The 243,962-nt window shown below is 38.4% G+C and overlaps 2 protein-coding genes and 1 long non-coding RNA gene across 11 annotated transcripts; 2 read left to right on the top strand and 1 right to left on the bottom strand.

The window, feature by feature from the left end:
• Window positions 1–29,092: 29,092 nt before the first annotated feature.
• On the top strand, window positions 29,093–129,333 carry CLVS1 (clavesin 1). The gene is made up of 6 exons (XM_064387380.1): window positions 29,093–29,609; window positions 39,287–39,903; window positions 63,382–63,556; window positions 109,583–109,693; window positions 110,847–111,082; window positions 128,094–129,333. Exons 2-6 carry the CDS (start codon window positions 39,515–39,517, stop codon window positions 128,179–128,181), a joined length of 999 nt encoding a protein of 332 aa, XP_064243450.1. The 5' UTR covers window positions 29,093–29,609; window positions 39,287–39,514; the 3' UTR covers window positions 128,182–129,333.
• ASPH (aspartate beta-hydroxylase) lies at window positions 128,414–243,273 on the bottom strand. Of its 9 annotated transcripts, none has more exons than XM_064387315.1 (27): window positions 242,932–243,273; window positions 226,407–226,556; window positions 225,618–225,662; window positions 224,243–224,311; window positions 203,512–203,598; window positions 201,942–202,016; window positions 201,300–201,461; window positions 199,553–199,612; window positions 197,967–198,023; window positions 197,411–197,455; window positions 196,644–196,679; window positions 193,402–193,440; window positions 191,981–192,022; window positions 190,498–190,551; window positions 189,471–189,515; window positions 180,013–180,054; window positions 167,502–167,590; window positions 165,368–165,454; window positions 162,159–162,309; window positions 160,997–161,133; window positions 155,522–155,620; window positions 154,739–154,828; window positions 151,189–151,326; window positions 145,329–145,464; window positions 144,366–144,457; window positions 139,642–139,775; window positions 128,414–133,541 (listed from the first exon to the last, which is right to left on the bottom strand). In XM_064387315.1, the coding sequence occupies exons 1-27, from the start codon at window positions 243,266–243,268 to the stop codon at window positions 133,391–133,393; spliced, it is 2,649 nt and encodes an 882-aa protein (XP_064243385.1). In that variant the 5' UTR covers window positions 243,269–243,273; the 3' UTR covers window positions 128,414–133,390. The 9 variants fall into 9 exon arrangements, with proteins under 9 accessions (XP_064243385.1, XP_064243428.1, XP_064243422.1 ...); XM_064387358.1 differs by lacking the exon at window positions 242,932–243,273 and adding an exon at window positions 240,236–240,394; XM_064387352.1 differs by lacking the exon at window positions 242,932–243,273 and adding an exon at window positions 229,537–229,835.
• Window positions 142,599–144,978, top strand: LOC135279847 (uncharacterized). Its single transcript, XR_010347021.1, has 3 exons — window positions 142,599–142,914; window positions 144,526–144,566; window positions 144,963–144,978. It is a non-coding gene; the product is annotated as an uncharacterized LOC135279847 (long non-coding RNA).
• Window positions 243,274–243,962: the final 689 nt, after the last annotated feature.

The following is a 243,962-nucleotide window of genomic DNA, read 5'->3' on the forward strand; positions in this document are numbered from 1 at the left end:
TATTCTACCTCAATTATCTGAGATTCTATCTTTCATGTGATGAGGTGAAACCATGCCCAGAGAGGCAGTAACCCTTGTTTAGTCTTTTCCTTGCATGTCTTGGCATGAGCTCTCTGATGAAGCTTACTAATTTGCATTTTGATATTTTACCTTCCCCCATTCCTTTTCCCCTCTCTGTTCTTCTCCTGCTTTTCTTCCTTACTCCAAGAATTTCAAGATAGCTTTTCAGGGGGGATTGTTTTCCCTGCTTTCATCTCTACCTCCCTCAGCTGTGCTATTGTAGATGGCTTTGTTTTTCTTTAATGGATTTTCTTGTAGTGGTGAATAATTGTTTGGTTCACTGCTTCGTTTTTCATGCTTCATTTGCCTCATGTTCAAACTTTTGCACTCCCTTGAGCAATTTACTTTTGTTGCTTCTGCTTTGCTCTGCAGCCTGTGGCTAGGATGAGTGCTCAGCCTGGAGTTCAGTCTGAGGCTTCTCAAGGCAGCAGCTGTGCCTTGCTTTACTTCTGGTTTGCTGGTTTCTGTAGTATGAAAACATCATTTTCCTACTGGTGTTTTGTACTGCTGGCTGGTGAGAAGGAACATGGAGCAGGTGGGTTGGCCTTTAGCAGCTCAGGGGATTGGCAGCTGGTGGCAGTAGAACAAGCAGAAATTTCTCATCTTTGTGACAAAAGGCAGAGCATGAACTGAGAAAACAGGTAAGGACTATGTGCTGATTGGATATCTCTTTGGCTTGTCTTTGGATCCTACTTCTTTCAGGTATTACTCAGTAATTGCAGATTCTGTCTAGTATATATCACCTTAAGTAATATATCACCACAGGCATTACTATACATGGGACTATTTCTACTTTAAAATATGCCAGAACAGGGGGGGAAAAATCCCTAAACTCATGCAAAATAGGAATTCTGACTTAGATGAATTGGAAGTTTGCATCTAGTTGAAGTGCTGGGATTGCATGTTCCTTCTGGCCTTTTCAAAGTCACCTTGGTCCTGGGTGGAGTTTATACCTCCAATTCCTTCCAGATTATTTTGCTGGGCACTTATTTACATGAAAATCAGGACAGAGGAGAGAGTTAAAATCTCTTATGATTGAGGGGTAGGGCTGGCGCCCTGATGTCCACAGTCACCTGGGCCTTGGAAGTGTTTTGTTTTGGAAGGTAAGCAGTGTTGACCAAACATAGCATGTAGTGCCTTCTCTGAATTACAGTATTTTTCCATAAGGTCTCTGTCTTCTTGAAGAATTTGGTCAGGTACTACAAAAACAGTTGCAGAAAAATGACATTTCAACACCTACTTTTGCCCTTTTCTCCACAGCATTTCTTGTAGCTGATGCCAGCTCCAGGGAGTATACATGGATGTCAAAATTTCAATTGCAGGCACACTGTGTATTTGCTTCTTTTCCAGGTGCCATAGCCTAAATCATGCAGTTTAATCACTCTGAAGGGAGACAAAATAAGAACAATAAGATTCCAGCCAAGTTTAGGTAAAAAGATGCAGTTACCTGATTATAGTAATGCACATAATGTGCCTATGCATCATTAGAGTAAATGTAATCATATCACGTTATATTCTTGTATCTATTCACTGTGGAGCCCAGAGATCCATATTTTCATTTTGCAAGACATACTTTTATTTAACCATTTGCATGCAATGTATGTGTACACTGAAAAATCCAATATTATGGTGTTTGAAAAAACCCTCTCTAATAAAAAGGGATCTCTAATAAACTGAGCAGTTGACTTAGACTTTCCTGTGAGAAATTCTACATTTCAAATTGATGCTTTGGTTTATTTTATTTCAGATAAAATATTTTTTCAAATCCCCTTGCTAATGTAGCCCCAAGCAAAATATCATGTTTTAAATCTTCTGGAAACAAATAAAGACAGCCTAGAGCTGGCTACAGCCTGGAGCCAGCAGACAAGTGCAGATCGTGGAAAGATTGCTGGATATGAGTAAACTGCAGGTGACTTTGGGCTGCTAGAAGGTAGATGGAAAGAAGAAAGACTAAATAACTGTGGTAGCCAAGGAATGGTACTCCCCAATTTAATGTTCTCCACTAAGGCTAACCATGTGCTGCTCACTCACTCTTCCCTCCCAATCCCCTCCCCCTTAGCAAGATGGCGAGGAGAAACGGAGGCACAAAAGGTAAAGATCTTTGGTTAAGATAGGAACAACTTCCTGGAAACAGCAATGATATAAAGAAATGCACAGTAATAGTAAGAATTGTACAGAGGCTACAAGAAATAAATGATTTGCATGTGAGTTCCTACCCCCAACAATAACCACCACTGTACACACTATTCTGTACCACTTCCTCCACCGCTCTACCCTGATCCAGAGGTGACTCCTTCCAGGAAATGACATGAGGTGGTACATAATAACCTCCAGAATCTAGCCTTGCTCCCTCCTAAGTACTGCAAAAATTAGTCCTGTCTTGGCCAGAACCAGGACATTATCTCTTCAGCTCCCCTTGTGAAATATATCATTGACTAGAGAGTAGTAACTTGGCCAGGTAAGATGAGGCTTTAAGCAACCTGGTCTAGTGGGTGATATCCCTGCTTATTGCAGTGGGGTTAGAAGGAGATGATCTCTGAAGTCTCTTCCAACCCAAATCATTCTATGATTCTTTGTTCTCCCATTCCCTTCCCCAGACAAGGTCCACATTAAGCTGAACAGTTCCAGGAGACTTCTGACCCTGAAAGTAACTGCACAGTTTGTAATTATGTGGCTTCTTCCATCCCAGAAGTAAACCAGGAAAACTGCAGGGAATCTTTATCTGTATATAAATGTAGAGTATCCCACGGCGTGTGTCACCTTGGGAAGCATTTCAGTGCTGTATGGAGATCACAGCTCTCATGGGCCAAAGCCACATGTGGCAGGAAAAATGCAATTAAACAGTACAAGTTGTCATGGAAACAGCTTGAGCCTGTGCCCTGACTCTTTTTATTTTCTGGTACACACAAACCTATACGTCTCTGGCCAATTTAAGTGGGTGCTTCCAGTCAGGATCAAGGAAAGTCTGCAGCAGTCATCTCTGCCAGGGCATTTTACCTTGTAAGGGGCTTGGTGTGAGGTGTAGCCTTCAGGACAGTCCTCAGAGCTGGCAGTGAGACATGGGGTCTTCAGGAGGTTTTGCATGGAGCAGAGAGCAGATGAACAAAGCCGAAGTTGATGTAGGAGATAGTCAAGATAAAACAAAAAATAAAATAAAGAAGCTAGGGTGAGATGAAAACAAACATCCCAATGAGGTTTATATAATTTTAAATTAGGTCACAGGCACATGATTGACTTAGAATTGAATGCCAGTTTACAGCCTATTGCTTCAGCAGCCCACTCCAGCAGCCACTACAGCCCTGCCAGTACCTGCTCTCGCTGTAACTGAGCTCTGTGTGTGTCTGAGTTCTGAGCTGGCAGAAATAAGAACCCATGCATGATACCACCTGTCTTCAGGGCTGGCCTTCTTTGGGATGAGCTTTATTTCCCCCAGGACATCATAATGCGTAGAATCTAAGGCCACTGAAAGATTTCCTTTCAACTTTCGTCTCTTGGTTTGTTGGCTTTGGGTAAGTATTCCATGTTTTGCTGTTGAAAGTAGGAGATGAAAGGGAAGGGAAAGACAGAAGCAAGAAGGAAGCCACTCTTATGTTTCCTAGAGCAAAGCAGCTGCAAATCTTATTGACTTTCATGTGGACTGCACAAAAGAAAGACAAAATTACTCCTCCCGTTCACCCCTCAATATTGTCAAGGTGGTGGCCCAATTAATGCTGTGTGCTAGGCAGGGTTTTATTTAGTCACAAACATCTTCATCTCTGCTGAATGAAAAGCAACTAATTCCGATTTCCTCAGACTGCACAACCACTTCCTATTAACACTAATTAGAATGAAATATGTGCATTGAGGGAAAACAGATGTAAATGATGAAGAGATGGCAAGCCTGGCCTCAATCCCTCCAAATAGTTATCACCACCTTACAGCTTGAAGTGTCTGTCTGCAAAATGTCTTCAGAAGGACTTGGAAATTGCCTTTGTGAGGTAAAAATTTTGCTATTGGTTCTATTTATGACAGTGTTGTCTTACATGTCTGAAAGTTGAGGAAAATTATTTGTTACACAAAATGTGTATGATACCTGCAAAAATACAAATTTTAAGGAACATATCAGTACATATTTTCATTGGATTTTTTTTGTTCCCTGCTTCTGTTACCAAAAAGATTATATTAAAAACAGCAGTGTAAAAAAACCTTCCTACCTTCCTGTAACAGGATTAGCTTATTTCACAAGGGGTACAATCTGTAAAAATCTGAAAAACTGAATTCAACAGTCAGTCTACATTAATGAATTAAAAAAAAATCTCAAGTATGGTTTCATGTCAACATAAATTATAATAAGGATAATCCCACCATCTAAGGTAAAGATGAGTGGATGGCTAAATCACTCTCTGAATGTGGTAATTCTGAATTCATGCTTAGCATTTAGTTGCTACCATTGCTTCAGACAAATCTCAGCTTAAATTTTTAAAAGTTGGTATCAAATGACCCACAGATGTTTGATTTTACCTTTGAAGTGCCTTTCACTTCAATTTTGGTTACTTTTCTGCATAGTCTTTGGAGAATAGAGTCTCCATCTGCTCACTCGCCTTGGAAGCCCCTAAGAAGGCAATCTGGCTGAAACATTAGTTGTGTTTTACCATGGAGATTCTTGTCCTATTGATGTAAATGATTGTGTCCATTAATATCAACAGGGTCAAGATTTCATCCCAGTCCTCTACAATGCTGCACATTTTCAGGGTTAGCTTCTTTAAATCAAGAGGAGCTAGCTGGTTTAGAGACCATTTCTTCCATGTCTCACATCAAAAGGAACATAATCAGATGTGCTGGACAACTGCAGCAAAAGCACTGGACAGTTTTGAAGATCACTATCTTACCTCGGCTAATCATGTGAAGTACTAGGGTGTCCTGTAGTAAGCTAACAATAAACCATTTTCTCAACTTCCATTTTAACCCCAGGAAAGAAGGAGGTCATTTATAGACAAAATTTGCACTCACCTAATACCTGAATGGGAACACATATGGCAAAATAAGACTTGGACCTGTGTTTGAAAAAAACACACAACAAAACACCATTGAGCTTGTTCTTAGGTATTGCTTTCTTCTCCCAAGTGCTGTAATTGAACAATCTTTATTTTCACAAAAGTGCTGTTCCACACAAGCTCTTAGTGCTTGAGGATCAATGGGAGATGTTGGAAGGTGAAATTTAGACTGACAGAGAAAAAAGGGGCTTTTGCAGCACATTCCATTATTTTTAAATAAATGACCTTAATGCATGCTTTAAGCAGGAGCTAGCCTTGAAGAATGGCAATGGTAAAAGCACTGCCAGCTGGACTGGAACATGGGCCCTTTGTTCCAAATATTATGTATTCATTCTGGATCTAAATGAATATAGGATTTTTTTTCCATGCTTTAATAATGAAATGAATGCCTGCCCTCCCCCAGGGAACCGACACTGACCAAGAGGCAAGCAGTTGTCAGACACTGCCTGCAGCAAAGCTTACAGCTGCTCCAGATCAAGCTGCACTGAAGAAAAGACTATTAGGTCTCTGGGGATGCAGATAATAGACAAAAATGATAATGTATGTGGACAAAAGTAGAGGACAGTAGTGCTTTCTGGGATTAAGAAGCAGGCAAAAAAAAATGGTTTTGTTATACCCTGCGAAATGATTGCTGACTCTCGTTTTAGGATGACCCCTGACCTGAGGGAAAATAATGGATGGCCCATCTGCTTGATACACAGGAATCCTCAGGCACCATTTTGTCCTATTATGTCAAAACTGGTGTTAGAATTATGAATGTCTTACCATTTGTCTTTCCTTTGTTACATGAAACAAAGGTACCAGATCCTTACCAAAACTGCCCTCTGCAAGCAGGGTTCCTCCTGCACAGGGGTGAGGTAGAGGCAGGTCCTCCCCGTGCAGCCCTGCTCCTCACTCTGTTTTCATTAGGAGCGAGCCATCCATCTCAGCTTGGAGCAGGCGCTTCTCCAATGAACCACGGATGGCCGAGAGCTGCTAATAGGATACGGAGGCTTTCATTACTGTGCTACTCATCTGAAGCTGGGCCAGCTGGGGAGAGACTGAAGGACATTTTATCAGCTGTGGGAAATAGATGAGGGAATCTATTCTGCTCTCCACTTCATATCACCAACAACATTTCCAGATCTCTCAGCATTTCAGCAAATGTTTAATGAGAATCTGAGCTATTTTCCCCCAGTGGCAGCACTGTTCAGGCTGAGGTTGAACCATGCAGAACAAAGATGTTGTGCCTTAGTTCCTATGTTATAATACTCATTTGCTAGGTGCAATTCCACGGTCTTCAACCCTGGAGCTTACACAAGATAGCAGAACCAAGATTTTAGAATTGGTGCTTACATTTGATATCTCTTTCACAAATTGGAGTAGGGCATCTACAATTCCCAGTAATTTCACTGATGCTTAAGAGGGGTGATTGGTTTATTTTTGCAGATGTGAAAAGAGGAACATAGAAATAATGAAACAGCAGTCCTTGGATCACAACATTCACATAAACAGGAAGCAGAGTCTGTGTGGGTTTCAGTGCATTTTTATTATTTCTTTCATCCATTGTAGAAAAGATCTTTTTCCTAGGCCTGATCCAGGGCACCAGGAGGTGGCATTGCTCATAGAGAAGAGCACAGTGATCTTCACTTGCAGGCATCTCGTCACCATGAACATTGCCTAAAGTGTCCCTGTGTTTGTGCTGTCTACACAGTCTGTTCCTCATGGTGCTATTGCTGGGAGCATTTTTTCTGATTATCTCTTGCATACAACCTTCATCCCATCCTTTTGCCTGCAGCAAGCTTGGGTAGATAGAAGTAAATTGGCTCTCAGCCAAGCCTCGTGTGTCTCCTTCTGGTTGCCCAAATGCCCCCTCCAGCATCATCCAGCACCTGTGAGGATGCAGGCAAAGATTTTTCTATAAGGAGAAAAAGAGCCAGCATGGATCCAAAAAACATGGCAGCAAGGTATAATCAAATCTGCCAAATTCAAGAAGATTATTATTTCAATTCTATTTTTTTGTAATTGGAAGCAGACAAGTTGCAGGACACCTTTGTGTGATGTATACCAGTAAAATCAGCAGCACTCACTATCCCTCACTATTAAGAAATGCATTGTCTACTGATAGGAAAGAGAAGATAGCACAGGAATGCAAGTCCTGGCCTGAATTCATCTGTCATCCATGCAGTGCAGGGGAAATACCTTGTTTTGGTGCTTTTTCAATGTAAAAACTGTGACTAGCCCAGTGACCTGGGAACTGTTTGGAGATGACCTGAGAGAGAGATTAAGAGAGAGACAGGCAGAAGAAGCCCCAGACAAACATAGGTCTTAAGGAAACAGTCTACCATAATTCCCACTGCACACCTGTGTAAGTATGCCAAGCTGTATCTGGGATACCAGACGGCAGCTCTAGAGTTTCACTCGCATAAATGTCCCTAGCTGTGATGTTACTACATAATTACATTTATTTTATGTGGGGTGACAGCTAGAGGAATCTGACTCATTTGTCAGCTTCAAAACAAAGCTCAGTAATAACACTTTGCATTTCCATAAAGTTTTCATGTCTGGAACACAGAATGCACTTAATGATTCAGCAGCGTCTTCATTTGGCAGATCCATTTTTCAGGTATGAGGAAGTTTAAATGCATAGAAGTTAAATAACTTGTCTGAATTCACACAAGAGTTCTGACTCAGAGCTGAGAATATAATTTAGAATAACCAAGATCTCATCTTGGTTTCAACCATTAACCAACAATCTGTTTTAAAATAGTTTCTGCTTTTGCATTACAAGATAAAAACTCAGTGTAATTTGCAATACATAGCTAGCTTGATTTCAATGCAAAATCCTTAGTGCCAACCAGTTTTTTCATTTCCTGCAATCAATAAAAAGCTAAATATATTCTCATAGTTTTAGTGATTTAGAGGAATACAAATCACTTGCACTAAAAAGGCATAACATGCATGCTGGCATTTTAATACTACATTTCTCAGTAAATACCCAATCCTAACCTCCAGATGTGTAAAACCAGTGACAAAAGCTGTGATGCCATTACAAAGCAGCAGTTCTTCTGTTGTAGAATCAGCCCTTCAACTGTAGCACTTCTCCCTTCTCTTATTGGGCCACAAAACAAGAACTTTTCTCTAAGACCCAGCTGGCCCTGGCTGGATACTGCAACATATGAAGGTTTGCAGTTCTTATTGCATGGTCATCTCAGGCTGAGCTTCAGATGCTCCTCTTTTCAGGAATTTACTACTCTATTTTCCTGCAGTGGAGTCCTGTGACAATAATCCACACAGGTTAATTGTAAATGGTAGAAAATGCAGTACTTTTACTATTTTATGTCTGTTGTGTTTCAAGAAATATGGATATTTCATAATCTATAGGCCAAACCATGTTCAAATGCCTGTTATTCTTGTTTTCTTGTTTCATACACTCAGGACATTGCCTCTCTCAGTTGTACCTTTCCCTTTTAATTTGTGCCTTGTCCTTGTCACAGCTTTAACCTTCACACTATCTTACCACAGACCTTTTCTGCATTTTCTAGGATCTTTTTGAGACTAAATTAATCAGGGGATTATGATATTTGCTATAAATCTGTATTCATATGTAGTATTCTAAAAACTACCACTGTTTTCCACAGAGCTTTGACATAACTGTATTAGTTGAACTAACTCTATTAATTGAAACTGAATTTCTCTGTTTTCATCCTATCTGGTTATTTACTCAATATTTCATTTTCTACAGATTGTAAAATCCTTTGTTACTGTCTTTGCTAATTAACATAATGACCAAGATTTGTTAAATTTCTATTTCTGCATTTATTAATCCTCATTCTGCAGGTGTTTAGCAATCAACTCACAGGTGTCACAAATGAGTTCTGGATAAAAACTCATTATTGATTCTTATTCCAGTCTTTTGTAAGCTACAAGCAAACATATATTCTGTTTTCCAAAATGGTGGAAATCTTTGAACTTAGAAGGTAGGTGCCTGAAACATCAGCTAGTATCCAGCCAGCTCTATCCAATAGCATACAAATGTAAAAACGTTAAAAATTTACATCTTTAGGTGACAGCATGCATTTGTTCTTCAGTGTGTCCAAGATGCAAGACTCACTCACCCAAAACCAAAACATTTCTTCTATCTTTTCAAATCTTGGCACCGTGCTCTTCCTGGGGATTATTGGCTGAGTGGGATAAGTGGCCTTCATGTATCAACTATTGACACTTCTCCATCAATTCACTGAACCTGTCCCGCACCTCTTGGGTTATTACTAAGTAGGAATGATTCTTTTAAATGTTAATATAGATGACTGCTCATTTACAATGTACTAAATTTATGACATGAAGCTTACTCCAATTACTGTTTCTAATAACCTCACCATAAAAGTGATATTTCCCTAATAATTAATGAGAGAATGATTTCTATAATGAAAGATAAATTTTGGTATGGTAACATAAATTAATATGTCTCCCTTTGTCATTTAACATAAAGATGCTGCCAATAACCAATATGAGAAAATGAAACAGACGTCTTCACCTTACAGTTGCCATTCACTGCAGATTCATGATCTAGTGTAAAACCAGAACAATACAGAAAGGAATCCACCTGAAGTATTCAGGTTCCTCTTTCCTCCTTTGCTTCACACACAGAATCACTGGGTTGGAAGAGACCTTTAAGACCATTGAGTCCAACCCCTGCCCCAACACCTCAACTAAACCATGGCACTGAGTGCCACACCCAGTCTTTTTTAAACACATCCAGGAATGGTGACTCCACCATCTCTCTGGGCAGATAATTCCAGTACTTTATCACCGTTTACATAAAAATCTTTCCCCTAATATCCAACATATATTTCCCTTGGCCCATCTTAAGACTGTGTCCTTTTTTTCTGTCAGTTTGTGCTTGGAGAAAGAGACCAACCCTCACCTTACTGCAACCACTTTTTGCTTGCATCTGTTTTGTTTTGAAATTATTTCCATTATCCCAAAGAGCTCCCATAATGAAATCAATCTGAATTAATGCTTGCAAGAAATCAAGTTCTAGTAAGGAAATCTTATAGACAAGAAGAAAACTGATGTCTCTCAACATAAGCAGATTAAAGAATGAAAAAAATGGGTTTTTTTAAACCCCATTTCTATATCCAGTTCTTCTTGTACCTTTGGTACAAGCTACTGTGACCTAAGGGTTTGTGTGGTCTCCTGTAGAACTCTGTCCTTCGCAGCAACTCTGAAAACCAAGGAACAGGGTGTTCACTTCTGTTAAAGGCAATCAGGAAGTTCTTTGAAGTAGCCTGTGGTAAATATTTTCTTTTCCCACCTGTCCCTGGTTGTAAGGCTACCAGTAAACAATCAGTGTGTTTTCAACACACTGTGTTGAAAACAGCCCAGCACTAGGGTATTTTAGCACAACATGCCAACACATTCCTTATTGCAGCAGTTGAAAGATTGATAGTATTTTCTGTTTGGTTACATTTACAGTGACTGAGGAGTGACAAGCAGCATTCTAAGGGTTGTACTTTATCTCAGCTTAAGTGTGTCCATTGCTTTTAGTATCTCAGCTGATGTCTGGCTCTGTGTGCAATGTGATACACAACCCTGCTCAGTGCTCTGCTGGGGGCTGTGCAAGTTTGTGCCATATTGGACTAGCAGCACATAACATGCCATACTGGCTGGTTATTTGACTATTTTGGAATGGCTACAGCTGTGTGAAGATATAGTTGTGACTGTTATAGTCAGTTTGGTATTAATCAAAGTGTCAGCAAGCTGCTCATGCTGGAATTTGCTGATGACATTTAACATGGAAGAAAATGGAAAGAACAGACCTAGAGTACATAGGAGGGTTCTAACATGTTTGTATGTTTAATATAAGATATAAATTTTTAGTCTGCTTCCTTAACTTGTGGAATCAGTCAGAACTCCTTAGGTTTGATTTTCCTGTATTTAAGACAGAGGTAGAGTGGTTTTATCTAATAATTTTTGTAGCTAGTGGGCACACCTTCCCATCATGGTTTCATACATGCTAAGGTGTATTTATTTGGATATTCTGAATCCACATGGGGAATTACCTCATGCCTACAGCTAGGTTTAGCCAACCCAGCATTTGCCAACACAGCCATCTGAAATGCTTTCAACACTGATACACTGCAGACACAGGCAGATGCAGCTGCTCTTTGGCTGCTGCGGATGAGGATGCTGGACAGGCATCATCAGGTGGGGAACAGCACGTTAACGTGTGGTGTTTTCTGTCCTTAGCAAAGAAAAATCTTTTGTGCAGACAATGCCAGGAAAGTCATGGGATGAAGCACACATTTTTGTCACAGAGGGAAGCAGCCTGGAGCAGGCTGCTTATCTGATCCATTTTTTTTTTTCTGTGTTCATGTCCCACAGTTCATTTGATGAGAGGATATCACACTACCTGGTGCTGTGCCTGTTTTTACAGTAGCTCACAGGAGATTTCTGAGCTGAAAGCTTATTGCCTCGTTTAATTTCAGAACCTGCTGTTCCCTTTGTGAATACACTGTCAAATCTTCCTTACATTTTTTTTTTTTATATAGAGGCATGTTCTTCCAGGAATACATCTAGAGGCTGTATCAGACCCTCTCTGCATGTCCTTCATTACACTAGATTTTAAGAGGCCTTAAAGGGTGTGTGTTAAATGATTCCCCAGACGTATGAGAAATGCAGAATTCAGCCACTGTTTTTAATGTGAGTTATGAGGGCACATTGTGAGCAGTCCCCATCTGAAGTCTCACATTTCCTCCATTCAGACTTCTATAAAATAAGACAGTGCCTGCAGAGTGACCACCCAACTTTCATAACCATCACTGCTTCTTAAGAGTCCATAAAATCTACAGCTGACTTCTGGTCTCCATTTTGGAGGCATAATTATCTGCTTTATTTATGTAAATTTATAATTTATAAGAAGCTTTATCTTCTGTACCGAGTGCTACAGCAATAAAGTAAAATAATCCTGAGGCAAGATTCTTGCTCTATTGGCACATGAACAAAAGGTTTATTAGATAAATACAGGTAAGAGATTCAAATACACATCAGTGCAAGTCAAATGTTGTCAGTGTAGAGAGACACTTAAGCTGAGCTGAGCTGAGTTGAACTGAGCTGAGCAGCAGGCTTTTGTAATATCCTGCATAGCTGTACCTTAATTTTTACTCTTCTTTTCTGGATAGAATAGAAAAGCATTTGTTATGGTTAAAGGTGTTTTTATTCATCACTATACTTGCTTCAAGGTCAGACAGGAAGAGCAGATCCATTCAAAGAGATGTCTCTTAGAGACATGGAGAGTAGCAATGCGTCACATCGTAAGAGAGCACCTCATCCTTAGGGTGTGAAGTTTTAGCCAAGATGTAATATGGCATTGAATCCATGCCTTGAGACAGTCAACAGAGAGTCTTTGTCAACCAATGAACCTCTTTGTGTTTTATTTTGTTTTGTTTTCAGAAAAAAAATGCTAAGTTTTTATGCTGTGGTCTTTTCAAAGGTTTAGGACTGGGGGGTTTTGGGTGGGAGGGGTTGTTTGGGGGGAGTTATAAATTAAGTTCTATTTCAGATGAAATTCCTTGTTTTCCATGCTGGTAATGTTAGGCTAACCAGATAATAAATGCTGAAGCCTTCAAGCCCCTTTCAAATATGAGGATTTGACCCAATAATCCTTCTGTCTTTTGTATGCTACATTCTTCAAGTTAACCATTAATGTGGTCAGGAAGATCTTCACTGTCTTCCACTTTAATTTATATTTTCTGGGCTTCTTCAGCAGATTTCTTATCCTTCCTTGTCACAGATGTCCTTTATCTAGCATATCCTAAGGGACAGAAGTGTGTGCCTGCTTTATTCCAAATGCGGAAGAGAAATAGCTATCAAGTACTTCCCGTCTCTCTGAGTCAGTATTTATGATTCATTGAGGGCAAAAATAAGGTAGAAACTGAATGTGCTTGCCTGAAAGGAACACAGCCTACATTTGGGAAATCCAGTGATAATATTAGTTGTAAATGTCTATTATATAAGCTTTTTAAAATTTTTTTCACTCTTGGCAACAGTCTGACTGAAGCACCCAACACTGTACTTCTGTGCTTTTTCTTTTCCCTTTTCCTCAGCTGCATCACTTGCTCTTTGGTGTTCACTGTTGGTTTGGTATTCAGTCCTGCCACAACTTAGAGTTTGGGAAGAATTGTCACTAGCCCCATCAGAGTAGTTTGCCTGGAATTCTCCAAAGCAGCAGAGTCCCTTCCTGAAAAAATAGTTGTAAGCTTGATAGCCGACTGATGAGCCTCTTACCATCTTCTTCAGATTTGTTGATGAAGTCTTACAACATCAACAAAAACCATCTCTGCATTACCAGAATCTGTCATTAAGTTTTCAGAAAGAAAGTGGTATGGAGGGCTCTTCTCAGAATTCTTACACAGGAAATACTAAAAGGGAACACTTATGCTCTTTCTCCCTGTCATTATTTTTCCCATGCTCCAAAATATCCATATCAGGCTGTAATAAGTCCTCATCAAAAGTAAACTCTGCAGTTCTCCAATTCCATTTGACTCCAAAAGAATAAGCAGCATTATGATATTTCTTTTACTAAATACTTAACAAAGCATTTGAGTAAAATACAACAATGACAAATTGGTAAAGTACGCCTTAAGTGTCACATGACTGAAATAAAAGTGACACTTGGCCAAAGTGGCCTTTTCACTCACCAAGAGATGTCAATCAAGATGTCTTGCTCCCTGACAAACTGTCCATCTAGTGGAAATACTTAAGAAGATTTGGATCACTCTTTTCCCTGTGTTAACAGCATCAATAATGAGCTCTTTATCTCAGGGTCAGCAGGTCACTAGCCCGTCAGCTTGGATTACTCATTGTTTCACTCCAGGGTCCCACTTCCCTGACCAGGAGCACAGCATGCAGACTGGAATCTGTTCTGGATGGGAACAACTGAGTATCTCTTAAACAAAACCCATGAGTGGGTTGATGGTTAGATCCATCAAAGGCAATTCCTTGTGGCCAGGGCTGTGCCTGTCTCTCTCACCAGCCCAGGACTCCAGCAGGTGCCCAGTATGATGGACCATTTCACATGTTGTGATATCCTAGGCTGCTATATGTAATCCACGCTCTCAGCAGCCTGCTGGGAAGGTATAAATGTACTGCAGAGGTTTAATTTTCCATGTGTATTTTAAAAGAAATTGTGAACCTTTGAATCTTTTTAAAACTAAAAAAAAAAAAAACCCAAAAACCAGAAAACAAGCACCAAACAAGAAGTGAAGTGACCAGCATGAAAGAGAGCAATAACATGGCCCAGAGGATGACTCACTTTTGTCTGAAGGACTTTAATGATTCTACGAATAAGGGACTTGAATGATTTCCGGGGAACTTGAGAAATTGAAGTATTGTGCTGATTACAACCATAAATGACCACAAATTGCACCTTGGGAGGTGAAGTTTAAGAGAAGAAAGAGGGTAATGCACTGCTGAAACAGGTTGTATGGAGACTCTTCATTCTTGGATGTTTCAAAAACTGGGATAGACAAAGCTACAGCTGATTTGACATTATCTTAACACTTTTAACAGGAGACTGAACTAGATTTCTCAAGAAGTCCTTCCCAGAAAATGTTTTTATGAGTCTTTGATATTTTGCTGCATTGGTGTTCTCATGATGCAACCACAGAACCTTAGATTGTGACCTCTGGGATGCTTCAGTATATATTTAGAGCCACAAAGTGTCTTTTAAACATATATTTTCTGTAAAAAGGAATGTGGGTTTATGCTTTCCAGATGTCAGGGAGCAGCAAGGACAAGGTGCTCTGCAAGGGCAGGAGCAAAGGGTGGCAACAAGACAAGCAGGGTCTGTGACCTCCCCAGCAAGAAATCAGGAAGATTAGCCAGGCAGGGTCAGGATCGGGTCCAGGGACAGTGATGAGCCTCACATTAGTCCAGTGACAGCCCTGCTAACTCACTAGGCAGGCTGGTCCAAGATCCAGATGGAAAGTCAAGTCAGTCTGCCAGGATCAGGGTCGGGGTCAGGACCAAGGATGTATTTGGGCTGGCCTCACAGAGCTGAGCTGTTAAACTAAAGAGCCCCAGCACTCAAGGGAAAGCTTGGTGGGCAGAATATTTCTTTTAACTTTCTTCATGATTTTTCTTATTAGTGAGGAAGTTGACTTTGGAGTCAATTAGACTCCTTAACTTAGTCAGATTGCCTCCTGCAGGGAGGGGGGAATAGGCTCAGATCTCTGACTCCAGGGGAGGTTCTGCCCAGAGATCAACAATCCAGAGCCAAAAGCTGGAGAGGAGAGCATCTTGGCCCATAGGTCCTTAACCACATCTTAGTTACATGGTAAGAACAGTTCAGGTTAATAGGGTATGCCTTTTAGTGGTGGGTGTTTTAGCAGATTTAATGTCTAAAATCCCTCAGACACATTCCACACTAGAAAAGTTGCAGATCCGCCCTATCTAGCCAGATTCTGTCATCTGTGACTAATCATCATTCTGACAGATCAGCTGGTTTGACTACCTCCTCTTTTCACAATAAATGTAGCAGTAAAAAGCAGTTATCTCTGATATTGAAAGAGTTTTCTGAACTTACTTTTCCTCTCATTTTCAATCTCAAGCAGATTTTTGGGGTTGAATTTCTTTTGTGCAGATGAGACGCCTTTCTCCTTGCTTAGAAACACACCAGGGTTTATTTTTTGAATGATATATTATTATTATTTAATACAGACTTGAATTGCTATACATACTTAACAAAAGTAACACCACGAAAAAATTTATCAGGCTGCTTTAATCGGCTGCTTTAATGAAACAGCCTCCTCCCTCTTTTTTTTTTACAAGGAAGAGTGAGTACAGACAAGAAGAGGGAGTTGAAATTTAGTGGTAGCTGTGACACTGCCATTTACTGAAAGCAACTGATGAGATCTAGAGGAAAGGCTGTGTCTTGTACCATGTGGCATTGAGCAATGCCTTGAAACTGGAAGTAGGGAATAAAACCCTTAAATAAAATTCCACAACAAAGAGGTTTCCACAACAAGAAAAAAATACAAAAGAAGTGATTATGTAAGGAACTGGTGCTGTTGGTTGTTTTAGAGCATTCACGCTTCCAATTAACACATGTTCAGTTGGCCAGTGATTGCTGGTTTTGTGTCTGTGGTCATGGATAATTGCACCATGTGATGAACTAAAATATTCCCACAGAGTACAACTGTATTGATCCACAACCTAATTGAAGACATTATGAAAATACCTTTGAAGGGGCATCAATGAGCAGCCTTGTTTTGAAGGAATTTTTATTTGGTTTGGCAGCATTAGAAATGTTTAAAAATCACTCAGTGTGCTCATCTTGTTGTTAAAATTTGTTCGCCTAAGGAATGATACACTGAGCCTTCATGCATAGCTGGAGATTACTCACTTGAGCAGTTTGTGAAGTGTAGGGATATATAAGTCAAAGGATGATTGTTTTCTTTCAGAGTGGTTATTATTTTCCCAAAGCCATATTCCTCCTTGTAGAGGTATGGAACTCTCTGCCAAGGCTAGTCATTCAAGCAGACAAATACACCACTGGAACATGGGCTTGTAGGGACAGTTATTTAGGAAAGACCACTGTTTGGTCAAGAAAACCTCATTTTGACTACACAAAGAATCAGACTATATGCAATACACTAGAATGAATAGACTATATTTCATCTTATAATTCTTGCTGCTTTATTTATCTAACCTTTATCCATTGCCCACCCACCACAAGCTCAATAGACTCAAACTGACATTCATCACTGTCCTCTCAGTGGAGCTTCAGCTTGACAAGATTAGTGTGAGACACCTTCTTCTGTGCTGTCAGGTGAGCAGGGATGATATAAGGCAGCAGAAACTTGTCAGATTCCATAGCTAAGTACAACTCAGATTTCAAAGCCAGAAAAATCGACTCCTGAATAGCTGTCATGCTTCAAGGCTGAGAAATTCTCGTTCCAGTTTAAAGGAGTAGAAATTATCTTGGCTCTGTCTCAAACCGTTGTTTTGTAGTGTCACTTCTTACTATTATAAGACACAGAAGCATTTGCTTAAGATAAACTGTTATTTAAGAACTAAAACACTGACTCTCAAAAAAAAATTATTAATTCTCAAAATGTGTAGCTTATTTACCATTATAATATATTCACCTTTCCTTACACTTTTTTTAATGATTCAGAAATAACATTACCCTCTTAAAGAATTAGGACCTATATAATCTCCCTGCTCTAGGCTAGCATTGCTATTCTCAGTCTACAGAGAAGGAAATGTAAAGAAATCAGAGTAACAATTTTATTCACTGGCATTTAGCAGATCTGTGAGATAGACAGGAATAAGATACAGACATTCTGAATCCCAGAACTGGGGTGTCAGTACTTCAAGATTCTCCTTTTACTGTTATAAGCAGTACCTGCTGGCACTGAATTATCAGAAACTACACTGAGGACTCATGCCTTCCATCAGGCTATGGCAAGTTAGCAGGAATTTGGAATAACCAGTCATTTGTGGGTTCTCAGAGCACTTCATCTATGAAGTGTTGGTATTCCATTGAGCTTTAAAGTTGAAGGAACCAAGCTAAGTTGGTGAGTATATTAATATCCAATATGTTAGGGTTTCTCTGCTGAGAGGTGGCAACTTTATATGTTCATGGCATATGCTCAGCCACCCCTCAGAGCCTTGAATATAAACCAGTGTTTTAATTTTGTTCCTTGAAACGTGTCACACCAACAGGTTCTCCCAGCATTTTCCAAATGCTCGCGTTGTAGCCTTTGTACATAACACATTCTCGTGCTCTGTGGTGATGTGCTTGTGTTAAATATCTTAATACCAAGAGCAGCAAAGAGAAAATGTTGGTTCTGGGGTAGACATCACAAACCTCAGGTATTCCAGTGTACATTTGAAGAGGTTTTGACTGATTTTAATGAGCCCACACTTCATACCATCCCACTCTTTCCCAGAAATTCTTGCTTGTTCTGCCTGCCTCTGGAAGCCACAGGTTGGCGGATCAAGAGGAAACCAAGGGCAGTCCCAGCAGTTTCTGGGAGCTGATAGGAGTTTGTGCACCTTTGTAGTTCCAGCTGCATTACTGAGGTGCCACAAACCAGTGGTCTCACTGAGGATTATTAATAAAAGGTGATAGAGAAAGTACACTAGAAGTGGAGGGAAGAACTGTTCATCATTTGGAGTTGACAAAGGACTGTAATCCATGCTTGTTCTAAACAATAAAGCAGTAGGAGTACAAACTGATAAGAAAAACAGGGTTAGATTTTGCAAATCAAAGGAAAATAAGTAGTGAAAATTTCATCATGCAAATAAATAATGAAGTGAATTCTCTGTGTCATGTGAACAGGCTAAATATGACACATAATAATGATAGAACCTCAAATCTAAACTAACACTTTGCCTCATTTTTCAGTAAGAAATATGACACTGATTGGATGAATGCAGAGGGCAAACGGCTAATGGACAGGAATACACAGAGACAGAGATGACCACATCTGGGTGTAAGAATGCTTAATATGTTCCTTTGGAAAACAAGGTGATTTACACACTGAAATGTAAAAATAAGAGTGAATTTTTAACGGAGTATGGAGGAGCATCATCTGACTAGAAAACACCAAACACACTACCCATATATACAATAGGGAAAGGCAAATAGTCCAGAATCAAGAATTTAATCTGAATTAGACATAAGATTAACACAGATATTGAGGTAGTGAATATTTAAAAGCAGGAAATTAAGTACAAACCAGGACAATATGTAATATAGATTTAGTAGTGATAGTGATAATTTGATTAGATTATTATTTTACCTTTTGATACCCAAGATAACTAAAACTGTGTAAAATACAGGACAAAAATACATGAAAAAATCAAAGACTAAATCTCATCTACTTGAATTGTAGCTAGCTACCAACACCTAACAGAAATATGAGTTCAGAATCAACAAAAAAAAAAAAAAAAAAGAAAGAAACAATAATTAGTCTGGAAAAAACTGCCGCTAGTGGAAATCCTTAAACATTTGGGATTGATTTTTTAACATCTTCATTAATGACCCTGATAAGAAGTTGGCATGTACTAATGAAGTTTGGTGGTGACACAAGGCTCAACAGAGAGGGAGAATGTAATATTGTACAGGAAAAACTAAATGACCTTGAGAGTAGAGTATTAGAAATGGGATGAAATTTAATTGCATAATGTGCAAAGTCATACACTTAATGAGCTTATAACATGAACTTCTGCAAATTGAGAGTTTCACAGGAAAATGACAAAGAAGGAGGGAGACCCTGGGGCACTTGTTGATTACAGGAGGATATGAGCCACCAGTAGAGAGTGGTCATGAAAAAAGTAAGTGCCACAGCTGGAAAATTTCCTGGCATAGCATAATGTGCAAGACATTATTCACAAGCCATGTGAAATATCACCTATTTTCTTTATTTGAAAAGTTTCAAATGGGAAATGGATGTTGTATCAGCTATTGGGATTTTCTTAGACCTGGAGACAGGATTTTTTTCTCTTTGAGTGCAAAGAGAATATAGCTACATAAATGTCCCTATCATGCCCATGGGTCTGGACTGGTTTCCTGTACAGTGCTGTGCCCTACTTGATGGATTGATAGGCCCCAGACAGTACAAGCCCATGGTGCAACAGACATGTGTCCTCCCTGAGACAGATTTCTTAGCCTAAAAAAGTCAAATTAGCTGGAAACTCTATTGCTTTCTATAAAGAAACACTGGCGTTTGTAGCTGTCCTGTCCCCTAGAAAAACAATGTTAAGGGGAAAAAAAACCAACCAAACAAACAAAAAAACCCCAGAGAATAAACATAGGATAATAAGAGAGCTTTGTAACCAACAGAAAAGAGAGATTTAGCTGTGAACTTCATGAGAAAAATAACTTTGCTTTAAAATTGAGTTCAAATTCCTTAGCATCCTCTATTCATATTATTTTCCTAAATGGTTCCAGAAAAAGACTTTAATCTTTGATTTATTCTGTAACATCAAATCACCAAATTATTGGTTTAAATCTACTACTTGTTAGGGAATGTGCTAATTTTTGAGAAGTTATCACTACTTTATAGGAAAAAATACATATTTAATTCAAGCTTTGTGTGACTGAATTTTTAAAGAAAATTTGTCACAGAATATTTGTCATAGAAAACAAACTGAAATTACCAGAGCTGTCATGTAGCTTCTACACCCTTTACAGTAATCTATAAAGGGTTTCCCTTCTGTGCTCATCACTGGTGAGGCCACAGCTCAAGTGCTATGCCTGGTTCTGGGCCCTTCACCACAAGAAAGACATTGAGCCATGGGAGCAGGTCCAGAGAAGGGCAACAGAGGTGATGAAGGGTGTGGAGCACAAGTCTGATGAGGAGCAACTGAGGGAGTCTCAGAGTCTCTGTGGTCAAGATGACCCCAAGATGTTCTTAGAAAGTCTCTTTTTCCCAGCCTGGCACTGAAGAAGGAGTCAGAGTTCCTTGGCTCTGGTTTTCAAGGTTGTTTATTTTGTCTTATCTAATACATTCTTTTCCTGACCCACTGAGGTCTGTCTAGCAGGTCCGTTCGTGGCACACTCCCCATCCTTGGGGTGGTGTTAACATTTTATACTAAGAACTACATGTACTTACAATAACTTTCCAATGCCTATCAGCTATGTTAGACAGTCTGTCTCTACTCTGAACCAATCTAAAAGTGCCACCATCACACAGAAAATGGAGGCTAGGAAGAAGGACAGGGCACACCCAAATCCCTCCATTTTTCTTCCTGAACCCCAATTCTAAAAACCCCAAAATTCTACCTTTTCATCCTGTGACAAACTAACTATTCTTCTACGTAAATTTTCGTGGCTTGCAACTCCTCACACAAAGTTGGTAATTGTTTCCATGGGTTAAAATCAAAGGCACAGGTGTCTTTGGCTTCGTGCCAGGGGCTCAAGCCATCCAGAGCAGCTAGAGGGATGTCCTGGGTTCTGACAAGGGAGCTGGGATTGTTTACCCTGGACAAAAGGAGGCTCATGGAAGACCTTATCACTCTCTACAACAACCTGAAAGGAGGTTGTAGGCAGGTGAGGTTCAGCCTCTTCTCCCAGGGATCCCCAGAAGAGAGGATGACAGGCATAGTATCAAGAAGGGAGGTCCACATTGGATGTCAGGAAGAATTTTTCAACATTGAACATCAGGAAGAATTTCTGCACAGAAGGGATGACTAGACATTGGAATGGGTTGCCCAGGGCAGTGGTGGAGTAACCATCCCTGGAGGTGTTTAAGGAAAGACTGGATGTGTCACTCTGTGCCATGATCTAGTTGATGTGTTGGGGTTCGGTCACAGGTTGGACTTGATTATCTCAGAGGTCTTTTCCAACCTGATTGATTCTGTGAATCTCTGATCTGCCATTTTATGTGATGAACATTTGCCTATAGGAAGAAAAGTCAGCAAACTGAACTGGACAATCAGGCATAGGGTGCTAATACCAAGTGCATGGAAATCTTTCATCTGCAGAGAGTCTTTTTCACACTAAAGATTGTACAAGATAGACAAAATCATTTTTCCACTAATTACCATCAACTATTGATGCTTTCATCACTACGACACCAATTATACTGACAAATGTTCTTCATGAGGTCTCCCTTGGGCTCATTTTTTTTACCAGATCCCTCCCTCTCAGTGGCTTAGAATGAAGTGATTTCGTTGGAGATCTAAAGTACTTGTCTTCCTTCTGATCTCGCTAGAGATAAGTTACTGTCTGGCAATGTATAAATCTGCTAGCAAAGTCCTTCCATCTTGAGTACCCCTTTGGAAGACATTTAATTTCTTTTTTTCATTTTCATGTTTTCCAGATCTCATAAGCTTATGTGATTAAGGGGATTAGTTTGGAATTCAAGGAGGGATATTTTCAAAAATATATTTTTAGTACTACATGCTTTTCCATTTTTTCCTCAGGTTTTACACTTGTCTGTAGCTTTTCAGAGGTGCTGAAAAGTGCATGGCTTTCAGCACAATCTAAGACAAGTAAATACTTGCCATCTCTTCACATTTTACTGCAGTTCCACAGGAAAAAATACATGTGAGAGGAGAGAGACTGCAACTGTGTCACACACAAATACCCATGCTGAGCCACTCCATCATATGGTTATTCACCCACCACCTGGTTATTCACCCATGCAGGGTATTTGACACCCCCTGAAGGCTGCTGCAGGTCTGTGGCACTTAACATTCAACAGCAGGACTTGGCCAGCCTCTGCTCTGCGACAAGATGTCCGGCACATGGAGAGAGCCAATTCAATTTAATGATGGTTTCTCGGCTTTTGTCCAGTGCAGGCACCATATCCTAGGAAGAGTGACAGACCAATAATTTAACCTTAACATTAGTGTGGAGCAAACTGCTGCATGCTCTCACAAGATTGATGGTAAGCCCTGTATCGAGGAGGGCCAGACACAGTCCCCTCTGGAAAATCACAGCCCACAGTTAAATCTTGACCTTTTTCTAAAGGAGAAGCAAGGCTAACCATGCCCAGCTAGTTAGGAAATAACTGAGCTTGAACACCTGATTAAAGAGTTTCTGGGATTTTGTGCCTCTCCAGAGATGATCTGGCAGCCGTGATAGACTCCAACAATGGCTGACAGTGAAGGCTTCCTGCCAGAACCAGGTCTTTCCAGCACTTTTGCAAACAGTTACTGAAACCACTTTTCATGTGTACACATAGGAAAAAATAGGTATTTGCAGCAGTGTGAGAGATGGAAGAGTGACAAGAGAATATATTTCCTCTCTCTTCTACATGCATACATGCACACACAGACAGGCATGTGCCACAGCCATTAAAATTGTGGCCAAAGGGAGGAGATTTCTCAGGATGTGTGAAGTGACAGTCCTTGGCACTTCTCCAGCCAGCCCTCCTGCAGGTCCTTGCTGCATGACAGCAAGCTGATTAGTAGCTCTCCATACCCTGAAGCTAGGGGCACTTAAGAGAAGAGGTTGTTCCTTTTGTCCTACAGTTGCAGAGAGGGACCACATTGGAAAAGGAAATGGGGTGTTTCCAATAGTCTTACCTTTCCCTTCCCAACTGCCTTCAAGGTACTCTCCCATTAATGATTTTAAAAAACCCAACAGCCTAGCTTGTACACACAGAAGTGCAAAGCTGCTGCTGAACAGACTCCGTTTGCCTCAGGATCAGTTGCTGCATCTGCTTGTGAGGCTGCCAGTCAGGACTGCAGATGATTTAAGAGGCTTCCTTATTGGCAATTTAGTTAAACCTGCTGTGCACAGCTAGGTCTTAGGAGAAGGAAGATGAATGCACATTTTAATGACTGAATCAGCATATATTGGGAACCAGGATGGCAGGAGCCTCACCTCCCTCGGGGCTCACCAGCTATGACAAGCAAAATACCTCCCTCCTGTTAAAAAGTGCATGATTGCTGTATGCCCCACTGTTGGATATATATTCCAGATGGATTGTAGCAGGGCTCCTCGATGACGTTAAAACATACCCAGTGTTTGTAAGATGAGATTGGTGCTGTTTGCACCCTGATTCCAGTGCTCAATCCCAGGAAGAGTACAATGGTTCTGTGGAGCGGCTTCAGCAGATTGATGTATCCTTCACACTCCTGGATGAAGTAGTAATGTAAAACATCAGCCTGTTGATGGGTGTAACAGTTGTTTTATATACAGAGATTTACTCCTGTGCTGGCTAGTTAGCACACCTCCACCACAGTCAGCGAAATGGTGTTGATTTATATCTGCTGAGGATTGCAGCCATAATTTTTGTCTGTATTTTTGTACATGTATACAAATACACTCACATTCTTCAGTTTTCAACAGACTTCAGCTACCCAGTGCAGCACTGTGTCCTCCATCTGTTTATATCTCCAGCAAAAATTTATGCTTTTACTCAGTCACAAATGTGAGATTATTCTATATCCTCAGTGGCATTGAGATAATAGAATTTATATTGCACATATGCTTGTTTACACATGCAAGGACTCACAGTCATTATTACTGTTGCTGATTTATGTTATTGCCATCCAAAGCTGCACGTGTTTATGTACACCATTAATTTAAAACCATTTCAGAAATAAATCATTGCATAACAAACTAAGAAATCAGATGAATATCCTATTATTTGTCTCATCTCTATCTATTCCAATCCAACTACCAACCTTCAAATCATGTTTTACCACTTCACATGTTCCATTCTCACACTTTGAGCTCAACTGTTGAAGATGCTTTGGCCAAATGCATAGGAGCAAGTTGCAATTATTATATCGAAAGGGAGATATACAACAGACTTTGGGAAGCTAAGGAACCCTGAAGTTAACACACTGGAGAATTAACATTAAACAGCTTACATATTTCAAGCTTTTAACAGATCATATATGAGATCAGTATGCTACAAATCAGACTGAAGTGTTGCTTATGTGCAAACTGATCCCAGCGCAGCAAGGCAGCGGTTATCAGCCAGGTTTTTCCCAAGAGGGAATCTTTTCTGAATCAATTTTTAACAGTCATCCTAAACCTTGAGGAACTCATCTACATTTTGGAATACTTACCTCTTTGTGCACTTTTTTTTGCCCTACCAGCCTACCTTAGGCTGCCTTACCCCTGCATCAGGAAGAACATTATTTCTGATATTCATCTTAGTATGGCAAAATTTTGCTGTGCTATTCTTTAAAGGTCATATAATTTAGGCAGTAGCTATGCAAAACCTGACAACTCACAATTTATTTCTCTCTGCAAAAGGACACTTAGTTTTTTAGCAAGATGCTGCCTTATTGTTTAGACAGAGGAGCACTGACTTTGTAAGTAACTGAACTCAATAGAAGCAGGTCCCCAGGTGATTTAAATCACAGTGATCACACTGAAGTCAGCACACTCCATGCTGCCAAGTTAAAACGACTGAAGACATGAGGCCAAATCTGCTCCTTACTTTAACAGCACATCAGGGCCTAAAGTCAACGTTTCCAACACCAAAATGTCAGAGAGATATCTAAAGTTTTTTGAAAGCTGATTGATCTTTAGATCCAAGCTACTCAGCCTAGGTCTATGCTGTGAATCTTACAATCCCAAAATAAGCCACCTATGGGGTTTAGACTGGTTCAGACACAGGCAAGAGCAGAGGGGGGAAACTCTGGATTGCAGTTCAGAGAGCTTGACTTTACCTGAATTCTGCTGCTGGCCTCCAGCTCTGTGTTGGATCTCATCACCAGCTCCTGTAATTCCCATGGTGCTGTGAACATTTCATCTTCATCCCTCTACATGCTCGAGGCCAAAGCTTTGCCCATGTCCCACTTACATGCTATTCTGAGAGTGGCAGAAGTGGTGATTGTATGTGAACTCAGCAAAAGAGTGAATTCTCTACATCAAGACAAAAAATGGCAAAATCGGACCCTTCTCATTAAATAAATCATATGAACAATCAATTTGCATATGTTTTGCATTCTTGGGCATAAATTTTTAAATATTTTAAAGGTTCAGGAAACCTGGGAGGATTTAAAACATGAATCCCTCTGAACTGTGATCTAAGAGTTATTTGTCCCTTAAGAATAATGATTTACTGGGTCTAAGCAGTTTTGGCACTATTATTTTTAACCTACTGGGGCTTTCAATATGGTTATTTTCAAAGGAAATAAAACCAGATGGTAATTGTAGATTAGAGAAAAAGAATGAACTCCCAATTAATTATTAAAATTGACTGTTAATTTTAGGAACTTGCAGCAAATTGTTCATAAAAGAAAATTTAAAGCTACAAGAACATCCAATACTATATTATTTCTCAAATTCCCTCTTCACAAGAGGTAAAAAACATTTTAAATATTGGAAAAATCACATAGAAAAATAAATAACACCAGGTGTATACTGAATTGAATCAAAGATCTATTTCCCTTCTTATACCAGAAAATCACAGAAGGAATAAGGTTGGAAGAGACAACCAGTGGGTTTAATTGGTCCACCGTCCCTGCTTAAGGAATATAGATGCACATACACTAACCCTACAAAATGCTGAATATACATTTGTGTCTGTGATACAAAGATATATATCTCTGTTTCAGTATTAAGGCAGAGTGAAACCAGATTTCCACTCATTTGGAATTTTTTTTAGGGTTAAAAAAATCATTCCTTACAGCGATGAATTAAAATGTTTCAATGGTTTTCAGCTTTGTATGAATGAGAGAGTAATATCAGTAGTATAAGAGATGCAGAAATGTTCAGACTAGCCCCTAGTTTCATGGGAATCAAAATTGTTGCAAGAGATTGTGTGTCTAGTCCAACTGAGTGAAGACAAAATATTTTACTGCAAAGACAGTAGAAGCTGTCACGTCTAGACTATGGAGCAATCAGCTACTCTGACCCTCCATGGTTTCCTTGGTTAGGAAAGGTACTTGGATCCTTTTGACTGGTGGTGAAAATATACATTTCCTTTTCAAGTTTGTTATCTCCCTGTTTTTCTGTTTTTTAACAGAATATCAATATGTGTGGCAGTAGGAAAGGAATATCAAAGTCCTGTTTTACTTTTCTTTTGCATAAAATATCCTCCCCTTCAAAGTCATCCATTTCCTCCATGTGTGCAGTCAGTTCTGATGCCTTAAGGGACAAACCTGTGATAACGAACATATTTTTCTCCCCTTAGCTGTGTATATTCTACACTGTAAATGAGAAAGTGCTACAGCTCCAGTCTATGCACACCAGCAAGGAAGTTCCTAATGTCTCAGACATACCTTTATGAAACTCAAAGCTTTCTACCTTCAACACTGTTTTTTTTGTTCTGAGATTGTAATGTCAGATGAATGTAATGACTGGGACAATGCAAAGAATGATATGACCTGGAGCATGGTCTCAGAGTACAGAGTAGATTTTGTACAAAGAAAATGATGAAGAAGTGATAAAGTGGTGATGAGAAAGAAACCTAAGAATATTTGCACTGGGATCAATATAAGGCCCTGCTGTAATATGTTTAGAGATCTGCTTCTATCATAGTATTGTGGTACATGTCAATCATCCAGGGCCTCAGCAGGCACTGGTCACTTAACATCAACAGTAAGGGAGGAAAAAACCACATCAATTAAACTGAATAAAAATATTAAATCCCCAAATATTAAGCATACATCCAATTTGGCAACTCATTTGACTGCCTAAGGCAGTTGGTTTATAGAGTCATGTTCATTCCACTTAATATTATTAACAATTCCCAGGGAAGTACTGCACAGTTACAGTAGCTAGTACATTAATCTTTATCACATGTACAAGAGTGGAAGTTTGGAACAGGATTATGACAACAGAGTGTTTATTCTTTCATCTCCAAACTGATCTCTATGCAGAAAATAATGATCTAATGAGACTACTTACTAACTGAGTATTAACTTCCCTGGGACTAGAAATGCTTTTCTATCAAGTGCTGGGACAAATGCTCTTGTGAGAGTTTTGAGCTCTTGGCCTTTGAACTTCTGCTTCTTCTCTTCCAGTCAATGTGGTTGGGTCACAGGATGCAGAAACTTCATATTCCAGGTTTACACATGCTGTGGGCTAAATTAGTTGTTCTGCATGGAAATAATTCTAAAAGCACAAGTCATCTTCCCCACAGAAACTTTTTGCCTTTCCTCATTAGTGTTGGGGTGTTTCCTCTAAAAGCAAGTGACTCTGGATGTACACTCTTTGAGAAAGAGCAAACCCACTGTATCTCTCCCTTTTAAGGGAAAGCGAAGCTGAAAGGAATCTAATTGTGTTCACATTCTCAAAGCCTACTTTGTATGTAAGAATATAAGAGAAGCCAGTACTGGGTCAGATCAAAGGTCCATCCAGCCCAGTGTCTATCTCCAGCAGTGATCAGCACTGGATGGTTAAGGTAAAGAATAGAGCAGGGCATAGATATAATCATCCTTCCCCAAATATTACTCCATCCTTCAGCAATTTGTAGAACAGGGTCTTCTTGAGCCAGAGGTTATGACTTCATGTTTAAAGGGTCTTAATGGATTTTCTTCCACAGTTATGTTCTATAATTTTCTGAATTGTGAATTCCTGTGGAAATGAATTCCACAGATTCACTAAACATTTTGTGAAGAAGTATGTCCTTTTGTTTGAATCAAAGCTAGACCCTAGTGGGTTTCATTTCTCCTACTCCTAAAACTGGAAATGATACTGAGATATTGTTCAGGTTTTTCTTCCTCACACTGCTCTTTATTATGAAATACTGTGAATGATGAAAAAATCCCACATTGCCATTTTATCTACACTTACTCATCTCTTTTTTTTTCCCATGCTGAAGAATCCTACTCTATTTAGCCATTTCCTGTGCAGAATTTGGTGATATAATTTACCACCTAGCTCTTCACTACACAAGATCCTTCAGTAACTGACTCAGCAAACATGTCCAAAGCAGAGACCAAGAAAATCAGCTGACTTGAATCCACCAATTCACAGGAATTATGCTCCACAATGCACAGGGAGAACAAAAGAAGAAATGCACTTTGCTGGTACATTTAATATTATTTTTATATTGATAGGAGCAGATGGGTGTGAATTTGGTTATTGCATCACCCAAAACCTTCCAAGTACAGTTTAACATAGATCTTACGCGGCTTGAACAGAAAGTGATTTTTAGAACCTAATTTAATGGCAGAAGTTCTCTTCTATTGTTCTTTCCACACCACCAGCTAAAGCTTAAACATCCCTCCAATGAAATATAGTTTTAGGTAGATGGCCTAATCAAAGGGCATTATGGAAGAATATTCTAGAAATGTAAAAGTATTCTAGGAGACACTGTGAGCATTAAAGGAGGACAAATTAATCCCGAAAACTCAGGCACTATGTTGCTGGGGAAATTTCTGAACCTGAAGCACTTGGAAGAGGGGCTGAGAGAGTTCAGGGGTGAAACTTGTCCTGTTTTTTACATCCTTCATTAAACGTTTGCAGTGGGCGCTGTTGATGACAGTCCCTACAGTCTGACCCAGAGAAACTTCTCTTCTAAACCCAGGCTGCCATGCTCACTAAGGCAGCCCGTGGACAATACACGGCCCATTAAGATCACCTTTCCATGGCTGCTGCAAACGCCGCAGGAGGCTGCGCTCTGCCCGACTCTCCGCTGGGAAAGAGGCGATGCTAGAAAATAGGCGGTGAAGCCAATGCCGCTGGGTGGAAGCCCGCCGAGCTGAGCCCTGCCGGCCGCCAGCAGCCCCATCCCACCCCGCCGCGGCGGCGCGGAGCTCCCAGCCTGCATCCCGGGGTGCCGGGAGCGCCGGGAGGCAGCCGGGCGGGCGGCAGGAGGGCTTAGGACCCAGGGGGACGGCAGTGGAAGGACCCAGGCTTTGGCGCACACGCCTCCTGCCAAAAAAAAAAAAAAAAAAAAAAAAAAAAAAAAAAAAAAAAAAAAAAACACAGCCCCGTGGAGCTGGCGCTCGCTCATTCAGTTTTCTAGAGAGATCTGAGCCGGAACCCGGGAGCCGGGAGATCTTGTTCGCCCACAGATCAGCAGCAAGGACATCTACAGGGGAAAAAACCCACCCCACGCAGCCCCCCGCCGCCCCACGGCAGCTGCCGGCGCTGTGCAGGTATTTGGATTTGCCTTCTCTCGGGTTGCGCAGGGCGGCTCTCGGCGCTCCCCCCGCCCCGCCGGGCCCGGCATGCGGCGTTTCAGCACCGCCGGGCGGACAGCTCCGGCCCCGGCCGCTCCCGCCCGGCCTCGGCTCCCTGCCTGCTCCCTGCCCCCTGCCCTGCTCCTCCTTCCTGCCTGCCCGGCTCCCTGCCTGCTCCCTGCCCCCTGCCCCCTGCCCTGCTTCTCCTTCCTGCCTGCCCTGCTCCCTGCCTGCCCCCCCTGCCGGCTCCCTGCCCGCTCCCCCTTCCTGCCTGCCCGCTCCCCCTTCCTGCCTGTCCTGCTCCCTGCCTTCTCTCCCCTTCCTGCTTGCTCCCCCTTCCTGCCCTGCTCCCTGCCCGCTCTCCCCTCCTGCCTGCCCTGTTCTCCCCTGCCTCCTCCTGACCACCCTGCTCCCCACCGCCTGCTCTGCCTCTTCCCTGTCCTGCTCCCTCTTTCCTGCCAGCCCCATTCCCTCCAGTCTCCTGCCTCCTTCCAGCCAAGCTCTCTGCCTGCTGCCTGCCCTACTCCTTGCCTGCCCAGCCTGCTGCCTGTTTCCCACTGCCTGCCCAGCTGCCTGTCCTGTTCCTCCTGTTCCCTGCCTCCTGCCAGCTCTGGCTGACTTCTGCTTGTCCAGCTCCCTGACTGCCCTACCTCCTGCCTCCCAACATAACTCTCCTGTCTGCCAACTTGCCTCTCCTACATCTGCATCCCTGCTGCCTGTCTGTTCTTTGCCCTGACTGCCTCTTTCTGCTTCTCACTGCCTTCCCTGTGTCTATGTTCCCTGCCTCCACTGCTTGCCTCATGTCTGCCCTACTCTCTGTCTCCTCTGCCTCTTACTTGACCTGCTCCCTCCCTGTCTCCCTATGCTGTTCCCTGCCTCTCTTCTATGCCCTGCTGCCTCTACTTCCCTCACTTCCCCTCCCTCCTCTGCTTCACCTGTCTCCCTTGCCTCTCTTTGCCTTGCTTACTGCTTCCTCTCTCCTATATATCCTGCCTCTTCTTCCTCCCGTGGTCGTTGCCCTGCTTCTCCAATTCTCTTCTCTCTGTCTTCCTCCATCTGCCTTCCCCATCTACTCTCCTCCCTGCCCCACTCCTTTGCCTCTTTTCCTCCCTGCCTCCGTTTCCCCACATTCCTCACTTTCCTGTCCTTTCTTCCCCTCCTGTCTTCTTTCTCCATCACCAGCCTCAATCCTTCCTGCAAGGGAGCTTGGGACTGTAAAAATCAGCTCAGCAGCCCAGGTGCTGGGCAAGGAAGGAAAAAAGCACAAGTTGGAAGGGAAAGTCTAGATCCAATTTGAGACCTGGGAGAGATGAGAGGCATGCAAGCGAAAGGGCTAAAACTGGGAGCCAAGTTAATGAAGTAAGGGCTACAGCCAAGCATGTACATACAGGAGCTTTTCAAGCAGCAGCAGATACCTGTTTGCTCCTCAGCACATTGATGCCTGTTTTGACCAGTTGCACTCATTCCAAAGATAGAGAAGAGATTAAAGGGAGGGGGGTATGTGCCAGGTCAGTCAATTGTATTGCTTTCCTGGTGGTAAACAGTGATGGGGGCAGGGAAGAAGTGAGGTGAATCACATCTAGCATGTGGGTCCTTTGCTGCAGGAAGTCAAGAATTAAGTTTTGGTCTCTGCAAGAAGTGAGTGTGTTCATACGGAAAATAAATGCAAAGCAAATAATAGCTGGCGAAACCCCATGCTACTGGCCTGACTTTAATTCTGTTTGCAATGGTTTAATCCTGAGAGGGTGAGGAAGGTCATAGGAGAAAGGGAGTTTCCCCTTTTCAAAATGCTGATTTCTCAATTTTAACAAGCGCTGTGAATAATTAAGTTAAGGAGCAGATGGCTACTCCTTGTCCGTCACTAAATAGTGACAGGATTATATTTGGAAGAAAAAATTAAATTACAGAAAGTCTGCTTTCATGAGCTGTCTGAATAATCAGATGATAACATAGATTATCTCCAGTACTAAATGTTAATACAATGCCAACATTTACATGAGATATTATGTAACAGTATTATGCCATGCACTGCACGGCAAAGGTACCGGTTTAATTTTTCCTATAATAAGTCAGATAACCTTGTAGAGCTTTCCCTCATTTGCAGTCTGTATCCCGCCTTGAAGTTTACAGGGGCAGCTTGCATTGTCATGTATCTGTGCTGATGATTGTTTTAAGAATTCTGTTGACTCATCTACCTCTAAAAACTATTGAGTATTTTCTAAAAAATAGATGTTTGTAAGGCAAACACAAGACAATGAAAGATACTGCAACCTTTTCAAGAAAATCTTCTTAATTTATTATATCATCATTTATAACTTAAAATCTGTTGCAGAGAGAGGATACTCTGAGTAGCACTGAGTGCTGCTGAGTAGCAGTGTAAGCAGTGCAACTGAATCCAGCAGTGGAGGAACTGCAGAATCCACGCCATAGCAGTGGGTCATAATTCCTTAAACTCTACGTGCCTTGAACACAGACGTCATTTCACTGGAATATGTAACAGCAGCCTCCTCATCTTCCAAAAAAGGCCGGTGTCAGTTAAAATAGTAATGATCAGCCTCATAAAAGGATGGAGAATACTTCCTTCAAAAAGATGTAAACTCATGCAGTTGTTAACTTAAGCATGAAATTATTGAAGCAATTGTGCTATTGCTTAGCAAGTGAGTTTTATTTTCTCTCACAGCCTTGTACTGTAGTGTCTCTCTGGCACAGACACAAACAAGATGTGACAATTGGGTGCTACTAGCTAAACAAAACAAAACAAGAAAATAAGGAAACAACATTAGCCTCTTATAGAGTGGGAAAACTGAATAGAAGTTCACATGGTTTTCATCAGATGAGTTGTAATTCCTTTCCCTCTTGATCTAATGCTACTCCATTGATTTAATTAGAGAATTTCCAAACACTTTAGTGGAATTTTGGTTTGATTTTTTTTTTTTCCTTCAGTAACATTTATAGAAATAAATTCCTTGAAATATGATATGTTTCTCCACTGAGAAAACAAACCCACACACTATTATAAAGTTATATTAAGCTTTATTTCCACATGTTTGAGAGAAGTTTCTATGTGTTTTGTGTTTGTGCTCACACTTCAGTAGAAATTAGAGGAAATAACCAGAAGGACTACATTAATTCCTGGGGGCAGAAATCCCTTCCCCTTTCCCCTTTCCCCTTTCCCCTTTCCCCTTTCCCCTTTCCCCTTTCCCCTTTCCCCTTTCCCCTTTCCCCTTTCCCATTTTCCCTTTCCCCTTTCCCTTTTCCCTTCTCTCCCACAATGATATGCCACAGATGCTTTCCTCTGGCATAACATATAAAGCAGACAGAAATCAGCAGTAATATATCACCATTGCATTTCATATTTTTGAAGGAACATAATTTTCCAAAGCATGGAGTAAAAGAAGTGCAAAATGAGATAAATTTCATGTTATTAAACATGCCGTACTGAATATCTTGTTAATATGTTTTGTTCTTTTTTCTGTATATCTTTATGCAGATGTTGTAACACAACATTTAGGCATTTTTGGACACCAGTGTTATGATTATGTGCTGTCAGATTTCTACATATAGCTTTTTTTATGAGGCTTGGGAGGGTCAGAATTTATGTTTTGCATGGTGTTAATTTCTGCTGCAAGATGTTTCTATATTACTGGAGGAACTGACCTCTGTCTCATAGTGGTCAGGGTGTTTTTGCATGGTGGTGCTTGTACTGTGACTGACAAAGAAGTTCCTCATAAACTGCTGCTTCTTTGGCATGCCACTGGTCAAGCCATAGGTTCCCATAGGGATTTGCAGTTTATCTGTGGCTGGTGAATACTTGCAACTTAAAAACTATGATTTGAAGAAAAATTTAACCAAACTCTTGAGATTAAGGCTATTATAGTTAACATTTTTATTTCTGTGTTGTGTAAGTTCCCCTCCTTGGCATGTGGTCCAATTCCTTAATATTCAGGTAGTTAATAAGTTTTGCACATTTTAGGTCAAAAGACAACGGGGCAGTTTTTTAATTTTATGTTTGCTAGACAACCTTGTCTATCTCTCCCCCTGCCTGGTAGCTTGTAGGAATAGCAGGACACCTTCAGGTCAGTGCTGCAGACATGCCTGCCCTACATACTGTGCAGAGAGCAGTGAAGATCAGTTGAGTTTCTTCCATGTTTTGGGCTGTGCCATGGCTGAGTTGCCACCACTGGACAATGAGATGTAGCCTGAGGGCAATCTGTAACTAAATCAAACTAGCAAGAAGATTGTAGAATGAGTAGGAATGCATGATGTGTTGTTTTTACTGAACTGAAGGAAATGTTAGTTTTTGTACCTGAGCTGAGAGATTCTACCCTGGGAAAATGTGAGAAACCATCAATTTCCCCACACAGCTGTTACAGTCACAAACATTCACTATTTTCATAATGACAAGAAGCAACAAATCCCTAGTGAAGGTTTACAGGAGCATCAGTACTTGGAGCAGAAAGACTTACAATATTTAACTCATTTCTGTTCACTGGGAGAATCTAGCTCCTTAGAAAAGGCTACAGAGAAGGAGTGGTGAGGCCACAGTTGAGGTATTGGGTCCTCTTCTGGGCTCCTCAGTACAAGGGAGTGAACATATAAGAGAAATCTGATAAAGGGTCGAGGGGATGATGAGAAAAGATTCCCTGGATGTTAACATGTAGGCTTATAGCTCAGGAGAGATGTAGTCTGTTCCCAGCTCTGTGAAATGTGTCCTTTGGGATCTCAGGCAAATCACTCAGGGCTGTGCTTCTCCCCACAATCTGTGGAAGATTCCAGGGTCTCACAGCCAAGGATAAAGAGAGTCAGTTTTGCTCATTGCTCTTTTGAAATTGCTTCATGGAGCTGGGGTAGGTTCCTTTCTAGGTCTGACTACTCCACTTCCAGTGCAGGTTTCTACTAAAGCACCACAAGGCCAAAGGAACCATTTCTATAGGTACAGGTATGGATTCATCCTCTCCTGTCCTTATGGAGCAACCCCTGCTAAGCAGAACATACCCCTAAGAGATTTTCCAGAATTAACATCAAAATATTTTTCAAAAAGAAATTTAATGAGATGACACCCACGCTCTGAGATAAAATCATTCTATATTACCATTTTCCCTCCCTTCCTGCCCACTCCCTTCCTCTTTGGCATGATTTCAGCAGCTAATATCTGTATAAATGCTAGGAGTTAGGAATTATATAATGAGCCAAACTTTAGCAGTGATGCCTCTTAACATCAGGTGAGAATGAAATGTTAGTGCCTTCTCAATTTGAAAATTGTGGTAATGAAATTTCACATGGCAGATAGCTTTAGACTGGATGGAAAACATTTGGTAGATTAAGAGACAGCTAAAATCTTTCTGGAACTCTATTGGATGAGGAAGGGCCAAATGGACATGACGTCTTTTAAGAAGCAAGTGATGTTGCAGGGACTGGTAAGTGGGCAGGAACAAAATGATCCAGACAATTGCCATCATCACTGCAGGCAGGTTTTGACCAATTTTCTAGGGCATGCAGTGCAAACAGGGATTGAATGCTGACCCAGAAACTGTCTCAGAAGAGAGAGTAGTAAGGCACATTAAAATATTTGAATGAAAATGCTTTGTATATTTTAGAAAAGTATTATTTTCATTTTAGTTTGTATAGTAAATATTGCTATCATTTTATTATTAACTTTTTTTTTTTTTGAGGATTATGCAAAAAATATAAGCTGCTTGTCTGAAAATTGTATCCCACTTGCAGTATGTTATCCATGCTGAACACTCACTGTCCCTTGTCATTCCCTTGCTGGGACTGAAAATGAATCAGCCAAAATTGCATGTGACACCACAATTTTAGTGGAAGTTTCCCTCCTTGTTTTGATTTTAGTATGTTGTGTTTCAAAAGTCTGTAATTTTTTTTTTTTTCATTTAAGGCTGAATTTTCTTCCTTTGGAGGGATGATTTGTTATAAGTGGCTGTGAAAAGACATTAGAAGAGCAAATAGTCCCTTGGGAACAAAGAGTCACAAGATAGAAAAACAGCTGTTGAGACTATAACCACTCTAGTGTGCCAATACACAGCAACAACATTCAAAATAGGAAAAGAAGGCCAGTATCTTCATTTGGAAAAAAAACCCCAACCCTGCACCAAACTGAACAAAGATGTAAACATCTAAAAAATTGGCAGATGGATCAGAGCTGTACACAACACTGGAAGAAATTGCCATGTGTGGGAGGAGGTGAAAATGGAAATGAAGCTTCTGTTATATCTTGGGAATCAGAATAAATCAGAGCCATTTGAGAAAGTGCAGTGACAGTTAAACTGGGTAGCTATGGAGCATTAAATTTATTGTCAAGGTTAGCAGTGGGAGAACCAAATCATTCACTGATCTATATTAGGCTCCTTGAAGGCAATGGTGCTAGTGTGGATTGCTAACTTCATGATTTCCCTGTGACTCTGAGAGTGACAAAATTGTTCATACATATTTCAGATTATTTTGCAGTATATAACTTCACACCAATAAAGTATTTTAGTGCAGTCTGTTCCAGGTGATAATCAGGATAATCTATAGATAAGTTTAATCCATGGTTATAGCTCAGCTCACTATCAGAAAACTCTGAAATGCATTTAAAAATTGATCTTCTGATAGAATGAGTATTTGGAAGTTGTTTTTTGGCAACAACATCTGACAAGAAAGGACTGCATCTTCCTCACCTTGGGATAATTCTGAGCATTTAAATTAGTTTAAAACAGTAGGAAATTTTATAAAATAAGTGGAATAATTTTTGACATTAAAAGGTCGGGGAACCAATAAAAAAAGCCAGACTTTATTTCCTTGGTCAAATCTCATTTTTTTCTGGAGCAGACTGCATTTTACCTTTCAAGAATTTGCTTTATTGCCAAAGAAGCATCTTGGTGGAGATGGGAGACAGAGAAGTAGTACAGGAAGGGACAGTTTTACTTCCATAAACTCCTGGAAAATGGATGAACCACTGGGAATTGCATGTGTGTGTGATTGTTGTCTGCTGCTAATCCTTGGATGCTTTTGAACATATCCAGAGAAGGGACACAAAAAAGATCAGATAGCTGGATCACCTTTCTTGTGAAGACAGGCTGAGAGTTGGGGTGGTTCAGCCTGGAGAAGGGAAGGTTCCAGGGAGATCTTACAGCAGCTGTCCAGTACCTAAAGGGGGACTACAAGAAAGATGGCCACAGACTTTTTACTAGAGCCTGTAGTAGGGCAAGGGCTAACATTTTTAAACTGAAAGAGGACAGATTCAGACTGGATATAAAGAAGAATTTTTTTTCGTGATGAGGGTGGTGAATGCCTGAAACAAGTTTCTCAGAGAAGTTGTGAATGCTCAAATTTTGGAAGTGTTCAAGGCCAGGTGGAAAGGGGTTTTGAAAAAATTTGATCCAGTGAAAGATGTCCCTGCCCATGACAGGGAGGTTGGACCAGCTGATTCTCAAAGATCCCCTCCAAACTAAAACATTCTGTGATTCCACAATTTTGTGACTCTAAGCCACAGGAATGCTAAAGGTATTATAATTCATACTGGGTCCTAAGCCAGAGCTAATGCAGACCCCAGATAAGCTTCTTTCTTCCAGATCTCTGTTTAAAACGCTTGGGAGAAAAAGTTTCCATACTCTACTCTTGCTGTTAAAAATGAGAGGGACCAATCCTGGCACCGGAGTCCCCTAATGACAGTGTCATCCTTAAATACCACTAGCTCTCCTAACTAGCTCATGGAGGCAATTGTAACTAAACCATGATTTGTGCAAGAAATTGCTGATCCTACCATAAATTTGAGATCTCAGTCACAAAATATTACCTGGTTTCTCTATGGCCTACTGTAATTTTACATCAGTGGAATTCAGTTTATACCATTGGAGTTATTCTAATTGGGTCGAATAAAGGCAAGAGTAAAGCAAATAACTGCAACTTTATTTTTATATAAGGAATCCACCTTTATGTAACTAATTTCTTTAAGAATTGAATAGCCTGCACTCATGGACGACCCCTCAAATTCTGGGGACTTGTTTTCTGGAATCATTTGCACTCCATAGTGCCTTTTCAAAGCTCTCTTTTCTCCCAGCTCTGCCTTTCCTCAAGTTTTCCCATGCTGATCAATCATCAGATACTCTGCTCTGCAGGTAGCTCTTTTCAACTCCAGCTCCACAGTGAATGCAGAAAGAGGATGCTTAATGAACTCTCCTTTGTGTCACCCACAAAAAGTCCAATTCATATTGCTGTTAAATGGAAAGCTTATCTCCCACCACAAATGTTCTTAAAGCAAATATGCAGAAACACTCTGTATTTAAATTTTGGGATTTCATCCTGGGGCTGCGCTGTGGCATCTAAAATGAAGTTTTTTATCAATAACATGCAAGGTCACAAAGCAGGGAACTGAGGCATCCCTTGAGCTCATTGACTTCCAGGTCCTGCAACATAACTTTGAGCAAATCTGGGACCAAGAAATGCTTTAGCTGCTGCTCTCCCCTTTGTTTGATCTGAGAATGCTGAACCCAGGGGAGTAGCTGAATGAAATAGTTGTTTTGCTATAAATAATTCATAACTTTCCAAACAGCTTTCTTCAAATACAAAAAGTATGTCTTTTACTGAGGGATTCCCTCTAAATTTTTAAAACCCATTTTTCTTTTTCAGAAATTACAGAGATCTGTTAAGCCGGGGGGTGGGGTGGTTTGCTTGTCTGTTTCTGTGATGGCTGAAAAATTGTATGGATCTTGATCTTTCCTCACACACATATCACATTGGAACAGACCTTGATCTTATTTCACACAAGTGTAGCTACACAGACTTTGATGACAGCCTCTTGCTAATTATGTCACTGAAATGTAAGAGATTCACTGTACCATTTTGCTCATACATAACAGCTTAAGCAGATTTTCTTCTAACACTTGTAAAAACAAATTCTAGGTAAAGTACCAAAATCAAAATTAAATTCAGAACTAGGTATTCAGGAAAGCTACAATATAGGGAAAAAAAGGAATTCTGAATAAAATACATCCCTTTTCAACTAAAATACCAACCCTGCCAAATTGGATACATCAAGAACCTTATTTGTGGGAAGTTTCCCATGAAGACAAATTGACTCTCAATGGGAAAAATTTCCAGTGAATTTCTAAAAAGTAGAAATTATCCATGGTATTGGTGGAGTTTTGGGTTTTTAAAAAATCAGTTTTACAATCAGCTCAGGGCCTTTTTCAAGGAGAGCTACAAGCTGATAGTACAGGTAATAAAACCAAATCAAGCAGTTGTTTTACTTAGTATGATGAGGGTAATTTGGTCTACTTATGAAGCTAAAATGTTGCTCCTGTTGATGGTGGAAAATAAATTACTATATTTTTGCTGTTATCATCCTTGGCTAGAAGTTAGGGATGCTGCAACTCCCACACTTCTGTAAGACAACTTTGAAAAGTGTATTCTAATAGCAAGTTGATACAGCTTAGTATTAATTGCCAATAAATCAGATTGCTTTTCTGAAAGCCTGAAAACATATATTCAAGATGCTAGTGACTGCTTTATCTTAAATGCACCCATTCTGAAATTATGTGACTTGAATCCTCCTACACAAAGAAATTTTATGGCTAAATAAATTCAGAAATGCATTCCTACAAGCTTTATATACACATTTAATCTTTCTTTTATATATTTTCTTTTTCTTTCAGTCAGTGGTGGAATAAACAACACTTTCCTTTGGATGGATTATAGTACATGTGAACTGTCTGTTACTCTGAAAGAATAAGAAAGCCCTTTTCTTTTACTTGTTAAAAATCAGCTTGATAGCAAAAAGCATCTGAATGGCTCACGCTCACATCAGACCATCAATTGAATGGGATCAGCACTTCTACTAAAATATCCGAAGTTAAGGATTTGGAAAAGAGGTTTTTGCAGAGATGACCCATTTACAAGCTGGACTTAGTCCAGAGACTATAGAGAAAGCTCGCCTGGAACTGAATGAAAACCCAGACATTTTGCACCAGGATATCCAGCAAGTCAGGGACATGATCATCACGCGGCCCGACATTGGGTTTTTACGTACAGATGATGCCTTCATCTTGAGATTTCTCCGAGCCAGAAAGTTTCACCAAACGGAGGCCTTCAGACTGCTGGCTCAGTACTTCCAATACCGCCAATTAAACCTGGATATGTTCAAAAACTTCAAGGCTGATGATCCAGGAATCAAACGGGCTCTGACAGACGGGTTTCCGGGAGTACTGGAAAATCGCGACCACTGTGGCAGGAAGATTCTTCTGCTTTTTGCAGCCAACTGGGATCAGAGTAGGTAAATGTAGATAGCGTCCTTATCTTTTTACACACACTCACACACAACTCGTAATGGAATATTTGTGGCCATCTTTGAGGCAGCAAGGCTATTTTGAGCAAAAATATTTTGTAACCATATCTCCATTACACTATAACTTCCATCTCATCTGATCACCTGTCAGTCCTCATTCTTAGGGCACAGGGCCATTGAGAGTTAAGGCTATATCAGTGTGTCATATGAGTAGCTCATGTCCGGGTTTTTTAAAGAAATATTCCCAAATTTTAGGCAGATAAAGTTTTTTGGTTTTGTTTTTGTTGTACGTACATTAATTGTACAAAATGTCTATCATACAATTACTTCAGCTGTGTCATGGATCAGCCAAACAGGTTGGTGCAGAATAAACTGACAATATTTATTCTGTCTTCAAAGTTTCTAACAGATTGCTTGTTTGTTTGTTTGTTTGTTTGAACCATTTTGGGAATTGCAGCCTCTGCTCTATTTCTACAAAATGCATTGAGATTTCTACACACACTGGTGGCTCTGTGTTGTTAGTCCGATAAATGGGAGAGTCACACAAAGCATATTTTCTGTTCAGGCCATTTCTTTACAGAATGGTATGAACAAAGATATCTCCTAGCCATTATTATAAAATAATGTCCTTAAATGTTAATATGATTAGTCAGCTTTCACTACCTCCTTGAAATGGTACAGAGAAAAGGGGCTAGTCCAGGAATATCATGTTCACATTGTCGTCATCTTTGTAAGTTATTCCATTCCATTTTCTCTGACTTCATGGTGAAATGGAGAAGTGTAATCAGCTGTAGGTTTACCATGTGTTCTGTTGAATCTTGATAAACATCATATGAAAGAACAAAATTCGGATTCAGGTTTTAAGTACCACAAGTTCTGATGATTTCCAGGTAGGATTTTGTCTTGTCATGGTCTAAAGTTTTTGATGAAAATGTCTTATCCTTAGGAGTCAATAGATTGGAGTTTTGATTTTACATCATAGAAATTATTAGAGAACAATACACATATGCCTGCAATTTTTCATGGCTCTTGTTTTCTGGGAATTCCTTACATCACCATGTGAAAAGCAGAGTTCAGAAGTGTTTCTGATTTTCATTTGCATGTGAATAAATGTACAGAAAATGACAGAGAAGTGTAAGCTTGCATAATCAAACATATTTAGTGAAATGGTGAACTGAGGGCAGTAATAAAAGTCCTATTACCTACAAACAGGCCAGCAGTTTATCTCCTGTCTTTTTGAACTGCAAGTTTGCCTTTCTTTCAACCACAAAACTCTTCTGTTAGCAATTGGCCTGAAAGGAAAGATGAATGTACAGGTATCTGGAATTAATAGAAAGCATCAGCTTTAGAGGACAGAAGCACAGTAGCACAGTGGAACTGCTGGTTGCATTAAGGGATTTAGGTATTACATAGAGCCAGCTTTGGGTTTCTGATCCCTCAACAAAATGAATCTTTGTGATTAACCTTGTACATCAAGTCCTGCTCTTGGAAAGCTGGGAGTGCTGGTGTCTAAGGCTCCTGCAATGAAACTTTGACAGAATAATGACTCCTGTCAGATTTTGTCTCATATTTTCTGCAAGACCTTTAATATGCATCAGACCTTTAATATGCATCCATGTATGCATGTGTATGTGTCTGTGTATGTCTGCATGTGCAAAAACCAAAGCGACCCTGCATATTTCTGAAAATATAATTTTCTCTTTCAAGGAAGAAAAGCTGAGGCAAATAGCACAGGATGTACTTTCCTAAGAATCCCCAGTGACATTAAAAATCATGTGCAAATTTTACCTCAGTTCAGCCACTGAACCTCATATCTTCTGTGGATTCAGATAAAAAGAAGTGTTTTTTCTGTGGGCTTTTGTGGCACTCCGGGTGCAACAGGGATTTGGGACTGGATTTGGGCTGTGAGTAAATGGATATCCTCCTCCTTTTTTGCTGTCTAAAAGCATCAACAAGAGGGAAAGCTGTTAAGGAGAAGGAAATGGTGAGTGCAGTGTCCTATTAAGCAGCATGCGAGCAAGTTATTGACCAGAAGAAACACAAATTTTACACAGAAGTTCAAAAAGGCATTGTGCACATCTTACTGAAATGTGTCTTGGGCAACCTTTCTGCAGATGTGTCTTCAGTAATAGCAAGATGTTCAGAGGCTCACATTTCAGTTGAATGCTAATGGAATTGGCTGTAATGTTGACATGCAAGAATAAGAGCTCATCCTTCAGCCTGTCCTTCCTAACTTTAATCTCATTTGCCACTGGCTGTGCCTTCTCTTTTTTTATGATCAAATTCTAACTTATGAGGGATTGTTTATAAAGAAATTATAATTTTTAAAGGGTCTGTTAAAATCAGAATAGCTATAGTCCATAAACTGATTTTCAGTCCAGACACCCTTACCATTTATGCACCTGCGAGTATGGTTGCTGTTGGCACATGTTAAATAAGCAGAAGAAACCTTGAAATTTTCTGTGCTTATAAATGTATTGATTTTTACCAGGAAATGTCATTATTTGTGTAATATGACTGCTTGGACAAATCAGATCCAAGATGTTTCTAAGGTATTCCCTGTATCAAAGATAGAATTTCCGTGTAAGCTTTTAGATACATTTGTAATTTCAGTCACCAGAGTGCAGCTTATAGACCTGACATTTCTAGCAAACTAAGTTTTAATTTCCAGTCTCATTGTTTCCAGATACAGCTTCAATCTGCTAGATCATTTTGGGTTAAATGTACCACAAAACCAGCTTCCCATGTTTGTACTTTTGTGTCCTGACCATGTCACATTTAACCTATTTTTGAGTTCACTGGGGAGGTAGCACTGTAGGGTAAGTCACTGCCAGGCAGCAAGAAGATTCTGCATTAATGACTCTGTAGCTGAGGGTCTTGTGTTCACCTTCAGCCACAGGGAAAGTAAAACAGCTAACACCCTTGCCCTCAAGGGAAAAAACAACTGTGTGTTGTCCACAAGGTAAAGAACACACCTCTGAGCAGTCAGCACAGCAAAGATAATGTTCTGCATAGCAACCCACTAGATTAATGTATTGCAATACATTTAAGATACCCAAGCTTAAACAATTTTAACTTACTCTCAGAATTGGAGAGATTTTCCAGGTTTAAAATACATTTCATCATTCTTTTCTGGACTGTTCCTGTCATTTTAGTATTATTGTTAAGGTGCAGGTGGATGGACTAAATAAAATTTTTCACTAATAAATCATCAAGTGATAATCCTATCTCATCTGTTCAGTAGTACCATCCTTTTAGATACAAGATTGTCACTCTGTTCTTAACTACTCCATCCCATTTTGAGCTCATGTTCAGCTCAAATTTTCTTTCAAGTCAGTTTCCTAAAATACAAATGCCACTGGCAAATGTGTCATACATTCTCATCCATAATGTGGGCACAGTCTCGCATGTGATTCACGCTCTTGTGCAGAGCTAAACAAGTCCTGCTCCCCAGTTATCATTTCAAGAAGTTTGTGACATCTGCAAAGTTCACTGGCAAGAATTTTATTTTTGTTTCCACACAGTTCAAAAATACAGTGATGATTGTTTTGACCAAAACCTCTTTGATGACAGGGAAAAAACACAAGGGATGATAATTCTTATTGCCAAATCACTAGCTGAGATTTATCACAGTTCCAGATTTAGACTAATTTAGCATGTTCTGCATAGGCTTGACTTCTCTCCATTGTTCAGGCAGATTTCTTAAAGATGATGTCATCACTTTCTCTCTAGGTCCTGCATAGTATATTTTGGATCTGTTAGTTAAAGTTAACACATATTCAGTACCTTCATGTTCACTTATTCAATACTGAATAAATTAAAATGAGCAGATGAATAGAAAATAAAGAGATCAGATAAGTTCCATAGTGAAGGAGAAAAAACCTGTTAAGTTATATTACTGTAAACTAGTACAGGGGAGGGACATTTTTCACTTTGATCGGAACTCAAGGTGTGAACCCACCTGAAACCCACAAAGACTTTACTTACACCAGTTCTTACAGAGCACATTATTTTGAATGCAAATTTGTGCAGCAATAAAGACCGATAAGGACGTCAAACTGATCATGCAATGAAATTTTTTTATTGAATAGTTTGCATGATAAAAAATTCCAGTTTGTAAAACAAACAAATGCATACACACAGTTTTGATGAGACCTGAACAAGGATTTAATGTTACAAAAAAAGTTCCATGTGCTGGAATACAAATACACTTTCTCTCCCTTTTTTGTTTCCTCATTCTCACCAAATCTGAGCCCTCACTCCTCTGATCCACCTGTAGTGAATCTGAGGCTTTTAAAGAAGTTGGGTAAGAGGGTCTTCTCAGCTGTTGGATTGAGGAAAGCCTTCAGTAACTTCCACAGCTGTTCCTATGTCTACTACTGTATTCTAATACAAGCTGCTTATACAGCAAGGAGACGGAGCTTTGGGTGAACAAGTAATTCAGCAGAAGGTGTTCATTAATCTTCCAAGCAAAAGTATTTCTTTCAAAGTTGTTCAGCCAATGTAAAATTTATTTTTGTGTAGACAGCCAGAAGAATACTCTGCAAATAGGGCTTGGGGTAGGGAGCAGAATGTTTTCCATCATTTTTTTTTCAGTGAGATGGTAATTAATTTCTGTCTTCATGTCTGTGCCTTAGAAACTGTCACATAGCTCCAAAAATTCTGTGAGTCAGACAGAGGAAACCTGCTGCTTTGTTTATAACATACAATCCCAAGTCAACTGCTAGCCATAAACTGTCTTTTATTACCCAGGGAATCTCAAATGCCAGATACTTACTATTCTGTAGGACAGTGTACTCAGGCTAAAAGGAAAGGAAATATTCTGACACAGAGGTAAACCAACAGCTATAAATATTTTAAAGGATCATAATAAACCCCAAGTATGTCCTTCCTGAGAATGCTCAAATTGGTGTAATTAACAAGGATATTATCATCAGCAGATTTTTGGTATAAAAGAATACATCTCAAGTGTTGATTGTTCTAATATATTTCAAGCATAGTCTCAGATGCTTAAGAGAATATGAGGGAATAAACATCTGCTGAGACTGATTTATAGTCACAGGCAAACTGTGGCAACAATTCAGCCTCATGTCTCTTTATCATGAGAGATTGCATCTGAAGTGCAGCCAGCCCTAACACCATAATGATTTTTACACATCAAATCTTTGGGTTTGGTTAGGAGATAGTGATTCTGTGTTGGGAGATGCTTACAGTAATAGAGATTGACATTGTGGTTCAAGCATTGCATTGACCAATAAAAAGCTTATAAGCATGCTGCACAAAAAAAAAAAAAAAAAATCTTATATTACTTATCTGGTCTGAAATGGTAGCAGAATTCAGGATAGTAGTGGAAAGCAGCATAGCATAAGCATAATACTCATTTAGAAGAGTAACAGATGTGCAAATTAAATGTTGGACAAAGAAGAAAAGAAGAAGCTCCGTCTTGAAATGTTTTAATTTGCTTGCAGGCAGCAACTTAATTCAGTTAGTACCATTTATTATGGAAGCCATATTTGGGAAGGCAATTGTAGCCCCTCTGAATGACAGCAGGATGACATGCACAAATGAGAATCGTGTGTTGTGCTGCAAAGGGAGTCCAAGAAGACAGAGAAAATGTCTGAAAAAAGAGAAAGAAAAACAACAGCTGGGAAAGTTATGAAGCATATGTTGAAGAATTAGAAAAGCCTGACTGAAAAAAAAAAAATCCATGGAGAGAGATTGGCAATCAAACACGTTTTGAGAGGGAAGAGGTGACTGGGTGGTGTTGGGCTGAGGGCTGACTGAAGGGCTGTGAAGGACAGTGCCTGGAGGTGAGAAACACAGTTGCAAGAGCTTGCCCCCAGAATAACACAGGAAAATGTAGGGCAGACTGGAAAGTGGCTCTGTTTCACCTTCCTCCTGTGGATGAAAGAAACCAATCCAATTCCCATGCTTTATAAAGTGGAAAGAAGGACAGCTGATAAAGAAAAATATACAAACACACATACACAGCAAACACATAGGCACGCATGCACATCCCCTGCTTTTCTTCCCAAGCTCTCAAAAGACTTAATTTTAGCATGAGGGTTTATGTCTGGGTGTCAGAAAGTAGAAACTGCATCCAGTTGTGATTACACTTGTCCCTTAAAGAATGACCCATAGTCCTACCTGGGCTGCATATGTCATCCTCACCGATGGGATCTGCAAAAGAGCACCACAACAGAGCTACATCCACAGAATAGTAGGAAGCCAAGCAATGTGACATCCCATATGGATCTTTGCCCTTTTGAACTTTGGAAACTGCTGGAAACCATGAATGAATGCTCTTATAAATAGCAGCTTTTTGAGGTGAAGTTTTGTAGGAAGAGAACAGAACTTTTTTCTGTCACAGCACTCCTCAAATCAGGTTTTCTAAATATCTAATATTCTGATCAGTTTCTAACTTGCCAACCTAACTAAAAGCAGCCAAGCAAATTCAGGCATTGCAGCAGGAACAATCTGAAAAGAGTCAGGGAAGGAAAAAAATATTAATTCTCTGGCCAGCTATTTAATAAGCTACATGCAGTAGAAGCATCAGAAAAGAATGGGAATACTGAGCTGGAATCCTTAAATACATTTGAAATTTTAAATTTTAATACTTCCTTGATATATTATTTCCCCAGGCCATGATTTATTTTAGACTCTTTCCTCTGAACTCTGAGCCCTGTACCAATTGCATTTTACAGTGAAATACCTGCTTTTTTCACTCTGGCAAGTGCTGAGCATCCTCCAATTCCAGCACCCTCAGAACAGCAGAAGGAATGCTTAGGAACTGGTGCTGTTAGCAGACCAGGTGATCCCACAGGAGTTACAGCAGAGAGCACGAATTTGGTCAGGATGTGAATGCTGTGGTGGCTGCTCAATTTCCTGGAATACCTGAACAGCACACTGGGGTAAATTCTACCCTCTCACCACAGTCACCCTGCTTCGGGGCATTTCTTTGCCATGATGAGGGTGGAGGATGAAGGGGACATGGCTGGTCCTGTGGTGGTGAGAGTACCAGGACCATGGGAAGCTCTCAGTGATGTGGGAAATGAAGTGATACAAGCACCCAGCTGCCACATACTCCTAAAAATTTAACCAGCCAGATAGAATAGAGGGCAGGTGAAAGGATGAAGGAGTAAAGTCATTCCAATAAATCAGATAAAAAATGTGAATTGTTAAAGGTCTTCTGTATTTTGCCTCCTTTGTCATGGTTAAAACAATAAAAGAGTTGGAGCATCATAATTAATATGTCATGACTGGAGATTTGTTTCCTAAAAGTGAGAAAATGGAATCATTTCCAAAGAAAGATGAAATTTTGGTCTTAAATTCTGATTGCACTCTCACAGTTTTTGGTTTTAATAAGAGTAGCAACCATAGAGGCAGCAGAAAGCAACTACCCCTTGTTCACGGACCATGATGATTTCAGCTCTGGAAACTTCCTGGAGGGTCCATTTGTTGCAGGGACAGAGGGCAAAGCAAGCCAGTTAGCCTCCTGCTGACACTATTTCCTATGTAACTGCTTATGAAAAGTGTCCATGCTGAGCAAACTAAAGCCAGTAAAGATTAATTTTAAGGAGAAAGGTAATATGTAAAATGTTTTTCTTTATAGAGAGATGGTATCTCTTTCCCACTATTCCATTGCAGAGGATGGCACTTGTCTGTGCATGCATTAACACATGTGGTGCCAGTTTCTTTCACATGTGCAGTATAAATCACAGCACCATGTAGAGTTATGATGCTAGAAGTTAAATAACAACCTATTTGAAAAGGGTATATGGAGTATTTATGTAATATCCCATAATTACATATTTGGTCCCAAAATACCTTTAGGGACCAAAACTGAATATTTGATTGAAAGTGTAAGCTGGTGACTGCCATATTGACATACATAAGAAGAATTACTTGATTCTCAGTGTCAAATTAGTAGGGTCTCAATTTCAATCTTGCCAACCTGCTGTATATCAAACCTCGTATTCCTGGCAGGAGAATTTTTGGTCTGATCTCATAGAACGACTCTCAAGTGTACTTTAAAACACACATAGTCTCACATAAGGCACCAAGACCTGACGGTAAGAATTAATGAAGCAGGAAGATTGTTTAAAACCTTTTTAAACCAATGTGCTTTTCTTCATTGTGTTCTAGCTACAAGCTATCCCCACACCTTCCTCCTTCTTTCCTAAGGTAGTCCTGTGCTCTTTTCCACAAAGTTGTAATCTCAGCTTCTCTGGTTATATAGCATGTCAGTAGAGGAACCGAATTCCATAAATTCAACTGTGAATGAAGTAACATAGTAAAAAATAGTAGAAAAAAAGGGGCAACAACACAAGGCCACTGCTATGGAGTGATCAGAAACATTTGTTCCCGTTGACAGGGCCAAATATTTCACTGTTTCCTTCCTCCTGGCTGCCTTTAACAGCAAGTCCAAGAGATGCCAGTCACATATTTTAGATATGCACAGATCAATCTACAGAGTATGTGTGCTGCCGACATTACTTCAGAGTGCTAGGCTATGTGGTAGCACACAGGATTGCTTTTGTAGGGTTATTTCTAACCAGGAGAATGTACACCTAGGAGTGATAATCCCATCTAAGTCATCTTCATCCTCTCCTGTTATCTTGGAGCTGTGGTACTCTAAGCTGTTCCCACTTTGCAAGGTTTCTCCATAAGTGTGCATCGCCTTGCTTTCCCAGGGTTAATCCTACCTGTCTGTTGTATAGGTACAAAACAAGAAATGTGATTTATAGTGAAAGAGAAACAGACTGATGAAAAATCCTGTTTCCAAATCTACTGCAATATTCATTTGAAAACTAAGTAAAAAAGGAGGAGGAATAAACTCTGACCTAGGGAGAGATGGTGGGAAATCTTTCCATTTCTTAGGCTCTCATTTACATGTAAGCCACTTCTAACTGCAATTTAAATTCACTTTTATTCTGATAAAGCCTTCAATTCTGTTTGAATAAAAGAGTTGTGCAAGTCTGGGGAAAATGGCAATTTGTGTATGCTGTGCTGCCAATGAATGCCTTTTCTTTTTCCAGCATCTTATTGTTATTCTCTGCTGAAACACATATGCAGGTACATGCACATTCTTTCAGAGAACATTTTACATGAATCATTTAAAGGTACTTCAGGATAATTTTGGGATTTACTTCAGAAAGAGGCTTAGAAGATGTAGGCTCCAGATTAAAAGCCAAGGAGACTTGTGAGACACCAGACACACCTGCCATTATTGGTTTAGTCCTGGCTGACAGGTTTGTCTCTACTGAGATTTTCTCGCCTCTTGATTTCTTAAATCAGGTGTTCATGGGTAACTAATATTGACTGGGCACAAAAGGATTTGAGGGTGAAGGATGGACTACAGATGAAATTATGTACAGCAAAGTGATACCACTGGGGAAGCAAAGAGTCTGGGCTGTATTACTGGAAGGTTTTCAGCAGGACAGCAGGAGTTACTCACCTTTACCCACCTCAACTGTCCTGTAACATAAGCACAAGCACAAGAGACAAGTCTGAGCTGAGTCAGAAGAACAGCGCAATGAGAAGTGTGGAAAATATGACAATGCCATACAAGTTGAAGATAATAAGAGGTGGGACTCAATTATTCCTATATATAACAGTTTACCTTAACAAAATGTGGTAATGAACAGTGGATATAGAGAATAAAAGAAAAATTATCCCAAACTCTAAACAGAATTTGATTTCCAAATATTAGAAAACAGTTTGCAAGGGCTAAGATGCAGGTAACTGTGGCATTCTGTGGGCTCCTCATCAGCAATGATGCTACTGATACACTTTTCTTCAGACATTTGCTTAAATATCTTATGACTCAATACACTTATCATGCAGAAATGAAGGCAGTACATTTACTGGGCCATTAAACACTGTCACAAAATATTAACCAAAGCTAAGTCAGCCTAATGCAAGGGAATGGAGTGGTCAAGGGTTCTGCCAGATCAAAATGAGCAATCACAGAGAGTCTGAAATGTGTTTTTGTGGAGTGAAACTTACTGGAATAATTTTGCAAAGACCTGATCACTTGCAGTTATTCTTTAGTACTCCACAAGGCCTTTTTAGTAATCTGGTGAAGTCAAAATGTTGTCTGGAATAAAGAGAAGCATGCACTAGAGTTACTTTATGAAAATTAATTCTGCTGTTGTAACAAATGTGTCCTAAGGCTGTGCAGAGATCTATAAAATAGACTGTCCCTACCTGATTTTCCCCTTTCATTATGGTCTAAACTTTGAGACAATAACATACAAAAAAAGAACAACCAGTATACAATTAAGAAACATGGCAATTTTAAGAAATCATCCCACAATACCATGAAAATATCTCTGATGACATCTCATGAAAAGCAGGCTTTGCAACTTTAAACAAAGTTAAAAGTTTAAAGATTAAAAAAATAATGAAAGATTTTCTGGTTTGTTTCATTTTTTGGTTGGTTCGTTGATTTTTTTTTTTTTAATGGAAAGGAAAAATGAAAAAAATAGGTATTATTTGTAAAAAAGCTAATACAAATGATTACATGTAAATGCTTTCCACAGACAAGAGGAATTAAAGGAATTAAAAACAGGAAGTGATTTATTTGTTCAAGATTTGTTCATTTGTCCCTAATATAAAGTTTTTCTTCTGGAATTTTTCTCAAGACTCTGTAACTATATTTGCTGTGGCAATTTCTACTGATCCTTTTTCTGCCTCTTTTTGGCTCCTTTTTGCAAAGCAGGATCTTCCTGCTGTCTTGTGTCTTTATTTCAGTGCTTGTGTTTGGAGTAGAAGTCCTGGTTGCTCCAACTATCTCATTCCAGAGCTGCTTTCTTCAAATACCAGCACAGGGTCTGGCAGGACATCACTGTGCATTGAGTTCAAAAGCACTGGTTTTTTACCTATTATGTTCTGCACTTAATTCTTGCATATGTTCCTTCATTAATAGTTATTTATTATTGAATTAGAAGTGCAGAGGCATGGCTTCAACTAATCACATTTCTTTGGTAATTCTCTGTATTGACTATATGAAAATTCTTATTAGAGGTGTGAAAAATTATTTTTAATTATTTTAGTTTCATAATTAAAATAATACAAACAGAAATAGAAAAGTATAAATTACATTGGCATTTTACAGTTTCCAGTTGGTTAGAAACTCAAAATGCAACCCTTCCCCCCAGAAACAGCAAACTAGAAACAGCAGTTGCCAGAAAGAAGAGACTAAATCTCCACATAAATAAATATACTCCATTGTTTAGAGGTTGGAGTAATTTAGGAGGTTGCTGATAACTTCTTTAATAGGAAATTAATGAAACTTTTGTTTTAGAATCCCTAACATTGCAATTCACGTGAAATTCTCTTTTCAGCTCAACTCACTTTACTGGTTTATGAACCACTTAGATGACTTTTCTCTGGATATTCCTAAGAAAATTTTATGTTCTCCCCAAACTAATTATATAACATTATTATTCCAGGGCAAGGACTACACTGAACCTGCAGCCCTCATCCTACCCTGCTGGGAATTGCTGGCATGTGCCATAAAACTGTACTGGCTTCAGGGGAATAAGGATATCAGGCTGGGTTTCTTTTCTCCATTACCATACACCCAATGCAAGGCTCCACAATTCTATTTCTGTTGCCTTTGGGATCTCAGCTTAAGCAGTTACTACTCACTATTGCTGCCAGCACATTACACCAAGGTCTACCCCATCCCATTCAAGAATAATCCTTCATGCTGCCAGATCATAGAATTAGAAATCTTAGTTAAAAGGCAGAGTTTGTTTCAGAAATTTAAGGTTTCAAATCCAGATAATGAACTATAAGTAAAGCACTGATTAATTTCTTCAGGTAGATTGACAGATCTTTTTCTATTTTTTTTTAACAGTAGAGAAATAATGTATTAAGCCTCTGCATTCACATAAATTGAAGTACTCAAAAATTATGAATACCTGTCTCAGAATTTTAAAATAAGTTTAATTTTCCCTTTTCTGATTATTTAAAATCATACTTCAAAAATTGATTCTAGCTTATTTTGTCCACTGATCCTGCACAAAAAGCATTTTAAAAACAATTGCAACCCTGGCAGTTTCTAATTTTCAATTTTCAGCCTGAACTTTAAGATTTTTTGTTCCATAATTGTTTCATCTATTTTGAGAAGACCAGTGTCAGCACTGTTGTATCTCTGAATGAGCTGGGCCAGTGACATTAATTTGTTCAGGTTGCTGCTTTGGAACAATTTCAGGGGAGTTATGCTAGGCTAACATTGTTTCCCTTTGACCTTCAGTTCTCTTGGGAGACTGTAATTTGCAATTTGAAGGCCAAAAAACCACCCCCAAAACCCCAACCCATTACGAAGGACTATTTTTTTCAAAGGAACCTTGTACATCCCAGGAATACTCACATTCTCATTTTCACAGCATCAGGTGGTTGCAGCCATCTCAGGATCTCAATATTTTTTATTTTCTCAAACCCAACCAATTCTGCCTAAGTGGTGGCAAAGTCCACAGAAAAAAAAAGATTTTTACCTTTTGTTTGGGTCTGGGTTTGCTCCATTGCTGCTATCCACACAAAAATACCCTCAGTGAAAGGCTTGTAACACCACATAGAAGAGCACTGATGATCTTTGGTTTCTGTATTCAGTAATTCCCCTTCAAAAAGAGCAATTGCTGGTCTTGCCCAAGATGTCACAGTGGTGATCGTTTGGGCTGCCTACAGAATTACATGCCTAAGGTTTCTATTGCAACATGGTTGAGGCTGATGATGTCATTCCATAATTTTCATTTTTTACCAGTTACTTAAAAAATTTGTTCAGTTATCATATTTTGTTGATTGACATATCGGGGAACCATGTGTCCTTGGAATCCAGACCTCCCAGAGCAACTTCTGTCAGCTGTTGTCCACATAGGAGGTTGGATATCCAATTAAAATCTGGGTCAAATGTAGAGAATGTGAGAAAAAAGACATACCTTTATTTAAATTTCACTGGTGACATATCACCAGATTCTTCATTGCTGGTTGGATCACACCCTATTTTTACCTCACTAAAGTTTCTGTAAAGTCTGCAGTCTTCTACAGACGTGGTTTATTTGCTCCTTCTGTAGAGAAAAAATAAATCTGCTTTTTAAGGGGGAATGGTTTTTGCTATTCATTCCTTCACTTTCTTCAATGAAGTTATGTGAAATATGATCCACTCAAAAGGATCTAGGGTGAAAATGCTCATTTTTCTTGAGCTTCATGGCACTGTATATCCTTTTCAGTATAAGTGTGCAAAGTGGTTTCTTTGTGGCTGGCAGCACCATGATTCTATATGCTTTTATCAGTGTTTATTACATAAATCTACACAGTTTCATTTTTTTTCCCTGGTCTTTCTCTCCTGTTCACTCGAATCATCATAACAGGTTTTCAACATTGTTTCTGCAGAGACATGCAGGTAATTTTTTCTAGACTGCTGTCTTATGAATCTTTATTGCATCTGTTTTGAGTTCCCCGGTGATTATTTCTACATCAATAATATCAAGTTCCTCCATCTTGTCAGCTATATCAAGGTTGCTTATTGTTCCAGTGGGAAACCTCTATGATATATAATACTTGACACAATTTTTCATTTATTTATAAGGAATTATTAGAATATTTTTGTGTCTGTCTTTTATGTGCCCTGAAGGCCTCTAACTAAAACAAATTATAAACCTTATTGTGATTGACGTGAGTTTTGTACATATTTCTAATACCTGCTACTTTCACTGCCTGGATTTAAGCTGAGGCATAAGCCAAGTATATGCCCTTTGCCTGATTTAACAGCCAGTTTAGGTGCTTACTAATGTATATTTGCGTTTCTACTTTCTGCCACTTCTTCTCATGTCCTGGTAACCTCTTACCCCAAGTGTATCTCAAGAGATAAATTTTTTGAGGCTTTCTGGGATGAGTAGCCAGGTGCTGTTTGAATGTCCACAAACAATAATATGACTTTTGTCATACTGAACACAGCACTCTCAAAATATATCTACATTGGTGAGCAGTTATTTGATTTTAACTTTACTATTTGATCTAGTCATCATTGAAGTCTGCTGTAAGAGTGATTGATTGCAAGCAAAAGGACAATTAGAAAATTTTCTTGGAATTTTTAAACGTAAAATATGCAAATATGCTATTTGGTTAGCTAATAAAAGATCTTCCTGTGAACTTTTTATTAATTTTTTAAAAAGATACAGCTGAAGTTATTTATTTTGCGAATGAAAGGCGTCCTGATACTTTAGACAGAGAGTAGGATTTGCAAGTGGCAAAATTATGTTATCATAACACCCAGTAGTAATCTTTTGGCAGACAAGTGAGGTGAATGGTGGTGTGACAAAAAAATAAATGAAAAGTCATGCAGGTTAGTGAGGAATAGCAAACACTGTGGAAAACTCTAGAACTGCCTAGAAAAACAGCATTATTGTGCAAAGAAGTAAAAAAAAAAGTTGGATTTTAATATGTGGCCACATATGATATGGAGATCCTTCACCCTTTCTTAACTCTGTGCACTTTTGTCTGGATTTTCAATTACTTTTAACCTTTTAAGAAAAGCATTGTGTCATTATGGACATCATAATTAAGACGTGTACTTATTGTGCAGAGGTGGTCAGGAAAGTTAATTGGTAGGCTGCATTAAGAATGAGATGGAGAACAAATAGGAAAACATAATAATTTCTTTTATGCATGCTGATATTCCAAACTCACCTTGAATATGAAATTCACTGTATACTGTCTTATTTCAAAAAGAAGGGGAAGTAAAAAAAGTACAACTATCTGACCAAAGAAAAAGAAAAGACAATGAAAGGAATTAATTAGTGTTATGAACAAGTGAGGTGACTGCATCAGGAAAGAACAAAAAGTTCAGGACTATTTCAGATGGGAAGATGTTGAAGATGCAGAGGAGATATAACTAGAGGGGACATAGCAGAACTCCACAGAGAAAATATGATGCCAGGGAAACTGAATCAGTGGTGTCATTTGTACCTTCCAACAACAAAGCAAAGGAGCTGTAAAATTGCTTTCAGCCATTAAAGAGTAACTTCATAATGTTCAAAAGAAGATCCCTTCCCTTTCTGTAATGAAAAATTAACTTGTGAAATGCAATGGTGCAAGAAATTGAGCAAATAGCTTAGTGTGATGCAAGGATGCAAGAGGGAATAAGAGAAGGCTGTGAAATCACACAGAGTAAAATAAACAAGAGGTCATCAATCCTAATGATTCTGGCCATAGCCATTCATGTGCCAGCCATTCATTTTGTTCATTATCACTACAGCTGTGCTTTGAGGAAACCATCACAACACTGGTGAGATCACCACAGGAGATTAAAAACTACCTCCTAAATGGGATTCTGATCTGTGTGCTACCACAAGGCATCTCCTGAATTCCCAACAGTGGAGGCCACTAACCTGAAACCACCACGGACTCCCTGGCTCTGCTCATGCTGGAATGAACTCTCTGCCTCTCTTCCCCATGCTCCTCACAGGGACACTGCCTTTGGGAATAGCCAGGCAAATTACAGCAGTGGCTCTGTCAAACTGATTTATTGATTGCACTTTGGGGTTGTAGAATAGGCCGTTTAATAATTTCCACAATATCATAACACACGCCTGTGATTGTCACTTATTCCTTCTCAACAGAGAAATTTACACGATGCCCAAACATGATGTGACCCTGGGTGCTAAAAAGGTGAGAAAATCACCAATATGAATCTCAGAAATACGTAATTCCTAAAGGAACAAACCAAACACACAGCCAGAGGAACGGTTCTATTGCACCTGAGACTGAATTCTGGCCTTTTCTATCAGCAGCAGGCTGCTGAGCAGAGTTGTACCCTTCTGGGAGGCCAGCCAAGCCCTGCTGCATCCACAAGAACTCCTTAGGAGCAGTCAAAGAACTTGTGCTGTGATAGGTTGCCATCAGTTTCCTGCTCTGTTTGGGATCAAATTTCTGGAGAGCTCTGGGAGGGATTGTTTTTTTAAGTCTTGGGAGTGTAAAAATTCTGTGCTTTATCTTGGACTCATCCCCTGCTAAATGGTGTGACACTTCTGTGGGCTGAGGCAAAGGGAAGAACAGATGCCAGCTTCCCTTGGGTGGAAGCTGGTTCTATCATTTGTCTGAAGAGCCCCACCACCACAAGTGTCTCTCCCAAAACCCAGGGTCTGTGAAGGTGCCTGTTTGTCAGCCAAATTACATGTAAGAAAGGGTCCTTGCCCAGTCACATTAATATCAGGAACAAAGTATTCATTTGGTAAGGGTGCCTGCAATATGAATGAGTGCATGTAGGAGGAGGTTCGTAGCACAGACTTGAATGCAGAATGTGTAATTCGTGGGCTATTGGTTGCTATGGAGTCCAACTGAAGTGGAAACTGACAGCAAAAAGAAAAAAAAACCTCATAATACTTTTATGTACAAGAACCTCTAGCAGAAACATAACAAGGGAACATTTTTATATCTTCAAGGAAGTCACCGAGAGGCAATTTTTGCATGATAAAAAGAAAAAAAAAATGCAATGTTTTTTCTCAGGCTTGTACATTTCCTCTTCACTGGCTGTGGCAGAGGCTTCCAGTTCATTCTAAGCAGGAATTCAAAGCTAGCCAGATATCTGTGTGTGAATGGCCTTCTTTCAGTTATGAACTAAGCCATGCATTTCTAACATTAGAAATGTGAAGTACAATTCAGGTCTCAGCTTAGTCTATGCTATTCTTTCCAATATCAAATGCACTGCCGGACTAAGCGCTTCTGAAAAAAAACCAGTACACTTATCTATCCAGCCTGTTGTCCTGGATGTAAAGTTGCTTGTGAATTTTATTTATAGAATGACACAGATGCTGTGGGGAAAAACTTGCTATCTTTTCATTACAAAACAGGGGAAATGCTTGTTTGAAGCTGACATACTGGAACAACCAAAGATAGCTACGCTGGATGCGACAGAAGAATTAATTTGGAGCTCTGACATTAACTTAATGTAACCCGTGTTTTACTCAGTAGGAGTTTCCTGTGCATGTATTCTGTTTTGACAGAGGAAAAAAAGAATTAATTTAGCTTGGGCATAGCAAAGAAGGATTTGGTACCTCAAAAAATAAGAATGTCCTTATATTTTTGTGTTATAATTTTTCCACTTTGCATGTTAGTGAATCATTCATATTTCTTGCAGCTAACAAGTTTAGATGGCTTTGAATTATTTTATGAAGATAGTTACCTACAGCGGGCCAAAATATTCTTTGCAAGCATTTGCTGCTAATGCAACCCATTTCCTTGAACTGAAGGCAAGCCATGCTAATTCCTGCACATTTATGTGCTATTCAGACCTCAGACAGAGGAGACAAGCCCTCTTCAGTGCATGACTCAGCTGTGAGCTCCTCTGTTTGACTGTTCATCCTCTCTAGAGCAGGGTTAATCAAGTGGGTCCCCATGTTCATTTGTGATTCTTCATGCTGAGCTTATTTTTCCTGATTATTCTTTAGCCAAGGGCTGCCTTGAATTGTGCATATGAGAGACCTTTCCTCACCAAAAGTGATAAGCTGTGAAGATCAGGTCATGCAGCACCTAGAGTGATTGCTATTTCCCTCTGATACTGGAGAGGCTTGATAGTTGCTCAGGATCATGAGTTTGAATCAAGACATGAATCCTCAAGGTCTGTGTGTTAATAATTTCTGGTACTGATTTCAGCAGGGGTGAGGTTTAATTTTCTAAAATAAATACGCACATTTAAAAAATACAGATTTTTCCAAAGAGACAACAATGGAAGTTGGAGGCTTTCTTATCAATACTTCATGAGCAGAAAGGAGAATTTAATCTGATGAAATAAGTGACTTCATATGATTTATGAACACCTTTTCAAAGCCGACTGTTGACTACATTCCAGGGGCTTTATTTTATTAATATTTCATGTATAACATTCTTCGGCTGTGTTTGGGAACAATTAAAAATGTGCCTTCCTGGGTTCTCCTTGTCCACCTGTGTAGCCATGATATTTTCTGAAAAATCCTTTTGCCAGGATTTTTTTCTGCTGAGAAGCTGAGGAGCCTCAGGAAAAAAAAATGTAAACAAAAACTATCTGCTGCTGTGGAAAGCAACAGATGCATCTGTGATTGGTGCATGCTGGTTGTTTCTAATTAATGGCCAATCACAGTCAGCAGGCTCAGATTCGCTGGGAGTCATGAGCTTTTGTTATCATTCCTCTCCTGTCCTTTCCAGCCTTCTGATGGATCCTTTTCTCTCTATTCTTTTAGTATAGTTTTAGTATATCATTTCAATATAATATATATCATAATCTAGTAAATCAGCCTTCTGAAACATGGAATCAAGATTCTCATCTCTTCCATCGTCCTGGCACCCTCGAACACAACCATACACCTGCATGGATCTGCTGTGTTGCTCATGTCTCCCTTCCTAAGCTTTTCATAGCATCATGGAATCATTTAGGCTGGACAAGTCCTTTAAGATCGAGTCCTACTGTTAACCCAGCTCTCCCAAGTCCACCACTAAACCATGCCCCTTAGTGCCACATCTACACACCTTCACATGTCTCCAGGGCAACCCTTTCAGTGAAAAAGCTTTTCCTAATATCAAATCTAAACCTCTCCTGGAAAAATTAAGGCCATTTCCTCTTGTTCTGTCACTTGTTACCTGAGAGAAGAGACTGATCCTCACCTTGACACCTTTTTTCAGGTAGTTGCAGAGAGTGGTAAGACCTCCCATGAGCCTCCTTTTCTTCAGGCTAAACACCTTCATCTCTCTCAGCCACTCCTCACAAGACTTGTGATCCAGACTCTTCACCCATGCCATGAACCTTTCATAGACCTGCTCCACACCTCAGTGTCCTTCTTGTAGTGAGAGACCCAAAACTAAACACAGAATTTGAGATGCAACCAGCTTCTTGAGCTTGGAGTAGCTCAAATAATTTGGGGCAAGTTGAAGATGTGTTTCTGGTCCTTTTTTCTGCTTCCTCTTCTGTGTTTTACTCTCACTGGGATCCTCCTTGCAGGGCAGTGTCAGCTCTCCCCACTTAGAAGCTAGATATGCATTTTTGCTCTCTTGGTGATTTTTTGTGTATGGAGGGAACAAAGCAAGATGTGGTCTCTTACTTGATTTGTGTCTATGCCATGTTTGCAGCTTGCCAGATGTTATGGAGCTTTGGCCACCTTTTCAGTATTAGAAGAGATAGGCTCTTACTGCATATTAACTTAGGGATATTAAGCTGAATTATCTGCAACTGCCAAGATAGTGGCCCTGGTCCAAACTTTTTTAGTCTGCTGTCTTGTGGGACAGTCAGGATTTGTAGTGACAGTTTGTTTTTACTTGCTACCAGACAATCTTAATGGCTTCAGCTGCCAGTACTTCTGTACATTCGTACTTTTTGCTATCTGAATAATCCAATTAATTTTACTAGCATGCCTAAAACAGAGCCTATGCTTAGTTATTCAGAAAGAATAATGTCAAAAGCCTTTACTGATGCTGTCTTCTCCAAAATGTATCACTTTCTTTCAGTATGTCTTAGTTGACCCCTTATTTTCCAACAGTCCCTCAGCTTTGTGGATCTCCTCAAAATGACTGGTGGCAGATACATGCAAATGGAGCATTTAATTTCCTTGCAATGTCTTTATCCATTTTAATTGTTCCCATTGCACCCTGGTACTCCACTGAGCCTTCTGGTTCTCTCACAGCCTGCTTACACCTCTTATAATTAAGCAATTTCTTCTTATTTATTTTCATGTTATGCCTTTGGCTAATCTCCCCACCAAATCCCTCGGCTAAACCATCTTCATTTTTTGTGTTACATTATTGTTCCTTACCACTAGCTTATGTTGGGCTAACTTCCCATTTTCCAAAAGGTATTTGAAGAGTCTCTTTTGTGGTACCTTTCAATTCAGCCAAGGCAGATAAGCACACTCTCTCCCTCCTCATTTTTCTCTTTCTGGAGCTTGTGCAAATCTTTTGTAACTCATTAGTGGCTCACTTCAGTAGGCTCCATGCTGAAACCTTACAGGACCTTATACATTTCCCTTTGTGTAATTGCAATTTATTTCGCTTTTTTTTTTCTGTGTGAGAGGGTTAAATTGGTGAGGAGGGGAAGGGAATGTTAAGCAAAGGAACAAAAGTGATGGACTAATAAAAAGTTGTTCTGTGTTCATGCATAGGAAATTATTTGGATGCAAATCAGTCACACAGCTGAATGATTTGTCTCAAAGCCCCAAGACTCAAGAGCAGAGGGTTTAAGACTCAAGTGGCACTCTGTCTGATTTCTATCCAGGCTCTGCATTCACAGAACAGTGTGTCTGCAAACAACCCACCTGGAGGACTTGTGTGCTGCTTTCGTGTCTCCCTGTACTCATCAGAAAAACGTCTTTGTGCTCACTCTGAGCTATTTCCTACACCATGTCTTCAAATTGCAAATACACAGAAAGAGGAGGGATGTAGGCAGGGACAGCCAGGTTGGTTGCAAACTAAGAAAATTGAGTGCCGTATCTCCCTGGTAAATAATTTCTACTAAAATACAGGAAAGTACAGGTGAGTAATTGTTTGATAAATTGGCAATTTATGTAGGCATTCAAACAAAAACTGGAATTCCTCAACACAAATCCAAGGAGAAGGTTTTGCACTGAAATATTTCCATTGTCATTTAGAGTTTGAGTGGATTACAGAAGATGTCTTATATCCACCATTTCCAGACAGACCCACTGGAATCATTACACAGATTTTAAAATCATCAGTGCCAGCATGATCATGAATATAAGTTTGAATGTACTCTTAAGAAAACTTCTTCCCAAAAATGAAGGATGAAACCTTTTTTTTTTTTTTTTTGTCACAATGTACCCCTGTTTAACACCTTTGTCCATAAAAACCATCCAGTTCATTCTAGGTTTTGCAGCTGTGGGATTGAGGTCATAATTATTCCATCTTCCCCAATGCAGACAGTCAATGATATAATTCTGAATTGATGCCAACAAGAATGCAAACAATGCTGGCATGTATGTAAGGACACTTTTGGAGCCACTGCACATGACTGGAAGTTTCCATGGGGCAGTTCTTGTGGAAGGCTCACCACCCTGAAGGAGGATGCTGGGATAGTGTAGGATATATTACATGGATATGGTCTAGGGCTATGTCCTGGTTTAGGGCATATTTGGGATGAAACTTCCAAAGAGGTCCCTCTAGAAAGCAAATTCAAGTGATCCTTCTCCCATCTGGTTCAGGAAAAGATTTCCTTGGAGAAAAGTGGAAAAAACCCCTGTTTATTTAACCAGAAAAGTATTCACAAGCACAAAAAATGAACAATATTAAACAACAAAACCTCTTGCTGTTCTGAAGAGATGGCGAATTCAGAAAGTAATTTTGTGGTTTGTAGCTCAGCTCTCTCAGTCTCTTATCAGTCCCTCCAGCACTGGAAATGCCACGTCTCACGCCCCGGTGGACCACAGGTTTGAGCTCCCAGTGTTCTGCTGGGTTTTCAGTCCAGAGCAGGTTTGATCAGTTCCAAGAAAAAGAAAAGCCACAGTCTAGGGAACTTCACTGCCTCAGCTAATTAAAAACTAACTAAATAGCAAAGGAGAACTCTCTCCCACTGTTCATCCATTCTGCAGACAACACAGTCCAGGAGCAGGAATGTGGAGGAGTGAGTGCAGCTCTGAAAACAAACTCCATGGTTCTTTTCCCCCACTTTGCTCTCAGAACCAGTCTTAAAGCTGTGCAACTTAATATCCAGCATAAACAGAAGAGATGACAGGGGATATAAGCATCATGAAGTCACCCTAGAACAGGGTATATTTGGGGTTTTTTCACCAAGTGTGGTCATCTGATGCTGCTGCTTGAAAGTCATCACCATTTCAGCTAAGCAGTAGGTAGTATATGACAGGTTTTTTTAAAAAATATTAAAGTACATGCAAACTGCCAATCCAACCAGTACACCATCACCTGACATTGCTAAGGAAATACTCCTTATTTTAGCTGTTTAGCAGAGCTTCCCCATAGGATTTGAAAAGGTCAAGGTTGTCCTGTATCTGTAAATGAGGGAGGGGTGACTTGGTATGCAGCAAGAACAATACTAGGTATCTTTAAGCTCAATAAGCTCAATTTATTGCCCCAAAAATTATGCTTCAGAGAAGCTTCTAACTTTTGCAGAATGACAGAGTCCAGAAGCAGCTTTTGCAAGGGATCAAATCTTTAGAGAAGGAAGGTACATTTCCACTCAAAACCTATTGAGAGAAAAGAGAAAGAATTAGAGAACACTTCACCATTTACTTTTAATAGAAATTTAACATGTGATGATGCCATTCAGGGATAGAGGCCAATAGTGGAGAAATTTATTTTGACTGCACATACCTTTTTCTCTCTCAGGCAGTATTTGAAACAATGCTCTTGAAGTTTTGAGAGGATTTGTTTTAAATTGACAAAACCAGCAGAAAATAACTAAATTAAAATCTCAATGGGAGAACATGGTATGAACCTTCCCTGTAAAAGACCTCAGGCCTCATGAAAACTTGAGAATTATGCTGACGTAAAGCGGATTGCACTAGCAGTATATTACAATTTCATTTTACATGAGGTTAAGCTGCACTTTGTGAAGCTTTCCTTGCTTGTTGATCTCTAATAGAATGTATCATTTGTAAATTATCTTAATGAGAAGGACAGATAAGGAGACCACCTAATTCAGCTTATTTGAGTAGTATGGACTACTAAAGTCATTGCTTTTTTGAAATGGAAGTAGTAAGAAGATGGAAGTTGTGAGCAGCCTAGGCTTCCCAGAGCAGACTTTCACATGAAAGGAAATATTTCAGCACTTTCTTCCCTTTTACTTGTTATATGCTTCAGGCCCTCCAAGATTTTTAATTATTCTCCTAGAGCTGAGGGAAGCCTTGTGGCCAGCCTACTGTAGCTGATAATTAATAAAGAGCTTTCATTTTGAGCATATATAGCCATTTTTCATCATGCATTTGGTTTGCAAAAATAAGAGAACTGTCAAACTGTATTGTGTAAAGCCTTGGATCATTCCCTACACTCAAGCAGGAAGGCACAGAACCTAGTTGTATGATATCTTTTGTATTAATATTGTACTGATTTATTTCCTTTTCTGAAAATAAGGGAAACAAAAAACTGGTAAGAAGAAGAGGAACAAACTTGTAAAGTATATCTGAACGAGCAAAGATTTAAATTCATAGCTTGAATTTGTTTCATTTTATCACAGAAAAATAGTTTTCCAATGTAGCTTAGCTAAAATCTATTGGAAAGACTACTAGCAAAATTGAGGAGATCTCATTCAGTTTTTATTTTATCCATTAGTGAGCAGTATTTATCACACCAAGCAGTTTTAGAGCAGGAGCTCTTTAAAGACACCTCTGAAACAGCTCTTTTTCAGGGTTCTACCAGAATAAATTCCTGTCCTTCACTCATGCCCCACCCATAGTAAAACTGAGTGTCTTGAAGTTTGAAGACAACTGCAATCATTGATTTTTTTTTTTTCTGCTTTTGCTTTAGGAACTCCTTCATAGATATCCTTCGGGCTATTCTACTTTCCTTGGAAGTGCTCATTGAAGACCAGGAGCTTCAGATAAATGGCTTCATTCTAATTATAGACTGGAGCAACTTCTCCTTCAAGCAAGCCTCCAAGCTTACACCATCTATCCTCAAACTGGCCATTGAAGGGTTACAGGTAGGTGGAGGGTAACACATGTACCTGCAACTTTTATTGCAGTGATTTTTGCTTCATCAGGCCCTGGGCAAAGTGAGGGGAGGAGAAAATAATCCAGAATGCTTTAATGTTCCATCCACTTGCTGCATAGATCGATTTTCAGACATCCCATTTTGTCTGTCTTTCACTTTTATTTCAGCTGTAAATCAATGTAGCCGGTACGTGTGTTACTTACCACAGCATTAAGAAGGAGGGTTAGAGATTTGAGGTTTAATCCATGGGAGAATTTGAGGGGATTAGAATCCCACAGCAGTGTCTCCTTTCTGGAGTGTGCAAGCACATGTCTATGCAGAGGGAGGGTAAGAGGAGATGAGAGCAGCTCCCTCGGCAGATGGAAGAGTGCTGCTGTGTTCACAGGGATGCGTTTGAGTAGGACGGAAATGAGGAAGAGGGAGGACAGGCTCCGTGTTGTGGCCTCATTCTGACTGCCTTCATTTGTCACACAGGATCCTGTTACTTCATGGTTCAGACTGTTGAGGGGCTGCACGTCCACTTGGTGCATGCAGATAAATAGGAGCAAGCTAAAACCATGTGCTGTTGAGGGGTTAGGTAGGAAGTGAGGACAAGGCAGCTGGGGCCTGATGGGGCAACCTGAGGATGGGGCAACCTGAGGATGAGGATAAACTGTGGTGCTCAGAGAGGCCTTCAGCCCCTTCCACTAAAGTCCAAGCCCATATCTGGTGTTGGACCTGAGAAGGACTTTTTCCATAACCTTACTATTTGAGGGCATTTGATAGAATCCAAGAGCTCTTTAAGTTGGAAGGAGAGATGGAGATTACTTCTGACTCCCTGCTCAAATCAGGCATGACTTCAATCTTATACCAGTTTGCTTAAAGACCATGTTTTCCTGCTGCTACATATTTAATAGGAGAGATAAGTAATTGTTTTTCTCTTGCTTAGTACTTACCAGATATCCTGTTGTCATAAACACCTCAAGAAAAATTCTCTCTGGTGTGTTCATTTTTATTTTAACTTACATTCCAGAAAGAACAATTTGTTCAACTAATTTTTTGACTGGCAAATTATCTACAAGTAGATCATGACTGTGTCTGCTTTGTTTTATTATTAAAAAATGAGGTAGAAAAATCTTCCAGCAGTTTCAAGCTTGTGTTCCCCTTTGTGAGGAATTTTCATCTATTCTAACAAATTAGAAAGTCAAGCTGTGCAATTAGTCCTTAGGACAATGCCTTATCTTCTCCTGCAGATACTATCACTTCATACAGAATAACGTTCTGTGGTTCAAAAAAACTTCTAGTCAGAGGGAGCATAAAGCCGAGTGGCATTCATAAGTAAAGCAAATTCTAGCAAAGCATCCTTGTCTGTGTCTAAATTTAGCTTTTCCATCTATTCAGTCCAGCCTTCATCCCATCCGATTTCTGGCTGTGGCACTGCCAGGTTCTCTGCCTCCAGTTGGTTTGCATTTGTCAGCAGCAATACTGGAAGTACTGAAGCCTGGGAGTACCAAAGTTGATCTCATAATTCTGTCATTAGCCTGACATCCTGTGCTGTGCAATTGAAGGAGGCTGCCTTACTTGAGTATGCATGTGCATTTTGTTTCCTGCTTGAAGTTGAGTTACTGTTGTCTTCTTCAGGGTTAGTAAAAATCTGGCTCTCTTTGAAAGTACAAAGTGGGATAATGTGTCCTAAATTAGCTAACCACTGGCTTTGTGAGTAGTAGGAGTGGTAGGAGTTGTGAATTGTTGTCCTTTTTACCAGTTTTAGAAGAAAGACATTCATGCTTATAAAGCACATATTTAGCATACAATGATGTTGGGATTTTTTTAGTTTGGGGGGGTTTTTGGGTCTCACCATTTCTGTTGAAGTCTCTTCATCGAGACTTTGTTCTATTATTATAGTAAAAGAACTCGTGTCATCCTAATGTAAAATTTGTTTGAAATGTAATTGAAATGCAGATGAGACCTACATATTTTGGAAAAAATCACTGCATTGGAGGTCACTGAAAGTAAAAAACTCAGGTCCTGCTCCCATGAGATGATGATGTCCAAAAATAAAAGCAGATTCTTTCACTTCCTTGTTTTTTCTCATAGCTAAGGCACTGTGCAAGTACAAATCCCCAGACATGCAGATTTCATGGCTATCTCAGTCCTCCTTTCTATGAAGAGATTTTGGGTTATATAAAGTCCTGTGTAAGTCTAATTAAGTGGATAGAAGGAGAATAGTTCTCTCTTACAATTTCTCCTGGAGCTGAACCCATATGTTGCTATTTGTGCCAGGAACTTTCAGCCTCTCCCTATGTAATGGCAATTTTAATGCTGTAGCAGAACAATTTTCCTATATTTTTTTAAACTTCATTGTCTCAGACCATCATATTCTGACATATAGAATTACTTAGAAAAATAGTATTTAATAATTTATCTATTTGGGTATTTTTCTTACATTCAAATCGCTTCCAGCTAATTAATCTTTTGGCAATTCCATGTTTTTGCATTTGCCTTTATTTTTTCTCAAATTACTACTACAATGCATTACCACTAAAGTGCAGACAGCAAACATTACGCAGGTGCATATACTAATTCATCTTGAGTGGTAAAACAAACACTAGACAAATCTAGTGGACTTGGCTGCAGAAATTACTATATTGCTATTATTCAGGCTGCTCAGTTTCAAACACCATAAAATCTGTATATACTTAGAAAGATGAAGTAGGAGTTACATCACCAGGTTGCTGAATGCACATTTTGCTCAATACTACTCCTTGTTCTGTATGGATTTCTCTATATATTGCATCACACAAGACAGTTCATTGTATCTCAGTTGCATTATTTAATGACCTAAAAATGCCCTTATGCCTCCACTTCAAACAACAGTAGTTCAGATGTTAAATAAGTATTTGTACAGTATAGCAATTCTCATCATGTCACAGCAGTGTGGGGACAAATGTCTTTGTAGTGCCTAAGCCATCTCTGATTAACAAGCTCTGCTGTTTTAGAACAAGACAATTGTCACTGTATGTTTTGAGCTCTTGCTGTACTGCTTCCTAGACCTTACAAATCTCTTGAATTTTAACATGTTAAATGCAAGATTTTCACGTGGATGGAAAGGTGGGGAAAGAGATGTGTCTAAAAAAATATATTTTGCCAAAAACTTTCTGAGTTTTCGCTTCTAATCTTCATTCTTTTAATGTGAAAAGCTTTCCCCCTTCACAGTATGTTTTTTCCTCTGTTTTCTTCATCTGTTTTCTTCATCTGTGAAGTCACAGTTCTTTGTGTGTCGTGCTGAGCCTATAATTATCTTAGGATGGTAGACAAAATTTCATTGTGGCTAAAATTAACCAGAGACTGTCATTTTGGCATTTTGCATAACAGAACAGAAGCATCAGAGTCCAACAGCAAAGGTCAGAAACCCATGTTACAGTAGTGATGCAGGTGAAGCATGTCAGAAATGGTCACTTCTCAGTACGCAGGAAGTTTGCTACTGACCACTGCATTCAAAGACTCTAATAATCCTGGAAAGCAAGGCTGAAGTGTTGCAGTGAACACAGCCTTCATGCCCAGTGAAGCCCAGACATTTCTTAAATTTAAGGCTGGTTTGTTTCTGCTCTGAGGATGCAGTTGGTTGGTCCCCAGACAGGACTTTTGATTTCATGGTGCACCAAATAGCATAAAGAAACACTCTTTGTTCCTGCCTTATCCAACACCAGAGCTACGTACTGAGTTTGTGTATGTGCATGCACGGAGCCATTTAGAAATTCCCCCAGCCAGTACTCTGAATTGAAATGCAATAACTTCTCAATAGCATCCAGAAATCTTCCAAAACCTTCAAAACAGCAGAAGGTTTGACCTTGCCTGCCATTTTTTTGTGAAAGCCAAGACAGAAATCTATGCTCTATCAAGGCCCAACTGAGTGGCTTATAACACAAATCACCAAACTGGATTCAAAATTGACCTGAAGATCAGGTTTGCACTCCAGAGTACCCAGTACTGCCTTACCTAACAGGTAACTTGCCCCAGGGCTGTCTCAAGGTAGTGAAACAAGAAATAGGGTGAATGGTTATTTCCTGGCTGTATTCTTTCTTTCTCTGACAGTTGTGTCACACGCAGGTGTCCTCAAATGTGATTACAGTGGCTCTTAAGAAATAAACCATATTCCTACTTTGTGACAATGATGAATCACTGCAGGGGTGGTCTTTAGGGTTCAACAAGGCTTTGATTCAAATTTCACAATCATTGCACTGAACAGCAGTAACAAGAGGGAACAACCAAGATCTGCAAGCAAGAATTTGTCTCCAGAGTTTCACTGGCAATAACTTGACAGAAGATTTGACCAAAAAAGGATAGTAGGGGAACAATTAAATTTAAGTTATCTTTAGTTTATCATAATCCAGCAAAAATTTGAAGCTAGTATTTCTGTGAGGCGGGGAAAATGAAAGGAAATCAATGATGCTTGGCTTTAGAACACTTTGATCAGATACTGGTACAGACAAAAATCTTTAAAAAAAATCTTCAAATAAAGGAAAATTATTCCCTGTACCTTTGACAAATTTCTAAGATTCTCTTAGAAAATTGTCAAAGGTACATTTGCTAATGCTACAAAATAGCATTAATGTTTAGATTAAATCAGAAGTTAAAGCTAAAAGGTTTATTTGGAGATTATTGCACTTCAAAATCTAGAATTAGATTCCAGTTTATGAAAAACTCAGCCTGTTAAGAACTATATGAAGCTTTTTGATCTTTAACATGAGCAATAGATTTTGAAAGTATTTTTTTTATTTCTTCCTACTGTAATTTTGTAGAATCAAGAAACCTAATGTCAGTTCAATTATAGGAGTAAATTATTTGTCTTTTGGCATTATCTTATACAATTAAATATTTTTCATGTGCTTTTCATTTGTGCTTCAGAAGGAAGAGCTACAATATTAAAAATGCTCAAAAGTGAAGAAGAATATAGATCTTAAAGGAAAAAAATGCAGTCCAATATTATGCCAAAGGTGTAATATTTTTGTATGGTTTTTTTTCCAAATCATAATGAAAAATATGAAGCTTTAGAGATGATAAAAGTATTCAAGTCAGAACCTTTTTTTTCTGGAACTATGCTGTATTTTCAGAATGGTGTTATTACAGTGGAACAGATTTCCAAAATTATCTGGAAATATGTTTGTTTCAAAAATTTTTATCTGGGAATCAAAATGCTTAATAATCTATTCCATTATGAGTGGTAGGAAACATGTGATTTCTGTCTTAACTGTTAGTATTTCTTGCTTTTTGAAGTTTGAATTCAAGTGAAGGTAATGGAACAGTGCTTCAGAGCATCATGGCCTGGCTTAATGGGCATAATTAAATATTTGTTACAGTCAAGCAGGGCATCTGAACACAATCCAGGCAGTTCTTGAGTATGTGGAGACTTCACCAAGCCCTCTGCCCTGAAAACTTGATGTCTGGAGCAAGGAACTGACTCTCCTTTCCTTGCTTAAACACATTGTACTCTGAATCCCGAAGTAAATGTGATCCCTTGTCTGAATAAGTACTTCCAGTGGAAATCTTAATGAGTCATGTGAAGGATGTAGGATATAAGATGCCTGGCATACTGAGTATAAAATAAAACTCTTCTTTCCACAGAGTTTCTGAACATAATATTGCTGCTACTTGAAAATATAGGGTGAGTGAGAATTGTAAAAAAGCTGATGAACACTCAGCCTTTCTGTAGAAATCTGTAGTGTAAGGTTAAGTCTGCCTGTGCTATAAATATCCTATGATGCTATTATGTCTCCACTGGTATTTATAACAGGTCATATTCATAGAAAGACAGAGCTCTGTCATTGCCTACTGAAGTCAGAACAGATGAAATCCTCAGTGACAGAAGCTCTGCAAAGAAAACCATATACAGGCTCATGTATCCACTGGCTTGCACAAGGACAAGCCAAAAAAACATTAGCACCTCATATAAAAAGACCCTCAGTGTAGAAATAACAGTTTATCTCTTGGAGATTGACTGCAGATTCAAAAGTTGCTCATTCAATTGTTTAAACAATTTGAAAAACTGTTCCTCACTTTTCATGACAAAAGTGAGCAGAGAGCTGAGGCCAGTTGCTGGAACAGTGTAACTGGCTTTGGTCCTGTGCACATCTGCAGAGAAATTATGATCTGTGGCAGCTAAGAATCTGCCCCTCTTTCCCTTCCCCTGTTAGAAAGAAAGGTACCTAAAGGCAGACATTTTTTTTGCATATTTATGTCCAGAATTTAAAGACTAGTAAAAAATTAGGGAAATACTTAGATTTTGGAATTTTGCAAAGTCTTGTCATTATCTTCCCCGGGATAGGGAAATTGAAGAAAAAGGGACATTCTAGGCTGGGTCCTTGAAGATTGATAACTGTACCTTTAGTAGTGTCCTACCAGAGGACGAGAGATTTCCTCAGAATACAAAAGCAGGGTGCTCCCATGTTGTAATCACAGTGTATTCACGTGTCCAAAGGTGTGTTGCAGCTTCCCAAAGAAGAGTCCCTGTTAGTAACTTTAGAAGATCTGCTTGAAACTCAATCTTATTTTCATAGAGACAATATGAGCTATATAAACATGGATTAACTTACAGAAGGGGACCTACAAATCTGGTCTGTGAAGGAAATAGTGACCTCCTCCCAGCAGAATGATTGAACTTTCCTAAAATGAGACAATTTCAAGTTCTAATGACCTTCAGCAACTGGAAAGTGCCTAAAGACCAGAATTTATCAGATACTGTAAGATGCAATTGGATATTCTCTTTCCTAAACATATGCAGCAAAAATACTTTCTTGGTTTCAAGTCCACTACTCATATGAGACATTAGACTGCATATACACAAGTATTTGAATGAAATAATTTGCAATATGTACACATAAAAAGCGTACCATTTTTTTTTTTCATTAAAGGCTGCCTCCAAAGTTCCCAAATCTGTTTACCTTGCTACCTTTTCCTTCAGTATTTGAATGTGCTTCATGTTAGAGACCTGTGTTGGAACATGAAGCCACAGCTAATGATGAGCATTTAGCATCCATTGAAAGAAGGTCAGTTTGAATCATTCCAGAAATGCTCATGCTATCTGTCTCCAGCAGCTGTTGTGATATGTAGAGTAAGTACTCTCTGAGCTGCCAGTGAGGGAGCCTTTGAAATTAAAGGAGATGAAAAGAGGAATTGACTCATTTTACATTTAAAAAGGTAGATAAACAGACTTCACTCTCTCCAAGAGGAGGCCTATGTTCATTATGTGTCTATCATCTCTAGGGAGTTGACTGGAACAAGGAAAAAGCAAAGGATAGCAGGCTGTAGACTCACATTTTTCACTTGAATACTGGAATTAACTGCCTAGTAAAATTGATCAGCCCTGCCATGTTTATCAGTTGGATGCTTTGGAGCTTTTGGCTGTAAGTAAAGGACAATCTGCAAATGTTAAATTTTTTAATGCCAGTTATTACATTTTAATAAAGATCTCTCCAAGTTGCTGATAAGCATTAGAAAGAAAGAAAATACTCTTTCAGTCCCAGCAAGGAAATGTGAAAGTTTATTGCAGTGAGTCTGCCTTGAACAGAAAGTACCTGTTTCTTAGTGGTAGACAGTAAAAAATTAGCCTAGAGCTAACACCAGTCATGCTCAAACCTTCCCACCAACATACACGTAAACAGATCATGTTATATGTTGAATGTTTCTTTCTGTCATAAAATATGAAACTGGCTTAATGTACTTGCATTAAATTACATTATCCCCGTTCTTCATAATTTCATAAAATTACAGGAATGATGCATCAGTAATATGTTTAACTTTTTTTACAACTCCGAAAGCTTTCTCCTTTTTAGCATGAGAAATGAGTGAATGCTTCCTGAAGAGAGTATTTACTTACAGGTAATTTCTTGCTGCGACAAGTATACACGGTGATTATGCAAAAATATGAAATAGATTGCATATACAAGACTAGCTTGGAAAGAGACAGGAATAGTGACAGTCCAGTGAAAGCTATGTGGGAACAGAGTTGAAGTAGGTGCTATTTTGTCTGAGATATGGGGTGGCAATGGAGGTACATGTGTATAGGGAGATGGAGGGAGTCAGAGCAGGAGGAGTCTGATATGACTGCACACAGTGGCAGAGATTACCCCCCGAGCACAGGTAGACAAGGACTTGGCTCTCTCTAGGAGAAGACTCGTGCTGGAGCCTTCACTAACAACAGCAGAACTGAAATCCACATCTCCAGGGAAGACAGCTGTGGCAGGATAAGATCAGCAGTTCCTTTACCCCTCTGGCTCACAGCCCTGTCTTTAGCACATGCCTTCAAGGATGTGCTGCATCAGTGGAACTGGCTGTGGGTCTCTGACTGCTGCTGTGGAAGACCCAGCAGCTCAGCTCACACAGATGCAGGAGAGGGCTCTTGGCAGGACTCTGTGTTCATTCTGCTCCTCTAAGCAAGGTAATTTCTAGTGCAAGTTTTTTAATAAAAAGCTGCTGTCAGAAATATTTTAAAATTCTGCAGAAAGGCAATGATTTTTAGAAACATTTGCCTACTTGTTTTTTGACTTGATTATGTGCAGAAAACTAGGACTTTTCTGCACACATAACAATTTTCTTTAAAGCCTCATGTATTATTATCTCCTCCTCAACAAAGGAACGTAGAAATTCCTCAGACCTTGTAAGATCATACATATTTGTATGGCCATACATATTTGTATGGCAAATATGTGTGTGATCAATGTGGTCAAAAGAGACTACAAAGCTTTCAGTAAGTTTGAGGTGAAGTCCCAGCTGATGCAAGTGGAACTTTTACCATTGTCTTGATGGAGGCTGGAATTTCATCCCTATTAAATCATGACAGAAAGTGATTTTCCACTTCAAGAGAGATTTCTAGGCTTGCACAAAATGTCCCTCAATGTCTGAGCACTTTTTAGAAATTCTGTACATCAAATAAGGACATTTGCTTAGTGATCTTGAAGAACTCAATTTTGTTCTCAAATATTTTTACGTCTCTTCTTAACCATGTGGAACCTTACAATTAAACAAGCATTCCTGAATAGCAGGGGTTTCTTGATGTAAAAATGTCAACCTCAAACACCACAGTCTTCCTAGGAATGTTGAAAATACGAAGAAAAATATTCAGCCTATTTCCTTCTCCCCTCATCTCTATCCCTTGCCCCCACTAAGCCCTGGTTTCAGCAAATGGGCAAATGGACATTTTCTGAGAAAAAGAAAACCCAGCATTTCAGTGGAAATTCATCCAGTAGTTCTACTTCCCTGTAATTCAAAACTTCCTATTATTTGTTCAGGATGTGTTTTCATCCCTTTCTGGTAGACATATTAGACCATTAGACCATTTGAATGTACATTCTGATTTTCAGTCTGAGCACACTCCCACTATTACAAACTGTTTGCAGTGGAATCAGTTTAAAGCAAAGCCAAAGGGTAATAAAAATAATTTCCATTTCAGAGGAGACTTTCTGACCAACTCCAATCTACGTGCAATAAAAATTCAGCAAAGAAACCACATAGCTAACACAAGTATAATTACATTGCAAATATTCTTCAAATAGCAGATACATTTAGAAGGTCATTAGATTGACAGTTTTGCAGAAGAAATGCAGAAGTATGAATGTATATGTGATGAGCAAAGTACTTGATGGCTGTGTAAGAATTACAGAGGAAAACAGCAGAAATTTCAATGAACTGAAAATAGAATGCAAGCTTGCCTAGGCTTGTAGGGTAAGATAAATTTTATTCTTCTGTTTTCCAAGAGAATTTAGAAGCATCTTAGAATTAGTAAGTGTGCTCAGTAGCATATATGTGCCCAGTGTCTGGAAGAAATGGTTTCCTGTGGCTTGGTGTTTATGTAAATGGACACCTGCAGCTGCTACAAAGGGTCCCAGTCCAATTTCTGTGTGAAGTTTCCTGAAGATTCCCACTAATAATCCAAACTTTGTTTGGTGTCCCTTAGAAATACAGAGAACCTGAATAGAATTCTGAGGAAACAACATCTCCTCAGTATAACACGGACAACATTAAACTCCTTGTGATGGTCCTTGCCTTTATCACATAATTTATCAATCTCATTGCTAAGTGCAAGGAAAGCTGCAAGGAGACAGTCTTAAAGAGATAAGGATTCCTGAATCTGCAGTGGAACTGAAATTAATTAATTGGTACAGATAAAGGTTCTGACTTAATTAATCACTGTAAGTGGGCTTCCTGTTAACATTGGAGACAACATCTACCAATCATTCTCTCTAAAAAAAAAAAAAAAAAAAAAAAAAGGATTAACTTTTGCATTCAAAACCAACCAGGCAAACTTCATTTTCTGTTGCTGGCCACTGTCTTTGCTTAAACTGAGTCCATGATCTCTGCAGCGTGGAGACTGTAGTCATTTGCCACTGTGTGTGAAAGAGCTTCTGGGACAACATTTCACACATAAATAAATAAATAAATACCTACTTTGGCCAGAAGACCTCTGTCTTATCAAAAGTGAGATCAGCTTGGTTTCCCTGTAAGATTCTAGTTTATGTTTTTAGTATCACCCCACATATTCCTATCTGACATGGATATGTGTGTTCAACGGATTTTCTTATCATCTTGTAATATTTGCTGCTCATGGAAGAAGGACTGCAAATGCTAGAGGAGTTCAACCACAGCCACCAAATCAGCTAGCCATTATCTGTTTTTTCCACTTTCCAACCTCCCAGCTATTTCTCTACCTTTGATACTGCTTTCTCCTCTAAATATTAAAAGAAAAATAAAACTGTGAGGTAAACCAGGTGTGCAAGGTGTGTATTCTGTGGTGCTGAGCTCTTATGGCCAACAGAATTAGGTATTCAAACACACAAAATATAATTAACTATTCAAGAAATTTCCCCCCTCCAATTTGTTATACATGCCTGAATGAGTGTTAATGGGGTCACATAGCTCTTTGAACTGCTGCTGACAGAACAATAAAGAGTTCCTGTGGTTTTCAAGAAACAGCACAGTATAATTTTGCTTGCTTTGCAAGGGCATTTCTTAATGATATCATTATACCCTCTAAACTCCTGGTCCACTCTCAGAAACTCACAACACTTCAAATGACAAGTTACCTTCTCTTCTCCCCGGGAGAATTGAATCTCAATTATAATTTATAATGTGTTACTTACTCAGTGAATATTCCTTTCCTGTGCCTCTGAGAGGTGCCAGCTATGATATTTTAATGAAGCACCCCTGTTTTATAGCTTCTCTACTCTGAAACTGGAACAACATCATTTAAAGAGCTAGACCTTTTACCCACTTGGCTGAGTGAGGAAGGCAAATACATTCAATTTGAACTGTCTTAAAAGACAATGAAAATAACTTAGGTTTGTCTCTGTTCCAGAGATGTTACACCTGGACAGTATTGCCTGAGAATATATAAGTAACTTCACCAGTAAATTCCTGTGATAAAATTAATTCAAATGTTTAAAATATTTTATTTTGACTGCTTGCACTACTTTGAGCTCGTTTATTTTCCAATGATATTCTAGGCAAATTAGCTCAAGAATGTTTGTTAATCTAACAAAATAAGTGAACATTGTTATCAGCTTGAGTAAATTTATTTGGTATCTACCTCTAAGGATTGCTCAGCTTTGTGTGTGTATACAGGGGGAGAAAAAGAAAAAAAAACAACCCTTTGTAGTAATGCATTACTTTTCTTTGAAGCCTGTGCAGAAAGTACATCTGTAAGATGCCAGGTTTAGGCAGAATGAAAGAAAAAGTCAGGAAATAATCTTGTATGCTTATAGGAGATTTTGTAAATTAGTAATCTTTGATGATTTTTTTTTAATTGGAAATTTTACGTAGTACAAATTCTGTAATAACATCAGAACATGATTTTCAGAAATTAGCTTTCAATGGCAGAGTGTTTCATTGGACACTCACATTGTTGAAAAGAAATACATGAATTAAAGGCACTTCTGAACAGTTTTTTGTCAGGCTGCAGTTTCCCCTCAGAGCAGTATCTCAGATCTGGGTCTGCTCAAATTGCCCTGGACTGGTCAGTAGACATGCATGCCTTTGGCAGAAACACGGACAAGCAATCAAGGATTTCAGTGCAGTGAATGCTCATTTATGTCACAAGCAAAACAAACCTGATTGTGGTAACCACAGGCAAAAATTGTTGTCTCCTTTGTTTTGTATATTTGTGTATTTGGGGGTGGTGTCCAAGCCCAGAGAGCAGCTCCATGCCACCTCTCCCCAGACCCTGGAGGCTATGTTTTCAAGGCAGACCTCTTTGATCTGGGCTGGCTGGCACACTAAAAGAAGATGTGAAATAACTCTTGGCAGGAACATTTCACTAACAATGAAACATCTGTTGATTTCTGTGTAGATTACATCCTTTGGAGAAACCTGCCACCTCAGTAGGGACAGATTTGGAAGATGTGACATAGGTGAAGTTTTTCAACCCTTCTGATTTCTTTGCCATTCAGCTGTTGTTGCATGTGAAGCAGATCTTGCATCTTCTAAAAGATTCAAAACGCTGTTTGAACATGCTAAATGCAGCAAACCACCAACTTGAAAATGATCTGTCTTTTTCTTTTTATCTACCTTTTTGTACTTTCAGTCATGAGCTGACTTTTCCCTTGCATTTCTCCAATCATTAAAGCACAACAGAGCTTCACAAGCTGGAGTGTTGTTACATTGCCATGATGGGACATTTTGTGAAGCAGAACAGATAATGCCATCTCTCTTTTTTGGGGGGTTGAGTTTTGGGGGTTTTTCTGATTGGTTTATTAGGCAGTTTTTTTGTTCAGTGTCAGAACGATGTAAATTAGCTCCACAGCAACACATCAAACATAGGCTTCCTGTTGGGAAGTAGTTTATCAACTAACTGAAGATCTGATCCCATTCAATATGGTTAAAATGAGCAAACACACAACCACTATCTCTCCCTGATCTCCCCCAAAAGAGGGAAAAAACTAATCCTGGAATGAAATAAAAAAGTCTGAGCCAATGCAATGTAAGCTAACAGGAAATCATTAGTTGTATACTGCCCACCCTCTCTAAGCTACACATTTCATTTTGAAACAAATCTCTGCTTGGAGACATCAGTAATTATTTCCATTTATTTTCTGCTTCAGCGATATGTAAAGCTGCAGTTTTGATATAGCTTGCCAAATGCCTGTGTTGATTTACATGAAAGGTTCACAGGAAGCAGAAATATTTGCCTGAGGGATAAAAATAAACATAATCAAGCAAACAAGATGCTAGTAAAAATGTAGTAAATTCTGAAATTCAGTGGAAAACTGACAGTATTTCTCCCCGTGCTTATCTAAGCATGACCATGGCAGAGCATGGAGCATTCAGTCATCGCCACTGACCCATCACCTGCTCCTAAGAGGCACTGTTGTCTCTTTTGCAGAGGACAGAGTGAAGGCCTGGTGGGTGGGGGCAGGAACTGCTGAGCTGAAGGTCTATTTTCCCTTTTGTAATGCTGGAGTGAGCACTGCTGATGGGAAGAGCAGGGAGGGGAGAACCACAGAGGCTTTTTCTCCATTCTCTTGAGCAGCCCCACACACACTCACGGTGTCCTGGTGTCAGGGAAACCAGTGACTGTGACCATGAGATGAAAGGGAGACTGCAACACTATTACTCCTGTCACCAAAAACCAGGAACAGCAAAAGACTCCTGAATTCCCCAGCTGTGCTCTGGAAAACCACACAGTCTTCCCCAGTGCTTTTCAACTTTGCAGGAGTCCTGCACAAACCACAGGAATCAAAGGGGAGGGAGTTTCATCCAGACCCCTTCTGCTACTGCTGCGTTCTAGCTGGCTTTCTTTGAGGAGTGCTTGGAAAGCTCACAGCAGGTCCCCTTCTCCAGGTGGGCAAGAGACTGTCAGTCAAGGCAGCTGCTTCATAATACCCGTACTGTCTCCCTCTGAAAACATCCCAAAACCCCACACTCCTGCTCTCTTTTATCTCCTTAGGCCCATGGATTTTTGTTTGTAACAGATATGGAAGTGCAAAAAAAATTTAAAATCCTTATTTTGCGTTTGCAGTCTAGACTTGGAGTCTTTGAGGTGCTTGCAGTTAATGTCTTCAAGATTTGGTTGGCTGCCATTAATGCTGGAAAAAAATCTCTCCCCATGTGAATAAAATCCAGGCTTTCATGTCATATCACAGGACTTTAATGCTCAGCTTTAAGAGAATCTTTGAAAATCACAAATTTTGTTTCCAGTGCTGATTCTGTGTCTCCACAGAATATGTTTTACCTACATCCTCTCTCCCTTGCAAGGCCCACTTGTGAGCTGGCTGTTGCTGCTGGCCTCACAGAAGAGACAGCTGTGTTGGTTATGGCTGTGATGGGAATGGAGTGGAGGCTTGGTTGGATGGAGGAGGAGGAGACATGGATGGAGAGGCACAACCTCTCTCAGCCAAATAACACAAAGAATCCATTGCCCTAAGCAAGGTTTTGTGATCAGCTCCATCTCTTTCCTCATCACCAAATTCACATCAGTGTCTTTTCTGATTGGGAATGTTATTTATTTTCAGCTAAAGTAGCTCATTACAAACGACATCCTCCTTTGGATGTAGTCAAAAGGACCCTCTGGTGTACAAGATGTACAAAGACCCTCAATGCTTACTTTTGCAGTGACAATGAGGGCTGTTTATTCTCTCAGACTGAAAGGTTAATATTTAGGAAATAATTTTCTCCCTCTTTACATCAGAGGAACAGGTCTTACCTAGAGCATGAAGGGCTATGTTGCCATTTGTTCACACTAGCACTAAAGAACCAGACCAAAACAACAAGCCTGATTTTGCTGCCACTTGTACACCTTCTGAATTCCCATGAAATGGGGATAAATGAACAGGGAAGAACCTCCCTTTTTTCCTGATTTAGCTGGAAAAACAGCTCATCTTGTCCATTAAAAATGGGCACAGTTTGATTTGAAGACCGTGCATTCAGAAAATTGTTCTAGTGATATTAGACACCTCTTACTCTTCCTGTTGAAAGACCACTTCTGACCAGAAAAAAAGCGATGTGTGCTATCAGCCACTACAGCATCTTGTCTAGGAGTGCAGTAAATCTTCCACCACCTGAGCTATGCTAGTGAAGGCTTTCAGGCTTACTTGTAGTTGTGTGCTATCCCTAGCTGGATTTACTGGACAGTTTTCAGCCACCACTTGCTGAAAATTTAGTTCAGATCTTTGCTGAACTCAGAAAGTCCAGACCAAGTTTCCATCTTGCTTTATTCTGGCATTTTAAGCTCTACATGGTTGGAAAACATGATCTTCTACTTGTTCAATTCCACTCCATAGCTTTTCAAATTCACAGTGTACTTCTACTGTTGTAAGCTCTGTTATACCCTGGGTTATACCCTGGGTTTTTTGTCCCAGTCTTTTAATACTGGCAGCAAAGTGAGGCTAGGAGGAAAATTAGCATGTACAACTTACAATGAAGCACATGTGTTCTTTTACCAGAACAAATGAGTTTTCAAATAGGAAAAGGTCTAAATGAGGAACGTAGCAGAGTTTTGTTATCTGTGAGGTCCTTGTACCTCCTCACACAGCTATTTTATCACAAAAAATGGATTAATAAGGTGCTGATCCATTACTGTATCTGCAGAGTGTCTTAGTGTGCTATAAATGGAGGAGAACAAAATGCCTTTTTCAAAGGTGCAAACAGGTTTAATAAAGTGGTTAATCAAATAAGCTGCATTCTGTTTGCAATGATAGATCTCAATGGGAAGAAAAAAATGGTTCAGTGAGAACTCTGCATCCTCCATGAGAAAGGAAGAATGGATAAACAAACATCACTGAGCTAGCACCCCTGGTGTAAGTGGAAAGGAAAAAATGTTTTAATTTGAAAAGCAACTGTGTGCTATCAAGAACTGGTAGTGAGTTTTTGTACTCTGCCTCATGTTCCACTCATCACAACTTTAAAGCCTCCTGTGAAACAAGAGAGATTTTTGCTGACCCAGCAGTCTGTCAGCAGGCAGCTGGGCTTCAGGGCACGCCGTCAATGGCATGGCAATTATTTACAGAGAAGAACAAGTAACCTCTAATTCGTTGGGTCTTAGTTGCCTTCCACCTCCCCCACCTTCTTCATAAACACAGGACTAAAGAGAGGAAAATAAACCTAAAAATGCTCTCTTTGTTGTTAGAGGCAAGGGGTGGGGGGGAATGAAAAAATTACATGTGCATTTTCTCCAGCTTTATTTTTCAAATCCTATTTAAAAAAGAAGTTCCAGATCGAATTGTAGAGTAAAGTAAGGAAATACAGGGTCTAAATGCATCTGGTTTTCCTAAAATAGATCTTATTTTTTATTTGTTGCATCCTTTTAAACTATATTTCTAGGAACTGCAACCTGTATTTAGACTCTCCCTATGAGATGCAGGAGTTGGGTCATTCCCTCTGGGGGAGCAGTAAGGGAAGAGGCTCTGTAGTGGAGGAAAGTGGGCTCAAAATCCCCTGGAAGTTCATTGTAGTGGGTGTAGATGTTGGCAGATGGTTCAAGCAGAAGTGAGAGGTCCAAAGATGGAGAGCTAAGCAGCCATCACTGCCAGGAGACCAGTATTTGGGGTTTCTGACCTTGGAGTGGTGAGGGAGGGCAGTGGAGAGTCTGGGATGGAAGAGCAGGGAAGCTGAGGTGTTTAGGCAGAAGGATGTGTGGAGCAGAAGGTTGAAAGGGCTGAGGAGACTCAGAGTTAGGTGATGCTCTAGACAGATTTTTGGGTCAAAGAGGATGGGTGGTCTGTTATGCACTAAGAAGTTTTGTGAAACTGATCCAAGATGGATATGCGGAATTAGAAAAAAAAACAAAACCAAAAACCAGGAATGAACTTTGGAGTCATAAGAGCTGTGGGCTGTGGTTCAGTGGAATAGGTAAGGGGTCTCCAAGCTTGTTAAGCCAAAAGGGATAGGCAAAGCTTAACAGGTTGTGTGGGATATCTATGGCACATGACTCAGGCGTTCTTGCAATGATCCTGTTTGAAATGGGAAACACACATCACATCCTTTGGCAAAGGAACCTTCCTTTTTCCATATCACCAGGGCCACTAGGACCTGTCAGATGGTCTACAAGAAGCCTGCAAGTGCAATTAAGCATTTAGTCAGCTTTAATATTTCATAATATTGCAAAAAGTCTGTATCTAGACCTTGCTGATTTCCCTAAATATAGAAAAGAGAGTTGTTTGAAACAGGAGGGGGCTGTGGAGGTTACCCTCCCTTTATCACACTCTCAATTACCATGTGAAGCCAAAAGGATCTTAACACTACATCCAAAGGAAAATGCCATCAGTGTTTTAAGTAGCATGAATAGTCAGGGGGGTTTTCTCACTCCCCAGATCTTCTTCTGGCAACAGAGCTCAGCACCAGCTGGCCTCCATCACTCCTAGGAGAGTCTTTCTAGTATCAAAAGCTTAGAGGACCATATTTCACTGAATCATCATTTTTTTCTAGCACAATTTGTGTGTATTCATACATAACAGTTCTTTGAAAAAAGGTCAGGGCTATGATTTTGAGTAAGCTAATTGGAGTTGAAAGCAGTGTCAGCTCCAGAACAAGTTCTGAGGACAGCTGCGAGCGTGCCTCTCTGCTGCAGTACCTCTCTCTCTACCAGTCAGCCTCCTAGAGTTAAAAAGCCCACAAATTCATAAGCCTCTTAATGTAAACACTAAGGAACTGGTATTTCTTTGTATTTTCCCTTTTTCTTATTGAGATTGGAAGGATTTCTACTTTGAAATCTCAAAATCCCTAATGATTGGCTGCATATACTTCTGTATTCCGAAATTATTTTTTTTTCCCAGCTCCTGATCTGGAGCCTTCTCCAGGTGCTGGTAACAAACAGGTTAAAACTTTAATCTGCCCTATGTTTATTGTAGCTACAATCATAAAAATAGGAATGGTATACTTGTTCATAGTTTAATCAATACCCATATCTCTTTACCTACCTTTGGATTTTATAAATTGAATTGTCAATACTACGGTGCCGGTACATTTCTTAAAGTTCATCAGAAGATTTGAATACGTGTGGCTATTTTAATCTAGATTTGGAAAATACTCCTTGTGTTACTCTATTTATTTTGCTCCTTATATCCTCCAGTTCAAACCTCTAAAATCCCCCTCCCTACCTCACAGAAGTCCTTTGCTGCTGGGGTCTTTCATGGAGAGCTAGAAAATTGTTCTACAACATGCACAAACATCCCAGACTATAGAAAAGATGGTTGCCACATGGGCTTGTAAAGCTTTTGACATGCCTTGCAGCATGGGAAAGCAATTACATTTTTTACCTTTTGGTTAAGAGTGTGGGGGGTGAAAAGCAAGACCCCTTTTGCAGTCATGATCCTGGCTGCAGGAGCTCTTCACTGTAAATATAGTATTAATCCCCTGTGCTTTTCTAAACACTCCTACACAACTCATGAAATGGCACTGTTCAGCAGTAGCCACCTTCCTGACAGCAGTAATTGAGGTACAAACACCAGTCTGTTCAGATATTTTTTAAAATACAAACATCTATCCATACATGTGCACATACATAAAGTGATGATGGCTCGATGGAGGTCTCTTCCAGCACTGATGTTCTGCTGCAGCTCCCGCTGCTCTGCACAGACCTCTGTCTGTGTTACTGGAATTGCTGCAGGACTGTCAGGAACATGGATCAGCCACCTCAGTTCATGTTCTCCAGGAGCACAAAGGCCCTGTGGGATCTGCTGTCATCTCAAAGTGGAACGTCCTCTCCAATACACTGGTGCATTCCTGTCACAGTAATATTTACATAAATGTTATGAGAAAAATTGCACAAAGAGAACTTTCCTGTGCAGGCAAGGTTTTACCCATGGCCATGCAGAGCTTCTGTTTGTCATCAACTGTATGACAAACTGTATAACTCTTTTTTTCCCTGATGAATAAATTTCTACTTTTAGAAACCACCTGTGGAGTGTTTCTATGTATGTATGTGTGTGTCCTTTGTTTAGCAGAGGTCTTTAATAAGAGCTGCAAGATTTTGCCTTCTGAAGAAGTAGCACAGTGGAAGTTTTACAGATGACTTTACAATAAACTTATTCAAATATGTCTCAGGCATATTTCTGGCATAGCTGCAATTATTTTCATTGAATCACAGTTTAAAAATTTTACATATATTGAGACTAAGAATAATAAGAATAACATGCACCTAATTTTCTTTAGGCCATATGCAATTCATTCAGCCATTTACCAGCTACTTTAATTTCAAAAGTCGCAGGTATTTCATAGCATTTGATATTTTAGGCAGTCCTTTTTTCCTTCTTTGAATATTGATATGATACCCTACAGGGAAGGTGGTAAGATACTTTGATTCATGAGTTATATTTTGCAGTAGATGCAAAAATATGAAATAGAAACTTCTTTTTGCTTAAGTTCATAAAACCAAGAGTTATTTTCTCTGGAGCCATTTTTTCTTCCATCCACTAGCTTGAAGAACTTGTATCCATTTGAATTTTGCCAACAGCAAAAGCTGACAAGTAAATGTAGCACGTACACAAATTCCCAGAACTGACAACAAGGGCAAATCTTTCGCTGACTTCAGAACCAGAGATTTCAGCCTAGTAAGTAATTTTGAATTATTTGCCATTCTCAGACTTCATAGTAAAGGGATTGGACACAAAAATGTGAATCCAGGAATCTGTTGGTACCATCTTTTTGAGCTGGAGATACTAATTTATCATTTCAATGATTAATGCATTTATTACAGGAAAATGTTGTATTTCACATCACAGAAGTTCATGTATTTTTCCTCTGTTGGCTAATGTCTCTTTCTTTATAGCTGTGATTGACATTTACTGCAACTTGCAAATAAGTAAACAGCTTCTGAAATTATATTATAGCTATTTCAGCTGCATATATTTTTTGGGTTTTTACTGCACTTTTTTGAATAGTGCAGAAAAAACCCAAAACAAATTTTAAAAATCCATACTTCTTTATGAACAGAGAGTGGGTAGCTGTAGTTAAATAAATGCTCTTCCTGTTGCAATGATGGTTTGTTTCTCACCTTCTTACCTATTGATGCCTGCTCAGGGTAGATGTGCATGAGAGGTTAAAGTTGTATGGCTGACAGCTGTTCCAGATGTCAGGGGTTTTCTCTGTTTTCCCTTTCCCTGGTAAGGCATTCCACAGGAACTTCTACCTGTGTGAATTTATGGGAAGGGGACACTGTTTTATCAGAAGATTGTCTCCCAGGGAAGGAAGCTAGCTTGTTGCTTGTCCTCAGTACCACAAATTTTTAGCAAGTCTCTGCACCTAGGACAGAATATGAGATCCAAGGACTAAGAGGGTATTCCTGGGAGCACAGATGTTATCAGTTCCAGGGTGGACAACAGAAGGAGCCCTCTCAGAGAGATCCTGAGAGAAGAGTCTAAGGGACTTCTTGAGAGACACTCATCCTGCTTGCTGCTCCTCTGAGCCATTCTCCTCCCTGTTTGCCAGTGCACTTGCTGGAACAACTGCCTCTCCTCAGAGGTCTGGAGGACAAGATTAAAAAATGTAGCTCCCAAGAGCACAGATGTTCTGCTTTCAGCATCCAGTTGCTGGTATTTCTACAAAATGCTCTGTCATTTCCTGGGCAGATCTCAAGAGGGCTGAGTTGCGCTCATGTAGCTTTGTTTGTGTTCAGCGCTCCTCTTCAGCTGGGCAAAATCCCTCATTTTTTCCTGAGGCTCATTAACCTGGGTTAATAAACTCTCATTATCCAAGGTTTCCTCAATCGACTGCTGAATTGATGATGAGCCTTCCAATACATGGCAACATCAGAGAGAGAGGTTTAACATCATGTAATTAAAATCCCCATTATTCTAGCATGAAGGTGACTGAACTGACACAGAGCAAACTATGCCTACTAATTCAGAAAATAATGATGCAGAGTGAAAGCACTGAGCACTTCTCCCATCAGGAGGTCTTCTTATGCCTGTGCAGGACACAGCCTAAGGAACTTCAGATGCTGGAAGAGACAAACAAGTAATTTAAAACTGGAGACTTAGTCAGGAGAGGTATACAGTACTTCTTATATATACTGCAAGAGAAGGGGCAAAAGATAATCAACTTAAGACCTAGCTGTGAGCTAAATGAGACTGATGTGAAGGAAGTAGTGCTGTTTCAGGTGTGGTGTGGTACATGCACACAGTGTCAAGTGGAATTACTAAATTAGGCCATATGTAGTTGAGGGATGCACTCTGTGATGAGTGTAGCGATGACTGTGGTACTCTTAGACTTGTGTTTTTGCCTCATTTCCTTCCCTTTTATAAGTCAAATTATTTTTCCGAATATCAGGTATATGTCACCGTCCTAGGCATGTGTCATCCCCGTCCTAGTGATGTTTGAAGAAAATCTTTGTCATTGAGTTGTCCTTGAGCTGATTTATAAACTACATATCTTCAAATAATGTGCCTAGGTGGTACCTCTGTTGTATTTTTTCTCAGGACTTTTAGATCTTTGTGTCTTAACTGAAATAGAGACTGTAAAATTATTTTGAATGTATTAAATGTCCCAGGCAAAATAGTTTCAAGCAAAACAGCCGTGACAAGAAAGAAAATGAAGATGCTTAGATATGTATTCATTATATCAGAAATTGAACTCAACAGGGGATGGTGCAATTTTCAAGTGATAATAACCAGCCTGATTAATTCAAAATCGTGTGCTAATATTGTTACTAAAGCAAAACTTTATCCCTTATCTGTTCATGTCTGGGCAGGTGATTTCTGGTATCAACAGAGAATGATGGATTTTTAAGAGCAGATTTGAATTTATTTCCAATCAAGGTTATTTGCCAATGGAATTATGAGATTGCTCACATCAGTTCAACCAAGTAACTTCAAGCATTTAAAAATTTAGACCAATTTAAGAATATCAGTGCATTTCAAAGTTAGTTTGTCCAGATTACAAGTAAAGCTCGTTAAGACTACTGGATAAAAAAGGCATCCAGTCAGGAACAACTCCAACTTTAGACCAACCCATGCTATAGCACTCTGAGACAAATGAGAGAAACAGGAACAGGTTTGCTTCCCAATTTCCAAGGTTTTCAGCCAGGCAAGTCTGCTTAGCACTAGAACTTCACAGTCTGCAGCTCCTCTGTGTTAAACAGCAGGAGCAACACTTACCCTCTAACATGTATTCAAGTCATATGCCTGAATCATACTTAGGGTTTCTGGTATTTGGACAGATTTTGAATATGTACCAGCTATAGAGTCGTGAATAATAGCTGTATTTTCAGTATCATTACTAAAATCAGTAACTGAGAGAGTTTATCACAGAATACCAGACTAGATGGATTGTGGATCCAAGCTAAGTCCCTCTGTGCTATTATGGAGAAGGTGATCTGGAAATCAAATTATAATTTTATGCTGTACTTATCACCTTTACCATGTAAAGTACATGCCATAAGTTTTATAATTAAACTGTTCTAATGGCGCTGAATTAAAATTCATCCTCAGGGTGACAATAGGATACCTACAACAGCTTAATATGGCAGACATCTACATAATGCAGCAAAACCACATGGCAGGATGATGCAGACATTTTTTCCTGCTACACCAGGTTATGCCTGGTTTTTTCTCATTAGTTTAATGGACAGTTCAGCACAATCCAACAAATATTCCATTGGCCAAAAAGACATGTATGTCATTAGACCACATTCCTAGACTGTTTTGTTCAGATTCTGCCATAAAGAAGTACTTATAATGCTCAATAAAAGCAAAATATTATCTTGGATTTTGACAGTGATTCATACTGACGACAGCTCACATGATCTGCACAACAAAGAGTATTATTGGGTGTTCATGAGTTCACAGACCAAAAATGTTAATGACATTGAAGAAGTTGTTTATTCATTGTGGCCACAAACCACACTGAATGCTTCATTACACACTTAATGACTAGAGATGAACAAATTGATTTTCTAAGTTGTTGTCCCACTACTAGTTGGAAAAGCAATTGTTGTGGGTCAAAACAAAACAGAAAACATCCAGTTCATTCTCTGACTTGCAAAAGGCTTCATGTCATTTTTGAATGTTTCTTTCTCCCTTTTCACTGAAGCTACACATCAGAAGAAAACTTGGAAATAATTCAGTTTGTGCATTTGCTTGATTTTTCCCTCATCCTTTTTTTTGGCAAGATGCTTCATCAGATAAATAGAAGCAATTTCAGTCAATCTTTTGTTTCTTCAGTGAATAAACCACTTTCTTAACAAATTTTGACCACATGGGTCTTGTATCTACAGTTGAAGCAGACAGATGCTCTATCACCCCACTTGCTAGTGCCAGTCTGAAAATTGAATAATTTCTCTGGTGACAACCACCCAAGCTAAGAAAGCCCCTCGAGCTGTGTGTATATACGTTATTTAAAAGATGTTCTCGTGTCGGTGTAGCTGTGTGTTTTCCTGAACAATTTTTTATTCAGACAGCAAGTGCTCGAGGTTGTTAGAAACCATCTTCCAAAATAAATACTTTTTTGTTGTTGTGGTCCAGCTGTTACTGCCTGAAACAAATTGGTACCAAATTGTATCCCCTTGCAGTGTGAAAAACTAGATAGCACTGGGTGGAAGAGTTGATGTCCCTCACTGAAGGATACAGAGTTCGAATTTGGTCATGTTGTCAGCAAAACAATTTCTTGTTTGCCTATGTAAAGGGTTAAACGGTCACGTAAGAATGCTTAAGTGTTATAAAGGGCTTCCTGTGGTTTCTCAGTCTGGAGATTGTTTACTTTGCAGCATAGATGGTATTGCCAGGGCCAAGGGAGAGGAGTATTTAAGTGCTCCCTGCGGATCAGGAAACAGAGAGAAGTCCTGAGACAGAGGGTTGGCCTATGGTGAGGATATTTATGTCTGATGAGGGAAGGTTGTGCATGTGCTCTGTGCAAGCAGGGCAGACTGTACATTGCTTCTCTCAACCAAGCACTGCAACCCTCCAGCACTCTGGAAGGCTTCAGTGAATTGCTTCCACCAAGAGGCTGAATTAAGGTTTATGGGTGTTGTGGATTGTTGATTTTTTCCTAAACACAAAGGGTTTTATGGATGAGATATTCTGTTTCACAAGAATAGATTTTTTTTAATGCCTACTTGTTTCTATCCTCACCCGTTTTGAAACTGTACATAAAGTGTGTTGAGTAGCTGTAAATGCAACAGTGGTTTTAGCAGAATATTTAGAAAATACACTTTACTGCATTCCCAGGAATAAAGACAGCTACAAAAATAAAGAGCACTGGAATAAGGGATGTACTCTACTTTCTAGAAATTACCATAGTCCTCATGATCTCTTCAGAGTCAATATTTCCTCTACCATTCCAGGTATATTAGTATAACAAATTGTAAAGAATTCTTAAATATGTCATATTTTGGTAAACTGAGATGGCTTTAATACCCTTTTCAACCCTTACTTTACACTGGGTTCTGCTAACCACTTACCAATATCAGGAGGTGCAGAAATACTACAGCAGATTGTCACAGAATGGCAAGTGGTGAGTTTTCAAATGGCAAGTACTTCCAGGTGAAGTGACATGCTGTTGTTTTCCCTTTCCTTGCAATTTTTTTTTTTTACAATTAACCATGAAAAAAACCTGGAAAAAATCAGCTTTTGTTCAAGCCTTTTTCACCTTAGAAAGCCCACATGCCTCAGGCTCAGAAGTGAATCTAAAAAGGAAATGTCAACCTAATGAAAAACAAGCAAGTGTTTTGAAAAGTCAGTCTGTTCTTGCAAATGTTCAACACCAGAGTGCTGAGCAAGGTCAGGTTCTTAGGTAGTCCAAGGAGATCTGCTACCCTTGGGTCCTCAGGTCATTGTCACTGTGAAATCTGCTCAGCAGCTCTCAGCTCTAAGGATGACTTACAAAATTATCTACTTTATATGCAAAATAATCAATGTGATCATAAAGATCCTGATTTTTTTTAAAAGAAGTTTATATACCTTGTTGTTTAAGCAGTGCATGGGAGTGCAGAGCTCTCACAGGATTCACTATTGTCTGAGGAGCATACGTAAAATTTTCCTGGTTAGCACTGAAATGTTCCTGGAGCACGCATGGTGTTACTCACAGGATGATACCTGACTTGAGACATGAAGGAGGAGGAACTAAAACTTTGTATTACAAAATTTGGGATCCTGATTCATGCTCTCAGGACAGTAATAGGCTCGGTCCACTTCCACAGTAATGCTTTCTGTTGTTTTTTTTTTTTTTTTTTTCACAGTGGAAAATGTCCTACAAGGCCCAAAGAGTCCCAAAACAGTATTTCAGAGAAACAGATTATTAGCTCCTGGCTGTGGCAATACTAAAACATGCTGAAAAGGCAAAACCAGAGAAAAGGAAATCATGACAGTGTCCCCTTCCCTTTTTCATAACAAACTCAGGACAGCATTGCAGATGACTGGGTCCCTTCTGTTCTGTATGAAATGTTTTGATTAAGAAAGCTAAACCTTGCAATTTATTCCCAGGCAGCCTCTCTGGACTCCTAAGGTATAAAACATCTTCAAAATTTCCATCATTTTAGTTAATTCTTTTATTTTTCATCCATAGAGAGTTATGGCCTAATTGTCATTAGAGAAGAGACATCATTTGAGACAGAAAAAGATCTTTCAGGAAGAAAGCAAACACAGGAAGCCCTTAACTGAACACTGAGAGTACTCTGTGAATATACCAAATTTTATCCTGGTTTTGTACTACTTCTTTTAGCCACTGCCAGAGACAGAGTGATGGATTTGCTGGATTTGCCCAGCAAGGACCTTCCTATTCTTTTATGAAAGTTTTTCTTTCAAAAATAGAATTTGAGCAAGAAAGCGTTGAGCTCCTGAGCCATTGTGCTGTTGTCAATTACTCAGAGGCAAATAAAAGGCAATCAGAAATCACACTGGTGTCAGCAGTCATTAACACAAGCAAGTAAAGTCAAAGGATGGAAGAGAAGGAAGCAACGTTCAGATCTAGTTGTGTGACTTGTGAAATTTCCTGATCTTGTATTTTCTCCTTTCCCTGACAAAAATACCAGGTAACATCTGTGTACCAAACCCAAGGGCACCTGGGTCATTGATCACCTGTGCAGGTCCACCTTTAAATGTTGCCAGAGCCATATGTCCATTGAAGAGCAAAGGAGGGAGCATGAGGGAAGAAGTTTGAAGGCAATCTTGGAGCGGAAGGTAGTCTGAGAAGTTTCCCAGACTATGGCCTCACAGGAGACCACTGAGTCAATAGAGAGGGGTTGCAAATGTGGCAAGGCAGAGTTTTCAATGTACACTTTGATTTAATGAAGAAAAGTAAAGCAGAAGGTGAGCAAATTCTCATGCAAGTGTCCAAGGTGTCAAGCCATCACAAGACTCTTCTGCCAGACTGTTTCAGTCCTTTCATTTTGCTTGATGAATATTCCCTCTGGTGGTGTCACTGTCAGCTCTCCACTGTGGACATCTACCAGTGGACACAGTCCTTCAAGATATCACACAATCAGCATTCAGTGTTAGTTCCATTTGAATGGAAACCCATGACAGTGAAAGCAGCTTTTAAAATATGCTGCCTAAATATTGCAGGTGTTGCCTCAAAGTCTGATACCACAAGTAAGAAAAGAAATATCAGGTTCTTTAGGGGAGGGCATGTGAAGCTGTTGCAGGCACAGCCACTGCGATATGTTTAAATGCAAAGTCATATCTGCCACCTCTCCAGCCCCCTGAAACACCACTGAAACCCACCTGCTTGCTTGCTGCATTTGTCAGCACGTATGGAGTCACAACACAATGCTGAACAGCCTGGCAAAACTCATGGCTCAAATCTTCCCTCCTGTTTTGTTGTCAGTTCCACCAAAACATACTTGACTTTTATTACATACTACAAAACAAGCAAAACAAATACAAGGTTGAAGCAAAGCTTAATATGGAAGATCAGATGGAAAGTAGAATTAGATGGAGAAGTTCCTAATTCTGCCTGTTGGAATCAGAGCCTTGAGGCCAGAGTAATTCAGAACTTTGTTGTTTTGACAAACAAATCTGTAACCCGAAGCCATTGGAGGTAGAACTGTACTTAGGAGCTACAGTTTCTACTGACATTAAAATCTGTCATAAAGCCAAGACACTCATCAGGCAGGAAAAAAATATAATACACAGCAAATTTCACTGCTCTCACTGACAAGTGTTATATTCAGGTCCTCTTCTAAAGAGAGAAAGCATTGTCCATACTTCTGTGTGTAAAATGAGCAAGTCTTAGGTGTTAAAGTTTTATTTAGTTACCTGGCTTCTAAAATACTAAATTCAAGCACAAGAGGAGATATTTTCTTCTAAACACTTAGAAAATAAACATATGATTGAATGTTGTAATTCGTTTTGAGGGAGGGGGGCTCCCCAGGGAGTCCTGGAAAGTCCCCTAAGCTGAGTGTTGGCTGGCAGCAGCAGGCAGGCAAGGAGACTCCACGCAGCTTTTGAACAGATATAAATTAAAAATAATTTAGATGTTACCCTATTTTAATTGGGGGAGGTGAAAAATGATGGAGCGGCTATTTTTAACCAAACACAGCTCTGCAGAGATTGGTTTGAGGAACTCAAACCTCACAAGGGTACACTGGGAGGAGTCCCAGAGATGGGCCCATATTAGTATCCTGCCCTCATCTTGCAGTTTTCCACGGCTATGGATCATAAGTACTCTTTAATGTCTCAGGGCAGGAATGTCAGGTTCACCTAAGCCATCCTCAGGTGAAAGGATAATATGTAATGCTATACAGACCCTGTGAGGATCAGGTTCCACAAGGCATAGTAATCAGCAGCTTCAAGGAGGTTATGAGCAGTGATGGGACAGTAACCTCTCCTGCTTTTTCAGAAATGCTTTTTTTCACATGTTGAGCCTCACTTCACAGTAAATTTTCCCATGTCTGAGCAGAGGCAAGGCTTTCCATTTTGTCTCCAGATTTACACAGAATTGCTGTGTGCAGGCAGGTGCTGTTTTCTTCAGCTTCCAGCTGGTGTGGATAGCTTCATATTTTGCTAGGATGATCAGGCACATCTGTGGTATGTGTTATTTATTTAGAAGAATACTTTATAAAGCAGCAGGGGCAATGGAGCTTTTGACCTGCAGCTCTAAAAACACACATGAAGTCAATCAAATGAAATACAGAATGCAGACTGAAATATATCGTCACAGATTTTGTTTCAACAAACTTAGCTGAGCCAGAAGATGACCTTTAACAATAGGAAATAAGAAGGAATGACAACAAGGTGGGGGGGAAGGCACCAAAAATGCACATGAACATTAGCATCGGGTCCTTGTTTGCAGTCTGAAACTTATGACAAGCTTTGGAGAATAGCAGAAACAAATGCTCCTTATCTGCTAGAGAGGGATTTTCTTGCCGGAGTAGGAAAAGGGAGAAAAAGGCAGAGAAAAACAAGTGTCCCACCAGCCTGCACCTCTGCCTCCAGCACTGCCATTACATTACACTGCCAGCTCAGAGAGGAGGACAGAGGAGGCAAGAGGGAGGGTCAGAGAGAAAATGAAGGACTGTGTAACAAGCAAGTGTATGCAGCCATGAGCATAGGACAAATCCAATCACACAGGGAGGACCTGGACCTATGAATTTAGCCCACACAGGGCCATAATTTGAACTGCATCCTGGAGAGGTGCTGGATCTGCCACAGGGAGCTGAGTCCTGCACCCTTGTGAACACCAGTGCTGTGCATATCCTTGGTTGTCACTGGTGTTAAGCATGGCTGATATGCCTATTGTAAAGAGTCTATGCATGCTTTAAACTGTCTTTTGGGGTACCTGATTCCATAATATTTTAACTGCAGCTGTGCTTTATTGTTACTGCAATTGTTGGTACTACTAATTTTATACTTCTGTGGGATGCTCAATTATTTGTCTCATGATGCTTTTTAGAAGAATTGTCAGATTAAACTATGAAAACAACATCTAAATGTTTCTTTGAAGAGTGCAGAAACAGGATTAAAAATGAAAACCTCTTTACTAGAATAAAAGAAACCCCGCAGAGCTGTGATGTGACAGGATGACTAAGCCAAATATCCTTTCTTGAAGTGTCCTCTTTCCTCAAGCAGATGGTTTGCTGTTATGATCAGGGGATCTGAAGCCAGAGAAATTATCCGGTTGTGAAAATGCCATTGGGGAGAACACATTTACTGCCTCATTCTTGCATTCTTTTCCTTACTTTTGTGTCCTACTGATGTGGTTTCTGTAAGAAGTTGTGGGAGACCTTATCCTATCCCCTGCGATGAAAAAGAGGCTGTTCCTGCCACTTTAAAAAGAAATACAAAGACCGTGCTGTTTCACATTTCCACTCCAAATTGTGAGCACAGCCACAGAGGGGGTTATAAACCAATCATGTCTGGACTGATGGAAGTAGGAAAGGAACCAGTAATCATTTATTGCCATGTATCTATTTTGAGGTCCTCCTGCACAATTGCTCTTTTCCCCCAACTCCCCTTTCTAGCCACATTATCAGTGATTTCTAACATAATTCAGAATCCCAAAGACCATCAGCTATCCATGTTCATTTAACTCTTAAGGTGTGCTGTAGCACCACAAGAACCGTTGGATCTCAGTTTTAATATCCATGCTGTCATTTCTGCTCCAGCCAGGTCCTTCAGTTCCTGCTGTCCCAGGTCCTTGAGCTCAGCTGTCTCAGAAGAGATGAGAAAACTTATTCCACCTCTGCTCGTGTCCATCTGCTGCAGCAGTGTTGCTTGCACCTGGGACAAGTTCACTGCACATTGGCATGACTGCTTCCTACCTTTATCACATTCCACAAACCATACTGGACTTGCTGCTTTGCTCTATCTGTCTCAAGATACCTGTGAGACCAAAGTGACTCTGACAGCTGCCTGACAAGCACAGGCATTTTGTCTTCAGAGTTCATGTGACCTCCAGTGCATCACTGGTGCCATGGTAATTTCACAACCTTAAATTCAGACTGGGTTGTGACCTACCCTTCCTGTAGTGTCTTAGAAGCTCTCTTGAGCTGCTCCTGCAGGCAGCTTGATAGGTGCAAATTTCCTTATGGCTCCCTCATGTGAGGAGTCTGCTGGGGGACTCATTCCCAGGGAGTTCCGCTGGAATATATCTTTACACTTTACATCTTAATTTGTTTAGCTTATGTCAGAATTTCTGAGTTACTTGAGGCCTCCAGATGAGATTTTTTTACACTTTCCCCCCATAATTTGTGTGTAACTTGGTACTGCTTAACCCTGTCCAATATTTTGTATTTCCAAGAAAAAGCCTTGTGGATCCAAGTGCAACCCAATGGCATTCCAAGGAAATAATTTCATGAAGAGATTATGATCATGCATATATGGATGCCTCAGTTTCATAAGGTCACCTCCCAGAGTGTTACTCCTTTTTCAGTTTCTCATTAGAGACATTGTGATAGATGCCATTTTCAGATCATTCATATGCAAATGAAATATTTCAATGTTTTGCTTGCTTTCTACATGATCTGTAAGCACAATGCATTCACTTGTTTTTCTTCATTATACTTTCTTCCCTAGAGCAATAGGCTTCTCTTATTGTAGCCCAAATTATGGAAAGAGAAACTTTTCTGGGTAGATGAGCCGTGGACCATCTTGACCCTTTCATCTCTATCTCATACTCTGTTGAGAGTTCCTTTATTTCCCAGAAGCATCCTTAGGTTCCTTTTCAGTTGCTGCCAACAATTGTCTGTCCATTGCATGAATTCAGTCTCTGAGATCCAGAACTGGCATTTTTTAGCTCAATAATGAGCATTTTTTTTTACTTCTGGTACTATTAGAAATGTTTACTTTTCCTTAAATTTTAATATTGTTTCTTGTCCAAACACTTACTGGCACAAATGTGTCATATTATAAAAGTTGACCTCTATATGACCAGAGTTTCATTCTTACCAAAAGTGAATTGTCTTTGCTAATACTGGTGTATCTGGTGCACCTAAATATCATGGAAAATCCGTTGTGTTCTGTAACCCTTCAGGAGGACAGGGAAGAGGAGGGAAAGGCACTGATCTCTTCTCTGTGGTAACATCATCCAGTGACAGCATCCAAGGGAATGGCCTGAAGGGGTGTCCAGGGAGGTTAAGGCTGCATATAAGGAAAAGGTTTTGTTTTTCCCAGAGGGTGGATGGGCACTGGAACAGGCTTCCCAGGGAAGTGGTCACAACCCCAAGCATGACAGAGTTCAAGAAGCATTTGGACAATGCTCTCAGTCACACTCCCTGGTGTGACTCTTGGGGATGGTGCTGTGCAAGGCCAGAAGTTGGATTTTGATGATCCTTGTGGGTCCCTTCCAACTCAGCCTATTCCATGATTCTATGATGCTATGCTGTTTTCCTTGGCTGCCATGAAGTGTGTTCCTTCCTCTGGAGATCTCTGCTGATGTTTTTAAATGCCTGTGAGGTGGTGTGACCCTTTTACAAACTGCAGATATTATCTTGAGCGGGTTGTTTGTCCACCCAGTATTTCTCCATCGTGGGTTCTGTGGATTCCCAGACTGCTGGTGTTATGCTTTCCTGCCTCTGTCGCATTTGCAGAAAAATTGTGGGTGTATTTCCATGTCCACAACATCAGAGCAGCATTTAACCTTCTCAAATTTCAGGTGGGTTCTTCAAATGCTTTGTTTTAATTAGATTCTGGGTATTTCAGTATGCACTTCCTTGAATAATTTTTCCCAGACTCTGTGATTTCATCACAAACTGAATTCCAAAATTTTTAAAGCTTTTTACCTTTCTATAAATCATGGCCAATTTTTTATTTTTACTATATTGAATTGTTTGTTTGAAAGCAAACATTTCTCATGTTTCCCATTACCTTGACTGTAGTGCTTAAATTGCTTTTATAATCTTTCATAATCAACCTTCTTTTCCCAAAATAATTTCAACAATCAAGGCACTTCACAACTTCTCTAATAGAAACTGAGCTACCTTAACACTGGCACTTCTGTCTTATGGATACAGACTGAAGTACTGGGCAAACTACTTCAACTACCTTCTGTGGTCTGAAAGAGTTTTGACTTTGACAAATTGTTTAACTTCTCTGTTTTTCTGTTAGATTTTCTTGCTGTTTACTACTGAGAAAATCAGTTGTTCAATAATCATCTTGAGTGAGGAATTTGCTGTATGCAGTGGTGGATTTCACACTGAGCAGACTTTCGTAGTCTGAACCCATTCACAACTCAATCAGTTCAAATAGCAGAACCTACTTAAGAGATCTCCCAGGCTATACAACACAGTGCATCTAAGATGCAACTGAAAAATTGAAACAACACAGTACCTAGAGGAGATAATTTGGGGAAAAAAAATGTGTTAACTTTTTATTCTTAAAATTTTGAAGATGATGGTACCAATTATTTTCCGAAACACATCCTGACAGAAGTGAGGAAATATATTAATGTAACCCCTGCATTGTAAGTGTGTTGTCAGTGGACCTTATCTTCAAATTTTGTGCAAAGATGTACTGTACATGCATATCACAGTATATATATGATAAAAATGGGTCATTGCCAAAAGTTAAAAAAGCAAAAACAAAAACAAAACACAGATGAAGCATCTGCAAAGCATCCAGTAATACTATTAGCTTCTCACTATCACTTGCAGACAAGCATTGGCTTTGGTTGCAATCTCCAAATGTTTTTCAAATTTCTGGATATTCAACCAAAATATTTTACTTCCTTCCAGAAATTACCTAGCACTACTGGAGAGCTGTCCAGTGAACAGCATAAATGAACACTTTTTACTAAGCTCAAGTACTTTGCTGTGCCAGATATATATTTCAATAATGGGGAGGTTTTAATTGAGTTGATGGATGTAAGTGGGATTAATATGCATTGCACATGTGCAACACTCTGTAGCAGCTAATAGAGAAGGAGCTTTTCTGATAACTTCTCTTCACCTGGCACCTTCCTAATAACAAGGAAATCCTTCATTCTTGGAACAGCAGTTCAATGCAGGGAGTTAGTGATATAGATTTTTTTTTCTGGTCTGAACAGGTTATTTTCTTTTGTTTATTGCTGTCATTTATGCTCATAATATGGGTTTTGCAGCAAAGCAGAAAATAAATAAGCCTTACCTTCCTGCCCATTTCTATAATAAATCCTGTGGCATATTATAAAGATGATAAAAGCTTCAGCTTTAAATGGAAGCTGTAACCTAAAGCCCTGAGTAACCAGTGATCAGTCAACAGTAAGTGTGGAACATGACAGGGCAGAAACACTCTGACAACATGAGATGCACAGGTCCCTTAACGTATGAAATACCACAGAATCATGGGGTAAGTAAGTTCGGAAGATCAGACCCCATTCATAGCTTAAAGCAGGGCAAACTTAGAAATTAGAACTAAGCACTACCACTCCAAACAAAATCTCTGCCATTTGCTAGAGGGACAATACATGCCACTGTGCCAGAAGCCTTGAAAAAGTCAAGGTTAATGACACCAAGTAATTTGCAAATTTGCACCAGTACCCAGTGCTTGGAGTTTAATAAGGAGATATGCTGCTGCCTGCAATTAGGTGGGAAGAGTTCTTGATGGGAAGCCCCCAAAGAAGCAGGTAAGACAGATTGTCCTGTACCTACCCAGCAAATTTAATGACTTCCAGAGATATGACCTCCAGAGGATACTCGAGTCTCTGGGTAGAAGAAACCTCATTCATTTAAGATTTCATGTAACAGTACTTAATGTGTTATTTCAACTCAATACAAAAACAAAGAGAAGAATGAATATTTGTATGGGTTTTTAATCTGAGGAGATTGAGAAATGAGGTCACACCTTCCTGTGAACTGCAGTTTTAGCAAATTCAGATAAATTTTTTTCCCTGTTCTTAGCTCTGAAAAAATAATCACAGCAAATTTTTAAGGAGTAGAACCAGAGAGTGAAGGAATCATGAGCTTGCAGACTGATGCTGTGGTGCCTGAAAACACAATTTAGAATTAGCTTCTGGAGAAGTCAGTGCAAGCATTACTCAGGTGTCGGGACCCAGGACATCTCTGGATGCCCTGGATGTCTCAAAGCCCTGGCAGGGGCTCGGAGACCTGGCAGGAAGCCAAAGACACCTGGAAATTCGATCTTAATTCATGGAGCAAATTGCCAACCTTATATGAAGAACTACGGCCACAAAAGTTTAAGTAGGAATCACAGGGTGAAGGAAAAAAATTTGGAGCACTGTACAGGGGGGTTTTGTATGTTGTACAGGGGAGTTTGAAATTCTGTACATGGGGGTCAGAAGTCCCAAGATGGAGGGATTTGGGCGTGCCCTGTCCTTCTTCTTTCTTCTCCTTGGCATCCATGTTCAGGATGATGTTGGCGTGTGTGGATTGGTTCATAGAGAAAGTGCACTTGCCAACAAGGGCAGAAAGTATTGGAAATTGAAGGTAAATATCTAATACGTAGTTTTCACTATAAAAGAGACAACCACCCCGTGGGCGGGAGAGAGTGCCCTTGGCTGTCTTGCTGATCAGACCTCGGCTGGACAGACAGAAAAACTTTGTAGATAAGAAACAATAAACTCAACTGAAGACCGAAAAGCAAGAGTCCAGACTCCTTCGAGAGCGCAGCCTGCCCAGAACCACATTTTCATGTGTTGGGGCAGAGACAAGTAACAGCCGACCCCGGCACTCAGGCAGTAAACTTCACTGGTAACTCTCAGACTCCTCTTGTTAGGGTCTGTAGTGGGAGCAGATGATAATATGCAGGATGCTAAAGGGCTGAACAGTGACCTGATACTATGTCCACAGTTTGATATCCATGCTTGGCTAATGATACTGCAAAGACTGAGGAACTGCACTCCTTAATGCTCTGCTTTTCTTGCACCTACACAGACATCAGAAACCATTTTTCTACTGCTGTCTTTTAAAGCTGTTTTGTAGTCAGAGTTAAGGTGGCAGTAAAGCCAGGTAGAGAGGAATAAAAAGTGTGAACTGAAGGGAGGATGTGTTGTGGAAATGAAAGAGCTGTTGCAGAGAGTAAAAGCATGTATTTCGTGTAGCAAAGAGTACAAAGTTTAGGTGACATTTAATGCTGCGAAACTGACAAAAGCCCTGATTCTGAGTGATTATGCAATGAGCTGCACTGACTGCTGCCTAGCATTGCTTTAGGTGGTGAACACAGCACAAAAAGAACATCGAAATGGCAAAGTCACGCACTTAGGAAGGGAAAAATCTGAGTATCAAAGTACAGCTTCAGGGGGCCCTGACTACACCAGTGCTTTATGACATCTCCAGGAGAAACCACTGCAGACAGAGTTCTACCTCCCACCTGTGGGCTGGGGCTGCAGCCTCCCTCTCTGTTGGGAAAACATAGCTAATGAGCTCCAAGTTTGACTGTTCATAGCTTTTAAGGCAAGAGTGTATCACTGTGCTAGTTGGCCTATGAAAGAGCATCCCCACTTCCTTGAGTGAGTTTGGACACACACATACACAGAGTTGCAAATTCTTTCTGTGTCACTAAATCCACGTGTGCCAGAAAAACCTTTTGTGAAAGGTTGGGTCCATGCTCCAAAAGCTCTGAGATTTAAATCTCCACCTTCCAATAATCATATAAATACTTTGAAGTGCAGAAAACAACATTTTTCTCTCTAAGCCCATGGAGAAACTGTCATCCCACCCCCAGCCTCCAACACTGTTTCCATAAAAATATGTCTGGCTCCCTGTTGAAATTTTTGGGCACAAAATGTGTAACTACAGCAAAGTTGCAACAAGTCAGACAATCTTAGCTATTGGTGGTGCTATTAGCAATGCCTGCTTTTATAACCACAGGGGAAAAACATCAGGGAAAAACATCAGTTCTTTGTACTGCACAGTACAAGGCGCTTCACTAAGAAAATGGTCTTCATGACTTGTTTCTTAAATGCATGTTGTTGAAAATGTCATGAAACTTGAATTGCAGTCTGATACTGTAAAAATTGCTTTCCTTTAAATCTTTCCACTCGTATTTTTAACTTTACTTGTATTTTTTTATTATCAAAACTTATTCCAAGGACATTAAATTATGGTCAGGTTTTTCATTACCAAGGCACTCCTCTGTTATTAAAAAAAAAAGAAACAGATCACAAAAGGGCAGACACAAAGAGATTATATTTTATTGCAGACCTGACACATTGGTCTGCTTGTGTTAAATCAGTCTGGTGACTGTGTGGGACTTTGTGAAATACAAATACACAAAACAATTTTCCCTTCAGCATGAACGGATAAGACAGCAAAGCAATCTCATTCAAAGACTGGGACTAGGGCAGAGACTGAAGCCTGCAAAAAATGAGAGGGTGGGTTTTTTTCCCTTAGGCTTCTATTGGTCTGAAGAATAAGAGGCTGTATATGAGGCAGAGGTGATGCTGCTCTCAGGTGTTAATCTGATCCAGTGTGAGCTGCCTCATATTGCACCCACCAAGAGCTGGGTCTCCCCCACTGTGCAGGCATTTGGCATTTTGACTCCCTATAAAACAAAATAGCTTGTGAGGTTTGCTCTCACATGCAATACACACATATTCACACACTCCTGTTGAAAGAGAATAAAAAATTGAAAATATATCTTCACTGTGGGACACTTATCACTATGGGACATTTATCGAAGCTGACAGTGAACGAAAAATTGTTTTTAAAAGGGTTCTTTAAAAAAGGGTGTTTTTAAAAAGGGTGTTTTAAAATTGTTTGTGCAAGTGCTAGGTGAAGGGAAACCTTGAATTTTAAAATGAGGTTTCCTTCTCAAACAAATTAGAGTAAATTACAAAATTCTTAGTGTAATAAGACGGGAATCTAGCTCTTGTTTAACAGATAGCTCTGAGAAAATAACTGCTAAGAACCTGTGATACCTACAAGGACTTGTACGGAGGAGTCAAGACAAAGGATTATTTTAAATTACTACTAGATATTATATATATATATAGATATTATATATATATAATATACTAAAAGATAATTGCTGGAAAAGGAATGACTTCCATCAAATACTTTGTTTCAGTCCATCAACAATTGCCAATAAAAAAATTGTTTGATTATTTTCTTCTGACCATGCTAGGTTATAATCTCATCACAATGATGGTTTATAATCTCCTTTCCATGCTGCTTTTAAATTATTCCATGCATTGTTCAAGCTAGGCTAGATGAGACTTCTGTTCAGCAGCAAATAGGTTGCCTAGCACTATAAATAACAAAATCTCCTTTTCTCCATCATCAGCTTTCAATCACAACACAAGTGTAATGCGACTTTAGGAATTCTGTTTAATACCTTGGTGCTTCCACGGGCAAAGATGAAAAGCTTCTCTGCAAAGTCAATAGGTCTCCTGAGAAGCAGTGCAAGTGCCACAAGACCTTTTTAATTGCTTTTCTTTGGCTGGCTTTAATGCTGTGGGCATTTGTCCTCACCATGGCAGTTTGGCCTTCATTTCATTTCCCTCTGCTGACATGCAGCTATTTCAGTAGAGAGCAAGTGTATATACATATATATGTGCACATGTGTGTGTGTGCATACATGTATGTATATATATATATATATATGTATGTACACACACACACATGCAAGTGACAGTGTGAAAAAAATATAGAATAAATGTTTTACATAGACAGTATAGAGAATCACAGCATAACAATGCATATCTAAAGAGACAGTCTCTGTACAGGGTTTTTTGTTTAAAATCTCAGTACTGGATGAGAAATAAGGCATAAATGCTGTATATTATGCTTTTCATTACTGACTTTGCATGCACTCAACTCATTCTTTTCAAGAGCCTTTTAAATGCTACTGAATTTGCCTCAATGCCATCTTCTTTGCCCTAACTCCTTCACTCCCTGTGCTTTCAATCACAGTGTCCTACAGATCTACTGCCCTTCAGGATCAGTGCAAGGCCTCTCTATGGAAATAGAAACAGCTAGGAGTGAGCTTCAAATAAGATCAGCTAAAGAAAAGAGCAGTATTCTTTACTACAGTACTAATTAATTTTGTTTAAAACTTAACTCTAAAAAAAATTACTTCCAAAAAATATCCCTATTCTCTCTATTATTTTTCAAAAAGTATATATTAAAAATAGAACATTGTTTGGGTCGAGTTTTCAATGGAAAACTTTCAACCCCAGTGTTCTTGTTCTTGAGTAAGTTCTTTTCCAGGTGCTAGGGAATTAGGATGCTCCTTGGTTAAGCTGTCTTAATGCTGACTGTTACCTTCTTTGGTGGAAGTGCTCATTCTGCTGGGAGCATTTTACTTCAGAATGCCCTGTCTTAAAATCTGCCTACAAAAGAAACCTACTTATTTACCACACCCCCAAAAACTGAGAGCAGCTCACACCTACAAACACCAACAGCTCAAGTGGAGATAAAACACACCCCTTTATCTCCTGGTGTCAGGCAGAAAGGACTGGAGGGAGGTCACTTCTCTCAGTAACCCAAAGCTTGCACGGGGACTTCACTGCCATGATGATTTTGAATGAGCAGCCAAAGCTCACAGGTCACACTCGGCCCGGGGCTTAGTGTGTGACACATCCCTGCTGAGCTGTGCTCGCCCAGCAGGTCTCCAGGCCAGACTTGCTCTGTGCCCAGCACGTTTTGCCATTTCTAATTAAGCCCAAAACTGCTTTCAGCTTTGATGATCTTCCTGCTGCTTTTTCCTTCCCCCACAACTAATTTCAGACTTTCACATTCAGTGAGATACAGGAATAGAAGCAACTCAGCTTGCAGTCGCCCTGCCTTAGGAAAGCTGAATATAAACAGGTTTCTGAGCTACAGTTTACACCAAAAATCAGAGCACTGGAGACAACGCAGCCTGGTTTGCTGGAGCTGGCTGCAAAGATCATACGAACTTCCTAAACTAACTGAAAAATCGCCTCCAGCTAATTCATGTCCTTTCCTAAGCTGCCTGTGACCCAAACTACCTCTCCTTAGCTTAGTGGGTGACTGTCACTTGCCTTGCTCCACCAGAAGCATCCTGATCTGGCCTTACCTCATATGACCTATCTAGAGCAAACTGCATCACCCCAGTTGCACACATGCATGAGCTAATTCCTAATTATTGTCTCAGTGCTCTGGGTTTTACTTTTTAATCACATTTTGAATTCCTCTCTTCCCTGTAAACCTCCTCAACCAAGCCCCTGATTGAACCTGATGTTTATTAATATAATTTATTCATCTATTTTTTGTTGCTGATGTTTCTGGAGTGAGCTGTACTCTCTACTTTAACCTGTAAAAGAGGAGTACATGGCAAGCAAAAAAGTAGCACCAGGACATAGTGCCAATCCAACAGAGTTACTGCTTCTGGGAAATTTTCTGTTCCTAAGTTATTCTGAGCTGGTTAAGAAAAGGGTTTCTTGCAAAAAATAATGAAGAAATCCCCTTTTGCCCCAAGGTTACAACTTATTTTGTTAGACCAGATGACATGACAGCATGATTCTATCAGGACAAATCAAAGTTTACTGAGCAAATCTGTGTTCTATAACCTGATTTATTGGTGCCATCTGCCAATACCCATGAACAGATGCTCTGTAGGACCTCACTAGTGTGCAATAATGACTGGGAGAAACCCATTGCAAATGACTGAATTTTTAAAGTTACTGAGTGTAGCAGGAGAGATAACAAACATAATGAAGAAATGTCTAGGACAGTGTATCCCAATGTTCATTTTGCAGTGCTCGTTCTCTGACAGAAGTACTTCAGAGTATCTTCATCTACATATGTGTGTATGAGCTATAAAAATAAACCAAGAATTCACAATTTCCTGTGATTTTGCTCCAGTCCTTTGCTATTATGTTCTTCAAAGAAAAGAGAGCATTTTGGTGCGAGCAGTTACAGTCACAGCTTACCCAAAATCAATGAATTCTTCATGATTGCAAGAGTTCTTTTTATGGTTGTATTCAAGCAGGTCAGGATTGCCATACTGCTAGCACTAATGTCTTTCTTTTTACTGTTTTTCCCCTGCTCTGCAGCTATTTTCAAGCCCTGTGTACTCTGAGGGCATGCCAAGGTAGAAGCAAACGATTTGCAATTATTGCCAGCGGCAACATTAATTTTGCATTCCCATCACTTCAAAAACACAGGGGAGCAAAAAGAGATAACGGAAAGACAAGAAACTTGTCAGGGTGGAGATTTGAAACGTGCCTGGGATCAGTGGAGGCCCTGCAGAAGGTGAGGGAGAGCAGCCCCAGCTCCTGCAGCCCCAGGGAACACTCGCAGAGGTGCAGGAGCAGCCCAATCCCAGTGTCCCCATGGCCCTGGTCCCACCTCCCTCTGCCTCCTGCCAAACTAAACATCCATCTCTTAGGAGCTGCATTAAAATTAGAAGCTGAAGTTGTAGCAATGGAAGGACACTTTGCCTTCTTGCCTAGCATGCCCTATTCAACAACCCACTCTGTCCATACCTAGGGCATCACATGGAATTAATTCAAACAGGCTCAGGAGCAGGTTTTTGATGGACACAGCCTATCCAATATCTGACAAAGTCATAAAATCAGGGAACAGCAGCTTTCAAGCACTGTCACTCTTTCAAAGGCTGAATTTGGAACTGAAGCTGAAGACTGAAGAGTAGAAATCCTCCTTCCCTTATTGTGCCAATTCATTAAAATCACACACTCACGGAAATTCTCCATAGAGAAACTATCACTGAACTATTATTAAAATCTTCTTGAACTATTAATACAATCTCTGGGAGTTTTAATCCACCTTGGGAACTGATTATGAAAGTGCACAGGCCTGAAGATGCTGTTTTTATCCTCACTTTACATGACATTTCACTTTAAACTGTTTTGTTTATGACAGATAACTTTCTGAATCTGGGGGCAATTATTTTCTTTCCAGGGGAATTGTTTTTGGATTTGTAGTAAACTGTTAAGTATGGTTGAGATAAAAGTTCACTGGGGTGTGTGCTTGGCTTTCTGATTAGATAGGGTAAAGGTTACGAAAGCATTTTAAAAATTCTTATTTCTCAAAATTCAGATGTTCTGTAACCTAGGAATGTGCTGTAGTATGGATTTTGAGCTCAGGTCTTTGGTCTATGATGTCCATTCATGTAGTTTGAAAGGAATGACCTTGAGCATCAAGTTGGATTCATTCCTATTTTTCATATTCCAAAGACAGCTTTACATTCCCAACACACTTTGGTGTGAGGAGATGCTGGAAAGTCATGCAGATTTTTAGCTTTCAGGCAGTTCCAAACAGCACCATAGAGAAAGCTTTCTGATGCATACTTGTGCCAAAAGAAATAGGTGTTGTCATGGCAAGAACAGGCAGAAAGAAAGAACAATTGTCTCTAATCAACCCCATAGCTTCCAAGCACCCCTCCTAAGCTATTTAATGGAATATTATGAATCAAAATCTTTAAGTTTTAGGCTCAGTTCAAAAATTTTTTCTGCACAGGAGGTCTCAGCTGAGCAGAGACAGGAAATGATGATCCCCATGACATTTTGCTCTGACCTGCAAGCGTGGACACCCTTCTTCTGTCTAAAACTAAAGATGTATTGAAGCCTGCATGGATTTGGGGGGTCTGTTGGAGCTCCACTGTGTTCATTGCTTTCTCTTTAGGCATGATAAAAGGGAGAATAACTGAAAACAGCAAAGAAACAAATATATAAAGCAAAACAAAGACAAATCAGGCAAAAGAATATGCCCATCAATGGCCCCATTTTCCTTAAATCAACTCAAACTCTGTGTTTGGATGATTTTCTCTGTCTCAGTTTGCCTACACTGCTCTATACATTCCTTATTTTAGATCAATTTACTTCCCAGTGATGAAGGCCTGGTTTGACTATGGAGTGAGCCAGCTGTCCAAGAAGCCAGCTGTCCTTAAGTGTGGATTGAGAACTGGCTCAAAGGCAGATCCCAGAGGGCCATAATTAGTCTCACAGGGTCAAGCTGGGGTCCTGTTACTAATGGTGCCCCACAAGGTTCAGTTTAACTTACTCATCAATGACTTTAATGTAGAGGCAGATGCCTCCTCAGCAAGTGCAATAGGGCAAGAGGGAATGGGTAAAAACTGATGCATGGGAAGTTCCATGCATGGAACATGAGGAAGAACTTCTTTACTGTGCTCCGGTGTGAGCACTGGGACAGCCTGCCCAGAGAGGTTGTGGAGTCTCCCTCACTGGAGATACCCAAGAGTGGTCTGGACACAGTCCTGTGCCATGTGCTCTGGGATGACCCTGCTTGAGCAGGGAGTTTGGACCTGATGGCTGTGATCCCTTCCAGCCAGATCCATTCTGTGATTCTGATTCCTTGCTATTGCTTAGGAGCAGGCTAGCTTGATTAGGACTGGAATGGATGCATTTATTTACACTGTAATTTCATAGCTGAGCTATGTGCTGATGTGTCCAGCCTTGTTTTCAGAAGAGAAGACAGTAGTGCCCAAAAAATAATTAGATCAATTATTGTGTACTATATTTCATTTATAACATTGGAATAAACCCCAAGTATATCCTCAGGATTGGGTATTTTTTACAAAGAATCAGGTTAAGAAAAGGCTCCATGATCCCAGAGTCCATTTCACAGTAGACTCCAAAAAATGTACCTCATTATAAAATACACCTTCCCAAGGAATCACAAGACAGGAGAAGTCAAAAGAGAATTCCTAAAAGCAAAAGCTCTCCAGCAGAAAATCAATTTCAGCTACTTTCACCTTGCCCCAGGGAAAGCAGCAGAGACACCAAGTGGGGTGTGGGAAATGTCTCATACATCTTCCTGGAACTGCACAAGGCAGACCTCCAGACAGGAGCTTTCCTTTCCAAGACAGCTCTGCTCTAATTAGGGACTTCTACAAAATTAGTATGTTGCACTTCTAAACAGTTCTGGATGATTCCCATATCAAATTTCTTTGGTTTTTTTTTTTTTTTCTTCTTCTTTAAAAAAAATGGTCTTTGTTCTAATTGACAGCCTTACAAAAGCAGATGGACTGAGGGATGAAGGTCAAATTGAACTTAATGTGCTTAATAGGGCAAGGAACAAAGTTTAGGACAAAGTTACACACACACAAAAACGTGCTTTGCTTGTTGTTTTTTTTTTTCCTGACTGTCATGCTTCCTTTTCAAGGGTCTTTGTGCAATTTTGGGCGTACCTTCAAAATGAAAAGAAAGCAATTGCCTCTAAATAAAATTGTTATATTAAGGGCTTTCCTATAACACAGATGTGTGAGATAGAAGCTAGTTTATAGACTCAACAATCTACATTGGGTGGACATAAAATTAATTTTCTATATAGGAAAGTGCAACCTGCTCCTTTTTTTTCTAGAGGAAGACTGCCAGCTTAAACCTCTGGCTGGTTCCTATAGTTCTCAGTATTTGGGCCTTTCTGGGTATTGTTAAAGCTGGTCAACATGTTCTAAAAAAGACACGTTCCCCCTTGAAAATGAAGACTGACTGATGTTTCTCACTAAAAATGATTAATATAATTTGTGCATTCCAGTAGCAAGGCAAAACAATTTTTCTTTTTCAGGTCAGTATAAATCTCTGTGTCTTGAAGTTATTCCCCTGCTTCCAATCTTTCATTTCTTTACTTTCCTGTGCTTCAGACTCAGATTGGATTTTCTACACAGACATTAGCTGCTACAGTACAGCCTGGGAACAACTGTGACAATTTACCTTCAAAGAGCAAAGGTGTCAGAAACTTATAGATACAGCTTGTGGGATGGCAGCCAGCTTGACAAATATGGAATTAATAATAAATTAATTAATAAATAAAGGCAAATGTGGAATGTTCTAGATTGTCTTAGGTTTGGTTTGGTTTTGGTTATTTTTAGAATAATCTGTGAAAAGCTCCAAATATTATAAGCTTCATTCCCATGTGTGAGGAAGGCAACTGAATTTGTGAATTTTGCATGAGATGGGCATTTTATGGATCTGGTCTGCTATAAAACAGAATTTAAGGTTATCATATGGTAGAAAATCTTTGGGCTTCACACTTCTGTCAGTCCATGTGTTTTGCTAGGTGGACTCAGACTCTGCAGCAATTTCTCAGCAGTCAGTTGAAGCCACTGCAACGTGCAGCACTGCAGCACTTTACCTCAGTCAGATCTGCATCCTAAACTCTCATGAAAAGCGGTGGAAATACTCTTCTTTATTTAAAATGAATACCCCAACAGGACATATGTTATCCTTAAAGAGAATTGTAGAATCATAGAACCACTGAACAGAATCATAGGGTTGGAAAGGATCTTAAAAGCCATCTAGTTCCAATCCCTCTGCCATGGCAGCCACTCATTAAATCACATTGCTCAGGACCCTATTAAACCTGGCCTTGACCACTTTCAGGGATAGGACATCCACAATTTCTCTGTTCCAGTTCCTCAGCACCCTCTAAGAAAATAATTTCTTCCTAACATCTAGTCTAAACCAGCCTTCTTTTCATTAAAAACCTTGTCCTGTCACTGTCTGCCCAGATAAGAAGTACCTCTCCCTCCTTTTTATAAGCCTCCCTGAGGTACTGGAAGGCTGCAATGAGGTCTCCCCAGAGCCTTCCTTCCCAAGGCTGAACAACCCCAACTCTCTCAGCCTGTTTTTGTAGGAAAGCCCTCTATTCCTCTGATCATCTTTTTAGCCCTCCTCTGGACTCACACTAACAGGTTGATGTCTTTCATGGGCTAAGGACCCCAGTCCAGATAGGGTCTCAAAAGTTCAATTCATCATTTACTGGAATTTAAAATGGGATCACCTGTGATGTTACACTGCTTGTCCTCCTGTGTGCTGGCCTGATTACCCAATAGTCCTTCACAGTATATCCAATATGCAGATTTGTAATGATTTCAGATCTACTGACCTGTCTGAAGTGGAAGTGGCTTATTTTGCTGTATAGCAAAATAAAAATATATCACTTAATGCCTGAGGTTGCTCACAAACTAGGGTAACCTAGTATGGTTTTAGATGACAGCCTGGGTGAACCACAGCTAAAGAGTATGGAGAGTCCTGATGATCTGCCCTGGGTTGCAGGAGGTGGTGTATGCATACATATTGCTAAATCCAGGGGAAAAATTGACCTTGAAGCAACACACAAGCTGTGCAGAGCAGGTGTATAAGGGGATTTTTTCATATCATCTCACAAATCTCACCAGCTGTGCTCAATCTCTGATGCTCGGGAGGAAGGCGAGAGAGAGCCCCGGGACACCCTGTGCTAATTGCGGGGGGAAGGAACCTGCCTGGGTCCCAGAGCCAAAGCCCTGAAGGAAGAGACCTGATTATACTCTGCTTCTCCTGCTGGGCTGTAGGGGTTAGGAGCACACACAGGATGAGGACGGCTTCATCAGAATCTCCCTTCACAGCGGAGAGACAGGCTCCTCTCCTCCCCTTGGAAGCGTATTTGCACACAGCAGCAGTGCTCGTCCCATTATTTATGCCACTGGGAAAAAAAAAAAAAATCCTAGGCTCTTCCTTGAGTGGCGTTTGCTAGATAAGATCGCAGGTACAAAATACCCTTCACAGGGTGCAATAACCTTTAAAGACTGGCCAGGAGCCGCCTCCCGTTGTCTCAGAAGAGGCAGGTGGAGCAGGGTAGGATGCTGTGGGGAGCGCCCCGCCTGCGGGACGCTGCCTGCATGTTAATGCCCGGGGCGTTCGCGCTGAGCCCGGCAGCGGCTCCCGCAGTTTCCATGGTGCTGTCATGGTGCGCTCTCCCCGCACCTTCACTTATCAGCATTTCCCACCCATCCTCCTCCCTGTAATATGCTGCTTGCTCACCCCGAAAGGTCAGCCATTGTAATGATGATTTTAGCAGGGGGAGGCAGGGAGGCCGAAGGGTGAAAAGGTGAGCTCCGAGCAGCGCTGTGCGTGGGAACCGGGGGCTCGCCTGGCGCTGCACAATGAGAAATGAGAAAGCTTCCCCTCGAGGGAGCGGCGCTCATCCAGCCCCTCTCGCTTCCCAGGCCGGCCGAGTCAGATGCCCTGACGGAGTTAAAAAATGTTCATGAGAAGTGGCTGGAGACCCGACTTTAAATCTTCAGCATCTCTTCGGCAATTGACGTGTCAGTGTGTGGAGGGGCAAGGGACTGCCTCTGTCCACAGAGGAAATTGATACAAACGCTTACAGGCATCTTTTTTTGTTTTTCCATTTTCCTCCTGCCCCCTCCCAGTGCTCGTTTGCAGATGGAAAGAGACGGATTTTTCCTTCGACTTTCATCCTATTGACTACCGGAGTAAAGCACTGCATCTCTTAACTGCCTTCCTTTCTTTCTTTCTATAGGACAGCTTTCCTGCACGTTTTGGAGGAGTCCATTTTGTCAATCAGCCCTGGTACATCCATGCCCTGTACACGCTAATCAAACCATTCCTCAAAGACAAGACAAGGAAAAGGGTAACTAGATGGGGGTGGGGGGTGGGGATGGGGAGGAAACTGCAGACCTGGATTTTCCAAATAGCTGCCTGTTTTCTTTTCTAGTTTTTTTCTCTTCATTTTCCATATGGTATAAGAGAATTGCTGCTGTTATTAAAAATTAGAATTTGGAATGGTCTGGATTGAATCAATAGCTCAGTCAGGGACCAGAAATTTTTTATCACCAACAAAGCGTGGATACATTTTACTGGGACATGCTCAGGGATAGAGAGAATTGGCAGTGTGGAGGGACTACCAGGCCTGGCTGAAGTTACTTGCAAGTGAGGGAAAATTCAGTTCAACTCTTTTTGTAGGAGTAAAAATTCATATTACATTCCTTCAGCAGGGTGACTGTTTTCACATGATGGTAACTCTCTTGCTTCCACCAAAAGTACCCATGCCTGAAGGCTTTTTGCTCACACTGCAGAAGAGGCAGATCCTATCCACTGAAACCCAAGTGAATTGGTGGTTCTGCAGCCATCCTAGCTATTTGCTCTCTGCAGTCTGTCAAACAACAGCTGAAAAATCCCTCAGGAGACCCCAGAGCCCACCCTGAGCTGGGTCTGACTAGGCAGGAAATGGATGGGACCCACCTGAAAGCAAAGAAGGATTAGAGAAACAAGTGTTGCTGAAGCAGCACTGAGTGGTGGCACAGCCTGATACACCCCTGGAAATGTCTGTCCTGGGGTGCAGGGCTAGTGGCCCTCTCAGATGCTGAAGTCCTACTCTTTCAGTAAGCTGCTTTCAGTAAGTAAGTAAGCTTTCAGTAAGCTCCACTGTCACCCTTTTCTTCTCACTGCTCTTCATGTAAGCCTCTATCCTCTTGCAGTAGCAATAATCAGTCATAATTCCTGACTTCTGCTTCTCCTGATCTGGTATTAAGAAATTGTCATGTGCCAAACGAAACATGAGTTTACAGAAGTGTTAGTAGTGCCAGCCTAATTCGTCAGCTGCCCACCCTGAAGTTAATCCCCCTCTTCTGCCAATTGAATAAGCCCTGAGAGCTTTTGAAATTCCCACCTGAAACTGCAGTGTCAACTAATGACGCTACACACCTCATTAGTGCCGCTATAATTGTACTTAATGAAGTAAGGAGTCGGTGATGACTTTGAACTTTCTTTTTTATTTGTTAAAGATCTTTCTTCACGGTAACAACCTGAACAGCCTTCACCAGCTAATACACCCTGAATGCCTGCCCTCTGAGTTTGGGGGGACTCTGCCCCCCTATGACATGGGGACGTGGGCTCGGACGCTGCTGGGTCCCGACTACAGCGATGAGAACGAGTACACCCACACCTCCTACAACGCCATGCACGTCAAGCACGCCTCCTCCAACCTGGAGCGGGAGGCCTCGCCCAAACCCATGAAAAGGTTGGTACCGCCTTCCAAATCAGCTTTTTTTGGGTCTCTGAACAGGTTCGCCGTAAATCTCACAGGAAGGGCTCATCTGGCTGGAGGAGAGGCTGTAATTTGGCAAACGTTGATGGTGAGGAACACTTCACTCTGGGCTGTGCTCGTGGTGTGGTGGGAGGAAGGAAGCCTCTTGGTGGAACCATAATTACTTGTCTGATTACTGTGCATGAAAATGAGGGGAAATTAATGAGCCCCTGCACAGAGCACTACAGAAAGTACATCAGGGTGAGATGCTGTCCTGCACAGTGCAGCGCACCCAGCAGCACCACTTCAGCACTGGTCCCTATTCCTTGCCGCTGTTCTGCTGCTGCTGACCCGCTTGCTATTGATAAGGGATTTACCTCCTTGAAAAAGCAGCTTTTGTACCATGAGCACCACTGCCCTCTAAAGGGAAAAGGAGTTGGTTTTCTCCCTCTGCTTCTGCTCCCACTTGCTCTGCAAAGCCCTGCAAAGGCAGTTGCAGAGCTGCTCTTTTAAATGCTCTGATTTTAGTTCTATTGATTGTGCATTCAGCTCTGAATGCTCAAAATGACACCTCTGGAGCCTGTTACCCTCAGTAGTCTGGACTGATTGTGGGGATGGGGTCAGGAAGTCGGACCTGGCACAGAGCTGTGGGTGGTATGGCGCAGCCAGCAGCAGCTGCAGTGAGCCATGGCCGTGTAGGCTCCCCTGTGTGAGTATACCATCTGCACTTGCCTCACCCTTGGCATCCCCCTCCACGAAGCTGCTTTCCATGCAGATCGCAGTGATGCTTTCCTCGCTGCTGCCACTTGATGAGCGCGGTGCTCACAGGCACGGCGTCACTCTCCGTGACAGGGAGCGGCCATCAGTTTGTCACAGCAAAACCAAAGCTGACAACACAGACAGGCCATAATGTCATGCAATTAATTTTGAAAGTCTTTCATCTTCAGAGGAAAAAGAAATGCGTTCTTGATTCACAGCTCCCTTCCAGGTCAGAGGGATGCCACGCAGCTGTGTCTGCAGAGTGAGGCCTCGTGCTGGAAACACTAACACTTATGACTGACTGCAAGAGCTCACAGGGTCACAGGACTTTCAGGTTATGAGCCTGCAGCCTTGTCATCAAGAGGGGGGGCCACCTGCCTTGTCAGAAGTTCTCACTCCTGACCACTAACCCAGGCTGGGACCCAGCATGAGCTTACAAAGCCTGCTCCAGAGAGTTGTATTTAAACCAATTTATTTTTAATAAATACTGTCAGTGAAACACACTGAATTACTTTAGAAAAATAATAAATATTTCATTATTAATAAAATATATCCCCATTTACGTAGCTTTACAGAAGGAAATCTGCAGATTTTTAAAGCTCCAAATATGTTGAGAGCTTTTCACAGGTGAATCTTTGCTGAGGATCTGATCCTTGGCTGCAAAGAAGGGAGGGTCTTATTGTGCCCTCGGGGGAAAACCTCAGCTTGAAAATTAGTTCAGTGCCAGAAAACCCTGCCTTGAGGCAAAGCCTTCTTTTATAATCTGTTCACTAATAAAAAAGTGCACTAATACAAATACGAGGAGGGGATGAATCTAATTTGTCATGTTGCCTCTGGGCAGACTAGATCTAACTTTTAGCCTAATTTCGTTACTCGGCAGTTAAGTCAACCATCTGATCTTGCACCCCGTGGTCACTACTTGCTGTTAAAGGTGAAAAGTTCACAGCTTCAACAGATTTTCTCCTATGAGCATTTGCTTTGATTCTTCTTCTCCTGAAATTATGGTTTGGCCCAATCAGAGGTAAAAGCCTATGTTCAGAAAGCATTATTGTGTGCTTTATTAGATTTTTTTTTATCAGATTTATATCTAAGGCATCTTAAAAGGTCTCCAGACTTCTACCAGCATTACCTGTCTTTATATATCTCCCCTCCTTGCCTCTTTAGGTTCATATATCTCTAACAGAATGTGAAATTCAGGCTATGACTGAGATTTCTGGATACTCCAGAGAGTTTTGCACTAGGCGTAGGCGATCTTCTAACATTATTTCTCATCTTAAATATAACTCCCTCCACCATTATTCTATCATTTCTTTCCCTTATTAGAGCAATTTCAGTTTTATTGAAAAGATATCCTCTGGTCCTCCTTTCCTGGCATACACTCTTAGGTAATGTGTTAATTTTATGGGTTTTTCCTGATGAAATGATTGGTTTAACAAAAAATAAAGGTAAAGGTCACTGACTTTTTCTTTAGCAATCATATTCCACTGAAAGGAGCAAATATGCAAAGACTGAGCCTTCTTAGGCATCTGTAATTTAAGGCTGAAAAGCCTGAGCAATTATGGGACCTTTCCTCTCTTGACTCCCCAGACATCACTGCAGGTTCACCTGCCCAGTAACCAGCTGCAGGGGAGGGCAGCGCTTATGAGACTTGGCTTTACCCGGGAAGCTGAAACTACAGGGGTTGTTCCCAGCTGTGTGAGTGTCCTGCCGTGTGACAAGGTGCAGAGCTGCAGCCCCTCCTGGCTCTGTGGCCACTTGCTGTAAAGACATGCAAGCCCATCCTCGCTAAAGCTGCTGCTGGAGCAGAGGAGTGTTGAAGCACCTGGAATGTTTGAGCTCAGTGCTGCTATAACAGGAGTACACTGTGCACTGTGACCACAGAGAAGTGTCCCTGTGAAATGAAATGCCACCATTCTCTACATCTGGTGAGAAGCTCACCCTTGACACCTTCTCCAAAAATAGTGTCTCTCAATTTTAGTAGCAGAGAGGCTGAGGAATCAAGGTATGAATTACAGATCTGAAGAAAATTGCCAGGAAATGGAATCAGAGAATGACTGACCAAAATACTGTGGTAGCCATGTAACCCGTATTAACAAATGAATGCAGAGTGGGGGAAGGAGGCTATTTTCAAGATGTGCCTGAGACCAAACTGAGAACTAAAATAAATCTCCAAATGCAGGCCAGGAAAAAAATGAGATATCAAGCAGCAGTAAGAGATGCTGAAGCTGGAGCAGGTACCTGTGTGTAAGTCAGCTTTAGGACTGGCAGCAGTGCTTTGGCTCCTGTCACCACAGCAGGTGCACTTAAATTGAAAGAAGTTGACCTGAGAACGCTGGGGAGGATGAGGAAAGCAAAGACCACGTTTTTTCCAGCAAGAAGCTATAGAAGACAGTGGATTTTTTAGCTTCAGAGAGAAAAGGTTGAAATGGATTTGAAGGGAATAAAATCTGCGGAGACAGAACAAATATTTGAGAAAAAGGACAATTTAGGCATTAGGCGTGAGATCAAATGGGTACAAGTTGATCAAAGTATACCTTGGCTGCAAATCAGAGTTGGTTTGCTAGCCATCAGAGGCCAGAAACAGTGTGCCAGTATGACAATCTGACTGACACAGGAGTGAAAGACTAATGTGAAGGGGCTACAGGAGATTAAACTTGCATAGCAAAGTCTCATTAGATTCCAACTTCTGCTCCATTTAACAGCAATGGAACCAGAACGTTATCTTCCTCCCAGTCACAGGCAGGGATGGTTTTCCCAGTGACTTGCACAAGATTTGTTCTCAAGAAAGAGTCCCTGTTGACTTCAGAGAATGGAGGTGTTGTAGATGGGGAAAAGATTGAAAATCCTCTTAGAGAAAGACTGCCACTGACTCCAGTCAGTGACATAATCTTGCAAATTTTGAGATTTCATGAGTGTCTATAATATGGAAAATCTTTAATCAAAACCATTTCAATTTTTCCACCAGTGGCCACATGAAGTCCCACTGGAGCAAAACCAAACTAGTGGAAATGGCACTCCCATCTGCAGTATTATCTGGTATCCCAAGTACTGTATGAACAGATGGGAAACAAAGCAAAACAGCTGATGACTCCACATAATGAGTCTTAATTACCAGGGGGGGAGGGGGAGCAACAATAATAAAAATCCATTCAGAATGTATGTTTATTGAGATTCAGCTCAGTGAAGTCTGAAATGTGCAAGGTAGTAAACATGCAAACCAGCATTAATACAGCAAACTTAGTTTAATCTGAGAGCCTGGCTGCATCCATTAGATAGTCCTGGGAGCAGCAATGGCAACAGGCCCTTCCTCTGTCTTAGGCCATCTCTTCTGAAGGGTCTGCATCCATCCAGGAATCCAGTCACTTAAGAATTTTGGGATTTCAGAATAATGTAAATGGTGCAAAATTTGGAGCACAGGGAAGAATATCACCTCCCTTTCAGCTGTGGTCCAGTTTTCTATGATCTCTGATGGTCAGAAAGGGGTCTTTAGTCAACAGGGAGCTCACACTAAAGCAAAGCATTTGCCTGAGGCATTCGTGCTGGCTTTTGTTGATGAAGTGTTGTTTTTAGGAGCAGCTGGAGGTTTTATCTGGGTGTGCAGTTTTACATTTATGGTGGATGGTTAAGCCTAGCAGTTAAAGAGTCAGAGACTGCTCTCAGCATATGACTGTGCCAATAGGGCACAATTTTTTAACTCCATTCTCCCAACAGCAGGAGATCTATGTCTGTAGCTATTTGGGTACCTAAAAGCAGTGGGTGAGCATCCCCAGGTGAAGGGATGGATTCAGTGGCTGGGGAAGATGTGAAAGAGCTCTGTTCTTTGAAGTTTCCTTTATTCTCCAGTGTCACCCTTGCTCTTACACTCAGGTCCAGCAGAAACAAGTAAGCTGTGGCAGCATGTTCCCTCTCTGTGACTCACTTTTCTTTACAAGAACTGCCCTTCTTCAGCGGCATCTGGGTCACTTCTTGATGTCTGAACTTGCTCTTCAATCCAAGTGACTAAGACTCTTCTCTGCCTTTGCTTGTTCCCTGCGCAGGCACCAAGCACAGCCTGGGAGCTGAAAGTTCCTTCTCTGCCCTCCCAGGCATCAAAAGAGCTTTTAACCTGCTGCCAGTGCAAACAGGTTTGAAAATTAAAAATTGCCTTGCAGAGAAATAAAATTTTACCTAACAACTACATATATATTCTGGCTAAACAACCTGGGTTGTTTAATCAAACTTTTTAAATCAAAATATAATTAATGATGAATTTATTCAAATTTGAGGTTAAAAATTATTCTTAGGATAACATGGGTTACAAGAGCATTACTAGCACTTATCAAGCTTATCAAAGACTCTGTAAGTTTAGAGTTAGGGTAAAACTTTTAAAGTAGGGCCAAGTACACTAATTATGAACATGTACAATCTGTGCATTATGTTTTTCTACTGTAAAATAAAAACTTAAAGAACCATAGAACTGTAGAATAATTGAGGTTGGGAAAAAAACTTTAAGATCATCAAGTCCAAGTTAATCCAAGTCCCCATTAATCCTTGTGCCTAAGCACCACATCTACACATCTTTTAAATACCTCCAGGGAATGGTGTCTCCACCACTTCCCTGGGAAGCCTGTTCCAATGTTTACAATCCCTTCAGTAAATAAATTTTTTCCTAATATCTAATTTAAACCTCTCCTGGTAGAGTTTGAGGCTGTTTCCTAAAGGACTTGAGCACCCAAAGACTAGTGGTTCATCAAAAGCCCTCATATTATGCATTTTGGAAATGCAGGGGAAAAAGTCTGCTGGAATGAATTGCCCTATGATGTTGAGTTACAGCATGTGGATTTTTATGTCCCAGATTAGAGTGAAAGGATTTTAAAGCACAGATGAGGGTTTAGCCATTATTGCCTCCTGATGTGTGTTTTCAAAAGCCCTGATATTCAAATGAACTCGCTGCTGAAACTAATTGCTGTTTCGCAGAAATGGGATCCTGCTTCCAGAAAGAAGGATATTACAACTGGTCCGCACTAATGCCGACTGGAACAGCTTTAGAACCAAAAGGGGCCGTTCATGGGGGTGACTTATGTAAGGTTTTTATTTATTCAGACTTGTTTCTCCATATGCCCAGCTGGGCTCTGCAAGGCAGGCCTTTCTCGTTGTTATCCTTAGTGTGACCTTAATGTTCCTTCGCCATATGTTTCTGCTTTTATGGGTCATGTTTTATGCCGGTTCACAGTCAGCACCAATTTACTGCAGAAGTAGTAAAATACCAGCAAATAAAAATCAGTATGAAAATGTGTGAACACTTCCCACTGCCCATGGATGGCACCTGGGCTGCTCTGCTTGTAGCTGGGGCGCATTTCTTCTTGTGTTGGGGGAAAAGCTAAAAAACTTGTGATAAAACAACTCTGTAATACACAAGACCTACAACATAAGGCTTACATTCACTATATTATTATAAATTATTTCAAACAAAGGAGAATTTCTGAATGCTTCTGCAGAAGTGCTTCTCCCATACACACATGATGAATGAGAACACATATTTGTAGTAAAGAAGGTGTCCCAGAGACATGCATCTCATGTAATATATGCATTATCTAGTAATAGAAAGTTATATATTCTGTTTAAAGTTTATAACTTTTAAATAGAAACCAGTGTATACATCAGAAAAAAATGGAAAGCAGCTGGTGGATCTGGAACATTAGCAGGTCTTAAGGAAGCTACAGGGGAGGTGTTGCAGGATATCCTCAGGAACTTGTAACAAGAGAAGCCAAGTGACTTGGAAAGCCAAACCTGAACCAAGGACAGGAGGGATGGCTAGCTTGGTAGTGGGGATGCCCTGGGATGAGGCAGGAAATCAGTTGCTGGGGGCATTGACAGTTTGGGCTTCATTTCATCTGTTTGCAGCACTCAATTCCCACTGCATGGATGCACAAACACAGGCTAGAGGTGAGAATGGCAGAACCAGTGCTGTTCAAGCTGCAAAACATACTGTGTTGTAAATTATGTCTTCAACTGGCTATAAATTTGCCAAAAGTTTAGTAGTTTAGATTAGAGACATGACACTTAATAAAACAAATGGTTTTACACTGCTTATGTCTTTTGCTGTCCTGTGAAAAATCCGCCTACATCTGGCTGAGTTACAAGCCTTTGAAAGGGCAATTCACACATGCCCTGTAGAAACATATTTAATTTTAGCATTTAATGGCCCCACAGATTGCCTCATGTTTTTGCTTGGCCTCCCAGCATAAATAAACTTGTTCAGCTTGTGTTGATGGTTCAATGCTCACAATGTGCATCTCCTGCCTAGGCTGTGGGGTGTGGAAGGCTTTTGTAATTACAACTTTTCCTTGTGATCACAACTGTCTCTGCACTAGGCCAATCTATGGCATGGAGCCAGGATTTGGAAGACTGACACCTTTTGCTTGCAGTGTTTCATCCTCCCTGCTGTTGGCAGGAGAATTGGAGGGAAGAGGTGAACCCATCTGTGGGTACTGGAGACTTGGGTCACTGGGGTGGGAGCCACAAGGCAGACTGAAAGATGAGGTGGGCACAAAGGACTGGAAGCAGATGGACTAGGACACACACTTGTTGGGCAAACAAATGGCTGATGGAGACCAGGTTCAGCCTGTTGGGTACAACCCTTGAGGAGCAGACCCTGCTCTCCCTCTTCCCCTGAGCCACTGTGTCAGCCTGGCAAGGAGCTTAAGCCAAACTTCACACAGACTGTGAGACTGCACATTGCTTATTTTCAACATGCCAAGCTATGGACTGTGGGGTCTAATTTCCAGAAATACTCAGCACTTGCTCGCAACAGAAATCCATGGGGCATGTGCTTTGAACACACAAGCTGCCACTTAAGGCTGAGGACTCTGCAAAATCAGACCTTCAGCAGTGGGCACCCCATTGGAGGAATACTTGCACCCTAATATCACTGTGCTTCAGCTCTCCACATGCAAAATGAAAATCAAAAGAAAGCCAACTCTCAGAGCCATGCTGTGGCAGAAAATGAATGAGCATTGAGGAGGCACACAAGTACTGCATTGACAAACTCCACAGAAAAGCTCAGGAGGGAATTAAAAAAGGCTATCTTCAGAGCAGGCTTGGGACTAATATGCAGCAAATGTGTCACAGAGCCACATGCTGTATCACCACAAGAAAGCAGAATAAAAAGCCACTTACTGGCACAGCACTGTGTATGCTGAGCACTGAGGGAAGAAAGAGCCCTCTGAGAAAGAACAGAGTGTGCTCCACTGGAGCCAGGGTGCAACACACAGGTCTCAACACCCACACACACCTGGCCAAGTGCCTGCTGGTCCCACAATACATTTTAGTTTTTCCTGCTGCGGTGGTGCTTGACTTTCCACTCTAAATAGTACATCTGCAGGGTTGCTTTCATGCTGTAGTGCTGTTCTGAAGGACAGGAAACTTTTGATGTATGATGGGGAAGTAGAAAGACTGATCCCCTTTGCTCTTAGCACTCCGTCCTCCCTGTTATTGCCACACAGCAGTGAAGAGACTGTGACTCAGTGCCAAATCTGGTTGAGATGCTGAGAAATGGAGTCACTGGAATGGGAGCTAACAAAGGCAGACTGAAAGATGAGGCAGGAGTAAAGCAGTGGATTGTCTGGAAAAAGAAAGCTGTTTGGCTTGACAGAGAGCTTGTAAGGCAAGGAAATAGGGATAAAAAAAAGCAGGAAAATAATGAGTGGTCATGACAAATGCATGTGTGTTCATGTGTGAATATCCATAAACTGTGAGAAGAAATTTTTTTCATTACCTGACCTGAAATTAATTTTTTAGATATCAAATTCTGCATAATAGCTTTGCTGAATCTCATGTAAATTGTTGTTTGCTGCTGCAGGATTGTCTTTGCTTGATCCCATGGCTAGGCTTACCATGCGATAGATGACATACTGGATTCCAGAGGACTAAGGGTCTTTCAGGAAATCCTAGCTGAAGCAGGTGCTCCAATTCCTTCTATGAGAAAAAAAAGCATGTGGAAAACTCAGTCTATAGCAGAGAAAGGAAATGGACAGGAAAAGCTCCCACACATGCCTTTCCACTGCCCTGGACTGAAGCAAGCTCTTGACACAGAAGCTCAGAACACTTAGGAGCTGGAGATACCGGGCAAATCCACGCTGATGAAAAAAGACTGAGATGTGCACCCTAATTCCAAGGCTGATGGCACAGACCAACTCCTGTCCTCATTTCTCAGGGATAGCCCTTGCCAGAGGAGTCTGGCTGTGTTTGCCCTGCACATGCTGTGGTTCCATCTGGGTCTCAATGGCCTGAAGGCATGAGACTGTATGTGCTGTGTCACACACTTAAGCATTTGTGTATGTTTATACAATAAGCTGAGAACTTGTCATAGCCCATCAGAAACCTGTTTTTACAGCAAGTGCCAAAGGATACACACTGCATCCTCGGAGAGTGGGCTAAGGGACAGGTCAGGACTGGGTGCTCAGACAGCCAGGCCATGGTTAGAGTCAAATGTGGCACAGAGCCATCCCTATCCCTCTTTGTGCACACCCTGCAGTGAGCTGTGCTCAGGGCTTGTGTGGAGAGAAGCAGCTGTGGCCAGCTCTCAGGTACAAGGGGCATGGCAAGAACTGGTGGGTGAAGAGAGGATCAGGGCTTTTGTGCTGGGGGTCACTCTGCAGCAGTTGCCTCTTTAGTGAGGCAGCTACTCTGAGACCTCTCACTAGGGTGTGCTCACTGCTGGAGATGGTCACTGCTGCCACAAAGTCAGCAGGGGGAAGTGCAGCAGCTTGGCACCGCTGTCCTGAGGGTTGAGCCTTGGCAGCAAGATGATGCCAGAGTTTTCATACTGCTCTTGTCCCTGACTCATCATGCCAGTGGATCATTGCCAGCCCAGCTGGGCCCCTAGACATTGGTGCTGCTGCTTCTTTTTGCAGTGCTGGGATTGATGTAACAAAGCTACCCCTCTGGGCAGGTCTCTGTGGCACAATACTCTGCTTTATACTGCACAATACTCTGTCTTAATGCAGAGCTGTGAGCCAACACCAGGTGTAGAAGCTGTAAAATTGCTTTGGCAAGAGATTTGAGCAGTGCTTGTGAGCCTGGGCAGAGAACCACATGCCATGGCTGCTGCACTGGGATTGTGCACTGCTGAGCAGGGCTTGCTTCATCTGCCCACACCACCTGGGGAGCATTTCCTTTCCAAGCACCTTCAATAACAAAAGGGTACCTTTTGCCACAATCACTTCACACCTGTACATTTGCACTATTTCTGTGATACCAAGGAGAAAGCCTTGTTTATTCCAACACAGTGAAGCCATACACTTGAGTGAGGTGTGCTCTGAGGTGCTGCATCCACCTCTACAGTCTGATGGAGGGAGAAAGGCAGAGAGAAAAATGTCCCTCAGACCTTGTCAGCCAAACATTCATGAGTGTGATTAAAAAAAAAATACTTACAATGTTCTGTAAAGGGAATGAATAATTGGGAGATGAACAGCCCTAAGGTACTGGTGAAATCTGAATGGAATTTAAGGGAAATGAGCAGATGGGAGGCGAGAGGTAGAAAACAGTCACTCAATGTGATCTGCAGCGTGTCACTCTGAGAGCTTGAAGCCTCCTGAGCTTAGGGAAGAAAACATGCCAACCTCCTCTTTCCTTCACAAACCCCCTGAAAGGAAGCCCAGCACAAAGACGTCCTCACTCCTGTGGGCTGCAGCGCATCAGCATTCCTATGAAGAAGAGCATAAAATGAGGGATCAGAGAATTGGAGGATATCTCTAAAGACAAACATGCTGTGATACACAGGCACTTACTGTTGGCTCAGCCCAGGATTTTGTACTGTGTTTTTTTACGGGAAACAAACCTGATACCCAACAAATATAATTCCTGTGAGCTGATTGACTGCAGCTACACTCTGAGAAGAGCCCTCTGAAAACAGCACAGCTAGGAGGTCTGCATCCAGTCTTCTTACATGGTTTTTGACTGAATTGGAGAGAATTGCATAAAAGTGGCCACACACATAAAGCCATCTGTTCTCTTAGACATTGATGTACATACCTATGCAGTGCTGTCATTTGAAATATATGGCCAGCCTGCTGGAGAAACAGCTGGGTATTGTTGATCTTCCAGACTTCCAAATATTCTTGCTGAACAGTAAAACAACCATGGGGGGTTTGATTGACGCTTTAAATGGACCACACTCAAATGGTACCTAGGGTTCAGAAGTGAGACTGAGAATTCATTCCTCTTTCCATTTTCATTTTTCTCTCCTAAGAAAGGTTACCTAGCCTTGGAATCTAGACTAGTAAAGTCTATGGGCATTAACTTGTCTTTTAATTACTTCAGATTTAGCTCCCAGTCCACTGTGATCACATGATCTTACAGGAGCTAAGTCTCCCACAGGGATCATGTTAAAGAAAGACAGGCACAGTGTCTGCCAGCTGAGGGCAGTGACCCTATCTGTGTGATACAAACAATTGTCTACTTGTGTTAAAATTTAAGTCAACCAGATTCTCCACAGCCAAGTATCTTTCAAACTGGTTACTGAGAATTTTTAGCTGAGAAAGGAAGGCAACTAGAAGGTTTTGAATTCACATATAATCATTTATAATTCCAGAGCTGCAGAACATCAGGACAAGTGTCACATTTCTAGTGACTACTGAAGGTAATATAGTGAAGGTGAATAATGAAGGTGTGAGGCAGTTGGGGCTATGATATGTAGGAAACATTGCCTCAAAAGTCATGAAATCTGTTCTCCCTAGTTTTAACAGATGAGAACCCATCAGAGCATGGACTCGAATGTAGGTAACCCATGAATCATATGTTTATACCATATGTTTAGAACAAGTCAAATGAACAGCACCCCAAGAATGTTTATTTCTCTGCCATTTATAGCACAGAGTGACCATAGATGCCTGATGATGAGATGAATCAAAACACAAGTGACTAAAATGCATTGACAGGAAAAGGCCAGTGCTACTTCTGTTTCCTGCTTCGATGATTAGTTCATATCTGGCTCAGGTCAAAATGACTTGGACAATTCTTAAACATGACAAAGTAGCTGCATTCATCCTGCAAAGTATAATTAAATGGTTTTAGGCACTATGATGGCCTTTTGGCCTCCATCTGTTACTCCAGGAGGGCATGAGTCCTCTACAAGTCTTTTATAAAACCAAGAGCCATAACCTTCAGTTATCTAATCAGTTGTTTTGGATACCCTACGGTGCCTGAAATGGCCATAGAGATCTATGTTTAGCAGCTGAATGTCATCCACACTGTGAAGGCTGACACCCCAAAGGCATAATTGACTAATTGACTTGTAAAGAAAATAGTTTCCCTGTCAGGATAAGGATGAATTGGGTTCAGAAAAGTTGATATTTCTGTGGGCACAGAATCACAAACAGGTTGAGGAAGAAGCCTCTGGACATCTTCTACCCAGTCCCCTGATCAGTGCAGGGTCACCTAGAGCAGCTTGTCCAGGATTGTGTCCATCTGGATTTTGAATATCTCCAAGCATGAAGACTCCACAACCTCTCTGAGCAAGTTTTAGTGTTCAATATTCCCCAGTAAAAAATGCAAGTTCCTGTATTTCCATCTATGTCTGTCGCTGACTATCACTAAGATGATTCTTTTCTGTTCTACTACTCCACCCCATCAGAACATATTGATATGGAAAGACAGCAAAACAGAAATGTTTTTGTCTGGTGCCATGAACAGCTTCTGCTGGCCATGGGAAACCACCAGAATGGTATCCACTGAATTGTCAGGGCCAAAGCTTAACCCTTGCTTGCCAAACAAGGGAAGTTTTGAACTGCTCTTTTACCATTTTAAATCAAAATGGTTTAAATTGTTGTGCAAGAGGGTGCTTTGAATGCAAAGATGGTTGCAATTTACAAAGACTAGTCAAGGGAAAGGTACTTTGGTGTCATACTGCAATTTATTTTTCAATAGGAGGTTAAGGTGCAATTAGATACAGACACACCTTTTCAAGAACCATGAACAGTTGTCTTAAAAATGTGAAATGTGGTTGGAAGTCCTCTGAATAAAATGTTAATGCAGCTAAAACAGGTAGAAGTACTTTTAAAATAAAAACTAGTCTTAGTCCTAGGCTCACTGCTAGAGACAGCATACAACCCCCCCCAAACAGTGTGTAAGCTTGCACATACCTAGAATATGACTGCTTTCCTTGAACTAAACGTGGGCTAGATAGACAAAAACCAGATGAAACCAATAGATAGGGTGCTTCTTCCAAATAGTATTTGTCTTATATTAATTTTTACAGCCAAAAGATATAGGGAATCTCAGTGCCCAGAGCTGAGAGATTCTCAATGACTGTGAGAATAATCAACTCCCAGCTGACCCTGAACGTGTGTGGGATCTGCTGCTCCAGCTGGATCCCTGCTAATCCATGGGGCCCGATGGGATTCCTCTGAGAATCCTCAAAGAGTTATCTGATGTCACTGCAATGCCACTCTAGATGATTTTTTGAGTGGTCTTGGTGACCTGGAGAAGTCCCAGCTGACCGAAATGTTCCAATATTCAAGGAGGGCAAGAAGGAGGAAACTACATGCCTGTTGGTCTCCCTTCAGTGCCCAGTAGAAACGCAGAAAAAAATATTCTGGGTGATACTGAAAACCACCTGGAGGGTAATTCAGTCTTTGGTCACATTTAGGGCGGTGATGAGGAGAAAGTCTGGCATGTCAAACCAGATTTCCTTCTACCACAGAGTAACCCACCTAGCTGATCTAGGAAAGCCAGTTAATGAGATCTTTCTGTAATTCAGCAACACTTTTGATATTGTCATCGCAGTGCCCTTCTTGACAAAATATCCAGTACCCAGCTGGAAAACACACCATGTGATGGGTGAGCACCTGGCTCACGGGTCAGGCACAAAGAGTTACAGTGAAGGGGGTGACATCAGACTGGCAACCTGTCACTAGTGGGGCTCTGCAGGGCTCCATCTTCTGCCCTGTGCTCTTCAACAGCTGCATTAAAGATGTGGATGCAGCACTGGAAGGAATATTTACAACAATAAATGGGAGGAGCTGTTGGCTGCCTGGAAGGCAGGGTGGCCCTGCAGAGAGATGTTGACAAATCAGAGAGATGGGCAATCACCAACCACATGGAGCTTAACAAGGATTCTGCACCTGGCATGGGGCAACTCTGGTGGTGTGAATAGTGTGGGGAACAAAAGCTTGGAGACAAATGCTGTGGAAAGGGCCCTGGGGTCCTGGTTGATGGGAAGCTGAATGTGAGTCAGCAGTGCCCTGGCAGCCAGGAGAGCCAAGTGTGTCCTGGGGTGCATCAGGCACAGCATCACCAGCTGGGCAAGGGAGGGGACTGTCCTGTTCTGCTCTGCACTGGGGCAGATTCGCCTTGAGTGCTGTGTGCAGTTTTTGGGTACCATAATATAAAGCTATTAAGCTATTAATGAGTGTCCAAAGGAGGAATGAGGTTGGTGAATGCATAGGACAGGAAGCCAGCCACATGAGGACCAGCTGAGGTCACTTGGTTTTTCAGCCTGGACAAGATGGAGAGACCTCATTGTGGTATTTAGCATCCTCATGAGGGGAAGTGGAAGGGAAGGCAGAGATCTTTACTCTCCTAACCAGTCACAGCACTCCAGGAAAGGGCATGAAGCTGAGTCAGGGGAGGTTTATTTTGGATATCAGGAAAAGATTTTTCACCCAGAGGGTGGTTGGGCACTGGAACAGGCTCCCCAGGGAAGTGGTCATAGCACCAGACAGGGTTCAAGAAGCATTTGGACAATGCTCTCAGGCACATGGTGTGACTCTTGGGGCTGTCCTGTGTAGGGCCAGAAATTGGACTTGATGAACCTGATGGGTCCCTTTCAACTCAGCACATTCTGTGATTCTTTGATTCTGCGGTTACTGGTCAGTTGAAACTGCTTTCTGCAGCAGTGGCCTACTGTAAATTATCTTTTCTCTGTCATTAAATAAAGTATAGCTATAGAATGCATTCAGGATGTTTTAGGCCAGTGAAACATATATCTCATGCTAGTTATTACATTAGATTGTGAGCTGTGTTGATTCACATCATCAAAACCTGACCATCTACATTTTTAATACTTACCAACTGAATATGAAAAAAAATATTTTGGAATCTTTTTCGGAAATGACTGATTTTTTAAAAAATTTTCTACATAAAAAAGTAAGTTAAAAATAAAACTGGAAACACTTTTCAGCAAAGAAACCCCTGATGTATTTGGAAAATGGAAATCCAAACATAAATCCTTTTATTGTAGTGTCTTAGAAAACAGCAATGATTGTTCAAACCATAATTGTGCCCTACAGATAGATATCAGAATTGCTTATTTTAGGATAGTAATCTAAGCAGCTTTCAGCAGAAACAGAAAAGAAATTGTTGCTGCAGAACTTAGTATATACAAAAATCTCAGATCCCTCTCCACATTATTCAGAAAGGCTGGGCATAGCATTTCAATAATTTGGCTTTTGGACTTTGGAGGTCAGGTGGGTTATAACATATTTACTCAGTGCTCTGCATGTTTTGTTTCTGTGTAAAAAGAAACAGAATAGGACCTGAACACAGAATTTGGGATTATGTTGCCCCCAAGGTGGTGTGCATCCAAGTACCATTATGGTGGAGAACCCTGTATCTTGCTGTTACAGAATGCAAGAATTTTTGAGTGTGTAATAAGATGAAAGCAGAGATAACCAGCAGTGATGACAAAAGGAAAAATTTTCAGATTTTTCACAGTTGACTTAGAGCAGAAACTTTCAGCTGTGCACTGGGAAATGCTGCGGAGGATACACAACTTTTTATATCCATTGAAGGGCAGTGGGTCAGACAGAAACAATACACTGGTGATAAGCATTAATCAGGTAGTATTTAATAATAAGTTAATTTAGTAGTCAAAAAGAAAATAAAAACCTGGTGATGTTGCAATTTCAATCCATTCTGTAACAGTTTGAATGCCACATGATTATTTTTTGCTGCCTCATACTAGAAATATGTAAATTGTCATTTAGCATAATCTACCAAATCAGCTGCTTTTCTATATTAAAATGCAATCATAAATGACTATTCATGTCACATATCTGTAAAAAATATGCAGTGAAAACATTCGGGCAAACATAATTTCTTTGAAAATTATGGCACAAAGTCTTCCCACTGAGCATCCAGTTTTTGTTATCTTTCTTTGGAGATTTTTTTAAATGAAAATTTTTTATTATGCTTTAATGAAAGCTCCAGGCATAAGAATAGGAATAATTATCATACAAGTTATTCACAGTCACGATATTCAGTCTTGCACTACCAAAGGATGTAATTTATTAAGGATTCTTATCAAAAGAGAGGTGACATCTAATCTCACAAAGTAGCTAAAGCATAAATGAACAATTGGGAACTACAAATGCATCATGTATGGAATGACAGCTACTCCTAATTCTAAAAGATATCCATGAGAAAACTGGCACTTTATAACAATACTATGTGAATTCCAGGTCTGGATGACTCTATCCCCACCTATGAAAAGGTTCCTCTTCTAAAAGCTCCAGATTCACTCAGAGATCTTGCTCTGAAGCTCATTTTCTCCTTCAAATTGGAAGGCAACTCCTAGCCCAAAACAGAGAAAATGCAGGATAACAAATCTCTGTGACAATAATTTCATCAGATCCTCCTTCCATAGCTCAGCAAGCAAATATTACAGCACACAGACCTCAGAAAATTAAATAGTCTTGAATTTTCCCACAACTTTGATCCCATTCAGCTTTTGTTACTGCAAGAAATCATGATGCTCCTCTTTCTCTAATGTTTACTCATTTTCCCATGTTGGAATTTTTTAATCCATTAATAACAAAATATAAACTATGCTTCCTACCTTGAAGACAGAAATGAATTTTAAATAAAGTTATGTTTCAAGGGTATAGACAGGGAGATAAACTGCAGGACTGGGCACACCAGAAGCTCCCTCATCATCATATTAACCCCATCTTCTTTATTGGTCTTGGGTACCTCATGGAAGCTCTGTCCTGGAAGCTCTTTAAGTTGCTGAGCAGGTTCAGCACTAGGGATAGTAGGTAAGCACTAAATATTTTGAAAGCATTTGAGATCTTCAATGATCTTCCCTTCCCTGCTTGTATTTAAAGAAGTGTTTCCCAAATTCCTTATGCTTTCCACAGAAAAGACTTAAAAATCCATAAAGATGAAAATGGACTAAAGCAAAGATCATAAAAAGGAGCAGGGGGACCCGTGGGAAGGGATTGCATCTGCAGCAGTCATTGCTATCACGTGTGTTTTCTGCATTCAGGTCCCAGTCTGTGGTGGAAGCCGGCACGCTGAAACACGAAGACCAGGGGGAAAGTGAGAACACCCAGCCACTGCTGGCTCTGGACTGAGCTCTCACGAGCCCCACGGAGATCCATGAGCAGACCTCCACCATGCCAGAACCCCACGGAGCCCACCACACACAGACACGCGCACGCACACACACGTTTCGCCGATAACCAGTCCTTCGTGTTTCCTGACCAAGTGACAGCTGTCACCAGCCATCTGTCCCACGGCCGCTGCTGAACAAGAACTGAGAAACTTCTACTCACACAGCAGTCTGTCCATACACAAAGAATTGGATTTATTTTTTTTTTTTCCTCTTTGACTTGTGACATTAAAATGTTGGAAATGGTGGGACTGCATTCTCTGTTGAAAGAAACCAGGGTGTGTTCATAGTGTTTCTGAAGACTCCATCAGGGATGTTCATTTTATAGAAGTGAAGGTTGTAAGAGTTTTAAAGAAAAGCATCTCAAATTTAAACTTTACGCTGTAATCAGCAAGTGTAATCTGGGTTAGAGGGCAGAATCATCAGCATCTATAGAGTACTTGAGTTTTACAGAAGGATTTTGCATTTAAAAAAGAACCCCAGTGCCAGCCATAATGCCATTCAACATGACATGTTGTGACTGCCTCATCCATGCAGCTTATATGGGGGTCACATTTCAGTATTTAGCAAAAATTGTTCTTAACTTTTGAAGCCCTTCTAAAACTGCCAGCTAAGTGGAATGAGCTGTGTGAGCAGTAGACACACACAATTTGAAATGCAATTACTTGATTTTAAAAATGATTAAAATTTCCACAGGCAACTTAGGAGCCTATAAGACGTGTGTGTGCATGTGTGTGCACATGTGAAGGGGGTGGTTCCAGGCAGACACACTGGACAAATTCAGCAGTGATTCGTGGTTCAATCCAGATTGTTTCCTTTAGAACACAACAGCAAATGAAAGTTCTGCAGAATCATTTAGCCCCTTCCCTCCTGCAGTCAGGGAAAAGTGCAGCCAGAAAGGTATGCTGATTGCAGATGTGGGCCATGGTTAAAATGAAAAAGGAAAACTTAGAATTAATTATCCAGTACAAGTTTCTGCTAGAAGGAAATGTTGAAGAATAGAAGAACTGAAATGCCAAAGATCAGTTTGTTATATCTCTGTTTGCTCTAGAGTACCATCCCTTCATTGAAATGGAAACCGGATTAAAGAAATAAAAGAACAATCGTTATCAAATTGTATGTGCAGTGACTTTATTTCTTAAAACAGTTACAATCACTGTACACACTTTAAATCTTCAATTAAATCGCCATACATTGACAATTCACTAGAACAAGCAGTTGGCAACAATATAGCAAAGGTAGCAGTGTAAACCATACATACAAAATGAGATGATAATGGGCACAAGGTTTTAATGTGCACTGGAACACCCACTAAATTCTCAAGTATTAGGCTGAAGTGATGATATAGGTCAAGTGGACACGGCCAGCCCTAATAGATGGACTAACAAAATACTGCCTTTATCTACAACAACATTTTATGCCTGCACAGGGCAGAAAGGACATCCTGCTAGATCCTATCGACACACCTGGGACTTACCCACTAGTTTTCATACAGAATGTCCTCATTCAGACTAACCTCTTACTGCAGCAATATGTCACTGACACAAAGCCTGGCCTCCATGACAGAAAGGGAGTCTTTAAGGCTGTGGATGGTCCCAGCAAGGCAACACAGGAGTAAGAAAAAGAAGCAGAAGCTTGCAGGAACATTAAAAAAAAAAAAAAAATCAGATGACTGAGCCCATTTATCTTTGGCATTTCTTCCATCCCCCCCTCCTCCCACCCAAAATCATCACCACCGATTACAGGAAACAAGGATGTCAAGGCCTGGTAGCAGCTCCCTTCTCTTCTCCTGGGCTCACAGAGACTAAAATGCATTTGGATTTGTGCAGAGAATGTGCTTAAAGCAGAAAGCAAAAACCGAAAGAGACAAAAAGAGACAGACATTTGCTATTATACTGCAGCACTGAGGAAGAAATACTTTGGTTTGTGATTTTTCTCTGTTAATACACTTACCCCCACTGCCACTGAATCTTTGCAATGATCTGTTACAATCACTGTTCATTAAATTGGGTCTTGTCCTGCCCAAGAAGTGCAAGTACCACTGAAATCTAGCCCTTGAGGATCAAACCTCGCAAAGGATAAATTATTTACTTTCTTTAACTGTGATGTGAATAAATACATATGATACCTTGTATATAACTGTATGAAGCCAGCATTTAACCTTAGGCTCTTTCACAGATTCTGTGCAAGCAAGGCAACAACAGGAAGGGAGGAATATGGTGATGAGTACATACTGTGTTACAAACTATATTGCCCTTGTCTGCCATTTCCTTCTGTAAATAAATCTAACAAAAAAAATTCAAATTGCAATGGATTTCCATTAAAAACAACACTTCCCTTCACTTCTTCCCATGGCATTTCCAATGTTAAAAAGCTTCTCCAAGACAGAATACCGCTTGGCAAACAGGAACACCTAAAACAATATGCCAGTAATTCACTGCAGAATTTCTGCTCTATGTATCCTCCCTACATACAAAGCTAATCCAGTAACTATACCTAAAAAAATTATGCATTCTTTGCTCCCTGACAGATGGGCATAGAATAGATTCCCTTCAGTGTTGCAGGAAACACCTTGTCTTATTTGAGGCACTTAAGATTTTTAAATGGCTAATGTATCACTACACAATCTAATAAACAGTGCTGCTCTGGTACACACACATCTTGGGAGATTACTTTTATCTATTTGCCAATTTTATCTATTTGCCAATTGCAATTGCACAAGATAAAGTATGAGCCTAAAAAAGGAACAATGAAATAATGTGAAGGATGGCATGGACTTTCATAAATAAAGCTCCAAAGCTTTTGCCACTCCTTTAGCATTTACTCTGAGCTATAGGAACTAAAATGCAACATTAATAAAAATATTCCTAAATCATCAATTTTTGTTTAAGAAGTTCTTGATTTTTTTTTTCTTTATACACACAGTCTTTACTTTGGAAAAATACCTTATAATTTGTACTGCTTGATCACTTAAAAAAGATATAAAATATAGGCTCTGACTTGACAGCTAACAGGATATTTTAAAAATATTTTTACTCTTTTACCCCCCACAAAAAGTACCTTATTTCCAGTTTTACATGATTCTCCAAATGATCTCCAAAAGCGTTTTTATATTATGTGAAATTTACAAATCTTTACAGTTTTTCATTATTATTATTAACTGAGAACTGTTACTTTCTGGTACATTGTGTATAGTTTCTTTCTTATTTTTGATATGGACAACACGTTAAAACCTAATTATCTTAGCTGTCTAAAAGTGACTCTTGATAAGACAGGGTTTATCAGTTTAATATTCAAAAAAGGAAATTAAAGTGCACACTTCCAGAAACTGTTCACACTAATTCATGGTGCAGTCACCATGTGTTATATGGCATTACAAGATTTAATGACCTAGTAAAATACAAAGAACCTGAAAAGCATTCAGTTTATGGGAATGCAAAGCTCTTATCTGCAGTTTGCTTCAGCAAATGTGACATTCAGGTCACGATGCTCCAATGCCATGATGTGGACTCTGCAGTAATAAACTACTGAGTACTACACAAATAAAAACTGCTCCATGTCTTTTGGACAAGAAAGTCAAAGCTGCAGAGAATAAGTAATCTCAGTGTCTCCTTGCTTAGTGTTTGCCACTCACAACCCTCAGTAATGATGCCCAGAGCATCCTAGCACACTTGTCCACACCCAGCTGGTGCTGTGGGTGAGGAGAAAACAGCCAGCCACAAAGAGCAGCAGTGCAATCTCTGCTCTCTGTCTCCTGTTAGTGTTCTTAGAAGTTAAAAGTGGAGGGTCCTGCACTCTCCAAAAATATCTGCCAACTACTTAAACATCTACCTAGTTTTCTTTCTTGAAAATAGACTGTTTTATCATATAGTAAATTCTGTATGGCAAATACAGAGTACACTGTAAACAGTACTGGGATCAGACTACTTCAGCATTATGTCACTCATTTCAAGACAAGGAAAACACCATTAGGTCAATTAGAGGATCATTCTAGCACTCTGTAGGATGCTGGCAGTGGAAGTTAATACAAGGTAATAACTTGAAGGTCTTCGTCTGCTCTGCATTCTGGCAAGAAGCCAAGTTGGACCTTGTCTTTCTGCCCAAAGCAAAAGAAAGTATTTTTTTTTCATTTTTTCTTTTTCTGAATGGTCACCCAAGGGCAAGCAAGGAGGACCCCCTGGAAGGAGGGGGTGGGTAGAGAAAGGATGTAATACCAGAAGCTTTTGTAATGAGAGGAGAAACAGCAGCTCACCATATAATCCTAAGAATGGTCAAGTACTTCACAATCTGAGCCTAAAAATGTCAGATTTGCTCAACATTTTCCAAAATCACATTGTCAAACTGAAGGTCCTCTGCTAACTAAGAGAACTATTCTGTTTTAGAAGAACAAAGCTTCACTAGGCAGCTATTATGCAAGTTGCTGTTTACATTTCCAGGAAGGCAAAAGAAGGCCACACTTGGCAAAAATGAAATTTGTTCATATAGTGTTTTCCTTCTGCTGATAGCTATACACGCACGCACTTGTATACATATCACCTTTTTCAAAAAATAGTGGTTAATTAAAGAAGATTTGTTCATAATTAAGCTAGAAAAATACAGTTACTCAGATAGAAAAAGTACAAAACACATATAATCCATTCACATTATCTACAGTGATAACATAGGGACATGTTCTATGCCTAAAGCAGCTAATATTACACCTGCATACTGTTTTCAAAGTCAGTTGTGTGCATATGTTTGCAAATATCTTACATGTTGCTTCCCAGACAGAAGGCCAGGAGGTATTCCCTAGATGTACAATCATAAATCATGCGCCTGAACATAGTCAAGCAGGTGACTGAATGACTGGTTTTGTAAAGGAAATACAAGCATGGCAAAAACATCTGCACATTCCTCAGCTTGAAAATCCAGATCTATTGCTTTTTGGCTGACAAAACTTGTGTTTTCAGACTTACAGCCAGAAAAACAATACACATCAGTGCTGTATCAGTATGAAACAAAACATGGCTTCTTTTTGCTTTTAAACCAAGTCCACTCTGATTGTAGAATGTCATCCTTATCTTTTCTTACCCTTAAAATGCTTGTATACTTTATATGCTGGATAAATTGATCCTACTTTCATACTCCAAAGGAGTTAATACTCCTCTGCTTCACACATTAGAAGAAACCCCCTAAATAGCAGGAAGGGTACGTCTCTGTTGAGCTGTTAACTCAGGGTGCCACACATCCACAATGAATATCAGGCGATAACTTTCGGCATCCTGCCATACTTCATGTTCGAAGGAGTCATCAAAAATAAGAACTTTCCCTTCTTCCCAGTCTCTGTAAAACAAAAAAGCACATACTTTAGTGTAGTACTTGAAGGGCCATGGAGCAGGTAAGCTACAGATCAGCTCTGAAGATGCTCTTTGACATATGAGAAAGATTTAAACAGTACAGATTGCATAGTCAAGATTTCACTGCCTAATCCAGAGAGACTGGAGTATGGGAGCTTTAAAGAAACTACAGAAAGATTAGTCTAATGAACCTTTATGTTACTGAGGGATCCTTCCCCCACATTCTATACAGTTATGCTCACAACACATTCAGACATTTATGGTGTATGCTATTTATTATATTTTTAATTACTTGAATGAGTATAGTATTGGTGTGATAATCCACTTTTCTTCATTTCTAATCAGATACATCAGTGATGTACATAAGTGATGGAGACTGAGGGAATGACTAGCAACATGGCCACATGGTTCAAAAAGAAATTACTTTGAATCAATTTGCTTTTCCTAAAAATCAGAACAATGCCTTTGGAAGGTCACGTGGTCCAAGCCTCTGCTCATGGGAGGACTCACTGCAAAGTTACATCTAACTTTGAGGTTAGATGAAATATTAAAAAATCTGCTAGTGAAGAGCCTGAGATATCTGCAACCATAGGCACTCTACCATCTTATTTTGAAAACTCCCTTTTACCTCAATACAAGTTCCTTCACTGTCACTCATGTTCATTACCTCTCATTCTACAACTGCACCTCTCTGAAAAGAGTCTGGCTCTGTCTTCCTCACAGTCACCCAGTAGTAGTTAAGACAGTAACTAGGCTACTCTGTAGCCTTCTGGTTTCCAGATTCCAAACCAGTTTCTTGAGTTTCTCCTCCTAATCATCTTAGCCATCCTCCACTGGAGTCCCTCTAGTTTATCAATGACTTTTTTGTACTAAAATATCCCAAACTGGACACAGTACTCCAGAGGCAATGTCTTGAATGCAGAAGAGAGGAAAAAATTGTACTGCTCAAACTGTTTCCTACAAATTTACTAACACAGTCCAGTACACAGCTAGACTTCATCAATACAAAAGAGGATTATAAGTCATGTTCAACTTGGTCCCTAGGGTCCTTAAGCCCTTTTCTGCAAAGCTGTTTTTTAGGTAGTCATCATCCAGCCACTACAGCTGCAAGGTGTTTATCTGTTCTCAGTGCAGGGCTTTGCTTTTCTATCTGTTGAACTTCATCACATTTCAGCTGGCAGCTTCTCCAGCCTGCTGAGACCTGGATTCATAATTTTGAAGAGAAGTTTAACACTTGATTATGCACCTCCAGGTGAGACTGGATGAATACCAGTCAAGGTAACAACAGTCAAAGGAACATTCTGTCCTAAAGCCACTCTACCATGAACACACACTCATTTTTTTTAACAGGATCCCTCAGGAGCTGAAGCAATCCAAGAGGATGGATGGCCTCAGACAGAAGTAAGCACTATGAACAGTAAAAATGGTAAAGAAACAAAGGCCTAGCCATCAAAGATGGAAATGCATTGCTTAAGCTCATTCAGATATTCATTTACAGCGAAAACAATTTTTTTTTTTCAAAAACAGGCTGAAAACTAGGTTTCAGTTTCATCTGCATATTTGTAATTCAGAAAAAGGAAAAAGTAACCTTCAAAATTTATGGGGTGATGCTGAAAGGTTCTGAAGAGAAATTGAAACAGGATCAATTGAAATAATCAGCTAAACATAATTTTTAAAAAAAGGCATAACATAGCGAAAAAAATTCACACTGACTTGCCTTAAAGGCCCAGATAAACAGCCTTTTTCAGGTTTCAAATATGGTCATGTGGGGTTTGTTGCTACCACATCAGTTATCTGGCAATGAAAATGTTGTATGTCACACAGACCCTGAGTTACTGGTACTGCACTAAAATTACATTGGTTTTATTAAAGTCCATGGGAGTAAACAACTTGCAATGCTGTAATGTGGCAAAAAAATTGAAGCAGACTTTGAATATAATATAGTATAACAGTAATAGTATAATTAATTTGGTTTGTTTTTTTGAGGTTGGTTTATTTTTTGGAGTTTTTTTCTGAGGTTTTTTGGGGGATTGATTTTGGGTGGGTTTGAGTCGGGTTTTTTTGGGAGGTGGCGCCAGGGGTGTTTAGTGGGGAGGGTTGGGGGATTTGGTGTTCCTTTGTCTGGAGCAATTGAGATCTAGTGTTGTTTTTCTTGTTGGGGGAGTAGCTGGGTTTTCGGTTGGTTTAGGGTTTTTTTTAAGGATTTTTTTGTTTCTTTTTTTTTTTTTTAAATTAAATCAAGCCTGAAAAGAACTGCTCTAAATAGCCTGAAAGTGCAACTCAGTTAAGGACAATAAAAACTCAGGCACCCAGATGAAGTAGCTTCAGAGGTTAAAACCCAGGATCTATAATTTGCATCATAATGGGATCGGCTGTTTTGCACAACAAAGAAAAAGTCATAAAGCTGACGGGACTATTAGCCCCTTTTGAAAAGGCTACAAACCCCACTATTAGCATGCAAATAAATATTTTCTAGAAGCCGGATGGTGTGAGAAACACTTCTCAGTAGTAACATAGGGACCATATTGTTCTGGTCTGGTGCTGAGCCACTTTGGGGTAGTTTCCAGATAATTCTCTAGTGTCACCTGTTAAAGGTGAGATCTCAGACTGGCTTCTGCATAATGGTTCTAGCTTCACCTTCATTTCAAGATAAGATTACCTTATTTGATAGCGATGTTGGATTATGATATGATATTATATGATTATGATAGAGTATTATTTACCTACCAGTTTTGTGTATTATACCCTGCACTTTACAGAGCTGGGACTGCAAAATGGCCAAGTGGCCTAAAATTATCAATGCTGTACAGAACGAGAAACATAGAATCATAACAGTTTGGGTTGAAAGAACCTTTAAAGGCAAAACCTCCAATGAGCAGGGACATCTTCAACTCAGTCAGGCTGCTCAAAGCCCTGTCCAGCCTGACCGTGAATGTTTCCAGGGATGGAACATCTATAATTCTTGTGGGTGTCCTGCTCCAGTGTCTCACCACTCTATAGAACACTTCTCCTTGTTATATATGATTTGGAATAATTAGTGCTTATATGAAATATACGGGGAATATGTTATGTTTGTAAGAAATATTCTTAAAAGTTTTAAACACACAAGCCGGAACCGGAGAGATTGCTTCACAAAATTGCGAAACCGCAGCTGGCAGCAGAAAGAAGGACCTAATTAGGAAACGCATGAACGTGGCTCAGCACAGAGATGGGCCCTTCTCCAGGATGGTCCAGGAAACACCCAAGTGATAAATACTCGATAGGTATCTTGAGATAGCCAGAGCCATCAGGAGCACACATCTCAACACCGAGTTCCTGTAACTCGATGATTGGCTTCCCTGACACAGTTTTGCCCAGCTCAACACAGAGAAAAGAAACTACATGAATATGTGAAGCCATGAAAGGAAGAAAAGAGACTCTGTCTCAGGCAGAACAAACTGTATAAAAACTACCTGGACAGGGACAGCCTACGTGAACAGAGGGGATCTGATGTGATAGAAGTTGGATCAGTGTTCACCCAGCGCCGACCCTGGGGTTGACGCTGTCCCTTTGATTGTGGCTATCGAGACTGTATATGGGTTGTGAAATAAAATCTAATATTTTAATTATTAAATTGGCTTCATACATTTTTACCTACAATATACATAATCTAAACTGACCCTCTTTTAGATTAAAAGCATTACCCCTTGTCCTGTTGCAACCTGTCTGATACAAACTGTCCCAATCTTTCCTAAAAGCTCCCTTCATGTACTTAAAGGCTATCATGAGGTCTCTCTGGACCCTTTTCTTCTCAAAGTCAAAAACCCCAGCTCTCTCAGCCTTTCCTCATAGCAGAGGTGTTTCAGCCTTCTGATCATCTTTGTGGCCCTCAACTGCAAGGTACGCCAACTCCAAACAGCTGCAAAAAGCTCTTGTGCAAATGAAGGAGTAAAACACACCACGAGACAGTGCTGATTTGCCTTCCATCAAATGATGAGTCGCACTGTAACTCTCTAAAGAGCCATGCTGGTGGCACAGAGGTAACCAAGCATGAAATTCTCATTGTTTCTGTTCGCTCTCTCACGCACACAGCAGTGGCACAGGAGGCCAGAAAAGCCATGGTGCTAACCTTCCTCTTCCAGCCAGCTCTCCTATTGGAAACCACCAGTTTACCACTGCTCTGAGCCACCGGGAGGAAAGGAATGGAAAGTGCTCAGGCTAAGTCTTCCTCCTGGCACCATTCCCTTTGCAAGTAGTTCACACACCTCCTCTGCCATAGGGGAAGGATATATAAAAGCCCTTTCACTGCCAGCAGCAGACACACTTTGAGTGCTTCCAGGGAAAATCTTGCCCTTGTTTCTGAATGCACAGCTCTTGCTGTAAGCAACTGATCTTAACACATTTCAGCAGAAGTTGCTGTCAGCTTTTGAGTATTTTACATGTGAAATGAATATGTCTGATGCATAAGTCTGACCCAGGTTCTGGAATGTGGACACTGACATGCTCTACAATCTGTCTGCAGCAACAGGCATTTTTCTGCTCTTGACTTTGAGGGAGTGTTGTTACCAAGGAAGAGTTAAGTTCATTCCCCACAGGATTATCCCTTCTGTCCAGGTTAAGACAAAGAAGGGTGCCAGCCTTATAACAGGTGGTGAGCTGTGGACACCTGCTCTCTTGGCAGCACAGCAAAACCACTATTTTGTTCACACCAGCTACTAAACAGCCACCTAATGGTAATGCCATGCAATCACCACCATTCTGAACTCACATTAATGTCCTAAAGTGAAAAGGCTCCATGCCCCTATATCAGTCCTCTAGGGCAATTAGCTACCTCTCCTTCCACCCAACTTGATTCGGATAGTGGATTGGCATGCTGGAAAAAAATGTCACTTTCTAGATGTAGGTAGTGTAGGTTGTAACACTGACTATAAGCTACATGTTAGCAGGAGAGTATAGCAACAACACTTTTTGTTATTAACAGCTGGATACTTCTACCCTCAAAAATTCCAAAGATTTCCAGTTGTGGTTGTTCTCAAATGCTATAAAAATAACCTCTTTTGCTATGTATTGCAGCCATGCAGACAGGAGCAGCATTTCATTTCTCACTATCAAATTAATTATATTTCTACCATTAATTATATTAGTACATTGAAAATAACTCAAAGTTAGCACTTGTTGCCTTCAGAAGGTGCAGAATCTTTCAAAATATATGTACAGATATTAAGCATCATGAGAACTTCACTTAAGTCTAGCAAATTTAGCCTGTAAGCAATAAGCAATATAGTTGACACTACATTTTTCTTTCTGTGTTTAATAATATAATACAAAAAATATAGCACATTTTTGTATCCTTCTAAGGGGAGTATATGCTCTGATTATAATTGTATAAGCTATTGCATTAAATTTCATTTTGGACTGAGCAAACAGAGATAAAACTCACTCGAAATTCAATACAATTTTTCCATCGTGGCTAAGAAACTTCCCTTAAAGCACACTTTAAAATAAAATTGCCACCTGAGTAATTCATTGGGCCTAAAATTTCACAGATGTCTTCATCCTGAGATCAACTTCAACTGGAATATTTTAACTGAATTACAACAAATAATACCAGCTGAAAAGGAGGCTTCTGCCGGAAGTACCATGGTATTCTGTCACAGCACTGAAAATGCAGGTAGATCTTAGTCAGCTTCTGCCAAAGCAGCAACAAATTCTACATCTCTCCAAAATCAAATTAAATACAGGAACTCTGTTTAGGCTGGCATTGTAAAAGTAAACAGAGAGCCCATTGACCAAACACACTGTTATTTCCATGCCATAGCAGAGAAGTGCAGGTTTGTATCAAAAGATTCTCCTGGCACTGTTTCAGAACTTTATAAGTTTATTTAAAAGTTTGTACCATGAGTCAGAGTGCAAACTCCCTATTTAATGAAATATGTTACACATTCTGGTCATCAAAACACTCCCTTTTTTTCCATTTTTTAGCTACATGCAGTCCCATCCCTTCTTCAGTCTTGAGGAAAGTGGGGGAAAAAAACCCCAAAAACAACCAAACAAACAACCCCCTTCCCCCCAAAACAGTAAAAAAACCCCCAATATTGCAACCATACCTGTCCTCTTGGGCACACCGTATTCTGCAGCCTTCCTTAGGGATCACCAAGCCCAAATGCATCCTCAGCCGACAATTGGTGGGCCCTGTGTGGGGCCAGACATGAGTCCCTGGGTGCATGATAGAATATTTGATCTGCAAGAAGAGAAAGGCACATTTTTTAACACATTCCATTTCACAACCATGCTGATGGGAGTTAGGACTTCGTTTAGTCTCATCCATGGTGATGGGTGAAAAGTGTAATGCCATCTTTTGTTCGAGTTTCAGCAGCAATTCTCTCTCATATCCTAAAGGCATTTAATATTACAAAACATATGTCTTGTGTGTGTGTGAAACCAAGGCCTTGTTTGTGTGTGAAAGTACATAGTTTTAATTTTACTTAAAATAACCAATATTCACATTTCAGGCTGAAAATAATTATCTTCTGTCTACAGTCAGAAAAAATATCTTGTTTCCTATGGAAAGATTTAAAAGGATGGACAAGAGGAGACACAAGTCTGTGTTCATCAGACTGGCCAGCCCCTCTCAGATGACATGTCTGCAGAGGTGACTGTCAGCCTTGTCTGCAGCAACCATGAGAAAGTGGACCTCCAGATCATGAGAGGATGGAGAAAGTGAAAAAGCAGAATTACTACCTGCTCCAGAGAGCAGATTTGGTCTTACTCAGGGATCTGGCTGGGAAAAATCCCATGACAGAAGAGTGGTCTAGGACAGCTGGTTGATTTCTAAGTAGCAACTTGTCCAAACTCAATAATTCCTATGTGCAGGAAGCAAGGCAACCCAGAAAAAAATGAAACACAAAAAGGAAGCATACAGGAAGTGGATGCAGGGTCAGTCACCCAGGAAGACTGTAGAGACACGCTCTGCAAGGGCAGGGATGAGGTAAGGAAAGTCAAAGCTTTCCTGGTGCTGAATCTGAGATAGAACTGAAGGGTAACAGGAGAGATTCCTACAGATATCTCAGCAATAAAAGGAAGTCTAGGGAAAACATATCCAGCTACTAAACGTGACAGAATATCTGATGACAAAGGACATGGAAAAGGCTGAGGCACTACATGTCTTCTTAGCCTCAATCTTTGCTGGTCTGACTGACTTTCAGAAGTGCCAGGCACCTGAGACCAGTGAAATAGACTGGGGCACTGATGACTGATCTTCTGTGGATCAGGTTAGGAAACTTTTAAACAAACTCAACAACCTGGCCTATGGGTCCTGATGGGATCCTGAGGGAAATGGATGATGTGAATCCATACATAATCCACACAGTCTTTGAAAGGTCCCTGCCACCCGCAGAGGTTCCCTGGTAGAAAGGAAATGCTCCTATCTTCAAGAAGCACAAGTAGAATGGTCTGAGGAGCTACTGCCTAGTCAGCCTCACCTCAGCCCTTGGAAAGGTGATGGAGCAAGAAATCCTGGAAACAATTTCCAAACACATAAAGGAAAAAAATGTACCTGGGTGTAGCCAGTATGGCTTTTTGAAGGGGATTCCGTACTTAACCAGCTTTCTGCGGTGAGGTCTCTAGCTTGGTGGATATTGTTTATCTCAACACTAAGTCTTTGAACAGTCTGCCATAAACATCCTAATCAACAAAGTGAGGAAATAGAATCTAGATAAATTCCCAGAGAAGAGGATTGAAACCTGGCATTTAAGCCAGGCTCAACAAGTTATAATCAGAGGCAAAAGTCCAGCTGAAGGCCAGTCATCAGAGGTGCATCCCAGGGCTCAGTAGTGGGTCCAGCACTGTTTAAGAGCTTCACAGTGACTCAGAAGATGGGACAGAGTGCATCTCCCTCAGCAAGTTTCCAGATGATAGAAAATTGAACAGGAATGGTCAACACACTACTTTTTTTTTCTGCCTTTCATGAAGACTTTGGCAGGATAGAGAAAGGACGAAACACAACCCTTAAAATATTTGAAAAAAAGCAGCATAAAATTCTGCACTAGGGAGACATACACCAATACAGGCTGATGGACAACTGTCTGGAAAGCAACTTTCTAGAAAGAGACTGTGGGGTCCTCACAGTGCCCAAATTAAACAGGAGCCAGCATTGCAGAAGAGCCACCAACAGCTTCCAGGGCTGCCTTATGGAGAGCTCTGGCAGCCCATTGAAGGAGGCTATCATTCCTCTAAGAGTTCATGAGATGTCTTAAATGTTGGACCCAGTTCTGTGCTACCTACTGTGAGAGAGACAGGCACAAACTGGAGCAGGTGAAGGAGTATAAAGGGGATTAAGGGATGGGAGAATCTAACATACAAGGGGAAGCAGAGGTAGTTGGGACTGTTCAGCCTGGAGAACATAAGGTTCAAGGAAGGATCTTATCAATGCATTTAAATACCTGATGAGAGGAGAGAGGAAGGCAGAGGCAGGCTCTTCTCAATGGCATCCAGGGAAAGGCAAAGAGGCAATGGACACAGATTGAAACACAGGAAATGCCATTTAAGCATAAAGAAACACTTTTTTTTACTGTACACAGGAACAGGTTGCCCAGAGAGGCAATAGAGTCTCTATCCTCAGAGGCATTCAAAACCTGGCTGAACATAGCAACATGCTCAATTCATCATAGTTTAAGCAAGGGTAATCTCCACATGTCCCTTCTCACCTTGACCTTTTTGATTCATTCTACAACAAATCAGGGTACAGGAAACATGAATAATGCGTGACAGTGATGAGAAGCATCTTTTCAACTGAGAAACCTGCACATTTGGCTGGGACAGAGTAGTTTTGATAAATCTTACAGATTAAGGTGTTGCATGCTCTTCAACTGTTAACAGAACCAGCAGAAGACAGCGTGTGCCTCTTGCCTGAGGGTTTTTTGTGTCTCTAAGCTGAGGTTTCATCTTACTGGCAGTTTCTTATGACAGCAAGTGATGAGCTCCAGTGGCTGTGGTGAACACAGATCCTCCCACCCAACTCTGCTACACTGTGATGTGTTAGACCCTAACACAATGCAAACAACTGGTGATGCAGGACATTTACTAAGATCTGAGCTAAACTTCTGTACTGCTAATATGTCAGCACTGAAGATTGATTCCTGTAATGTACATTATCTGCCCATGCAGATCAGTCTGGGTATGTCTGTGAATTAGATCTCTTGCCATGCTCAAGGGCTATTATTGGTAAATTGTTCTGAACTACCAGAGAGTTGTACTATGGCTACAATGTAAGAAATGTCCAGATACTGTGATACTTTTAGTTTACTGCTATTTTAAGGAAGAATGCTACAATTTTGATCACTTCCTATTGTTCTATACAGTGTCTCAGCAGCACTGAGCAGGTAATTGATTATTTTACATTTCATTTATCTTTGTCACTACATGAGGTAATCAAAGCATCCAAATAGTCTATCCACCACAAAATTCCTTATTTCCTGATTGTGTTTGTTCCCATTGCTTAACCAGTGCTTCCATATGTGACTAGGGATCAGCTGATATTTTATTTTAGCAGTAACATCTGAGTCATGGCTAGCAAAAACCTAAAATTGCCCTAGGTATCTCATAATAGTGGATGTAAAACTTTAGACTTCTAGAGCACGACTTTTCAGATCATTTTACATTTATATGTTCAAAACCTGTGACTACATCTACAGCTGTAAATATACAACACCTCTGCAAACCATATCATGGTGATAACACGTAGGGCACCAAGAAATGATGAACAAAACAGTAGCTCCCAAACAGAATCTGCTCTCAGGGACGGATCCACTTTGGCTCTGGATGTAACTGAGAGAAGTTTTCTTGTAGCCACATTGAGTGTGATGACTTCTCATCAGTTATATTCACTATAACCTGCCTTAGCAACCAATCATGGAACAACAGCTTTGTTCATTTCCACAGCAGTAGCCACCCAGTGTAGTTCTGCACATCAAAAGCAAGGGACTGGTCAAAAAGATGAACACATACACTCAAGGGTCTGAATTAGAGCTACATTAGCACTGTGCTTTTCAACTTCTGCATCCTTAATTTTGCCATGTGAAGGATATTCTCAGTAGTCAATGTAGACAAAATATAATAACTTGGAAAAAATGAAAACTTATGTCCTACAGAGCCACTGCATGTGTATTGACCCATACAAGTCTACTGAATGATTAAATGAGGTTTACTGATAGCTGAATAGTCATGGTAGGCACTTGAAACAAATTTTGTTGGTGCTCACACTCATGGATATAAAATTTTTTCCTTCATCTTCAGGAAATAAGCATGTAGCAGCACTATTTGGCTTCCACAAGGTGATTCTCCCTCTGTCTAACACAGCCAGGCTGGGGTAGACAGGTGAAGTTTATCACAGTGGAATCTGGCTCATGAAATTAGTTATGTAAAGTTAGCTTTAGATCAGAAAAAAAAGCTCAGGCTACAAAGGACCTAATCCAACCTCCTATTCAAAGCAGAGTTAGGCTGTGAGTCAGATCAGGTCACTTCAGGCTGAGGTTCAGTAAGGCATTACTTATTGGTTGACCCATGGCAAATAACTAATTACATGAGCTCCCAGGAAACACAAGGTAAAATGGCTCAACTAAAGAGTCCAGAGAAAGGCTTCAGCTAACATATTTCACCTGGTATTTGCTGATAGTTAAAATAGGGCATACTTTTATTGTTAAGTTTATCGTGTGCTTGAGGCATCATTAAATATACCAAAATTGTGCATTCCTCTATACATATCCCTCTATTCCTCAAAATCACCTGCTCCCAGCATTAAGAAATTGCAAAAATGAAGAAGTTTGCCAGGTACCTGTCCTCTTCTGCAGCCAGTAGCTTCTGGGAATCTTTCCAATAAAGCACATGTTTTCGGAACACTTTTACAAGCATTCTCATTTTTTCTTCCTAGTGAAAATAATGGATAGAGCATTGGTAAGAGCAATGAAAGAACATTTCCATTTTCTGCTTTGCAGAAGAGCAGCAAAGCTGCCAAAGACCTGACACTGAGAGACAGGTAAATATTACTGTTCTCATTTTATAGACTGTGCAGCCTAAGTACCTCCATGTTGTAATATCATAGCAGCCTACTCATTTTACTTTTACATTATTTGTGAACACTAGGCTTTCTACAATTTAAAAAAAGTGTTATTTTAAACATATAATCACTTATGTGGGTGCATAGGAAAAAAACAATTTAAAATGCTCCCAGTATAATAAAATTTCAACACCAGATTATATTTTTATATAAATTGGCTTTTAATATTTTATTTTTCAGAACTCTTTCATATGTGGAGTTTCATAAGAATTTAAGGTCATTCCAAGATTTGGGCCACCCAGTACACAGCTCAGGGGCAGGGCAGCAGGCATATTAAAGTCATATTCTTTTGCTCATACTGTTTCTGAACGGCAGAGCTCCCCTAGCTGCCAACACAGAACTGAGGATGTGCCTTCTCCCAGGTCCCCATCTTCCCTCAGGCTGATCTGTACTATGCATTACCAGGTAAAGAGTTGGCAGCCTTGCCAGAAGAGGAGTACACTCACTGAACAGTTACCATACTCAAGGGACCCTTAGAGGTATTGGGGACAGTGTGGTTTAGAATGAAGTACTCCTGCTCATTGTCACAGGGGTCCTGAACATTGTTTTATCAGCTCCCTTCCTCTGTACACACCGATTACAAAAACAGTTCTAGAAAAAGCTGTGTTGATACCCCTTATTACACTATGTTAATCTGGGATAATGAAATTGAGGTAATAGAAGAAATATGGAATGTTTTACCTTGTTGCCATAAGGTAAACTGGCTCCAGTCTCCTTTCTCCCGTAGGTTCTCATCTTCAGGCAGGAAGAGGCTTTGTTTTTTATCCATCACAGCAAGACCCTCATCACGAATGAGCTTCCAGTTTTTCTCTAAGGACTGTTGTGAGAGCCATGTTACTGCACTAAGAAATTACTGTGTTTGGCTTTAGTACCATTTTTATTTTTTCCCACCATTACTAGCTTTTTTAATATATTTAAAAGCAATAAAAGAAAGTGTTTGTCGTTATTATCAAGTTGCTTTAAATTCTATTCCCTTCTGACATGTTAAGACAGGAAAAATAACTTTCACACTACTCTTCAGATTCAGCTACATTGGGATTGTACGATTTCAACAATAGCCAGCCTCTTTGCAGACCAGGCCTCACTTTGACTTGCTTTTTGATGAGCCTAAGGGCTCTTTAAGTGATCATTTTGTATTGCAAGCTAAATGTATTGATCTTCCTAAATGCTGTGCATGTGACCTGGAATAATTCTGGCAACTGGAAAACCACTTATATAACCTGGAACTCCAGGTGTTTGCAGAATATTACAGACCAAAGAGGCTAAATTTAAACACACTACTTGAGTTGAACTTTATGATTGAAACCTTCAAAAAGGCTTGCTGAGATTGACTTGCATGTGTTGATGCTATTGCAAAAGTCATATACAACTTGAAATGCCAGGTGATCATATATGGACACAACAATTGAGAATGTATGAGCTGCCTTACACTTCATACATACAAAGCCACAAAATAGCAGAATTAAAATTGCTGTTCTCTGCTGCCTTAGGACATTATATTTGGAGAAATCAGATAGCTTAGAAAACCTTTTATTCTACCAATAATAAGTAATTTTAATGTTATAGCAATATAAATGGAAAACCCACAGTATAACAATGGATCTGTATAAAAGTAACTTCAATTTCCCAACAGCTTACTTTTCTCACTAAACCTTATTTTGAGTGAATAGTTTTCATTTTTCCTTTGTGCTCTTGAACAATGCATTTCTGTAAGACATTTTCAATCCATTTCACACTGAAATAAGCTATGGTTATGAAATAAGTATGTTCCCACACTACCTCCTTATATGATGAGCAAAAGGTGATATAGGTGCTAAGTGATATAAGTGCCCCCTTTTAGTCTTGAAACTTCATATGTTTATTAGCCATCCTCATGTAAATTAAACAGTTGCATTTTCCACTTGAGGTTTTTTTTTTACTTAAAGGAAAAGTTGATCTGACAAAATTGGTTTGTATTGTTAGATCATAAAAGGCTCAACAAAGCAAACTTTGGGTAGAACACGTTGTCTATAATACAGTTACTTTCTCCCACTAGAACAATTTTAGCTAGGCTAAAATGTATGAAAATATGAATTTCACTTCTGTTATTACTGTAATCTCTATCATAACACATTGGGTTTTTCTTTCACCTATCAAAAATGGGGAAGAACACTTATTTTTCCTAGTGTATTCACATTATTCTCCCTCATTGATGGTTTCTATAACACTCATTTAACAGTTAGATTAAGTAAAAATGCAGAGGGTTGTTTTGGGGTTGTTTTTTTTCTTTAGAATATCTTTGGAAAACTGACTTTTCCAAAAAGTGTAAGTGTACAAAAAAAAGACTGAAAATTTCCACCTTATCAGAGATGTATATGAGAATAGTGCTGCTACTTATTCAGCACTACCCTATCTACAAAAGGAAATGCCAGCTTGAGTACCTGGTTTTGCACTGGCTGGAGAAGAGAAAGAAAATAACCTACACTCACACCAGCCTCAATTTAAAGTGATATAGAGCAATAAAACTGTAAAAGTTTAAAAGATATGACAAGTTCTTCTGTGCTTCCTCAAGCTCCAGGTTGGAGCATTAAATTAATATTTGGTGCAATATCCTGATTACAACTGAAAAACCAGGAGGCAACAAGCGCTGGGAGCATATGTACTTGTTTGCTAGCAGCTGATTCCCATAAACCTCCATATGGCTTTTTAAATACAGTTTCTAATAACAATTGAAGTTTACAGTTGCTGTACATCTGGCAATAATGTAGATTTTATTTAAATAGGGATTGTTTAATATTGGAGGTTTTTATGTGAGACTATTACATTGAAAGTATCCTTGCTCTGTGCTGTCAAACCCTTTCAAAGTGTGGTTATAAATGACACAGGAAGAGATTAAGAGGTGGCTACCCCTCATGTGAGGCATAACTACTGACCACACATCCATTTTAATTCACTGAACTATAAAATGAAATTGTGGTGAAGAGTTTAATGTACTTCACTTTGTTATGGAAACAGAATGGGAAAGCATTCACAATCAGCTACCACATCTCCACTGGGTAACGCTGATAACCTCCAAGCAAGGGGTTAAAAATAGATTCCTTGCACCCATTCAGTCACTCAGAGAGCTTAAACATCAGCACCTGTATGCATCATCTTTTCTCCTTTCAACACATGCTCCCCTTAAAGCATCCAACCACACTTTAAATACACATTTCAATTTAATTTCTCCCTTGACTATGAATGTTTAGTTATTATTACCTAAACCATTAAGGCCCAGCTGTCAACCTATGGAAAACTATAAAGATATGTGCTGCTGCCAATACTTTTATTGTCTTTCTGCACTTTTCTTGGTGCACTTGAAAATTTATATAATAAAATTTATATCAGTAAATTGTAGTAAATCATTGGCAAAGCATCATCTGGGTCCTTTCCAAATGTCAAAGGACACAACTAGAAAGGACAAAGTTAATTAAGTCATTGCCTACATATTAATTTCAGATCAGTGGAAAGTCTCTAGGATCCAACACCATTGTATCTCTTTCACTATTTTTTACATGAGCACCAGAATAGAATAATGCTATAAATTAGGTTCTACAGAAGGTACTGGAGAAAGATGCAATGACTCAGTAAGACTGGCTGAGGAAAGCTAATCATCCCGAAGGAAAAGGATGGGCTTTTAAAGATGAAAGTAAGGTTTCCTTTCAGCTGAGGTCAAAAGAGGAAGACAGTTTCTTGAATTACCAGATCCAAAGGCCTAAAATGCCTGTATATCAGAAACATTAGCAGAACATCTCTATATAAGTCACTCATCACATCCTTCCTAATATAAAGGTTTATATTTTCTTCTCTCTGAGAAATCAGGTGACTCTCCCTATTCTTTCAAGGAAAAACATTAAGCCTCAGTGAGCTGCAGAGAGAGTCAAAACTCCACTTCCCTTCAGCATAGTTTCACTAATTAAGATCTACAATGTCCTGATAAGTGTTACTGAGATTCTCAGTCTTCCCCACCTCCCCCCACAAAAAAACCCCAGCCCAAAACCCTCTTCTTTAAGACATCCAGGCAAGCAGGTAATATTAAAAGAGATAAAGTATGAGATTGTCTTTTTTCACCTTACCCATCAGGAAGTCAAGCATCAAGACCCATTTTTTAAGTAAAGCAGTAGGATAGTTAACACCATAAAAGGAGACATGCCATGCTTAGACAGTTATTTAGCATTGTAAAAATGAATCATCCTGTGAAAATACCCTTTTTTTTCACTTGCAAACAATGCCACTAGCATGGGCAGTATGTCTCAGTCTGTAGGATTACAGCTAGTTAGGCTTAATGCTCCTCAAAATGAAGTTATTAAATTGAGAATACTGAAAAAAACCCAGTTTTCTCTTTAGACTTTCTGTGGAAGAAGCAAGGCAGTGTCAAGATTTACATCTCCATCTCTAGGCCCAAGAAACTAGATGACCCTTTATAAGAAAATCAAGTCAGGTCTGTGCTGTAAGATGTCACTGACCACAGCTGTGCTGGTTAATGGAATGAATCTAAGAGAGTTCAGCCTTACTACTGCCCCAGCCCAAATAAATGCTCAGTTAGCATTACTAAGATACCAAGTTATTGAAAATAGTTCATTCCCATTTAACAAGCAGTGAAACTCAGAGAGAGGGTCAGGGCCTCCAGTGCTGTGTACACTATATGTCCATATTGAATTCTACCATGGTGATTTGGAAGTGATTTCCCACATTTCCCACACAGACATAAGAGGAATGTAATGAAATGAAGCAGTAGGAACTAACTATTGATTGGTTTCTGCTTTGTGAGAAAGGGAAATAATTTTTTTAACTAAAACATGTATAGAAGTTGGAGTACTTCAGAAACTAGAAAACTAATGTCATCAATAATATTTTGCTGCTTCCTGAAGAGTACTACTTCTAGTCTTGTTTGCAGCATTGCAAGCAATTAGAATGAAAACTGCTTTCTTTCAAAACTTCCAGTATGTTCCTGAGTTACAAAAAAAACAACAATACAAATATGTGTCCTGATGCATATAACTAACTACATTTTTTTACCTTCATTCTTTAAACTGTGAGTGTTGTCTCAAAAAATCTTATTGTTCCCAAATTATGATACCCGTACAAGTAATTTACCAGTCACAATTTAATCTAGATTCACTGACATATTGCTAATAAACATGTACCAACAAATGATGGGAAAGAAAAGGTATTATTGAATTCCAGAGAGGCAGTTGTACTGTGGAGGTCAGAGGTGAATTTTTATCCTTGCTGGTTTCCTGAGCACCTCTTCTAGGAGCCACTCAAGATGCTGATCCAAACCAAGACCTCCATATCCAGCCTGATTTATCTGAAAAATTCCCCTTCAAGGTGAAGCTCTGGCCATTTTATAACATCAACTGAATCCTTTCATCCTTCAAAGCTGACTCATTCCAAGGATGAATGGATCATTACCTTCTGTGACATAGGAATTTGAAAGGTTTACATGTAAGGAACTGTAAAACAACACTGCATGTAGCTCTAAAACACCAATCAAATAATATGTATATTTCCTTTTTGTTTGACAGAAACATGTTAAGAAGTTCCCAGTTTCTCCATATCTTTTATGACAAGAAGCATCCATTCCCCAAATACCTCAAGAATTAGTTCCATATGAGCACATTTCATGTGCTAGTCCACAAAGATCACTGCTTTTTGGTGACGCTGAGATCATATTGGAGAATCACACTTTAATTTAAATTTCTAGCCTTATATTTGTCGCCACCAAAACCATAACAAAGAGCAGTCTTCCTTTTTAAACTACTTTTATTTTTTTTAAATAACCATCATTCCAGAGTGGTTTTTTTAAACATGCTATGTAACTAAGTATAAAGAAACAACCACTCTGAAGGAATTTGTTCCTTACAAATACAAATTTGTTCCTTACACTTTTTTGGTTTAAATAATTTATTATAATGGTTTCTCTAAACCACACAATAATTGAAACATACAGGAAAAAAGGCTCTTCCAAATTTTTTAGGAATTATTATTAGAATTGTAGTAAATTAATAAAAAACAATGCAATTTTGGAAATAAAAGCTATTGTTATGAACAATACTAAAGAATTTTAAAGAATTTAAATTCTGCATTATTATCTTTTGTTAAATCCATCACTGGGAATCTACACTTGTTTGTCTCAGACAATTAAAAGCTTCCAAAGTCACTAAATATTACACAAAGGCTCAAAAGCACAGCCTTTCCTAAATAAAAATTCACAATGGGTATTCCAGACATTACCAAATTGTGCTGTCATTTTCCACTTGAGATGTTACATTTGTCTACCATGCAAATTTTGTATTTATTAATAAATTTCAGCCATCCTGTCCCCATCCTCAATTTTGAAAATGTTCAAGCTTATTTTATAATATCTTACTTAATTCTTGTGCTCAGTCTGACAGTGGTGTCTGGAATTCACAGTCAATAGTTCTGACCTTATTGATTAGCATTTTCTCTGCTCAATAACTGAAATTATAGCTGTAATTTTAATAAAAACAGAAGTATAATGAGTATAATGAAGCCTTACCTTCACCAGTTCTGTATACCCAGTTTCCCTTGCTGTCCACCAGGGCTGAGCTTTCAGTCCCTTGACATTGTAGAGGGAGCGCTGCCAAACCGATGCAAAGTGACCTCTTTGGTATCCAAGTTCGTACCACTTGTATGCCTAAAACATTGTAGTTGTAAACAACCAAATTCTTATCAGCCAAACTCCTACAGGAAAAAAGTAACACTTCCTAGCAAGGCAGCAGGCTGTCTCTTCAGATCATGGGGTTATTCTTTTAATAAAATGCACTAATGAATTCTTTAAGAAAAAAACAAAAACACAAACAAACAAAAAAACCCAAATAACAAAATAGATCCATTGGCCAAGAAAGTCCAGTCCAACATTAACAAAACAGGATAATCTTCTCACACCCATCCACATCAAATATGGGCCTGTCCTTGGACTTGGAATATCCAGTTGTTTCTCATCTTATTCAATTTAATTTTCTCAGTTTCAATCCTCTACCTACAAGTGAAAGATGACTGTCTTCTGCTGCCAGTGGAGATGCTGTGATGATGAAAACAATGATGACTTCAAGTGTTAATTATCTAATACTTAAATGCACTTGAGTTTCTTCAAATGTGTTTTGCCACACCAAAATGGATCACATGACAGAAACCTGCTGAAGTTAATACTGGACCTTTGTTTGTCTTTACTCTCCCTTTACCCGACTTGCATAGCAGCAAAAAAAAGCAAAGAAAGAAAATGAGATGTTTGGAAAGAAAAGACCCAGCATTTTTAGTACTGTGAGAAACCATAGGCAGAGAAAGTTATACAGAGCTGCCTCTTTCCTGCACAGTATTGCTGCTACAGCTGCAATATTTCAGACAACATAATTTAGAAAGATCCCCCAATAAACAAAAAAATAAACAACACCCTCCCCCCCAAAAAAAAACCAAAAAAACCCCCACCACAAACTAAAAAAAAAGGACAGCTAAATAGGGAAAAATAAGAACAATAATTCCAGAGCAGAAGGGCTGAGGCAGGCAGCAATCCCTGCCTTGAACAGAAACTGGCAAATGTCCTTGTTGAGAGTCTGTAAACTTGAAGAAAGCTTTTGAAAATTGTGGTACTCTGATCTTTATAACTCTCCCAAAGTATGGAGCAAAGTCTGCAATATGCTGTTGCCCTACAGTATTTATTTGAAGTACACAATAGTGTGGATGAACAGAATAACAGCAGATGATATATAAACTGTCATCTTTTTCTCCCTAGAGAAGCTCAGTAAAATTGTGCATGGGTCAAAAAAATAATAAGGTAATACACAAAGGTAATACACAGTATATCTTTAAATGTTGATGTCATTTTGGTTAACTGTCTGAAATGGAAGCATTAGGATTTATAACATTTGTTCCCCAAAGTTAAAATACCAGTGAGATATCAATAGATGGTTCATGCTGACTGACTGCACTCAATTGCAATGTCTGGACTTAGCCCAAGTGATAAGGGGAATGAGTTATTTGTTTCAGACCCTGAGCAATGAGTATGAATGATGCTGCTCTTTAAGATACATCAACTATTATGACGATGTATAATACAATTAATTTTTATTTATTACAAGTATTGTGCTATGGAAATTGCCTTTACCAGGATGGAATAGGGTTAGGCTGCCTCAGTCATCCTTTCCATTCCCAAGACTCTGTGAGAACCATTTATTTTCTCATGCAGGTCTTGGCAGGTGAACATGGGCAGCTACGACAGTGCATCTCACTTTTCCAGGACAGAAGTTGTTTGAGATGCACCCAGTTTATACATTCTGTGTGAAGAGTGCTTTGTTGTGTAACAACTTCCACGGTTTTAATTTCTCTTTTCTTAAGCCAATATGGTATTTTATCAAATTATAGTTGCAAAGGGCATACTCAATACTGTTCCTCTAACATTTTCCAAGGCCACATTCATAACTCCTGATTTAGCTCTAATAGATGAATATCTCCCTTCAACAAACCTTCAGTGATAGCAATTTCACATCTAACTTAAATATTGATCTGTTTCCTTGATTAAATCTTGAAATTCAGCAAGTCTAGCAAGGTCAGTGAGAAAAATTTAGCTGAACAATGGACTTTCCACTGATATATTTAGAAGTCTCCTCTATCCCAAGAAGTTCATTTGTCATTAATTAAATTTTTTCTACAGCAGATTTGGCCATCAACTCCATAAACATTAACACATCATTATCCTGGGGTTAGAGATGCTGTATTAATTACATCTGTGTGGTATCTTTAGTCAAACATGGCAATGGGATGTTCTATGCTCAACAACTCAACCCTGAATGTCCCCTGGAAATGTACAGGGATTTGAGAGAAGGAGACAGAGTTAGAGTGTGAAAGCAGACTCTGTGTGTCCATGTGTTTCTAAGTAAATTGAAGTAAACTAATTCTCACTTATAAATGAACAATTAAAAAAAAGTCATTGGAAGAGTATTGAGGGAAGGTAATCTAGCTTAAAATTCAGATATTACATTCTAGATCTACTGTATGTAAAGTATAGCAATGAAAGTTCCATGACTTATTAAAAGAAAGAGTAACCTGATGGACTAGGCTCGAGAAAGATCACACACAGAGGCTTCATCATAGCCCACTTGTCTACAGATCATACTGGAGAACCACCTATTGACTGGGCCACAGCACTAAAGGGGTCAGCATGTTTTACAGTTTTTTTAGGTATTAATATTGCACGTATTACTGGGTAAGTAATTAAAAAGCAGTGATTTTCATGGCTATTTCTACTGTGATTTTTAGTGCTTATTCTCTTCGTATTTCCCACTAGGAATTGGAAATTTGTTTGCTGTTGTTTTTAAATTCATTCCCTTATTAAAGTACATGACTAATCAGAGTCTTCAAAAAAGGTCTTTTGCTCCCCTTCCGTGACCGTAGTGGAAAGTCATACATTTAAATTTCGCTTTTAAGTAAAATTTGATTTCAAATACACAAAAGAAAAACTCTTATGGCTTCTAGTATCATATGTTTGTTTTTGTTGGGAACTCAACAGACATATAGTAAAAAGCTCTGTTTTCCTGATTGATTTGCTAATTTAGTTACTGAAAAAATTTCATAACTCAGCCAATTCATTCAGTCCTCTCATGATCCTCTTTTATCACATACTCATTGGTGCTTTTTCCTTGGAAAGAACGGAAGATTTACAAAACAGTGTTATACAAAGACTTCTATTCAGTAATATACATGTAACTGATTCTTTTTACTCTCATTTAAATTTTTGTTGTGATATAAGCAAAAAACAGATTCTAGAAACATTTAAAATTCATGTAAATTTTTAGCCCCTTGTTTCAAGCTGCCCTATGCCAGCTTAAACATCTTCAGTTAAATCTAAAGCAAGGAATGCTAAGAGATTATATTGCAATGCCTACAACGGAATTTTGCTGTTGATCATCTTGACTTCTACACACATGTGCTGGATTGTTGTTGCAGTCGGACTACTCTTGTTTTCACCATTAAGCCCATCATTAAACGCTCTTCTGGATTTTACAGTCACTCACAGATTTAGATTTTAAACCAAGAACAGATTAAACTTTTACCTCTTTGTCTCCCATTCTCTGTAATGCGTCACCCAGATGAAAATAAAAACGTCCATCATCTGTGCCAGGGTCACCAGACTCCAGTCCTTCCTAAAAATTACATAAATAAATAAATAAACAAATAAATATGAAAGGTATAAGTAAATTTCAACAGGACATATAGAATAATTAATTTAATTGCTGTAAATAGTCTGTCAATCCTGTGCAAGAGACAGGCTATGAAATTAGGTAAAAATGTAACCACCATGGTAACCTGGAACTTAAGCTGAATAAATATAATATGTCAGTAGAAAGTCATTGAGAAATTTTACCAGTTTTCCAAATCTCACAGCTTCTCCCTTCAATCCCCCCAAGATAGAGGCATATTCAGAGATGGATAATTGCCCCTGACCCTATAAACATATACACAAGCATTTTATAGAGCTGGATCAAGGTTTTATTTTGTAGTATTTCTTCCCAAACACTCAGAATTATACATAAGGCTTCTCTGGATCTTTCAAGACCCTTAGGCTTGCAGCATACTACTGACCTGAAAAAATTTAAGGCTCAGAGACCTTTGGGTTAACCATTAATAAAACAAATACTTGATGTTTAAAGATCGATGGTTTTCAATGTACAAATTTCATAATTCAAATTTCAGTTCATAAGCAGTGATACACTAGTATAACTCCAACAAATAGCTTAAGCAGTGATTTATAATTAGTACACTTCTAGACTGACACATTTAATGCATTCCAATTCTACTTTTTGCTGGTAAAACATTCACTGTGGGTGATAAAGTACCTGTAGATAAGGTATGCTCTCTGCTATCTTGTTTTCTGCCTTCAGGATAAAGCCATAATGTACTTTGGCAAAGCCATCATTTGGAGCCAGACTTAGAACCTGATTGAGAGAAAATGAATTAAATATACCTGTATGAATCTATGCAAATTAACAGACCTGGGTACATAATACTATTTAGTAATGCAATGGTATTTTCTTCCATTACTGATTCTCGGGTAAACCCTTGGCTTGTCTGTGCTTTCTTTTCCTCATTCACTTTTGTGCTTTCTCCAGATGAGCCAAACTTTGGAGTCTCAGAAGTAAAATTATTTCAACAGAAATTGCTTTATTTTTCACTTCTCTGTCCTTTCCTACACTTCTCTCTTGAGCTACAGCACGCTACATTACAGAATGAAACCCACTATTAACAATTAAGTTATTTATTCCACGTTTGACTAATCAGAAGGAAAGCAGCTACTCATGAAAAATGCTGCAGCAGAAACATACCTGAAATAGTTTTAAATTAGACAGATTTCCAATGGTGGCAAACTAGTTTTTGCAAGGGAAAATACATGAAACATAATGACTGTTATTTAGAAAGAAGCTGTAATGTAATGCCAGCATTGTGAGATGGGAATGTGCAAACCCTGGAACACCAAGGGCACTCTCAGCACAGTGGTGAACTGGAGCACTCTCTGGAACAGTGTGCACTTTTCTGGCCACGAGAAAGAAGGTAATAAAAAGTCTACTGCAGAAGTGACTCAGTGTGCTTTCACACTAGAAGCTGATGGATAAATTATTCTTGTGTAGCTGTGTGCTGGACTCTTTGACCAAGACCAAACATACTAAATTCAGCTAAAAGATTTTGTACCCTCAACAAGATTCAGATCATATCTGAGTTTACAAACTAGCTTAATTTGCAGAAAAGAGAAACTCATGGGCAAATGTCCAGAGATGGATATTTCATGGGGAATGTGGAAGAGAAGGATTTGTGGGTACAGGGACAGCTGTAGGAAAGGATCAGTGTATGGGGCAGTGTTTCAGGGGAAGGAGATGTGAAGCTGCCAACCTGAGTCCTGAAACATGCACCCCCACCACCAGTCAGATAATTTAAGTTCATTTGGTCTGCCTCAGCCACGGGCAAAAATTAGAGAGAATGTCTTGATCTATTTTTCAGCTCTGCATTTCTATGATGTACATAATCGATATAATTTGTAGCTCTATATAATATATTACATGGTTAAGTTAATCTGTTTTTACACCTCCTCTTTCCTTAAAATAAGGGTGGACAGTCTTATCAGGATAGACCCTCAGCCTGTGAGGATCATCACAGGAGCCTGGCAGGCAGTGGAATTACAGAGGTTGATAACCACTGAATGTCTAGACAGCTGCTAAATACAAAACAACAGGTAGATGAGCAATTTCTCTTGCCTAAATCCATTTTTGAAGCTACTAAACCTATGCCATGAATAAAATGCCTGCATACATTATAGTTATTTCCCTCTGCTTTTTCTAGTCACTGTCTGAGATCACTTTTCAATCAAAATAATTACAAGTAAAATCATAAGAAGTTTTCTGGACCAATTTCTCTCTTTTCTCAAATCTTAAACACACCAACTACATCCAAGCAAAACCAAAAACCACAGCCACGAAGGTACAAAATGTTATGAGTTAAAAATAGCAACATTTTACTTCTTTGCACAGAAAATACTTATTATGAAGGAACAAACAACTTGAGAGTCTATTGGAAGTCCATAGTATGAGACATTATTAGGAAATTATTAGGAAAAAGTACCACAGTAAGGATGAGCATTATCCCTAGTATAAGACTACACTACCACCCTCTGCATCTTATGCCTTTTGACTACAGGATTCTATGTATAATTATTTTGATCCAAGAATCTGTACCTGCAGGGTGAAATGAAATGACTGACAGAAATATTTATTAGCCACATAATTTTGTTACAGTTTCTTTAACTATAGGACAAAGCTATCTGATTAATTAAGACAGAATAGAATTTTCTGTATTACGGTTCATTTAAACTATGCCGAGTTGCATTAAGGAATGATCTACATTCAGAGCCCCTAAAGAGAAGCAAAGAGATACAATCAGCAGAAATTACACTGGAAGTATTTAATGTAAATTGTATTACTCTGTTGCTGTTGCTGCGTGCAATATTAATTATGTTTAGAAATAAGTTTTACTAAACTGCTCATAGCCCATTAAATATTAATCATGAATATAGAAATTAACCTCTGGGGCTATCAGAGACTAATTAGCTATGGCAGAGCACTGTGTTAATGTGGATATTCTGGTTTTGGTACCTGAGATAGCTCAATCAGAGCTGGCTTACGCCTGTCTCTCTGATGCTGCACTGAACCATGCACACATGCCTCAGCATGGAGGCAGAAAAAGGGTAACCAGTCTTACAAAGTTCTCTTTCATTGCCTTTTTTTATAATCTGTGGATGTTTGAACCAAAAATACTTCTAATTCTACCCGGACTACTTTTAAAGTTATGTTCTCTTTCAAAATAGAAGTAACTCTGAATTCTACTAGGATTACTCTTAACATTGTTTCCATGTCTCTAAGTGCAATATTCAAAAGAAAATTATTTAATATTAGAAGCAAAACTGAAATCCCCTCCAGCTGGACACCATTTTCCATATGTGGTTCATCAAAAAACTCTGGCAAACACAAACTAGGAAAGTGTATTTTGGGCAAGTTATACTATACCACACCACACTACAGTTGGAAGCAAAAAACTCTCTTGGTGTGAAGTTCAGTGTTTATACACATTGCTTCTGTAATTAAAAAAAACAACCCATATATTAAGGACTTTTAAAATAAGCTGCTAAGATGTAACAAAATTGGAAAGAAAAATAAGAATTGACTGGAAAATAAGCAAACTGGCTATTAAATGTGAAGCAAAAGCAGAAAGTTTTCATCTACTAGGATTCCCTGGGCTTCTATTCAATTCCTTGGAGATGATGCAAGCTCAGGTTAGTTGGTCTGGTTAGTCTGGTTCTCTGCATGATCCCATGTAGAGAACAGTGCCTGTGATGGGTCCATCTGGTTGCATGTGCTCAGTGCATGCTTAACACAGATCAGTGACACTGAATGGAGACTGAAATGCTACAGCAGGAAGTAAAGATTTTTCCCATGAATCTAGCAGCTTCCCAGGAAATGGGAAATTTGGAGTTTAAGTTCCTCTGCAGAGAAGATTGTTTAACTACTTGGGAGTTTTCCTGAGCAGCAGAAGTAAGTACCACATACACAGGAATTTAGACAACCATGTGTAAGGCTAGAGGGAAATCAACAAAAAGCTGAGATTTTAAGTTGAATGAGGGGTATGATCTCTTGAGAATGTGTACTGAAATCTAAGATGCCAGTGCTTTCTGCATTAAAGAACACTTGAATAAAATGCACAAACATCCTTACATTGGGAAACAGAACACAGGATTCATAAATATTGGAGGCATCTACTTTGCAGCAATGAGTTCACGCTCTTGTCTGTGCTCTCTTAACATTTTTGTATCAAAAGATTACACAAGTGAGAAGGAATTAGTCACACAGCAGAAGTTTCCCAGCTTTTTAAAAAATCATGGCAAGAGAAGGACGTCTCCTTGAGGCTCTCAGAACCACTCTTCATTCTGCCCCTTTCTCTACCATGCAGAGAACCTGAGTACCTATGGTACGAGCTCTAAACAAAGCACTTTCTAAATATGCCTTGCAACAGCTGAGCAAAGCATTCCAGAGCAGGCCATGTAGCCCCTAAGCAATCTTCCCAAAATCATGCAAGAAGCCTTCAGCAGAACCAAGAACTAAAGAAGGTACGCATGAGATTCTCCCTGTTTCTTTGGGTATTCTTTCTTAAAATCCTTAGTGTAAACTTATCCTGAATTACAACCAAAAAATTACATTATTGTGCTGGAATTCAGCCTGAGTAATACCTAAAATATGGACAAACCCACCATAATTTTTTTTAAAAACTAATCCAAATCCTTAAAAAAATTATTTGTCCTCCTTTTACAATGATAGAACATCACTGTGCTCTATTCTATTTCAGTGTTAGTGAACTGCAAAACACAGTAATTACACTGGATAAAGAAGAATGGAAAACAATATGTTAAAAGCACACCAGTTGCATACCTATTCTTAATCAAAACCCTATGTATTTCTTCTGAAGTATATAACACTCAGTATCAAAGTAATTATATAGCAAATTAATGACCTTCCCCCAAGTATAAAAATCCCTGTGATTATTGAGAAATTCTAACACTTATGTTGTTTGCAAAAAAACACTGAATAATTGCATGGAAAAATCTTGCCCAAAAGGAGTATGTTTCTGTTTTCTCAAATTCCTTGCAGCTTGAGTAGCAGGTTTGTTTAATAAATTCTATCTTTATTTCCAATCCTCTGAGAAATTCTTACAGCGAGCCAAAAGTTATTGGACAGAAATGTTTTATGGAAGGACCTAAAAAGTAGCCAAAGCAGAAAAGCAAACATTATTCTGGCAACATCTAAGACTACCAGAGGAGCTTGAGGAAAAAAAATGGTATTTCTAGTGTTTGGCTTCTGCTTCCAACCATGTGGTTGAACGTCCTCCTTCTCTTTGAGAAGCTATCAGAGATGAGAATCTCTTCAGCCTCCCAGATGTGGGGGATGGAAAATCGAGCCTTTATTCTCAGGAGGTGGCACTAATCCTGCTGATCCCTTTCCAGCCTCCGCAACCAGACAATTAGCAAGCCTGTCCTACACAAGCACCACCCGTGTGCCAACATCAACAGGACCATTCCTGGTCAGGTGTGATGATTTGTGCTCTACCAATGATGTCAGACTCCACATCTGTCAGACAGTTTCCAGATGTTAACAGGGTTTCTAGATCACAGGAGCAGAGTGGCCTTTCCTGGCTGTGAAGTTTCCTCAGCCAGATAACTACAGTGTAAGACAGAAATATAAATCCAATGAATTGCCCACACTACAAACATCATGAAAAAAACCAGATTTTTAAGCTACTTATAAAAAGATGAAAAAACTAAGGTAAAACAGCTTTGTGAGATCTGATCTACTTGATTACATGGTTTGAAGTGTTCCTGTAAAGAAACTGGCTTACTTCTGGTTTCCTTGTGTTGAAGATTGGTTATAATTTTTTATAATATGCATTATGTATTACATGTAACATACAACACACCTAGATGTGTTGTCAATATATTCCAGACCTGACTGCCAGATGACAGAAGATTTTTTATTATTAAGAATATGGAAATGACCTGTACTTTTCTGTCAATGAAGAAAAACTTAGCATGACAGTACCAGAAAATATAAACTAAAATTAGAAGATAACTGCACTAGAAAAAAAATTGTATCTGTATTAACCCTTCAAAAATCTCACATGTGACATGTTTAACAACTAAAAAAGTTAAACTCAATCAATCTTCCAAATTGACATACGAATGTAAATAATAATTTTCCTTGGCTGGAATGGAAACTCACCTCTTCATATACTTTCTTAGCATTGCTGTTATCTCCTATCAAGAGGTAACCAACACCAAGGTCATTCTTGAATGAAGTCTCACTGGGAAACAGCTGAACTAATTTCTGTAGAGTAACCAGGGAACCCCTCATGCGACCTGATTTGATTGAACAAGACTTAATTACAAGTGCAGATATAAGAAATGGTAGCAAGATGTTTACACAACATCTAAGGAAACACAAATCAGAGGCAAGTGATCCACTTTCACTGACAATCAAGGAGAACCTGGAAAAACTCGTGCAGACAGGAGCACATGCAGCTGCCTGGCTGTCACTGTGGGTGTACCAGGAATATCTCAGAGAATCACTGCAATCACACAGTGTTATGGCAGCCTCTTGTGGAGAAACCTTCACAGTGCAGAAATAACATTATTTAAGCTTTTGTTGCTATCTCATATACAGACAGCAAAGCACTGGACAAAACAAAGTAAACATATATTAATAAACTTCACCTTAATTAAGTAAATTCAATTAATTTCTAGTTTTAAGTAGTAGTTCCACTCTACTTCTGTTATGAAGCTTATCATGCTTTATGTGCTTAAAATTAAGTATTTTCCTTGACATCCTAAATGAGGTCATGCTAAAGAAAAGCAGGAACAAACCAACTTGATATTAAAAATCCAACCCATAGGAACAGAACTCCCGATTTTGCCTCATATTCTAATCATCGCTTCTCATACATCACAGAATTGAGATCTAAACCTAGAATCTAAACCTAAATCTTGGGGCTGTTCTCCCCGTGTTCAACTCCATTCTTCTCTTTGTTTATTGAAAGTTTATTCTGAGTCTGTTTACTCTGCTTATGCCAGTAATTTCCTCTTGATTTTCTTCAGCTTCAGTAGAAAAAGTTTCTTCCTTGACTGGCAATAAAAATTTTTGACTACCTATCATCATAGCTTCTCATAGCATCTGCTGTAGCATTCTACAGGCACTATTATTCTAAATTATAGACACTAGTTCCCTAGGAAAAAATCTAAAAAATAAAAATGGCTTTCATTTAAGATACTAGGAAGACAACTATAGCCAAAATTTCAATGGAATTGTAACCTTAAAATCCTTAGTGATATCTTGAAATCCTCACTCAGACAACTTCTGTAATTTTTATATCATCCTCAAAACTTACCAAGGAACTGCTGCCTGTCTGCTTCTCGCTTCAAACTCAGTTTTATCAGGTCTGAAGGGACATTTGGCAGACTAACCACCTCATCATAAGTGTTGATAGCTTGTTGCAGCATCTCATTGCTTCTCATTTTCTCAGCTAAGTCATCTTCAGACTAGAAAGAATAACCATTATTAGGACACCTAATAATCCATTAGTCTTAAAACCAACTATTTTCTTACCAGGCAAACTATGCAATTGTTATAATATGGATTCTGCTTTATAGGAAAGCAAACTAGAATTACCCTTTAATCTTGTTACCTACAAACTATTTGAAAGGAGAAGCAGTAGAAAATTTGAACGTAAAACATACATTAACACAGATTTTTGATTAATATTCGTAGAATTCATAATTTCTGCTTTCAAAAGCAGATGAAGCAATCTGTTTTAATAACACAGAAGAAATGCAAAATTTTGCCTTGGGACTATTTGTATACTAAGCCTTACTTTTAAAGCAATACACAGGTCAAAACACGCCAACAAACATTTTTATCTATTTGACACATTTATTTATAAAATGCAAAATGAATTGCAAAATGAATTAGCACTTGCCTTTTGCCTTCCATACATTGACAGAATGTGTACCCTAGAACTCCTTCAAAACTTAAATTTGTTCATCAAATTCAGAAGCAGACCAAAGGATATATGAGCTCTCTACAGTGAAATTACAGCTTCAGTGAATCTAACAGAAGCTACGACTGATCTCGCCTGTGGTAAGGCATGTTCATACTTTGCTTCCATAGCTAAAAAAGACTATGTCTCAAGTGCAGAATTTTTAAAGGCTTACTTTCAATTGCTTATATAAATGCATGCATTTTCACATGTTTAATGCATTCCTCTCAAATACTTCTATATTTATTGGCTTATGTTCTTCCTTAAGACAAGAGCTATGGCAGACGTATCACAAGCATGATGGTGCAGAATCTGTTGTTGGTCTATTTAAATTCACTGTTGCATCAAAAACACACATTAAATGAAATTGCTTCAACTGTGTTATCTCTATATGTTATAACAAGTATCTGAAATATTGTTGCACTTGAGTTGCTTTAAAACTTAGTATTGGAAATACCAAAAAATGTGGTTACTCAGCCAAACAGTTCATCAAGCAGCTTTCAGAGACAACTTCAGAAATCAGTTTTAAGCAATAACTTATTTTTTCTGATGTAAGGAAATTCACTAGGAAATTTATTTCTTCTTTTTTCAAAGGAATTGCAGGGCGAAGAATATTACAGATATATAAAAAAAGAAGCAAAAATTGTCAGCATAAAATCTGCATAACTCCACCAGTAGAAACCATATAAGGAGGGTAAAAACCTATCTACTGTTCTTTCCAGTTTTTGTAAAGATGTTAATTAGTTCTGTAGAGTATCATTTTATCTGGCTCAAGTGTAATTCAGAGAGCAAATAAAGAACTACTCATATTTCTGAAAAACATACTAACAATGAAATATTTTGTAGGTTTTTTTTGGGAAAACCGTTGCCTTTTAAAGCCATTAAAGGATCCAGAAAAAAATCAATCCTCATATCTTATTAAAAATTGAATCTACAAAATAAGCATGTAATGCTGGTTGATGCTTCAAAGAAAAGGAGAAATATACTTTTGTGTTGAGTTCTTGACCTTCTTTATCTCTAACCTTCAAGGCCTTTAACCTTATGCTTTGCAGTTTTACTTTTAGTGATGAGAAAAAGCAAATTTAAATGAATTTTTTTTGTATGAATACCCATTTAAAAATAATACTGTGTTACAATGCAAATCTTAAGACTAACTCATCTGTCTGAAGCCTATGGTTTTCCTATTCCTTCAAACAGCTTAAACTTACACATACTGGGTTCAATAAAATTGCCATTGATTATATCAATATGACCGTTCAGTAAAATGACTAGTATGAACCTTCAAAGGCTACAGAAAATGAATTTATCATTGTTTTTACACACTCTCAGGAAATGCACCTAATTATTTCCTCAGATCTTGGTATGTATTGACCTTTCATGGATTACTAAAGTAGTAGTAGGCAACTACAAATTGCTGTAAATGGACAAATGAAGCTGGGTCACTGAAATGGGAATTCCGAATGAGAATAAATTTCACAACTGGCTGCAGTGATCTGCCCTTCTCCCTAAAGCAACAGAGGAGGCAGGAAGCATATTCTACTAGATATAATGAGTAGATTTGTAAAAACTGGTAAATATTAAAAGCGTAACTTAACAGAGAGAAGTTCATCATCTGTATGAACAAAGTGGTCTCCTACTGTAAATGGCAGAGTTCAGCAAAGTGTTACCACAGAGAGCACTGAAGCATTTGGTCTGCTCTGTATCAAGTGCTTGTGTGATAGATTTTTGGATAATCACAGATTTGGTTTTAGCATGACTATTATTAACCAAGTGGAAACTGGTTATGACTCCAAGCTCCTCATCAATTGTCTAACAGCACCATTCCTTCCTGCAGTGAGGGCTTCACTTTTTTATCCTGATTAACATGAGTTCAAGGAGTTTTTTATTACTCCTAGTGTAGCAGGATTATCCTACTATTATTCCCTTTTGAGACATCTCAACACAGCCTAAAAGTATTATAAATGCAGAGATTATTTTCTGATGCCTTCTGGGTTTTGGTTGGTTTTCTTAGGTTTTTTTTTTTTGAAGGGAAACACCTGAAACATAACTCACTCTACAAGTAAAGTTAATTAAGCCTCACTGCCTGAGAATTTGTGTTCTTTATCCTTTAACTCTTTCTCTATAAAATCTCCAAATCCTCTTCTCTATTCTCACTAGAGCAACAAGCTGCATTTATCCCAGGCTGACAGACATGTTGATTTCCCAGCTACAGCAAATAGTATGTAACAGGTAGGTTCTGCCTGTTGTTCCTGCACTGGGTATTAGTTGGTATTTATCTCTCGCCATTCACCTGACAGCTCTCCTGAGATCTACAGGATGTATCTTTTTTTTTGTTGTTATTTATAGTACTTCCCACTGAAGTTCCACAAAAGCTGCCAAAACAACTGGGGCAGGACAGCTGACTGAAGAGATACATATGACAGATCACATGGTTATTTTTTTTATCTAGAAAACCAGCATAAATTTATAAATTAATTCTAAATAGTGTTTATAACTCTATTGGTAAAACAAAATGTTTATTTCAGCTTTTTTCAACACCTATCACTTTTTTTCCTAAGTACCTGTGCTTTCCCATATCTTGCTCGAGGACTTTGAGGATATCGATTCACTAATGCTTCAAAGGCCCTTAGAGCTTCTTCAACTTTTCCCTGAAAAGCAGAGATATTTATCAGCAACTCTATCTAATAAAAATGCTGAAGGATGCAGGATCTAATAACACATTAGTTTTACAATTAAAGAACAAACACAAAGCAATGCAAACTGAATCAACAGCTTTCACTCATACTTTTGTTGGGAGTGCCTTTTTAAGAGGAATTGTCATTATTTATGAAACAATGTAATCCAATTTCCATGGTGAAAATTAATAACTTGGTTTTTCATACTTTACCCACTTTCCGTTGTTCACTGGATAAAATGCTGAGATGAAAATAACCTGTCTGTATAGAAAAGTAAAGACCCTACTGCTAATAACCAATTCTGGATGAAAAATAATAGAGAACAGGAAGAAAATTCTGGAGACAGGTGGAAATTTTCCCTCTGCATACCTGTCATGATGAACAGCACCATAACTAGAGTTCTAAGGAAAATATTGTAGACTGAACCACAGTGTATGGCTGTTTCCTCCAAGTTCTTTGCATGACAACATCCCTCAGGACATGTCACTCAAGTCCAAATGGAACTGTGGTATTCTCCTGATGGATCGATCCTGTGATGGACATTGACTAGCAGGTACAGATGGAAGTTGAGAAGAACCAGCCCCACTGTGAAAGAGGTGCTAAGCACTGCTTGGCAACATTTGGCAATAGACCTGGCTGCCGCTTCCACCTCATTACAGCTTTATAAATATGAGTTATATGTGTATGAATTATACACAACTGCCCTACTGTCTTAAAATATTATACACATCTGATTTGCTCCTAAATTTATCCTGATTCCTACATGACATGTATGACTATATGTAACTTATCAAGAAATACAAGAGGAAAAGAGAATCAACAAGCTGACCCTACAGATTCATCAAATGTGTCTATTACACCTTTTTCTGATTAACCAATTGCTTAATTAACAAGAAGTATGAAAATTTCTTTTGTTTTTGCATTCTAACATGTAAAGAAGGCTTCTAGTGTGGAACATCAGCAGTAGCAGCCAGAGGTTAGCTCTAACTATGCAAGAGCCCTTCAGTCCCATCACAGACCTACCAGAACTCTGGGGCTGCATAGATGGCAAGATAAAGTCAAAACTGCACAATGTGTCCTGAAAATCAAGAATAATTCTGCACCTGCAATGACCAAATTAGTTTTTATTTTACTGTACTGAAAATATTATATCTCACTGCTCATTTACCTCAAATCTAGGGTACAGCAAAAACCTGCAGTTGTTCCTTAAGTGCTAGAACTGCCTGTGAGTCTAGAACTGTCTTCTTTAACAAGAAATACATTCAAAAGATTTGAAGGCTCTCATTTTTAACAGCCACAGTCTTGCGTCAGTATTTAATCTCACATCTGGAAAAGGGACATCTTTGCAAAGGTATTATTTTCTGAAATATTCAAATGAAAGTATAAAATTGGAAGCTATAAGGGGAAATTACTGAAGAGCTTGGGGGATTTTTGGTTTGTTTTTCATGGTCACATTATTAAATTCAGAACTACCCAAACTGAATGATTGATGTTAAGGTCTTGCTGCCCCCGGTGAGAAGCAGGAACATCTGTTTCATCCTCTAAGCAGCTGTACAGCAGCCTAGACACTCCCAGGACTCAGAATCTCAACCAAACAACACCTACTTCAGTGATCTGTACCTAACACTCACAAGGAAAGATCCCTGAACACTCACTGAAAGATCCCTTCTAATACACACAGAGTTATCTGGTAGCACTTGACCTCAGCAGTCAACTGGACAAGGGTGATAGGACAGAACTAACCCTGTTTGATGTGATCCATTTAAGCAGAAATTCAATGATGAAGCTACATATATTCAAGGTTAACAAACACATATGAACAGACATACACTTATGACTTTAAAAAAATTAATGCAAACTATCCAGCCAAAATTAAACTTGAAGGACAAATATGCACTGAGTATTTCAAAAGTTAATTTCACAAAAAGTTATCTAAAATTCATTCTCCTTTTTTACAAGTATTTAATTTATTGATTTTTGTCCACTGCATACAATTCTGAGTGAAACATTCAAAACTTACTTTTTTACGTAGTTTTTCTGCAGCATCTAGTTCAGCTTTAATGGTCTTATCAAACTTGTTTAAGAGCTTTGGCTTCTTCTTCTTTTTAGCTAGAAGATTGAACAAACAGACAGTTCATTACTTCTTTCGTATTTCAATTGCCTGAAGTAACACTTAGCTAGGGACTGTGCTGGCAAAGTGCATCATTTTCAAGTAAGGCAGTTTCAAATTACACTGAAAAGAAACTGATTTCTTACTTATTACAATCATAAACTCCTATATGAAAAAGCAAACTTCAGTCATTCAAATTGAGTAACTTGGCAGTTTAGAATAAAGCATTTTTCATCACATTACAGTCAAGGATTTTTTATTCCAAATGGTTCAACTGATGTGGAAGAGCAAAGGGAACTGTTATTTTTCCACATTCATACAGTATCATGAAAAATATTATCATCAGGGCACACTAGTCATTTCTAAAAATTGTGACTATATGTTTTGCCTAGAGGAATTACTGAGGCAGCATCTGGAGTGCTGCATGCGGTTCTGGGTTCCTCAGGTCAAGAGAGAGATGGAGCTGCTGGAATGGGTCCAGTGGAGGGCAATAAAGATGGATGATTAAGGGACTGTTAAGGGACTGGAATGTCTTTTTTATGAGGAAAGGCTGAGGGAGTTGGGCCTGTTCAGCCTAAGAAGAGACGACTGAGAGGGGATCTCATCAATGTATATAAATATCTAAAAGTAGGTGACAAGTATGGAGTCAGGCTCTTCTCAGTGCTGCCAAGCAATAGGACAAGAGGCAACAGGCAGAAACTGATGCATGGGAAATTCCACCTGAACATGAGGAAGAACATGAGAACTCTTTCACTGTGCAGATCACCAAGCACTGGAAGAGATTGCCCAAAGAGGTTGTGGAGTCTCCATCACTGGAGATATTCCAGAACTGTCTGGATGCAATCTTGCGTCCTGTGCTTGTGCCTGTGCTTGAACAGGAAGGTTGAACCAAATGACACACTGTGGTCTCTTCAAACCTTACCCATTCTCTGATTAGAACAGTTCAAAGAAATCATAGTTACTCAGATTAGGAGGGACTTGAAAAGTCAAGTATTTGAACTTCCTGATGAAAACAAATTCAACACTGAAATGTTGGGTTAAGACTCCTTTAAGAGATCTGCTTAGTTTCTACAGCTTAGTAAGCTATCACACAGCAGCAGAGCAGCAGCAGTATGCAGCAAATCAGCCTTGAAATAAATTGTGTAAAGTAAACTGCATTTGAAGAAAATTTAAGTAAATGGTGTCAACTTAAACAGCCATTTACTTCATAGTTGCTTACTCTTAAACAATGTCTACCTGGTTACAGTAAGACTGCTTAGTCATTAAAAAAATGCAAGTACGCTACTGAAAGGATATGACAGCAGGTAACTGGTTTCCTCCACATTTGCTACAGCTTAACTCTGCACTTGCACTTCATTAGAATAAAAGATTCCACCTTTTCTGACACAAGTAGAGGAAATACATATTGTCTGATAGAACTACTAGTTATGTATATCTGTAATTAGTAGCACATCTTTTTTGCTTTAATTATGCAATGCTGTTTTTTCACCCCTCTGTGGAAAGTGGGTCATTAATAGCAGAAAAATAAGTAAAATTACTATTTTCTTTGTAGAAGTTTAAATAGGGAATGCTGTAACTGATATATGTAAAGTTTAAATCAAAGGTCCTACAGCGTAACACCATCTGATGCAATGCTGTAGCAAGTATTTTGGATAACAAGTTATAGTAACTAGCCACGTTTTATTCTGCTTCCCAAGTCCTCAGGTGCACTGTTCAGGAATGACAAGAGCTACCACATGCTAGTGGAAGCTGTGCTTGTGATTCACTAAATGACACTGTCTCTCTGAGACTCTGATCCTACAGAGAGTTTTAGGCAGGTAAATCACATTGTTTGTGTCAAACCTCAGAGAAAGACCAATGCCTTGGGTTGTGCTAAACCAATACTAAGTCCATCCAATCATTAGAGGATGTCATAACTTCTGATGTCTGAACTTCTTCTGTATAAAATGAAAAATAACTACCCTTGGCTACTTTTGTTTCTTTCTGTGTGAGACTTTTACTGTTCTTTTCAATGCTGAACTCAGACAGCTCTGTGTGGAGTTTTTCTTATACTACCCCTTTTAAACTCTTCTGCAGTGTTGGTATGCACAGCTGAATAGATGCCATTGCTTTTCAGGAGCAGGAAGAGAACAGAATTTAAGCTATCTTACTAAATTCCATGTTTTTTATTCACAAAGGTTGTAAAAAGCTTTAAATATTAAAAAATGTATTAAGATTTATAAACAAATGGTACTACAGCAGCAATACACTAGTATTCTTAAATCTCTGTTGATTCCTCTTATAATAGTACAGACTGCAACTTTTCATGACATTAGCTACCAAAACAAACATTAGCTACCAAAACAAACATTAGCTACCACAAAACAAAACTGTCTGACATTTAGGAGTTTACTCCTTTTACAAGATAAACTCACAAATAGCATAGTTTCATATGTTGGTTTTGCTTCCATAAACACTTTCAAGTTTTTTATTGTAACCTGATTTGAAATCAAACATTTATACTGAAGCACACAGTAATGTTCTTAAGGGATGCAGTTGTCATGGAACTGCACTGACTAAAGAGAAGTGTGGCATTTTTCTTGATAAAACAGATGCTTATAATGCCTTTTCTTTATTCTCCATACATGATGTAGGAGAAATGCTTTCCAATCTGTTGCTGATCACAGTCTTTCTCTGTCTTAATTTACTATCCTCCATTTTATAGGAAAGCAATGTCTTTACTGTCTTTTCATGCATTTAATGATTAAGGAGCACAGCACTGGCTCTCTTCCAAGTAAAATCCAGTAAGATTCACATAAACAGCTCTTATTTCAAGTGTAAGGATCCTTCCACTCCAAACCTTCAGTCCACAGTGACTGAGATGTGTGAAGTTTCTCACATAATATCATTTGGCCCGAAAAGAACAACAAATAACATGCAAAAGGTTTCTTGGGTTTTGTCTTTGTTTTTTTCTTTTTAAAAAACATGCCAGCTCAGGTTTTCAAGAAACCGTTGCTATTTCTAAGACCTGGCTTGCTTAACAGGAGGAGTGGAAGAACCCAGAAACATCAACCCAAGGAACCAAGGAAAGCAAGTGACCTTGAGGACTTTTTAGGTTCATTTTGCTCTTAGTTGCCATGTGAAACTGTCCTTTGCTGTTAGCAAGAAAACTGAGGCATGTCAGTTCTTCTGGGTAGAGTATCTGGGGACCTTCCAATGGGATATTGCCACCAAACACTTGGTTTAGTTTATGTTCTCTAAGTAACGTAAACAACTAAAATGTGAGTTCTCAATTCTTACGGCATGAATGAAAATCTTTATTTAAGGTTGGCCAGCTACACAGGAACTCTTATTTCAGCGAGGCAGGACAGCTATCTGTCAGCTTTTTAGCTTTGAGCATTGATGGAAAGACAGAGTCATTTGGTCCTTCTCAAACTCAGTAAGCATGGCAACAGTGAGGTTCCTTTGAGGCAAAGGAAAGAAGCTTTCCCGCCCACCAGGAAACTCCCACTGCCTGTGGGACACTCTCTACAGTTCATTTAAGTTTACAAAGACATGAGAAACAGCTCAGGAAAAAAAAAGTAAATTAAAAAAGTAAATTAAAATCTTACAAGTCTGTGGCACAAAGATACAGTATGTTCCCTTTCATATCCAACTTGGGTGATGTGTTGGAAGAACCTATTTACCACCCTCCATTACAAAAAAAAAGCATTATCTTCCTATTTTCAGTAGATTATATATCAGCCCTAGACCAGCAGGAGATCAATATAAAAAGCTGGAAAGGAGTTGTTAACATAAATATTATTCATCTGCTAGGCACCAATATAACACAGTAAACATTATATAACGAGCAATCATTCTCATCTCCCATTCTATTCCTATGTTAAAGGATTCACCAGGGAGCTTTCAGCGTAACCATCAAGCATTCCTCTATATTAACCAGATAGCCTGCTATCTCCCTGCAGGGGTATTTTAATAAATTATCCATTGCCTCCTTCTAGTGCAATAATCCTTTAGCAGATGTGTCCCAATATATTAAATTCAATGATACAAAGAAGTTAACTTATCTATTTTCAAAGGAAAATATATGTAATTTTTCTTCAATGACAAATTTTACCATGACACTGAAGTCGTGCATGATCACACAACTGCTTGGTTGGTTTGTGGTCCAAATCAGGTTGAGCATTAAAATGGTAATAATCCTTTTACTTATCATACTGTGGGCTTTCAAGAATACTACTGAGGATTTTCAATAATAGCCTTGGAGAATAGGCATTCTATCTAGGACTGCTGTCATAAGATTCCTGAAGACTTCCTTAGAGAAAAGTTTCCACTGAAAAAGCAGCAAGCTAGGAAGAAGTGTTACAAGAAACTCTATGCTAGTTCTTGTGCTGGAGACAAAACAATTACCAGTGATGACAAGCAATCTCATATCTCATTTATCAAGACACAGAATTAAAAAAAAAAAAAAAAATAGAAGTAGCAATGTATTACAATGTATTACACAAAATGTACAGTAAACTTAATAGCCTGTCATATAATCCAATGAAATTTGATAAACTATTTCATATAGCTGCTTTGGTAAATGAAAACTAAAATACCAGGCATATTTTGGCTTTATGTTGAAAATAACTTTGTCATCACCAAAGACAGCGACAGTGTTACTTCTACAAGGGACAGAGAAATTCCTTTTGCATAATAATGAACACACTGCTAGATACTCTTCAGACCACAAGAGAATCACATCAAAATTAAGGAAAAGTAACCAAATTAGTAAACACAATTGAATCACTCTTGAAGACTGGTTTAAAAATATTTTGCCTTTAACTGGGTGGGGAGGGGAGCAACAATAGGTAAAAAACAAAGGGTAAAAAGGCAGTAATAAAGAGTTTGCCATGGGAAGACAGGTACACACTACTCTGTAAAACATAGCTGCAGAGATGAAAAGAATAAATTATTTTCTGTATCATCATAGTTAGGATAAGGAAGAGAAGGCTTAAAATGGCTATAACAGATAATTTGGCTTGAACATCTGGAACTACTGTCTCTGAGCAAGCACAGTGGAACAGGCTGCTGAGGGGAACTGTGGAATTCTTGTTACTGAAAATTCTGTTTATATGAAATAACAAGATGAGTAAGCATCTGCCAAGAGCAATGCACACAGCTGATAAGGCCTTTGGTCAACTAAAGAGACGAAGTAACCTTTAGGCGTCACTTAGTCATATGTTCACAATTTCTGTAATATATGTCAATGTGCTTTAGTGCCAACACTGTAATTACATAAGTAACTTTCACTCTCTCATTTGAAGTCCTCACAGGAGCTCCCTGTGCCAGTCATCACTGTACCTGAGATTCCTCCTAGCCCAATGTCAGCAATAGAGAATATTGAAACACCAAAAATTTTCCCAATGTAAAATTTCACCTCAGTGCTATAATTTCAGAAAAGCCATAAGTGATTAAAAACACTGCCTTGTGATAGAAAGCAATCTCAATTCCCACTGCTCTTATTAACTTTTTCTGTAAAAAATAAAATACTAATAACATTCAAAGAATCAAGTTCTGTAAATCTTCACCTGAAGCAGATCATTTTACCTTAAGAAACCATCCAAACAGCATCAGAAAGGCAATTTTGCAAACTGTTGATTTAATCACAAAATTATATTCCTTGATACTTCATAACTATTAATGTGAAAAGCTGCCTGAAGATATAATAATCAAGGAATTAAAACTTTCTAGTATTTCTAGACAAATGTCCTCATATGATCAAATGTCTGCAAATTCTTGTGTAACTGAGCAGAACCCAAGGCTGGAAATTGGTATAAAACATCAAGCAGACAATTATGTTAAGGCAGTTACATGGATAACAAAGAAAACAAAAAGGGATAACTAGTACATGGCAAAAAAAAATATTATATATAGCCCTATTATATATGCCCCTAAGTCCAAAGCAATAGAGAAAAAACTCATAGAAATGTCACAAATAATGTCACTAGTAATACCACTTCTATAATGGAGTAAATGAATCCCCTCTAGCTTCCAGAGAAGTGGGAATGGTTGTGTGTGTGAAATCTCTCCATTTAATCTTTTCATCTGAAATATAACACCATCATCCAGGCTAAGGAAAACCTCATTCTCCTAAAAGAGAAAACACTGATGACCTGTCTGATTAGATATCAGTGTGGTACAACAAAACAGTAAACATTAGCCAGAATTGGACAAAAATATTAAATGCTATCATGATTATCTTTCACAATTAACACACATCTTTTACCCTAGAGAGATGCCATGCACTAGGCATTTTAACAGATAGCAAATTTAAGCAGGTGAAGGTATTTTCTACACTGTAAAGGCTTCAACTTGTTGTTTCCTGAGAAGATAATTTAAAAGATAGGGTATCTTTACCACAACACATAGCATGAATTGTTTTGTCCTAGCTGCCGTACTCTGAGCCTCTGATCAAAGGATGCATGTACAGTTTTCTTCCTGAGCAAAGTAAGTAGGAGATAACATCATTAACACTTCCAGAACAATTAGCGTTTGTATCTAAAAACCACTATGCACTTCCATACACTTAATACAAATCATCTCTCTCTCCTGTGCCTTGTAAAATATTGGGAGCAGATACTCAAATTCTGCGATTCGATTCTGTCCCAACAGACATGCCAGGAAGGACACCTCAAACAGAGAGGTTGTGAGCTGATGTGCAACCATGACCAAGAGGAAATCTCAGCTGGGACGACCTCAGGCAGTTTTCCACTTGCTGCCCCTTACTCCTCCTCCCCCTTGCTCTCAGTACTAATTCTCTTCCTAAGCCTTCTGCTCCCTTTCTTATGTTCAGAGCCTAGGAAAATTGGTGGGGTGGGAGGGCAGGCTTACCTCCAGTGCTGGAGCTGACATTTTGAACCTGGTCTGTTCACTGAGAGCAATGAGTGACAGCCTGGCTGGTCTGACTTGGAGTTTTGGGGGAAAGGTTGCCTTCCACACAAGACAGTCTTGCTTCAGTCTTTGGAAACTAATGCTGTGAGATTTACAGTCAGTTGAGAGGGGCCTGCTCTGTGATTATGAGAGTCCATATTACATATTACCATAAGTATTTCTTGTTAAACTTGCCTGTAATGAAATTTCTAGGTCCTCAGAAACGGTGAGACAATAACATTACAATCCCTCTGTGGACTTGGGGGAGAAAACATGAGGGTGGAAAGACACTACTCCCTATCTAACAAACCACCTCATAAATGTGGTTTGGCTCTTGTAATTAGATTTTTTTATTCACTTATTGATTCATTCATATTGTCACTATGATGTTAAGGGAGCATTCCTGGTGGCTTCCTTGATATTACATCTGCTATTACTCACATGTAAAACAGAGAGGAGTTAGGACTCCAGTTTTAATTACTTAAGATATAAGTGATTCAAGATAAAGGCTGGTCTTTACAGCCACCTTGAGGGCACATGGTCCCCAGTTTCTGATTTGAAAAGTACACTGGAACAATCCTACTCCACTGACTGTATGTTGTTCTTACCGCTAGCCAGAAAATTGAATTACCTCAATGCAGGGGTTGGACAAAATTTGCTTTAAAGATCCTTTCCAACCCAAACTGTTCTATAATTTTATGATTTGATAAATGATTTGTCCTAAATGAAGTTTTAATAGAAGTTATAATTGTTTAATTGTAGAGGCTATAACAATATAGTTATGTCTCCTTGTGTCATGCTGTCTCTAAAGCTAATCTGAAATAAAAACCCCTTCTTGTGATGCAGTCTCGTAAGTCACTTGCAGCAAAAGCTCCTCCTGTCAGTTCTCTGTCTTAAACTTTGAAAAACTAAGGAAGCAATTTCCAGAGGGGGTCATAGGCTTTGTTTTCTAAACATCCTCTCATCCCTGCTGCAATACAAATTCAATAATAATGGACTTGGCAACTTGTGAATGGCAACTTATGAGTGTGGGTCAATGACAAAGTAGATACTGATGATGATGGTCTGTAGTTGTTTTCCAACTAATTTCGTGACCTTCTGTTTCACTAATTCCCTTTGCCGCCCACTAACAATACTACACCTTCCCAGGTCAAAGTTTCAATTATGTTCTGAAGAACATACACATATTAGTAGACTTTTACTTGGAATTCAAAATTTGCTCAAGTAATTGTCCTCCCTCCTGATACTAGCCCCATATCATTACCCAAATTAGTTTTGGAAATTGTGCTGCATCTCACTGGACACTTGAATGAGAATTTGATGATGATGAAAAATCCTGTCATTGTCCTGTTGTTTGGGAAGCTCATTAGGTGAGATACAGAGAGTGTAAGTTATCTACTTGCTTTATGGGCTTCTATAAATGATAACTTAGAAGGTATAAAACCGAGTAAACTGCATCTACACAATTTAAAGCCAGAAGCACTAGAATAATTAAAAGATCTTTCTAAACTCTATTGGACGAGCAGGCAAAACCACTATAATCAACTTATCTGGGGAAGTAATCAGACAATAAAAACTGAGGCATTTTAGAGACTAATAAAGCTGGAATCTAATTACTATAATAAATCTTTAACTGCAGTTATTCCAGAACAATTTCCCTTGCAGTAAAATGTATTCTACAGGGCTTTCTGTATGAAATTATTGTTGGTTGGTTGGCTAGACGTTAGATGTTAGTTAGATGTTGATCATAAGAAACAACAGCAGAAAGATAATTTTGGTTTGGCATGTATTTCCATCATTCACCTCACTTTCACCATTAAGACTTTTGGATTCACTCAAAGGCGGGACTTGAAGAATCCTCTGACAAAACCAGAAAGAAATTTCTGCATTGACTTTACATTGAAAAATACACTGTACTATTCTAATGTCCTATATATCTAGTTCAGAATAGCATTATGCAGCAGTTTTGGACTTTGACAACTATACTTTTGTGTTGGTCATTCTGAACACAGCTCACAGATATTTAATTGTAACCTGTACCAAATTTGCAAATCAATGGCTACTATGTATACTGTTATAAACAGAGCTTGCAAGGGTGGAACTCAGCCCACCTAACTCAAGGAGGCAATGCTGGAGGTGAGCTAACCGTGCAAGCTCTTTCTCCAGACAACAGAGCTCTGTTCCCAATGGAATTTAGGGCAAACCCCTGCAGCAAACTCCAACATTTAGTTAGAAGAACAGAACTTTAATCTCTTCAGATTAGGTCTCTACTGGTATCACAGTGAAATCCTACATATCTTAAAAGTTAAATGCCCAGAGTAAACAATGGTGAATGCTGACCCGTTATCAAAATGACACCAAGTTACAGGGCCATTGGAATGACATTGTCCTAAGCCTGGCTTACATGTACTTCTGTTCCTAAGGCAATGCAACTGAAAGTTCCAGCTAACAGCATTAATTTTTACTGTCATGCTTGATCAATTTTGAAAAGGGAAAGTTATGATTTATAATAATAGCACCTACGCTGAAGTTCACTATATGAAACAAACATGTCCATAGTTGAAAATTATTTTTTTATATATGTTCACCATTATAAATAAATATTTAATATATATCCAATAGAAATCAAATTTGAAAAATCAGGCTTCTTAGTTATTTTTTTTTAGTCTATGTGATCAAAAACAACTAAAACCACCTCAGAGGAAAGAAAACTTATGGATTCGGCATGTATGTCCTGCACTGTACTATCTGTGAAACCTTTTAAAGAATTAGTTGTCATATGCACCTGGAATACCCATCCTATTTCAATTACTTGTTTAAATATAAAGTCTGATTACATTCTTATAGATAAGATGAATAATCCACTTCAATTAAATATAACAGAAACCTTGAAGCAACTGTATGTTAAAAACAAGTTTATTTTAATTTTTATTTCTTTAGAGAACTTTCCGGGGGGGGGGGGGGGGGGGTTAATATCAAAGAATTTTCAGTATGACTTGTAATGAACTTGATGAATTACTGTTGAATACTAAAATTTACATAATTACTAGGAGGACACTTTGCTAACCAAGTAGCATGAAGGCTGCAGCAGGAAAAAGTCATTATGTTGCAAGAGCTACTCAAAGGTATAAATACTTTCTGCACAGAAGGCTCTTTGGAGCTTGTATGTCCAAATAGCACAAAACAAATGCAGACTTGCACATCAGAATGTACTATCAGAATCAGAAGCAAATCCTAAACCCAAGCCAAACATGAAGTTTCAAACAGTCACAGGACAGTATACTTTATAATCCATCTCTCATCAATTTATTGCTGCATCTTATTAGGTTAATTTAAAATAAACAAATTCAATAGCACCTATACCACTTCCTTTGACTAGGACATCTACAGCTAACCACTTTTATTGAAAGTGAAAACTTAAAACAGTTCAAACTATGAAAAACGTTCAACAAAATTCAGCTTGTATGAGAATCACACAAGCAGTGTATCCATAAACAAAGTTCATTAAAAATGCAGGGTTGTTTTTCCCAGTAGAATGAAAAATTCTATCAATTTAACCTGGAAAACAAAATGATCCCTTTTTCCACCCCATAGAAATTTTGTAATCAGCAGTGACATTTATTTAGTTGCTGCTCAAAAAGAAACAAAACCACAAAGCACCTAGGGTAGAAAAGGAAAGTAGCTCCACTTTGTCATACTTTCATATCCTGAAGTTCTTGTACAGGCTCTGATGAGCAATGTTGCATACTAGTAAGTTTCTTACACAAGCTGGCATTTTTACCTATGACTGCTTTCTACCCACACTGGATGGCTCTTGTATGTCATTTCATTATACTGTTGTAACAGGTCTGTAAAAGCAGCACATAATGGTGATTTTTTTCCCACTATCAAGTAGATAAATTCATTCAGTAAGATATTCCCTGCTAATAAATGGAAATGTAGGCATAATTGCCAAGCTTTCCAAGTTGTTTTGGTTGTGTTTTTTTACTTTTTATATGTAATGCTTACATGTGATGTATTTAATACTTAACTAAAATGTCTGAAGTTTGCCAGTCCTAGAAACTTGTGTTTAAACCACCACTATACAAATCCAAACCAAATAAATCATACCAAAATATTGGAAAAGCAGCATTTCTAAATACTCAAATATAAAATAACAGCCACACAGAAAATGGAAACAGAATGAAAAAGAGTAGAGCTACTGAATCCCTTGGCACAGGCCCTGAGGTTTCTGGGCACTGCCAGCAACCAGCCATGATCCCAGTGAAGGAGGTTTTGTAAACTTTGTGCAGTGACAGGGAACACATGAGGCCAGAACAAATGCCATGGCAGGGAGAGCAGATTCACAGTGCTCTTCAGCAAAACCCCACTTCTTTTCCATCTAATCTGTCTCTGCACCTTTCTACTTAACATAAGATAGACTAGGCAATCATAGTGTCAACAAGGACAGATTTACATGTCACTTGTCTCTTCACACTTAGCACAGCTGGCAGTGCTGAACCCACATCCAGGGGCCAGGTAGCCCACATTGCCTCTTGCCCTCAGATGCAGAAAGAGCTTGGTGGAACTCTGACCTCCAGAATACTAACCTAGGAGTATGACACTGAACATTTTAGTCCTAAAACAGCAGGAATTGTCACAACCATCCCGTGACTCAGTGCAATGCTACAAGCTTGGGGCAGAGTGGCTGGAACGCTGCCCCTCAGAAAAGCACCCAGGGGTGCTGATGAGCAGCTGATGAGCCAGCCTGCTCCCAGGTGGCCAAGGCCAGTGGCATCCTGGCCTGCATCAGCATTAGTATGGCCAGCAGGAGCAGGGCAGTGGTATCCCCCTGTACTCATCACTGGTGAGGTTGCATCCTGGGGTCAGTTTTGGGCCCCTCACTACAAGAGAAACATTGATGGGCTGGAGTGTGTCCAGAGAAGGGCAACGGAGCTGGGGAAGGGTCTGGAGCACAAATCTGATGAGGCAGCTGGGAGTCTTTGCAGGTGTTTAACCTGGAGAAAAGGAGGCTCAGGAAGGACCTTATTGTTCTCTACAGCATCCTGAAAGGAGATTGTAGTGAGGGGGAGGTTTGTCTCTTTCCACAGGTAACAAGGGACAGAATAAGAAGCCACAGCCTCAAGTTGCTCCTGGACAGGTTTAGATGGGACATTAGGAAAACTTTTTTTCACTGGAAAGGTTGCCAGGCTGTCCTGGTGACATTTAAAAGATGTGTTATTTAGGGACACAGTTCAGTTAGGTTATGAGTTGGACTCAATGACCTTAAAGGTCTTTTCCAGCCTAAACAATTCTATCGTTCCATTCTGCAACCAGGTAAGATTGATTGGCTACGTTGGTGCCAGCCTTGGAAACAACCAAGAGTTTACCTATAAAAGTACATGCTCTCTGGATGTTTATTCAACTGCAGTTTATCTACATGAGATGTACTGGAGAAAAGCTTCACTAGACTTTAGCCTGATTTAAATCAATCCTCCCAAAAATCATGGTTTTGAATTTCAGAACAGAATGTTACTTTCAGACTTACCTTGTTCTGTTTTGTCTTGTTCAGTTTCTTTTTCACTTTTCCCTAGAACATTAAAAATATAATTTCATTAAATAATTTATGTTAACATTTTATGATAAGAAAGAGATACAAGAAAATTACAATTTATACTCAAAACATAATTGAGTCAACAGGCCTTTTTTATTCCATTTTTATTTTTTTAAATTACTAAAGATTCTTTTCTGAACTATATAGTTACCTAAAAGGTCTTTCCCTGGAGATGCTTCAAATATTACAATATTGCTTCTATCACAAAACATTTCATAGAATTTCTCCTCTAGATATTTAATATATTTTGTTGATATACACTTACAATGCAAGTTATTTTGCAAAAAAGAAAATCTGTTCACTAATTAAAAGATATTGGAAACACTAGCTTAATACATACATTTGGTTAAAATGTTAAGACAAAATCAACTTAAGTCTCATTTTTAGAAGTGACTTGGGCACTTGGAAGCTTTTGTCTTTTTTCAACTTTTAAAACAATGTACAGGTGTTTTGCAAACATCTGACTGCAGAGGTAGATGTTAGGTAAGCATTAAGACAGTCTGCAGCAAAGGCAAACTAAATCCTGGACAAAAATCACGTATGTGTATTTCAAGAAGGTGGTAGATACAGAAAGATCTTTCCTCCCCCTAAACACTTTTTGATCCTGCCCTACTCTATAACATACAATGCATCTTGCCTCACAATTCTAACACGGTTACTCTGTTTTCATTTCCATTTTTTTTCCCAATAAGCTTCCAATATTTCCTCCTAATAAACTTAAGAGGACACTAAACAGGGAGGTCTGTTGCCTTTTTAGCTACTGTCCTCTTCAACATATACTGTTTGAGGTATTTTTACATATATAAAAATATTTTCTTTAATTTCCAAGCAATTTAGAGATCCTTGTCTGAATACTCAGTCTTTACTGCTTTTTAAACTGACTGCTCAGAAGCATTATAGTGTGAACATGACATTTTAAAATGTAGAAAAACGTTGCATTTTTTAATGAAGAAACTGGATTATGCATATACATGAAATCAAATTTTTTAACACTCTAATTTCATCCTTTTCTACAGGCTGACAACTGCTATTCCTGAATGTATGGACACTATAACTCTAATTTATATTCAGTACAAGGCAGAATGAGCATTAACTTGATTATATGGTAAATTAAATAAATATGATCACGCTGAAAGTCATTCACCTCTTCAATTGCATCATGATATCTAGATTGTCAATTAGACTAAAAAATGACAAAAGATCTATAGAGTCAGTCACATACTAGGAACAATTATTACTGTAGCAGTATCTTAATGAAAGCATTGTGCAGTACTTCCTAAAACCCTGGCTTGTGTATTTTTTGCACATATGACACAATCAATAAAATGGTCATATATCATACAAAAGACTATATTTCTAAAAGAGCAATAATGCAGCCCCAGATGAAATAATGGGGTTTTTTTACAGTTTTCACACAAACCAGTTGGTACACTCATATTTCTATTTGTACCACCTCCCATTACCATGACACATCATGCTAGTTAGTCACCCATTTTCCATGTATCCTCTCCTTTATAAGCACCACTTGAGATTCTCACCTGGCCTCTTCTCTCTACTTCATTCTAGGTCAGTGGATAACCTGCTTCCACACATCTTGGTTGCTTCTGCAACTTCTCTGCCATTACAGGAAGAACAATGTGTATGACCTCATCACTCTAAAGCCTGCTCCCATCTCCCATTTCTTGTCTGGCTTCACACTTCTTTATTGCTGAGATTCATGCAACATATAACCTACAGCCCTCTATACCTATTTATACACTAAAATCAGTTCTCCAAACTCTCACACTATTTTCAACCTGTATTCTGCTAAATTAGTTGCAATCAACTTCACCAAAGCTTCTCCAATGATCTTTAAATACTCCCACTTTTCCTCCTATGTAGCTGCTTTTGAAATTCATCACAACTTGATCTTGTTAGCTCTGAAGCTAAGAATTCACACTTCACTAAGAATTCACTTCAGCATCATATTCAGCACATATTGCTTTGTTCCTTCCACACTGATCCCTAGCATATTTCAGTGGTGCAAAAGGTTTTAATTATGCTATTTCTGACAAAGGCTTAAAAATGTGCTCTCTCAAAGACAGGGATATGATAATAAATCTTGACACTATTTTTTCATCAACTTAAACCAACTGTAGCTCCAGCAAACAAACAAAATAAAAAGTCAGGTCTTCAAACCACTCTCATCCTTTACTCAATGTCCTCATTTCCAGCAAAGTAATTCAAGATGAAAATCACTGACAAAACAGCTTTAGCTAATCTCTATAGGCTAGGAGTGCTATCACTATAACGAATGCACCAGGGATTCCCAAGCAGGTTTCTACTAGGAAGAATAAATTTATTTTTCATATTACAACTAATTGTTTGATGGCATATAAGAACAACCCAAGTCACAATTAAAAATGTGTTTCAGACCTTGTAGATTTTACATGAATCTCAATCAACACTAAAAATGAACAATACAAATTATTGACAGATACGTAATTTTTGAAACATGTAAAATTACAAATTATCAGTAAAATCATTACATTTTTCAGTATCTTTACTATATGAAATCTTAGCCATTTTCTTTACTTCCTTGAAAGAAATGCCATGATATGGTACTTTTTCAATTACAGAAAATGTTTAAAAGTCACTTAAACTGGCAGTATTAAAACACAACTTCAGTATTCTACTCTTTGCTTACTGGTATTCCTGTAAGCATTCAAAAAAAAAAAAAAGCAACTGAATCCAAGATTTCATAGATTCACTGACATATAACAAATGGCTACGTAGCAATGTGAAAATATTAAGGAAAGGTAATCTTCTGACTTTTTCTTAAACTACTATTCAGCAATACCAGACTATTAAAGCTATGAAGGTGTCTGAAAACTGAATAGACCAATGAAGATTTTTGCTTTCACAGAAGTGAATGGACCTTATCAGATTTCTGATTTAAACTATGGACCATAACCATAATATTCTGTAAGCAAAATAGATATAACACTTTTTCCAGACATTTGTGTTTGTTAAGAAGCGCTATCTCATCCATTATAAGTTATAAACAGAAATGATGTTTCATGGAAAAAATTCAGCCCTAGGTGGTTGCAGAATGTCAATACTCTGAGAGGACGATCATGACACGATTACAGAAGACACACACCTCAGCATAGGGCCCATTTCCTTCACATAACAGCAGCCAGAAATAAACTTAATTCATTTTACTTGCTACTTGACCCTTGAAAACAATACTTTCAAATATATTTTTAATATTCAAATTCACAATTAAAAATATTAATCAGTGGCTAAGTCAAATATTTATCCCTATAGCTAATATTTAATACATTTGGGAATAAATAATGACACTAGAAAGACAAAGATATTCTTCTGTGTTTTATTGCAGCCAAACATTAAACTGGATTAAATATACATATTTTCAATAGTCCACTTGACCTTGCTCAGCTTGGCATATTTTTGTAAACATGAAGCACGTAAAATCACATACCCAGTTACAAAATACTTAAAATGCAATCACAGCGTAATATACTCTCACAGTCCCATAATTCTACAAATAGGCTGCCACTGTTATATAAAAAGTCCTCCATTCACCATTCCAATATAATTCCCAAGATACCTCACAAAATATGGCTTTGTAAAAATTATTGCTCTGCAATTCACAATCACAGGTAATTTTGCTAGAATATCCCATCCCAAAACACATCACAGTCTAAGAGTATTATTGCTTTCCTGAAGAGTCTAAAGATATCACTTTGGGACATCCGTATTTGTTGATCAGATGTAACACGTGGAGTCTCACTGACATCCCAAACCTAAAAAAAGGGCAAGCATGTATGATGCCCCTTTCACTACACATGTAAGCATCGAAAACCCTGACTTCAAAACAGTGTTACAGAAATGGAAAGTCTTCCTGTAAACCAAAAGGCAACCAACTGCTAGGGTTACCAAACTGGTTTTTCTTTTTATAAATTTATCTTACTTTATTTCTTGTAAGCTCCTGTAACAGGCTTGGCAACTTCCTAAAATAACAGCAATTATTCCTGAGCCAAAAAGGAACACATGCAAAATATCAAAGAATAAAATATGTCTTTGTAATTGTGGAACAGCAGCACAGAACAGGTAAAAAGCACACCTGTTATATTAAAATTCTAAATCACTCACAGTACCTAAATTTCAGATGTACCATTTTTAAGAGCATTCATAACTGTAGGTCTTAAATTCTGACATCCTATTTTTCTTAAGGTTGAGTTTCCAAAGTACTTTTAAAAAAAATTGTAAATCAAGTGTTTATGCAAATTTGACTTTTAAAATAATTTACTGAACACAAAGCTTATTCAAGCCAGCTTTGAGATCATTATATTGATAGGTGAACCAAAATGGAATAATTTTACTGAATTCAACCTGATTCCAGCAACTCAGTCTTGCTGCAATCTCCACTCCCTGTCAGCCTAGCATCTAATCTTTAGACATTTTTGCTTGAAAAATCAGGTGAGCATAAATAAAAAGTGCTAATTCATACATAACAAGTTTTTTAAAACTGTAATTTTGTAATCTGGCCTTTTACTAGTATGAATTAAACACACATTTTATACCTTGTGAGGGTATTTTAAAAATCACCTGAAATTCATGTTGTTAACTGTTGACATAACATCAGTGCAAAGACATAAAAGTCAAACTTCACAGCATAGTGTGTGCTTGATTAGTGTTTTTTTTATAAAATGCAATTAGGCTGTATTCTATATCAGCAGTTATGAAACATTTAAAAATTCATAACATCATATGTTTCATTTGACCAAACTGCTCTGTACATACTGTATGAATCCACAACAAAAGATATATATTAAAATCTGAAAAAAATGTACTTGCTGCTATGTTATAAATAGAATATTAACAGTTACTTAAACAGTACATGAAATGCAGCTCTAAGCTGTAACTTTGTCACAAACACAGAAGAAAAATAATGAATTCACTAAACTTGACCAAGGGAAAATAATATCAGACAGGAATGTAAACTAAACATCCAAGTGTTAAAAATGCTTACTAAAATGACAGTTGGCTAAAACCCATTTACAACATCTTAGTGTTCATTCCCCAAACCCTGAACTGCTTGGTAATTACAGCATAAGGTCTATTTCAACCATCTGCTCCCCTTTTGTAGCGTATGGTTAGGACTGGTCCTCCTGATGTAGGGACTTTTCTTTTGAAGCTTTAAGTATCTGAAAAAATAAGGGGAAATCTATATTAAAGGACCAACCAAAACACAACTTCCTCTAAAACAACAACAAAAATCTTAAATGCTAAAAAATGCAACTTTGTATCAGACTAGTTAAAATGAAAAAGCTATCATTTCTAAGAGCTACCTTAATGAATAGACACAAAGTTGCTGTATAAGGTGGGAAACAAACTGAAGTATTTTTTATTACCATATGGCACTTTATTTACCTTGTAAAGAATATCTAGGCCATGCCACAAATCCATTTAAACATTTTGATTTTGGTTTTGGTTTGGGTTTTAGTGTTGGTTTGATTTTGGGTTTTATTTGCTAAAGCTAAAGGCAACCAGAAAAGAGGAGCCAGGGAATGAGGAAGGGTCAAGGTTCTAAAGTGGAAACTTCTCTAGACATAAAGGGTTTCAGCAGCTGGTAAACTAAATGTGGAGTTATAAAAACATCAAGGATACAAGGTGAAGGGGAGGAGTGGAGCAACTTGTAGATATTTTAATCTAAACACATACAAGCAAATACAGAGAGTATTTGTATTTGCCCCCTAAACCTGCAATGTCTCCCTAAAATATGTGTCCAACAAGTACCACTCTATCACAACCACTGCAATTTATGTGCCAGTGTAAAGCAGGACTAGCCAGAAAACCTGAATCAGTAATATTTCAAGCTAGTTTATCAAACCATTAGTTTATAAAGTCCATTCGTTTATAAAAGTGCAGATTATAACAGCAGAACTGTCCCACATCTGGAAAAGGATACTGGCAGTAATTTCAGAAGTAAACTCATAGAATTGGAAAACAGGACTTACAGGTACCTAAGGATGTACTTGACTAGTATGAACTTTCTTATGATGTGCCCTGAAGTCAGCAAAAAACTTTTGACTTGCACTCCAGCATATTCAAATCCCACACCCAGTGTCTTCCCTGGTGATATGAGAATGTTCCTAACATCTCTGAGCTATCTCCTGCTTTCTTTCCAAAAAACCAAGTTCCTGTGTTTTAGCTAAAAATCAAACAACTTCTCCAAACTTGATACAAACTGGTGCCACCATGCTTCATATGCAGTTGCATAATTTAAACTACTAAGAATACTACTGAAGAATAAGGAATGCAGTGACATTTCTGAATTTCTTTTACAATGCCTGAAGTTTTGTTTGTTACTGCTTAAAGAACAGGAAATATTAGCTTTGAGCAACTGATGAAATAAAATCACAAACAAAGAAGAAAGACTCCTGACAACAAAATCTCCCATACTGAATCCTCCATCACAAAGAAGATATAAAAGAAACCCAGGAAACATGAATGTCATAATCTGAGAGGAAAATTTTAGAGTAATGTTGCTTTCAAAATGAAATATTCACAAAAAAAAAAGACGGGTAAATATACTTAATAGCAGAAGAACTAATAATTTAATCAAATTTTATTCATTAATGACATAAACATGTTCTATGTTTCCTTTGTCAGTTTTCCAAGATGCTACTTGAATGCTATGTGCTGAAACAATAAGACTTTTTCAAAAAGTTATAAATACTGGTTCTTCTGCCCTCAGAGTGGTTCCCACATAACTACAAAAATTGTAAGGGTTCTTAAGTTAGTGCAGTGCTCAGATTTTGTGCTGATCAAATTATTTTCATTTTCTACTTCCTAAACAAAGGATTATGAACATTGTACCACATCTAATAATTACTTGTGTCTTTAATTACTGTAATAACTGTCTTTAAAACACATTTTGATTGATTATCTCACTTTTTCCCTATGAAGGAAAAAAGAAAATAATTAATTCCTTTGAGTACTGCTGCTATTATGTGTTTCCAAAAGCCATGCCAGGATAGATGTCAAGGTAATTTTGTGATTTAAATGGTGTGTTGCACCAATTTTGAGAACAACCCCAAGTAAAAAAATAATAAATCCAAAAGATTTATTCAGAAATACCTATCATTTCAAAGTAGAACAAGCTATTTCTCATTCTAGCAGTGTTTGAAAATGGCAAGGAGTCTCAGTATCACAATCCTACAAAAGGAGAGTGGATAACTAGGTTCAATTCCACTATCTTATTTGTAAATACATCTGCAATTAGAGGAGTGATCATTCCCCTTCACTTGGCACTGGGGAGGCTGTGTCTCAAATCCTGTGTTCAGTTTAGGCCCCTCACTGCAAGAAGAACACTGAAGTGCTGCAGTGAGTCTAGAGGACAGAGCTGGAGTTGTTTAGTCGGGAGTCAAGGAGGCTCAGGAAGAAGCTTAGTGCTTTCCATAAATGTGTGAAAGGAGGTTGTAGCCAGGTGAGGGTCAGTCTCTTCCTCCAAGTAGCAAGAGACAATTTGAGAAAACAGTGCTAAGTTGTACCAGGAAAGGTTTAGATTGGTTGTGAGAAAAAATTTCTTCCCCAAAAGGATAGTCAAACATTGGAACAGGCTGCCCAAGGAAGAGGTGGAGTCCCCAGCCTGAAGGCATTTGAAAAATGTGTAGATATGAGACTTGGGGACATGGTTTAGTGGTGGACTTGCCAGTTTTAGGTCTAAAGCTGGACTTGACTTTAAGGGTCTCTTGCTATCTAAATGATGCTATGATTCAAAATGGCATATTTCAAAATCCATCACTAGTATATAAAACATCTAAGTTATTTTTGGGATTTTTTTGTGAAGGTAGAAAAATTAATTTACAGCTGCAAGACTGACCCATAAATTACAATACAAAAACTGATAGAAATATGGTTCCAAAACTCCAAGATTTCAACTTGGCACTTCTATGCTGAATTGAATTTTAAAATAGTATCTGTAATTCAAGAAATCATCTCAATATCCTCAATTGACATTGTGTAGTGGAATTATCTACTGTTGAAATTTTGTAATACTTCTTAAGGGTCTTTTTGTTATTTTAACTTTAAATAGCAACCTTTTCTGAGAAAAAACATATTTTCCTCTTCTCCAGTTCCAACTCAATGCATAACAAACAGAGTGAAAACTACCTTTGCTGAACTTCTTGCCCATACTGTCATAGATAATTACTGTTTGTTTCTATGCTGATTATAAGCTTTGGTTAAGAATACTTCATATTCATTATGAAACAAAACACTTTCAGTTAATCCATCTATAAAATAATAGCTACGGCTTCAAACTTTCCAACACATCACATGGCTGCTGTGATAAACAGCTCGGAAAGACCTTGCAGACAACACAGTTTGCACCAATATGAGCATTGCAAGCGCTTCAGCTAAGGTTCAGCATACAAACTCAAACATGAACTAAACCATGCCTCCAATCTGTACTGGACAACCACAAAAGGCCTCCTGTGATTTCTTCACTTCTCTGGCTGCTTTTGGCATGACTAAGAACCAAATACAAATGCCGTAAGGAAAAAAAAACCAAAACCAACAACGCAGAACTCTCTGGGCACCACATCTTGTAAGAGCTCCTGCATAGAGCTCCTCCTCCCCTAGAAAGGGGGTCAGGCTAACCAGCACAAAACAAAAATACAGCTGCTAGAGGTCTTGGATTGCAGCTTCTCTGATGTACTGCCCTGAGATACAACTCTGTGTTCCACTCAACACAACTAGTTTGGTACAATAACCAAACTAACAAACTGCAATAATTAACTCCAAGAAATGTAACAATATGCAGTTCTTGAATTTAGAAGCCACTTCCCATGCTAAAAATGGTTTTGGTAAAATCCATGTCTACTACTGTTAGGCAACAGATTGAAGAACTGGAAGTGCTCTTGTTCTTAAAATCAGTTATACCAAGAAAAATCTGATGGCCTGACAAAACAGTCCCTGTTTCCAGATCAGTGCCCCAGTAATGTGCCACTGTCAGATTCTAACAGATCCGACTGACACACAGAGAAGTAACACTATCATTGTCCATGATACTTTCTCTGGAGAGGAAGTACACACATATTGAGACCTGAAATTGTTGTATTTCCCTTTCAAAAGTATTCAGCTCTATGTGAAATTGTTAAAAAGTTCTAAATTAAAACAAATTAGTTTATTTGGAATGCTTTCATATAACCCAATAAGTATCATTGGCATTTATCAAGTATAACAGAAAAATTATTGCTTCTAAACCATCTTTATTTGACAATAAAGAATCCCTTTGCAAAGTAATTTGATTACTAATTTCCATGTAGCTACAGCTTTACTTTTTTAGGAAAAAAAACAAGCATCTGAGATTGACTTACCGACTGGAACATCATCTGAATAATCTTCAGCTTTAACAGGTTTCTCTGCAAGTAAAAAATGTAAATGTAAATATAAAACTCAACTGCTTCCCAAATATTTACAAAAAGCTCCTTTTTTTTTTCCCCACAGTGACCTATTAAGAGTGCTCTGTAATACCACTTTTGCAGAAGTGGGATGCAAACTTCTTATTTGGCTAAATTCTTCCTAGAGATAGACTCAGATAGGCCAATGAGCCTATTGTAGGACTGCACAGTTTCAAAAACACTTCAAATTTCTGAAACTATACTTTCTAAACACACATATCCCAATTTCACATGCTACTACAGCATGGACTTAGAAAACATCCATATATACCTATTATGTTTCTAGATGTAACTGTGAAATACTTGACTTCAAAATTCAGTTACTTTAAAACCTATATGTATGTTTAAATTAGACATGTCACATATCACCCAGTGCTACTACTGCTAAGAAACGGAAGTCTGCACACATGCTTGGAAGGAGTCAAGCTCATCAGAAAAACTTCATCTATTATTTACAACCAGCCAGGATGCTGGTTGTAAATAATAGGAAGAATTGAAGAGGGGAAATACTTTCTCTGATTTGGGAAGCCCATAAATAAAGAGCTCAAAGCTTAGGAGACATTCCACTTTATTCCTTACATATACCCTCTTTCCTGAGTATGCACACCTGACTGGCTGGTGGAAAACAGACCATGGAAAAGAAATTTTCACTTCCATCATATAACCAAATATGGCCATTTTTATCAGTACAAGTTTTTCTGTAAAAAAGCACTCTCAACTTCTAAAACTGAAGAGTGCTTTCTAAGCCATTAAACATGTCATTAAAAAGCCCAAGATGCTAGATCCCAAAAACACCAATATGTTTGTCCTTGAAAGAAAATAGCTGCAGAAAAAGTTATGAATGTATTTTTATTGCAGCATAGAATCCTATTCCATAGTATTTATCATTCCCAATTATTAATTTTTTTAAGTAGCAAACGCATGGAAAACACAATATACAAACCTGATTCCTCTGGTTCAATGGCCACATCATCTTCTGTTTGCTTACTTTCTATTCCTAGATAGAAAAGAAGTGTTGAAAGTCATTCACATTACATTCATAATTTTGTTTTTATTTCCCAGCAGCCACACAATTGAATTAGTTTTAAACAAAAAGGAAGACTTAAATTACAAATTAACAAGTTCAGTTAACTGAAGAGTAGGAAAAATGGTACAAAATGCATTTCACAACCAAAAGTTTGCCTACTAGAAGTACAATTCTACTGCACACACTAGAAGGATTTTAGTTACAACTGCTGTTTGAGTGAAACAATGTATGTTATCGCTTTGAATCATACCAGAATGCATTTTTATAATAGAAAACCTAAATAAATATAGCATCAAATCCTACACACAGTAGCTCAAGCTAAACTGCTTCGATCGCTTTGCTCTAGCTGACTCAACCAACATCATGTTTGAGAAAAAATTCCTTAACAAAATTTTTAACTTCTTAGAGCAGATCTTTAAATTACATTTAACACATTACTCATTTAAAATTCCTCAAGAACAATACAGAAAACAAAAATTTACAACATAACCTTTCTGAGTAGCAATGTGGGAAATTACCACAGGGCTCCAATTTGAGCAATGGAATAAGCACTTCATAAGAATGCCATGAAGTTCAACAAGGCCAGATACAAGGTCCTACACCAGGGTCAGGGCAACCTCCAGTATCAATAAACGTTGGGAGAAGAAGAGATTGAGAGCAGTCCTGTGGAGAATGACTTGGATATTCTGGTGGATAAAACACTGGACATGAGCCAAAAGTGTGCACTCCCAGCCCAGAAGGCCAACTGCATCCGTGCATGCATCTGAAGAGGAGTCTCACCCAAGACACCCTAAGGAGTGCTGCATCCAGCTCCAGAGTTTTTAGTACAAGACAGACGTGGACCTGTAAGAACAGGTTCAGATGAGGTCCATGAAGATGATCAGAGGGCTGGAGCACCTCTCCCAGGAAGGCAGGCTGACAGGCTGGGACTGTTCAGCCTGGACAAAAGAAGACTCCAGAGAAACCTTACCACAGCCTTTCAATAAGGGATCTTGTAAAAGAGATGGAGAAATTTTTTTACTCCAGCCTGAGCAACAGGACAACAGATTTTGAAGTGAAAAAGAAGAGACAGACATTGGACATAAGGAGACTTTTTATGATGAGTGTGGTGAGACACTGGAACAGGTTGACCAGCGCAGTAGTGGATGCTCCATCCCTGGAAGTGTTTAAAGTAAGGCTGGACAGAGCTTTGAGCAAGCTGACTAAGAATAAGATGTCCCTAGACATGGCAGGGACATTGAACAAGATGATCTTCAAATATCCCTTCTAATCCAAACTACTCCACTATTCTATTCTCTGCTGTGTTTTTCTTTTGTTTGTTTGTTTGGGGTTTTTGTAAAATTATATTAATAAATATAAATGGAAGAAAAAAGTTTTTTCAAGCTGTAAAATTTCATACCTAAGAGGTCTTTACCAATATCAAAATCTTCATTAATTTCCTCTATAAGTACAAAAAGGGGAAGAAAAAGTGTATAATCAGCTTGCTTTTTTTTAAATCTGTTTTTCAAACATATATATTTCATCAAAACACTGAGATCACAATTATAAAATATATACCTGGCCCTATGGCTTCATTCACCCCCTTTGGAAGGTCCTCAACAGCTAAGAAAACATTCAATTCAGAGCAAGAATGAAGTCAAGCCCTCAAGTGATGGAACTTACACTCTACACAAAAGAACAGAGCTAGTATGTAGACATGTTTACCTGACATTAACAAGCAGACACTTTGATGAATTCCAGGGGAAAAAAATACACCGTAAATATTCTTTCCTGTTTCACTAAATAGCTCTTCTATTCATCAGCTAGTTATTTCAAAATTTTACCTTTTCAGCATTTTACCTTATCCTGATAGAATAACTGAAATTTTAAAACCACTTCTTAATCTTTCTAAATACTTTCAAGTACTTCCATGTTCCTGCTTTGCAGCATCAACTCCATCTCCTAGACATAGTGAAAACCAACCAAAAAGCCTGCATACCTATAAACTTTAAAAGTCTTGTTTGTATAAATATGCAATTCATTTGAGAGTCCTAATTTCCTTCCTGAAGCACAACAAAGAAATTCTACAACTTAATGGATTCTACTGAAAAAATATTTTTTTTGTTTTCTCTTAATATGGCACTTTTTTAACTCCTGTGACTGTCCTCTTAAGATTATGATAACAAAGGTGACAAAACAGATACTTACAATTTATTTACACTATAGAACTTCTTGACTTCCTTCTAAACTGAATGATTGGGGGTTTTTTCAGTTAGCTGTCTGAGATGACTCTCAAAAGGGCTGGCATTTCAAGACAACAAAGTATACAGAACCCAGAGAGAATACTGCAGACAAATAATTTGTAATTGCTTCTACTAATTAGACAAAAGCACCAACAAGAGGTCTGCATCAAAGCAGAGCTAGCACTGACAGTCTGTACATTCTGAATGATGTTACACACTGGTTGCAAGGTTATGAGAAGGGCTCATTACAAGAAGCAGTGTCTGTGATGAACTACTGTGGTCCACCTGTCCACTAAAAGCCTCAGACACCCCACTCTGTGTCAGCTGACATCTTAAAGATGAATCCTCAAGGACAGCATATTAGAACAAATTTTCTCAGTTCACAGTCAAAAATCTAACTTCATAACAATACAGGTTCTAACGAACCTTTGCCAGAACTGGCAATGGCATGACTGAAGGTCACAGAGATTTTGTACTCCAACATATATAAACAGCAGGATTAAGTCCATTATATTTATGCTAATTTGCTAAAATATTGTTGTGTATATATATATATATATACACACACACACACACATATATATATATAGGTATATACCTGTATCTTGAGTGTCAGTCTGCTTTTCATGTTTTGGTTCTGAAAGGGAAGGAAAATAAAGTTCCTCGGTGGCTGATATGCACAAAGTATTCTAAAAATTTGGTTAAACATATAGTTATTTTGTTAATGACAAAAACAAAGGCCTTAAAAAAACCAACTTCCCGTGGTTTGGGGGAATGTATATATGAAGCCTTTCCAGAGCTTGTAGTAGAAATTCTACATTAAAAACCCCAAACCATATGTGTACATATTGATGAAATTTCAAGAGTTGCTATCACACAGATGAAATGCTGAAAACAATTGCAACAGATCTATCATTCAGTACAGTTGTTACAATTCTCCTACATTCTTAATCTTTGCATAGACAGTCTAATTTTTGTAATTCTGAAGCAGAAACGGATAAAGAATATTCATTATTTCATTTTAGATAATGTCTGAAAATAGACAAAATGCTATCCTGTCTGAATTTTTAATATACACTTACTGTAAATTTTAGACTGAAAAAGATCATTCAGTTTGGATAATTTAATCATCTAAAATGTACTAATCCTCATCTGAAAAATGTTATTTACATAACATTAAAAAAACAAACAAACCCACCTTTATATTACCATTGCATCTTTTAAGATGTTGTTGTATCTTACTAATGGTTGTGTGGCTCTCCCCACACTCCTTTGAAAAAGAATTCTTAGAGAATATCCTTAAAAAAAACATCCAGAACTCTTTCTTTCTAATGAAAATCTCAAGCTTGCCTTCTTTCTCTAGTTTCATAGCCAGAAAATGTAGGAAACAATTCATAAAACTGGCAGTTATGTACAAAAACTGAGTTCTTGTATTCCAAATTCTATGATCAATCATTTACACACTCCATTGTGGGCACTTATTTCCACTAAAGAATTTTTAGCATTAGCAATAACCTCAGTGATGTGATTACAGCGATCCTATTAGAGCAGTTCCTGATCTGAATTAAGAACCAAGCTTCACAAAGCCAGAGTCACAAAAGCAATTGGACTGCTCTGCCCAGCAATCATCTGACACTGTCTTCAGCTTTGAGAATTCTAGAAAGCACCAGGATTGAAGAAAATATTTCACCAGAAGGTCTTGCCAGAAGAGGGGAAACGTGATAGAAATGGGGAAGATAAATGGACTCAAAGCTGTGCTGATTTCACAGACAATTGCATATGAAGGCTTAAATGTGAATCTTCTTGTGGGGTTCAACTGCAGTTTTGGAGTCCATACCAAAACCACAAGCTTCACATTTGAGAGGAAGGATTTCAGATCTCCACAATGGCCTCCAAGCATTCTTTCACTTCAGAAAAATGGAGTCAAAATCTCTCTTCTCTAAAAACAAAGTAAATCTGTTTCACTTTCAATCCAACCAAAACCATGCAAAAAGGTACAAGAAAGACAAGCCTAGAGACAAAAGGGATGAAAAACAGGCGCAACTGCTAAGATGGTGTCTAGCACACAAACATGAACATGCCTGAAAGTCCATGGACTGAAATCAGACAACTGAGAAAGAAAAAAATGGTGTGTGACAGAAAGGCAGCCTCAACCCACTGGTCTTTTTCTTCTCAACTGCTCCAGGATAAAGGTCTGAAATTAAATTCCTCTAAAAAGTACAAAGGACGCATTGTGTTTTCTCTCGCAACCAGAATGCCTTCAAGGTAGAACTTGAAAGCAAGGTAAAATTATGTTGTGAAAAGGCAAATTTTATCAAGAGGAAAGTAGTTTTCTATAGATTATGTTGAACTGTGGGAATAATTTACTACATAAAGAAGCCTGACAATTTAATAGCCAAGAATAATAGGGTTTTTTTGACAGTCACATGCTACTTTAGAATTTCCTTTTGAAAAAAAGAACTGAAGCTCTTGTTCTCCATATTGTCCTAAACAGAGGACTGGCAAGAATAAAGAAAGTGTAGGGGGATTTATCTGATACTATTTAAAACTCATTGCAGTCCAGAGAGGCAACTGCACATGAAACCGCTGCTTCCTGAAGTAAATGAATCACTGTATTTCGTGACTCACAAAATACAGTGATTCACTGTTATTGTGTTGGGATGCCAGAATAGACTGCAGAATATTAAATGCTTTTGGAACTGATTTTAAAAAGAGATGATGCAATTTACTTTGTAACCTTCCTGATCAACTCAGTCAAAAAGCAGATATAGATGTCTCTTCACAAGGGCATGAAAGCATTTTCTGTTTGTGTTACTACTACACATGAAAGAGCATGAAAAGTAAAGATTAGAAGTTGCACTTCTTCATATCTAGGTGTGAGAAGCAAGATAAGTGATTCTGGATTAGGAACTGATAAAAAAATAACTATGGCCTGGAAAGGCAAGTGAAAAATAAGCCCTGGGAAAAAAAAACCTAGAGTCACTTGCTTTTCTATCCTGTTACTGCTGAGACATTTTGTCAAGGGCACCATAACTGCGGCAAATAATTATTTTCTGCAGACTGAGAAAGACACAGACTAAGGGCTAAGTACACCTTTGGGCCACTGAAAGTCTTTTAACAGAATTTTGACTTCTATCCCAAGGGAGGATGTTGGAATTTACCTCCTGATAACAAAGAATGTACCTCAAGGTTTTCTGTTGCAAATATTTTGAGGAAACCCTGTCCTTTGCTCAGGTTACATAACCATAGGAAATAAATAAGAGTGCCTTAAAGGTATGTTTAACTATTCTGAAGTGTGGTAGTCTCCAGAAGGATAACACAGTAGGAATCACAACCTGACACCTTTGTTTCAAGGCTGTGACTACTATTCTTCTTGTTTACTTTTTGATTTGGTCTCAGCAATCATTAGAAAATCATCAACCAAATCAAACTAAACAGTAACTCCCAAAGAACTGGTAGCAGCAGACAAGGGGATACTGAGAAAGAAAAGGTAAAAAGGTGAAACTGAGCTAAACAGATTCAATAAACCACATCTGACCTGGCCAGGGTTTCACAAGGAACAAGGCAAAGCCTTCAACGTTCTTATTCCACATACACACAAACTATGGCATTAGGATCAGGATGGGAATATAATGAGCATGCATACTCTACACTTGGACCAGTGTTAAAAGATTGACTGATTACAAACACAAGAAGTTTGAACAGACAACCCAAAACCTTAGCTGACAACCTGCAAAGTTAATATGGCAGCATAGAAAATCTTTAAACAAAGTAATTCCACTGGCGTATTAATGAAAGATTTTGACACTGTAATTTCACTAAATATAGCAGCTGTCATACCTTGGTCTTCACTATAATCTTCATGCACTCTATCCTCTGTTTAAAGAAAAAGAAAAATGTGTGTGGAAATTCATGGAATTTTAAGGCAATAAAGACACACAAATAATACCATACAGTGCCAAGTTTATTAAAATAAAATGTTTGAAACTATAGTAGTTCATACTGTAATAAAGTTAATAAAAGTGCAAAGGTGAAGATTTCTAAAAGATCCTGTGAGAAGAACTGATTGATTTTCTGGCATCAAAAGATAGAATTACAAAAGAAAGCACTAGCAGCAGGCTTTCCTATACAGTTCATAAATATTCATAAATATTTTGATTCTGAATTATTTATAAATCATTTTTATATATAGCCAACTTCTACAGAGTAATTTTGGCATCTTCTTGTTATGGCTTCCTTGCTTTTAAAAAAACTTAAAAGATACAACTTTCTTCTTGACATCACACTAATAGCAACATCTCTGGCATATTTAAATTATTTTTTATCCACAGAAACATTTCTATACAATTTGAAATACCAATATCCATTATCCTCGAAATTCAACTCTCAAAATATTATTCTGACCTTTTGGCTGACATTACAGAGAAGTAGTACTCAGGCAGGTTTTAGCATAATTTCCTTAGGAAGGTATTATGTCTATATTGTTGTGGTTTGTTTGGGTTTAGTTTTTTGGGTTTTTTTGGGTTTTTTGTCGTGTCTCATTGTCTTGGATTTGGGCCAAAATTCAGTGAATCTTCAATAAAAAGAAAGAAGACTTTGGACTGTACCTGCATAATGTTCCATAGTATCTTCTGGCATTATCTCAGAGTCACCTTAAAGAGAAATATTTAATATTTTATATTCCAATTGAATTTTCATGCAACAGCTAAATAACACAAGAGAGCTTAAAGCCACATATTTAGCTTAAAAATGAAAGAAACAATCATAGTAACTTAATACTACAATATCTTATTTGAAAGTGACAACTAAATTATAAAATACAGCCAGGAACTACACCATAAACAAGTTTATGCATATTTGTATTTAAGATTAAAGTTAGGAATGTAAGTAGGTGTTGGATAATCAATCCATTGATTAGACTGGGAAACTCTGGGAAACTAAGAACAAAATACTTAGATCTAAGTATTTGTAGACTGGATTCATGGAGTGTTATGCTCACAAATATAATGGTAACATAGTGGCATAAAAATTGGGCCTACTTTGAACTATCTAAAAACCATTTGAAAATAAAACTGTGAAGAAACAGTCAATATGACATTACTTTGTAGCACATTTTAAAAAGTGTGATTACATTATCATTTGAAGTAATGAAAATTTACAAACCTGGAGTGTCTGAATCACTTACTCTCTCTTCCAAATCTGCAACATAATCATCTAAGGCTGTAAATTAAACACGAACAAATAAATATCTTGAAATTAAAAATATGAAATATGTTTAATATTTCATTGTTTTAACTTGTATCCATGATGAGTCCATCAATGGCTAAATGCAGCTCCTTAGCTGAAAACTGAAAAACTAAAACTTTATATACTGACACTTGCAACTCAACATATGGCAACCTAATGGAAGGCGTTGGGCCTCTCTTTCAGCCTTCTGCTACACTCTGTAGGAAAACTAGAGCAACGACAGCCATTGGTCTCCATCAATATTTTTTAGTATTTATATGATGAAAAAATGCAAACATCCTCCATCTTTAAAATTGCAACGTATCTTCTTTACTAATGTGCAGGAGGTTTACTTGGTGATGGATCTATAGAAGACAAGATATGAACCAGAAACTGACCTTTGACCTAGCAAAATACATACTTTAGCATCTCAGATTTAGAGCAATTTACCTCCTTTCATTACCTAGCTAAATTTGGGGGTTATTTTCCTCTAAAACTACAATTCTTTTCAATGCTGTTAATATACTCATGACACACCTGAGAAAACACAGTAGTGAAGGTAGAGTAGCTTATCCTTTCACTTTGGCAGTATAACAGCTTGGATTGTAAACCAGTTATCCCCCACACAGTTTGGAATAAACAGTGTTAGCTGTATCAAACAAATACAATATTTTTCTGTCACATCGGTGTCACCAAACACAACTGCAAAGTCTAGAGCTAACACTAAGTCAAACATAAGAAGCGTAGTACAAATAGAAATCAATGTCTAATGTAAATGCAAGAGACTGTCCATACTGTAAAGCAACATGGTTAGAATCCTGAAGAAAATACTTATCAGTCAGTAGGGAAATTGCAATATAATGGGAAAGATGAGCTAATGCCATTGTATGAATATAAGGTAATCAGATTAGTCCGAGCCACATTTCAAGAAGCTTTCAAGATTAATTAAGATGTGCAGAAAGACAGTACAAGGATTGTTCAGAATTATGTCCTTGGTGTTGACTTCACTCTCTGATAACAGAGTCAGCCACAAAGAACAAACAGTTCTGAAGGAAACTGTTTGTTCTGAAGGAAAGGTACAAAAAATTGGATGCTCCTAATGCCAAGAAAAATATTCTAGAAGAACCTTAGTAATACAGAGTGCCTGAAGACAATATAAGCAATAAATCTCATTCTCTCTTTTTAGACTGTACAACCACAGATCACTTGCCTACCCAGCCCCCAATAACACACAACAGCCAGAAACACATAAAAAATAAAATGTTTTTGCACCAATGAAAGCAAAGTTTCCATACCTGTCACCTGTTATTTGTAATAAAGATTTTCAACAGCAAGTATGATACAGTCATCCCAAAGTAAAATTCTCCAAGACAATAACAACTAGTATTGAGAGAAAAAAAAACCCACAAATTCAAAATTATCTATTTCTAAACCAGTCCAACCTTTTCTATTTTTCTCTCTCATGTAATTTGTTATATTGAGGCAGAAAACCATTATTACTGAGTATTGAAAAACAAAGATACCTGGAATTTCGTATGGTTCAGACTCCACTGCTCCAATATCCTCCACCATAGGATCAGCATCTGAGAAATAAACATATTTGCACAAATTTTAACATTTTAAAATCAATAAAGAATAACACAAACCCTCTAACAGATATTATATAAGAGCAGTAATATTTCTAAGCTGTAATTCTAAGCAAATTTCCCCTAATGGCAGCAGGACATGTATACATAGACTGAAAAAAAGTTACTATTTTATTTATATACAATATTGAGAATGTGTGTATATAAATAAACTCTATACACATTTTCTCAAAAAAAGAGGACTCTTCACAGAAAATTCTGAATAAATTGGAAGAAAGAAGAATATGTTCACTTCGTCTTCTTAATTGCAAAGACTTAAAGTGAACAGAATTTGAATTTCTCCTCTAGTCTTCTACTTTGACTTGTGCTGTGGATGAGTAAGAGACATACAGAAACAAGGAGGTTTAATAGACCCAGACTGAAGAGTTACTTTGGTCGTGAAGAAAGAATCTCACTGCACTTCCAGACATCAAAACTTTTATATGACATCGATTACATGAGTTTTATCAAAAGGTATCAAGACATATTAAGAGATAAGTAAAAATTTCAACAGTACAAATAAAGAGAATTCAGAAAAATTTCCCCTAGTTGGATTTAGATCATATGACTCTGCTTTAATATTCTGACTTCAATTTTCATCACCCAGTCAATGCCCCAAAGAGACAAGATATGAGTATCTTCATTATATGATGTCTTCATCCCTGCAGGACTTAAATTTAATTAATGCTCTTAGGGAGCCATATTTGAATGAAAGAAGAATGAGAATAAAGTATAGAAAAGACTGTGTTAATAAACTTTAAAATTTAGTTTAATAAACCAAAAGGTCCAGAAACAGACTCCATACAGGTTTTACTGATGGAGAACGAACAGATTGCGAGCAGCCACACCAAGAAGCACTTGGGGGTGCTGGTAGATGAAAAACTGGACATGGAAAGCCTCTCCAAAGATGTGAGAAAAGGCTGAGAACTGTGGTTCTGCCTGGAGGAAGAAATACTCTGGGGTGACCTAATTGCAGCCTTTCAGGATCTTAAGGGGACAAAGAAGCTGAAGAGGGATTTTTTTTTTTTACAAGAGCATGTATTGATAGGAAAGGGGTTTTGGCTTTAAACTGAAAGGGAGCAGGTTTAGATTGGATATAAAGTAAGAATTCTTCACTGTGAGGGTGACAAAGCACTGAAACAGTGCTTCAGAGAACAGTTGCCCAGAGAAGCTGGGCATTCATTTCCAGTGAATGTCTCATTCCTGGAAATGTTCAAGGCCAGGCTAGATATAATAAGGCCAGGCTTGGAATAATCTGGTCTAGTGAAAGGTGCCCTTCATGGCAGAGGGGTTAAAACTAGGTGATCTTTAAAACCCCTTTCAACCAAAACCATTCTGTATGATTACAGTCATGCCTCTCTTGGAAAGAGATATGCATATTTGGAGCACAGAATAATTTTGTTGAAAGCCCATAGAGTAGCAATTAATAATATATGGTTACCTGGATTCCAAAACTCATAGCACTAAAATTCCCCATTTTGATTTAAAATATATGTATTTGCTAGATAAGGATGTCGTTGACACTTCTTAAGGCTCTGTTTTAGCAGAAATTAAAAGTCCCAGTTCTAATGAGTCACATTTTCATTTGTCTGGTTTGGGTTTTCTTTTGGAAATTTATTTTAAATGTATTTAGTCATTCAGATACCTTTCTGAACTGAGTCTGGTGTCTCATATGCTTCTGGAATTTCAGTCTCAAATTCTCTGAGCATGTCATCTGTTGCAGGAGCTTCAAAAGTTTCCCCATGTGTTTCTTCCTTTGCTTGCCAGTGGTCACTTACACTTTCATCTACATCTTCATGTCTCTCTCCTAATCAATAATGCAGATTGTTAGTGAATAAATTTTCTTTGGTATATTCTATTACCAGCAAAATTCAGTCTTCGGTACACCCTTTGTGCTTTCCAGCTAGTCTCCAAAGGGAATGGGGAGTTACAGAAAACTTATCTGCACAGTCCAGCATTATAAACCCAACTTGCCAGCACCTTCTTTGCTCACAGTAAAGGTCAATTCTGCTCTGTCCACTCTTGCCCTCTACACAGTGTTTTCAGGAAGCTTTTGCTAAATAACTGACTTGAGCTATTACTGCTAAACAAGTCTGGATAAGAAGGCAGTTTTAGGATTTGGTAACTGAACTTTCTGAATTTTTTTGAAAATGACAAATGAGTTGATTTGAATGTTTTATGCAGGCAAAAGTACTTTAAGCGCATTCCAAAACCAGACTCTGAGATTCATCTAGCCAATGGCAGTATTTATAAACTCTTCAGCGATTTCTAAGTGTTAATGCATTACCAGGATGGGAATGGAGAGCTTCACGAAGAACAGATTGAATTTCCTCTTCCAATTCTATGTCAGCAGTCTTGTGTTCTAAAAGGATTATAAATTGCAGTGAAGGTGAGCAGAAAAGGCAAAATCTAAACATTAACTCAAGGCTTGCAGCTTTTAGTATGATCAATAATGTTCTTAATCCCTTTCACAAAGTTCCTTAGAGACTGACCTGGTGAACCTCTGCAACTCACACAATTGGAAAAACAATTTTGTCTTGCATATTCTCCAATATAGAAAGTATGCAACTATCACATCAGATTTGTCCATCTGAAGATGAATTGGAAGAATTTATCTACACTGCATTTTTTGCACATATATTTTTCCTGTGGTAATAAGAACTTCAGGTATTATAACTATTCAAACCAAGAACTCTCTTCTAAGGAATTAATTTACTAACACTTTCATCCATTATCTTCCTACAATTTAGGCAGCAGCACTAGGAAGTCATATTTGACAACAAAATGTGAGTTGCAGAAGTAGGGTTCTGTCAACTTCATAAACAGGGAAAACAGACACATTACAATATCAAGGTCTTGTTCTGCTATGAATTGCCAGGAAAAATCAAACTGGTTTCATGGACAAGTGATTGCCATCCAACACACCAACCCAGGACATAACAGGAATTTGTATGAAGTATTGTCTTCATATAAATATCCTGAAATTAACATTGAGAAAACCCTACAATTACACATCTGACAGAAAAGCTCTAAACCAGGTAACAGCTGCATTTTCAAATAAGGATCCAAAATGGCACCAGTTACGAAAAATGGTCCCACAAAAACAAAAGCCACACACACAGAAAAAAAGCCTCCCAACCAGGAAGCCATATCTTGATATATTTTCTAATTGATATCCTAAGAAAAGTAATGCAAGTCTTTTGAAACAAAATCTATATTCCATAGATTCCACTGGACATATGCTCTGGATTTGTATGTTTATGTATTAGGTTCACGTAGACATCACACAGGATAAGCCTCTTCAATAACCAGGAAAAAACATGTACTCTCTGAATAACACTAATCCAAATCACATATGTGAAATGTGACATGTAAAAGATTTTTTTAATATCTCTTAATTCTAATCCATTCTACTAATAGTATAGGGCTTTAAAAATGTTTACTGTTTTTTTAATAGTAGGAACTTCATTTATTGTATTTATTATATACTAGTAATTTTAGCAGAACAGTGAGTACTTTATTATCTTATTAAGTTGGTTGTTGAGAGGGTTTTGTTTCTTTTTTAGGGTGAAGAATCTGCTGTTATTCTGGTTGGATATACAGTTGGAAATCAATCTAAACCACAACCACACATCATCAGAAGGTTATTCTGATGTGCTACACCTACAATGGTCACCATGACATTTTACAATTTTCATGGTCAGCGATTTATAGGAAGTTGCAAACAATGATTCCGGTTAGATAAACTTCAGTAGATAAGCAACACAAAATCTATAAAAGAGTCTGCATGTTAATGACACAGAATTATAGTTCAAATAATGACTTTTGTTTCGCCTATGATTCACAAAAGGTCTTACCTGATTCGACATATGACTTTTCAGCAGGCTGGACAGTCTCCTCAGATTCTGGTGTGGGCTGTGCTGGGACAGATCTTTCTTTAAGGCCTGCATTTTTCAGTTATAAAGTTAACTTTATGCCCTTTTTGAACTGATTCAGTTACAAAATAAGAAAGTTCTTTCAATTAAATTAACTGATGTTACACTCTCCAAAAATGCATTCACACCATCACAATTACAGGGCTGACATAATACACAGTGATATATAAAAAGACTAAAGCATATGCAGATAGTAAACAAAGATGTTTGGAGGACAAACATACAATACGGAGATAAAAAGGGACAGAAATTTAAGCACTTACTTTTATTTCAAAGTAACTGAACTAATGACTATGGTATTCTCAACATCTATTCAGTATCCAGTAAAAAAACAGGCAGCAATTTTTTCTCTCTGTTTTCAATTAGGGCAAAAAGTGTGCCCTAATTGATCAATTCTATAGGTCCTGTGAAGAACTAATTTGAAATTTACAAAAAGCTGCAGAGAGTAAGAATTACTTCAAATTCATCTGTTACATCTTAGAAGACATGATTAAGATTAGTTTGTTTTGACAATTAAATGACTATAGAAAAAGTACGACTGATGGAATTTTGCCACTAAGATTGTGACTATCTATACCACAGTCTCTTTCTAGATCAAAACACAAGGAAAAGAAAGCAATCAATAACTGTAATGATCAACACCATCATCATGGCAGGAGACAAAGATACAGCTGTGATAGATCATGTCACATCTTAAGACACCACATGGTCAAGAACATGTTGGTATTAGACTAATTCTCCTCTCAACTCTCCTTTAGGAGGGTTCAAGCAAAACTTATACAAGAGGTTCAGACTGGGCATAAGAAAAAACTCACACACCCACAATCCCCCACCTCTACGAGGGCAGTGAAATCAGTGGAAAAGACTGCACAGAGAGGCCATACATTCCCATCCTTGGAGGTTTGAAAGAACACACTGGGAAATGGCCAGAGCAACCTGGTCATTCCTCTGAAATGATCCTGTTTTGAGCAGGATGTTGGAACAAGGACCTCCCCTAAAGTCCCTTCCAAATGGAATTTGCTGATAATCCTACATCCAAGGTCAATTGAGGTAAGATTCCCTTCTCAACAAACACCACTGCCCAAAGCAAACTAGTTTTTCAACAGCTATATACATGGAAATCTATAGAAAAGATAGAATATCAGAAAGCAAAGGCTAAACTATAATGAACACTCCTATAGTACCAGCAATCTTGTAAAAGCAACTCTTGAGTGGATAAATATTATATTTCATGTAAGTACAATTTAAAAAATAGAAATTACCACATTTCTATTGGAGTCAAACATCTCAATGCAAATTGGACTAGTATGTCTCACACCAAATTTGCATAGAGAGATATCATTTTATGCATTATGAGAAAAATGTGTTTATTTCAAGTAATGGTTACAGGATAACAGAATTAAGTCTATCTTATAATATTATTTAGTATTATTTAAATATATTATTTTATATTATATTTATATTATTATTTAAATTTCAATTATTTGAAGATAGGTAGTTAGGCCGTATCCAAAAGTAGTGTAACTAAGAGTCCACCACTTTGGAGTCAAAATAAGAAGCTAACGAAAAATGAGAAATGTACACTTAGTTTTTGGCCAATTTTCTTCTGTCAGTAACAAAACACCCAATTAGAATATTAAAAAATATTATTAAGACATTAATCTTTTCCTGAAGGACTACTAATGGCTACAAGAGTAAGAAGTTACTTCCTTCTACAACCATCTTAGGACGGAGACAGAACCAGCAACTCATATTAATCACCCTCACACTTCAGGATCCACGAGCATGGAAACAGCCACCTTGCTCTCACAAACACAGTTCAGTTACTTTACACATACACTGCTTTAAAGAAGCCTTCTTACCCTCAATAACCAACCCCATATTCAGATCCAGACAACCGCATACTCTGCTTCATGAACAATAAATAATTCAAAGCATTTCAAAAGACAGCCAGTACTCCACACCAACAAGCACTATGGGTACTTAACAGGAAAGAAGGAACCAACAAGAGTGTGTCTTTGTTTCACTTGCACATTTCTCAACCTTCAAGTTTTTATACGTCTATTGTGCTAAACACTCATTTCTATTCAATCTTGTCAAGTATGAAGTATACCAAATCATTTACTTTTTGTAAGGTATTATTTTCTCTCTTCTGTTTATTAAAATTGCATTTAGCTTTTACTTGTCTGGCGCATTTTTTGAGTTTATGTGGTGACTTGTTGCATTAAGTTTAATGACAATAACACTTCATAGAGATATACAACAACACAACAGATCTCTGGGGCAAAAAGTACTTTATTTTGTGGCTGTCTGTATAGCCTGAAGTGCTGCTCAAATAAAATTTTCTTTGGAAAGGAAAAAAATAAAACAACCCAACCTTTCCAGAACCACATAAACTTTGGGTCATAGATACAATATGTTAATCAGAACAGCAATTCATTTGAAATTTCACTCCCACACAGTTAAAAGTTCTGGCACATTACAGGAGAAAATAACAAGTGATGTGCACTATTCCATTGTGGCACCATCCTTGAGAAGTGTGATTTGAATGCTCCTCTGGTTAAATATGCATTTAAACACTTACCAGAGCAAAGCTGAAAAAGTATATCTATCATCACCAAAACCTAACAGAACGTTCATTATGGAAGTGCATTTATTAGATTTTATTCTCTCATATTTTTTGCTAGGCACTGTAATGTTCACAAGGCACACCCTCTTCCCTCCCTCTTCATGAATTTATAAATATTTAGAATGTACTTCAGAGCAGATCATCTCTGTTAATTATCACAGCCAGAATCTTAAGATACTGTACTGTTTTCTACCGCTTTAATTTGAACTATTTTTCACAACTGTTTGAATACTTAATTTTCTCTTAAAAAAAAAAGTCTTTAACCTTATTATCACATCTTATAACTCTAGGGATCAAAGCATGATGCAGACATATGTATGGAACGGCTGAGCTATGTGTACTGCCAACTGTTATACACAAAATTTTAGCAAAACCACAAACAGAATTAACCTTCAAGACTTCAATCTTAAATTACCATCCACATGCACAAATATACTCATTCTCAATTTCACTCCTCAGTTTTGTTTTCTTGAAACTAATGCTGTGGTACATCAAGAATCAATCTTAAACTTCCATTATAAGTTTTGCTCTGAATCCTGTGCAATTGTATTGTGCAATTCCATAAAATATACTTGCTTTCAAATTTATTTGGAAAATATTAATCTCTAGATAATATTGACAGCAACCATAGAGTCAATAATATTCTGAAATCTCTCTATTATCTCTGCAGAAATGTTTTTGCAACTTCATTTATTCTAATGAGACTGTTGGATAAATCCTTCCTTGATGCTGAAAATACAGAAGCTGTAAGAACAAACTAACACAAGATTCTGCTTATAGAAGCATCATGCACTTTAAAGTGTTGAAGAAGATAATAGCAAAATATCTAAGCTGTTATCTAAACAAGTTTAACCAGAATAGAGGAGTACTAGCATATCACATCTTAAATGCAACTGGAATACAACAATACTTATCAATGATGAAATAGATGGCCTAATTTTCATCAGTATTCATTGTCAAAAGGTTTGCAAACTTGGAAAAAAAATCAAGACACAGTTAAATAAAAAGTGATAATGAATCAAGATTTCTAACACAAATATAAAGAAATAAAATAATTAAGTAAATAGGGAATGGAAGAAAAGCAGAAACATATTGTCATGGGATCAAAAGGCAAAAATAGTAGCAGGAACATTTTGATTGAATATACCCTGAGGTCTCATGAAAAAGTGCAACTCTCAGGTTGGTTTGACTATTTGTGCACAAAATAGTTTTCTCAGGGAAAAAAAAACCAAAAAAAAAAAAAACCAAAAACCTCCCCCCCCCCCCAAAAAAAAACCCCAAAACAAAAAAAAAATCCCCAGTTTCCTTAGGGAAAGAATTTGGCAGAGAATAGGTTACATTTATTGGGTTAATAATGGACACTACAGTCCATTAATGCTCCTCTTGGTTGTTTCTGTGAAATAGAAATATTTTAAGAGTTTTCACTATATGTGTCCAGGTAAGCCTGTTAATATTGCTTTTAAACTTGCATTTGATATAGAACATTAGACTTTCATCTCCACATCAAGCAAATACAAGTAAACAAGGAAAGAAAAAAAAAAAACAATCGCAAAACCCCAAACCCATATTTAGAGTAGACTTGAAGTAACTGGCATCAATTTGGCATTTGAATGTTTTCAATACACATTGGTAGCCAGGCACATTAACATATGTACATATTTGAGTTTCACAGCAGACGTTTCTGCTTTGTGTTTATAATACCAGTACACACAGAAGTTTTAAAAAAAATTATATATAGCCTTTGTTCACACTTATTTCCAGAAAACATTATTTTCTTATTGCTATATTTACCACATTCATATAAATATGTTGAATTTTACATTCTTGAGGTCTGTTCCTCATTAGCAGAACAGGAAGTCTTGTTTATTTCTTTTCTTTCTTGTCTTCCTTGGATTGGCTTTTAACTATCCTTTTTGTTTCTTTGTCTTTTCCCACCTGAACAGTGCCATCCTTTTCACTGGCTGATCTTTTTGTAGTCTCCTTGGATTTCATACTTTTTTCTAGGCCTTTCTCCTTTCCTCTGTCTCTTTTAGCCTTGTCAGAATCTTTCTTTAATTTATTCATATCAACAGCTTTCTTGTCCTTTCGATCAGTAGCATCTTTTCCTTTCCTGGTTTTCTTTTTTTCTTCTTCATTTTCCTCCTTCTTGGATTCCTGTTTCTCCCTTAATTTCTTGAGTGATTCTTTAATAGCTTCTTTTACTTTTAAGTTTTTCATTTAAAAAAGAGGAAATGTTCAATAAGAGAACCATTCTTAGGCCAAAAAACATCTTATGAACAACCATGTAAAAGCTTTGATCAAATTATTATTTAATGTTTGTTAGATTTAAACTTGTCTAGTTAACTCCTAAGCTTTAAGCAATTTAAACAAATTAGTTTTGACTTTTAGGAACATTTCACACCATGCAGCCAGCAAATAACCTTGGCTCATACTGCAGCTGCATCCAAATGAAGTGTTAATCTAGAGAAAACCATGCCTCTATTATCTTACTGCTAACTTCTGCAGAATGCTAAAACCACTTTTTTGCCTGTGAGCTTGAAAATCACAATAAATTTTGAACCTTTGACAACAGTGTAACAGTTATTATACAAATTTGTAATACAATGTTTTACTGATATTGCTACCTCATATTAAGCAAAGACTTAAAAAAGGTAACTGAAGTACGTATTGAGAAGTACAAGTAATAAGAAACAGTGATGTCCTGATGAATTAAATTAAGTCCAAAAAAGTTAGCTGGGTTAGACTAAACTCAGTGAAATCAAAGCAATAATTGTAAATTGGTTCTGACAACTTTGCTTTTCAGTTATCAGTAACATTTTTTTCTTTGTTTTACTTTTGTAGTTGTGTCACTTGTGCTTCTCTACTTCAACTCACATTTGGCTGTGACAGGGCATACAGATAATATGTCATAAGAACAATCAGAACAGAATCCTTGAAATTTATTTTCAATATATTTAATGTTCGATATTTACTTCCATTTTGCCATAGTGTTGAAAATATGTCAGTACCAGTAGAATTCTCCAGAATAAGGAATTTTTAAGTCAATAAAATGCAGAGATTTTCCCATTAAATCTGTATGCAATATTTTAATTTAATTTTGAAATTAATACTCCACATTACTAAGAAAGTGATAATGACTTTTACATATAAACAGCTCTATTTTTATTTAGACTTTTGAGAGAAACTACAGCCTGTTGAGGCCAAAAATCAGGTCAGCCTCTAGCTGCTGTGTAGTGTTTCTGTGAACAATTCAATTACATAGCTCGGTCTAAAAGAAATGACATCATATTTCCTTCCAAATGGTTTTTGACATAAAACATTTGAAATACGCCATTTCTTTATTCTCATATGAAACATTGAAAAATAATCCAAAACTCATGAAAGAATTGCTAAGTGACAGTTATTACGTTCTTTGAAACATGCAGTTTGCAACCAAGTTATACCAAGCACAATATGGAACAAATGCTAAAAATTTCAATGTGATGCAAGATGCTGAGAAAAGCCACACTGCAATGAGCAGCAAACTTTCCTTAGCAAATACACTTTTTTCCTCATGAAGGTTTGTATGGTGAATAGCATGCATTTTTCATATACAGCTAGGAAAAAACACCTTGCAGTCTATATGTGGTTAATGTAATATGGAGACTGTTTCCATAGCCTCATGCTGCCCAGCAATAACTGAGCAGATATAAAAAGCTACACACCTGAAGTACACCTGTACCTTGGAGCTTGCTGAGGCTAATTAGCTTTTTTTTTTGTCTTCAACTCTATGACCTGTTCATACAGCAATGTAATTATAAATAAATACACGGCATAAATTGGTTGCAAGCTATCCCACACTAAGCTTTCAGAAAATGTTGCAATCAATCCTGCAAATAATATTAAAGGTTAAATTATTGAACTTTGCCTAAATACCAACTCCCACAGGAAAAAAATAGATCAAACTATTAAAGTACAGCCTTAGAAGAACTAAGGCGCTCAAGTCCAATTAGAATATAGTAATGGTATCATGAATTCATGGAAGATAACAAAGGGGATTTCATACGGAGCAAAATCATACTTAAAAACATGCAGAATATTACGTTATCATAAACTACTTACAATCTAAACAAGACATCTGTTGTAAAAAAAATCCACACAAACGAAATATAATCTCTAGTTAGGAAAGCGCTCACATTGCCACTGAATTTCAATCAGTAATAAAAGAAAATACTGAGAAATTGCAAGAACAATAGTTTGCTGCACCATTAGAAAATATTTAGCCAACATAGCTAGCATTAGTAAACATTATAACCCACAGTTGATACTTGTAATGCACATGCATTTCATATATCATTATCTGCATAAAGTTCCGCATGAAAAAGAACATTAAAAATACCTTTGAGTTTAGTTTTTTTCTTGGCTACCCCTCCTGGCTCCTCACCTAATTAGTTGCAAAATGGAAATAGGTTATGAGCATATTTGTGATATTTAATAAACTTGACATTAAATTTTCCAACCTGTCATGTTATGTAAATAGTTTACTTTACATAGCACACTACAATGCTACGGAAAAAAATACAAAATAATAACTCATTAAAAATAAAGCAACTTCAGTTGCAGGACCATCAGAAGTACTGACGTGAAAGACTAACCAAAGAAAAGCACCACATTACCAGATGCTACTGGTGGAGCATCTGAGCTTGGAGATTGCTCAGCTCTCTCCAGACAACTGCTGCCACATAATTATACCAACACCTCCTCTGATTTCTCTGCAAAGTATTTGCCAGTTCCCTCTCAAATGCACTAACTTATGTTTCTATAAAATTTTATAAATATTTTATAAACATGTTAAGTCAAAAGGCCTTCAAGTACACAGGTATTGCAGAGTATATAAACTGTTTTATTACAATAAATTACAACATATGTTTCTTTATCCAAAGGAAAAGAAATGTTTTGGCAAAGGTATTGCTCAGGTCTGAAAAGCAGTTACCAGTTCATCAGGGTTAAAATACTTAACTGCATTACTTCAGACCCCTTAAGACTGTTAGTCTTTTACCATTGTAGCCAACAAACTGAGAGCAGTCAGCCTCTTGATTGTACTTTATAGCTAGTACCACAAGAGGCATGAAGGCAAAAGCCTTTCCAAATATACGCATAATATTTAGCTTCATCTTTTTAATACCATTAAAAGAGACTGGATTACCACTATCATGATGCTGCACATTAAGACTTAAATCCCACAAACAGCAATTTTAACCACAAAAATCATGTAAATTGCTATCTAAAAGCCAACTAGAAATAAAAGCTGAAAAGATACAGCAACTAGGTATTTTTAAACTCATACCTAATCTTATTAAACAAGAAGAGGTATTCCCATGTCTCAACACTAGGCTTCTCATTCAGACATACAAAACACCTACACTGAACATCTGCACCATGAGCTTAGGTTTTCAGAAAACAGTATCTACCTAAACTGTGTCATATATCAACATTTAATCTGAAAAAACAAACAATACTCTGATAGTCTATACTAAAAAATGAAATCATAAAATTAAAGAATTTAAATGTAAAGTCATTGTAATCACCTTGCATCTAACTTTTATACTGCATACTTTCAAAATATCAAGTGTTGACATTATGGCCAAAATTGTTTTAAAAAAGGTTAATCAGTGAAAATACAGGCTTTAGATTAATTTCCTTACAAATTCATACCTGGGATATGAGTCTTTTCAAGCTCTTCCCTCATAGATTACCATCACTGCTGAAGTCCAGAGCGCTAACTTGACTAAAATCATTATTCGGTCTTACTATTTTTACGCAGTGTATGGAAGAATAAGTTAACTTTTTTTTTTCATATAAAAGGAAAAATAGACTCCAACTTTCATTTACATCATCAATGAAAATATAAACAATAAAAGGTATACAGAAAAGTTGCACAAAAGCCATACTTAAATTTACAGCTCCTCCCCACTTTTCATATTAAAATTAAACATTACTGGATATTTTAAGATACTCTTAAAAGCATGTGTTGACAAAGAAAACTGTAAAATTTTACAAGTATCAGTATACATAAAAATTATCATAGAGATATTTCAACATATTTTAAAATAAACATATATTCACTGGGTTGAAAGATTACAAAATAGCTTGTTACTGATTACTGCTATTCCACTTGTTAACCATTCACACAAGTAGTAATTTTGTTTCAATCTGCTTTTATGCAATGAACAGCACTAAAGTTCTCAGCAAATTATCAATTCATGACATAACTGTATAAATCACATAACCTTTAACATCTTAATAGACCTGTTCACAAGAGAAATATGTAAAATAATATATTTTAAAACACTGGTATTATGCAATAATCACAAGACCGAAACCCTGCTGCATCGTGGTTCCCACCTGGACATGATCCCTACAAGGGGAAATCCCTACAGCACAGGGAAGTCTTACTTGTCTGCCCCAATTATGCTGAAGCAAGATGGGTGCAAACCCGGTTTTCCAAGATAGCAATGTCCAGGGCATGTGACAAAACCTGGCACCTAAGGGAATTCATCCAAGACTTAGGCTCTTACAGCACGGAGACACACAAACAAATGTCCAGAATTCTATAAAACATGTAGTTGAACTTGTGGACTCTTATTCTAAAGTCCAATGCAAGTGTCTTCACACTTGTTTTGAGCTAGTTTTAAAGCTCCTTCTTTTTTTTCCATTTCATCCCACATTATAAATGTCCAATGCTGGCAGTGCAAGAAGAAAATACACAATTTATAACATCAAATGTGAGTATAATGGAAGGTCAGAAATGGCTACTACTTGGAGTTAATTAAAAAGTTAAGTTCAAAATTAACATAGGTGGACAAGTTTAAAATATTTTTAAAATAACTCCTTCAAATAGCCATTCTATAAATTAAATACTCCTCTCAAAGTGGTTATTTTCATACAGTGCTTAAAGGTGGTCAGCTTGGTATCTTAACTAACCTTTTGAAGCTCAGGAAGACTACAATGCATTCTTAATCTGCAACAAAGTCCAGCCATTCCCTCTATTTTTCCCCATAAAAACCTTCAAGAACATTATCCACAAACAACCCCCAAGTAAGACCAGAGATTTAGAACTTGAGCATCAGAAAAAATATATATAAATACTATTTTTATTTAGAAAGATAAGCATTGCAAAACAAAAATAATAGGCAAAAGGCTCTCCATTTTTGAGCAGTTTCCCAGATGTTGACAAAAAACATTCTCATATTGAGAAACCTGGCATGTGCAAATACTATTTTATTCACTTAATAATCCTGAAAACTTTAATAGCCTTGCTAGACAAAAAGCTTTGCCATGTGAAAAATATCCTCTAAGTCAATTTCTCCACAACCTCTACCTGCATAAACACTTTTAACCTGCAGCACCAGGAAATAAATGTAAGCCAATTAAGGTGGTTTATTCACTTAGATGTGAAAAAGGGAGAGGCTACTTTGCATTTACTGCAGAAAGCACATGGGCCAGGTTAGCACTAAACAGCTGACAGCACTTGCTATCCTTCTGTAATTAATGCAAACCCTGGATAACAGAATATTAAGTGTCAAGTTTTAGACCACTAGGGCTGGTGTTCAGACTCTTGCCTTAGTTTATGATGTTGCATCAAGAACCTCTTTAGCCACACAAAAAATTAGCAAAAGATGTTAAAATTGCAGTACCAAAAGAGGAAATACAGATCTATAAGCCAAAATCATTATTAACATTTTTTCTCTCATTTTATTTTCCTTTTCCAGAAGAACTGCAAGTCAGAAAAAACTGATTGCTTGTATATCCCCCTGCACATAATTATTACTATGACTGTGCATTTATAATATAGTATATTAGATACAAAAGGTCATCTGCTAAACAAAATTAGTTTACTAACAGAAAGCTAACATCCACTTACCTTTAACTGAGCTCAGAATGCTTGTCTTACCAAAGCCTGTAACTCTCCAACTGCAAGAGTTTTACATTCATACAACTAGCATGAAAACCCCTCAAACAACAAAACACCAAACTTCAGTATATTCTCCACACGTTGCTTTAATATCTCTTGCTTATTCAACTGCCTAATGTCAGAAGAAAAATCCAGATCAGATAGAGGTGGCAGAAAGCATTTTTTTTCCCTGAAGTCACGGGTGTGTTTATGCTGCATCCTGTATGTGAGCAGACGTAAGAATCCAACAAGCAAAACCTTTATTAGCCTCATCTTGAGACACACATCCTAACTGATCATGAGGAAGACAATACTTAATGTATTTCATGCTACCATGACATCATTACCATAGCTGCTTATCTGATGGAAACCAAACAGGGAACACAGTAACACATCTCTGCAAAATGACTGACCTGCACACAGCAGCTTTCCCCAGCTCCCAAATTACATTTACAACACAGGTGGGTTTTACCTCTCCCATCTGACCATGAAATGAAATTAAATCTTTCTCATGCTTCAATATATTCTTCTTCCATGCTGCCATCTAAATGCAACCTATACCAATAACAGGTATGAAAATATGATTTCTTCTATAGCCAGTCAATAGAGGCTAACTATTAATGAATTTTTTTAAGGGGGCGGGGGGAAATACTGACAAAAAATTTTCCAATAAAAATTTTAACAGATATGTAAACAATCTCTGTACTCTTTATTCTCCTCAATTCAAAGTTATTCTATACATTATGAGCATTATGGTTTCTCTCTGCCATATAACACTCTTTTACCTTCAAATTAAATACTGCTGAAGGTGGTCACAGAAATCAGGGGTTCAAAGCTTCCAAAAGTTTTCAGCCATTTCAGATGTATGGGTATTAAGGGTTTATACCCTTAAAAATCTATTTTGATTAGTATCATAAGAAAGCAAGCAAAAGCTTTGCTACGAAGGTTAATGCAGTATTTTGTTTGAAGACTGGCAATTAAAACATCAAACATTTACCAACAAATGACAAAGTAAAACAGTCCACAGATTTCTAAAAAAGCTGGACAAACTGGAAGACTACAATTTTAGTCACAGTTCTTTATTTCTGGCATTCTGAAAACTTAATATAAATTAACTCTAAGGAAGAGGAGGGTATCTAATGAAACCTGCATGTCCAATTTAATATAGAATCAGTAAAGTTTCATTCCTTGCTAAGTATAAAACCCAGCAAGTTCCTATCTTAAACAATATATTTTCCACACAAAACCATTGTTTGCTACTAATTTTCTCCTGTTTTAAATTCTCAAACCAGAAACTGCAGGAGAAAGCAGCAGCCTTGCTCTCCAAAATAACTATTCTAACATAATAGAAGGCAAAACATCACAGCTTTCAACCCACACTTTTAAAATACTTTAAAAAAATTAGTGACTGTATTTTTATAGTCACAAACAATCAAATTAAAAATCTAGTTTTCAAGTTCCTCAACTAATTTCAAACTATTTGGGCAGACTCACAAGCAAATTGAGATACTGTTCAGTTTTCTTTGCTTATTTGCACATCATACTCAGATTAACGTTTTTTGCATTTGAATGCCTTTTTTAAAACAAATGAACAAACAAACAAAAAAGCCTGTCATGCAAATATAATTAAATATTCAACTAAATCCTTATTAGCCAAGCAGTAAGAGAAAACCAAACTCCTCTATCCCAAACTTCCACAGAGAACCATGGGTGAGGGTTCAATTGTTAACTCAACTGGAACAACCCCAGGCAAGACTGAACACTTCTGAGAAGACCTTTCCAGAAAGGAAGTACCCTACAAAGATATTTGCCTATACTAGATCTTTGCAACCACCTCTCACCCCTTCTCCCCTGACAAATTCTTCATTCCCACTATAATTGTTTCTGAGCAGATGCCTATACACTTAATAAAACCAACAAGGAAGTTGCATGATATTGAATCAGAACTGTTGCCCACCTTTCATATCTGCAGCCCACATTAAACTAATTCACTGTTTATTGATCACCTATCTCAGTGCCTGCAGCTTTCTTGTGGTTCAAGCAATCCACCTCAATTTCACCTGAAAAATTTCCAGTTTATCAACTAATTTTTTAAAAATTTTCTACAAAATTCATAATACAGAATTCTCATAGCAAATGTTTCCCCCTTCTCTTTTTGGCTATCTAGTTCCATTGCTGAAGCATCTACAATAGAATTCAATGTTCCATGACAATTTTTTAACTCACATTGAGAGGTATTATTATCCCAAAACAGTGATGAAACTCTTATTTCTATTTCAAATATTCTTTTAATTAAGAAGAAATTCTTCTTCTAAATTAAGATTTAAAAAATTCTCACACAAAACAAAACAACCCAAGCTTACATCTCAGACACTCTAAGTTTCTTGCACTTGCTAACAATTGCTTGAGTAATATTCCAGATCTACTAGCATTTATTTTTATAATGTTAAAGGGTTTATTTGTTTATTTTCTTTGCCTTACACTTCATATATCTTGTTTTAAAAACCATTAAATTTATATGTTGTTAGCTTTCTTATATCCTAATCTCCAAATATTTGGAAGAAAATGCAACCAATGCTCTCATGGCTCTATTTAATTCATAAACCCATCACAATACTTCACTTGCTTAACACTGGCACATATTTATTACTTTTAAAAGATTATATAGTACTCTGAATTGGATGATCTAGAGGAAGTTTTTTCAAACAGGCATGTTAAATTGCTTTAAAAATGGCATGCCAAAGGATGTGAAATTTTATTTATTTTAAAAAGAAGTTAAAATTTCAGCCTGCAACTACTAGTGTTTAAACTTGGGTATCAACTTCACATAGGAAACCAATACAACCTTCAGCAAAGCAGGTATTACAAAATACAATTTTAATAGCAGTTTTAGTACATTATTTGTATTTTAAAAGGACAGCTCAGTTGCAGCTTTTGATACCTGATATAAACTGCAGGACACAATTATAAACTGCCCTTTCTATACCAGTAACTTCATGATAGCAGACAGAATTCACATACACGGAAAGTACTTCTGGAACAACTGCCATAAAAGAGTTCCACAAGAAAAATATTTAAATCTGCAAAACTACATTAAATACTTCAATTTCTCAAGGAATATAAGACATTAAATTCTAATTTTCAATTAGTCTTTAATATATTCAGTATTACAGTAGAAATACATAATCATAGCTTCCCACTTCCACAGAAGGCCCACCTTAAAAACTAAAAGAAATCTGGAACAGCCCTTGTGATGTGATTGTCATATTAAAGAAATGACTGAAGATTTAGTTTGAAAACAGACAAATCAGCAGGAATAGACCATATGACATGTAGCTTCTGAATACATGATATTAGCTAACTTAGAAATAAACGTTTCTGTAGAATTTTCAAGCACTTATAAATAAGTGCTTTTCTTCGAACAAGTAAAAAGAACCTATCTGCAAAACCAGTGAATCACAAAATACGTTATTTATTAAAATTATATTTCACAAGAGAATTATCATTGTCATGACTATATTAAGGATTAACATAAAAATATGTATTTACAAAATGCAGTCATGCTAGAATACTTTAATAATCAAGGCTGTTACAAAATGCTTCAGTTAATGTTTGCTAGAAAGACAAATGTTATAGTGTTAACAGTAAAGATTATTACACTTAAGCTTTGTAAGTTTTGTGCACAAAATGCACAAATTGAAGCACATACAGAAACCAACTACACATCCACAGATACACATTTTATTCTACATATTTACACACCTGCATAATACTTGCCATCCTATCACAAAAATGGAAAAATTATTGAAAGGCTTTCAACTACTGAAACAGCATTGCATGGCTAACTTGAGTTCAATCTTTAGAGTGTCCATTTGAGAGGTTCCCCTCAATGCCATAAATTCTTGCTATATTAAGGTTGATGATTTCATGGACATTTTCAAAAGCCAATCAAATTAGTCTTTCAGTCACTGGTTCTGTAAATCCAAAATAACACAAGTCTTTTTTCCCTGAACCCCTTCATTCTGTGACGTACCATCAACATCATCTGCAGCTTCGCTCTCTTCTTCTTCTAGTATTTCAAAAGGAGTCAATACATCATAGAGAAATGAGAGAAAGCCATAAAACCAATCAGAGCTTTCCTCTGCTAAAATATTAAGGACTTCCTCAAGGGAATCAATATTTTCATTACTGCCATCTTTGGTCAGGCCTATACAAGAATAGAGGAAAGAGAGAGAGAGGGAAGGGGAAAAAAGAGACAGTAGTTAGGTGGAAAGAGGAAACTGTTAAAGGAGGATCTGTGAAAGACATCTCTTGTCATAGACCGAAGTCTTTACAGGAATGCTAACTAGGAAATAGAAGGATGTTAAGAAAGTTTAATCTTTCCAATAGAGACTATAATTTGGGCAATAAGCATGCAAAATATTTTGCCAGAATCTTACTAAAAAAAAAATTAAAAAAAGAAGAAATGGCAATAGTTTTGCTTTCCTTTCTTCCTAGTCCTAAAACTAAACCCATTTTATATTTACGTTTTCTGTCACAGCATTCACCTTTAGACAATTTTTTATCAATTATCTATTACTGCTTTAAAATCACTTAATTTGTTTTTATTATTTTTTAAACTATTATGTTCAATTTTGAGAGCTTGCAACTAATGGCCGAGAATAACATTTAAAAGCAAAGAGTATATAAACAAACTCATCACAGACACACTGCTAAGGATAACATTCTTATCCATGCAGAATTTTGATTTTGCTTAGAAGTGAGGATTCTAATTGCTGGATTTGCAGTTTGTTTGCTTTGTATTTTTTTAACATGTTTCTCAACCATATTTTTCTATGATAGATTTCTATATGATGCACTTGATCCTCGGGAATTATTTCCACATCTGAGGATATACAGAACATCAGATAAAAATGAGTTGGTAGCCAATACAGGGTATATGTTTTGTTATATAGAAAATCTAAAGCATGATAAAGAGCTAAAGGAGAGAAGGCCGGAACAGTAAAGAGTGAGCTCATCACTGCTAAAGACCCTAATATTAGAAGTTATTATTTTATGTTACAAGACCTACTGATCTAAATGGCATTTCTAAAGTGCAAGTAAGCCACAGCTACTTGCTTTTTCCCTCTCCTATTTTTGGCGAGGTCTTGCCTAGTTTGTTTGGGTTTTTTAAATTAAAATCGCTGTTTTACAGTTGTTACTAAATAACATTTCAAATTTTCCATTCTAGGAAAAGCACAACAGAATGACCAGGCAACAAAAAACAATCACTGGTAGGCTTTAAAGCTGCAGAGGGAAGAATTTCCCTGACTTCTAACCAGAACAAACCTTCATTTGTTTTGAAAAGACAAGCAGAAAAGTGAGCTAAAGGTGAAGACAGATTGTTGAAACATAAAATTAAGTGAACGTGTTGCACATGCAGATTACAAAGCAATATTAGATGCAGGTTAATGACACATTCAAGATAGAGAAGTTCATGGCAGAGACATTTAACACATTTCAACATGTTTTTCTTACAGCACATAGTGAAATTATCAATGATAATTCTGAAGAAACTTCCAAGTCCATGATATTCCACATCCTTGTACCTGGATGTCCAGAACCTCTACTTGAGTGACCAGCCATTCTCTTTAACTTTTCACTGGATAGCCCAAAGGTTTAAAAATGACAGATTGAATCCAGGAGGCAATCAAGGTATTATAAATATCCCTCTCCAACTTCTTCCATGGCTTAGTTCTATAAAAATTAAATTTTATGAACAACTTTATGCACAGTACTCAATTATTCTAATTTGTTTTCAAAATTTGGATAATACAAGATATAAAGACATAAACGGAAGTAAGGATATTTATTGAAGAACAAAATCTCAATATAAGAATGGAAACTTGAATCTAAAAATCCTAAAATACAATCTAAGTTATGAATGCAGAATTAATACTTGTGTCATTCTAGCCTGTCAGAATCTCATATAAAAACAAAATGGGGGAAAAAACCAAAAAAATCCAACAAAAGAAAAAAAACAAAACAACACACTACTCCCAAAAGACCTCCAGAAGTCATTTTGGTAGACACATATAGAATCATACAGATGCCCCTGTTATTGCACAAAGTCAAAAATAAGACTTTTGGGCAATTACATTTATAAAACTGAGTACAGAAGCATATTTTCTTTGAATATATTAGGACTCCAAAAGGAACCACAGAAATTGGAAGAATATGTCTTACAGTCTTTGTCAAAAAAAAAACAAACAAAAACCCTAAACCTTTTGTTTACAATTCTTTGCAAAAAATATCCAAGATGAAGATAAAGCCTTTGAATTTAACAAAATAAACCCAATAACAAAACCCAAAAAACCCTCAGGCAACACTTCACCCTGAGTTAAAGAAAAAACCCAGGATTTTGTACGTTTAGCTTGCTTTCCAAGAAAGAGTACAGAAAAAAATGCCAACTGATTAATACTCTGTTTTTCATCTTCATTCACCCCCATAATCAAGAAGAATTGCTTTTCAAAGTAATAACTGATACGCTCACAAAAGCATCGTAACAAGTATCTGAAAACAGCGACCAAAACAGAGCACCCATACCCTACAAAAGCAGGGACTCAAAAGATATAACTATTTTATTTCAACAGAAGTCTTAACATGACAATTTAAATCCAAGTGAAGAAAGGAGTCAAAATATTTGTCTGTTCAATAGTTACCACAAGCAGTAGGGCAGAAGACTTCCCTACATGCATTTAACAAGACAAAGCCTTTCTTCTCCTGTAAACACCTCTTCTTAGGAAAACGAGCACAAGCCAACCTTTAATATTTGAAAGTGCTACAGCAGAACACGAGAAAAATAGGAAAGAGCATGAAACTTATCCTAAACAGCTGAACAGTGCAAAAGCATTATTTTAACACCTATTACCTGACTACAGATTTTTTTGAACATGCAATCTCAGTGTGACTGCCTGCAAATATATTTTTCTAATGTGGGTGAAACAATGGAAAATAACATTTCTTACTTGGATTCTACTGCTTATTACAATTTGACTGCTGCCACATGAGGATGGGGTTTTGCCATTTTCTGCATAACTGGACTACTCTGAACTAAACGCACAAGAACAATAAAAGGTTTGTTTTCTGTAGCTGTAGTTTCAAAACTGTACTAACTACTCAATTTCTCAGGATATTGTTGCTTGTTAAAAGGGACAGAAGTACAAGAAACAGCTTGGCTCCAAAGTGACTATTATAACAGACATTGGTACCCCTACACATGCTATTTTTTTGGTAATACCACTAAAGACACTGCTGCACTGTACTGATTTAAAGCAAGGTCAGATGTGTAGCACTCCCCCTAAGAATAACACCCTTCCGAGAGCAATCAGAGTGAAGTGGACAAAAACTGGGAAGCAAAGTACTGCAAAAAGCAGCCCCCAAAGGAGCAGAGTACAAAGCCTCTCTTCCCATTACCAGAAGGAATGCTGTAAACAGAATGTCAGAAATATCTGTGAAAAAGACAAACTCTGAAAAATAATGGCAGGTTAGCTTCAAAAAGTTCACATTTCCACATTTCCACCACAGATAATTTTTTAATAAATGCTACAATACTCCATAATTACTTGGGGTTGGTTGACTGTAAGGGTGTAGGCAGTTTGGTTTTTGAACTTCTCTTACATGAGGAGTAGGGGAAGAGGGGAAGAACAAACTTCTTGCACATCCTTTTGAAAATTACTCAAATCCCTCAAGAGAGCCTAATCATGAAACCCACTTTGATTCCAACAAATAAAAAAGACAGATCCTATCATACCTTAGACAAACAAGAAATAAAATAATAAATATTATTTATTCTATTTAGGTATGGCCAAGTAGTATAGAAAACTATTAAACATTATTTAAAATACAAATTAAACCCATGCTGGTAGAAGTATCTCTCAAAATGTTAATTAAATTAATTTAAACTTAAAATATATTTACCATTAATATGAAATTCAATCTTGAAATCTGTAGTGAAAACTAAAACTTATGGAAGTGGACAACATTAAACCACTGTACATATCACAACTTCAATACACAGTACTAGTGCTGTAATAGCTAAAGAACGGAGGAGAAAAAAACATATGAATTCCTATCATTAAACACCAAACTGCAGTAACTCCTTCTGTACTGTAGAAACCACTTACTGTTATGGCAGCCTGACCCAGAAAAAAATCCCAGAAAGTAATAAGCCTTCCTAACAAAATCCTCACAAATAAAAGGAGCTTTGCACTCAATATTCATAAAGTAGGCTTACTATTCAGTTTCCTTTACTACAATGACTTAATTCTGGAAGACAAATTCCTCAAGTGGGAATCCAGTTTTCCAGTTTCTGCATCAATGAAATAATTTCAGTCTGCATTGTGGTGCTCATTTTTTATTTTATATTAAATTTTAAATGTAAACAAGCACAGTAACTTACAGGGAAGTTCAGTTAATAATATAACATGCTTGTTATTGGAAAAAATATCTTTTTATATTCATAATTTTTTGTGTCACAAAACTTGAAAATGTATAATTTATTTCATACTGCAAAATTATTCTCAAATTTAAATGAAAATAAATCCAATTTCTAAGCAACTTTTCAAAAATAATAAAAATAAATTTTGATCTGTGACCTTTTAAGGTCACATTTGAAGTACAAGGTTTGAATGCATGATAAGACAAGCTTAGAATAGAAACACTTTCATGTACTGGCAGAACTCCCAGCTATATCAGGCTGCATAAAACAGAGATGGAACAAAGCAGCAGAATGTTTCTGCCTGTATAAGACTGTCAAGAAAAGGATATCCAGTTTCTATACACTACATAACAGACAGAGGAAGATTAGGATTATAATTATATCAAGTACTATATTAGTCACCAATTACAATTAACACCCATTCTGTAGTTCTGTAGCCATTCAGAATGCTGAGATTCTTTGGAGGGACTCCCATACTCACACCACTGCAAATTGATTCAGTTGATTACATGAGTTTTCTATAAACCATGAAGGGATTAAACAAATGAATATACATCCTCCCCAAGACTTGCTTGTTTCTCCAGATAAAATTAGGTAAAATAAAATTATGACAAGCTGATTTTTATGGAGTATGAATTTGAAACAGCAAACCATAACATCCTAATGTACTACCAATAACTTTGACTAGTTTGATACTTTCCATTTTGTCCTCTGCTCAAGTGTTAGTTACTGTGCTGGGGGGTTCATCTTTGTTCATTTGTTTAATTCTACAGGTTTGTATGCTCAGTAGAAGTTTAAATTTGAACAAACCAAGTAAAGAAAATCTAAAGAAAAGTAAACTTAAGTAAAATTTCTACAATCAGGTATGCAAGAAGTATCTATCCAAGGCTTGACTGAAGCTAAAGAAAGGCAGTGCTTTGAAAGATATAAGTAAACAATATCATAAAGCATGTCTAGAGATTGAAATATTGAAATTTCCCTTTGAAGATACACAGTGAGCAGAAAGACATCTCACAAATTACAAGGAACAGAAGCCTAAACCCAGTGTTTTGATGCTAGAGAAGAAAAATTCATGCCAAACTGTTTCTGAAGGGCAAAAAAAAAAAAAAGAACAGACTTGTGGAGAATTCAGAATAGAGGAAAGACAATACAAAAAATACACTACACAAATAGTCATCTGAGAAATACAAAGGCACGTTTAAAATAATTTTTAAATGGACCTGGCTTAACATAAACAATGTTTTCATTCTAGACAGACCTAGAAGCATCTTAGGTTCTGCATCTGATAAATTTATTGATTATCACAACCATCTTTCAACATTCAGTACAGTAGCATCAACCACCTAACTTCAAAATCATCCTGTAAGATTAAATGCTTTCCACTAGCATTTCCATATTAGAAGGAAAATAACAAAAATTGCTGTCAGGTACACACCCAATCCTACAACTCACATTAAAGAAAAAACCCATCACAATGAAATCAATTTAAGTTTTTAAACTAGGAAAAAACAAACAAATGAACCAGAAATATTGTTTTGACTTAAAATAAAAAAGCAAAACATGAACATGCCAACTAAATCATATAGATTGTTCCACCTGTATTTGTACTTACCTAGTAATACTTTAGCATCTTCCACATCAAAATCTCCATCTCCATCAGCATCATATATCCCAAGCTTGCCTAGAAGTGCAAAGAGAGGAAGAAAAGACAATTAGGGATTTGGCCTTTTGTGTCCAGCACAATTTTCAATGTGTGATTGTTGACCGTCAATGTTAGGTTGTTATCATATGTTTTTTAATAATCTAGCTGCAATATTCTTAACCACATTTTAAATTTTCTGGGAAATAATACAAATATTTCAAGTTTCTTTCTGTATTTCCTGCACTTGACACCAAATACAAGTTTGTCTTTTTCCTGCGTTGATTTTGCAGCCGGCAGATTTAAAGCAAGTCTGTAACATGACATGGACATGTTTTGCTGAGAATACAATTTAAGTTCACAAGAAACATTCAACATGTTTGAGGGGAAAAAATAAAAAACTCATAAAATAATGGCCATTTGTTTTCTGATTACATGTTTCCTGCAATTCTAAATTCTCAGAAAAGAAATAGCTATATAGGTATATAGTTTTTAGTGCCATGTTAACAGAAAGTAAGCAGCCTACTTCCCAGACAAAGGAAAACCATTCACAAATTCTACCACCAATGTATAACCTTCCATGCAGACAAAAAAAGTTGTCCATCCTTTCATGTAAGACTAACAAATCAGTTTTCTCAATTTTTGTTTTTGAAACTGAAGCTCTATCAGCCCAAAGTATATGCAAAAGGAGAACTCAGTTTCTATTAAAAGAGAATTTTCAGCATATATTAAGTTCTGTTTTGTCGGGGCATCCCCCTACACTCCTTCAAGCATAGAAGCATGGTATCCAGGATTTAAAGTATCCTGGGACCACCAAACTAGTAGAGAGTTATCTAATTATAGGCTTGATAAAATTCATACACAACTTTTAACATGATCAAACTCTGCAGAGCTTGTAGAACTTTGTGTTCTTATAGTCTGACAGTTTACTACACTTGTCATTCTCTAAACAGAGGTAGAACTTTCTTGCTATCAAAATAAATTAAATACAGTTCTTAATATGAAAAAACTTAGAAAGAACTTCTAACTTAGAAAATTAGGAAACAATTTTGTGGAAGAAAAAATTCAGACTTGGGTCTAGAATAGAAAAATATGGAAGCAACACATTAGAAAGAAGCCATATCTGTTTATGGATAAACACAGCAGACTGGTGAAAAAATGTAACTCTCTAGAAATAAGAATTATATCATCTTCAAAACCATGAAGAATGAGACAGATGAGAAATGGCTGAGCTTCATGTCATTGCACAAGAAAAGTAATTCTTAAAAAAAATTTAAAACCATAATAAAGTAAACCAAAACTTTCAGCCAAGGGACTGTAAAGCAAGTTTATTTCTCTAATATCCTACCTTGTAGGACCTCTGACAAGTTATAACGGAAATCCTTTGCTTTGGCTGCATGCATGGTAAAAATACAAAACACATTATTTACATCACTAGACCCAGTTAAATTTCAAATCAGAAGATTTTTTTTTCTGAAAAAAACCAGTCCAGATTAAAAAAAAAAAAAAAAAGGCATGTACCAACAGATTTGTAAATTTTGTAAAGCCACCAGTGCAAAAGTGCATGCTGAATCCTACAACATCAGGGAAAACAGCTGTACCTACAGACATACACCTTGAAATTTGAGATTTTAATTTGTAACCTTAAATATTATATTAACAGTAATGTCTTAAAATTGTCATATTGAGATAGAATTATCACCACCATAAGCTTAAAACTGAGGTCATTCAACATCTCACTTGTGAGAGGATGACAGATCAGTTGTCCTGACCCTACAGGCATCACAGTCCATCAGAGCAGAGCTAACATTAGCTGCCTTCTTTCGACCACTGCTGCGAGTTTCTGAGAGCTTAAATTCAAACTGCATATTTAGCTGACCTCTCAAATTAACTACAGTATACATGCTACAAAGACATCCCTACAGGAGGTTAATACCCTTTTATGAGAACCCCATTTTAACATCATAATAGTGCTCAGCATTAAAACATATATTTTGAACCACACTGCCTATTCTTTTAAAGTAGATAATTTACAAACACTACAATAGACATATCGTCTATCTAAAACCATAAAATGACATTCATTTAATGCATATCATAACATTATTAAAAAAATCTTAACATTTAGAATTCTTACCGAGAACTTCTTCATAATCTACAAGTTCAAACCAGACAACTGCTACTGATGTCCAAACTCCCAGCAAAGCAATTACCATAAACCAGGTGAAAAATGAGCTTCCAGAGAGGCCTTCTTTCTTTCCATTCTTGCTTCCTCCATGCTTAGTCTCTGTTAAAATAAAACAAGAATCAAAAATGGATGTAAGAGTTAGAAAATTATCATTGAGGATACAAATATAAAACTTGGTGCTCATGATTACACAGAATACAAGACATTTCAGCAACAATGGTGGGTTTTGTTGTTGTGAAGTTTTTTGGTTGTGTTTTTTTTTTTAACTTTACCACCTTTACTTGCTTTCCATTTCACTGTGAATTACTGTGAGAAGCTTGATGATTATGTAAGCAAAAGCCTCATAACCAACCAAACACCAAAAGCCACCATATAATTTGTCTTATAAGTTAGCTGAAAATTCTGCCTTGCTCCCCCTTTGATCTCTGTTTACACAGAGCTTCACATTTTTGAGATGCTTTGCATTTGTTCCCAGACTACCAGCAGAGGCCAGTATGGCCAGCAGAAAAGCTTTGCAAGAGAAGCATTTCTCCTAAATTGAGCTTCAAAATTAGTCAAAATAGCTCACAGAACCGACATGACAATTCAAATAGACTAAGAAAACTCTAAAACTTGAACTATGTTAAGGGTAAGACTTCAAATGCAGAACACTTTGCCCACTAAAACCATCTTCCCTAATGCTTAGAATTAAGCAGAGATTCACTCCATGCTAAACAACTCCAGAATTTCAGTCCTATGGAACACAGTAGTAAAAGGATGACATAGAGACACAACACAGATCATGGTTTCACTTGTAACTGCTCATTTGGAAAGTAAATGCATATAAAAAATTACACATAGTTGTAAAGAAATGACTGTGAAAGCCCAGCATAGGTGTAGCACGTTTCAAATGGGCATCGTCACTAGAGAAGACATTGCTTAGTCTTTTGTTTTAGCGAAAGAGGGATATGCATATACATATATATATTTTAAAGTAAATAAATATGTACCCAAAAGGATGCCTGCCTGTGGCCTTTCTCCAAAGCTCAAGGTCTGCTCTTCTGCCCCCTGACATTACTGCTGCAAGGGTGGCACGTGGCTGCAGTTTCGAGTCTATTAGTCTATTCCACTTCATTACATTCTAAAAACCAAATTCTGTCTGCTCAGCCACATGCAGGCCCAGTTATTCAAGCAAAACTACTTCTTATATGATGCAAAGAACATTGCAAGAAACTTTGTCATGAATACTGTGATAAGCTAAGAAGTTAGCTTTATACTAACTGAAAGAAATGTTAGATGTATTTATCAATACTTATCATAGAAAAAGACAAAAAATATTCTTAGAAGCTAAATATCAACACAATTATTTTTTTAAATAAATTGGTCTATCTGAAAGATAAATAATGAGATGGGTGACTGACTTGTTTTTGTAACAGGAGCTATATATAAGTACTCTCTGACCCTGCTTGCCAGCAGGTTTATAGCAGTAATAAAATACTCTTTTATTACATTCATTGTGCTTTATACAAAGTTCAGACCAATATAAAAACCACTGACTCATGTCAGCTCTTATTGAGCTCAGCATTTTACTGAAAAAACGAATGCTTTTATAACACTACTCCCTTCAAAGATCAAATACCAACGATTTAGTTTCTTTTCTACATTGAACACATATGCCCAATAATATTCAGAGAGAATCTGAGGTAACTTAGCCTCACATCAGGCATATATCATTTGCTACTGCACAGTCCTCTAATTACATATGTGCAGGGTCCGTATACACAGCTCATTGTAACATGTCTCCTGTGGGAAATGTATGGACAGCCCGAAAATTGAGGGACAGACAAGCAGAGTCTGCATTCAGAAATATGCTCAACAATATGAAAATTACTTACAGTACTCTTGACCTGGTAATGTTAATACTTAGAAATAAACAATTACAGTATGTAACAGCAGGGCTTCACCACACCTGTGTAGCAGGGCAGTCAATGAAGGATTTGCATATACTTAAAATGAAATCCTTAGGATAAAAATGGTTTAAATTATTCCAGATTGCAACTTGGTTCTAGAGCAAACAGGAAAGAGGATCTTACTGCATTTCACACTTATTTGCCTTACAGTTTTCTACCATTTACTGCTATTGGCCTTCCAATACTTCTTTACTTATCAGAAGAACAGGAAAATGAAAGAAAATACAACTTATTTAAGTAATCGAACAGAACTATTCGTATTTTTTCAGTATAAGAGATTGTTTCATGTAACAAATCCCTCAAAAATAGATTCTGCTATAAGAATGCAGTTCACAATAGTCACAAAGACATTTTTATGCTGGAGCTTTCTACCTTATAGCAAAATTATTTACAAAACTCTTAAAAAACAACTCAAGCATAGCAGCTTGATCACGCAACACTTTTATATAAATGAAGGTTATGTAACAAAAAATTTACCTATGATCTGCACAAATAATGCTACATGCAGGGTCAGAACAAAACACTGCAAGAGCTGAAGCTGGCTCAGGGCTCATTCCAAACAGTTAACTCTCAACTCAAGCCCTTTCCCTGCACATGCTGCCAGCCATGCCAGAAGTAGGTCACTTGCCATATCTGGTAAGCCTGTGCTTACACCACCAGATGTCTTTATGCAGACATCAGAAAGTCTTAAAGCACGGTCTACCGCTCAACAGCAAATCTATAAAATCCTATACCTCACCCACCCCCCAATAAGTCACATCTAGCTAAAAATGTATGAAAATATTTTTACTTTAGCTTACCTTCAAGACATCTTACAATTTTACATTCTCTAAAAATAACTTTGAAGTCAAATGTTTGCAGACAAAACAGTATGTCTTATATTAATTTATGCTCTATTAGGCAAAATATTATTTACAATTAACCACCGGCCATAAATTCATGGAATACTCTAGTCCAGAGAACACATAATCAAAGAGAACAGAGGCAGCCTGTAACACAGACTAGACAGCAAACTGGCAAGAAAACATACAACAGTAAGCCAGTTATTTTGCTGATTATAAAATCAGACATAACTGGTATTTGCAAGTACACATTATCCATTTGCTCACAAAAAAAGGTTAGGATTATACCTGTGTCGTCAGCCATAACATTAGTGTTCGATTTCCACCAACAGAGCGAGTGTGTCAGTATATCCAAAAATTAATGCTGAAGGCAGAATAAGAAATATCCTCACTGTTATCCGCCTGTTTGCAACAGGAGCAAACAGGTTTCCTAAAGCCAGCTCCGCTGGAACCTGAAACTGGACCCAAGAGAAACCTCTCCTCCAAAACTATTTTTAGAGTAGTTATCCTCAGGAGCCAAACGCTTTTCAGAACTCATATGGCAATCTAGTTCTGACGACAATGAAATTCACTTACTCCTCCTAACAGAGCATCCTGGGTAGCTGATCCTTTCCCCTCCCCTTAATCCTCCAACATCAAAACAACAGCGAATGAAACCAAGCACATTGTGCTGTAGTACTTCTGCTGCAATTTGTGCCACAGTGCCTGATCTCTAAGGACATTAAATCCATTCGCATAAGCTGAAACACAAGTCTGGACACAAAGCTTGCCTGCTTGCATTTGTTACGTTGGCTCTCATCCAAGAAACTTTCTCCATGTTGGCACTCCCCTACCAGGCTCTGAGTATCCTGCAGAGACTGCTCATTTGAAACTTGCTAACTACTTTAAGAAAAAAAAGAGACAACTACTTTTAATAATGTAGTTTTGAGTCTTCTAAAAGAATTACTTGAAACCAACCTCATGCATTCTTGTCAAGGAATGTTCATATCAGAAGTGTACACATTGTATTTACTTCTGGCAGACCCTTTCCAGAAGAGGTTAACACTAAACTATCTCACTCACCCTTCCCTTAAATTCTGACTAAATGCATACTGCCTGTACAATTTAAAACTAATATCAATTAAATCACCAATACACCCTCTTCTTAAGGACCAGAAAAAGAGAAAAACCCACTAATACACTTTTCAACTTTTTTCCATCTTCAATTTTAGCAAACTATTATTTTCCCATTGCTTATCAAACAAAAGCCAGCTCCTTTAAGGTGGAAGTCAGAAACAAACCACATTTCTCATTCACTACAACCATAAAAAAAGCTTTAGGATCCACCACTCTGTCCTGCTATCCCCATGCTTCTTTAAATAACACAGCTAGCAGTTACATGGAGCAAACAGAAGAATGTTACAGCTACTCTGAAAAACAACACATATCTCCTGTGGTTTTAACATCCAGCAAATGCAATTCCCAAGAGTTCAAGGGAGAAAAACTGAGAAACAGCACTAGAGCTTGAGATTTTTTCATATGGATGAAAAGGAACTACAGGCAGTTGATTCTATAACTAGTGTATCTTTTAGCTATCTTTAAAGCCACTTGAATACATTAAATGGATCAGATGCTTTAAGAAAGACCTCCTGACTACTATATTTCAGTAATGTAAGTGATGCACAAGCAATTAAGCGCAAAATGGGGAGAAATTTACACAGAGTGAAAGCAACCAAACATGGAGAAATCAAAAAAATGTTCAAAATAATTTTACATGCAATTATATGTATTCTATTGTATATAAACAACACAGTGTTTTGACAGGCACCAGAAAAGGCAATTTACAGCAAATTCACTCCAGCTGCACCTGCATTTGCAGACACCAGATCTTACCACAAGTGCACTCATAAAGCATTTAACTAACGCTGGGAACCTCCCTGCCCATTGATATATATATTTTGGGGGATTGGTCTAAACCAGACCTTACCTGGCTGAGTGCCCATAATGATTTCAGCACACCTTTTAGCACCTTTCACTCAGACCTAAGTTACCAAATTATATTCAGGGACAACAAGCACAAGGCTTTTAAGTAAAGTGAGTTGACAGAATCAAGAAATTAATTTCAAATGTACACTCCAAATCTGAACAAACACATATATGTTGACCTCTAGCCGAGTACCCAGAGTTTGCCCTTTAAAAATTAATTGATTGCAAGAAAGACAAACATCCTTCCTTCCTGAAAGGGGATGCTACAGCTAAAATGGGGAAACTCATCAAACTCATCAAAAGGAAAAAGGATCAAGAGAAAGATGGATCAAGGTCAGCTCAAAATAACACACAATATAATTTTTGTTAGTTTTATGAAAGACAAAGGTTATGTTGAATATGTATCTACTTACAATGCAATTTGACATTGGGACAGCAAAGTCAACAGCGTAGACTTCCTATAATGTCTCATCTCTACTGCGTTCAGATGCTGTGACTGCTGCTTCTTTTTATAGTAATTCAAATTGCTTCCCTAACACTCAAAGTTATTATTCTTCACCTGACTCGTGTAACCATTCCAAAATTTAAAGACTGTCTTCAAGTTAGTTGTGCTACAACTATGCAGCCCATGTATTTTAATTAATTTTACAGAAGTATAATTCACAATTCAGACTAGCAGCATTAGTTACACCCCTACATCACTACCAAAGTGCAAGCAAAGAAATTTAGAGAGGAAAATTAGTCAATTATGAACACAAAATGTCTGGCTTCAAATCAGCAAGCTAAGCTTTTCCACAAAGGTGATTAGGAAGTTATATGGAAGAAATTACGATTTATCACTTGAAGATAAGGGTGCACAAAAGCAAGGAGTCACTAGAAACTAGAAATACACACTAAAAGAGAAAGCAATAAAACACTAACCTCAAAGAAACAACTAATAATCACATTTTAGAAGTAAAAACTCTCAATCAGCTTGATTAAAGGGAGACTTTGGAACACATGCTTTTGAGAAGAAAATGCAGTGTGATAAAAAGCAGATATGGGAGAGAATTAAAAAGCTAAAATAAGGTACAAAAGAACCATCTTATCACCAACAGAGCAGAACTAGTAGCAGTGCAAAGACAGAAAACAACCTCTATTTTATAAACACTGCCTACTACTGCTTGAAATTTTTGGCAAATTTTCTTGTCCAATATGATTAATGACAAAGCAACTGCTGCAAGCCCCTTCCGCTAATAGATCTGCAGATCTAAACTGCAGATCTGCAGATTTTAAACTGATTTTATATAGAGGGGTTTATTGGATTAGGTCTGTAACAAGTATTTTGACTGAAGTGTCCCACAAAAATCAGAGCCTCTCTGTTGATTTTCCCCTGTTTTCCCCTTTATATTGAACTACAAGGGGTTTTTTTACTCTCTCACTACTGAGCGAAAAGTCATGTGAGTGTGTGTATACACACACACAGATTTTTTGTAATATGTATTTTATAGTTGATTCAATAAACACATATTGAACTGTTGCATTCCAAGAAGTCCTTACACCATAATGACTTCAAGTGCTAATCCAAAATCAAAATTATTTTCATATTTTATTTTTACTCTGCGTTACTCTACATTGCTGGTAGAATAATACACTTTTAATGGACAAATCTCTGCTTTTAGGAACTATATTTTATTTTTTAAAAGGAGACAGGGTAACTATCTTCTCTGTGTTTACTTTACAGATGGAACAGACATTTTTACTAAAATATTTATTATATCATTTCTGAAATATTCCAACCTTAAATTTTCACTAATATCCATACTCAGAAATTTTTGTTTTACAATCATGGCAGCAGGGCCTTTAAAGGTAAGATATAAAGTTTAAGGTAAAGATTCACTTCCAATAAATTCAAGAAAAAAATCTATACAATATAAAATTGATTCTTCCTTTTAGTTTCTAAGAAATTTTCTTCAGCACTACAACTTTAAGGGAAATTAGGAGGGCAAATAGCTTTTTTAATTACTATTTTCTCATTAAAAACTAGATCTCTGATCTGAACTTTGTATTATCTAGACTATACAGTTATAAAGATACCTTGGCAAGCTACCAAAAGACTTTAATAATCTATATTAGAAACTTACTGATGGGGAAACTGATGGAACAGAAAAAGCACTAACTTCAAAGGAAATACAAAGACCAGAACATAAATTTGAAATAAAAATTCACTAACTGAAATTCAATTTTGGCTCTCCTGCTGACACTAAGATTTTTATCTTAGTATTTGAGGAACTTTTCCTTATTTCACATATAACCAATCCAAACATAAACCTTTATGTCCTTAATTTTCAATCCCTACAGGATTTCTCACAGTAAAATAACCCACTATACAAAAAATCTAAAAGCATAAATACTGAAAGCAAGAGAAAAGTCATAAATTCGGGATTAGACAACAAAGCAGTCTGACTGTGGAGATGCTGGGAATGGCCAACTGAACGGGAAAAATAGTTGGCAAAAAAAAGGGATGCATCACAAAATATGTAAAAAACCTCTAGGATCATAAGCATCCTGCTGAACTTCCCTAGTGAAAGGAAGCTCCTCCTTTCAAGAGATGAAGTGATTCCATTGAAACATCTCAAATTCCTCACTTAGTCAGGATGTGAAAGATCAGACTCAGTTCTCTCCTCTAGGGAACACTGTTTGAACTTCTTTGTAGGTCTAAAAGACATTTTTAAGTATACTCAAAGGTATAACATCAAAGCCATTTTAGTCCCTCAAGAATCAGATCTGAGATCCTATTATCTGAAAATATGTTTCAAGTACAAGAGACATACAGGTTTTTAGCTGTTTTATATTCAGTTTATAAAGAGATGGTCAGTAAGTCCATTTCTGAATATAAGCTGCTATATTTCAAAGTACTTTTAAGCTTAGAGACAGCTTTTTGACTCACAGGGAACATCACAACATTTAGAAGAGTTTTGTAGTTGCAAGCTAAGATGATGTGTTACTAGGTCAGAATAATTTATTCTGCAGTCAAAAAAAAATTCCAAAACAAGTATAAGATTATTATCTGGCTGACTGAAGTTAAGCATCATCCTCACAAAGGGGTTTTTTACATTTATTTATTATTCCTCAGTAGTTACATTTTTTTCTGACTATAAACAATCCTATTGCTTTCCATTTACATGATTCTTCTAAGACACACACAACAAAAATAATAAAGTTTATTCCCAAGAAATCTACTCAGAAAACCCATTACAGTAATGACTAGCTTCAGGATTATTGGTTGAGTTTGTTTTTTTTAACCCTAAGGATTTGTCTCTACGAGAAAAACAGTCACAATGAAAGAAAAGGAGAAATGTAGTGAGAAATTCTGTCCTAGGAAGTTGCACAGTTCCAAGAGACTTGTCAAAAGCATTTGATCTAAACAGAGCAGAGCAGTGGACTCTACTCACAGTGTTGGCTCCACCCTTCTCAGTGAAGATTTTGAGACACCAGCTGTTTGCCCCGTAAGAGCTGCTGCTCTGTAACAACTTTCTTCTCAAGTCTTGTTTATCCAAGCATAACAAATCAAGCCAGAGAAGGAGAAAAGAAGACAGAGATGTATATTCATAAGACAAAATCCTGAATCTGCACTTGCTTCTTTTCTAAATGTGATAGAAAGATGATCACTTCCAAAACCTAGTCAAATTTTGTCCAAAAAGCCATGTTTGGGCTTTTTATTTTAGTTTTTGATTATTTGGATAACTATTTTTTGGTAGTTTCTCAAGAAGGATTCATTACAAGGAGGAAATACACATCAATGTGCACACAGCTTAAATGACTAAAAATTACATTGCTTACAACTTGACTTTTATAATGAATACTAACAACAGCAATATATTTCAATCAATATTTAGTGCATTTATCACTATCTGAATACTTTGGATTACTTTTTCTTTTAAACCTTTTCTCCACAAACTTAAAGACAGTACAACAACAAGCTTAGACAATCAGCACTGGAAGAAAAAATAAAAAAAAACAGGAGTCATGTCAAGACAGAATAAAAATACTTTGTTATACATTTATCTAATCTAAATAGATTTGTACAGAAAAGTCCATATTTTCCCCAAACACTTCTGTCAATTTTCTCTAGTTTTGTTTTTATGTGTATACAAGCACAGAACAGAATTAAAGTCAAAACTATGCAGAATGTGCCTCTTGTAAACTTACTTGACTCAAACATCAAGTCAGGAGGTTCAAGGCTAAGATCACATGCTTAAAAAGAAATTTTAGTTTGTCTCCTGCTGTAGGAACAATATCTCTGTAACACCAATGAGAAGACAAAATACTGATTTTAATTGTACAAATTACTTAAAGATTTTTAATCGTTGCTATTTTGATTAACCAGCTCTCTCCCACAGAACATTTGGAAATTAGATCTAAAATTATACAATCTACCTATCTTGCATTTGAATGATTTAATGTAGCCAACAGTCCTACATAATTACTAGGTTAATTAAATAGATGTTGTATTTAGGACGGAGCAGAGTTCAGGGAAGGTAAATGTAGAGAGGAAATACAAGAAATACTTGGGCCTAGAACATGCAAATTTTGCTGGTGGTGACCTTTAAAAAAGAATCTATTACATAAGGTTGAAAATCCTCATCGCCGTACATAACATGCTGGCATTAATTTAAGGGTATTTTTTCCTTGTTCCATTTTCCTATCCTGTTATGTGGGTCACATCAATTTGTTTTAGCAACAAGTCCTAATTAAGACACAAAATAAAGAAAACAGACTATGTTTGTTTAGTTCTTTAAAATTTTCTCATGCTTTCAGGGAATTCAAATAGAAAAACTCCAGTTGTCACACAAGCACCTACAACCCTGCTTTTCACAGGTTTCTGCTCATGGAAAGAAAGAACACTTAAAAATGCTTAAAATGTCAAAAACTTATCAGAGTTTTCAAGTCTGATACTAAGCCAATTTGATTAGGTGTTTGTCCACGGGGTGCTATGCACCTGCAACTCTTAGGGAGTACAAAACAGGTTTTAGGTATAAATATGTTACTAAAATATGTTTTAGGAGATCTCAGTTGCAGAGAAATTGCTGTTTATAGAAACTTCTGGCTTCAAAAGATATGTCTGTGTCCTCTAGCTGCTATAGAAAGAAACAGGACTCAGTTACAAACTGCTATGTGAATTTCCTTTACGAATTTTTAAATTTAAAAAACACCAGTGTGAGGAATGAGAAAGTGAGATATGTTGCATTAATAATTAATTGTCAGTTAACAAACAGAACCTCAGCAAATAAAACTGCAAAACCAGAAAACCACTACTGAGTAATTACAACTCCCCCTAGCTATTAGATGTTTTGTTAAGAAAGTCTTCAAGCAAACAATGTGGTCAGGTTAAGTACATGCATAGTAAGAGTGCAACTCCACATGAAGAAAACTACAATTGGTTCAATCTTTGAAGTTCTAACAAAGTTAAACCACACGTACCACAGTATGTTCAAACTCAATACATAGTTATCTGCATACTTAATTTCTAACATGTTTCAAGACAAATAATATTATGAGTTCCACTTCAAAGCATAGCTCAAAACTTTTCCATGCAAAGAGCTATCCCACAGATGCAGTTAGGGAAAAGATTGCTGCAGGCTATCACACAGATTACCAGATTGTGATCTTCATCAGGAAAGAACCGCTTGGGGCAAATCAGAACTGCATTGCTCAAGTTTTCTACAATGAAGAATTCAACATACAAATTAGCACAGGAATTCTTATTATATGTTTCAAAGTGATTGCAGCTGAAAACGAACCCTTTCTTTTCATATAGGTGATCGGTCAAGTGGTTTTCAGTTTGGAAAGACAGCATTATTCAAATGTCACCTCTTTATGCACTCTGTAATTAGAAATAATCTTGACACATAGGCCTTGCCCTGCTAGTAAGTTTTATTATCTTTACGGAAGCCCTTATATATCCAGCTATTACATCAGCACAGCCAACAAAACCAGTCACCTTTGGTGTTCACACCATAGCTCCATGACTACATGATTGAACATAAAACTCTGGATTTAACCTCACCTTCCCCTAACGCCCACCCACTCATTGTCATCTCTTCCCTCCTCCCCATATGACCTTCCATACAGCCATGCATTGAGCCAGTCTAGAGTGGGAAATTAAAAATCAGCTTTCTGCTTATTAGCTCCTTGTGTAGTTCACCTCGCACCTGCACAGCCAATAATGCAGGTACAAGGAAGGGGCATCGAAAAGAGGAAGGCTGCAGAGCAACCAGAAACTAGATTAAGCTGACTACAGACCTGTGGCTTATCTATTAAAATTTTTTAACTTCTTAATCCCTCAATATGACATACACCCTTGGTGACTGAACACTGAGCAGCTATGACTCCTGATGGGGAATCCTCATGTGCATTCTCAGACTAATTGCCAAAATGTGAGAAAACATACTCCAGCTTCCTGCCTCCCTGATACCAGAGATACTTTAAGTTTTCCACCTAGCATTTTAAACAAGCCCTACCCTCAAAAGGCAATTGAAAAGGTTATAATTTAAACACTTAACAAAATGCTCAAAAAGTACATTGAAGCAAACATCCTTGCAGATGTGAAGTGCAACCTTCCTCCATATTTGAAGCACTGTGAACAATTTCTTTTAGCCCACAGTGACTTCCTAAGATCCATTAGAAAACACAAAGCAGGCCCAAGATTTCAGCCCACACTGAATCAAAAAGGGCATGAGAACTTTGGTGTCTTCATCAAGTGGTAGCATCTCTGGAAGTTCGGAGAGGACTCTCCCAGTGCTTCAGAATTCTTCAGAAGAAAAAGAACTGAGAGGAATGTATCAGGCCCTTTGTATTTATGTCCATCCTGCTACACTCAAGTATCAGTCTTAAAACCCAAAATGGGTTCATGTATTCATCCTTGAGAAAAAGTAAAGAAAGTAAATACAAATATCTGGCAACATGGGAAAACCAAAAAGGCATAAAAGCATATACTGTGCTCAAATATTTTGTTTTTACTTCCAGAGTAACTCTGGCAATCACCTACTGCACCTGTCAGCAGTTAATGGTGTAGAGAAAGTTTCATTCAGATAAACCTTAAGGGCTGTCTTTCTAGAGCTCACTTGACTCTAGTATTAGACAAATGAATCAAGAGTCTATTGGGGATTCACTATTTCAATGCAAATCTGCCCAAGTGAGCTGAGAAATGCCTACATTAATAAATTTAAGATTTTTTAATATCACTTTCATTGAATCAGAACTAGAATACTGACTTGTTTGAAGAGTTCTGCCTCCAGTTTTGTACAGGCCATTTGAAAAATAAAAGAAAAATGGAGAAGAACCAGCAACCATAGTAATTTCACCAGCGGAACTGCTGCAATGTACCATGCAAATTAGTGATGTCTGGACCATTACTGTTGCTACAATTTTTTAATTTGGCAGACTGTTTTACAATATTTTAAAATGTCTTCCAGAAAGGCCACCTTGAATAAGACCCAAGGCAGACAGATGAATTATAAATGTACATTTCCATGGTTTTGCTATTTGTATTAGCATCTGGCATTAATGGTAAAATACAAGCTCTTCAAATATTTGTAAGCAACTAAACAAGGCAATAGAATAAACTTCCAAAAGAAATCACTGCAGAATTTCTTAAACAGTATACAAAGTTTCCACCAGTGAGACACAAAGTATTTCTCATTTGCCACAATAGACCTACACAAACTCTAACACAGTAATAACAATTCACTTGTATACATACCTTGTATATTTCTGAAGACCAAAAATGTTACAAGAAAACACTTCAACATTGAATTTAAAAAGCCAAATCAAAGCATGGAGCAGCACTCTAACTGAATCACGAGAATTCTTTTTGGTTCAGCAAACTCTTGGACTTTGGTCACTTTTGGTCAGCAGTTTGACAAGTCAAAGCATTTGTTAAGCTCCACAGAGCATCCCAAATTTACGTTCTCACTTAAGATCTCCAACAGCTTAACACCCTTCTTCCCAATGGTTTCAATTAACATAAAGAAGGAAATAATGGATAGATTGAAATACAAGAAATCAGATGACATACTACACAACTGTAAAGAGCATAAACAAGCACACTGGACAGCAGTTGAGGTCAGAAATTTGAGAGACCAAATTTTTATCCAAAGAAAAGCATCATATTTAAACAGAACCCACAGTATAAGAAAATGAGATGTTATATCATAGCACAGCTGGGTAGCTGAGACATCACAGAATGGATGGGCAATCCCACTTCAAGCACTGGAAGCACTGATGTGAAGTTCAGTGCTCTCAACAAAAGAACTTCAGTAGCAAAACATGACCTGTTTAGTTGATGAATTTTCTCTGCTCTTTGGGTTAACTAGAAAGCAAATGGAGATCCTCACCCACATAAAAGCACATTCTAAAGTAGTCTTTACAACAAAGATGAGATAAAAAGTGGAAATTCTTGCAAATTAGCAGGCACAACTTCTTTCTAAAGTGATACAGTGAACTAAAAAAAGTTCTAATGATAACACAAAATTACATTTGGATAAGTACATTGGGTCACCTTGAATGCATACCAAAAAAAGCCCCAAACAAATCTGAAGAAACTTGAAACACCAAAAATTAATCAAAGAATTACAGCAAAGGGCACTAGAGGGTCCAAAAGGGTGAGTTAAAAAAATAGCAATACATTCACACATGTAAGGAAACCACATGGTTAAAATAGCAAAATGAGAAAACTAGCATCTCCTGGGATCTTGCAGAGAAAAGTAGAGGATGCCAAAAGATTCTCAGTTGTTATTGTAGAGATTAAAGAAAATTTACCAAAGCAATGTTAAGAGTTCTTTGTCATCACAGAGACTGAATGCAACACAGCCTCAGAACTGAGGTAGGACTATGGGTTTTTTAATATAAAATACAGTTGTCTGTAGACACAGACAATACCTTGTGTTGGAAATGTGTGGTTTGTATGGTGCCTAGCCTAATGGAGAACACTCCCACTCAACATCAGAGATGCAAAGAAAACAATTATTGCACAACTCACCTTCAATAAAAATTATGTTTAAGTAAATCCTCACTTACATAGTGTAAGACACAATATACCCACACAGCAGCATAATGATAGCTGTCTTATGATCTGGACTAGCACAGGTTACAAAGTAATCCATCATTTTTCAGCCATCCATATTTCAAAAGTTAGCTGGGCTGCTCAGTCTTGCTGGAAGGCTTCTCCACAGGCACCTGCCAATGCCCAAGACATTTCCACATTTCACATCTCATGAAATCAGAGGGAGTTGATTCATGACCAGGTGTTATGCATTTGTTTCTGTAACAAAACTGTTCTTCATCTAATGATGCTTCAAGTAACAATGCAGCAAGTATCTGTTACTTTGTCTAGTCTTTAAAACTGATACTCTTCCTTTCAAGAAGCCATATCTTTACTATGGATTCTGCAGGCTAGCAACAAGCAGCCAAACTTTCCAGTAAAGATAATAACAAACATGTTTCCCTCTTTAAGTATCCCCAAACTGTCAAATTTTTCCCTGGTTTTCACTTCTGTACTCTAAATAAAATCATTGGTGTAGTCATACAATTCTGTAAATGTAATTTCCAAAGAATAAGTAGCACTACAAAGCTAAAGTAAAGTGATTTTTTAAAATTAGGATTGATTCGACAGCTTATGGTATATGACTTCTGAAAGTAAAAGCTAGAGTTCTGTTTCTAAAATATGTTTTGTTCCACTTCTGACAATACAGTGTACCTGAAAACACCTATATAAACTACAGGTAGAACCTAATCTATTTGCAGTTTACTGTAAATATTTTCTGATAGAGAAACCTAAAAGCAGATTACTGATGCTGGCATTGTCTTGAGTGTACAGATTTTGAAATAAGCTGTTAGCCTCAGTGGCTTGAGCTGTGAGCAAGGCCTTGGCAAGAAGCCACATCCTCTCTCAAGAACTGCTGTGAAAGTGAGTACTTCTATCAAGCAAAAAGTGCCTCAGACTTGAGGTTTTCATACTTCTCAGTCTCAATTACTTGCTGTCTGAAAATCATTTCCTCATCTCACTTTCACATCCCTTAACTGTGGAGAGCTTACTGGCTGCTGTGAGCCCTCTGCTCCTCCAGCTGTTCCTTCAGTCACACAGGAGCGACCATCCCTCACCTCTCTGCAGCTGCAACTGCAAAAACAGCATCAGCTTCACGCTGTAATTGCTATGGCTGTCTGAGGGATTCTAACTAGGAGTGCTGTATACTACCAAATTTAAGAGGTTCCATGTCAGTAGAGTGCCTAACACATTACCCATACTGCTACATCCCCTCAAAGACATCTTTTAACATAAAGAGAGAAAATTTTACTCAGACTACAAATAAAAACCCATGGAATGCTTTCTTTATTTAGTCAGAGATCCAGTTTACCAAGAAATTTATTTTTCAGATGTTGACAAACATGTAAAGTGATGTTTAGAATATTAATTACCACATTCAGTATTCAAAATTACAACAGGGATGCAGGCTTTTAAGGCATTAAAACTGAAAATCGGTATTCAGCATGCTGAATACTGGGTGATCATCATAGCATGTCCAGTCCAAGCAAAAACTGTAATTAACAGACTACACAGTATAGGTCAGCACTGAAATTGAATTGGATAAAGGATTTTAAAATAAAATAAAAACACTTCTACAAACATTGCAATATTATTTCTAAACTCTTTAAAGCCTAAGTCTATTTGAAATCTTTCCCTCTTAATTCATCATGTGATAGGTAAACTAATCCTGTATGGTTCAGCCTTTAATAAACACTGTTCTCACTATTATTGCTATAATCAAAGAGGAACAACAGATATTATTTCTGTGTCATCATCACATTTTACCACTGGAGCTCTGTGCCCACCAAACTCGAATCCAAAGAAGCTACGACACGTAAACACTCAGTGTGTGGTAAAATCCCTCCTTTCTCCAGCACAGTGCGCATGGCTGCGTACTGACTCCACAAGTACAGAGGCTTTTCTCCCCTCTTTCAGGCGCACACTGCTATGCTGAGAAATGGCAATGAACATAAAACTTTCCCTACATAAACTGTCCGCACACAGCGGGCTGTGAGCAGTCAGGTTTGTCAAGGGGTTCTTTATTGGCGGGGTGGGGGATCACTGCCTCAGAAAAGCCTCCTGCTCGCATTTTACTGAGACTCTTCCTCCTTGCCTCGATAGTTACAGAAACCATCAGCTTAGGTGCTCCACCTACAACAAATCAAATAATTTTGACCTAACCAGGTCAGCCTGAGGAGATATTCCACATCCAATTTTGGATATGAGAATATGAAAGACTTGAGGCTGGGGCATCCTTCCCCGGAGGAAGAGGTCTCGAGGGTACCCACGGATGCTGAGGCCTGCCCGCGCTCATCTCATCCCTTCCAGGGAGCTTTCCAGGGGAGTCCCAGGCCCGACAACTTTCTCCTCCACGTGAACTCCCTGGATAGGGAACGGCGGGAAGGCGAGGGACACACCACGGCCACCTACCCCTGCGTCCCCCTCCCCAGCTCCCCCAGCGCGGGAGGAGCCCGAGGGGCCGGCAGGCGGGAAGGGAAGGGCAGGGAGAAGGCGCAGCATCCCAGCGCTTTGCCTGGCGCTGCTCCGCATCCCGGGAAGGGCCCTTCCCTCCCTCCGGCTCCGGCCGCCGCTGGAGCCCCCGCGCCTTCCCCGCAGAGCTCCTGCCTCGCTCTCGCAGCAGCGCCGCTCACCTCTCCTGGAGCCGGGGCTGGGGCTGCCGCCGGTGGCTCTGGAGCTCTTGCGGGAAGCCATCGCACCTCCCGTCGGGCAGCGCAGGGGGCGGAGCGGGAGCGCGTCGGGAGCCGCCGCCGCCGCCACCCGAGCCCTGCGTGCAGCGGGAGCGCGCTTAGGCCTCGGCAGCGCGACCCCGACCGCTCCGCGGCCCCGCCCCCGCGCCCGCCGCCAGCCAATCGCGTCAGCGAGGCGTGGCGCCCCTCGCCTCCGATTGGCGGCGGCGCCGCGAGGGGGCGGGGCGGCGGCGGGCCCGTTGCGCGCGCCCGCCGCGCTCTCCCGCCGCCGCCGGCCCATTTGAACGTGGCACAGGCGGGCGCGAGCCGCGGCCTCTCGCGAGGGTTCGGGCGCGCGCGCCGCCAGGGAGTGGGGGCGGCCCCGGCGCTGAGGGAGGCGGGCAGGGGCGGCTGGGGAGCTCGGGGAGCTCGGGCAGGAGAGGCGAGAGGGCGGCATTTACACGGCGGCTCCGCCTAAAACATTCCGCCCTGTGCCCTAAACCGCGCTCCGCATCCACTTGAATGCCCAGGTTGTGGGAACACATCGTTGATGTTTATAAATGTCTAACGGTCTAAGAGGACGGAGCTAGGCTCTTTTCGACGGTGCCAAATAACAGGACAAGCGAAATTGGGCAGAAACTGATGCACAGAGAGTTCCACCTGAACATGAGGAAGAACTTTATTGTGTGGACGACCAAGCACTGGAACAGACTGCCCAGAGAGGCTGTGGAGTCTCCATCACTGGGGATATTCCAGAGCCATGCGGACACAATCCTGTGCCGTGTTCTCTGGGCTGACCCTGCTTGAGCAGGAGGTTGGACCAGATGAACTGCTCTGTCCCTTCCAGCCTGACCCGTTCTGTGACCGATTCTGCACGACAGCGTGGCAAACCTTCCGGAGAGCCTTTGCAATCAAAAGAGTGCAGGGGTTTCAAGTTCAAGTTAGAGGATGAGTTCCCCACCAAGGCTTTCTGAGGCTTAAAAAATACTTTTAAT

This window comes from Passer domesticus, chromosome 1 (genome assembly GCF_036417665.1).
Source record: "Passer domesticus isolate bPasDom1 chromosome 1, bPasDom1.hap1, whole genome shotgun sequence".
NCBI lineage: Eukaryota > Metazoa > Chordata > Aves > Passeriformes > Passeridae > Passer > Passer domesticus.

Excerpts from the sequence above, each read along its gene's own strand:
- CLVS1 (XM_064387380.1), top strand. The coding sequence starts at position 39,515 with ATGACCCATTTACAAGCTGGACTTAGTCCAGAGACTATAGAGAAAGCT. Across the intron at positions 109,694-110,846 it reads AAGACAAGACAAGGAAAAGG|ATCTTTCTTCACGGTAACAA; the intron begins GTAACTAGATGG and ends TATTTGTTAAAG. Across the intron at positions 111,083-128,093 it reads TCGCCCAAACCCATGAAAAG|GTCCCAGTCTGTGGTGGAAG; the intron begins GTTGGTACCGCC and ends TTCTGCATTCAG.
- ASPH (XM_064387315.1), bottom strand. The coding sequence starts at position 243,268 with ATGGGCCGGCGGCGGCGGGAGAGCGCGGCGGGCGCGCGCAACGGGCCC. Across the intron at positions 224,312-225,617 it reads CTTGTCAGAGGTCCTACAAG|GCAAGCTTGGGATATATGAT; the intron begins GTAGGATATTAG and ends TTGCACTTCTAG. Across the intron at positions 144,458-145,328 it reads GTTTACCTTATGGCAACAAG|GAAGAAAAAATGAGAATGCT; the intron begins GTAAAACATTCC and ends TATTTTCACTAG.